At 46.2% G+C, this 288,358-nt stretch overlaps 3 protein-coding genes and 1 pseudogene across 17 annotated transcripts; 1 reads left to right on the top strand and 3 right to left on the bottom strand.

Annotated features, from left to right (window-relative positions):
- Positions 1 to 47,514: 47,514 nt before the first annotated feature.
- On the bottom strand, positions 47,515 to 69,427 carry E2F6 (E2F transcription factor 6). Of its 4 annotated transcripts, none has more exons than XM_058551786.1 (7): positions 69,076 to 69,427; positions 60,529 to 60,583; positions 56,484 to 56,697; positions 54,365 to 54,520; positions 52,895 to 53,009; positions 50,317 to 50,464; positions 47,515 to 49,527 (listed from the first exon to the last, which is right to left on the bottom strand). In XM_058551786.1, the coding sequence occupies exons 1-7, from the start codon at positions 69,181 to 69,183 to the stop codon at positions 49,478 to 49,480; spliced, it is 846 nt and encodes a 281-aa protein (XP_058407769.1). In that variant the 5' UTR covers positions 69,184 to 69,427; the 3' UTR covers positions 47,515 to 49,477. The 4 variants fall into 4 exon arrangements, with proteins under 4 accessions (XP_058407769.1, XP_058407768.1, XP_058407770.1 ...); XM_058551785.1 differs by having other exon boundaries at positions 56,484 to 56,700; positions 69,076 to 69,426; XM_058551787.1 differs by lacking the exons at positions 60,529 to 60,583; positions 69,076 to 69,427 and adding an exon at positions 59,795 to 60,425 and having other exon boundaries at positions 56,484 to 56,700.
- Positions 69,428 to 82,295: 12,868 nt separating this feature from the next.
- On the top strand, positions 82,296 to 226,426 carry GREB1 (growth regulating estrogen receptor binding 1). 12 transcript variants are annotated; one of them, XM_058551771.1, is made up of 33 exons: positions 82,296 to 82,362; positions 147,613 to 147,769; positions 152,499 to 152,618; positions 154,986 to 155,162; positions 165,062 to 165,244; positions 166,298 to 166,441; positions 168,230 to 168,358; positions 172,736 to 172,849; positions 173,325 to 173,468; positions 175,927 to 176,112; positions 178,334 to 178,684; positions 182,022 to 182,150; positions 182,861 to 182,989; positions 183,621 to 183,818; positions 184,571 to 184,751; positions 186,204 to 186,399; positions 188,029 to 188,165; positions 195,855 to 196,194; positions 197,094 to 197,209; positions 199,143 to 199,342; positions 200,899 to 200,988; positions 203,994 to 204,622; positions 207,227 to 207,329; positions 209,902 to 210,060; positions 211,289 to 211,431; positions 215,181 to 215,342; positions 216,845 to 217,049; positions 217,476 to 217,650; positions 219,097 to 219,318; positions 220,290 to 220,425; positions 222,564 to 222,764; positions 223,180 to 223,318; positions 224,733 to 226,426. In XM_058551771.1, the coding sequence occupies exons 2-33, from the start codon at positions 147,613 to 147,615 to the stop codon at positions 224,894 to 224,896; spliced, it is 5,859 nt and encodes a 1,952-aa protein (XP_058407754.1). In that variant the 5' UTR covers positions 82,296 to 82,362; the 3' UTR covers positions 224,897 to 226,426. The 12 variants fall into 12 exon arrangements, with proteins under 12 accessions (XP_058407754.1, XP_058407760.1, XP_058407759.1 ...); XM_058551777.1 differs by having other exon boundaries at positions 82,299 to 82,362; positions 147,589 to 147,769; positions 186,207 to 186,399; XM_058551776.1 differs by having other exon boundaries at positions 82,299 to 82,362; positions 147,589 to 147,769; positions 219,100 to 219,318.
- Positions 226,427 to 234,160: 7,734 nt separating this feature from the next.
- On the bottom strand, positions 234,161 to 241,347 carry NTSR2 (neurotensin receptor 2). Its single transcript, XM_058550717.1, is given in 5 exon segments — positions 234,161 to 234,250; positions 234,252 to 234,414; positions 235,418 to 235,508; positions 237,125 to 237,374; positions 240,724 to 241,347. Coding segments are annotated over 5 exon segments (1,218 nt in total).
- LOC131412253 (cyclin-dependent kinase 8-like) lies at positions 239,796 to 240,515 on the bottom strand (annotated as a pseudogene).
- Positions 241,348 to 288,358: the final 47,011 nt, after the last annotated feature.

The raw sequence follows: 288,358 nt of genomic DNA, 5'->3' as shown, positions 1-288,358 counted from the left end.
TTAGTTTACAAGATGAGGAGTTCTGGAGATGGATGGTGGTGATGGCAGCACAACATTATGAATGTATTTAATACCACCGAACTGTATGCTTAAAAATGGTTAAGATGGTAAATTTTATGTTATGTGTATTTTACCACAATAAAAAATATTAGGGAAAAAAGTAAAGCTATTAGGCTTGGGATGTTCCAACAGTTCTGTTTATGACATAGTTTTTTAGGTCACCAGGAATAAAAATATTCTGCTGCCTCCCACTCTCTGCAAACTTGGGTGGCAAAGATGATTTCAATTCTCCTAATTATCTGAGCCATGGATGGTTCTGTCTCATCCTCAAGATGAGTTTTGCTTTTTTTTTTTAAATCTGAGCCTCTGCAGGTTTGTAGATGGTTATCTGTGAAAATCTGTCTATTGTGAGACTGTGTGTGTGTGTGTGTGTGTGTGTGTGTGTGTTTGGGGATTGCTTGTTGTAGCTGCTTACCTGATTTCACAAGGATGTTGGATGTTGTCTGGCCAGTGTCACTTGGGATGACTGAGTCCCCACAGATCTTGGGCAGACTTGAACCAGAGCTCCAAATAATGTGTTTAAATCTTCCCTGTGCCTAGACCAAGGGTAATGGAAATCATCAGACATCAAGCAAGTGGTGTGTTCCAAAGGTTTCAGGACTGAACGTTGGTTCTATGATTCCCTGCCTGGCATCTGGCTTCATTAGGCCATAAAAACAGAGTTTATGGCTCTTCTGGTTGGAGCAATAACTTTTACAACATCCCTGGTGGCTGAGTGGTTATCAGAGAATGAAAGCCAGCCAACTGGCCTTCTCTGCATCCTTGTTATTTGTCATGGGCGATGCCAGCCATACGCGTCAGCTTTTTAATCTCACATCAGCCCTGTAAAGTAGGTGTTATAATTGCCATTTTTAGATTTAGCTCAGAGAGGCTTAGAGACTTTGTTAAGCTCACACAGCCAGCAGAGCCTGGTTCAAATCCAGGTTTTCTGATTCCTAGCACTCCTTTTTCTTTTTTTCAATGTTGCCTAGCCAATTTTGGTGACAGTTCTACTTGTTAAAATTTTATTTCTTAGTTTAGTTAAATCATGAGCTCCTATGCCTCTGTAGGCTGTTACCTCTCACATGGTACTGAGTAAGATACTGCTTCTGTGTTTGAACTGCTAGACTACGTACTCTGTGAGGACAGGGACTGCATTCATCCAGGGTTGGGCAAAGGGCTGGCACAGTAGGTGCTTCATAAATATGGGTTCAGAGGATGAGCAGCTGAGCCCCCAGCACAGTAGGCAGTGCTAGAATCTGGCTTCCTGTAGCTTCCCCTGTGGTTTCTATTCTGCGTTCTGTAAGGGGGGTATCTTTAGTAGACACCGTGATGCGCCACCCAGACCCCTTTCCTGGAGGACTTGTCTCCCTAGCCGTTGGGAATGCTGTCTCATACAACCACAGCTGTCAGCCCCTTCAGGGTTTGCCTCAGCTGCAGAGAGCTGGTTGGGCCAAGGTCATACGCTTTCCAGGGTGGCGCATCCAGTGGGGAAGATATAAGGCTTGGTCAGCTCCGTCCAAAGGGAGACACCTGTGAAGGTCATCCTGGCTCCTGTGTTGCCTGTGGTGACACTTCTTAACAAACATCCTGTCTGCAGACTCTTCTCAGGGTCTGCTTCCTGAGGGACCCACTCTGTTCCAGCACACACCTCCCCTTCTCCCTTGGGACAGCCCTTCAGTGACTGCCAGAGGGGGCCTGAACCCAGAAGCTCCTTTTCTCCGAGCTACACACAACGACACAATCTTTGGCACGGCTGTGGCTTCTGGGTGGGCGGCCATCTTGGGCACTCTCTCAGGTGCACCTGAATTCAGAATCCTGGGGGCTGGTGGGGACCCTGGTTTTCTGGGGCAACCCCAAGACTCTCGGACTTTCTCATTGACTGTGGTGGCTGTCACTGGACTGCTTCCAGCACAGAGGGAAGTGTTTTCACTACTTCCACAGGAACCAAGTTAGTCAGAAAACCTAACCACAGCACTTAACATAACCATGGCTGTACTTCATCTTTTGTTTTCCAAGTCTCTTTTGCCCTCAGAGGGGAGTGAGATTCTCAGGCATCTGTGAAAGACAACGACTAAATAAATGTAGTTGCTGAGGCTCCTAAAAACTGGTGTCTGCCTGCCTTTGCAGAGTCTGTATGTTGAGAAGGCTCTGAAATGAAAAAAGTTCATGACACTTTTGTTCAGTAGGTGGGAGTTAGTTTATTATTATTTAAATTAAATCTGAGGAGTAGAGCCTTGGTTAATGCTGAAGGTATCACAGCGTTGCCCTGTCCTCCATACTGTGCCTCACTGCTGTAAGTGAGCACATCACTTAGGATTCTTTGGTTGCAAGTAACAGAAATATACTCAACCTAGTTTAACAACAACAGAAGTCAGAAGGGGGAATTTATTTTAAGGCGTTTCACCAAACCTAAGGTCAGAAATGTTGCCAGGACCCAGAAAGGGATCAGATGCATGATCTGGGACCTCTGTCTCTGAATTCTGCATCTGTGCATCAATATGTGCACATGCATGTGCGTGTGTGTGCACGCGCATGCATGTATATGCACATGTGTGCATGTGTGCAATGTGCATATACATGCATGCTTCTGCATGTGTGTGCATGGGTATGTATGTGGGTGTGTCTTTCCCTGGACCGAGTGCCTCATGGTGGCAAATGGTCAATTGTTCATTTCAGGCTTTATATATAAGCATTTTAACCACATCAAGACACTAACTCTTTCTTGGACCCAATCCTAAAGTCCTGGGAGATACAATTTTATTGCTGGGTTTTGATTGGATATTAACTTCTGATGCAATTAAGCATGGATACTGGGGAGGATCATGTAGTCCAAACTGGCTGCCAGGACCCAACCCTTTGGATTGACAGACCGAAAAGTGGGCACTCCCAGCCTGCCTTGGAGAGCATGCTGTGAGAGATTTTAGCTAGGCAGCTCATTTTGCTGTCTGACCTGGATAGTAATTGTTCAGCTGCAGGCTAAAGTTATTAAGCCCTGCTGCTCCCCTGCATTGCATGTGAGGCAACCAAGAGCCTATGGTGACATCAGCAAATCTTTCTGGAGCTTCCCTTGGTGCAGAACCCTGTAAAGCACAGTCTTACCTTCATGGAGCATACAGCCCAACAGAGGACTAACAAAAGAGGTGGAAATACAACAAACTGTGAAATGTGATGAGACCGCTGTGTTTAATAAGAAAGGCTATCAGTTGTTGAATGACTTTTATGCACCAGGTGTTTTATATATATCATCTCTAAACTTCTCAACAAATTTATCAGGAGATATTATTACATGCCCATTTTACAGATCAGAAAATTGATGCTCAGGGATGTTAATCAACTCATCCAAAATCATATTGCTAGCGTATAGTGGAATTTAGGATTTGATTACAAGTCTGGTTAGTTCTAAAGCCACTGGTCTTCCCAGAATGATGTATCACCTTCTAAATAACTCATAGATCACACAAGTGAACCTTAATAATTCATAAGTTGTATGATTCAGGAATGCCATTAGAGGCTACGTGATGCCAAAACCATTCAATGAAGCAGTGAAGCATTCTGTCAGTCATGCCAGCCCAGACTTTAGTCTAGACTGATGGCCAGTAATTTATGCAATGGGAAGACTTCACTAAATTAATTCGCTATTTCCGTCTTGTGCTTATTGCTCTGATAATCATCCAGATGCTTGTGTTGACTTGATCCAGGCTGATGGTGCAAACCACGAGCGGGAAAGGAGCAGGGCCTAGATGCTTCGCTTTCAGGGTCTCTGAGGCAGGCCTAGACAGCAGTCAGACTGTGCAGGACAGGGTAGAAATAGCGCTGGACTTCGAGCCCAAATATCTGGCTTCTCGCTCTAGCACAGGTTCTTAACAATGCTGAGACTCAGGCAGAGTCACTCGCCGTCCCTGATCTCTAGCTTCCTCATCGTCAAAGTGGTCTTATTAAATCTGACTTGCCTCTGTCTCTGCATCATAATAATAATGGTTATTAGTGTGTGGTAATAATAGTTACCTCGTATAATAATGGTTAAAGTTTACTGGCACATCCGTTTGCTTTCCTCACAACCCGAAAAGGTTGATTCTATCACTAGCCCCATTCTACAGATGATGCAACTGAGAGCACAAAGGATGAAATAACGTGCCCCAAACCAAGTCTGCCTGGACCCAGAGCCCAAGCAGAGCACTGGCCTAGACAAAGTCTATCACTTGTAAGATTGTCATTATTGCCATGCAAGGCCCCCATCCAGGAAGCCCAGGGTGTGACCTATGCGGGTTGGGAGCTGGGGTAGGGGACAGATACTCTGAGCCTGACTGCCTCACCTCCCTCATCATCACCAAGGAAACAAGCTCTCCCTTGCTGTTGCCATGGAAACCATCTAGCCCCTCTCTTTCTCTCACCTTCACCATGGAGACAGCCAACTGGAAAGCAGCTCCTTGAGTGGGAGGAGGTACCCGCAAAGGGAGAGGGAAGAGCGTGCCTCCAGACACTCCTTTGTTGCCTGAGAGGCAGCATCCAGGAGGAACCTGGGCTTGGAAATTCCCACTCTGTTGAGGAATGTGGAGGCATTCCCAGAGCTGCACAGAAATACAATGTCAAAGCCAGGATGTCCCTGGGGAAACATACGTTAGAAGAATTGTTTTCTGAATTTATTTCCAGACACTACCTTTCTTTTAGTCAGCCATTGTCCAGATCAAAGGAAATTCCCAAATTTTCACACCTCACAAATGCTGCAAATCTGCCAAGCTGTGTCTTCTCTGTGTCTGATTTTGCTGGGTGACATTGGGTAACTCACCTACCTCTCCCCGGGCTCCCATCAAATGGATTGGATGGGCTATCTCAATGGCTTTCAGGCTTCCAGATTTCTAGACCACTACGAGTTCCTTAAGAAAACATGAGGCTCCAAACTAGACTGCCAGACTCTTATTTTATGAGATAAGGACATAAAAATTGAAAAACCACTTTTAATCTCCAGAGGCAGGATGGTATGATGGGCAAGTGTGTGCAACGAAATCAAATGGCCTGATCTCGGGTCCTGACTCCATGGCATGCTCCCAAGGGACATGTGCCAACTTGATCTCTACGTCTTAGTTTCTTTGGAAGTAAAATTGGATTAATAATAGCATCTATCTCCTAAGGTTCTTGTGGTGATTAAGTGAGATAAACTGTGGAAAACTCTTAGCACACTGCCCAGCACGTGACAACACTCAATAAATGCTGGTGAATAACACCCCCCCACCATCACTTCATAAAGGATATTTTAACAACAATAAAAGTAAAAAAAAAAAAAAAAAAGGACCCACTCTAAGCCAAAATGACAGTGTTTAAGTTGGATACATTTAGCTTTTTGAAAAAGTCACATATTGTCCTCGTTGATTCCACCAGGGTGGACCTGAAAATCACTGGGTTCAGTGACATTCAGGTTCTTTCTGCTTTAAGTGGCAATACTCTTATGATTCTTAACAGCCTGATTAACCAAAGGAGTGTCCAGGGGCCCATGGCCAAAGACAAGTGACAAACCAGATGCCTTCGGTGACCTTCCTGAACCTGAGTCAGGCTCTGGCTGTACACAGCAAAGACCTCTCTGTGCAGGGCTGGACGGTGTCAGGAAATGAGGAAGCACAGATGTGCAATCCTTCACCCCACGCCCCCATCCCTGTCTCTGTTCGTGAGATCAGGGTTAAGCCATGCCAACAGTTGACTGAGGTCCTAGGGTCCTGGTCTGCGACCCAGAGCCTCTAACTGCCACTGTTTCGTCTTTTGAAAAAGCTGATTGTTTGGGCTGGTTCCTGTGCTGCCATCCCCCCGCAGCCGGTCTCCCTGGCCCGTGGCTCCTGCGGAGCCGGACGACGCAGAGCCCTCCAAGCAGACGCCTATCTGGAGAGGCCCCTTCTTCCTCTTTAGTCTCCCTCTGCCTCTCCCTCCCGGGCCTTGTGTGGTAGAAGCAGGAGGAGGATCAACGGACGCACTGAGAGCCAAGAAGCCTGAAGATCCCGGAATGTAGAGGGAAGAGCCTTCAAAGTCAGGAGGAGTAAGCAACTTCGTCTCTGGGCTGTCATTTTTCTTTTCTGTAAAACAGGGGCAATCTTGTCCACCTTCAGAGGTGATGAAATAATACACGGACTCATATCAATAACCTTCATTCAGGAGTGGATCCAGGTTTTGTGGGGCCTGAAGCTTATTCAGTTTGGAGGGGCCTTTTTAAGAAGAAGAATACAAATTGACAAATACAAAATTAAATATGAGAGGGAATATTTACTTAGGAGAAAAAAGTCACGACAAATTACAATAAAAAAATCTGAACAAATACTGCAAACATCATAAGATCCAGAAAGATAACATATTTTATTAATTAACTTATATGCTTCTATAATACTTTTTTTCCTACATTTTTTTGGCTGTGTACACTTCGATAGACTCTTCTTATGACAATGATTTTGTAATAGCATTTTCTAAGGAGGGGTTATAAAGTTGATTCAGTCTGTTCTCTAACATGCTTGATGGAAGTTTGTTTTTTATTACTGATAGTTTTGAGTTAATGTCAATGAGAAACAAATTCTCTGCTTGCGTGTTGTGTATTCGTAATTGGAAGAATTTTCCACAGACTGATTCTGACTTGGTTCTCCTCCACTACTCCATACCTTTCACAGCCAGAATGCATTCGTTTCACAGCATGGCTTTTAGTCCTGCAACTTTCTGTTGTGACACCTGGTAAGTCCCCTAGGAAGAGAGACTCAGAAGCCATTTTTCCGCCAGAAAGGCTGGCGGTAACTTAATGGAAGTGATTTTGAAACAAAACAAACAAAATGTATCTCTAGGCCCACACCCAACATTTATGTAGCCCAGGACAAGCCTCTGAATAGAGGTCCATGTTCTATATGTTTAAAATACATACTTGAAAGTTATCAATCAAGCCAACAAACTGTTAAATAAATTACATTCCATCCTCCTACGCTGACAATCTGCAAGGCCAGGTTCAAATTTAGAATTCCCAGCATCCTCAGAGTTTCGCATTGGAACGTGATGTGTGGGGAAAGCTGGTGCTTCACCCTGGCTCACTGCCTTCTCCTCCTCCTCCAGGAGAAAGCGTTGTATTTGTACCATGAAGGGCTTGCACGTGCATAAGGACACCGCAGATTCCTTTGCCAAGATCCACCCCAGATTCCTTCCCCAAATGCCTTTTCTAAGGCAAACAGCCACTTTTGGCCACCTGGCAGGCCTTGGGGTTTGCACAACAGCGTATGGATGGAGCTTTGGGAGGACACATGCGCAGAGGCCCATGCAAGCCCTGGTAGCAGGACTGACATCTTTGGCAGGTAATCCAGGTCCCACTTGCTCAGTGTATCAATTCGGTGTTCTGATGAGCAGAGGCCGAAACAGACTTAGGGAGGCTAGAGGTTTACTGGGGAGTAATGTTTATGAAAGATAGGGAGAAGTGGGGTTGGTGAGGGAATGCCTTCAGACCACAATGCTGATCTAAAACCTGTGAAAGGAAAAAGGGAAGAAGCAGAATGGGGTGTGGAGAGCCTCACACTGCGACATAGATCTCAAAAAGTTTTGGTCGACCCAATAGGGAGTTCCAGAGCAAAGACTACCCGTTTGAGGAGTCCTGCATGGGGCAGAGGTGGCTTCTAGTGTGCTCAGTCCTTCTACAGTCATTCTCTACGTTTCTCCTGTTTTCTGCAGGGGCCAGACTGGCCAATGAATTGAGATATGGTGGGGAGCATCAGCCAGGCCTTCTTGAGCTCCTTAAGGGTGGTAATAATGTCCACCAGCCCCCTTGGGATACGATATTATTTACCTTTTACTCTCCTGGCTGAGGTTTGGGGTGGGAGGAGCATCAGATGTTTCCACTTGATTTTCCTCAACATGATATCTTTTACCCCACAGGTCAAAGACCCAACGTGGGAGTTTCTCCACTGCCAATTATACATTCCAGGACTGGGAGAACAACCACAGCATTGATCCATGGACCGAGTGGACCCACTGCAAGGTGCACTCTAGCTAGTGCCCCATTTATGACCTGGCTCCTTGTATGCCCCACTCTAACAGATGGGCTAGGGTGATGCTTTGGGTCTCTGGATAGCAATGTCAATTCAGATCTTTAAAGAGTCCTCAAAATATCTAAGTATTCCTCTTTCCCCAGTGAAAAGTCACTCTAGTAAATGGCCATAGGTCTTGTTGTTTATCTGAAATTATTACATTATAAACTCTCATGTTGCAGGATTCTTTCTTCTGAGTACCCAGCCACCTCTTCAGTCAATGGTTTTTGGCTCTGAAGACTGACTCCAGTTCAGAAACAGGACAAAGAATCGTGACTTCTTATTGAAATGACAACTCTCAGCCTCCTGCTCATCCATTACTATTGTATTTTGATGTTAATATCCACCCCCCACCCCCCACCCACATATATATAGCAGTACACTTATTGACTGTCCATCTGTAGAGTTGCTGTGTTCTATTAACCATCTCCACCACTCTCTGCAAGTCAACCCCGCTGGCTGCCGCTTCAGGCCCTGGGACAGCATCTCCTACCATCAGCCCTGGCCTGCAGAGACCTATAATCACTGGGCCTCTTAGTGATACTGCCCTCTCACTTAAAGTTGCCAGATAAAAATAGGATGCCCAGTTAAATTTGAATTCCAGATAAACAGTGAAATATTTTTAAGTATAAGTATGTCTCAAATACTGCATGGGACATACTTAAAAATTATTCCTTGTATGCATTGCATACACTGTCTTTGCATCCTTTGTTCTGCACCCCACTGCCCGCATCCCTTACTACTTTTCAGAAGCCTGAATCATTGCACCGTTTGAGTTTTCCCACAACAGGAGCATTCTCCCAAGTCACTACCAGGGAAAATTATAGTTTTAGGGTCGCCACATTATCCCATACAATATTTGGGACATACTTATACTGAGAAAGTGTTTCTTGTTTGTCTGAAATTCACATTTAACTGAATGTCCTGTATTTTTATTTGCTCAACCTGGCAACCCTATTCTCACTCTCATATGCCAGATGGTCTTAGTGAATGATGTGTCCTCTGAGCTTCCTATAGAACATTATCCTCTGGCAGGTCTTCTGGCCTCGTAAAGTATAGCTACTCCAGTGTGCCCACTTCCCTAAACCTTTCGATTACTCTCTCTACCACCTGCTATGGCAGTTGAGCCATTTCAACTCTGTGCAGCCTCGGCCGTGCTCCCCAGGCGCCCGGGCTTTACCCCGGCAGCGAGTTACGCCATCCCCCAGGCTCCTGCCCAGCTGGTAAGCCCTGAATCCCAAGAGAGCATCCCTAGGCCAATAATCTTTCTCTTATCCAGTCTTACATCCCAGCCCCTTTGGTCAAGCACCCTCAACGTCCAGTCCCATCTGTTCTCCCCGCTTCTGCTGGTATGTGTCAGCCAATTCTTGCAGCCCCCTTGGAGAGAGGGGGGGCTCTTTCCCGTCTTTCAGGTCCCAGACGCCCCTATACGGGTTATGCTACAACTTAATCCTAGTCATTGGCCTGACAGCCAGGAGAGGAAGTGGGGGCAGATCCTGAGGAGGGTCCCCGTGGGGGAAAGGGCTCTGCAGGGTGGAGAAAGTGCCAGCTCTTGATAGGAGAAGTGATTCAGAGGGTTCAGAGGGGTCTCTGGAACCAAAATAATTAGAGGCATCCACTAGAGGACCCCATCCCCTGTGGCAGGGTCCCTGGGTTTCCCAGGCAGGGACTTGACTTTGGCATAACAAACCCGCTTTGACGGAGCATTCAATCATCTTTGAAGCTTGGTGACGCTAACCATTTAGTTCTGAGTTTCGTCTTCAGCTTGTCCTCCTCTCCCATTGCAGGAGACCAGGGCCTTTTCGGAGGTACCAAAGTATCCTTTTGGCCTTTGCATTTCGATTTCTATTTTTTGCTAACTGCCCTCAGTTGTTCATTATCTCTTTCTAGAAGGTCAGTGCAACCTAAAGCAAGGAATCAATTCCATTGTCTTTATAGACATTATTCTGCACCCCTCTACCTGCACCCTCACTACTTTTTGAAAGCCTGAATCATTGCTCTGCTTGGGTTTTCCCACCATTAGAGCATTCTCCCCAAGTCAACATCAGTGGAAATCATAGCCACCGGGTTGCCGCAGTGTCTGTTCAGGTCCTCTGGTAAGCAGAAGCTGAGTCAGAGTTAGGAGTGCTAGAGGCTTATTGGAGGGTAATACTTGTTCACATTATAGAAGCAGGAAGCGGGAATGGGCAGGGAAAGACTTCATACCAGAATGCAAATCTGAGACCTGTGAAACAAAACAGGGAGGGAGCAGAGCAAGTGATAGAGACGCAGACTGAAATGCCGATCTGAAAAAATCTTGTCCAACCGAATAGCGAGCTATGGTGCAAAGATTGCCCATTATGAGTCCCCCATTGGCCAGAAATGGCCAGCCACTAGGACCCCTGCCATGCTTCTCCATTCCAAGGCTGCCTGGGAGGAGAGTGGCCTTGGCTCAAACACTGTGGCAGATCCTGAAGGCTCAATGGCTGGAGGATCTCAGCTAACTGCACTCTTTTCAGCTGACTGGCATGTTCTTTTATTTATTTATTTATTTATTTTATTTTTGTGAGGAAAATCAGCCCTGAGCTAACATCCATGCCAATCCTCCTCTTTTTGCTGAGGAAGACTGGCCCTGGGCTAACATCTTGCCCATCTTCCTCCACTTTATATGGGACGCCGCCCCAGCATGGCCTGACAAGAGGTGCCTTGGTGCGCGCCCGGGATCTGAACCCTGGCCACCAGCAGCGGAGCGCACGCACTTAACCGCTAGGCCATGGGGCCAGCCCCTGGCATGCTCTTCTTGAAGGGAGATCTGAGAGGCAACTTCCATGGTTGCCACACCTAGAGTGTGGTCTAGAAGAAGGTGAAGCTCTGGGTGCCCATGTCTCTTTGCCCCTGTAGACTCCTTGCCCTTAGAGAAGGAAGCCAGGGGAGGACAAGAGTGAGACCCTCTAAAGTGTGGGGAGTACACTACTCTTGCCCTGGTCTAAGGATATTACTATGTAGACCGAGCTTACCTTCTCCTTGGCTGAAGCCCCCAAACGTCCACACCACTGCAGCACTACCCAATGCAAGTAGAAGTGCGGTGAAAATGAAGTCCAAGTAGAAAGAGACAATGGTCTTAACTGATTGTGGTTAAAATATCTTTAATATTGCATATGTTATAAAAACATATGAATCCATGAAGCCATTGTTTGAGTCTCTATCAAGGTCTTAGAAAGGGCCCTCATGAGTGAGGGGTCCTGAAATTTAAACTTCATTAGCCTCATGATAAATCACTCTCCGCATTAACTATTATCATTTTCATTCTGGTAAGTTCCTATAACTTGAGATCCTTCTCTCTAAGATGGCAGCTGAAACTTCTCACCCTATGGAAGGTTTGCTACAAGTGTAGGCAGACAACCAAGATGGCAGTTCTTGGTTTTTGAGTTTTTAATTAATTATCAGCAAGGCAGAGATTTAAAAAAAATTTTTAAGGGAAAAGTCTTTGGCTTTTGAGCTTCAAAATTCTAATCCTTGAAAGATTTAGGGGATAAAATTTACTCCTGAACAGTAGATTTGGAAACAGAAATATACTTGATTACTCAGCTATTTTTTCAACACTCCAAACTATTTATCGTTTAAAGATTCTACAGGCTGGAGTCAGTGGCAGAAGGGGTTGGGGGTGGGCAGAAAGGAAGAGAGAAGGAGGAGCAAGAGGGTTAGATAGATGCTGCCATGTGACCCCAAGAACAGGATCCTGGGCCAAGTCCCTAAGGCAACGCGCATAACAGAAACTCCAGATCCATTTGGGGATTTGGCTCCAAAGAGGATTTTAGCCTTGCTTCCAGAGTGGAGCCCTGGGATGGCAAGTCTCAGAGAATTTCCCCACAGGTCCGAACGAGAGAGGTAGAATGGAGAAGACTCCATGCTGTCAGGACCAAAACAGCCCCTAGTGATACCACCACTGCCATCACCACCACCACCACCACCACCACCATCACCATCACCACCATCACTGTCACAACCATCACCACCACCACCACCACCACCACCACCATCACCACAATCACTGTCACAACCATCACCACCACCACCACCACCACCATCACCATCACCACCATCACCGTCACAACCATCACCACCATCACCACCACCACCACCACCATCACCACAATCACTGTCACAACCATCACCACCACCACCACCACCACCATCACCATCACCACCATCACCGTCACAACCATCACCACCATCACCACCACCACCACCACCATCACCACCATCACCACCACCACCGTCACCACCCACCGTCACAACCATCACCACCACCACCATCACCACCACCACCATCACCACCATCACCACCATCACCGTCACAGCCATCACCACCACCACCACCACCACCACCACCACCATCACCTCCACCACCATCATCACCACCATCACCATCATCACCACCACCACCACCACCATCACTGTCACCACCATCACCATCACAACCATCACCACCACCACCACCATCATCACCACCATCACCATCATCACCACCACCACCACTGCCACCACCACCACCACATTATGGGCAACAGCCAAATGTTTCCTGAACTCCCTAGAGGGCTGAAAGAGACAAGAACCTAGAGAAATCTTATAATTGGGACAGGCATTCATGAATTGATCCAATGACAAGAGACTAGATGGGAACAGATGCCTTGAGAGATGTCAATGTGGAAGCGTGGATAGAAGCAACTGCTGATGGGGCACTCTGAGAGTCACATGGATGTACGTGAAGCCTCTGGGAAAAGTGTTTTAGGAGTTAGATTGTGTCGGGATCCAGAATTGGCTGAAGAAACCACAAACTGACTGAGATAAAGTGTCTGCCACATATCAGAAGGAAGGCTCCATACAGAAATTAAATTAAATTATAGAAAACAAAGTTTCAATTTTTACCCATGTCAGTTGTCAATCTGAGGTTTCATATCCATCACACAAGATTATAGAAAGGACTGCACGTACGTATAGTGTCTGCCATGCAGTAAGTGCACAGCAGATCATAACGGGTTTTCCATTCCCCACAAATCTGCTGTGCACTCTTCTCTGCTGGCTCTCAGCTGTGAGAAGCTGACCTCGAGGACTGCATACACTGGGCGTAGTTGCCCTCTGGCTTCCAGTTGGATTTGGCCAACGGGAGGCCCCAACAGGAAATGGGAGGGGGTGAGAGGAAAGAGCGATGGGGTGTTCATTCCTTGGGTTTGGCAATGGCTCCTGCCTGGCAGCCCTCTCCTGTGGGCACAGCTTTCACTGGAGGTCCAGTAACTGCTCCCTCCACCTCTTTGCCCCTCCAGGCCTATGGGTGGCAGGGGCTTTCTTGCTCTTGCTGGCCCCAGGATACTTCACTAGCCCGTCTTGGTTTCCCTCAACCCTGTGCACACCTTTGTAAATAGTCCCTTCATTATACTCCCATGAAGCACCTCTTTGAAGGGTGCCATCTGTTTCCTGCCTGGATGATACAGCTGTTATTAGTATTACTTTCAGTTTGAGAATCATGCCTGATTTCCCATGTGATCCTGTGGAGTCAGCAGTCCTCTCTGAGCCTCAGTTTCTTCATCTGTTAAACTAGAATCCAACACCTCAGCCTCTCCTACTTCAGAGGGATATTGTGAGAATTACATGAGTCAATATAGGTGAAAATACTCAGGGGAAACAAGTATGGTAGTAACTCTGTTATTAGAATTATTATAAGTAATAGTAGTAATAAGGTTGTTCCTGCACATACACCTCCTCTGATCTCTGTCTCTTCTCTCCAGCACCGTAGCAGTGACTCAGTCTTTGATCTTTGGCAAAGCCACTGGCCTTTGTTACAAGGTCCTGTGCTGCTGAAAGATGAAAATTTGTGATCTCATATAGCACATAATTCTCAGAGCTGCTGCCGCCACATTTTGACAAGAGCGTGGTGGGCACAAGGCTGTGCTGCAGCCCCTCGGAGCTCCTTCTCCAGATCAGACCCGCCCTGCCCTTGCAGCCTCTGGGCTGCATTTGAGAGCAGAGCCGGAGGCCCTGGCTGAAGCCGCATAAGCACCAAGGTCCCTCCCATGAGAGCAGAAGGTGGCTGGGGGCTGACTCAGTGAGAGCTGGTGTGGACTCAGGCTGCTTCAAACTCCTGGCAGAAAGAACACAGCTAGTGGAGTATGCATGGCCAGGTGGGCTGGGATTGCCCCAGAGCTGAGAGCGAGGACAGCGGCCCTACTGGGGATGGTTTTAGTTTTCTGTGCCCATTTCAAAACAGGAGCAGTCCTTGAGGGCTCCTCCAGCCCCTCCCTCCAGCCTCCTAACCCATCAGAAGTTTCCATTGTCTCTTCTTCCCAGCCCATCCCCTCCACCAGGCCTGACAAACCAGAAGTCAATACTCCTGGAGCTACAGAAAGAACTAGCGTGGATCAGGCTAGGACTGAATTCCGCTGCATTAAGCAGAAACCTGCCTATAGTGGATTATTCAAACAGGTTCCTTTCTTCCTTTTTTTTCCTACTTGTAAACAGGTCCAGAGGCAGGCAGCCCTGGACTGTTGCAGCTACTGAAGAAGGTGTGGCCGCTTTTGCTGTCGTGGTGATCTGACAGCAGCTCACCTCCAGGCATCCATCCACCCAATTTGCATCTGAGACAGGAAGAAGACACATCGGCAGGGCCGAGGGTGAAGGGCTAAATGAAGGTGCCAGGCAGGTCTATTTCCTTTCAAAAGCTGACTCCAAAGTCTCACGCAGGATATCACCAGCACATCTCGGTCACAGGAGCATCTGTGGTCTAGCCCAGGAATCTAAACCTTCGTTAATTACATGGTACCCAGGGAAAAGTCAGTTCTGATCTCCAACTCTGCGATCCAGCTGAGCTTTTGGACATGGACTGTCTTCGCCGTGAAATGCCTGGATCAACTGTAACCAGATGTGTCAAATCCGGCAGTGAGGCTGGACTTGGGCGGCTGGGTGGGGTTTGGAGAGGGTGAGAGGAAGGAAAAGAAACATAGGCAGCACAGCAGTGTGACAACTCTGGGAAAATGTAGGAGGCTGCAGGACGTGTGGTTACATTCTGTAACAGTCACCAGACGCTCAACAGTGACGGCTTCCCAGAGCTCGTCTCTGTTGAGTGACTCCACTGAGTGTCCCTTTTCTGTCCAGCTCCATTTAATGAAAAACAGTGTCTGTGGCCCACTCCCTGCGCCTTCTCCTCGGGGTTCCTGCCACTGGCTCAAGCTATGGGAGCAGGAGTGTGAGACTGAGGCCTTCCAGAACCTTCCAGATGTAAACCAATCCCACAGACACAAGACAACTGCCTATAGAGAATTGTATTATAGCCAAGTGCCAGGGTATATATTTATCTGTGCCTGAGATTCTCATCTCTTTTTAAAGAAAAAGCCCCACATTTGGCCCAAAGACAAAGTGGAAAAAATGTACTGTTCAACAAATATTCAGGATGGTTGCTCAGAACGTTTGAAATGATGAACTGTGTGAAAAAAAAAAAATGTCTGTGGCAAAGTGTCAGCAGGCTATATTTGGGGGTCCAAATCCAGGGCCCCTGCCAACCGAGTTCACACAGCCCTAGTGTTTTTCCATGTCTATTTATAACTCTCCACACATTCACACACAAAAAATGCGGTGGACATTTGACTTCGTTTTTACATGACTAAGATGTCCTGAGTGGATCGGGTTACAGCACGTGAGAGCCTGCGCTTAGAGTTACTTACCGGAGAAGGGATTAATCAATGTGCAGAAAACAACGTAACAGGATCCTTTGGAAATTTGAAAGTATGAAAACAACTTCTTTATTTTCTGTTTTAAAATGTAATTCACTTCAGCAAAACTTTATTGAGCACTAACCATGTGAACGGCTAACTTCAGACCAAAATATCAGGAAGGCACAGTCCCTGGTCCCAAGGAGTTTTCTGGGGAGGTACAGATACTGGAATAAAATGCAGGAAAAGGATGATCAGTGCCTTGATAGAACTGTTGACACGTGTTAGGCACACAGAAGAGGAAGTGAATGTAAGGGGCGTTGGACCGGCTCCCATCCATTCCTCCTGCTCCGTTGGGGGAGAAATGTGGTTCCAGGGAAGTAGATTCTCCCTCCCAGCTTCAGATGTTGAACACATGACTTGGCTTGTCCAATCAGTGTACGCTATCTCCCTGGGCATGGTGATTGGCTCTGGAGTGACCATGCACTCCAAGCTGGACCAATCAGAGTGAAGATGAAGCCTTTGGCTGGGAATGCTGCAGCAAAGACTCTCCTCTTTTTGTAGGATGTGAAGGAAGAAGGCCTGGGAGCGGCTGAAAGCTGTTTGTACCCATGGAGTGAGTCAGCTTTCAGAAGAGGTTGACTGCAGAAGGTGAATGAAGAGACAAAAATAAACTAGTCCCTGAATCACCAGAATATTCCTTACCTAACATCGTCTTTATTCTTGATTTGTCAGTCACATGAGACAATAAACTCTTCTTGTTAATGTCACTTTGAGTTGGGTTTTTTGAACTTCTAACCAAAAACATCCTTACTAATACAGAATGAATTAAGGTGTACTTCCTGGAGGAGGTGGCATATAACCTAAAACTTGAGGATGAGTCGGATTTGGATCAGTGAGATGGGAGAGGACAAGGATGTCCCCTGGTGGCTGAACGGTTGCGTGTGGCTGGATGTGGGAAGAGCCCTATTCCAAGTAAGCTGACCCCAGAGAGACTGGACTGGGTCAGATCATGGCGAGTAGTGAAGGACATGCTAAGGAATTTGATCTTAATTTTGCAGGCAATGTTTGCGTGGGTGTGGTGGGAAGTTGTCCCCTACTTCCTCAAATCCCTTCCCAGGTACTCGGAGTTCATTTAATGCATTAGCATGTACTGTTCAGTGGATCATGGGTCAAACTTTATAGCAAATGTAAGACAAAGCCAGAATGTTCCCATGAAAAAGCAGAGACTGATTGTATTAGTTTCCTAGAGCTGTAATAGCAAATTACCACAAACTGGGTGGCTTAAAACAACAAAAATTTAATTCTCTTACAGTCTAGAAGCTGGAAGTCTAAAATCAAGGTGTCAACAGGGTCATACTCCCTCAGAAGTCTCTACAGGAGGATCCTTCCTCGCCTCTCCCAACTTCTGGTGGCCCCAGCCATTCCTTGATTGTGGCGGCATCATTCCAGGCTCCACCTCCGTCCTCACATGGCCCTCTCTGTCTCTCTGTGTCCTCTCCTCTTCTAAGGACACCAGTCATTGGATTTAGGGCCCGCCCTAAATCCAGGATAATTTCATCTCGAGATACTTAACTAATTACATCTGCAAAGACCCTATGTCCAAATAAGGTCACATTCGGAGGGTCCAGTTTGCATGAAATTTGGAGTGACATTGTTCAACCCACTACACTGACCAAAACCCAAAGCCAACTTACGCTCCATAGTTTATGCCAGGTAAACCATGAGTCCCTCCTGATGGCTGTGCTGGGGCCTTTGGTGGACATTGCTGGACTCTCAGTCCTCCTGTGAGCCCACCCAGCTGTGCCTCCTTAATAATTAGAATCATTTATTGAGAACTCACCATGTAAGAAATACTTTGCTAGAAGCTTCCTCTTCAAGTGCAGGCTCTCCCCTTGGCTTCTGACAGGACAAGGTTGCACCTGACAAGTACAAGTGAGGATAATAACAAGAACAAAGGAGGGACATGGTGGGGAGGCCTTAACCACACTGCATAGACTTGGCCCAGAGAAGCAAAGTAACTTGCTGAGAGGGAAAGGGACAGTGCTGGGATGCAAGGACACTGTCTCTAACTCCACACTTGTGTTTTTTTACCTCTCTCTTACTGCTTTCTTGTCTCAGAAGGACAAAAAGAAAAGAAAAAGATAGTCCAAAAGTTTAGTCAACTGCTTTGATGCTTGATGGCCAATTTAAGGGAGAAAACAAGAAATTCACTGTGCAGTATATATGAAACCCTAAGCTCTACCTCTGAATTTACAATTTTTATTTTCAAATACCTTTAATGGCATAGTATGGGGGAGGAGTAAGCCGACAGGAGACTAATCTTGTGCTGTCAGGACACTTTGTTTTCAGGCTGAGCAGTGGCCCAACAGTGGTGGGGGCAAGCGAAAAGGAAAGTCTTTTAGGGCGGCATCATCCAATTTATAAGTATAAGAAAGTTAGTGACTCAGCTTTTGACAGGGACCCAGGAGAGGGATTTGGATTGAGTTATTATAGATTATTCTCTGAATCCAATAGGCCAATGTGGTTTTATGGCCCAAAAGTCTAAACCAAATGGGACACGATTTCTTAGGGTTTTGGAAATAAACCAGAATATATTATCCTTCTCTTGTGCAAAATCACAGTGCATTTGTGCCTGGCCTTCTGTGTGCATTTCTGGTGTTTTGATTTCAAGAAAACTACTGTAATTCCTCATTGGTTTCACTGATGGGGATAAGAGCTCCATATAAGTGAGTTTTCCAGGTCATTGAAGATTATCCAATTGAGAACTAAAACATTTGAACTTTGACTATTTGAGGAGGACCCTTTCCAAATGGCAGTACATACACATCTTTGTACCTTCTGAGACTAGGAAATGGAATGATGACTCAGGGTCACTAGTAGGAACATCACTTATCATACTGGATTGTACACGGTGAAGCTGCCAGAAGCGAGACAGCATAGTGCACAGTCTGGGCTTTTGAGTCAGGCTGGCCCAGCTTTGCATTCCAGCTGTGCCACCTACCAGCTGTGCGATCTTGTAGATGTGACCTGACCTCTCAGCCTCAGTTTCCTCACACGTAAAATGGAGAAAATAACTCTTACCTCCTGGGGTTGTGGTGAGGATTAAATGAGATTCTATATGTCCATAATATACATAGAGCTTTTCGTAGCATACTTGACACATCGAATGTGTTCCTATCATCATTATCAAAGATGCACATAGTCAGCCATTATTATCGCCCCTACGCTAACTACCCCCAGACTGTTATTTTCTTTGGAAGGTCACTGGGTCCATTGAGTTTTCTGTCTGTTTTGTGGTTTTTATGTTTTCTTTTTTTTTTTTTTTTTTAAGATTTTATTTATTCATCTTTTTCCCCCCAAAGCCCCAGTAGATAGTTGTATGTCATAGGTTCACATCCTTCTAGTTGCTGTATGTGGGACTCGGCCTCAGGTTGATCGGAGAAGTGGTGCCTTGGGGCGCGCCCGGGATCTGAACCCGGGCCGCCAGCATCAGAGCGCGTGCACTCAACCGCTAAGCCACGGAGCCGGCCCTTTATGTTTTCTTTTTGAAGGCAGGTGGTGGTCTGATTACTTCCTTGCTGCCAGACCTCTTCCTGCTGGAGGTGCTTGTCACAAGCTGCCTTCCTCATATTTTCTCGTTCCATTCATTCATTTAACATCCATTGGTGACAGAATACAAAGTAGAAAATAAATGCCAAAAAAGAGCTCCAGATTCGGTGTTTTGAGAACTGAAGGTGAGGGGGATAGCATGAGTGGAACGTCTGGAATAATCTCAGAGGTCCACAAGGCCATACCCTTCAAGACGCAGTTATGTAAACTTTGGTGCCTCGAACTCAGCAGATCAGAAATACTGAGTGTATCACATTCACAGCCAAAACGGCCTCTCCTCCTTCCACGCCTATTGCCTCTGCCGACAATCCAGCCAGGAACACTGCTGACAATCTAGAGGATGTTGGGAATCTACCCCCTTGCTTGCCTCCCATCTCCAATAACCCTAAAGAGATTCTTTTCTAGGATATCTCCTCTGCCCCTTTCTGTCTCCATTCCTCACCTCTGGTCAGGTTCCTTTGATCCCTTACATAAAACTTTGCTTGTGCCTTCTAGTGAATGCAATGCCACAGATGTCTTTAGGGAGGAGGAAGCACAAAGGTGGGACCACAGCATCAAAGCTGCAGAACAGGGAGAGAATGAGGTCAGGGAAAGGTTGATACACTTGGTGGTAAGAGGCCACTTTTTCTGGTTGTGATCCATCTTGGTGGTTTTTGTCCAAAGTGCAATTCCAATCAGCGTCATACAGAAATGTCCACGTACACAACAACAGAGACTTGCCATTAGCGTGAGTGTCAGATCCGAAAAGACTGAATGATCCCCCAGCCCAGAACCATTATGTTACAGATATGGAAATTGGGCCCAAAAGACTAAGTGTCTTACCCAAGTGAGTGACAGAGCAGAGCCTAGAAACTAGGGGTCCCCCAGCCCTTAGGCTCAGAGCCTAATGTTTTTTCCACTAAATCGGTGGTTGTCAGCCTGGATTCATATTAGAATCACCTGGAGAGGTTTTTAAAAAAATACCTATGTCTGGGCTTTCCCCCGGAGACCCTGATGTAACTGACCTGGGATAGAGCTCAAATCTATTTCTCCCTCTGAACCTCAGTTGAGAACCGCTGGACAAGAGCCAGCTTCATTCCATTCCTAGCGGAGCCTTTTACCCTCTCTCTGACTCAGGCCCTTAATACGAAGTAAAGAAAAGAATGACTACTGCAATTCCAATGAAAAGCAGCGTGTCGTTAGCGAATCAGAACACATTTGAACCAAATGACATCAGAGATAAATTAGTCCAGTGGTTTTAAAAAAATTTAGCTGTGGATCCCTTTCTCCAAAGGAATTCTTAAGAGGTGGCCCACTACTTAAAAGTTAAGGTTAGAGCTCATTGTGTTGCTATGGGCATGGGGGCACTGGACTGGGCAGTGGGGGCAGCAGGAAGGGGCCAGAAAGCCCCCCAGGCACAGCGGCTAGTGGGGTGTGGGTTGGTGGAGCTCTTCAGCATCAGCACCTGAGTGTCCCTGCTCACCTGTCTGAGGAACAGGAGAGCCTCGGGGAGGAGGGCGACTGATTCAGTGGACCAGCGAAAGCACCTGTGAGGGGCCTGGGAATATGTTTCTTCCATTCTAAGATGTCAGAGTTGTAAAATGTACTGTTGATTTAATAACAGTTTTGTGGGGATAAAAGAACCGCTATATGCTAATGTCCACAATTTAAGAAAAGTTAACAGAGAGTAGCATACATTTATCCGTACAGTTGATTACATGTCACTTTCTCTTTTAGTGTACAGTTAAAAAAAATTTTTAAGCACATTCCAACTCCAAATATTCTTATGAATTCCCTTCTGCCATTGGCAGGGATGCACAGCACCCGGGTAACATGTGACCTTCATAACCTGAACTCGTAACCTTGGTCTCATGAGTACCTTCAGAATTGACCAGAATATTGGGATTATATATCTGTATTTCCTATTTAGTTAAACTCCTAGTTTCATTTTTTCTCCCCTCAACCAAATCACCTTTTACTGGAATCAAACCAGTTTTCTTGTCAATCAGTCAAGAGCTGTTGATAGATGGTTGTTCTGGAGCCCAAGGAAAAGTTACTTTTTAGTCAAGAACTGACTACACTAACCTTGCTTAACTCAAAAAAATCTAAGATATGTTCTGAGAGATTTAGTGATTTCAATCGCATTTTATTGTATTGGTGTGTGAGAGGCGGTCTTTGGCATATAAATAATTCTTTGTCTCAATGCTGTGGTACAGTATAACACTATGAAGACGTTTCAGATGAGAGATGGAGATCCACATTTAAGTTAAGATTCGGCAATGTGTGATGGCACCAATGCAAAGAACTCAGCTGCAGGGACGACAGGATGCATGACCACATCCTCTGAGGGACTAAACCTGCACGTGGGCAGGCGATGACCATCAGACCACTAGCAACTACCTGGACCAGCAGATATCCAAGGGATGTGTTTTAATTTTTGATGTTACTTGTAAGATGCATCCTCTTAGAGCTGTTAATTACGTAAGGGGAGATTAGGTAATCATGGAACTTGAAGAGGGGAGTCAAGGGAAGGAGCTTGGATTCTCTGTGTTTTGGGCAGGTGGGGGCACAGAATCATTACAATTTACATATGTCCTTAGTTTGTAGCCACAGCTTGCTGGGATCCAAGGACATATCAGATACAGGGACGTGTACGTGCAGTTGTGTAGCGGGAATGAGGGATGAACAATCTTTAAAAATGCATTTTTCTATGGACTGTGTTTTTGCTTTTAAGACCTTGAGCAGGAAGTTCAGGAATTCACAAAGTTAAAGAGGAAATGATGAAGCCACACTGTGAAGCCTCAAAGACTCGCCTTTGCAGGAGGGCACAACCCCATCTCTCCCGAGCAAAAATCTCCTCCTGCCCTTTCACGTGGGGGAGAGAGAACACCGTCTCCCAGACCCAACCCTGAACTCCAGACCAAGACAAACCGCCCCTCCCTTCTTTCTGGCTGTAATTGTGCCTGTTAGGGTAGAGGTGGGCTGGGGGATATGACATATTTCCATTTTCGAGGGTTGCCCTGAAGGATTGGAGTCTGAGAGTAAGCAAAGCCTTTACAATCCACAAAAAGGACCAGCTTAATGAAAGCGGGGCTGCTGTTTTGAAATCAGAAGCAAGATTTGAGAATTAATTCTGACCTAGCGATAGTGTCATAGATAAATTATTGATAGAATGATTTCCATTTTGTTTAGTAATTTTAGATCACTGAAAAGGAAGGTCACGTTGTTTTGCTCTCCAATTGCGTGAAGCAAAGTTCTGGAGTTCTCTCAATAAACCTGTGCGGGTTTCTGTGTGATGTTGAGAGCTGCGTTTTTGTGCTTTTCCAGGCAGAATTTCAATAGTGAGTTTCTTGGGCATTCTTAACCATTGTTTGGAGCCACCACCTTGCCATGTTTGTGGACAAGATAGCAAGGAACATCCAAATCTATACATGAAGAGGAAGTGGTCCCAGAGTTTGGATAAAATCCTGTGTTACGTGGGCTGCATGAACCCAATTTGACCACTCGACATTTGAGTCTAAAGAATCTTTCAATTTCTTGGATTCTGGCAGGAGTAAGAGAACATCTTGGATGTTTATAAAATTTGATGACCTTTTTAGTCTGTTCCACTTGAAGAAATAGTTCAATTTCTGGACCCCAGTTTTCTAAGACTTTCCACAATGGATGTGTGCCATCAGCTCCCCCTGCAGGTCTGAGTCTCTCCAGCCAGGGAATTCCTGGAGGTCCACCGTGAAAATGGATTCTGGAGAGACCCAATCGTGTCTCACAGATGGAACACTTCAACTGCTTAGAATTGATCCACCTTTCTGCGAGGAGCTGCACGTTCTGGGAAAGCACCTAGGTCTGAGCCTATAAGTGCATAACGTGCCACAGGAGAACACAGAGCCACCAGGAACTCCAGGGCTGGTTAGTGCGTTCCTTGCACAAAATACATTTTCTAATATTCTATTGTCTCTCTCCTTTGTGCACCATGGCCCTTTGGTTGATTCATTACAGACAAAATTGCCTCTGTGAGAATGATGTGCTAAGAAATGACATGTATGTCCGTGGTGTGTTAAGTCCTCAAGTTGTTTCTCAAAAAGCTTCAGATCATCCCAAATTTCATACACTAGTTTGCTGATTCATTCATTCATTCAATAAATATTGTGATAGACATTGTGATATGTGATTGATATGTGGTAGGTCTTGTTTTAGGCATCTGGATAAAGCAAGGACCAGGACAGACTAAGGTCCTATCCTCATGGAGCTTAAGTACCAGTGTGGAAGACACACTATAAACAAGTACATGAACAAATGTATAACATAATTTCATGTGGAGGTAGTTCTATAAAAAAAATAAAGCAGGATGAAGGATTGGAGTGACAAGGTCAGTTCAATCAGAAAGCCAGATAAAGTGAGATAACGATCATGCCAAGATGTGGGTAAAAAGCATTTCAGTAGAGCAAACAGCAAGTGCAAATGCCCTGGGGCAAAAATGAACTTGGTGTGTTCCAGGAACAGCATGAAAGCCAATGTGACTAGAATAGAGAGAGTTAAGGAGACAGTAATAGAAGATGGGGTCCAAGAAGTAGGCAGGGTCCATTATGTAGGATCTTACAGAATATGGCAAGGAGTTTAGATTTCATTATGAGATGAGCAGCCACTGGAGCCCTTTGAGTAGTGGAGTGATGTAATCTGATTTATGGTCTTAAAACTTCACTCTGGCTACCGTGTGGAGAAAAGACTCAAAGAGATCAAGTGTGGAGCCAGAGAATCTAGTTGGTGTCTATTGTAGAAGCCCATGTGAGAGGTGATGGTGGCTTGGTGGTAGTCATCGAGGTGGTAAGAAGTAGACAAATTCTGGATATATTTTGAGGGTAGAACCGTAGGACTTGCTGGTGAATTAGATGTGGGAAGTGAGAGAAAGAAAGAAATTAAGTAAGACTTCTGGATTTTTGGCCTGGGCAACTGGGCAATTAACTGAAATTGGGTAGACTGGGGAGGAACTAGTTCGAGTGGGTGGCCGAATCAGGAGTTCTGCTTGGACAGGTTGAGCTGAAGGAACTTCGTCACCCATCTGGAGATGTCAAGCAGGCAGCTGGATATGCGAGGCTGGAACACGTGCTCCATGCAGGAATGACTGCAGTAACTATTTATAAGAAGAGGAGCTCCGTGCTGTAAGATGTCATGACACCGGCTCGGGAGCCTGCTCCTCTCCTGGGTCTCGGTTTTCTCATTTGTAAGATGATGGGGTTGGCCGGTGTCTAAGGGTCTTTTCGGCTAGCAAGTATAAAATAGCACATTAGCATCTAAGTTCACGGGGCAGCAGGAGTGGGCTGGGCTTGCCGCAGTTGGGACAGAAAACCAAAAAGAGCTATAAGACCCACAGGGGCCTAGCAGCCTATCTTAGGAATCGGAATTGGAGATGAGTCTTTGCAAAGCACCCATAGCTGCCGCTTGTTTTGAAAATGAGGGTGTTGGGGAAGGAAACACTGCAGCAGCCACAGAAGAACTTGCTCAAAGCAAAGCAGCATCACGCTCATATAAACAGGATCTGCAGGGAGGGGCAGAGAAGTGCACTGCTGTCAGTGCCCCGTCCCTTTGTCACCATGACCAATAAATACGGACACCTCTGTCTGCTAGGAGCATCACAATTCAAGAAAGAAAATGGTCATAGAGGACATTTTGTTTTGTTTTTTGCTTTACTTTTTTCCATAGTGTCCTAAATTGTCTAGATAAATTTTTAGCTTATTTTGTTTTTCTCTTGTTTTTCTGAAGAAGTCCTTAGTGGAAAGAGACAACTGTTGGTATTTTGTCTTGCAGCTTTACAAAGCACTTTCACGTCTCTTACCACACCGTTTGATCAGCAAAACAGCCCTGTGGGCTAGGAAGGTTATTATCTAATCCTGTTTTAGAGAAGAAGAAACTGAAGCTCAGAGAGGTTAAGTAACATGTTCAAGACCACACAGACAATATATGGATGAACTTATTTTTGAACTCAGGCTTGATGGATCCCTAATTCTTTCCTCTTGCCATTATTCCATTAGACTTTCCAAACTGAGAAGCTTGATAAAGATTACTTGGCCAAATTCTTGGACACTGCTATGGCACAATTGATTATTTCATGCTTTCCTTTTTAGATTGTAATGTAATTTAAATGACCTAGGTTTAGTTTTTCATGTTGCTTTATTAAGGCTTCCTTATATTGCTAAAGCAATGAGAACTATGACACACTTCTGAAATAGTTTTTTGAAGTACTTCAAATAGAACCATTAGGCAGTGTCACAAGTTTAGAACTAAAGGGCTTTCTCTTCTAAAATGATATTCAGAAGAAGGGAAGGAAGATCACAGCAATATCACTATTAGAGGGAAGATTTAAATGAAAGTTGGTGCATTTCAGTGTGTTTGCTCTGGAGAGTGAGAGGGCCGGGTGATTCTGGTCCAGAGGAGCTTCACAATTTGTTGCTGTTACTATTTCTGCACAATAAATTATGCCCTAAATGAGATGAAAATAACCATTTAATTACTTTCACAGATCCTGTGGTCAGGCAGTGGGATGATGGCTCTGGAGCCTCATGAAGTCTAGGAAGATTTAATGGCTGGGGGTGACCCAGCAGCTGGGGCTGGAAGCCCTGGAGACATCCTCACTCACATGTCTGGTGGTTGATCTGGCTGTTGGATGGAGCTTCAGCTGAGGCTGTGGATTGGAGAATCCACGTGTGGCCTTTCCGTGTGGCTTGGGCTTTCTCACGGCATGGAGACGTCTCACACGGAGACTCAGGGCTCCAAACGTGAGTGTCCCAGAACACAAGGAAGCAGCTGCATGGCCTTCTTAAATCAGCCTCGGAAGTCACGCGTCAGCACTGTTACACATTCTGTTGCTTATAAGCCAGTCACAAGGCTGCCTAGATTCAAGGGCAGGGGACACAGAAAAAGGGCAGCAAGGTCACATTGCAGGAGAACATGCAGGATGGAAGATATTGTTGCAGCCATCTTTGGAAAACATTATCTGCCATTCTAGTGAGGATATGTCACCTTTGGTTTCACCAACAATAGTGAAGGGACGTGCTCATCAACCCAACACCATTAAAGTATGGTTGGGGATAAGGCTTATGGCCAGTTACAGCTGATTGGATTTGAATCAGATTTCCCAACCAACCAACCCAAGAACCAATGTGTCTAACGTAACACAGATACCGGGTAAGTGACAGATACCGGGCTAAGAGCCAAGGATACAACAGCATATCAAAAAGGTCTCTATCCTTGAGTGGAATGATATATTCAAAATTATGAAAGACAAAAACTTTCAGCCAAGAATACTCTATCCAGCAAAAATATCCTTCAGATAAGATGGAGAAATAAAAACTTTCCCAGATAAATAAAAGTTGAGGGAGTTGATTGCCACAAGACCCCTCACCCCCCAAGAAATGATGAAGAAGGCTCTCATACCTAAAAAAAAGACAGGGTTTACAAAGCCTTGAGCAAGGAGATAAATAGGCAGAGAAAATCAGAAAATTGCAGCTCTCTATCAGGACAGGTTAGCAAACACTTAATTATAACATTAAAGATAAAGGGAAGGAAAACATAAAAAATAACTATAATCTTGTCATTTTAACCACAAACTCACAACACAAAATGGAATAAGTTGTGACAACAATAACTTAGAAGGGGAAGAGGAGAGAGGTGGAAACTGCTTAGACTGAGGAAATAAGAGGATATCAGAAAATGGACTATCTCATCTACAAGATTTTTTATGCAAACCTCATGATAACCACTAAGCAAATAATCAGAACAGAGATACAAATTATAAATAAAGAGAAAAGGGAGAAAACCATCATAGAGAACTACCAAACTGAATTGGCAGTCTGAAATACATGGGACGAGACAAAGGAAATACAGAACAACGGGAAAACAAGAGATAAAATGGCAGCGTTAAGCCCTCATATATCAATAATCACTCTAAATGTAAACGGATTGAATTCTCCAATCAAAAGACACAGAGTGGCAGGATGGATTAAAAAACAAGACCCAACATTATGCTGCCTGTAGGAAACAAATCTCAGCTCTAAAGACAACCACAGGCTCAGAGTGAAGGGATGGAAGACGATACTCCAAGCTAATGGCAAACAAAAGAAAGCAGGGGGCTAGCCCCGTGGCTTGGCGGTTAAGTGCACGCGCTCTGCTACTGGCGGCCCGGGTTTGGATCCCAGGCACGCACTGACGCACTGCTTCTCTGGCCATGCTGAGGCTGTGTCCCACATACAGCAACTAGAAAGATGTGCAACTATGACATGCAGCTATCTACTGGGGCTTTGGGGAAAAAAGGCGGAGGATTGGCAATAGATGTTAGCTCAGAGCCGCTCTTCCTCAGCAAAAAGAGGAGGATTAGCATGGATGTTAGCTCAGGGCTGAGCTTCCTCACAAAAAAAAAAAAAAAAAAAGAAAGCAGGTATTGCCATACTTATATCAGACAAAGTAGACTTCAAGATAAAAAAGGAAATGAGAGACAAAGGGGGCAGTATATAATGATAAAAGGGACACTCCACCAAGAGGACATAACACTTACAAATATATATGCACCCAACACAGGAGCACCAAAGTACATAAAGCAACTATTAACAAGCCTAAAAGGAGATATTAACAGCAACACAATAATAGTAGGGGACCTCAACACCCCACTTACAACAATGGATAGATCATTCAGACAGAAAGTCAATAAGGAAATAGTGGACTTAAATGAAAAACTAGACAAGATGGACTTAATAGATATATAGAGAGCACTCCATCCAAACACAGCAGAATACACATCTCAAGTGCACATGGAACATTATCAAAGATAGATCATATGTTGGGAAACAAGGCAAGCCTCAATAAATTTAAGAAGAGTGAAATCATATCAAGCATCTTTTCTGACCATAATGCTATGAAACTAGAAATCAACTACCAAAAAAAAAGCTGGGATAGTGACAAATATTTGAAGACTAAACAACATGCTATTCACAATCAATGGATCATTGAAGAAATTAAAGGAGAAATAAAAAAATATCTGGAGACAAATGAAAATGAAAATACATCATACCAACTCATATGGGATGCAGCAAAAACAATCCTAAGAGGGAAATTCATAGCAATACAGGCCCATCTTAACAAACAAGAAAAATCTCAAATAAGCAGTCTTAAACTACACCTAACAGAACTGGAAAAAGAAGAAAAAACAAAGCCCAAAGTCAGCAGAAGGAGAGAAATAATAAATATTAAAGCAGAAATAAGTGAAATTGAAACCAAAAAAAAAACAGTAGAAAGGATCAATGAAACTAAGAGCTGGTCTTTGAGAAGATAAACAAAATTGACAAACTCTTAGCCAGACTCACTAAGAAAAATAGAGACAAAGCACAAATAAATAAAATTAGATACGAAAGAGGAGAAATTACAACGGATACCACAGAAATACAAAGGATTATAAAAGAATACTATGAAAAACTATATGCTAACAAATTGGACACTCTAGAAGAAATGGATAAATTCTTAGACTCATACAACTTCCCAAAACTGAATTAAGAAGAAATAGAGAGGGTCGGCCCCGTGGCTTGGCGGTTAAGTGTGCGCGCTCTGCTGCTGGCGGCCCGGGTTCGGATCCCAGGAGCGCGCCAACGCGCCGCTTCTCCAGCCATGCTGGGGCTGCATCCCACGTGCAGCAGCTAGAGGGATGTGCAACTATGACATGCAACTATCTACTGGGGCTTTGGGGGAAAAATAAATAAATAAAATTATTTAAAAAAAAAAAAAGAAGAAGAAGAAATAGAGAATCTGATTAGACCAATTGCAAGTAAAGAGATTGAAACAGTAATCAAAAACCTCCCCAAAAATAAAAATCCAGGACCAGATGGCTTCTCTGGAGAATTCTACCAAACATTCAAAGAAGATTTAATATCTAGCCTTCTCAAACTATTCCAAAAAATTGAAGAAGACTGAACACTTTCTAACACATTTTATGGGGCCAACATCACCCTGATCCCAAAGCCAGATAAGGACAACACAGAGAAAGAAAATTACAGGCCAATATCAGTGATGAACATAAATGCAAAAATCCTCAACAAAATATTGGCAAATTGAATACAGCAATATATTAAAAGGATCATACACCCTGATCAAGTGGGATTTATACCAGGGATGCAGGGATGATACAGCATCCACAAAACAGTCAATGTGATGCATCACATTAACAAAATGAGGAATAAAAACCACATGATCATCTCAATAGATGCAGAGAAAGCAGTTGACAAGACCCAACATTGATTTATGATAAAAACTCTCAATGAAATGGGTATAGAAGGAAGGTACCTCAACATGACAAAGGCCATATATGACAAACCCACAGCCGACATCATACTCAATGAGGAAAAACTGAAAGCCATCCCCCTGAGAACAGGAACAAGACAAAGGTACTCACTCTCACCACTCCTATTCAACAGAGTACTGGAGGTTTTGGCCAGAGCAATTAGGCAAGAAAAAGAAAAAAATGGTATCCAAATTGGCAATGAAGAAGAAAAACTCTCGCTGTTTGCAGACAACATGATTTTATATATAGAAAACCCTAAAGAATCCATCAGAAAACTATCAGAAATAATCAACAACTACAGCAAAGTTGCAGGGTGCAAAATCAACTTACAAAAATCAGCAGCATTTCTATACTCTAATAATGAACTAACAGAAAGAGAACTCAAGGATACATTCCCATTTACAACCATAGCAAAAAGAATAAAATATCTAGGAATAAATTTAACCAAGGAAGTAAAAGACATATACAATGAAAACTATAAGACATTATTGAAAGAAATTGATGATGACGTAAAGAAATGGAATGATATTCCATGCACATGGATTGGAAGAATAAACATAGTTAAAATATCCATACTACCTAAAGCAATCTACACATTCAGTGCAATCTCAATCAGAATCCCAAGGACATTCTTCATGGAACTAGAACAAAGAATCCTAAAATTCATATGGGGCAACAAAAGACCCAGAATAGCTAAAAGCAAGACTGAGAAAAAAGAACAAAGCTGGAGGCATCACAATCCCTGACTTCAAAATATACTGCAAAGCTATAGTAATCAAAACTGCATGGTACTGGTACAAAAACAGACACACAGATCGATGGAACAGAACTGAAAGTCCAGAAATAAAACCACACATCTATGGACAGCCAATCTTCAACAAAGGAGCTAAGAACATACAATGGAGAAAGGAAAGTCTCTTCAATAAAAGGTGTTGGGAAAACTGGACAGCCACATGCAAAAGAATGAAAGTAGACCATTATCTTTTGCCATACACAAAAATTAACTCAAAATGGATTAAAGACCTGAAGGTAAGACTTGAAACCATAAAACTCCTAGAAGAAAGTATAGGCAGTACACTCTTTGACATCAGTCTTAGAGGGATCGTTTCCAATACCATGTCTATTGGGGCAAGGGAAACAGAAGAAAAAATATACAAATGGGACTTCATCAGACTAAAGAGCTTCTGCAAGGCAAAGGAAACAGGGAACAAAATGAAAAGACAACCCATCAACTGGGAGAAAATATTTGCAAATCATATATGCAACAAGGGATTAATCTCCAAAATATATAAAGAACTCACACAACTGAACAACAGAAAAACAAGCAACCTGATCAAAAAATGGGCAGAGGATCTGAACAGACATTTTCCAAAGAAGATATACAGATGGCCAATAGGCACATGAAAAGATGTTCAACATTACTAATCATCAAGGAAATGCAAATCAAAACTACACTGAGAGATCACCTTACACCCGTCAGAATGGCTATAATCAACAAGACAAAAAATAACAAATGCTGGAGAGGATGTGGAGAAAAGGGAACCCTCATACGCTGCTGGTGGGAATCCAAAATGGTGCAGCCACTATGGAAAACAGCATGGGGATTTCTCAAAAAATTAAAAATAGAAATACCAGATGACCCAGCTATCCCTCTACTGGGTATTTATCCAGAAACTTGAAATCAATAACTCAAAGAGACTTATGCACCCCTGTGTTCACTGCAGCATTATCCACAATAGCCAAGATGTGGAAGCAACCTAGTGCCTATCAACTGATGAATGAGTAAGGAAGATGTGGTGTATAGATATATATGATGGAATACTACTCAGCCATAAAAAAGACAAAACTGTCCCATTTGCAACAACATGGATGGGCCTTGAGGGTATGATGTTAAGTGAAATAAGCCAGACGGAGAAAGACAAACACTGTGTGATTTCACTGGTATGTGGAAGATAGACTAACACACGGACAGAGAGAACAGTTTGGTGGTTACCAGAAGGGAAGGGGGCTAGGGGGTGGGCATAAGGGGTAAAGGGGCATGTATATATGGTGACTGACAAATAACAATGCACAACTGAAATTTCACAATGTTATAAACTATTATGACCTCAATAAAATAAAAATTAAAAGAAAATCTCCTCAAGGGGCTCCTGGATCTTAAACTTTAGGGTACACGAAGCTAGCCAGGCAGAAGTTTAAAATACAGATTCCTGTCTTCCTTCTCCCCATCCTAATTCAGTTTGCCAGCTCCCGTTGGAGCCCAGGAATCTGCATGGTAACAACCCCTTGGGTGGTTCTGGTACAGTCGACCTGAGGAGGGCAATTTGAGACTCATTGGTCTAGCAGAACAAGTGGTTTGGTCCACAGAGTGAGCTTAGATGCTTTTAACAGATAATTAGCTTTCAGTTTGCTAGGCTCCCCTCCTTTGAGTCTTACTGTCTGTGGGAGGTTAGATTATTGTGCTGATGATTGATTTATGGCCTTTCGGCTTCAAAGTCACCCTTTTTGCCGGCTTGGTGAAAACACATCTGGGCCCTTTAACTGTTTTTTCCCTCACCAGCAGGCACAATATTAAGCTTTGTCAGTAGAGGGTACCAGAGAGACATTGCAGGAGAAAGCCTTTGCCTTCTGGTTCCAGAGTGTGTGCTGGGCAGGCTCCTGCAGCTTGCAGCTTCCCCAGTGTCCAACTCCTGCAGCACTGCAGCTTCTCCAAAGCCTGGCTCCCACAAGGCACAGCGGCCCGCAGCACCCAGTGGCCAGCAGCATTCCCTGGCGACCCCTCTTGGGCAGTTTTGTAGCAGAAAGCCTCTAGTGAGACACCTCCCCGTGAACAGCTTTCCCTGCGGCCAAGAGGGTGATTTCTGGCAAGTTCCAGAGTGCAGATTTCCAGCAAGTTCCACAGATACAGCACCCCAATGACTTCTGTGCTATCCAGTGAGCCACGGCTGGCCCTGCCTCTCCATGACCTTGATCTCAGCCCTGGGGGTGGGTGGGGTCTCTACCTGGGACTCTATCTCAGTCCTAGGTGTAATGACTGCTCCTTATATCCACCATTCCTGTATTCTTTAGTGTTTTATTTACTTCTTTTTAGCCAATGCTTTGTTACTCCAATCTCCTGTTATCGTCAATAATTCTTTATATTAAGCTTTGCCTTTTCAGATTACTATGTGGTTCCTCATTCAATTGTCCAACAGATATTCACTCCCTTTCCCTCAATCTCTTTGGGAGAAATATGTTTTCCCGCCCCACAGGTGTTGAGCGTGGCCATGTATGGGGGCACTAGCCTACTTGCCCCATCTTAACCACATGTCCTTCTGTCCCTGTTCAGGGCAGAATGCCAACCATCCGGTATTTTAACTGTTTCTCTCAAAGAACGTCACAATCTGAGGGCACACAGAGCCCTTCTACATGAGCTACTGGTCCTTGGAATGTTGGCCATACAAGGACAGTCCCTTTTGGCAAGCTTGTAGCATTTTGTCCCTCCGCCTATATGAGCAACCCAGTAGTAGGTGCAGGTGCACAACTCCGTCCAGTCGGCTGCTCCTGGATATCCCCCATAAGTAAGATTCAACAAACCTTTATGTCCCGTACACCAGCTCCAGGTCTTTTCTTCAGTCTTTCCGAAAACTCTCCCATCCTGCTCCTGCAACTGGGCTTGCGGCCGGACACCATGTGACTTGCTTTGGCCAATGGGACATGGGCAGAAGGGGCAGTATACCAGTTCCCAGCCTAGGCCTTAAGAGATATCACATTCTACTTGCCCCAGGTAGCCACCACCATTCCTCCAGCCTGGTCCCCCAAACAAGACCATCCAACCAATCCACCTGTGAGCTTTAGGATAAATTATTAACAGTTTAAGCCACTGAACTGGGGCGAGGGGTATAGGGGAATTGGTACATAGTATTTGACCCACATAGTATTTCAGGAGTAGCTGCTGCAAAGAGAAGATTGGAGATGTGGGTGAGGGAAAAGGTAGATGGGCCTCCAGACTGAGGTGGGTCTCCATGAGACTGTTACCTGTCCTAGGGGTGGCCACCAGTACTGTGAACATTCCTGTACTAGAATCAATTTCTTTTCCTTCCTGACATCATAAAATGTTCAGCAAACTTTTCAACAAATAGTGCTAGACTAGCTGCAGTTCCACACACACAAAAAAATGAATACAGACGCAAACCTTACACCTTTCACAAAAATTAACTCAAAACAGATCATAGACTTGAATATAAAATGCAAAACTATAAACCTTCTAGAAAATACATAGGAGAAAATCTAGATGACCTTGGGTACGTGATGACTTTTTAGATATGACACCAAAAGCATAACTCATGAAAGAGAAAATTGATAAATTGGACTTCATTGAAATGTAAAACTTCTGCTCTGCAAAAGACAATGTTGAGAGAATGAAAAGACAAGTCACAGACTGGGAGACTGTGATACACACTGACGACACCAAATGCTGGTGAGGATGTGGAGAAACAGGAACTCTCATTCATTGCTGGTGGGAATGCAGAATGGTCCAGCCACTTTGGAAGAGAGTTTGGCAGTTTCTTACAAAGCTAAATACAGGCTTAATGTGAAATCCAGTAATCATGCTCCTTGGTATTTACCCAAAGGAGTTGAAAACTTATGTCCACACAAAAACCTGCACATGAATGTTTATAGCAGTTTTATTCGTCATACCAAAACTTGGAAGCAACTAAGATGCCCTTCAATAGGTGAATGGGTACACAAATTGTAGTACATCTGTACAACGGAATATTATTCAGCAATAAAAAGAAATAAGCTATCAAGCCACGAAAAGATATGGGAGAAGCTTAAATGCAATATGAGCTTATATTGCTACGTTATAGAGGCCAGTCTGAAAAGGCTACATACTGTATGATTTCAAGTATATGTCATTCTGGAAAAGGCAAAACTATAGAGACAATAAAAAGATCAGTGCTTGCTGGGAGTGGGGGAGGGGGGCGGATAGAGAAGGAGGGATGAAAAGGTAGAGCACGGGGTTTTCAGGGTGATGAAACTATTCTGTATGATACTGTAATGATGGGTACAAGAATTATGCATTTGTCAAAACCCACAGAACTGTACAACACAAAGTGAATCCCAATGTAAACTTTGGACTCAAGTTAATAATAATGTACCAATATTGGTTCATTCATTGTAACAGATATACCACTAATGCAAGAAGTTGATAATAGGAGAACCTATGTGTGCAGGAGGAGAAGGGGAGATATGAGAACTTTTTATATTTTCTGTGTAAATTTTCTGTAAACCTAAAACTGCTCTAAAAAATAAAGTCTATTTTTTACAAAAGTCATTGAAAGTCAAAAAAAAGCTCAGCAATGATTTTAGAAATTTATGCCCCCACTATTCTGCCTAGTGTATTTGATTATTTCTTTTCATATTTATAATGACACAAAGTGAAAATAATGGACATTTCACGTTTTATCTAAAACATTTTGCAGTTCTATATGGAGGTATTTACATTTCACTTTATCAGAGTCAACACATCATATTTAAAATGTTGATGTAAAGAATGCTATCAATGTTTTCACTTTGCAAGTCGTGGTTTTATGTAGGGTATATTCCATAATCTTCAAGGAAAAGGGAGAGTCGGTGGAAAAATTAAATTCTCCCCTTCAGATCTGTCCGCTATGTGTAGTGGTAACAGCAATTTCTAGAAGAGAGGTCTTGATACCACTGCCAAATTGTAGCTTAATAAACATATGCCAAATGAGCTATTTTCCATGGAGACGACTCATCCAGCTGGCGTCACCATGCATAGTGAGCTGCTAAAGATACCATGGCTCTCGGTGCTGACGTCAAGCGGATATAAGAACTCTACAGGGCTGATTGCTTGCTCTGAGTCCCGATTTGGAAACACGAGCTTGCCCACGTAAGAAGTTCCAACCACCTTGACAAATGAATCCTCAAATGCTCCTCGTGATCACCTGTTGAAAAAAGCTCAAGTGATTTTTCATTGTCTGAGACGGCCGTGGAAGGTTGCCCGTCAGGGAAAAAAATGAACAAAAATCAAGTGGAATATTTCCTAAGGCAGAGTAGAAAGAACAAAGTATAAAAAAGGACAAGAAGTTCCACTGCTGAAAAAAAAGTGACGGAGAGTTCTGATCAAGAAGCCACATTTTTAGGAAAGTGGGCTGTGCTGTTTTATTTTTAAAACGAGATGCCATGGATGACACACACAGCATGCATTCTGTGCACTAACCTCTCCCCTGGTTTCATTTTATTTTTTCTACCCTTGCTTGCCCTTTGCCCCAATTTCCTTAGCTCTTTTTCTTAAAAAAAATACTGTATTGCATATTTTCATAAAATGTTAGAAATATTATTTGATACATTGTGAAGTGTAAATAAGTAAAAAATGCCATATTTCAAAGCATTGATAACTTTCTAAATTTGCTGTGGCAGATAAAAATATCTTAAAATATCTGCTTAATTTTAAGCAGATCAAATCAAATTCCCTACTTAAATATAAAAATAAATATTCCAGATTTTGGAAATCGAGATCCAAACAGCGACCCCAGAATATATACGTATATATATACACATGTGTAAATACGTATATATATATTTTGTGAGACGTATAATACAAACTTCTAACTACAGTTCCAGGGGTTCACTGCCCAGCTAAAATAGCCTTATGAGTGAATTACAAAACCAAACTCAGAAACCAACCCTACTGGTCAAGAGAAGAAAGACTTGATCAGTGGTAGAAGAAATGGAACTAGGTAGTATGATTATCACCGTTTGACAGCTAATATTTGCCCCAACTTCTGAAGAGTTGTCCAAAAATTGACATTTTCTCATGGCTACAGCATGAGATGAAAGAATTCTAGAACTTCAAATCACATAGCCTAGCAAGGGGATCACCTTTTTTCCTAAAGGGAGTCTGGGACTGTGAATCATACTCGGATAGGGGCCCGCCCGGTGGCGCAACCGTTTAAGTGCGCGCACTCTGCTGCTGCAGCCTGGGGTTCACCAGTTCTGATCCTGGGCGTGCACCAACGCACAGCTTGTTAAGCCATGCTGTGGCGGCGTCCCATATAAAGTAGAGGAAGATGCGCAGGGATGTTAGCCCAGGGCCAGTCTTCCTCCGCAAAAAGAGGAGGATTGGCATCAGATGTTAGCTCAGGGCTGGTATTCCTCACTAACTAACTAACTAACTAACTAACTAACTAACTAACTAAATAAATAAATAAAATGAGGATAATGATGCCTATCTGACAAAGGTAATGTGGAGATGAAACTATTTATATGTCTCTTACTCCAGTGACTGGCATGTGATAAGGACGCAATAAAAGTAGTCATGGGGGCCAGCCCGGTGGCTTTGTGGTTAAGGTCTAGTGCTCCGCTTTGGCCGCCCGGGGTTCGCAGGTTTGGATCCTGGGCGCCGACCTATGCACTGCTTATCAAGCCGTGCTGTGGAGGCATCCCACGTATAAAATAGAGGGAGATGGACACAGCTGTTAGCTCAGGGCCAATCTTGCTCAGCAAAAAGAGGAGGATTGGTAACGGATGTTAGCTCAGGGCTAATCCTTTTTTACCAAAAAAAAAAAAAAAAAGTAGTCATTACTATGAGTAGATAATAATTATAACAGTAATAAAATGTAGTACAATTCATAAAAGCACCACGGATATAGGTGTAGCTGGACACTGTCCAAACGTGATTTAACGTTTACCTACAACCCAATTTTCCTTTTGCACCAAATTAAATCCAGCAGTGCAACTGAGAAGAATGATTCTTTGAAAGGCTTGAAAATGTATTTTCAAAGTTAAATATAAAATGAGAGTCTGCCTACAGACAGCCAACTTGGCTTGTGATGACATTTTCTACTGCAGTTATCATCAGAGGATCTGAAAGAATTTTGCAAAGTACTGGACATGATGTTCAGGCTCTTCGGAAAGCTAAGTACTCAGCAATATATTGCCTCGTTATAAATAGCAAGTCACGTCATGATCTTTGCTCCCTCTCGCCAGATGATATGATTGAATAAGTAACCATGTGTTAAATGGAAACAAATTTTAAAAGGCTTTTAACTAAGCAACATTTTAATATTTCTTTTATCTGATTTTTTTCCACCACTAACACATTTTTGTTTATCCCAATGTTACCACCTAGGTCAACCAGAGGTTGTTTAAGGAATAGCCAATGTAAAAATATTTTACAAAACAGGAAATCAGTTTAAAGTATGGATTCTTGATATGGGCTGTGACACAATCCTGGGAAAAGACAAAAGATGTCATTACAGATAAGTGAAATTATTAACCACGGCTGTTTTATTTCCAGGAACAGGTGAAGTTCTGTTTTGCAAGGTTTTAATCTATGCTCTTTCCATTTCATAATACATAATGATCATATAATTCCTTTTCCCCCTTTTTTATGAGGAAAAATGAGTAGAAAGTTAGAAAAACAATGTCAGTTTAGCAAAACGGTCATGACCCACGAGTTTTGACAGATTTACTCAAAACTCGGACTCAACGCTGCTCATCAATCACGCTTCAGTGGAACAGTGAGCTAGTGGCTGAGTTTATATTTCATTGACATGCATTCCATGTCTGTCAATATTATAAAATTAATTGCTAAAATCCCTTATTGATAACTCTGCTGCCAGACAAATGAGCTTAGCTACTTTAATAGCTTAACTTCTGCTTAGAACCATTGTAATTAATCTTTGATAATGAAACATTTCTTGATTAGATGCTTTAAATAATGAAACAGTTGGTAAAGCTTAGTTACAATGTCTTAACTTTTTTGGGGGGGAGCGCTATAATAAAAGTTTATGGCAGCATTGTTTAATAGAACTTTCTGTGTGACAGAAATGTTCTCTGTCTGTGCTGACCAATGCGGAGCTGCCAGCCACGTGTGGCTATTGAGCACTTGAAATGTGGCTGGTGTGACTCAGGAATTAAATTTTACATTTTATTTAATTTTAAATTAATTACGATTGAGATTTAAATTGCCACTTATGGCTGGTGGCTACCATATTGGATGGTGAAGGTTGGTAGAGCAAGGTTTAAAGCCAAAAGAAAAGTTTGCTCCCACTACACACAAAGTTTTTTGTCCTGTCTGAATTGGAAATTCAGTCTCTATTACTGAAATTCATAACTTTGTGAGAAACAAGAGGCCTGCTGAGACCAAAGTACCCAAACGACGCTTAACTTGTCTTCATCTTAATGTGATTTACGGACACATCAGGCCAACCAAGAATGTATTCCTTTTCTGCTACAAAAGGAAAGGATCAACGCAGTATAATTCGTGTTGCTTTAACTCCCATGTCATTGGTAAGTTATTAGCCTAGGACGGCCTGAACATGATTACTAGGATGAGTATTTATGTGTTTCGGTGTCAGAGGTTCATTTCTTTGTAATTATTTTGAAAACTTGAAGTACGATTTCTCCTTACATTATTGAGAAAGGGACATTTTCCTCTTGAGAATTACACGGAGACAACAGTTGCACCATCCATTCTTAATGGAAAGTCTACTTTCTTCATGAAATTTCACCACTCCTTCCCACGTTTTCTGTCTATTCTCCATTCCAGGCATGGAAACAGTCTTTTGGGAAGGCCCACTTTGTGTCATTATCAAGATGACAATGCTATCAGCCCCAGGTAGAAGTTAGCAGTTGGAAATGAGCCCCACCGCCTCTTGCCCCTGTTGCTTTGCACTCAGCCTGTTAGACCCGAACCACATCCACAAGACCATTGCTCCGCCTGCTCCACACCTCTGCCATCTTTCAACAGAGTGACTTGCAGTGAGATGAAGAGTGACAGTCTCAAATCCTCATTTGTCATTCCACGTATGAGCTCCCCATTTAGACATAAGAACGCATGCGTTCAGCTCACCTTCTTGGTGATAGGTCTAGGTCTGCTTTGAGTGGTTCTCCTTCCCCAGAAGGGGCGCATTTTTCTGTGGAGATTTCTAACGGCAGTCAACTGCAGACTTCACATCCCACTAGGTCTGCCAAGTCCTCCAGGTCTTGTGGATCAAGACAGCTGAACCAGTGGGCTCCCCTCGAGGGCTTTCCCTGCTCCTGAGACTGGAGGGCCCGTGTGCACACACTGTAAGCGGGGCTGAGAAAGCCCTGGGCATGTTCAGGAGCCTCCACACAGAGTAGCTGCTGCCACTCCCTGGCAGGAGAACAAGTGTAGCCACGGGAGGCTCAGCGCACAGAGTGAAGACATGCCCTCGGGGACAGAACAGTCACAGCAAGTGTACTAATTAACCACAAAACTGGCTCCAACCTATCCGCCTCTTGGGCATAACATTATTATAAAATGGGCTTAACAGAACTGATGCAGACAAGGACAGCTCGTTAGGCTCTTCTGACACTTAGTCCTGAAGACAACAGCACCATGGCTACATTAGGAAATGAACAGCAGATCTGTTAAAATTTCTCACTTTCTTAAGGGGAACTTAGAACCTGTGAATCACTGTCTACTTCTTTGGGAGTTGGAACTCATTGGGCTTCAGCTGGAGCTTTCATTGCAACAACACTCTGTTCAAGGAAGGCCTGAATGCTATAGATAGCTTGATTGTCACCTGTGCCAGCACACAGGTCAATCAAGGTCCTTTAAAAGAAGCAATGTGCCCCTACCATGTAGGAGACCCTCTGGTGGATTGATAAAGATTCAAAGTATAAACATCTATTCAATTACAGCCTCAGCTGAAACAGAATTCAACAGAATGAGAAACAGCTTCATTTCTATTACATTTTTTAACTTATCCAATGCTTATAAAGTACTTACTATGTGCCAGGCCCTGTACATTAAAAATACTTTAAAAATAAGTATTTAAAAATATTAACTCTGGGGCCAGCCTGGTGGCATAGTGGTTAAGCTCACACTCTCTGCCTCAGTGGCCCAAGGTTTGCAGGTTCGAATCCCAGGCACAAAGCGATGTGCCGCTCATCAAGCCATGCTGTGGCAGCATCCCACATGCAAAGTGGACGAAGATGGGCATGGATGTTATCTCAGAGCCGATCTTCCTCAGCAAAAAGAGAAGGATTGGCAACAGGTGTTAGCTCAGGGCCAATCTTCCTCACCAAAAAGAAAAAAAATTTAACTCGTTTAATCTTCACATAACAACTCAATGCATTTGATTGTTTTTTTGGACACATCGTAGATATATCTTCTTTTTATCTTACCATTCCAGTTCCTACAGATACTAGAGTCAGACCGTGAACTCAAACTAAAACAAGCCACATGTGTGTTCCTAAGCAACGCCAAACCACTTTTTGAAATGTAATCAAAGTTTTTAAAAGCAAAACATCCTAGTCAATAACTTCGATATAATCCATACATTTTCTAAAATGGCTGAACCAGAAAATAAAAATAATCTTGTTTCGTTGTTCCTGGTTACTTCTCTCTTCAGGTTCCCACCATACTAGGAGGGAGAAAACTGACAGTTACCAACCAGACGTTTCTTTTAAGCCACGTACCACGTTCCTGCCTCACACTGAACTTGAATGAGTGATAAACCTGGGCTCAGAGAGGTTAAGGAAAGGATTTACAGGTTTATGGTCATAAGTGGAGAATCCAGGATGCGAGCCCTATTCGTCCGCCATTTTGACCTTACTAATTTATCTTTGCATATTTAGCACTTACAGAATGTGCAACATATATTCATTTGTTGAATAAATGAAGGAATGAATGAACAGATTCCAATCTTCCCGCCTGAATTCAACACTTTTTCACCAAATTACTCTGCACACATCTTTCCACAATACAAATCTGACCATACCACTGACTGATAAATAACAGCAACGCTTTATCTTATGGGAATGAAGAGTCCTGGGAGCTCTATCACAATGTTTTTCAAACTGCAGCTTGTGACCGATTAGGTCTTTACACTGTTAAAAAAAAAGTGAAATGGAATAATAGAAGAGTGTATCACTAGGTAGTGAGGTAGGTACTGTTTCGAGAAACATGTGTGTGCACTGGACAACACTTAACGTGTCTTCCTCACTGTAGGTCGTAGTCAAAACTTTGAAAGCACTGCTTCTGCATACTGAGTCCCTCCTGGGCACTTGGACTTCTCTCGGCTTTTGCATATATTGCTTCCTCATCTGGAACATTCTTCCCCTTTCTCTGCCTGGGGATTTCAAGCTATCCTTCAAGTCCTACTTGAAATGCATTAGTCATTCCATTCTCACTCGTTTAATCCTCAGACCCGCCTCTGCTGGGCCCTGGGTCCTATTGTGTGGTGGTTGTCTGTGTTCCCTGGTCTCCTCTGGTGCTGTGGCTAAAGGCAGGAATATGCCTTTTATTTTTATTTATTTATTTTTGTCTTTCAAATGCCTGTAACACAGTTTGGTCTACAGAAAGCATTCTGAAATGTTCACTGTTTTATGGACCCCTGCCTGCAGTTAATCTTGACTGAAGCTAGATTTATTACTTAATATGTCTTATAATTTCCAATTATTGTCATAGTCAGCTTTTAAAAAGCAACATAATTCCTATATGACTAAAGCCTAAAAATGATGGGACGTTTGAAGACAACTCACATCCACTAAGTGTGATTCTTAGATGTGTTTTGAGGTGAAGACCACCTAGCACATTTGTGATCTCACATGCTCTTCGTTTTTCCCTGCCGCCAATATGGATGTGACCTCACTGAAATCAAGAATGCCAAGATCAAGCAGGTTTCAGAAGATCCATATACTTTTTAGTGTAAAGAAACCATGATGTATTGAAAAGAGGCTTATCAACCCCTGGGAGAGCAAAGCAGAACAAAAGATTAGTAAAATTTAAACTTTTGGACTCAAAGGGAATTTCTCTTTTTATAAATAAATGCCTTCTGGGCAACAATGGGCGCTTAAAGGAAACAAGCCCCATACCACTTTGGTTAAATCTGAAAATAATTTTCCCCATCAATTTTACTTATGTTCTTTATTTTTCCATTACAACGGCTGCCTTTGAAGACACCTAGAATAAATTCTAGAAGAAATGTGCAAAGTAACTCAGTTACCAATCTGATGTCGAGTGGATGGTTTTCTTTTCTTTCCACCTACACGGCACCTATGCTGAAAACGCTACAGAAATGCTGGGAGCGCTTCCCAGCCCTGATGCATAACCACCCCATTTATGAGCATAGTGGTTCTGTGCCAGAACACGTTCAGCTTAAAGACCGGTGGGTTTGATTCTTGGCCCCAAATTTCAGGGCAATGTAAACGGTTGAAGTTGCCAGCTTTGTAGATACCACTCCCAGGTTTTAAAAAGACTGTCAGGTTTTACCTCGTCTCACCATAGTTTCAGGCTATAAATAGAAGGGAACTAGGGAAGCGCTTTCTCCTCAGCATGCACACTGACAAAAAGCACAGAGAGAATGTAAGGTAACCTTGGGGACGAAGGAGCCAGAAATCACTGCAGCAAATTCTTGTCCTAATCACAGTAAAGGAGAGCGAAGACAAGGGAGATGAGGGAGCTGAGAGCTCTCAGCGAGGCTGGTTTTATTTATGCAGTTAACCCATGTTACAGAACATACCATCAGAATGCAAATCTCTAAGAAAAAACTCATATCCCAGTCATCAGCTTCGATTTAGGGTCATCTTGGACTCAGGGATCCACTAAGGATCGTAGCCCATGGGGACTACAAAGGAATTTTACAATTAACCTACAGATGAGAAAACAGGGTAATTTATCTAAAATCATATCGAGCCAGGGGCAGAGCAGGGACTGCCACACCATGGGGCCACTATGGGACGGAAGGGGGTGCTAGGTGTTTATTTTCTCCCAGATCCAAGCCCACCCTCCCGTTCTCTGCTCTGTCGCGCTGGTGCTGGGCTCTGCAATCTGCATTGCCTGTGCTCCGCCCAGCTGGTTGGGTTCTGGCGAAGAGGCAGTGGTAGGAGGATGGAAGGCAGGAGGGAAAGAGGAAACTTTCTCCCTTTTGCTAGCTCCTGTCTGTGTCCCTACAGCAACAGAGGACAGCGATGGCTCCAGTTTCCAGATTCTTTTGGTAGCCCCAACACCAGCCATGGTGTGTCCCCTCAGAAGTCCCAGCACTAGTGGCTATAACCCTCACACCAGTACGTCATACCCCAATCAGAGGTTTGAGCACCAGCCATTTGGTGGGTGTCTCCTTCCCTAGCAGAAGTCCAAGCCCTAGTGTGGCATCTCCCTCAGAGATGTGGGGCCCTCTCCTCTGAGCTCCTAGATTATGGTAACCCTACTGTATTCTAGGGGTGGTAGCTGTTTCCTAAATTATTAATATATATCTACTACCTCAATATCCCCTTTTTGCTACTTCAGCCTTCTCTTATTAACTCATCTCTGCTGTAATATCCACCATGGTTTTCTTACTGGACCCTGACTGACACAGTACCTGGTATCAAAAATGGGTTTGTCTGCCACACTTGGCACACATATTTCTCACTAAAACATCTAAGGTATTTGCTACTTCCTGCTCAACAGGTCCGATGTCATGGACCAATGAGATGTTCTGAGGGGCATCAAGACCATCAAGATCTCTGCAGACTAGATTATGGCAAGAACAGAAAAATTGACATAGCCAGGATGTTATGCTGATTTCTTAACAGCTGTAACTTCTTTTTTCCCAAGTATCCCATCTAGATTTTAATACGTAAAAATTAGTGTGAATTCACTTTGTCAACAAGAATGGGATCTGAAAATTTATTTTTAATGTCGTTGTTATTCTCTAGCAGCATCTGCTTAATTGAAAGCAAGTGAAGAAATCTAAATAACTGTTAATTCTCCACTAGATGGCAATCATTACACAAATTTGTGTTAGACTCCCATTACACTAGTAACCAACAAAAATGAATTCACAGAGTCAATTTTATTGATCGTGAGCAACTGACAACAGTTGGGAGTGTGCCAGAGGTATTATGACACTGCTTTGGTGTGAGGCTGTTTTGACAGCATTGTTCTTTCACTCATTGACCTGTGGTGGAGACTGCTAGTTGTCCCCACACACGCCAGATAGGACAGGCTTGGTTATGTTGCAGTAACAAAATAACTCCAAATAAATCGCAATGATTTGACACATTTCATGTTGCATGCAGATTGGCAGAGCTCTATCCCACAGTCTCGGGGATCCAGGCTGAGGCAAGCGCCAGTATCGTGTGGGTGCCTCATCCGGAATCTTGGCTTTCCCGGTAGGTGTGGCAGGGGAGAGCTACTGGAGAACTGCATGTGGTCTTTTCACCACGTCACTTCCTCTCCTAGCCAACTGGCTAGAACCAGTCACGTGGTCTCAGTAGGAGGTCTAGCCTTCCTGTGTCCAGAGGGGAGGAGAACCAGATCTTGGCAAACACTAGGATTGTCTACTACACCCTATATCTATTCTTCTCTTCTTCGACAGCAATAGAACTCCTCCTGGTTGTTAGCTGGGCACAGGGCAGTCCCTCCCCCTCCCTCAGTAAAGATTACATTTCTAAATCTAAGTGGCTAAGTTGTGGCCAATGGCTGTAAGTTAAAGTGAGGTGCACATCTTGTAGAAGTGTCCTTAAGGAGAGGAAGCACACCCTTCTCTTCCTCCTCCTGCCTCCTGGCTGGAATGTAGACATGACGGCTGGGGCTCACTCTAGCAGCTCTCTTGGATTTTCAAGTGACCTTGGGAATGGAAGCCCATCATGAAGGAAGAACTACCTGGAAAGAGCCGTGGTCCCTGACCCACTGGAGAGCCATACCAACTCCAGACCATCTGCGGACTTCCTAATTGTGAGATGTACATTTATATCCTTTTAAAGCCATTGTTTTGGGGTTTTTCTGTTACTTGCAGCTGAATTTAATCCTTACTAATACAGCGCCCCAAGGTAAAGTCTGTTATTGCTTCTCTTCCCAGTAAGTAACATCTCTTTTCCCCTTCCATGTTCAGAATTCCTGATAGACATAGAAGTTTGACAGGGGTCAAAATCTCTCTACTACTATTAATAAAGCTGATTGGAGGCATGGCTTTAGACTGGTGGACAAAGGGACTTGTTAACACTTCACCCCTGAACCGGACAGATTATGTGCCTGTTACTGACATAACTTGGGTTCCTCAACCTCGACACTAACGACATTTGGACCCGATAATTCCGTTGGGTGGGGCTGTCCCATGCACCGCAGCATGTTTCCAGCATCCCTGGCCTCCACCCGCTAGATGCCAGTAGCACTTCCAGTCGTGACAAACAAAAACGTCTCCAGACATTGCCAAATGTCCCCCAGTGGAGAACCACTGGCGTAACTGAACAACTGCAGGGCCCCACCGTGGGCAGATCAAAATGTCTACTTCCACAGGCAGGAAAGCGGGGCCCAAAGAGAGGAAACCCAAAAGGGGCAGAGCCTTTAAGGCTCAGTTCCTTTTTCCCAGCTCAGTATCAGGGAAACCACCCCTTTTCTTCTGAAGAGGTGATTGAGGGGGTAGGAGAGGCTGAGAGCATTACTGTGATCCAAGTTCCAACCTAATGCTAGCTGAGTTCTCCTGAAGTCTTCATTCCTTCTTAATTTTCACTCCTTTCTCCATCTTCTCTCAGCAGATCTCCTCTTCCTCCTCTGAGCCCCCACCTCCTGTCCCCTGAAGGCTAAAAGCTCCAACCTGGGCCCCTCCCCACCTGACTGCACCTGACAATGAGCCTAAGACCAACAAGCCTCCAGGTCTGTCCTCAGTGGTCAGAACTGTCAGAGCAAGTGCCAGCCAGCCGAAGGCACTGCCTTAATCCTCAGCACTGACACCTGGCATGGCCGGGCAGCTCGTGGGATGGGGGTAAGCCAACTGCTGGTAGAATTAGAGCCACTTTAGCAGATGAACTGCTTTTAATGACCTAGGTGGTTCTATTCTGATTTTCATTTTTAATTTTGGTAGATAATCAAGTGGCAGACTCCTGAGATTTTGAGACACAACTTCTCTACCCCTCATGTACACAAGAGCAATGCTGGTTCTGTCCTCAGCCCCTCAAGCCTCCAGTGACACCATCATTCACTTGTGTAACGTCGGGCATCCAACCAGACACCAGTCAAAACATGCGTCCCTGGCACCAAAACGGGTCAAAAGTGAGGGACAAAGGGGTCCTGTCTCGAGTTGAAAGCTTCCCTCTGGACGACAATGCACTCATAGAGCAAAGGCGCCCATCTTTTGCTGAGGTGAGGGGCAATTAGGCAGATGTGCTGTAACTTTTAACAAAATGCACAATTGTACAGAGTAGTCATTTTTTTTCCAGTGCAAATCCAGTTTGTTTGCTGATTTGTTTTTGAAAAGTCAAGGTTTTTGCTTTTAAATTCTTGGGAACTGGGTTGAATGTCGTCAAGGTCACTTATCAACCAGCAAAAATGTATTGAACGCTACATAAATATGGGAAACACAAACATGTGAGATATGGTCCCTGCATGCTGAGAGCATGTAATGCCAGTTGGGAAAATCTAACAGCAATTTAAGAAAATAAACGACGGCTATCAAGTGCTCCGTATGACAGGCACAATGGCAGTCAAGTGGAAGGAGGAGTTAAGCCAGGTCCAGAAGGGGGATGTAGTTTTGAAAGCAGAGAACAAGATTCCAGGCAGGATGAGAGCAAAGGCATGGAGGTGGGAAAGTGCAGTGTGTGTTTCAAGCACAGTAACCAGACCGGTCTGGTTTGGGTCAAGGGCTTACAAGGCGAGTAACAACACTGGAAAGCTGGGCTGGGGCCAGCCGAGGGCCTCACACAGTAAGGAGTCTGGACTGCAGCCTGAAGGAAACACAGAAACTCTCCAGGTTTCTGAAAGGGGTTAAGCGACATGAAAGTAATTAGTAGCGTATGTTCAGGAAGCAGTGGGAGGGGGAGCCTGGAACCTAGTTCCCAGGACGCTTGCTTTAGCAGCTGTAAAAAGAAGAGACCAAACACCAGAAAATGGAGTGATGAGAGAGAAACATTCATTTATACAACACATCTACAGTTCACAAAGGACTTTCACTTACATGATCTCATTTTACCCTCAGAACAGTTTGTAAAGTAGAACACTGATCACATTTCACAAGTAAGGAGCTGCTCTCAGCACCGACGCCCTCACCTTTGCAATGCCATGCTTCCGTGGTTGGTTTTGGGGCACTATCTTCTTTAGTTGTTTTTTTCCCCTCTTCTCATTATCCCTTCTCAGGGAAGGCTTTTTCTTCTCTATTTCCCCTTAAATATATATAGATGTTCATGGGCCTCTCCTCTGCTCCTGCTATATCCTCTCATTAGATGACCTCATCCACTCTGATGGTTTTAGCTACCACATATAAACTGACATCTGCCAAATCTATTATGCAGAGCTCAGATCTCTCCACTGAGCACTGGAGCTACACATACACAACTCCTGCCTAAACGTGCACGTTCATGCAGCATGTGCAACACGAGGAGCACGGAGAGCAGTCCCAAGCCCACAGAAAGCAGCCAGCAGGGACTGTAGGAGGAAGGGGTCTGGTGTTCAGCAGAGGGACAGGACTAGCAAAAGCTGCTGGAGCTCAGAGGTATGTGAATCCTAAACACTCAGTGTTATTTTTCACTGTTTTGATTTTTGATTCCTATGTTAAATCTTTTTATACATGGTCTTAATTTCAAGTTGCTTCCAGTCTTTCTTTGAAAGCAAGAGGTTTAAAATATAAATTTGAATGATGCTCGCAAGCCAAGTATTATTGGTCTAATTTCACAATTCACTCCTTCAGTCACTGATTGGTTCAAACATTTATCGAGCACTTCTTATGTGCCAGGCAAGCGGTGGGTATAACAATGATTAAGACAAAGTCCCTCAAGGAGCTCACAGTCTAATGGTAAACTACTGAGTCAACGGAGGCACAGAGTGGTAAACGACTTACCCAATGAGGTAGAAACAGCCAGGTACTTGGAAATGTGGGATTAGAGCTGGAGAGAGGGCAGGGTACAACTAACTCATCATAAGTAAACCCTTCTGATTAAGGAGCAAGGCTACATACAGAAACATATTACAAAGTCTGCTTGCAAAAAGGTTAAAATAGTTTCCAATTTTCACCATGATTCAATTCATGCCTTGCAATGAATTAAGCCATTACCTGATGGCATTTCTATACTTGCCCCTAAAGCCTTGGGGCATGCCCCTAGTCTGCTGGGACACAATGACTCTGCAGGGAGCTTGAAATCCAATTTTAGCACTGGGAACCATATTGAAAGACTATAATTAAATCCATGAACTTTAAATGTATAGCACATTTATGATACTTCTACATGTAGAAGTTAGGAAAAAACTCTCCTCTAACCCTCATTCAGAGGATTCTAATAAGTTATAGATACCACAGAAATTAGAGAATTTGTCTGTTACTTTCCATATATACATTCTTTTGGCTGTACAAGGGTGAAAAGTTTCACTTAGACATATTTCATAAGTAATCTAAACATTATACAAATATATACAAAGACATCACATTTAGATGGGTGTGAGCACCCATCCAGTGTACAACAGCTAACTGCAGACATGAACCCGTGTAAGGCAACTTCTTCTGTGATGATGACACATGATCCTTGAGGAAAGGGCAGAGTCCACGAAGAACTGTCCATTTCAGGCCTGACCACCTGTTTCAGTGATACTCTTTGTGATGAAGTTATTTCAGTAGGCAAGAGGTCTATTTCACTGACAAAAGCAGTGAATAATTATAAAAAGAGTTGTTTCTGAAAGCGGAAACCATAATTACCCAGTAATCTAAGTGGCGAACTACTCAAAAATACAGCGGGCCATAACGCTGCTACTAACTGAGAAGGGAAAACTTCATGATGATTATTGCTGGGAATCAAATCTGATGCATAATTCACCCACATACGATGTTCCAAAGAAAACTCAACACACGAAGTCTCCAATGCTGTCAGTTGCTTACTTCAAGCAACTCTTCGCTTTGTGGTGGTGGATTTTCTTCTGAAACATAACAAACATGAGAGAAATTCTCCTAAGTGAGGGACTGAAGGGCAGACAGGTAACAGAACATACAATTCAAGTGCTTAAAAAAAAACTGGAAGATCCCTGGTCAAGAACAATATTCTTACGTTAATGGCATAAGGCTAATGTTTTCAGTCTCACGAGAACAAACTGGAACTCAAACATGTACCTGAAAGCACCTGTCAGAGAAGGCAGGTGGCACCACCATGGGACCAACGACAACCAAGTTTTCTCTGGTATCAAAACTACATGGAATTTAACCATACAATTGTTAGAAATAGCCTCAATTATAGTAAGAATTACCTTGTAATTTTCAAACTCATGTTATTGTGGCTAGGAAGAGTAAACATATCTGTAAGGCCATAATGTGCATTTATAAAACTATATATTTAAAATCACTAGAGGGCCGGCCCTGTGGCTTAGCAGTTAAGTGCGCGAGCTCCACTACTGGCAGCCCAGGTTTGGATCCTGGGCGCGCACTAACGCGTCGCTTCTCTGGCCATGCTGAGGCCGCGTCCCACATACAGCAACTAGAAGGATGTGCAACTATGTGCAACTATGACATACAACTGTCTACTGGGGCTTTGGGGGGAAAAAATAAAGGAGAAGGATTGGCAATAGATGTTAGCTCAGAGCCGGTCTTCCTCAGCAAAAAGAGGAGAATTAGCATGGATGTTAGCTCAGGGCTGATCTTCCTCACAAAAAAAAGAAAAAAAGAAAAATCACTAGAATCTTAAATTTTGAGAATCACAAAATTGGTATGTTTACCTTTATCAGGGCGTTCTGGATGTTTGCCCTTAGAGGAAGAGGTCCCTACACCTTCAGACGTCTTACTACTTGAGTGATTCTGTTCCACTTCACACAGGTAAACATCAATAGGTCCTTTGGTGCTCCGTATGTGGACTGTGATAGAGTCCTAGCAAAACACACACAAAACAAGACAAATGAGAGAATTCATTCATTTTTTTCCCCCACTTACTAGACTATAGAAGAGTCAACGCAAATTTCTGAAAATTTAAATTCAGGTAGTTTCCTTTCTATCATACATTTGAGAAAATCGTACTTGACTTAGTCACATTAAACAGTGGCTAACAGCAACCAGACCACACAGTAATGGTTTCAGAGCCATAAAGTGAACACTTCAGGACTCAACAGCCCACTCTTCTCTACTCAAGGAGTTGACCCCTTCAAGGAATCTGTACTTGAGTCAAATTGGTGTTTTGATAACAAAAAAATCTAAAACACCCTGTCGTCTCAAATGATGAGGGTGTGTTTGGAGTTCCAGACCACTGAAGAGGTACTGCACTAACTGAAGGGACCATTCTTTCATCCACTTGAAAAAAAAAGAGGATGAAATGAAGATGAAATACCGCTCATATAATTTAAAATATTAAAATCCAAAAGATTTCAGGAAACTGGGGGCTTCTACTGAGAATTATGCTAAATTCTTAGGGAACAGTTCCAGTTATAAATGAGTCCTCTGTTGTTTTGACTGGGAGTGGGCTCAACTGAAACATTACATCTATTTCCTTCCCTTTCATGCAGTCAAGGCCTGGGCTAAGCTTTGCAGACACCACCACTCCCCTCCTGCTCCCAGCTCACTGTGATCTCCTGACAGAGGAGTTCAGGGAGATGCAGCGTATCAGAGGGTCTCAAAACTGCATGTGTCATCCCTCCTAGAGCTTCCTGGTACCAGATGGGTAGGCTGGAGAACATCTATGCTCAGCTTCTAGACTGCCAGGTCAGGTCTGGTTTGAATGGTACACCTCGTACAAGTCAACAGACAGTTCTAAACAATAAAAGAAACTCATATGTCGCTCAGAACTGGCAGCCAGCTGAGGACTTCATATTTCATGAAATCGGGGGCTGGCAAACATCTTCTTTAAAGGGTGAGGTGGTAAATATTTTTGGCTCTGTGGGCCATACCATCCCTTCATAACTACACAACTCTGGCATTAGAGAGCAAAAACAGCCAGAGACAATATCTAAACAAATGGGCACGTGGCTGTGTCCCAATAAAATTATTTACAAAAAATCAGCAGGCCGGATATGACCCGAAGGCCAGTCCATCCACCCAGCACTAGATCCCCGGATATCTGTGGAGTCTGACTCCGCTGAACACAGCGAGCTCTCTCCATTGCTCCCACTTACCTTCCCTATCGCTGGGAACGACTGCCCAGAGGGCCCATGTGCATCAGCTTTTAAATGGGACTCTGAGACATGTGATGAGCATGATCAAAAGGCTCAGCAAGATTTAGCAATTACAGTCTAAAGCAGCTCACAGCATAGGGGAAAAAACCAAAAACCTACCAGTCACTGCAGAATGGACTATCATGTCCCAAAGAAAGGAAGTCTGAAAGATTAGTGGTTAATTATTTTTTAAAAAAAGAGTTCCAACATCTGTGAAATGACTCATATTAAATATAAATGTTACTTAGGAGACCTGGATATATCTAAATCCATATAAAACTAGGAAACATCACCAAGACGCCACAATTTGATTGTGACCGGAGTAAAAGAAAGCTGTTCCTTCATCGACTGATAGTACACTGTGAAGTGAAACATGGGCTCTCCCTGGGACGGGGGTCTGCTGGGGATAAAAGGAAAGGCGGGTGGTGAGAATACTCTGCATTACAAGGGAGGTAAATCCCTCTAGCAACGGTGAGGACATCCCTACGGGCACTGATGGGTCTATCAGGCTGTCAGAATTGATGCTCTGTCCCAAGAATAGCCACTTTTCTTGGTTCTGATTTCATCCTTACCAAGCAACCTTCTGATGACAATTATCTTTTAATACAAACTTCCCTATAAGGGAAAGACTGTGGTAAGCAGATGGCAGCTGATAATATTTTCACTTACACAGCAATTTTACTTTTCATTTTAAATGTATAACTTAGTGTTGTAGCTTATTCATCAGTCTTTTATGAGTTTGGTTAGTCAGCCTAGAGCCTTGGCTGACACAGGTCTGCCTTTTGGAACTTTAAAACTGAGGCCACTTCTTGGTCATTCCTCTACAAGGCATTATAGTACCACGGTTTAGAACAAACTCGGAAGCCAAACTATCTGGGCTTGAATTCTGGTTCTGTCACTTACTGTGTGACCGTGAGAAAGTTAGTTAATCTCTCTGTGCTTCAGGTTCCTTTATCTTGAGAGGATAATAATCATGACTACTTCATTCACTGTGTTATCAAAACAAGTTCAAGTGCATAAAGTACCTGAGCAGTACCAGGTATGCAGCTAACATGCAAGGAATGCTCATAAAGTTGCTGTGACTGCAATAAACTACAGCGTAAGCAGTTGGCCCACCTTCCTCTTTAAATCTTCTTAAAAATGCAGGGCTACCTACTTCTCTGGGAGCTGGAACATCCAATCTGGTTTCTGCTGGAGCTTTAACCGCAATAACAATTTGTTCATGGAAGGCTTGGATGCTATGAATATCTTGATATGTCACATATGCTAGTGTGAAAATCAGTCAAGGATCTCTAAGCAGCGTGCTACTTATTTGGAAATAATTTACCTCTTATGATACATGAATGCAAGTGTCAGGCTTGAATATCTTTAAATTTTTATGGGATATAAACTCACAATTAAGGAAAGCAGTCTGTAAAAAAGAATTTCTTATATAATTAGTATTTCACGAACAATTCTTAAGATTTTAGTGTTTTATAATATTTATAATTCAACTTAAAGAGTTGCTTTAAATTGTACCATTGTGATTATGATGACAATTTCTGGAGAAAAATATTAATAAACTGTGCATCCGTAACACAAACACAACTCATGAAGGTATTCAAATCTCCCCTCCCCCACCCCCACTCTCTATTCATTGCTAGATCTTACTATGAGAACCTTTGGGAAAAAATATTCAGTTTTGGTGAGAACCTCCTAAAATGCAAGGTAGAAAAAAATCTATAAAAAGTAGAAGCACCTTAGAGAATAAGTTCAGGACTATCACATACTCATGGGATTGTCTTCTCCAAAATTATTTTCCAACTCACTACCTGAATTTTTTTCATCTTGTTTTACTATTACCTGAAATTTTACCAATTATGTGATTTATTGGGTTGCCCCAGCTTTCTTTTTTACTCCGCAGACATTGTGATTGAATGTAGTAATGTCAGCATTTACTTTCTTTCTAACAACTGTACTATGGAAATAGGTAGGAGTTTTGACTGATATAGACTTTAAGTAAATTTTAAGCATGGAACAGCTCAGAACCAGTGACACCTCAAAAAGGTACAGCAAGGGGAACAGGTCTCTCCAGAAGACCCAGGAGAACATCAGGAGAAGTACCAAAGACAAGTCCCCCCGTCTGGTCCCAGACACTGAGCTTAGGAGCAGTACTGACATTCAGCTCTGTTAGGCTTTGTGGACTAGAACGGCAGTTTCAGTACCATTACAACAGCAATTCATTGTTTCAGAAATAAAATTTAGTTAACAAATTAGGGAAAACACGAATTTCACAAAAGCCAACAAACATTTTACCATCTTTATAGTATTCAGGCTACAAAAACAAACAAGAATGCTCCACTATTTTAATTGTAAATGCAAATGTTAACTTTGGTCCCTTCCTGCACTACTTAGGTCATGGTGCAGCATTTAATCTGAGCAAATGTCACACCAAGCAGCTAAAGGCAATGATGTGTTATCTGTGTATGTTTGAGCCTATACTAATAAATCTTTACTTTCTTTCACTTCTAAGGGTCTAATTTTGTATCTTAAATAAATTAATTAAATCCCCAAGCTGATCCTACTATTTAAAGTAACCTGCTTTGGAAGGAGAAATTTTTTAAAAAGGTACAGAGTTAAAGGATATCTTTCATTTTCTTTGTCATCTGTTAACTCGAACAATTGCTGAGCACAATCCTTAATTAACTCATCCAGAGCATCTTCCATCGCTGATAAGTCAGAAAGTTCCTCCTGTAGCTTCTTCTGTTGGGGCACTGCTCCAAAATTGCTAAGATCAGATCCTCTTTAAAAGAAAAGTATTAAAGAAAAAGACCATCATCAAAAGCATCTAGGAGATTACAGAATCACACAAGTTAGGTTACTGGACTTTCTCCAAGCGTTTACATCAGGTGTCTCCCACAGTGACAGATAAAAACTAGGTACTTCAACTTCACTCCTGCCCTCCCATTATTCTAGATACCCATTATTCTTCCTGCACATTAACTGGTTTCTGTCCCCATTTCTAGTCCCTTACACAGGAGCTTTAAAAAATATATCATAACTCTATAGAAATTAATAGTAGGAGGAAAAGCTAAATGAAGTTTAATGAGCTGAAGAGTCAATAATACCCAGTTTAAGCCCCAGCTCTACGATTTAACAGCATAACTTTTGACAAGTTATAATCTTTTAGTCCCTTAGTTTCCACATATGAAAAACAGAAAATTTGCTAAATGATAGTTCCTCTGCTAAATTCCTTAAGTGTGTATTTTTCTCTACTGTGCATATTCTATCTGGTTCTATCTGAATATAATGATTAATTGTTCTCAAAAGGTACATTTTTTTTAGTTATTACTGTCTACCACAATATGATATAACCTGAGCAACAACCGATATTCATTTTTTTCCTTCACTCTTTATGGAAAATAAAGAGGGAAAAGGCTGTTATCACTTTATCTTTTGCTTGCTAGTTTTCAAACCTGATTCCAATTAGTGATTCAGAATGCAATCGGATATTAACCCCTAAAGTGTTGCTTAAAGTTATTTAGTAAACATGTTCAAATAATAATTCAGGGGCCGGCCCTGTGGCTTAGCAGTTAGGTGTGTGCGTTCCACTACTGGCGGCCTGGGTTCAGATCCCGGGTGCGCACTGATGCACTGCTGGTCTGGCCATGCTGAGGCGGCATCCCACATACAGCAACTAGAAGGATGTGCAATTATGACATACAACTATCTACTGGGGCTTTGGGGAGAAAAAGGGTAGAAAGGAGGAGGATTGGCAATAGATGTTAGCTCAGGGCTGGTCTTCCTCAGCAAAAAGAGGAGGATTGGCATGGATGTTAGCTCAGGGCTGATCTTCCTCAAAAAAATAATAATAATAATAATAATTCAATCTGCACTTCCATACTATTGAAGAAATAACCTCCTCTCTGAACTACTCTTCTCTAATAACTAAGTTAATTACTTAAAGTCATTTTATGATCTTTGTTGGTAGATTTTTCATTTGCCTGAAAGGTCTCCATATTCTCACGTGCTGGAACTGTTTCTCACTGATCCAAAATACACAGCTATGGTAAGTATAACAGCTTTCTTCTTATGTGCATGCACACACACCCCTGTATCTACATCATAACCTCCTTCCATGGGATCCTAATCCTAATCACGTGTTAAGTCTTTAGCAATTGCCTTTTAGACAATAAGTCTGATTTTTCCCCCAGTGAGGGCAGTTTCAGAGTGTGATCACAGCCTATCCGCATCACAATCATGTGGGGTCCTTGTTAAGCAAGTAGATTCCTGCCTTCTCCCAGAACAACTGAATTACAACCTCTGGGCTCGAGGCCTCTAAGTGTTTACCACACGACCATGCAAGAACCAATGTTCTACACCCTTACCTGATTTCCCCCCATATCAATAATCAATTGGAACCGAGGAAATACTTTTTAAAAAATCTCCTATACAATCAGATGTCCCCTTCTTATGATCTTGAAAAGTGAAATCTTAAAACTAATCATTATTCCATTTAACTTTTCCATAACATTGGAATGATATTCTATGTCTACGGCTCTTATTTAGTCCTAAGTAGAAAAAAATATCTATGTACCTTGTGGGATAATGTAAAAATCTTTATAAAATCCTTTTCTAACAAGAAGTCACATCTTACTTTGTTTTATATTGTCAAAACACTACTAATATCTAGTTTATTTTAAGCATGGTATTGTCACTTAATGAGAAGGAAAAAAAAAGCCATGAAAAGTTGGGAACCAACTCACATCCACCGAATATGGTTCTTGGACTTTTTCTCGACCAGGTCGATGCCGTCTAAGACGTTGGTGATGTCGTACACTCGTCGTTTCCGTACTCCCAGTTTTGTTGCAACCTTGTTTAAGTCAAGAATACCCCCAGGAGCAGATCTGACAAGATCCATAAATTTTCGAGTTAAATAAACCAGTGATACATCAAAACGAGGTCTCTTCACTTTTAGAGCTTCTGGGAAACAAAACAAACAAATTTGTAAAATTCTAAATAGCATTTCTTTCTCAACTCATGAAAAAAAATCATTTATTTCCTTCTGATCAGTAAGCACAGACATTAACAAATTCTACACACTGACCAAATCATAGCTCATTTTTATGAAACAGATTTCTCAAACTGGATAAAAATTCATTAGCCTATCCCAGGTAAACAAGGGCTTTAGACTTAGAGCAGTATATGAAATATGCGACCAATTTCCACGGAACATGTGAATTTTTAGAAGTTTACTGCATTTTATCAGACAAACGTGGTGAGTCTGCATTTGTATCCACACCACTCTCAGGAACAGGCTTAGAAATGATTTTTAAAATTAAATTTCTCTTTTAGTCTTCAAGTTAAGAAATTCTTTATAAAGCAAAAGCAAAGATTTGGCTTTTTTTTTTTTTTTTTTAAGGTTTCTATACATGTAGTGTAACCCTGTCTGATGAAGTTTTTGAAAGAGCTCAAATTAGTCATCTATTAGGACAATTATGACAGACCTTGAGGAAAAGTGGCATATCTATTTTTAAAAACATTCACTACCCTATATTAACTTAACAAATAAGCAAATGAAGGGGTAAAAAAATCGCTTTAATTCCCTTATTCACTCACCTACACTGATGATTTTGGTTTTTCATACACACTAACCCCTCCACACACATACACACACGTGTCAATATATACATATAGTTTCTAAAAACAAAAATAGGAACATACTATTTTTAACATGCTATTTTTAACTCAACACTGTGAACATCCTGACTTGTCAACAAATGTATTTCTCCTAAGGATGTACTGTATAACACAATGACTATAGTTAACACTGCTGTATGACATATAGGAAAGTTGTTAAGAGCAGATCCTAAGAGTTCTCATCTCAAGGAGAAATTTTTTTTCTTTTCTTTTTATTATATTTATATGAGATGATGTATGTTAACCAAATCTATTGTGGTAATCATTTCACGATATATGTAAATCAAACATGTATATAACATATGTATGTAACATAAATCAAACATATATGTAAATCATACTGTACACCTTATGGTGATGTTGTCTATTATTTCTCAATAAAACTGGAAAAAAATGTACTTCAACATTATTCTTAATGGCTGCATAATTTATTTAACTGCATGAAATATTTGCTAACTTATCCCAATACTGAAAATTCAGATTGTCTCCAACTTTCTGATCTTGCACAATACTTCAGTGAATCTCCTTGTAGCTAAATTTTTGTATGCATCTTTAAATGTTTCCTATAGATAAGTTCCAAGGTGTGGAATTGCTGAGTAAAAGGGTATTTCTAAGGAATTTTGATATGTACTGCTAAATCTGCTATCCGGTTGTGGATTCCATCCATTTATGCAGTGTATGAGGGCCTCATCAGATGCCTTGCCAGAACTGAATATTATCATTCTTTTTCATCTTTCCCAATTTGATACTTAAAAAAAAGTTCTTATGGTTTGGTGTGCAGAGGAAACAACTGTACAAATAACTTAGCTGTCCTTCGGGTGTGGAGTATACAATTTCTCTTTTTCTTTATTTCCACAGCATACCACAGTTAGTAAGCTTCAAAAGAAATATTCAGCGGCCGGCTTGGTGGCGTAGTGGTTAAGTGTGTGCACTTCGCTGCTGGCGGCCCGGGGTTCGGATCCCGGGCGCGCACCGACACACTGCTTGTCAGGCCATGCTGTGGCGGCGTCCCATATAAAGTGGAGGAAGATGGGCACAGATGTTAGCTCAGGGCCAGTCTTCCTCAGCAAAAAGAGGAGGATTGGCATGGATGTAAGCTCAGGGCTGATCTTCCTCTCACACACACACTAAATAAATAAATAAATAAATAAATAAATAAATAAATAAATAAATATTCATCCTATCTTCAATCAGAAATGCCCTTATCCAGAACCTCTACAATGTCATATTCAGTTTAAAAACCACTGGTGGTTACTCCAAGAACAAAAGTACATATTTTATAACATAAACGTCTTCTCTGTAGAGACTACTCCTATACTTAAGATTAAACAGGGTTAAATAGGAATTAATTTTTTTTTTTTAATTGGAAGTAGAACGTCACAATTCTACAATAAACCTTGGAAGATTACAAATGAGAAATTCTAACTTTAAAAAGCATACATTTACTTATACTAAATTACTAACAAGATATGGTCTTATAAGCTCAGGATAAGTATATTCCTACCATGTTAGTCATTTTATAAAGAACATTTTATAATTGAACACCTCTAACATGACAGTTGCTGAAGGGATATAAATGTGACTGAAAAGGTCTTCAAACTGAAGGCATTCCAGAGTCTAGTGAGGAGCTCTACTACAGTATTTGAGATAAGAGCTAAGGGAGGTATTCAAAGTTACACGAGAGATGAAATAAAACCGTAACTGGAGTGGGAAGCGGGGAAGGCCTTGAACAGGAACGGCATACAGCAAGGCGAACAGGAAGGTGTTCTCCCACTCTAACGGAGAGCCAGGGGCTTCAGTGAGGCAGAGGACACACGTCGAAAGACAAAGCAGCATTTGAGAACGCAGTGTATTTAGGGAATCCACAGCTGGTATAGCTTTAGCAATCGGTGAGGGCAGAAGGGCTGGAAGAGGAGGCCGCAAAGTGAAGCAAGGAACACCTTTCCAGGACCTTGTCTGTCTATCCATCTCCACTGGCTTCTTTTAAGGTTATGAGACGGCTTTTAAATTTAACACAAATAAGTAAAACCAAATAAATGAGGAGTCAGGGTTTTCTCTAGATGTAATAGAGCACCACTGAAGAATTTTAGGTTGAGTGATATCATAACCCATTTCTGTATTAGAAAAACCCCACTGGCAGCAGAAGGAAAGGGGTATGGTGTGGAAGAGCCTGGAAGTGAACAACCTACATAGGAGGCTGTCCCCCTACTTTAGTTTGGGGGAGTGGGAACCTCCCCGAGAAGCAGCAGTCTCACACAGCGGTTAAGACTGTGGCCTCAAGTCAGAGAGGCGTGGGGCGGAATCCTCACTATGCAAGTTCCTTTACCTCTGTGGGCCTCAGTGTACTCGTGTATGAAATACGGATCATCATCCATACCTGTATCGTGAAGGGTTGTTGTGATTAATCCACGCAAAGAGCTCAGCATGGGGCCAGGCACTGTATGAGCTCAATAAACATTAGACAACACTGTAAGTCGGTGGGTGGGACAGGCAAAGGAAACACTTCCAAGGTAAAACTGACCAAACTTGGGGACCAGCTGTGGGTGAGACTGCGGCCGGGGCCAACCAGCAATTAAGGGTTGACAGCAAGATTTATACATGGGCATCTATGCACTATCTATCCACTGAGATTAGGACCAAATTAAGGGTGGGGCAATCTATCATAACAACTTCCAGAAGGACAGGGAAGTGGAGCACTGAGATGCCATCTCCTTTGACTGACTGAACACTGACCCACAGCAGGGGTGGGAGGGAAGAGCAAAGGGAGTGAAAGGAGGCCAGGAGGGCAGGCTGCCCTCAGCTTGTCCCAAACCGCCTTCCGTCCCACTGAGAGGAACAAGTACTGCTCTCACAGAACCCTGTGGGAATATCCCCAAACACAGACCGTTCTATTTTAAAATGATGTTTCCAAAGCAGCAGAGAATAAACTGGCATTTGTGCACATTATTCAGCCCAGAACCTCAGTTTTCGCTTAAATTCCAAGCTTTACATTTCAGTGTACAAATAAAACATGTTAAGTTTTTCATCAACTCACATGCATTTAAAATAAACCATTTAAATCATATGAAGTTCAAACTACAAAACCTAAAACCTATTTGGGAATCAACTTACTTCTCATGGACACATATTGCACATTATCTTCTAAATTAATCCTTATTTTTGATGGCTGCAAAAAGAAGATACAGAAATTTAACTTAATAATTTAAAAACAACAATGCAAATGAACAGCATTTTACTGGATAATATAAAGGTTTTTTTTTTTTTTACCCTGGGGTAATAATTTGGGTGTGACAAAGGCAGAGCTTCTTCCAAACTATATCTACTCTTTAACTGTAATCACATCTGACAATGTTCATAGATTTGAATTTCTAAAACTGCACGGTCTTCCACAAGTATGGAAGAAGCAGATAAAGAGAGAAAGGGGCAGAGGGAGAAAGGAATGGTGAGGGAGGGAGGAAATATGAATATGAGAATTTATTACTGAACAGACATTAATTTATTGACTACATCAGGTACTGAGGATAAAAAAGAATACAAAGATGATTAGGCACCAACCCTGAGTCTGGAAAGCTCAGAAGAGGTATAAGATACGTCTGAATTAACAAATGCTCACCTCTTGCTATTCAAGTGTAAGTGGCTCCAAAACATTTGCTCACAAACTTTCACAGGCAGCCATGCACTCCCCAAACCTTTAGATAAAGCCGTGTAAACAGAAACCCATATTAGCCACATGCTTAGAATGAAGTACAAAACTGGCTGCAGAGTATACCCAACAGGAGTACTATGGATGTACCCAGAGAGGGAAATCACAGACGGATTCGGATCACGGAAGGTGATCCCCAGCTGAGCCTTGAAGGAAAAGCCAGATTTTGTCTAAATCTGTAGGAGCTTTGGGAGGGAGGGAGGGAAAAGATAGGATTCCTGGTGCAGGAAATGAAACGAACAAAGGTATGAAAATATAAATTGCATGGCCCCTTTTGAGAAACCATCTGTGTGGCCAGAGTGAAACTAACTTGATACTGAAGCTGGAAGGGCAGGCTAGCACCATGTTCAACCTGGAGGACATGAAAGTCACACTAAGGAGTTTGGACTTCATGTTACAACCAGCGCAGAACCACTAGATTTCTAAACAAGAACATGACATACTCAAGCTCCTGATCTAGGAATATAAGGATGGTAGCAATGCGGCAAAGAGACTGTGGCATGGGGAAGCCTGAAGGCAAGGGGAAAGCTAAGAAGCTCTTTGTTTATCTCAATGTCACAAATTCTTGGCACAATGATTTCCGTTCATCTATGACAAGATGATACCATCTATTAGCAAGTCAACTTGATGTGGAATAATTCCACTGAAATAGAATTCTGCTGTAAAATTACTTTAGTTGTTAGAATTTAAAGGAAAATGAAGACCTGCTGGGGTGGCAAAACCAGAGTTGGGAATGCCTGCCTTGGGGGCAGGAACGAGGCCTGGCTAGCCCTCTTAAACAGTGCTGACAACAGTGACTTACAAACACGGCATCTAGCAGCGAAGCACTGAAGGGCAATCCTACTAAAGTCAAACATCAGACGAATATGACAACTGTCATTGCTATTTTTACATTTAACCCTCCTGCTAATACAGTATGAGACAGTCTAACTATTGTAGCAAAATTCTTAAATTAATAAAATCTATCCTCATCACACTAATTTGAAACATACATAAACAAATATTCTAAATTGCTATATATACTAAGGTCTGTTTATGAGTTTTCTATTCCACCCATGATCTTTTACGTACGTATCTGTAGCATACTGCTTTAATTACTATAATGTTAGAATAAATTTTACTATCGTTAGTGCAGTCCTGAGAGTGCATGCAGAAAGGGTTAACACAGCAGAGCTCTTAGGTGCCTTGCTGCAAAAAGGCTTCTGCTCTTAATTTAGAGTAGTAGGGCCCGTCCCACATACGGTACAGCACTTAATGGTTTCCACATAGGCTGCCTCACTGTCTGCTCTCCACCTATTCCAGAAGGGCACCTTTTCTACTCCATGCCCCCTCCCTCTTGTCTCCTCATCTAGACCATTGCATTCACAGGCTGGCACAGGAATAATATCTCAATTAGACATAATAACATGAGAAAGTATGACTTTCTTTTCCTCACACTCTTTGCTGTAAATGCAGTTGCACTACATATCGACTACATTGAGATCTGCGGGAAAACAGACTCCGACAGCATCTATTCATTGTTTTCACCTTTGAATGTGAAAACACTCTCGCTTTACCTTGGAGAAATCGCAATAGTATCACGGCCTCTCAGGGACAGACATTTCAATATGCACAAATCCTACACATCTGACAATTCTGGAGATTTCCAAAGTGCCCAGAGCAATGACACATTCATCTCCTTTATATTCAAAATAGTTCTGGCTTAAGACTGGGTTCAGGACTACCAATCATGTGACCTCTTAGATGCTGGGAGATCCTGACCACTATGTAACACAGTGTAGTGATATAACTTTACTGCCCATTTTCCAAGCTATTGCAAAGATTAAATGAGAAATTTTGTAAGCAAGCACAGAAGACTATTCTTCTTCTTTTCCTTTTTAAGAAGCAGAACAGTGCCTGGCACATTCAGGCACCTGGTTAATATTTGTTACACTAACGAATGGAGGCTGAAATAGTACCTTGTCACAGATGACTTCAAAAGATAAATAAGAACTACAAAACGACGAGTATTTACAGACACAAGGACACAGGGTAAAGACTCCCTCTCTGGTACACCATTAATAAGAACCATTGAAAGAATAAGAAGCCTCATTTTCTGTTTTTTAACACAACATCTATCATCTGGATAGATTCCGCCTGCCAATCCCAGCAAACCTTTCCAGCTACTCTAACTTTGGTGAACTGCACTCCACAGATAGGCTAGGAGCTTTTAGTGGCTTTAAAATCAGAATAAATGTTTCCTCACACAAAAGTTCCTGAACTATTAAAAAACATTGGCCTGAGTCATTTAGGCCCCTCAGATGACCGGAGTGCACCCTGCCCCTGGAGGGACACTGATGAGGCCCTTGTATAGAGGAGGAAACGGAGACAGGAGATGGAATGGAGAGGGGCTCCCACTCAGGAAGAGGAACAAGTGAGGCTCCTCCTAACAGGAGACTGATCATACAAGCTCCTTTCAGGGATAACCCCCCCCCTTTTTTTGAGGAAGACTGGCCCTGAGCTAACATCTGTTGCCAATCTTCCTCTTTTTTTTTTTCTTTTTTCTCCCCAAAGCCCCAGTACATAGTTGTATATCCTACTTGTAGGTCCTTCTAGTTCTTCTATGTGGGATGCCGCCTCAGCATGGTTTGATGAGCAGTGAGGAGGTCTGCCCCCAGGATCCTAACTGGTGAACCCCGAGCTGCCGAAGCGGAACACGCGAACTTAACCACTACGCCACCAGGCCGGACCCCCATTTTCTTGTTCCCTTTAAATAATCTCAGCCTTCACAAAAGGTGCAGAAATAGTACTAAGAATTGCCACATACCCTTCACTCAAATCCCCCAAATGTTAATGTTTTACTACATTTGATTGATCACTTTTTCTCTATACACACAAATGCAATTTTTTTCCTGAATCATTTGAAGTAAACTGCAGACCCCTACATAATTTAGTGTGTATCTCAAGTACATTCTCTTATACAACCACAGTATAATTACCAAAAAGTCTGTCCAAGACCAAGCAGTCTTGAAAAAGACTGTCAGTAGAAATCTGGACTTTGAGGACATTGCCAGTGAGGGTTCAAAAGGGAGGGAGGAACGTGTTAGAAACTGGAAGAAGGGGGATCTTCGTCATGCTAAGACAGAGGACTCGGCAACACTGGCAACTGTGGTTATGTGGAAAGTAGAAGGTGTTAACGACTTGGGTGATCTAATGAAGATTTCCACTCACGTGTTGATGGTGGCACCTGGTTTCCTCTTGCAGCTCACAGTAAAACATAAGAGAAACTGAGGAAAGGACTTAATGGCTTTAAAAGTTCTAAGCCTCTCTAGAAGCTAAAAATTAAGAAATGACTTCTGAGAAAGACCAAATCAAAAGCACTGCCAGAAGAACACAATCAACACGATCTAGAGATGAAGGTGAGGGTGTGACCATACAACTTTTGGTTAAGGTACCTCAGAGTACTATTCAGTCACATCAAAAGCCCTAGAAAGAGATTAAGGATGAGCCTCACGGATTCTCCCAATCTAATGACAGGGCCTCTAGGAAGCTTCTGGGCACTGTGTTTCAGCCATCAGCAGGAGCCCAAGGTAGAGAAGGGTTTATTTTGAAGAAATCTGTGGGCAGGACTCTTGTCTACTGAGTGAACCACAAGAGGTCCACACAGTTTTTGAGAGAATTATACCAGCAAAAACACTGCCAGCTTGGACTAAAAGGGACAGAGACAGTTCAACCTGAAAAGAGGCCACTGGACACCCAAAATTCTCCTGACAGGCAGCAGGCTGAAAAAATTACTCAGCGACAACTAGGTATTACCTTTCACGAAAAAGAGACTAAGACGGTGGAACCAAGAGCCCAGAGGGTAGATCTGAGAGCGTAGAGAATTATTCTCAGGTCTGAGCCCTAATAAAGAAATTTCCAACATTTACCAAGCTGGATGTCAGAACTGGACCAGGTACTCCTCAGTGACTCCCATCTTCCTTTATGAACAGGAATGTCTAGTGCAGTTATCTTACGTCTGCACCACTAGTGTATGCTATAAGCTGGGTGTGTGGGGGTCAGATAACCCGTCTTTTTACTTTCGCAGGCCTACAGATCTGGAGTAACTGTACTTGAGGAGCTGTACTTAAAGAACTACACCTGAGGAGCCTGGATTCTTTATTCTAAGAGTACAAAATCTGTTGAGGCTCAGATTAGGCCAATAGGTGCCTTTTCAAAGAGGTTCCTACGCAGGACACTTATTTTTTACCTTTTCAGCATCTTTATGATGGCAGTCCTCAGAGGAATGCTCTCTCAAATTTCTACGGAACTAACCTGCCCAGGTGCCAGCACAGATGCTGCTGCTTCTAGTTCTGGCAACCCACCACTGTGGGGGGCACTGTCCAAGTTCCTATTCCTTCAAGGCAGTCTCACTGAGAGATTACTCTCAGATAACTTCCCCGAGGGGATGCCAAGGGAGAGCCTAGCTGCAGTCAAACCTCAAAAGACTGGACTACCTGGACTACCAGAAACTGGAAAGTTTCTTAGGTAAGAAACTTTCTTACCTAAGAAACTTTCCCTTTTAATCCTCGAACTGTTTGTGTCTTGGCTGGGAAATGAATGGAGAAGGCAGAGGCCTCCAAACTGAAAATCACCAAGGATGATCTCAGTGCACACGGCTTTCCAGGAACCAGCAGCAGATGGGCAAGTCAGCACATTACAAGTTATCTTACTACTGCTCCAACTGCCACATCTGAAGACTTATACTTTTAAATTTGAGCTCTCAAGGAGTAAGAAAAGAATAAAAGGTGAGTTCTAGGGACTAAAATCTTAAGCAATGCCTCTAAATTGGCTAAAAATTCTTCTACACAGAATCTTCTTTGTACCGACTGCCTATTTGGGGGAGTAATATCCCTTTAAGAGCTCTTTGGAAATACACCTTTCTCCAGGGTGAATGCATTCTCCTCACTCATTCAAATTTTATTTTTAAATATGCAAAGTTCCACCTCCAACCAATACTATTTTCTCCCTTCTCAAAATTCCAGACAGTTTTCAAGCCATTTACCCAGAGAATATCACTCAGTCAGATACATAACTAATCTCTGCATAGCAATACACAGTTTATTAAAAACTTTCAGTTATTAGCCAATTAAAAAACACTGAGATAGGTGTCAAATCACCATTTTACAGGAAGGAAAATAAACACTCAGACACTCAAACATTTACAGAGCACCTACTTCATTCATTCAATAACTATTTACCAAATCTTTTTGTGAGAGCCACCAAACGTGCTGTGGATTAAAAAATCAAATGAACAGAGTCACTGCACTCAGGGACTTAAGAGCCACACATTGCAAAGAGCGAGTAAGTAAGCACAGGGCGCTTTGGGAGCACAAAAGGAGTGCCTAACCCAGTCTTGACAGGCCAGAAGTCTCCAGACCACTGACCCATAAATCTAGACCTAAAGAACCATGGGAGGTAACAGGAAAAAGTGTGTTAAAAAAAAAAAAAAAAGGCTCTTTTGATAGGGGGAGTGTGGATATGTAGGGGTACAAAAGAATAGGGAAATACGGAAAATTCAGCAACCATAAGCAGTTCAGGAAAGATAAACCCAGGGCCTGGATTATATTAAGAAGTTTCTACTCTATCCTGAGAGCACTGGGAACCATGATAGATTCTTTAAGCCAAATGACATGATCAGAAATATGCTTTAAAAAGACCATTATGGTTAGTTACTACGTGGAGAATATACAGAAAAGTTGGGGGCAAGGCCAGAAGCAGCAAAACTGGTTAGGAAGACATTGCAACAATGCAAAAGACAGATGATGTTTACAAGTGGCAAGTATTGGTGATTAATTTTAATCCGATTGGGAAGCGGGAGGGGGTCAGTTTGAAAAAAGGAAAAGGCAAGGATCATGCTTAGGATACTAGCTTGGGCAATATGGTGGGTGTGGTACCATTTATTAAGAAAGGTGACAGCAAAGTTGTTGCTTGCTTAGGCAAAACGAAAACGAACTCAATTTTGGATATACGAGTTTGAAATCTAAGTAGAGATGTCTGGCAGACAGCTGGAAAGCTCTGAGCTGGATTTACAGATTTGGGAATTATCATGACATGGTAACTGAACATACCACAGTGGATAAGAATATCTAAGACTTCAAGGGATGTGTGTATCTTCTGATATTAAATACAAAATTAAGTGTTTTTTCCATAGTGAGAATTCAGAGCTTTTATCAAATTCTCAAAGATTAACACCACCAATACAGATGGCACCAATATATGTAGAGGGTAACAGAAGTCATGAGAGTGGTGAACGGCATCCCACATGAAGAATGGGTAGAGAAGGTTAGAAGAGACCCCAGGATGACATCAATAGGTAAGGAATGGAAAGAGTTTGCAAAAGAGCACAGGAGAGGCCAGACCAGTAGACGGCGCATCAAGAGTATGTGGTGTCAAAGAAGCCATTCAAGGGCAAGGGTTTCCAAAAAGAGTGAGCGGTCAATCATGTCAAAACTACAGAGATAAGGAGTGAAACATCTGCTAGAATGGACAAGCTTCTGGTAACCTTGGTTAGAACACTCTTACAGCTGTGCTGAGGGCAGAGGTCCCCTGGCAGTGGGTCATGGTCATAAGGAGAGGTGAGCAAGTGGACACAGTGAGTGCAAACAATTTTTTCAAAGGTTGGCTGTGAAGGGGTGGAGATAGAGATACAGTAGGAAGAGATACAGTAGACTGAAGGGCATCAGGAACTAAGGGAGAGAACTTTTAAGACGGGGATGGATTTAGGATGCAGTTTAAGTAGTCAAGAATTTATCATTTGGAGCCACACTAACTAAATCCAGGCTTTTCTGCATACTATCTAACCACAGGCAAGCCACTTAAGATCTCCAAGTCTATTCTGGCAACTGTCAAACAAGAATCATCATCTCTTAGGACTGCAGCTGAGGAGTTAAATTAGATAAGGCTCAAACTATTTTTGAGCACTGAGTTCCCATGAAGACTGGCCATACTGACTTCGGTAAAAGTTTAGTTACTAGCTATGGGGGAAAAACCAGCAAAGAAGTTGAAAATATGGGGAGAAATGGAAAATGACGGCTTCATCAAGAGCCCTACGAGCCAAGGAGAATTTACTGCCATCTGTCTAGAGCAAGAATAGGGGAAATTACCGGGCCGGCCCGGTGCCGTCGCGGTTAGGTTCGCCGCTCAGCTTTGGCGGCCCCGGGTGCGCTGGTTCGGATCCTGAGCGCGGACCTACTCACCCCGCATCAAACCGTGCTGAGGTGGCATCCCATACAGAGCAACTAGAAGGACAACTATGATGTGCAACTATCTACTGGGGCTTTGGGGAGAAAAAAGATAAAAAAAGAAAAAAAGAAGGAAGATTGGCAACAGATGTTAGCTCAGGGCCAATCTTCCTCCAAACAAAAAAAAAGAATTGGAGAAATTAACCTTTTGCAGAAGGGAGCCCACTCTCTCTTCCATATTCTCTGTCAGACAGGACTGAAGACAATCTGCTGAACCGGGAGCTGTGGGGCGGGAAACGCGAGGCGTGGACAAGGTTTTAAATGGCTGCAATCAAGTAGGAGAATAGGAGAGGAGGTCGCAGGGAAGAAGACAAGATAGCTTGCAGAGACACACGGAGGGGCCAGGGGAAGTAGGAACACACGCTCTTCTAACGCAAAGCTGGGCAATTTTCTCCAGCAGGGCTCTGCAGCCCCGAGGGAAAAGCCAAGGAGGCTGACAGCACATTTGCGAACAGGTGTAGAAAGTAGGAGGCGAGAGTCAAGCGAACGGCCAGTCGGGCTCACAGCACAGGCTGGGCAGCGCGGGAGCCGGGAGCCCGAGGAGCAGCCAGGGGCCCGGCGCAGGGGGAGCGCACGACGCGGACGACGTCAGCGCGGCTGCCCCGCGGAAAAGAGGCGGCGGCCGGGCTCAGACGCACCCCGCGCCGCGCCAGGGCCCGGGCGCTCCGGCCTCGGGCCGTCCCCGGGGCTTACCAGCAGGCCCTCCACGTTGATGGGGTCTCGGCAGCGGCGGCGCACCGTCTCCTCCGCCGGGTCCACGAGCAGGCTGGGCAGCTTCCGCGCCGGCCGCTGCTGACTCATGCTGCCCAGCCGGCCGCCCCGGCCCTCGCACCCTGCGCGCTCTCCCGCCTTCTCCCGCTCGGGTCGGGCGCCGCCCCCAACACGCCGGTTCCCGGGGGCCAAGCGCGAACGGGGCCCGTGGCCTGCTCAGAGGCGCCGCCTGGCCAGGCCGGCCCGCGGACGAACCCGCCACTGCCCCACGACCCCGGGAGCTGCAACACAGGCGGGAGAGGAGCAGGGTGACCCAGGGCCCTCAGGACGCCAGGCCCGCCATCTTCCCGCATGCGCAGTGCGCCGCCCCCAATGCGCATGCCTGCTGCTGCCGGGACGCTCCCACGCATTGGTGCTCTCCCGGCGGCCGGAGCCCAGGAAACCCCGGACGGCGGAATCTACGGAGAGGATGGCGACGGAGAAGGAAGAGGTGGAGCAGGCATTCCTGCGGAAGGGAACGGCGCGAGAGAAAAGAGGCAGCCGGGAAAACGCCCTTGTCCCCTCGGGATTCGCTGCACTGATGACACTAATTACTGAAAGTTCTGAGTGCGCGCGGATGTTCATTTATTCTTGAACTCCCTCCGCACATCTCGGGCGCTCGCCCAGTGTTGATGCTTAGTAAATGTCCGTACCCAAACCGTTGTGGAATTGTTTTCTCCTATGCTTCTTTTTTTTTCTTCCTTCCTTTCTTTTTCGTTTGATAAATGAAATATTGATTACCTGCCATGTCAGATATTGTGGTGGGCACAGGAGATACTCATTTGAATTTGGCACAGACTCCATCACACATTCCAGTGGAAGAGACGGATGAATCGAACATTTTAAGCTGGAGCCAGAAGGTGTGTTTTCAAATCCTGGCTCCCTCTACTTATAAGTTACAAGACCTTAAGTAAGTTACTTAATCACTCTGTGCCTCAGTTTCCTCATCTGTTAGATAGGAATAATGACAATCCTTACCTCATAAGGTTGTTGTGAGGATTAAATGAATTAATGAATATAGATTACTTAGAACAGGGACCAGCTCATGCTTGGAATAAAAAAACAGAATGTGGTAAGTACAGGGTGGAGGGCAGCAACTGAGCCGGGTGGTTAGACCAGGGGCTTCTCCCCAGCTTGACGTGGGCCAGGGAAGGTTTCCGGAGGAAGTTGACCCCCTGTTAGACTACATATAAACTTCTTGAGGTCAGAGCCTTTCTCTAATCTTTGTATCTCCGGCATCTAGCACAGTGCCTGGGGGTGAGAGCTCAGTAAATGTTTGTAAATGAATGACTTGAAATAAAGGATAATCTAGGGGAAGTCTCCAGAAGACTGAATTTTGTTGCACAATGGAGAATTTCCCAAAGCGGTTAAAAGACATCTTTACCAACCGGAGTCCCTGAAGCTCTGGAGACCAGAAATGGCTGTTTTTAATAAATAAGACATAGTCCAGCATTTGCTATAAGTTTGGCATTCTGCTAAATGTTCTGCATACATTTTCTCATGTATCTCTTGTATCAAAACTGAAAGGTGTTTTTCTGCCTAATTTACAGATCAGGAAAATGAAGATTAGCAAGATTACAAAAATTACCCGAGGTCCTGAGGGGGCAGTGGGAGAGGCAGGATTTGGCTCCACAGCTGATTAATTTGGTATGCTGATCCTTGAGAAGATTCTTGAAGGGTGACTAAGAGTTTCCTCAGCCAGAGATGGGGTGGAGTGAGTGAGGGTGGGCTGCGGGTCAGGGTGAGAGGCACTCTAGGCTCAAGACAGAGCATGAGCCAGCTGTGGAGAGTCAGGGCGATGACACAGCCTTCCAGACTGTTATAATACCTGTGACTTGGCTTTACCCTGAGACGTAATCATTTGCACATTTTTGGAGCATGTGCCTGGCAGTAGAGTCGGTGATGAGGGGAAAACTAAATCCGATGGGGACCTTACCTTGTGCTCCAGCATCCCCTAGCCCGGTGGAGACACGTAACCAGGCGCATAAGTACTAATTTAGAATGTGTATAACATGCTATGGGAGCACAGAGGAGGAAGAAAATAAATAACTGAATTTGGCATAAATCACAGGTGCTTTTTCCCATATCTCCCTGTGAGGTAGATATTTCTAGAATACAGATGAGGATACAGCGGCTCAGAGAGGCTCAAGGCCACCTGGGGACTCAAATGCAGGACTTCAGCCACCAAATCCTTTGCTTTGTCCTCCATGCTCTACAGTGGTACAAACACAGTTCCCAGCACAGAAAATCTAGTATTTCCCATTTCCAGTCCTGTTTTTATGTGTGCTTCCTGGGGCAAAATGGCACTAGGGCAGAATGAGGTATGGCTCTTGGGACTTGAAAATTAGGGCCGAAATATAGGCCAAGTGCACACGTGTGCCTGCGGAATGCAGAGAGGCCTTACCAGTCATAGGATGTTTTACCTTCCTCCTATGGTAAAATTTCCTCCCCAGAAGTCTGTGAGGAAATGATCATGTCCAATAGGACTTCCTGCAATAATGGAAACATTCTGTGCTGTCCAGTATGGTAGCCACTAACCCCATGTGGCTGTTGAGCACTTGAAATGTGGCTAGTGAGTCTGAGGAACTGAATTTTAATTTAATTTAATATTAATTTAAATAGCTGTGTAACTAGTGGCTACCATATTGAATAGTGCAGGTGAAGAAACTAAAATTATGGATATAATCTGGTCCAGGGCTATTCCAAGGGTGGTCTGTGGCCCTCAGCATTGCTATCACCTGGGAGCTTGTTAGGAATGCAAATTTTCTGGCCCTACCCCAGACCCACAGAATCAGAAACTCCGAAGATTTGGGTATACTCCGCAAGGCACTGGTCTAATCCAAGCTCTTCTTTTATAGATAAGGAAACTGATCCCCACCCCACCCCCAAGGGCCTGATACTCCAGCTAAATTGAAGCCAAGTTAACTTTTCTAATGCAGTATTTCAGGACTGGGGATTTAGAACAATCCAATGGCACCGAGGTAACCTAATATTTCCTAGGTGTTCCGACTTTCTACATATGCCTCGCCCTCCCGTGTGGCCCTTCTTAGACCTTAAACGACGGGAGGAGCAGTCAAATCGGAGGCCAGGAGAGTGGTGAGGAGGCTGTGATGGTCGCTGAAAGGGCAGCTGATTATGGCCCGACTGTGCCGGTGTAGTGAAAATGGAGAGAAAAGGACAGACTCGGGAGATGCAAGACAGCAGCAGAAGCAACAGAGCTCGGGGGTTGGTTAGGTTTGAGGGAAGGCTGGCACTGAAGATGGCAATTTGGGTGCTTGAAGTCCAGGAACAGACAAGATTGTTCATTGAGCGTGAGTACAGCGAAGTGGGGCAAGGCCAGGGGGCGGAACCGGAGAACAGCCCGCTGAAGGGGCCGGCAGAGGCTGTCTTAACTGTTTACAACAGGCATGATGTGTTTCTGTTTTTAAACTAAACAATGACAACAAAGGGAATTAAGAGGGAGTAGCCAGGGAGACAGAAGGTGAATCTGGACTCTGAGTGCCTCAGAGATTAAAAGAAGGAAGGTTTTCTCTTTGCTTTTTTTTTTTGTGTGTGTGAGGAAGATCGGCCCTGAGCTAACATCTGTTGCCAATCCTCCTCTTTTTTGCTGAGGAAGACTGGCCCTGGGCTAACATCCGTGCCCATCTTCCTCTACTTTATACGGTACGCCGCCACAGCATGGCCTAACAAGCAGTGCATCGCTGCACGCCGGGGATCCGAACCCTGGGCCACGGAAGCCGAGTGTGTGCACTTAACCACTACACGACCGGGCCAGCCCCTCTTTCCTTGCTTCCTTCCTTCCTTCCTTCCTTCCTTCCTCCCTCCCTCCCTCCCTTCCTTCCTCCTTCCTTCATCCTTCCTTCCTTCCTTCTTTTTCATCCTTCCTTCCTTCCTCCTTCCTTCCTTTCTTCCTTCCTTCCTCCTTCCTTCCTTCCTCCCTTCTTCTTTCTTCTCTCTCTCTTTCTTTCTTATTTCCTTCCTTCCTTTTTGTTTTTTGAAGATGGAAGAGACTTGCGTTTTTCAATGTTGATGAGGAGGCGCTCATAGAAAGGGAAAGGCTGAAGACGCAATAGAGAAAGGGGATGACCTGAGAATGCTGACAGGATGAGACACGGAGCACAAATGGAGGACGCACTTGGAGACCAGAGGAGGATGCCACTTACGCAGTGGCAGGAGGACAGTATAGGGACAGAGGCAGGACAGCTTGTAAAGTGATTTCGGCAGGAAGTTGAGGGAGTTCATGCTCTGCAAAGCCAAGGTCATCCGCTGAAAGGAAGAGGAGGTGGTGGAACTGGAGATGTAGGCGACACAGCAGGCACTCCGTGAGTATTTACGGAAAGAGGAATTGATGGATGGATGGGTGGATGGATGGATGGGTGGGGCACAATAGAGAAGACTGACTTGGAAAATATAATAGGATTGCGGGGTCACGCTGGAGATTACCTCTGTGGTCTGTGGCTATCTATCTCACAGTGTCTCCAACGTACACATCCTCCTGTGAGAGTTGGAGGAGGGAGAGGTGTGGTAAAAGATGGCAGAGGAGAAATGGTGGCTGCGAGGACTGTTCCTGTTAGTTTTCTGTATGTAGTAGTCTGGGTCATAGAACCTTAAGAGCAGGAAGAGGTCTTGGGCATGATTTAGTATAATCTTCTCATTTTACAGGGGAGGGAACCAATAACAGAAAAGTTAAATGACCTGCCTACAGTCAAAAAGATGGTCTCTAGCAGAGCTGCAACTCAAACGCTGGTCTTCTACTTTCCAGATCAGTACACGTTTTAGAAAAGTGAGATGAGGTGCCACGACGGGAGAGGAGGATCAAAGAGACGGGAGGATGCTGAAAAGAGGAGAGGTGGCACGGAAGAAGGAGCAGAAAAAGCTGCCCTGGAGCGAGCCCTGCATCAACCCTTATTAGCCCTCACGGGCAAGTGGCCTAACCTTTAGACCCTCAGTTTCTATATTTGTAAACTGGGGGTAAACACACCTGCAATTCTGTTATATTAGAGACAATGGACCCAAGTCCATCTTCAGTGGTAACACAAACTTCACGACTTCACAGCGGCTGTTTCTAATCAGGTCTCAAATCCCAATCCAGTACTAAAAATGGCTCTAAAATGACATCAAATGGAACAAAGAGTGGTGCAGTTCACTCTTTGTTCTGAGGTTTTGTTCAGAACTTGACGAGCTTTACAGAGAGCTCCCAAGAAGATGCTAGCCCACAAAAGTTTTCATTGGTCCAGGCACATGGATTCAGTCTCCCCACGGAGCAACAGTATTTGCCTCCTGCTTCAGAAAGGAAACAAAAAAGCAAGCCCACCATCAAATACACCCACAAGGGCAAATCTCCATGAAAGCCTGTCAACAAAGAGCTATGGGAGAGAGGAGCTGTGGCTGCACGCCCCAGTGAACTCCATTGAGAAAGCCACAAAGAGAAGAGCAGTGGGCACCGAGCCTCGCCAGCTCTATCTCCAGAAGGGTTTCCAGCCCTTCTCTCCTTCTGATTCCCACTGCCCCACCACTGCCCTCCTCGCCACTGTTCCTGGACTCTTCTAACTGCTTCCTAATTCATTTCCCTGTCTCTCGTCTCTCCACCTACAAGGGACTCTACACTGTCACTGTCAAATTAAACCACTACATTTTTTTTGGTAACTGTTGACCTCACATTGCCAGAGAAATCTTTCTAAAGATTTCTCACACTCTGATCTCATCTCTGATGAGATCAGATCAGCACAGATCTGATCTCATCACTCCTCTGTTCAAAATGTGCCAGTGCTCTTTGTTCATATTGTGTTTGATGCTAGCACATTCTCCTGTACACTGCTCATTTGCCTTCCTGGCTGTCTCCCTCATTATGCTTTGGGAGGGCAGGAGCTGTGTCCTGGGCATTCAGGAGCCCCCACCACTTTATCGTGGGCCAGTCTTTGCATCGCTGTCTCTGGTGCAGTCACATTAATTTTCATTCATTTCCTCAAAAGCTTCCCCTCACTGCTGAGACTTCTCACGTGTTGTTTTCTTTGCCTAGAACATTATCCCTTTGATCCTTCCTCTAGCAAACGCCTCATCCTCATTTTAGACATTATCCTCTCAGAAAGCCTTCCCTGAACCCCCAGATGAAGCTAGCACCCCTCCCCGTATGTTGTCTCATGAGCCCCACAACCTGGACTGATGCTCCTAATAACATTTCACTATTAATAGGTACATTACATTATACATAACCAAACAGCATTTAAAGTAATCAAGTCTTTACTATGCTGACTTTGAAACAAAGTCTAAAGCAAAACACGACAATACAAAATCTGAAGAGTATATTTTGTTTTAAATCTTCTCAGCATGCCTTTCAGTGGATTTTGTTTTGACTCAGCACTATCAAATTATTGGTAAGTTTAGCAACTTCTATTTTTCCTCTTGCTTGAATTTTATGCTGAATGATCCTAATTTTCTTAGTATTTCCTAAATATTATAGGTTTAAATTAATTTTATTTTGGAGAAAGAATGCTATATAGTCAGCATTGAGAATTCTCAGAAATTTAATTCATAAGGAACACATTTCAGGAATATGTGCACTCAGGTTTTCATATTTTTGATAATTCGTCTTGCACAAACCTGCAGGGTTCAAAGTTAATTTGTTAAAGACTTTATCAAAGCAAAGTTTCATTAGTAATAATTCAGATGAATCATTTGAGTTTTTCTTTTTCATTTTCTGTAGGTAGGGGTATGTATTCTAAAAATCCATTTGAATTAATTGTGTTGAAAGAAGAAATACAATCAGCAAACTTGAAATCTTTTGTTGGGTAGTTACATATCACTTACATAATGAAAAAGATATACTATAATACCTTCCCCTAAAAGAAAAGAAAGTTGCTAGATATTAGAGAATAATCACATTGGTTTCAGACTTATGAAACCAACAATTAAAAAATATCATTAGACCTTTGAGAAATTTTGGTCAAGGAAAATTAAAACAAACAAAAAAATTTTTAATTAATTTTTGGAAGAGGTACATTTATATGGCTCAAAATTCAGAAGGTAGGAAAGAGTCGACAGTGAAAAATCCCCCTCCCACTCCTGTCTCTTGGCAGCAAAGCCCTCTCTTTGGAGGCTGCCCTTGTGGTGGTTTCTTATGATTCTGGCAGAGATGTTTTACACACAAATATTCATCTATGTTATTCCCCCACCCCTGTTGCACACTAATAATCACACTATTTCTTGTTTTTTTTTAACCTAGCAAAATATCTTGCAGATTGTTCTCTAACAGTGCAATAGAAGTTTTTCTCCCTCTTTTTTATGTCTACACAGTATTGTGTGTATGTACCATGAATCACCCATGCTGTCCCCCGAGGCTGGACACTTAGGTTATTCCCAACATTTGCTACCATGAACAACACCAAATATAGAACAATCTTGTGCAGACTTCTTTTCACACAGGTTGAGTATGTTTAAAAGATAAGTGGCTAGGAGTGAATCACTGGGCCAGAGGTGCATTGGTGACTTTGATAGATACTGTCCTTCACAGAAGTTGAATCAATATATCTTCCCTCTAGCAAGAGCTAAGGGTGTGAAAAATATGATAAAGCAAAAAAATTTTCACTTGGCCTGTAAGAAACAGCATTGTTTGCTCTGTATTAATACATTTCTTCAACAAAAGCATCCCTATTCTTCTGGATAGAAAGAAGCTACACATCAAGAGGTTACCAACTACCAGGACAGTAATTTTTGTTTGCTGATGCTATCAAAGGCTTTCCAGTCATTTTGGCTGAAAGTCTGACATGTCAGTGAGATATACATATGAATTTTGGGACACACTACAATAATCCAGGTATGTTATACATGTTCATAATGTACATAGTGCGAATCACACTATTACATTCCTGGAGGAATAAACTCCCAAGAGGTATTCTTTACAGAAGAAGAGAATGGTGCGGTTAAGTGTGATAGGTATCGACATCTACAGTGATATTGTTTACATCCTTTGCATTGTCTTCAGTCGTGTGTGATTTTGTTCTATAAATACCATTAGAGATTAGGAAGATGGTCCTTAAACGTTGCTGCACAACTGGCAGAGTGATTTATTTCTGTACACATTATTGGAACAGAGCATATTCTCACTCAAATTTTTATATAATTTCACCTTTTCTGGTTGTGAAGGGCCAGAGTTAAACTGCTAGTGTGCGCCTACATTGCAACCAGATTTATAATGAAATTCCCATCAAAGTTGAATTATTACATTCTATTCCACTCGAGTTCCATATAAGCACAATTTAGTTTGTTTGCTAATGTCTTATTGATTGTTAAATGTGTTCTATTTAAATATTCACTTCCCATGCACCACCCCCATGAAATATATCAGTTGCACCAAATTTGTTTTGCCCTTCTGACTCTTTCTCTTGTTCATTTATCTGTCTAATATTTGATACCAACCAAGGCGACGCTAGCAGTGCAGTTACAAGGGAGTCTCATTTGCTGAAGTGTAGTGCCTTGAGTCTCCACCAGGTGGAGCAGTCTCACTTTAGGGAGTCTGGAATAGGACCTCTGCATTTCCAGTGGTCCATGTCCCCGGTAAAATGGAGGCGAAGAGGAGTAGAGTGGGGTGCAGTCAGATTTGAGTCTAAGGTTTCGGATGAGGAACTGCCACATCTAGGTCTCAGCATTATTGATCAAGGTAGAGTTTAGTATCTCTGGTCTAAACCACATGCAGAAATAAGCCAAATCCTACTGTTATCAGTCGAAGTGTGTTCCCCATCCCTGCCCCTTCCAAATTCATATGTTGAGGTCCTGACCCCCAGTACCTCAAAATGTGACCTGATTGGAAGATGGGGTCTTTACAGAGGTCATCAAACTGAGATCGTTAAAGTGGGCCCTAATTCAATATGCCTGGTGTCCTTAAAAGAAAGGAAATTTGGACACTGATATGCATAGAGGGAAGATGATGTAAAGAGATAGGAAGAAGACGGCCATCTACAAGTCAAGGAGAGAAGCCTGGAACAGATTCTCCCTCACAGGCCTCAGAAGGAACCAACCCTGCTGACAGCTTGACTTTGGGCTTCCAGCCTCCAGAACTGTGAGATGATAAATTTCTGTTGCTTAAGCCAGCCAGTTTGTGGTGTTTGTTATGGCAGCCCCAAGAACCTGACACACCTACCCATTCATATTTTGGGATAATCTAAGCAAGCTGAGTTTAAGCAATTACTATGCTAGAGAAACATTTTCTCCACAGAAAGTGATAGTTAACAACATAAACCAGGTTATGGTTTAGAGATATTTATTGTAAGAGAATAAACTTTACCCTTAAGCCATTTAGAAGCCCCCTTTACATAGAAACAAGTGGCATGATGATAACAAACGATTCTAAACTGCTTGACGTACACAAATGGGGGCTTCTAGAGGCTTCATCCTGTTCCACCCTGCAGCATTTTCATTGGGCACTTGTGATGACTGTGACCGCAAGAGGAAGCTGTGTGCCAAGGCAGGAAAGGAAGGAGAACATATATATATATTTGTACGTGTGTGATGAGATAAGCAAATATATATACATATGAAAATATGTGAGAGAATGATTTTGTTTGTGGCTGCAGTGGTGTGAAAATGTGTGTACATTAGACATAAGAAGGTATGAGAAGAGTTGGGTCTGCATGGGTATAAGGAGAATGTATGCACCAAGGGGAGAAATGTTTGTGTGACAAGGCATGTGTGAGGGTGTGCGTGGTGTGTTGACAGAGAGGGAGAAAAAAATATTTGGTGTCTGTGGAAAGAAGCACATGCATGAGAGACATGGCTCATGTCTCTCATGTATGTATGTGAAAAAGATACACATACATACACTCACATCTCACATACCTAACACTCGCATTTCACATACATACACTCTCATGTATGGATCTTGAAAAGAGCCGTAAGTATGTTTGAAGCATGTGTGCTGGGAAGTGTGAGGCACATGTGTGAAGCACATCCATAGACAAGTAAGGGGAAATGTGTGTGCGGAGATGCACATGTGTGAGGGAGAGAAGAATGTGCGCGTGTGTGTAGGCGTGTGAGGAGAAGCGTATGTGTGTGATTCTTTAGGATAATGCTGGCAAAGAAACAAATGTGCCTAGCAGCCATGTCTAATTGCCTTCCTGATCCCCTGGCCTCTTGTAGGACCCTGGGCTCACTGAATGGCCTTGGAGATTGACAGCTCCTTTGTCGGTTTCAGCTTGGCCACCAAAGTTTTTTAGTTTGGTCTCATTCTTGTCAACTGCGTTTTAAACCAGGTTGATTCCCCTCTCTTAAGAAAATATCTTGAAATTACTTTTTCAAGTTTGGTTCCACTTCAATAAAGACATAGAAAACAAGTGGGTCAGGTTCAGTTCAGGAAAAGCAAATCTAGTCATTTGTGTTTGTGTGCTGGTGTTTAAATCAATGAACGAGGAGCAGAGAGATGATTCATTAAGCAGGAAAACAATACACAAGTTTTTCGTTGAATCTTATTTCTGGTCTAATTAATTCCTAACTGGTAGGAGTCTATGTATTTTTAAACTTTATTATAGATTTTCAAAAATAGGATTAAATGGTTTCACCCAAGTCATTGTATTAACTAGCTAAGGTATAGGACAGCGTCCTAATTTTTCCCTAGCAGTAACATTATATTCACTTTGATTCTTCTGTTGAGCCAAATTATATTTTTGCCCTTATTAAAAGTGACTCTTTTATAATGTTGGGTTTCAAGGAAAGAAACTAGATTTTGGAATGGCTTTCTTATGCCAGCAGGCAGGCTAACTATATGGCTCATGGGTCAAATCTGCTCAGCTGTCTGGTGTTTTGGTCTTTTTTTTCTTTTTAATGGTCCATGAGGTAAAATGGTTTTTACATTTTTAAGAGGTCTTATTTTAAATGGTTATAAAAGTAGTTACATAATAGAATAGCATTGATTTTGCCTCTTGGCCGGCAAAGCCTAAAATATTTACCTCTGGGCCTGTAAGAAAAAGTTTGCTGACCCCTGTTCTGCAGGATTTTATTTTCTTCATAAAATATAAGCTGTCAAAATGTAAGGGGGAAAAGAAGTAAGGGCATTTCTTACCGTGATTATTGGTTGAGCAATTGCAGGAGCTAACCTAAAGCATAGAGCAAACCTATTGGTTAATGTTAATTCAACATAGTTGTTTGGTGCATGTGTTTACAGGAGTGGTGGAAAAATGGGCTATACCCTAGAAACACAAAGGGAGTTTCACGAATGTTCATTGCAGTCATGTTTATAATCATGACAAACTGGATCAACTCAGATGTCCATCAACAGAAGAATGTCTGTATAAATTGCGCCATAGTCACACAATTGGAATACTATTTCACAGTTAAAATGAACAAAGGAGAGCTATGTGTGTGATTAGATGAATCTTACAAGCATAGAATTGAGCAAAACAGCATAAAAGAAACTGACCAGGTTACAGAACAAAATGTAGAGTATGATAACACACAGAAAGTTGTAAAACTGGTAAAAATGCTATACCATGTTCATGAACACATGCATATGTGGAAACAGTATAAAAACACGGGTGGGCTGTTTCAGAAGAGGGGGTGGGGTGGGGAGGGGAGGGCTGTCCAGGGCCTTTAACTGCATTGTGACATTCATTTCTTACGGGAACATCTGATGCCAGCATGGCAAGATGTTAAGATTGGCTGGTCCTGGGACACACAGGGCTCATGACGATACTTTCCCTAGTTTGGCGTCTGTTTGAAATATTTCAAAATAAGAAAAGGAAAATGATGGAGCTGCCAATCATGGTTCAGGAGATCTGCGGAGCGTCACTCGAGCAACACCTTTACCGAGGGCCTGTTGCGTGCTGCACTTGCTGGGGGCTGTGCACTCCTCCCCTCATTTAAGCCCCAGCTCAGTGAACTTGACTGTCTCCCCGTCCTCAAGGACACTGACTGTCAGGGCCAAGGCCTCCCTGGGGGTCCTGGGGGTGAGTGGCAGTGAGGGTACACGGTGGTCGCCTGATTCTGGTTCTGCGCCTCGCAGGTTCCTGAAATGACAGGAGCCTGTCTTTCGCTTAAAAAAAGAGAGAAAGAAATCTTGAGTTTTATGCCTCCTGCCCCGTGCTCCTGGCTCCGGGCTACCCCTGCACCAGCCGCCAGCGAGGTCTGCAAAGACTTCTTTGAGGTTCGCTCCTTTGTTCCTTCCTTCCTTCAGTCACTCATTCTTGTTACTGGGGCCAGGGAATTGGCCGGCTTCCAACCGCAGGTGCTCATCCTTCCAGAATCTTCCTCCTCCTCTGCTGGCCTCAGGTAGGCCCCTCACCGACCTCTACTGTTGGGGACCCGGGTGCTCCCAGCCCGCGCTGTCTGAGCCAGTGGGCTGCGGGGTGGGAGAAGGGCGTGGGGAGCCGGGTCCTGCGGGGCGCCCAGGACAGCGCCTCGGTCACGGGGCGACCGGGGTGGGGGTCCGGGACCGGGTGGTTGGGAGACCTGGGGTCTGCTCCTGCTGCCTCACAGACCTGCCATGCCCCTCTGGGCGCCTGGGTCCCAGGAGGCAAAATGACCTCTGTTCTCCAACTTCTCTCCAGACTCCCTCCCCCGCTAAGGCCCCCGTGGCTGGAGGGGCTCCAGTGTGGCCCCGCGGGCAGGTTGGGGGTGTGTGTCCGAGGGCGGGACGGGGGCCGCTGCGGAGAGGAAGTCCTCGCGGGGAACCGAGAAGAAAGCCACCGTTCCTGAGCGCAGGCGGCGCACCTCGCCGAGTGCGGGGCACTCGGGAGGGGAGTCCGTTCCGCCTTCGGAATTTCATCAAGAGCGACCCGGGCAGGCGAGGGGCTGGCGGCGGAGCCGCAACCGGCCTGCCTGGGGCGCGGGGACCGGGCAGGGTTGAGGGCATTGCGTCCTCGGCCGAGACGAGGCGGGTCAGGGGAGAAGTGGGGCGCGAACCCGGGCGGGAGGGCGCGGGGCTCGGCTGCGGCCCGCCTCGCCCCCGCGTCCGGGCCCCGCACCGCCCTCCCCTGACCCTTCCCCAGCCCGGGTCCCGGGCGGCCGGGCCCACCGCCCGGCCCTCCTCCGCGGTCGGCCCGAAGACCCGGAGAGGTGGACTCCGGGGGGCGGCCGGTGTCAGGGGTCGAGTCCTCGCTCCGCAGATCCGGGCTTTGCCGCGCGCCCCCCGCCCAGCCGGAGCCCGGGAGCCGGGGGTGTGACCCGGCCCGAGGCTGGGCTGGCCCTCCGACGGCGGCGGGCGCACCGGAGCGGGCAGCGTCGGCGCGAGGACAAAGGGCCGAGGTAAGAGCGGCCCCGCGGACGCCGCCGGGGGCGGAGGGCGCGGGGCTGCGCCGGGCGGGGCTCGGCTGGGCGGGCGGCCGGGCTCCGGAGCGGGGCCGGGGTGGGATCCGCGGGGAAGGGCAGCCGGAGGGAAGGGCGCACGGGCGTACCGGGGCACTTCCCTGGCTGGACGCGCGAAGGAGGTGTGGAAGTTTCCGGGTTCAGCCCCCAGGACGTGCGGGGACCTGGGTGCAGCTGCCTCGTGTGTGTGTGTGTGTGTGTGTGTGTGTGTGTGTGTGTGTGTGAGAGAGAGAGAGAGAGAGAGAGAGAGAGAGAGAGAGAGATCGCAGAGAGAGAGAGCGCGCGCGTGCTGAGCGCTTGGCGCAGCGCTTGGCACATGGTGAGCGCTCCATAGGTGAGAGCTATTAAAAATGACAATGACGGTAATAAGGACTAGTTTCACGGAGCATGTGCTTGCGTCGCTGTCTGTGTCTATGTATCTAGAAAAACTGGAGCCGGAGGTGGCAGCCACAGCTCCCAGCACTTGGGACAAGGGAGAAAACGGGGCTTCTTTCCAGAACGGCCCTGGGACCGTCTTTAAGGGGCCCCTACACTTGGAAAGACTGGTTCAGGGGAGGTGGGGGCTAAGTAGCTGGATCCCAGTTTTGGGTCTTAGGAACAAAGGCTGCTTCCCTGAAGTCCAAGAAGGCGTGTTGTGTGTGTGTGTGTGTGTGTGTGTGTGTGTGTGTGTGTGGCTGGCCTCCAGGGCGCCAGGCCGGGGTGGAGGCCAGGACGACCCGCCATTCATGGAGAAGGATGCTGGGCCATTTTGCTGTCAACTCTCTCTTGATCCCTGGTCATGAAGACCAGCAGAAAAGAGGAACTACTTAATTTGTATACCGAAGCTTTTGTTTAATAAACTTTTGTTATAGAGGTAAGTGTTATTTCAGGCCTCGAAAGTTTTTTTTTTTTAGTATCTCGTTAACAATAAATGTGTAAATTTAATTTGAATAGAAACTTTAATTTCCAGTGAGAGCATTTCTGCAATTAACACTGGGTGTTAGACATGGGGGGAGGTGGAGGTCTGCGTTGTCGGGAGGTGGGGTGGTGGGGGGGTTAATGTCGCCTGGTTTGCAGCACTTTGTAGGAAAATGTTATTGGAAGTTTTAAAGGCCAATTAGAATCCCACCTCTAACTATCTTCTTAGAATGTCTTAAATCTCTGGGCAGATCTGAAGAATTCTTGATAACCAATCCATTGCTTCCAGGGCACTGTCTTTGGGCTTGCTCAGAAAAGTTTGTTTCTAGGAAACAAACACCAAACCTAAAATGTGAAACAATTAAGTGAAGCACAGGCAAGGAGATATTTCTACACGTCTTTTCATACTGAAATCTGGTTCGTTTTAAGTTTGCAACATGGTCTGTGACATTTTCCATTTACCCACCGCAGTGGATGGGGTGGGTACTGCTGTTCATTCTGGAACAAGTTTTCTTTAAGGAGTAAGAAGTAAGCTCAGGTTGAAACTGAAATTCCATCCTGGCTTTTCTTGTTATTGCAGATGGTTTAAATGGTTTATTTGTGTTTTAAAATGTTTTTAGTTAGTGAAAACAGCCATTTGGACCAATACCTGTAATCTTTTACTGGGTGGGTAATTTGAAGCTACAGTTTACATATATGTATTTTTGTCTTGTCATTTTTAATAGGAGAGTTTATAATCTTATAGAACCTGTCTGAAGGTTTCTATGCGTACTATGAAGTTGATCACTCTTTCATTTAGTAAGCAATTTACTGAACTCCTTCAGCATTGTAGATGTTCATGCAAGTACTACCATTTTGCTTGCCGTTAGAAACCCCCTTTCTTAAGAAAACTGTGTCCAGTTTGTGGATTCAACATTTGCCTTGTTTAGAGCTTCCAGGGTTTTCAGAGGCTAGTTCAAAGTAGAGCTAAAAAAAAGTTGAAAAATCAGAATAAGATAGACTGTAACTTATAGAGAGAGGGCAGGCCCCCTGCCCAGGCATAGCCATCAGAATTGAGAGGGACCAGGACCTTTAAACAAAGGCTGTGGTATGGACACTTCATGCATTAAGTGGAACTCGCTTTTAATAATCTCACATTCCCGTGTCTAGCATGCTTCAGTGGTTCTGTTCTAGACCTGGAAAGGAAGCCTCTAGGACTTTTGTGGGGGTGACTGACCATTAGGGCTGGCCGAGGGCAGCTCATGGAACGCTGGCCTGGCCATTCCGGAGGGCCTGTGGACCTCTAATCCCTTCATAAAGATTCCAGGCAGTTAATCTTCTCAGCTCATATACTGCTTAATGGGCACTCTTGGCTTTGGCTCAGTTTCTGGATATACAGATAAATTGTAGTACTTTAAAGGTAATTGCACTTGAAAAAACAGGATGGGGAAGGCTATTGTAGAAGTAATATATATTTGTGACATACAATTTAAGAACATACGGAAGAGTTAAAAAAAAAATCAGAAATCTATGATCCAGATAATTACTGTTAACACTTCGGTATATTTTTTCTGGTATTAAAACTAAATTGCATATGCTTCTAACCATTGGTCAAAATTATATATTATATGATATGTATATATTATGTCATTTTGTATCTTTTTTCATATAAAAGTTATGTTATGAGTATTATCATTGTTTCTTGGAAATTGTCATTTTAAATAATTTTATATTGTATTGTGTGGATAAATTGTAAATTAACTATTTCTCTAGCAGATTCTTACGTTTTTCGTTTTACCTGTACTTTTGATGTTTTTTCTATTTTGATAAAACATCACTGATTGATAGTAATACCCACTTCTAAAATTTGACTGCTCTTAGAAAGTGGCAAAAAAAAGTTTAACTTCAGGATAGAAAGTGGAAAAGGATGCTGTCTTGCTTCACTCTTCTTAATCTCTTAGCTCACTCTCTTAATTGTCTCTTATGCCATTTATTAGTCTCTGTAACACAATAATTTGTCTTTTATTTACTCTCCCCCCCCACCCCAATTATGGGCTTCTTGAGGACAGAAATTTGTGTCTTAATTTTGTCTGAATCCTTCTAGTGCCCAGCCAAGGCTTGGCATGTCAAAATATTCTGTTCAAAATATTCTTTTGGGGGGAGTATACTCAGGAGCTGTGTGGGAAACCTGAATCCTCTCAGAGATGTGCAGTGATAAATCTTGGTCCAGCCGATTCCCATTACCTTTTCGATTATGGAAAACTTCAAACATCTGCCAAAGTGGAAAGATAGTATAATGAAATTCTTCGTGATCATCATCCAGCTTCACCAATTATCAACATTTTGTCAATTTTGTTTCTTCTATCTCCTCCCTTCCCACACTGCAACCCTACTGGATTACTTTGAAGCAAATTCAAGACATTATAGCATATCATACCCCTGTGTTTTTTTTACCATGAGTTTACCTTAGAATCCAATGAGAAGGGCATGTCTTTGTGGGGCTCAGCGGAAGGAGGTGGGTTTGCCAGGAGGCTGTGTACCAGGAAGGCCCTGAGAGGGAACCTGCCTAACTTGTTCGGTTTTGACCTTGAGAGGCTTGGTTCTCCTCTCTGTTGCAGGGTCTCATCTGTCACCTGAGGAGCTTGGCCTCAGTAATCTATAAGCTTCCTTCCAGCTTGACCTTTGTTCAAGCTGAGGTCTGCCTTTCAGTCTAGTGTGGTAGTTCTCAAATTGTAGTCTCTGGACTAGCAGTTTCGGTATCATCAGGGAACTTGTACAAAATGCAGCTTCTCAGACCCCTACCTAGACCTACTCAAAAACCCTGGGGGTGGTGGCCAGCAATCTGCCATTTAACAAGCCCTCCCGGTGATTCCGCTGAGCAGCCAAGCTTGAGAAGCACTAATCTGTGATGGTAGCTGAGAGGTCTGTAAGCTCCTTAAAAAAACAAGAAACAAAAACCTGCTGGAAACTGTGCATTTACCTGTCATCCAGCTCTGAAGGTCAATCCAATGTCAGACTTCTTCCCTTTGTGCAGAACGATATTAACTGTGGAGTAACTGGAATCTTTTGTGAATCAGGAACTCTGATTATAGTTGCATGCTCTTGACTCAAAAAGATTTGGGAAAGAAATTATTAGATGAAATCTTTCTGAACTGGGGTATATGTAGGCAATTTTCCTTAAAAAAAAGTTGAGAACCACTTCCTGTGACACACCATGTTTTGTAATTACGTACTTATTTGTTTGATGTCTCATCTCCCCCTCCTGAAACTGTGAAGGATTAAGTCTCCTTTGCTACCCGTGTGCCCTAGCACCCAGCACAGTGCTGGTCCATAGTAGGTGCTCAGTAAATATTTGAGGAACCAGTGAGCTTTTGTTCTTTAGGGAACTTAGAGAACTCGGAATAGAGAGCCAAGCCTAATACTGGTAGAAACAATTAGAGAACAATTAAGGGTTCTACTTTGAGGTCTTGACTCCGGATGTAGGAGAATTTGAGACAAAAGGTCATTTAGTTTTGTATTTGTCAAATAAAAGTATCTGTTATGCACGTGGCAATGTCTTAGACTCTGGGGAGAAGCGTGGAGGGCAATACAAGAGAAGAATAAAACTAAGTGCTCATGCATATAAGAGTATTTCACTGATTCACAACTACTTTTCATTCCACTGCTTTTAGATGCCAGAGTTAGCTGAATAATAATTATTATTATAGCCACTACTCCTTGGGCATCTACCATGTAAAAGTATTTTATGCAAATCACCTAAATATCTGTTCCCTGATATGAACTGATGAGTTTTGCATTTCTATATTTAACAAAATGAATTTAAAATCATTGAAATCTTCATTTGTAAAAATTTAAAACAGGCTTAGAAAGTTGTTTCCAAAATCTAAAAATCTGCAGTCTGTAAAGGTAACACATGTTTTAGCAACAAAATCTCATCATTTATTTAATGCACAAATATTTATTGAGTACATGCTATGTGCCAATACTAGTCTAAATGCTGGAGATACAGCAGTGAACCAAACAGATGATTCCCACTCTCATGGAGCTTTACTTTCCAGCAGTAAGACTGCCGGTGAACCTCTGTGCTGTCAATGACTGTCATTATCCTTCCTTGTCTCCATAGAAAATATGGGAAAGATTCTGTTATCCAAGATCACAATCTGGCCACATATAAGCTGTGATATGTTGCGATCCATGGAGAGCAGGTGGACAAGTGTGGGTGCTCTGAGCTGTGGGACCCCCTGAGCTGTGGGATGACCACTGTTTCCTCATGATACCCCTCCTGCCATATATGACACGTGCACCCAAAGTAGGTACCAGGGTCAATCCATTACCAAGCGTTAATGTATTTATGATTTTTAAAGTAGGGGATATGTAATAATGAAGATCCAATATTGCCTTCTTGCATCCCCCATATTAGCTCTGGCTGTCATAACAAAATACTGTAGACTGGGGGGCTTAAAGAACAGAAACTTATTTCTCACAATTCTGGAGGCTGGAAGTCCAAGATCAAGGTTCTGACTGATATTGTTTCTGGTGAGAGCTCTCTCTGTCTTGCCAGATGGCCGCCCTCTTGCTGTGTCCTCACATGACATTCTTCTGTGTGCACACTGGGAGAGAGAAAGTGGGAGAGCCCTCTGCTATCTCTCCTAATAAGGACACTAACTTTATCTGATCAGGGCCCCACCCTATTCTTAATTTATCCTTAACCTTATTTACCTCCTATAGGCTCTGTTTCCAAATACAGCCACACTGGGGGTTAGGGCTTCAACATATGAATTTTGGGGGGACACAAACCTTCAGTCCCTAAACACACCAAAGATTGCCCCCTGAGATGAGGACACTCAGTTTTGGAGCTGCAGTTAGAAGGTTGGTTTGCACAAGCACACAAAGGCTCCCAGCACTGGTTTGGGGGGCTTTGAGGAAGAGTGGGACTCTTCTTCCCATAGCGGGTAAGGCTGGAGCACACACAGATGACACCTATGTTGTCGGTGATCTTTTTGTGCCTGCTGTGGAGACCGAGTGTGCACACACTCCTGTGCCGGCCCAGGGCAGCGCACAACGAGGTTCTTACCTGTAGGTGTTTGTTGGTTGTTGGTGGATAGTTTTGGACTGGAAACATCACGTAAAAATTGCTAGGAAAGCATGCGCTTCTGGATTCGGGCGATCAGGTACATTCCCTGGCACCCTAATAAGATCTACCACCATTATTTGTACATTTCTTAAATGAACTGGTTTATTTTGATGTTGAAGACACTCACACAGCCTACCCTTTAAAAGATGATTACGATTAATGTTCTGTTCTTCTGGCTTGATAAAAGATTCTCTTCGTTCCCTGTGGCTCTGCTTCATGCCAGACGTTCTTGTCTTCTGTTAGACCTGAATGCGGCTCAATTTAGTAGGAGTCACATATCACAAGAGCCCATCTGGGCCTTGGATTTACGAGGGCCTCCTTGCTCTTTAGAATTCATCATCCCCATGTTTTAGATCGAGAAGCTGTCACAAAACTGGTCAACTGCAAAACTGGGACCAGACCCTCAGACTAGCTGTCCTAGGTGTGAGGGAGGATCCGTGCGGGCTTCTGTGTGTATCTCGGCATCCAGCATTCACTCTGAAGGTGTGTCTATACAGGTGGCCATCCTACTGCATTGCTTTCTCAGTTTTGCCACCGCAGGGTGATCCTGCAAGTCATGGGTTAGGAATAAAATGGAAGCCCAAAGGGAAAACCTGGGCACTGATTGTGCAGCCAATTCTGGCACCCCTAGTAAGATTAAAAAATTACATACCGTTTAATTACTTGAAAGCATTTAAATAACAGTAACAGGGTCCTGCAAAGTTATCTTCATTATGGGCTCCAGTAAGTTTGTTTGTGGTATTAAATTTTGAGAGTTTCACAAAGTTTTCATTATACATTGGTTCAACCGTGACAGAAATATAACTTTGCAGTTACTTAGTTAGATCCGTGGAAGTAAACTGCAGTCACAGTAGATTTGCAAGTTGTCAGATTGAGTGGAACCCAGTGTTCCTTTTAGTGATTACAAGTGGGGCAGAATTGATGGGGACAAACAATTACGTAGCTGCTCTGGGCCAGGTTCTGCATTGGGTTGTACATATGTTATCTCATTCAGTCCTCACAATTCCCCTGCGAGGGGGTAGGTATTATCATTCCCATTTTGTATGTAGGGAAACCAAAGCCCAGAGAGGTTCAGTAACTTGTTCAAGGTCATATAGCAGTAAAATGCTGTAACAGGATTTGAACGCACGTCTGTCTGACCACAAAGCTCTACAGCTGTGAAGCCAAATCTTGGCATCAAAAAAAGTCTATGTCCGGTCTATTAACTTTCCAAACTTTCATCTGTTTCAGGTTAATTTCTATGTGGACTTCTCATTTGTCTGCCATTCAGTCTCCCCTTCTCTTGGCCCCTGAGCTGATCAGAGTAACAGCCATATCTCAGGATAAATGTTCTGCCTTTTTCCTTTCTATCATCTCTCCCATTTCTTTCTGCATTTTCTCATAGGCTATTATGGGAGATTATCCTAAAAATCCTTTGGCCTTCTCTTTTACTAAGATATGTTTGTCAGTTTTGCTTAGAGAATTAGGCATTCTGATTTCTGTAGCTCCAAGAGAGATTCTTTGCCTGACTATGTCCAGGATGCTAGTTTGACTTTACCTTTGTCTTCTAATCACAGCCCTTCTGTTTATTCATGGTTGTTTACGGCATCTGTGAGAAGTGAGCAGAGGAGAGAGGTTCTTGGTTGAGCAGAAAGCCAGAACTACTGTAAGCTCACATCTCTGCAGGTTAAATTTTCTTCTCAAAATTTTAGTTTGAGAGCAAATTCAGTCAGTTTGCTTGATCAATAAATCCATATTAAATACTTACTCTGTGCCAGATGTTGCGGTAGGTGTGGTGAGGGACACACACAGGGTGTAAGCCGTGGACCCTGTCCTCAAGGGGTGGTTTATAAACTACAGAGATTTAAAGTACTGCTGCTATCCTTACTAATGGCTATAGACATGGTAAAAGTTTAGAAAAAGTAGAATTTTGGCTGGTATGTTTGGGGACTTAGGGGAAATGAATGTGACTGAGAGAAGAAATGAGCAGTTACTGACTTTATCCTAAGCTTAAGTACTTTACATACGCTGTCTCCCTTACTCCTTACTTGGTAGAGTATTGTACCCATTGTAAAGATGAGGAAACGGAGGTGCAGAAAAGCCAATGGACTCGCTCAAGTTTACATGGGCAGCAAGTGGTGGGGCACCCGTTTTTGTCTGAATGCAGTGTGGGAGTGGTGGCTGGACAGAGCCGGGCTGAGAAGATGGGCTCATGGGGATGGTCTGGTCTGAGGGTGCTCCCAGCACTGAAACCATTTGCCCTGACTTCTCGTCACACAGACTCATGAGACTTTGGGGTTGTAAAATATCTTCTGGATCCTCTAGTTTGGTCCACGGACCAGCTGTGTCAGCATTACCTAGGAAGTTGTTAGAAATGTAACTTCTTGAGTCCCTCTCAGACCTTATGAATCAGAATCCCTGATGAACTTGTGTGTTCAAAAGCCCTCGAGGCGAGTCTTATGTGTGCTGAAGGTTGAGAAGCACTGCTCTAGAAGCTGCTAGAGAACTGCCCTGGCAAGAAGTCAATGGAAGGATCTTTGATCTAGAAATCTGGAGTCCATTCCTGACACAGCTGCTGACTTCTGGCTTCTTTAGTCTGCCTTGTCCTTATATGATGATGACCCTGAAGCTGGTTAAATGGGGGTGATCTGAGTGGCTAAGCTAATGGGAGTGTGGTTAAGAGCTGGTTGTCTGGAGTCATGCAGACCCGACTATATTTGGGCAAGCTACCTCATCTTTTCTAGGTCTGTTTCTTCCTCTGTGAAATGGGGACAGTGATAATATGGACCTCATAGGGTGGTGGCAAGAATTCAGTGTGTTACATATCAGGTGTTTAGGACTTTGCCTCCCACATAGAAAGAACCCCAAACTTCTTATTGTTACTATTATTGCATTATCACCCCCAGCCTGTCTTTGAGCCTGGCCTTGGAGGTGCTTTCCAGAAGGGGTGTTCAGTTTACGCTGTCACTCACACCCCTTGCTTGGTTTCTGTGGTGATTACGCTGGGTCATTGACCTCTTGGGAAGAGGGTTCCCCCCTGTGACATTGACTGGTATGCATGGGGCTTTGGGCCTGTAACATCATCTGCTTGTCTCCACCTCTTTCTTTAGAGATGTTGCTCATAAGCTGTGTTCTTTGAGCATCATAGCCGGGAAGCAGATTGGTGGTTTTGACAACTGGCTGCTGTCGTTTACTAAGCTCCTACTTAGTGCCAGCATTTTACGTCATCCCTAAGCCTCGCCACAGCCTCAGAATGTAGGGACTAGGATACACATTCTACAGATGTGCAAACTGAGGCCCAGAGATTTCCCTGCTAGGCAGAACCATATGAAATTGCTGTTTTTGTAGATCAAAATGGTATAATATTGACAATTTCGTATGGTTTAATCCAATACTGTTATCATACTAAATAACTGTTTTTCACAAACTTAAAAAAAAAATGTTCCCAAGGAAATATTCTCATTTCTTCTAACCAAAGTAATACCCAAAAGGACACAGTAGAAAAATGGGCTCCTGCACTTTCCCAAGCACTGCACGATATCACTCACTCAACCTCACAACAGCCTGATGAGGGAGGTGAGTTTTACAGAGGGGGAAACCGAGGTACGGAGAAGTTAAGTAGCTTGTCCAAGGCCACATACCCAGGAAGTGGCAGATGTAGAATTTGGACACAGAAAGCAGTCTGGGCCCAGAGTCTGAGCTCTTAGCCTCGTGTGCATTAGCCTCTTGAGTCGCAGTTCAGATTAGGTGCTTTTTCTCAGGTAAGCGGGATTTGGGGTGTTGTGGAATCTGGATAAGTGGGGAAAGGAAGGGCACTTGCCTCCCTGAGCACCTCCATGACCCTGTGCTAGGTGCTGTGTGCACCCTCTCAGCTAATTGCCACAGCAGCCCTGTGACTTACAGAGCGATGGCCCCATTTGACGCATGAGGGAAGCCTGACTCTGAGAGGTTATGGAAGTTACAGCCCTGGAAAGCAGCACGGCTGGATTTCAAGCCTCCATGGGTTTGACTGCAGAGCTCTGTCTATCCTCATCCTGGGTGCTTCTTCCCTTTCCTCTCACCCCTCCTACGGTGGAGTTGCTGCTCTGATTGTTCTCAGAATCCAGTTTCCTCCCAGAAACGCTCAATCTCCTGCTCTCACTCTGTTGGGACCAGGCACTGGCCACTGCACGCTGCGCTCAACTCGCAGGGATGCAAATGCCTCTCAGATTGGGGCTGGGGTCACCAGTGGGGTCTTCTTTCAATGATTTGATCACCATGGAAGGGAACAAAAATGCTTTGTTGGATTTTAACTCCCTCAGTTTACATTTATTTGAGGTCATTTTTGTGGGTGAAAAGGAACAGGCTGAGACTTGGCCCTTGGATGCTCCCTTCTAATCCCCATTAATATTGTATAAAGCTTGCAAATTCCCCAAGAGATTTCTCACGTGGAGACAATGGTAAGGAACAGCAATGTATCTTCCGCAGCCCTCTCGCCACACTCGAATGTCCGATGAACAAAGCAAGCAGTCCGGGCGAGAGCATTCTCTACTGCTCGGGCAGCGTAGTGCGTAAGGCAAGTTGCTAGCAAGATGAGTATCTTTTAAAAAAGGCTAATCTGTATTATTTATTTTTAATTAGGATTTTAATTTTGAGATAATTGTAGATTCACATGCAGTTGTGAGAAATAATACAGAGCTCTCATGTACCCTCCACTCTGTTTCTCCCAATAGTAACATCTTGCAAAGCTATATACAGTATCACACAACGCTGATACATCAAGGTACAGAAGTGTGCCGTCACTACAAGGATCCCTCCTGTTGCTCTTTCAGAGCCACAGCTACCTCTGTCCTACCCCTGGCCTCCCCAGCCCGTGACCCCTTGCAATAACTGATTTGTTCTCTAGTTCTATAATTTTGTGGATTCAAGAATGTTAGATAAATAGAAATTATACGGTATGTGATCTCTTGAAATTGGCTTTTTTCTTTTTTAAGCATAATTCCCTGGAGATTCATCCAAGTTGTTTTTTTTAGTTAGTTTGTTTTTGGTGAGGAAGGTTGGCCCTGAGCTCACATCTGTGCCAATCTTCCTCTATTTTGTATGTGGGACGCCGCCAAAGCGTGGCTTGATGATCGGTGTGTAGGTGCATGCCCGGGATCCTGGCCCGTGAACCCTCGGCCACCGAAAGGGGAGCATGTGGACTTAACCACTACACCACCGGGTCGGCCCCATCATCCAAGTTGTTTTGAGTATCAATAGTTCATTCCTTTTTATTGTTGAGTAGTAGTCCAAGCTACGGATGTACCACAGTTTAACCATTAACCTGTCAAAGGATATCTGAGTTGTTTCTAGTTTTGGGCTGTTATGAATAAAGCTGGTATTAACATTTGTGTACAGATTTTTGTGTAAATGTTAAGTTTTAATTTCTGTGGGATAAATATCCAAGAGTGCGATTGCTGGGTCTTATGGTAGTTGCATGTTTAATTTTATAAAAAAGTGCAAAACAATTTTCCAGAGTGGCTGTACCACTTTACATTCCCATCATTAGTGTATCCAGTTTCTCTACATCCTCAACAGCATTTGGTGTTGTCACTATTTTTTATTTTAGCCATTTTGATGGGTGTGTAGTGATATCTTACTGTGGTTTTAATTTGTGTTTTTCTATTGGCTAATGATGCTGAACATTTTTTCATGGCTTATTTGCCATCTGTTTATTCTTTTTGGTAAAGTATTTCTTCATGTCTTTTGCCCATTTTGTAATTGGATTTTTTTTTTAATAGTTAAAGAATATTTTCGCTACTAGGCCTTTGTTGGATATGTGGTTTGCAAATATTTTCTTCCATTCTGTAGCTTGTCTTTTCATCTTCTTAACAGGGTTTTTTTGCAGAGCAAAACTTTTTAATTTTGATGAAGTCCAGTGTATCAACTTATACTTTTAAGGATTGTGCTTTTGGTGTCAAATCTAGAAATTCTTTGCCTAGCTGTAGATCAGAAGATTTTCAATTGTATTTTTTTTGTGAAGGTTTTATCTTTTATGTATAAAAGTCTGTGATCCATTTTGAGTTGATTTTTGTATAAAGTATAAAGGTTTAGGTCAAGGTTCATTTCTCTGCCTATGGCTATGCTATTGTTCCAGCACCATTTGTTGAAAAGGCTATCTGTCCTCCATTGAATTGCTTTTGTGTTGATTTCTTTTAAGATTTTAAGAATTGGTGCTTTTTATTATCAAGTCAATATTGGGCCACAAAAGTGCCTAAAGTTTACACTATAAATTTGAGGTGCTCATATAGATAATTCTAGGCTTCATGAGATCCATAAGGATGGTTCAGCTTAGGGACACTGTAGGACTTGATGGCAGTTGAGTGGGGTGTGAGCCAGGTGATTCTGGGTAGGTGGTGGGAGGCTGAGTTCCTGTGGAGTTTTGCTGCTGCTGGGCAGCTGGCAGCCTTTCTCTCCAGGGAGAGGTGGTGACATGGGGTGTCCTGGGTCAGTCTGGGGCACACTGACCTGCGGGGTGGAGTTGACCTTGTGGTTGGCATGGGCATGACCGGATTAGGCTCCCACTGGTCTCCTCTGTCAGCTGCAGCCCTGCCTGATCTCTGACTTCAGCTGTCAGCTCCTTTGAGGTTACCCCACCTCCAGCAGCTGGCTGTTTAAAAATCTGTGTACAGAACACACAGAACTCCAGTGCAATTTTGGGAGTGTGGGTTTACATTTTTTAAATTATCGTTGTTATTTTAAACTTTTACATTACACAAACATGTTTATAGGAGAAAAAATAGAAAGCATAGTTAAAATTTATCTGTAATCCCCATACCCTGAGATAATCCCTGTAAACACAAATTGATTAATTTTGGAAGGAAGATTGTCTTTTTTATGAAAGCTCATTTCTTTCAAAAACTCCACTCTTACTCCAGCTGAGCCATGAAGACCCAAAGATCATTTGGAAAAAATAAAAAAAAGAAATTATTCTCTCATTGGCTGAATCTGGAGAGAGGTTTTGACCCTGCTGACCACGCCACGAATGCAGCCTGTGTGTGAGTGCAGAGGTCAGCGTCGGCAAGGACAGCGGTACCAAAAGGTGGGAGCAGGAAGGCTGGCTGCAGCCAGGACTGCAAGAATCATCTTTTGTTTCCACTGCTCGGCTCTCTGGGGCGATGGCTGAGGACATCAAAGACATGGCTGAACACTGTTATCTGGCCCTGTCCTTTGCTCCGACTGTGTAAGGGGTCTCCCCACAGGGAACCCTGGAGAGCAGAGCCCCGAGCCTCCATCGTGCTGTTAATTCCAGGCAAGAGCTGATCAATAGTAATTGCATTACCCATTTACATCAGTCTTTCTGTTTTTTCTGAGGAAAATTTATTTATGTACTCATTTGATGAGAAGATTAGAAAGCATTTTCTTCACATTTCAAATATTATATGTGTTAATTGTAGAAAACTTATAAAACACAGAAATATACAATACAACTATAATTCCTCCACCTAGAAAGAGCTATTGTTACTATTTGGGGAAATTCTTCTTGTCTTTTTTTTTTTTTTTTTGTGAGGAAGATCAGCCCTGAGCTAATAACATCCATGCCAATACTCCTCCTTTTTTTTTTCCCCTTTTTCTCACCAAGGCCCCAGTAGACAGTTGTATGTCATAGTTGCACATCTTTCTAGTTGCTGTATGTGGGACGCCCCCTTAGCATGGCCAGACAAGCGGTGCGTCGGTGCGCGCCTGGGATCCGAACCTGGGCCACCAGTAGTGGAGCACGCGCACTCAACCGCTAAGCCACGGGGCCGGCCCCCCTTCTTGTCTTTTTAATGTACATATATAATGTAAATTTTACAAAAAAAGCTATCATACTGTGCATACAACTTCCCTGAGGGTGTGCTAGGATCCTTTAACCATGTCATTATGTAAATCTTCTACTACACAAATTTTGATATCTGCAGAGTATTCTATCATATATCCTGTTTACATAATTTCTTTACATTTTAGAATTGTTGCTTTAAAAATATTAAAATGGTATTGTTGCCTTTTCTGGTTAGTAAACAGTTCTTATTGTAGCAACTAAAACATTGTATATAAAATATATAAAAGTTGCTTATAGGAACTTTTCAAAAGTATCATTAAAGTAACAGATTGTTACTTTATTAGTTCAACGGTTCCAGCTGCTTAGAAAAGGGACCCCCCCCCCCGCCCCCGCCCCAAGACTCAGTTGTGATGAGCTAATAGTGGGTACTTGACATCTTTACAGCAGAGAATGGATACTGGTCAGCCTTCTACCACACCGGGCACCTCTGTGGGAGAAAGTCTGTGTAAGGGGGACAGAAGATAGGTCCCTGGTGCATTTTCCTAGGCCAACTTTTGGCTAAGAAACAAAGAAGCGAGAAAGCAGGGAGAGCACTGGCAGACTACAGTTTGATCTCAGTTTTAGCCTGAGAGGTAAGAAAATTTAACAGCCCATGAGATACCATCTCACTCCCCATTTTCAGCTGTGACATGACTTGGCTGTGATGCAGGGCAGAGGTTTCAGGTCCCATCTCAGAGTCTTAGATCACTCAGTGACAGGCTCTGTCTGACCACAGGGCACTATCATCGCGTGTTTACTTGTGCCTTCCTCCCCGTGCTTGCCTAGCTCCTTGAAGGCAGGAACCAGGGCTCCATCATCCAGCACCCATGGGACCCAAGCAGAGTGCTGCAGCCTCCTGGAACTGGCTAATGAACACATTCAATTTTTTCATGAAGGGACACTGTTTAATGCAGCAGTGTTCCCTATTGACTTTGCATTTATTCATTTTTGTCCTAAGCTCTTTTGAGTAAATTGCTGCAGTGGTGGTGGGGAGCTGAGAGGGAAAGGGATGTGACTGAGAGGAGGACGTCTTCTTTCCATCATGGGATTCTTTCTATGATGGGATGTGAAGTATTGAGACATGTTTCCTCTCTCTCTGAGTTATTTTGACCCAGTTCATTAAAGAGGGAGGGTATTTTTATTTATTTATTTATTTTTTTTGTGAGGAAGTTTGGCCCTGAGCTAACATCTGCCAATCTTCCTCTTTTTGCTGAGGAAGACTGGCCATGGGCTAACATCCATGCCCATCTTCCTTCATTTTATATGGGACTCCGCCACAGCATGGCTTGCCAAGTGGTGCGCCGGTGCGCGCCCAGGATCCGAACCGGCGAACCCCGGGCCACCGCAGCAGAGCGCGCGCACTTAACCACTTGTGCCACTGGGCTGGCCCATGGGAGGGTATTTTTAGATTCTATTTTGTATTATACTTTTTAGGAAGATAATTTTGAGATGTGCCCAACCAGCAACACATGTGAAGTGCCTATTTCCTGCCAGGTTTGCTCCATTTTATTTTCAGGACTCATACTCTTAGGATTCCCTTTTTATTAATGTTTGGGCTTAATTGATTTTTTACTTATCAGAGCCTGGACTTCCTTTTAAATTTACAGAACCAGTACAATTTGGGACCTTCCTCACTTCATCTATTTGCTCCTTTAATAGTTTATCCCAATAAAGGCAGTAATTACAAATACAATGAAAATATTTACTGACCACAAACATTGTACCAGGTCCGTCATCTGTATCTCCATCTACCTTGTGTATTATTTTATCTGTAGCACTTCTTACAGTGAGGCACATAGGCTGAATGAGTACATAGTTTAATTATGATAACAAGCCCGTGAGGTAAGTTTTATGATCTCCATTTCACAGCTGAGGAACAGAGGTGTGAAAGCCTCAACGACAAGGTCATGCAGCTCGCAAGGGTGCAGCTGGGATTCAGCCTTAAGTCTGTCTGGCCTCAAGGCTGTGTTGGTGCCACTAGGCTGTCCAGCCTCCAGAGGGTCAAGCTCCATGGCCAGTGCTGGAAAAGAAGGGGCCACAGCACTGCTGACTGTGAAAAGAAAAGATTTTCAGAGGTTTAAGAGACCTATGTTCTAGCTGTGTGGGCCTAAGAGATACCATTTCCGTGTCTCGGCCCCCCAGCTTGGATAGAGGTTTCATATGTGCCTTAGGTCAGAGATGACCCCCCAACTCAGACACCCTTGTGGTTTTAGTTTCTGGAAGATGTCATATATTCTTTTATTGATTTCCTCAGAAATTCTAGTGGCCAACTTTTGTGGCGGGGGGGGAACGTTAAAAAAAAAAAAAAAGGGTCAGCCCTGATGGCCTAGCAGTTAAAGTTCTGTGCTCTCTGCTTCGGTGGCCCAGGTTTGGTTCCCGGGCACAGAACCACACCACTCGTCTGTCAGTAGCTGTGCTGTGTCGGTGGCTCACACAGAAGAGCTAGAAGAACTTACGACTGTACACAGCTATATACTGGGGCTTTGTGGAGGGAAAGGAAGAGGAAAAAAAGGAGGAAGATTGGCAGAAGTTAGCTTAGGGCGAATCTTCCCCTGCAAACAAAAGCCCCAAAAACAGAATTTTCTTAAAAAAAAAAAAAAAAAGATAGTGGTGTTTTGGGTCACTATGGGGAACGAGCTCCTGAAAACCAGTGGCAGGAGCTGCTTTCTATCCTCAGTAATTCCTGATGTGGTGGAAACAATGTGAGAATCATCAACAAGCCAGGAAATGACAGTGTAGCGGCACCCACGACTTATTATCCTAAAATTCTCTTTCAATCTTGATAGGCTTTAATAGAATGATATTTTCTTCCAATTAATTTTAATACAATATTATTTTTGTGATGATTAATCAAAAACATTTCCAAATCTCTGTGTTATATGTAATAAGTTTAGAGAAAGGTACACACATCAAGAATATGATCAATAATAGACCTAGCACCAGAATATTGATTTTGTCCTTGAGGAAATCCAATAATAACAAATCAATACATTATAACAAATGATGAAAGTGTTCAAAGTTACTTGTAAGCAAACATTGGAAAGAAAGCGATAGTAAGGCATGTTGTAATAGTTATTAAATTAGGGAAAATGATAGTATTTAGTGTTGGGAAACCTTCATGGTTGATGCAGGGGTGCAGAGAGACAGAACAATTTACTTATGGTTCTACAACGAAGAAGTGACAGGCTGGCATCAAAGCTGTCAGTCATGTTTGCTTATTGCTACAATAAATATTTCTTAACATCTGTAGTGAGTCAGGCATCAGGCACAGACTGGTGAGCCAGCACATGTGGACACTGTGCACATGGGTGTTAGTTGAGTGATGCAGTTAGACTTTATCAGAGAATCCCTGAATGGACAAGGAGGGATATACTTGGATGGGAAGAAAATTCCAGGAGAGCAGAGAGCGAAGAAACCTGACCTAGACTGGAACTTGATCTGAAGATGAGTTGGAGGGAACTGCGAGGCTGTGGGGAGGGGGTTTGCCCTGACCCAGGAAGCAGTGCAAGAGCATCGGAGGGTCAGCCCGTGTCACAAGTGGAGCGTGGCTGTCTGGAGGGCGGAAGTGTGCAGCCGGGTGGGCAGGTGGAGGCCTGCCAAGGCCAATCTTTTAGGGCTTATATAGATGAGAGAATGTAACCGCAGAGCAATGGGAAGCTGTTGCAAGGGTTTAGGAGGGTGGGGTGGGAGTGGGGTGCAGTGGTCAGGTCAGTGAGGCTGACCCCCGATTCTGTGCCTTTTCCAAGCTACCTCTGAGAACTTGATGCAATCTGCGAAGCTTTCTTCCAGGTCTTTGAATGCAAAAGCAGGTGGAGCTGAGGGGGCTGGGGGGCCCAGCCTCCAGTTTTCTAAGCTGACAGCCAGGTGTCCTTCCTAGATACCACCAGCTAAGATTTAGCCATGTAGATTGGGAGTCAGTTGTGAGCTTTTTCAGGCAAAGCCATGATGGGATTTCCATCGTGACTTTCCTCTAACGCAAGACTTGTAGCTTTGCAAGAATTCGAGGCACCGAGGACCATTAATGGGGTGACCTCCCTCCTCTTGCTTACGCACACCCTCCCCATTTGCAAGTCCAGCAGAGTCCTCTATCTTCTAAGAAACCTCCCCTACGTTTGCAGATGTTCGCTGATCTCTCTCTTCTCTTTTTGAAGCTTATTGTCCACACTACAGAATTTGGGGGAAAGACAGTATTAAGCATAACAACGTTGACACAGGCAAGCCCTAAGTCCTTGGTTAGGCAAGCCCTTCCTTGGAGTAGGAAGGGTTTCCCCTTCACTCCCCAACTCTGCACGCTTTTGTGACCCAAGCACCTGGCAGGCACTTGATGTGTTACATACACCTGGGGAGACGCCAAGGCCTGCTTCTTCCTTTGCTTTTCTCACTCCATCTTCTTTGATGAGTCAAGGAAGCATATCAGAGGGTCTGCATTTATAGATCCTGAAACTAAATTCGAATTTTCTGACTCTCCGTCCAGTTCGCCAGCGCCCAGTTGGGCAGCACAGAGAGCCCCTTCCTCCCTGTCTTCTCCCTTCCCTCTGTTGGTTGTGTGTTTGTGTTGGGGGGGCGGGGGCGGGGTAGGGGGACATCTAGCACCTGAAAGAGGACTGTCTGGGATTCCCTTCCGTGAGCAGAGGCGAGTGGAACAGGGGCTCCACGTCATTCACTCTCTCAATCCTGTTCCCAGGGTTACGGGGGCTTGGTCTTTGGGCACGGACGTCTTCTCCAGACTGTCAAGTGCGTGCATAATTAGAAGATATATGTCTGTGCTCTCATCTTTGGCTCATTTGGTAGATTATATTCATTTAATCCTGAAAGGGTCAACTGGGAGAGGCGTGTATGTCCACACAAGGGCCTTCCTTTTTCCATAAGCCTGGGGTGGCTGTGGTGTGTTTAAAAATAAATAAAAATTTTCTCTTGTAGCCACAAATGTGTGCAATGTACACCATATACATGTGAGAAGATCTTTTCTGAAAATATAGTATGAACTTATGTGCTGTGGATATTCTTATATATTTGATTCCTTATGTGGGCAGGGATGGGAATCAGGAGTTAGGCAGGATTTAGTCACTGATTTCCTTGGGCTTCTTTGGATGGGAATTTCCTCACCTGGGAAATGAGGGGGTGAGATTAGGTGACCTAGGTTCCTGCTCAGCAATGCCATTCTTTATGCCTGGCAGGAGTATTTCTAGCCACGGCCAATCATCTGGTGCATTATTCTACCAGTCCTTGCTTGAGTGTGGATGGTGGCATCTCCTATCCTTGTGAAACATGGGAAGACAGACGGATATGTAAGCAGGTAGTTAACATACAGCCGAGCCAGGGGTGCTGTGTGTAGAAGGGTTCTCTGGGCACTGAGCGGTGGGCACGTGTTAATTGCCTAAGGGGAACCAGCCACACTTTGTCATCAGTAAGGCCAACGATGAGAGCCCCTCAGACCCCTGAATCAAAGCTTCTCTTCCCGTGATTGATCTCCTTGGCAGGCCTTCCTGCACATCTTCCCCAGATCCAGAGGTGTTTTGTTAATTAGGTGATGAGAAACCTACTGTGGCAAATGGAGAACACCAGGGGTTCAGTTGATGTGTTTATCTTTTCATTAGGCCAGATGCCTTTGCAGTTGGTTAGGAATTAGAGGTGGCTTTCCCTGAAGTAGATGGAAATAATCATGTAGTCCTCCCTCTCTCTCCTTTGTTCATTTATCGAAAGTTCTTTATGCTTAAATGTTGTGATATGTGCTGGGGGGGGTGGTGGAAAAAGAACAAGGCCTGGGGCTTGCAGCGTGGTTGGTAGTAGAAGGGGGTAAAATGCCGTAAAGGTATTATGGAAATGCAAGGTGAGAAAGAAGCCTTCTGGGTAGCAATGTCACAGAGAGCGCCGTGGAGGAAGGGCCTCTGAGTTAATACTTTAAAGGGGTGTACTATTGGGACGTGTGAGGAGGAAAGGACATTCCCAATGGAGGGAGCTGAATTTGAAAGTCAAGATGTTTCTTCTAAAATTGCATATTCCCTGAGTATCTCCAGTTTAGCCTTATAGATAGGGTTGACGATGATGGATCCTCTGGGGTCCCGTTTTCCCATACACGTAGAGCTGTTGGACTGGGTGATTATCAAGATGTCATCTCAGGGCAGGAGTCTGTTCTCAGGTGAGCAGATTGAGACAGGGCAGGTAGAACAAGGAGGAGACCAGCCCTGTAGCTGCTGCTGCTGCAGCCACTTCCAGCTCCGGGGCGTTTGGTTCTCGATATGCGCCAGGCATAGCGCTAAGCATTTCACACTCCTTGTTCTGCTCCTAACAAAAAACTTGCCACAAGGCCTGTATCAGCCCTGTTTTACGGATGAGGCCATGGGAGCCTGGGGAGGTTAAGTAACTTGCTCAAGAACATCGAGTATGTGCAGCAGGTTCAAATCTAGGGCTCCTGACTCTATCCGTTCTGTAGGTGTGGAATCCCCCATTCCAGTAGTCCAGACACCCTGCCATGTGCTGCGGCAGAATGTGCTGGGGACATAACACTGATTTTCAGAACTTTCAGGATCAGATATTTGCCCACTTGAGCCATCTCCTTAAATTGCAAAGTACTTATGTCACTTTATATGTTTTGCATGAATCAATCAAACAGTATGCTGATTTTTTTTTTTGTGAGGAGGACCAGCCCTGAGCTAACATCTGCCAATCCTCCTCTTTTTGCCGAGGAAGACTGGCCCTGGGCTAACATCTGTGCCCATCTTCCTCTACTTTATATGGGATGCCGCCACAGCATGGTCTGACAAGCGGTGTGTCGGTGTGCGCCCGGGATCTGAACTGGCGAACCCCAGGCCGCCGCAGGGGAGCGCGAGCACTTAACTGCTTCCGCCACTGGGCTGGCCCCAGTATGCTGATTTTGATACAGAATTACACAATAATTAATAACTCACTTAACCAAGAATAGATACAATCAATCTCTTTTTTCAGTATACCAGTTTTGCTGAGTAGGTAATGCAACAAGCGTTGACATTTCCTCAGTGTGAGACCATAGTAACAACAAGAACAACAAAATAATTATCATCATCATAATAATAGCAACAAAACTGACCCTCTTGTGATGGTCTACTCTGTTCTAGGCACCAGATCAGGTGCTTTATATTTGATATCAAGAAACAATAATAGTGAACATGCATACCGTGTTTTACTGTTTCAAAGAACTTGCCCAGAATGCGTGGTTCTGTGAGATGGGTATTGTTATTACTGACACAGGAGTCCCCTCGTGTGGAGCTCCCACCTGTGCAGACACTGGTCTCCTGCTTCTCAGAGTCCCTCCTCCCTTTTGAGGGTCGGGTGGTGCCTGCATCAGCAGTGGTCCACACCGACCTGTCCTGCTGCTGCCCGGCTCTGGGCTGGAGCCCTAGACTTCAGAACTCGTGAGCTGTTGCTGCTGTCATCACGCTGGCCTTGGAATGGGTGGGATAAAGGCTATTTTCTCCTGTCGTGGATTATTGTAAGGGGAGGATTCTGGCCCTTCCCTGCTTCTTTCCGTTAACTCATCTAAACCTGGGCTGTATTGCTTTACAATAATGTATTGAAGAAATGATCCCAGGAGGGAATTATAGCCTGGAAAACATAAAACCATACGCTGGATATGCTTGTTTTCAGAGGCTCCTAGACAGCTTTTAGGCCATTTCTCCAGTGGTAGAGGTCTGCTCTCTTCTCCTCTAGCAAGGGGCTGCGGGGTGGGGTGGGGCGGGCAGAGAGACAGACAGATGGGGGAGGAGGCATGGGGGGATGAGAGAGAACGAGAGAGAGAGAGGAAGAGAGAGAACAAGCAGGCTCCTCCAGGCTTTCCCCACCGTGGCCCCCATCCCCTGTCCCAGGCCTGCTCTCCTAGTCCACTTTCTGTCCCTAGATCTTCCTCCTCCAGAGATTCTTGGCAGTTGGAATTTCTGTTTCCTTTGGGGAAAAAAACCCACTCCTTACACCCAGGGTTGGCCTTGCCCTACAACCAGCCCTCCCCACCCCATGCATCCGGGACACAGGAGTGTGGCATTGGAACATTTCCCAGAGTCTTCATTTTCCAGCCACCAGCAGCACCCTACAGGCTCTTCAACAGAACGGGCTTTTTTTTTTTCTTTGTGAGGAAGATCAGCCCTGAGCTAACATCTGCCAATCCTCCTCTTTTTGCTGAGGAAGACTGGCCCTGGGCTAACCTCCGTGCCCATGTTCCTCTACTTTATATGGGACACTGCCACAGCAGTGTGCTGCTTAACAAACAGTGTGTTGGTGCACGCCCGGGATCCGAACTGGTGAACCCCGGGCTGCCGCAGCGGAGCGCGCACACTTAACTGCTTGTGCCACCGGGCCGGCCCCCAGAATGGGCTTTTTGAGCGTGTTCTCCCGCTGTCCTTCACCCAGCACAGGGAAGGTTTGTTTCACATCCATCCTGACGTCTTTGGATTGCCACTCCTACTTTTGTTTGGGTAGCTGCCTGAACAAGAACACACACAAACCTTCCAGGAACAAACAGTCATTTTCCAGGACAGTATAGTCTAAATCCATATTTAGAATGAAAGAAAACAAAATAAAACAAAACATCCTTTTAAAGCCAACATAAACTATAGAGATTTGGCTTCAACCACGTTGAAGACGATTCTTTTCTAGATCCACACTGCTTCAAATCATTGTTTGCCAGGATAGAATCTCCACTTACCGTTGTGTACCCAACATGTCCTTTGAGGCTGTCTTCTGGAATACAGAGACTCTGCCCGAAAGATGAATCCAAACTTTTTCCCTTTACTGTTGGTTTGCCAGAAATTACCATTTCCCCCCAAGTCCAAAGGTTCTGGGGCCAAATCTGCTTTTTCTCCTGTAATATCTTTTATTTTAAACATAAACAAAAGGGGATATTATAATGAGCCCCCATGAATGCATTCCTCTTCTTAAAAAATTTTGTTTTCTCTATAACCCCCCCTCCCCCAACAAATAGTTTTCTTGTCCCTACTGGATTATTTTAAAGCAAATCCCAGATATATCTTTCATCCAAAAATACTTGTGTGTGTATATCTAAAGGTAGTCTCTTTCTGAGAAACCATCATCACACCTAAATAAAAAATTAGCAGTAATTCTTATTTTCCCAGATATCCAGATGTGTTCAGTTCCCCCTGATGTTTCATTAATGTGTTTTTGCAGTTGGTTGGTTTGTTGCAATCAGGATCCAAACAAGGTTCATATATTAGATTTTTTGATAAGTTTCTTAGGGCTCTTTTGATCTATAACAGTTTTTCTTTTTTTTTTTTCCTTGCCATTTATTTGTTGAAAACACCAGATCATTGGTCTCTTGCAATTCCCTACTTTCTGGATGTTGCTGATTGCCTCACGGGTCTGTCATTGAAGATGTGCCTCTGTCCCTGTATATTCAGTACATTGGTAGTTTGATGTTGAGGCTTGATCAGATTCAGGTTCAATGTTTGGCCAGAGATGTCCAAGTGCCGATGTGTCCCTTACATCACCTCACACTGGGAGGCGCATTGTGTCTGGTTGTTCCCCTTCATGATGCTCCCATCGACCAGTGGGTTCAGGGATTGTCAACCTGATCTATCCATTTAAAAATTCCCCGTCAGCCTTTCGGCACTGGATTTAGCCACAACTGAGAGTCAGTGCCAAGATCCCTGATTTCATTAGAGGTTGCAGAGTAATATCCTAATTTATCATTCCTTCTTGATTTATTTGCTGGAATTCTTTAATAAAGGACTTTTCATCATCAACTATTTGGGTCCCCCAAAATACAGTTCATATAGGAAAGGCTCTTTAATTTATCCACCAGTTTTCAGAAAAATGAGTTGGTTCCATAGCATCCTCCAAAGCCAACCAATGAGTGGGTTTTTTTTAGTATTGTTATGAGCATACGGATTTTTAACATATTTAGTGTGCTTAATCCAGTGAAGTAATTATTCTTCTTGGTGCTCAAATTGCCCGCCTCTGGCCAGTGACAGCCCTTCATGTCGGCTCCTGCAGGCCCAGCTCTGCAAGGCCTGGGTGCAGGGTGGGGCTCACCTCCTTCCTGCAGCCTCTTTGAGAACAAAGCTTTTCCCTGGTGAATGGCCTTGGGGAGCCAGGCTTGGACGAAAGGACAGCGGAAGCTCACTCTCTCCACTGTCCGTCAAACATCTTTCTAGGGGTTGTAGCTTTTTTGATGTTACACCATCATCCCCATCTGAGCTGAGGCTCAGAGAAGTTAAGTTTTCCCCAAGACGACAAAGCCAGTGAAGGCAGAACTAGGCGCGTTGGGTTTACATCCCTGAAAATCATCAGTGAGAGACTAAGAACAGGCCAAGGATGGCATTCCAGGTAGAGGGAAGAGCTTGGGCAAAGGCATGGAGGTGAGATAGGCGTGTGAACTTGGGCAAGGTTGGCTAGAACCAGGGCAAATTAGGGGTGGAGTGGAGAAGGCGAGAAGTCCTAGATCTTGGAGAACCTGGATGCCTCCCTGACGAGAAATCAGAAACGAAATCTGAAGGTGACTCAGATTGGGAGGAGAGGCCGCTGAAGGTTTTACTCAGGTGAGCAACACTTGCTTCTGGGTGCTACCTCTGTCACTAGTACTCTCCACCATGTGCTTCCTCCTCCTCATCCATTGACTCATCTGCTCCCTTCCACCCCGAGACTCCGAGCTTCTTGGGAACAGGGACCATTCTTAATTAAACAGTGGGCCCACGTCTGGCCCTAAACACGCTCTTCATGGATGCGAGTTTCTTAATAAGTATTCTCAACTATAAGCTGGGGTAGTAACAAATGGCCCCATCTCTTAGGGTTGTGGTGGGGATTAAATGAGATAATACACCCCCGATACGTGGCCAGCGCCTGGTCCATGGTGAGGATCTCCGTAGACATGGCCGCTGTTACTGTCAGTGAGAATTGCCCCTGCCCATCACTTTACCATTTGTGTTCCTAGAAAAAAAAAATCTTGGTTCGGTCTCACTTGCTCTCTGTTACCTGCTGATTTCTAGCCTGCAGCTGGTGGAATTTCCACGGCACAAGGCAATGGAGTTGTATTCGGAAACAGTGCCAGAAACGCAAAGGCTTTTTTTTTTAATTGAAGTGAAATTTTATATAATATAAAATTAACCATTTTAAGGTGAAAAACTTAGTAGCATTTGGTACATTCACAGTTCTGTGCCACTGCCACCTCCAGCAAAGCTGCCGTTAAATTCTTCTATTTTCATTAAAGAAAGTTTTGGGAGGGAGGGGCACAAGTACTAAATTTCTATGAATTGGAATTAAATTTTTGTATTTTTTATATTTGTGCTGCCCACTTTTTTTCTCCCTAAGGTGCCTCACAACACTCTGCTTTGCAACCCCTGTGCCCCATAACCTTCCGGCCACGTTAGGAGGCCTTTAGGCCGTGTGCCCTGCCCCCAGGCGCTGCACTGACCTCTGGCTCCTGTGGAAGCGCTCATTTCTTAGAACCGTCATTTAATTTAGTAGAACTCGAAGAAAGAAATGATAAATTTTATGGGGCTGAAGTAGTGGAAGAAGCAACTCTTCTCCTATAAATAAAAATGAATCCACTCAACAAATATTTATTGAGTGCTTACTGTGTACTCTGCCCTGGGTATTTAGTAATGCACTGAGCAGTTGTGACTCCTGCCAGGATTTTCTCGGCAACATCAGGGCGAGGGGCGATTTTTGTGCTTCTTAAGCCTCTAGAGCTAAGATAATCTGGAGCTCCTAGGGCTGAGGCGTGTAGGGGAGCACCCTGCTCGGGTGGAAGGTGCCGTGAGCTTGGAGGCGGGAGCCTGGATTGGGATGTCTGCTCCCTCAGCTCTCACAGGAACAAGGTCCTCAGCCCCAGAGCCTCTTTCCCCACGTGACAGAGGCGCACAGGCCTCATGTCTCACAAGGCTGTCCGCAGGCTCATAACAACAAAGCTGTGCCCGGCACATGGTGGGTGCTCAGTGACCCCACGCTGGATCTGAGGGTCCTCGCAAGAAAAAAAGGAAAGAACTGCCTCTTCCCAACAACTCAAGAGTCACAGCTCAACTAGTTTTATGTTTTACTTGAGTGAATATGATTTAAGATTTCTAGACAAAGATAATCAGGTCAAAATGACCCTCCTTCAGTTGCTGGAGCAGCTTCAGCAAAGGAACCCAGGAGCTGTGGAAAGTTATGGATTCTTTCATCACCTCGTCTGCTTGGGAATGGAGAATTTGATAAAGTCGGAGCTTCTCTGTTCTTGAGCTGAAATGACAAGTTTAAAAACAATAGGCTTAGGGCTGGCCTGGTGGTTTAGTGGTTAAGTGTGCGCACTCCGCTACTGGCAGCCTGGGTTCGGATCCCGGGCGCGCACCGACGCACCGCTTCTCCCGCCATGCTGAGGCCGTGTCCCACATACAGCAACTAGAAGGATGTGCAACTATGACATAAAACTGTCTGCTGGGGCTTTGGGGGTAAAAAAAGAGGAGGATTGGCAATAGATGTTAGCTCAGAGCCCGTCTTCCTCAGCAAAAAGAGGAGGATTAGCACGGATGTTAGCTCAGGGCTGATCTTCCTCACAAAAACAAACAAACAAAAAAATAACAATAGGCTTAATTGAATCTGATTGTTTTCCTGTTTGTGATTCATAAACTGGACTGTGTAAGTGGGCAGGGCATGGTTCCAGAAAACTCTGCAGATTAATCAAAATCTTTTTCTTTTCCCAAGGAAGGATATTTTGTTCACCTGTCCTGGGAGTCTCTTAGGGGTCCACAGCTCATCTCCCTGCCAGAGAGGGGAGAACGTCTTTAACTTGGTCTCAGTGTGGGAAGAATAAGGGCCTCTATTTCATCCTTGAGGGATTTCAATCTGAGAATTGAAGGGTGAGCTTCTCAGGGAAGGGAGTTTTAAGCAGCTTGGGACCATTAATTTGTCCAGGAGCAACATTCAAGATCCTTGCCTCATATTGGACTCTCTGAGTCTCTGGCATAGTACTGGGCTCCTAGGGAACCTGTTAGTCATCCTTCAAGGCCCACTTCCTTCAGGAAGCCTTCCCTGATCTCCTTAGCTGGTAGAATTTTCTCCCTTTTCTGAACACCTGTAGCCCTGGGTTGGAGGTTTATTCTGACTCACCAGAAACTTAAATTAACAGGAACATCCCATTTCCTGACCATTCTAGTTAATTGAGGGTTCTCAGTCTTGCTTTAAAACAATAAACAGTGGCTTCCTTGTGTTAATTCACACTTATTTAGTATGAGTGTTTACGAAGTGCTTTCCCAGCCCTGGCTTTTCTTGTTACTGAGAGTGACATGTTGACTGGGCCTCCTGGCTGCACTCACATGGGCTGTAGTGGGAGTGGTGGCAGCAGCATAATTTGTGGTTTCATCCACCTAACGTTTTCTGAATAATAGCCTGTGCCAGGTACTGTGCTGGGCTCAGGGGCTGTGGAGCTGGGCAGGTCCTGGTATCTGCCCTTAGGAGCTCACATACTAGAGAGGAGAAGGTGAATCTCCTTCCCACTCCAACAGAATAGGAGCTGGATCTGCGTGGAATGGGTGGGGATGGGTGGAGGAAGGAATATTTTTGATTGGGAGCCTGGGCCAGATGGTATAGAGTTGAATCTATGCAACCAAAGACAACGGGAAATGAATGGGGCCTCCAAATCCCAGGTCGTAGACCATAAGCGATGAACATTGAGGCCAGATGTATGTGTCAGATACTGTGCTAGGCTTATTTACATACAGTTCTCACTTAGTCCTTTAAACAATCCTGTCGTGTAGGTATTACCATGTTACCTATTTTACATATGGGGAAACTGAGGCTTAGAGAAAATGTTTTTTCCCCACGTTAGCCACTGCATTGTTGAACTTGGAATTCACCAGCTGGAGACTTTGACTCCAAATCCTACACCTGTCCCGCTACACCCCTTTGCTAACATCCACCACTGTACCACCTTCTATTTCTGTTATCACATGTTAGTGTTGTGTCTTCAGATGCATGTGCTATTTAACTGCTTTTTGGGGGAGGGGATTGGCCCACAGCAATGCTTGTCAAGGATTGGGGGTGGGTATTGATTGCAGAAGGCTCATTAGAGGGAAAGAAAGAGAATTAACTCTTTGGAGGTTTCAGCTGGGCCAAAGGAATGCCACTAAAGGTTTGGGAAATCATGTGCTGAATCCAGTGACCAAGAGACTCTTGTGCATCTTTCATGACTCAATTGTACAACTTCTCTTTATGTTGAGACCATTGCTCCCTTCCCTTTGTTATAGCTCTTATCATGTATTGATTTTGTAACATGGCATTTTGCCCTATTAGATTGTGAGTTCCTCTGAGGTTGAGAGCAGGTGCCATCCATTTCTGTATCCCCAGAGCCTAGCACTGTGCTTGGCACATAGTAGGTACTTAAGAGCGGTTTGTTGAATCCATCCATCTGTCTGCCCAACCATTATCCACCCATCCATCCATCCATCCAATCTTGCATCCACTTATTCATCCATCCATTCACCCATCCACCCTCCCACACATCCATCCATTCATCCACCCACCCATCCATCCATCTACCCTTTTATCCACTTATCCATCCATCCATTCACCCACCCATCCACACATCAGTCCATCTGCCCATCTGCTCACTCACTCAATCCTTCATTAGGTGTTCTCTGAACAGTACAGTGTACCTGGTGTTATGGCCAGTGCTGAGGTAGCATAGATTGAGTCAGATACAGACCATACTCTCAAAGAGCTCGGAGTCTGGAGGTAATGAGAGGACAATGTGGTAAGTAGAAAAAAATGACTGAATGAAGACATTATTATCCCCAAGCCTGGGACTCTCCAAGAAGATATTAGGTTGTTTCTTTATCTTAAATGATGTAGATATGAATGAGGCAACCTCTAATTCTGTCCCGTTTCCCTTGTATCTCGGCCTCTCTGAGATTTCCGCTGGCACCATCTGGCTCCTTCCTCTGCTGGAAACCCTTTGAGACAGAAGGCTATCCATAGGAGCCTGTGTGAGGAGGGGAGGGCAGCAGGCGCTGACCTGGCGGCTTCAAGGTGGCCACATCACCGTCCCCTCCTGTGTCTCTCTGAGAGGAATGCTGCCTAAAAGGACAGAGCAGTTGTTCTCTGGGCAGAGTGATCATTCATCAGGCCTTCCTCTGGGACAGGAGGTGACAGCACATTTATCTGAGAGCAGAGGCTAAATATCTTCTGACGTTATTCTGGATACGGCCTGCTGGCGTTTTGTGAAACCCTTCAGACTCCTGAGGGGCAGTAAATTCATTCACCTTCTCCAGCCTTTGTGATGGAGAGGCACATGTGGAGATGCTTAGGGAGGCCAATTTAGCATGAAAGCAGTCCATTGGCACGCTATGGAACACAATCCCAAAGAAACGTCATTAGAGCTCAGTGCTCTATTATTTTCAAACTGTCTTGGCAAATCTGTAATCTAGGTATTTAAAGTGGAAATGTGGAGATGCCCTATCTTTCAGGGCGTAGTGGATTTCATGTGAGTGACAAGAAAAAGCTCTGTCTCTCCCACTTGGTGTCTCAGACTTGGATGTCCCATTGCCTGCTGGTGGTCCCCCAAACACATCACGCCCAGAATGAACTCATCATCTTCTCTCTGTTCCAGCTTCTCCTGAATGCTTTGACTCCATCCACTTAAATGTGGGCATCTTCCCTTGCCTCCACAACCGGGTGATCACCAAGTGCTGCCGATTTCCCAGTAATCCTCTGTGTGTGTGTTTTGGGGTGAGGGGGTGGATCTCTTCTCTGCTTTCTCTCCCTGTGACTGCTCTGGTGAGGTCTTCGGCTTCTCCTCCCTGGACTGTGTGTGCAGTGGGCTCCTGGCGGGTCTCCAAGGCGGGTCACATTCCCACCACTGCCTTCCAAAGCACAAGTCTAGTCGCATCACTCATGGGCTTCGCCCCGCTGTGCTTTCCCGTTGGGGCTCTGGGGCTGACAAGGCACTCTCCTCTTCGCCTTCCCCAAGTCCCAGCTGCAGGAGATGGAGGCGTCAGATGGAGACCAGAGTCTCACCTTCGTGTCTGCTAAGGATGTGTGGGGAAGGTGTGAGGGCCGAATGACCTGGCTAATTCTCCCTGCCCCCCCAACCCAGACTAGACCTTGCCGGGAGTGGGGTCCATCTAAAGGAAAGTTTCACGTTGATGTTCCCTAGGAAGCTGCCTCACACAAGGAGGGAAAAGGCACAAAGTTGTCAGTGCTATTAGGCTTTTCCTGGATTAGTTCTGCCTACCGGGGGAAAGAGCAGTGGCTGCCATCACCTGTGTAGTGTGGTGAGGGCCACGAGGCTGGGAGCATTGCTTTTAGGAGCCGTTCCACCTAGGAACTCCAGTCACAGAGCTCAGGGCTTTTCCTAACATCACCTGTTGGGTCAAAGCTCCTGAACACGGGGCTTTCACAATCTGGCCCTGCTTATTTTTCCAGCTTCTTTCTCTGCTGTTGTGTCTGGAAGGTTCTCTGGTGTGTGCAGTGGTCCACGGTTCCCTGGATGTAGAGCAGGGGTTCGTGTCCTGGAGCCCCCCACCCCCATGGCCAGGCTTTCCTCTCCTCCTCCCTGCTCCCCTGGCCCACCCCACCCTCCTTCCTGCAGCACCAGTCTGTTCCGTGCTCTCCCTCTGCCCGAATGTGCTGCTCCTGCCTTGTGTTGTCTGGCTCCCCCCTCCCTCACCCAGGCACCAGCTCTTTGAAACTGCCTGTGTGACCTCCTCCCTCCCGGCTGGGTCGGTGGCTTTCCTTAGTGTTATTCACCATTGTGCTGCTTTTACTGCGTCTTCCGCTAAGGTTGGAGTTCTTCAAGTGCAGATAATATGCCTAATACAGTGCCTGGCACATGGAAGGCTCCAGGCACATTTGTTGAATGAATGGATCACATATCTGTTAGGGTCCAAATTGAAAAAAAGAAATGGACTTGATTGGAAGGTGGATGGAGGTTAGCCATTATGAACCAGTTCTTAGATATGAAACATGTGAGCCAGAAAGATTATGAAAGAAGACCTTCCAAAGACGTGCTTGCTGATCAGAGGTCAGGGGCCGTGCGGGGGAAGTGTCAAGATGCTGGAGCTGAGCCTTCCAGACTTTGCTAACTCTTGGTGCTGTCCCTTTTCTATCGATTCCAGGAGTACCTAGTCTATTCCTCCCACTTTATCGGTAAACTAGTCACTGTCTGGCCTTGACCCCCAAATATGTCGGTCTTATCTCCTTGCTATGTTGTGAGTGTATGGTGACTACCCCAGTGCAGTGGCTGGTACCTCTCCCTCCCTGGGCAGAGCTGACCCTACTGCAGAGCATGGCCCGCGTGGTGTCTTGATAGGTGTTTGTGTATCCCTGTAACACTGAAGCCTGGGCTACCTCAGTCCCCGGAGGCCACCACACTTTCACAAAGCCATCGATGGCAGCTTGGTGGGTGCCCACTCTGCATGACTGTGCTGAGACGAATTTTCCACAGTGTTTGCTGTTCTAAGCTCTTTGTCACCCGCCATGGAAATGGACTGATGAATTACACGTGGTCTTGATTCCTCAGGGCTTGCCAATTGGCTGGCAAGACAACTGTAGTGCTCAGTGGAGATACCTGTGCAAGTGGTGAGAGACCAGGTGTTTTCATTTTGCCTCATTTGATGTCAAAGAACGAGACTCGCTGAAGTCAGCAGGGTGAAGAATTTTGCTGTGAGGGGCGTGAGAGGGACCACATTCTTCAGGACGGCAGCTGCCATGGGGCTGGGCCACACCCAGGCTGAGACTAAGAGCATGTCTGGATTGAAGGCTGCTCTGGGTCCTTGGTGTAGGAGCTTGGGGGACTTTGTCCTGTGCTCTGTCACCAGTGTGACTTGGCAGCAAACGATGTGCCTGCTTCTTCCTGTTCTGCTCCCCTCCGCATCTCTTGGATTCAAACTTACAGCAGAGGGATTTGGCCCACATACTCCATTTAAGTCATTCCATGCAAGTTCTTCCTCCTCACTCTGCAGGGGGTGCAGAGTCTCTTGTTTGAAAGGGAAACTCCTATAACAAAGAGCAGGGCAGGGAACCCCCTTTTCTGTGGGGAGCTTGGTCAGTGAAATCTGAAAAGTCTTGGCAAAGATGAGGTTTAAGGTTAGGTAAGTGCTGTGGACTGAATATTCACGTTCCCCCCTAATTCACGTGCTGAAACCTAACCCCCAGTGTGGTGGTATTGGGAGGTGGGCCTTCGGGAAGTGCTTAGGTCGTGAGGGTGGAGCCCTCAGGAATGGCATTAGTGCCCTTATAAAGGAGACCCCAGAGAGCTCCCTCACCCCTTCCACCAGATGGTGAGAAGATGGCTGTCTGCAGCCTGGGAGAGGGCTCTCGCCAGAATGCAGCCATGCTGGCACCCTGATCTTGGACTTCCAGCTTCTAGAACTGAGAGAAATGGATTTGCTGTTTAGAAGCCACCCAGTCTATGGTATTTTGTTATAGGAGCCTGAACAGGCTAAGACAGTCATTGTATTAGTTTCCTTGGGCTGCCATAACAGGATACCACAAACTGAGTAGCTTAAACTACAGAAAGGTATTATCTCATGTTCTGGAGGCTGGAAGTCCAAGAACAAGGTGGTGGCAGGGCCGTGCTCCCTCTAAGGCTCTAGGGAAGGATCTGTCCCAGGCGCCTCTCCTAGCTTCTGGTAGTTCTTGGTTTGTGACAGCATAACTTCAGTTTTCACATGGTGTTCTCCCTGTGTGCATGTCTGTGTCCAAATTTCCCCCTTTTATAAGAACACCAGTCGGATTAGGGCCCCACCCTACTCCAGTATGACCTCATCTTAACTAATTATACATGCAACAACAGTATTTCCAAATAAGACCACATTCTGAGTTAGTTCAATATATGAATTTTGGGGGTGCACAATTCAACCCATAAAGTTTACCTTCTGGACTTGAAAGGTGCTTAAGACTGACAGGTGGTGATATAGAAGGGTGTTCTTGGGGGGGGTGGGACAGCAGGGACAAAAGCATAGAGGTGGGGGGGCTTCTTCAGGGAAGGCTGGTGGGCTTATTCTGTTTCTCCCAAAGTGGTAAACCACCTTATATTTGTCGTTCATGTCACCCTGCTGAGAAGCTTGTTCCTGGGACAAACTTGGGCACTTTAATTACATAATTTACCTCAGATCATGGGACTTCACCCTGCCTCCCCAGCTGGACCTAAGGACCTCCCCAAATGACCTCCTCAGCTTTTCACATCTGGGTGGCCCAAAGAGGATTGGAAATGTGGTGATTGGATGACCCATTCATTGACAGGAGACGCTTGGCTTCACCTTGGGTTTTGTGTTGGCTCCGCAGTTCTGAATGGACTGTCTCTCAAACTGAGAGGATCTGATCAAATGCCCATTTTTCTGGGGGCAGACTTTTTAGGAGTGATGTCAGTGTAGTTGGGAGAACTCACCTGATGGATAGCGAGGAGGTCACAACTCGTTGTGAGTTGTGGACAGACACGGTGAGCCCCCGCCTGCCCCACACCCTCAGAGGGGACAGCAGGTGGCTCTGGGAGCGGCCTTCCCCTGCCTGGTGTGTTGTCTTCCCAGCCTCCTCGGCTCCTGTGGCCACAGCTTCCCGCTTTCCTCCCAGTGCCCCGGGTCTGTCACACTGCGGTCACTTTGCCCTGGCTTGGTGAGTGGATACTCATCTTTCAGCCCATTCACTGGCGCTGCCTCCTGGCGACTTTCCCTGTGTGCTGGGCTTGCTCGGGCCTCAGACACACCTGGGTTCTGGTGTCACTTGGGGGGCCTTGGTACATTTCTGACCCTTGGTTCCTCACCTGTAAGATAATCCCCACTGTAGCACTTTGCTTGGGTGGTGAGGCAGAGCCGAGATGATATACTGAAGTCCTGTCCTGCAGTTGCTCAATAAATGTGCTCTGTCCCTCTGTCAGCCCCCGGCAGGGGTCACTCTGCCCTCCTGGGGGCCTCAGGCTACTGTCACATGCATCTCTGAGGCAACGTGCTTTTACAGCACGTGTGCTAGTCCATTTTTAAGTTTGTTCTTTCTCCAAGAAATTATCCTATAAAAAAAATCCTCTATATTAACAATTTTTTCTGGCATAAGTTATGACCGACTTTGTTCAGTGGGTGACTTTTCCAACATTTCTTTATTGTGCTTGCAGATATTTTCCCATTTGCTTCTTGTTTTGGAAATCCCCAGAGGGTCATGCTTCCCTGAAACTCTTATAAAATGTCTGTTGTAGCATTTTATTGGAAACTTTCAGGCATTTGGAAAATATGCTATTTTAAATTACTGTTCCTTGACGTTCCTGTTTTGTGAGTTGTTTCCATAAACCGATGGTCTAACAGGTATGCCAAAGTATAGAGGCAATTAATCCTTTGGTTCTTCTGTCATTTCCTGTGTGGTCCTGTGTGACCAGCCTCGGTTTCTTTACCTGTAAAAAAGGTGATAATGATAGCAACCTGGCCCACTCAGTTATTGGAGACTGAAGTCAAGTGCTTGATGTTTATTCACCCAGTATAAGTTGGCTTCCTGCCCCTATGGTCATTGTTCAAAGGGATCTGCCCTCGTACTCATCTTCTTTTATATGTTAGTCAGACTCTAGCGCAGGCATATAATCCTCTGATTTTAATGTGCTAATGTAATTCTTGTTTCTGTTACATTTAACAACTGGTAGTGAAACATTTAGAAGTAATTAAAAGGTGCTGGTAACTTCACAAGACCCAGAAAAGTTTTCCTAGGAGTAGTTGGGCTTTTTTTCCTCGCCTGTGGGCCTTTTACTAGGTAAGGTGATGTAGTGTTCTTCCTTCGAGAGCAAAGGAAGGAAGGAATTAGCGACTGGAGCAAAATAGTGCATGCATGTTTAATTGCTGGCAATAGCTCTCTTTCATCGCCTGCAGTCAGGGGTGGACAACCTGCTGAGAAGACAGGGGGCCCCTTTCCAGATAGCTGTCTAATGTCAAGGTCACGAGGAGCGCCGGAACCTGTCTGGGTGGGAATTTGCCGCTTCCCAATCATTGAAAGTTGAAAATGAACACATTAAAAAAATTTAGTATGGGAGAAAGTCATGCTCATTTAAAGGTAAATTTGTCCCAGAAATGTGACTATGTTTTCTTTTCTTTTCAGTAGGAGAAATTCGTTGTTCTTTCTCTCTGGGGCTTCTCATTTGTGTCCCAGACACTGAGTTGAGAGTTTCAGGATCCAGGCTCAGGGCATCATACAAGATGAGGTTTTGTCTGTGCTCCAGGGATGCGCTGCTGCCCTTGGGGAGGGGTTGGGGGTGTTAATTAATGCAGATCATCATCCCGTCCCGGCTCTGGATGTCTGTGGCAGGTGTCCTTTATTTAGCCACGGCTAAAACCTGCGAAAACAACTCAGACTCGGGTGACGTTTTCGTGGCAGTTTGAATAGGACTTGGGCAACTCATTCAGATCTAATAAGTGAGTAGAGTGAAATGGAAAAAAAAAGTTATGCATAAAACATAAACATGATTTTTTTAAATGAAAAATACCCTAACAAGTCTTATCTTTTTTGTTGAAAGACCTCTTACAGAGAGTTTTGACCAAAAGGCAACGTTATTTGTTTTCACTTTTAATCAGACTAGTGCTATAATAAAACTTGGCATAGTGTGGATAGATATAGTACCTACATTGTTGGTAATAAGGGCTACTTAGATGTTACCATTGGTTGGCTCATTGGAGGAAGGTGTTTTGAATATGACAGTGGCCATCTTTGAAGCTCTTCATTGGGTCTCTGTGAAGTTAGCAAGCCCCACCAACTGTCCTGTGTTTGCTCGTGTGTCCCCTGTCATAGCCCTCTCACATTTTGTTATAATTACTGGTTTAATCCTTTAGCCCCTCCCCCACAAGACTGACGTTCTGTGAGAACATGAACTGTATTTATCTTGCTCACCATTTAAAAAATTAAATGGGGGTGGCCCACTGGCATAGTGATTAAGTGTGCACCCAGGGTTCTCGGGTTTGGATCCCGGGCATGGACCTACACACGCTCGTCAAGCCATGCTGTGGTGGCATCCTATACACAAAACAGAGGAAGATGGGCAGAGATGTTAGCTCAGGGCTAACCTTCCTCAGCAAAAAGAGGAAGATTGGCAATGGATGTTAGCTCAGGGCCGATCTTCCTCACTCCTCCCCCCAAAAAATTAAATGATTAAGTACTTATTATGTGCCAAGTCCTATTTTAAGCTTTTTATAAATTAAACTCGTCATTTTCACAACAACTCTTTGAGATAGAGTATTAGTTTCCTATTGCTGTCGTCACAAATTACCGCAAAGTTAGTGTTATTTTAACAACACAGATTTATTATCTTATAGTTCTGGAGGTCAGAAATTCGGTTTGGTCTCAGTGGGCTAAAATCAACATGTCAGCAGGGCTGTGTTCCTTTCTAGCTGCTCAAGGAGGAATCTGCTTCCTTGCTCATTTGGGTTGTTGGCATAATTCAGTTGTAGGCTGTCAGCTGAGGGCTATTCCAAATTTCTAGAGGCTGTCCACATTTCCCAGCTCCGGACTCCCTTCCTCCATCTTCAAAGCCAGCAATAACCCGTCACGTCCCTCTTACAGTTTGAGTCTCTTTTCTCTTCCTTCCCCTCCTCCTTTTCTTCTTGTCTCATCTCACTCTCCGGCTACAGAGAGATTCTTCTCCTTTAAGGACTCATGTTATTAGATTGAGATAATCCAGGATAATCTCCCAATCTTAAAGTCTGTAACCTTAATCATATCTGCAAAGTCCCTTTTGCCATGGAAGGTAGCATTCCCAAATTCCAGGGATTAGGCCGTGGACATCTTTGGGGGGCCATTATTCTGCCTGCCATAGGTAGGGACTATTATTATCTTCATTTTACAGATGAGGAAACTGAGATACAGAGAGATTAAGTAACTTTTTCAAGGTCACCCAGTTAGCAGGTGGGGGAAAATCTGGGTTTCAAATGCAGGCTATTTGGCTCTAGTGCATGTACTGTATTCTTAAGCTTTCAGCTGTGTCATCTCCACTGTCTTCTCAGCAGTCGAGCTGAGTCCTGGGCACATAGTGGCGATTTACCCACTGAAGGATGAATTCATGCTGCACTCTTCTTAGAACAGAAGTGATTGATATTCAAGGTGAAGACAAATTTGGAATATGTGAGTCCCTAAAATTCTAAAGGATAAAACAGTTCGTGTCCTGTGCATCTGTCTTTGCAAATTTACCTTGATTTGAAAAGCTCCCTTGCCATAAACTCAAATATTTCACTTCTGCTCATCTCATGTCCCTTAACCCCAGGCAGGTTTCTCTTTCAAATATTGAGGGCTAAAAAACAACATTAGCTACAAAAGCCTCTACTTTAATTGTTATCTTGAAATTCATTCATGTTCAAAATTAATGTTAACATGTAAATAGGTTTACTTGCAAATTTACTTGAAAATCTTATAAAATGCAGATAACACGTCCCATTTCTTATTTGCTACTTGGCGCCATATGTAGAAGTTTTCTATGCTGCTTTATTTTGAAAACAAATTGCTGTTTGGTGTTGGGATGCCATAGTGGGTGCTCCACAAAAATGTGTTGATTCGAACCTCCACACAAATGTAGGCTTCTGGAATGTGTGTCTTTTTTTTTTTTTTTTCGTGAGGAAGATCAGCCCTGAGCTAACATCCATGCTAATCCTCCTCTTTGTGCTGAGGGAGACCTGCTCTGAGCTAACATCTATTGCCAATCCTCCTCCTTTTTTTTTCTTTTCCCCCAAAGCCCCAGCAGATAGTTGTACGTCATAGTTGCACATCCTTCCAGTTGCTGTATGTGTGACACGGCCTCAGCATGGCCTGACAAGCGGTGCGTCGGTGCGCGCCCGGGATCCGAACCCAGGCTGCCAGTAGCGGAGCGCGCGCACTTAACCGCCAAGCCACGGGGCCGGCCCCTGGAATGTGTGTCTTTCCTTGGACACAGTAAATAGGCATCCTGTCCTTGACTGGGAGATCTGCAGAAGTGTTACCATCCTTGGGCTGTAAGGGACATCCATTTGGAGAGATGTCTGGTGTCGTGGGCAAAAGTCCCAAAGTTGCGATTGAAACTCAAACCAGAAAGACAGGAGGACCTAGAAATAGTCCTGGTGTTTTCAGTCTCTCTGGTCAGTCTCCTCCCTGTTTCCTATTCCAGATGAGAGCACGAGCTCTCAGACTAGTCACAGGAGGCCTGAACTGCTTCTTTGCCCCCAGTGGACCATGCTAAGCAGCCTGTGCAGCTCACGGTTTTGGGGTCTCTGTCAACTGCCATTTTCTTTCCCAGCTAGATTGGTTCAACAGGCCTGGCACAGAATGGAGGCTCTCTGAGTACATACTTGCAAGTCTTCTCATGGGCTTCATACAGGCTCAGCCCAAGAACTCTTTATTCATAGAAAAGGGATAACCATTTAGTGCATCCAAGGAAACACCCCCCACAGACCAATAACATTGCGTTTACATTTGCCAGTGGAAATTTGTACTCTTGATAAATAAAATGCCCAAATAGGAATCTCACCCTTTTTTTCTACTCCCTCTCAGTAGAAGGTGTTAGTTACAGAAGACACTTTGGACATTATTGATAAGGCCTGATGAAGACCCACAAAAGGAAAGAGTTTGTTGCAGGATCTGTAGGGGGTGGGCTGCTCCAAGCCAGGCCAAGTCAGGAGTAGAGGCCGGTTGCACAGCTCAACAACTTGAGCAGCATCCGCTAGAGATCACAGCCAGGAGGCCTGGCGGCAGGACAGGCAGAAGGGAAGGTTCTGACTTGTGGACAAAGCCAAGGTCAGAGTGTGGACAGTCAGAGCTCTCTGTGGGAGGTGGGTGTGATCTGAAGCTCTGGCCTGGCTCAGTAGCCAGAGGTCTGGGTTGAGCAGAACAGAGGCTGAGTCTTGCCCCTCTCCTCAGTTTCCAGTATCCAGAAGATTAAGCTGGACAAGAGGAAAGGCAGAGAGTCACAGGCCGTAGCATGATAGATTTACGTTCTTCTCTGCCTATTACTAGTTGTGTGTTCTTGAGCAAGACACTCTGTCTCTCGGGCCCTCTGGTTTCCTCTCCTGTTGATCTCATAGGACTGCATGAGGATGAAACGATGTGATGTGCAAAATGCCCGGCAGAAGTATCCTCTAGGGGAAGTTCATGTGCCATCCTTGCCAGGTGGATAATCAACACTTAAAATAGCCACCTCTGCAGGATTGTAAAATAGCACTTTGATAGTTTTGCATTTGCCTTGCAGTACCATGTCGTGTCTGAACATCCTCTTCTCCCAGAAGGTCAGCATGACCTTGTTGTCTGGAACAGATTTGGCCTTGGTCTGTTTTGGTCTTGTCATTACTTTTCATACTGTGCTTTCCAAAACACATCACTCGTCTTCTCATCACTGGCTGAACGGACGCTGGACTCTGTGCAGCCCGTGGCAGACAGCTCTGTCCATCCCCTTCTCATTCCTGATTAATGGATCCCTGATTTTGTTCAAGATAGCAAAGTGCCCAGCTAAAAACTCAATTTCCCAGGCTCCTTAGGAGCATAGGCGCCACGCGACCCGGTTCTGGCCAGTGTTTTATAAGCAGAAATCTATTGGGTGGGACTTCTGGGAAAACAATGGTTTTCCTGGTAAAGAGGCCATGCTCCTTTTATCCTTCTCCTTTTTCCCTTCCTCCAGTCTGGAATGTGGACTACAGTTGCCACCTTCCAAAGCAGAAGGGGCTTTGGTCTTGGATGTCATTGTCAAGCTGCCACCCTGGCTCTGGACGGCCTCCCTGCAGGCTTCTTGTTACATGGGAAGAATGAGCCCCTGTTGGGTGGAGCCGCTGTTGTTGGGTTTCTGTAACATGCAACCAAATATGACTGTAAGTATGTGAGGTGCTTCCCTGAGCTCACGTTGATGTGACTCTACCAATTTAAACATGTTTAATGTGACATTTTTTTTTTTTTTTGTGACGAAGATCAGCCCTGAGCTAACATCCATACCAATCCTCCTCTTTTTGCTGAGGAAGACTGGCCTTGGGCTAACATCTATTGCCCATCTTCCTCCACTTTATGTGAGATGCCGCCACAGCATGGCCTGACAAGCTGTGCGTAGGTGTGCGCTCGGGATCCCAACCCGGGCCGCCAGCAGCGGAGCGTGAACACTTAACCGCTACGCCACGGGGCCGGCCCCTAATGTGGCATTTTTTTTAAGGTGTTTTGGACACATCCTCTTTCTTGTGCCTATTTCCTTCCAGAATGACGTACTCTGTAGGTTTACTTGGGCCTCTTTCATTAGGCATTTGACCAAGACCCAGGAGGCTGTGTTCATACAGAAATTTTGCCTCTAGTGGTGAGGGGGAGGCACCTGCTGGGGGGTACAGTCACCTCTTCTCAGGCCAGGACTGCTGATCCAGGGACAGACCAGCCCCTTAGGACGTGCCGTGAGATGGAGGCCCGGCACTCAGTCACGTTTCCTAGACTTGGTTCTGAACCACTCCCCTGGATTCTTCCCGCTCCTGACTCCATCTTGCTGTGTATCTTCCCTTCTGCCTCACTTCTCGGCATCCTTTCTTTTACTGTGCTTTGAGCTCCTCCTGACCGATCTTGTTTGTAAAGCTTCACACTGCATGGGGTTAAGTGCCCTTCTGAGTTTAGCCTGCCCTGGACCCAGCGGCTGCTCCTGCGTGGTGGGTGGTGCTTCTAAAGACTTGTCTCAGTGCCGCATTGAAGGGTCAGACACTTGGTAGGGTTTTATCGAAGGCTCACTTTTATAAATGCCAGGTTAGTTTGTTCCAGCGAGAAAAAGATCCATAGAGGGCTTGAGTTCATGTGGATTGATTACTCATATAACTCTAGTTCTATGAATGGTCTTAAATGTTGTCCTTCACTCTTCTTCATCTTTGCCACTTTTTTTCTTTCTTTACATCCTGTGGCATTTTATGAGACCACATGGCTCTAAGCTTTTTTCCTTCATGTCCCAAGTTCCCTTAATATAGGAGAATAAGAGAAGGAGCATAATATAGTGGAAAGATCGTGAGTTTTGGATTTCAGTAAACCTGCATACCATCTTGGCTTTACTTACCAGCTATTCGATCCTGGTTACTTAATGTCAGTGAGCCTTAGTTTTCTCATTAGTAAGATAAGAATTTTAGAGAAGACTAAATAGGATGCTATATGTTAAATACTAATTGCAATCTTATTCTCTGCAGCTACCCATTCCTTCTTCCATTTTCTTGTTCTCAGGAGGCAACAACTTTCAATCCTTTTAACTGATTCTTTTGGTAATTATCTTGACATTTCTAAAGAACATATTTTGCTACTTCTTGATGTTTGAATTTTAGGTAATATTTATTAACTTACTCATATGGAAATTAAGGATTTTTCTCTCTTTCACACATGCCCCATTCTCCCCACAGATACATTCTGGCCTGCATCCTTCCAATATAGTTATTTATGGTTTTTGATAGCTCACTTCAATGTATATATCACTATGGCCATGTAAACACTTAGACAGCTGAGCCAGGTATATCCCACTATTCGTTTTCTATAAAACTATGGTTTTCCTTTTTCTTGCATAGCTTTCTGTTTTCCCTGAGGTTAGTAATTGCCTATTTTTTGTATGCACTTTTCCTTATTTATCTGGTGGTCAGCACAAGATAGGGAAGTAATAAGTGCTAGTAGGCATATTATCAGAAAGGGAGAAGCATGGCAGTTCTTCAGGGGACAGGACTTTTCCACACGGCATTAAATTCTCAAAATAATCTCTATTATGAGACCTCATATAAATGATATTGTGACACAGTGGACTTAATTTGTTAGCAAATGCCAAAGCCAGTTCCAAATGGCTGTTTTCCATTATGGTGTTGGAAAAAAGCCAAGGTTGTAATAATACAGTGCAACTCTGGGAAGATGACTCCATGAGGGACCAAGCTAATGGGGTTAACAATGTCTTGTGGTGAAACTGGATCCAGGAGTAAACCGGGGCACCTGGTGGCTTGGGTGGGCAGCATGTCTCCTGGACTGTCTTTTCTGCTGATCAGCCTCTGTAAATAGCAGGCCTGCACTCAATCATTCAATCAGGAAGTACTAATGGAGACAGCCCGGCATGGGGTGGGCTCTGGAGTCTGTAATCACCAAAACAGATGTGGTCTTTGCCCTCATGGAGTTCAAGGTCTTGGGGGAAGACAGACATTGGAGTGTGAATTGTTGGTGTGATCAATGTTGTGAAGGGAAAAGGCAGGATGGTCTGGGAGGGTGTTTCACCTAATTCTAATTTTACAAATAGTTTAACAAAGTCTGCCACGTTGATTGTTTTGCTGGTACAGATTCCCAAAATGTTTTAGGACCTATTGATATCCTGAAATCCCTTAATTTCTCTCTCCTTTAACTTTTTAGAAGGCTGTTCTTTCTGCATTGACACTCAAACAGCTTTTGAGTAGAGTAAACCCACAAGATCTCAGAACCATCTTTCTCAGGTTGTAAAATCAAAGTCTGTCAAATATGAAACTTGCTCAGGGAAACAGTGCACCAAGGAATAGGCTGGACACCCCTGTTCCTGGCTCTCCACGCTGGGAAAAGGCCCTGACTTCACATGTTTGCTGCTGTGTCTGAGGAACAGGTCACAACAACCCGGGGGTCATGGTTCTGGTGGAACAGAAGAATGTTGACTTTTCAAGGATGGAGACCTTTCTATCACTTTACATCTATTCAAAATTCTCTCTTACATCAAAGTTTATTAGTCACAGAAATATTTCAGATCTCTCCATAAAAGGCATGAATTTGTAAAGTGCAAGTACTCTAGTTGAAAGTAGCAGAATTATTTACTTGGATTAAATGTTCTAGTCCTTGTCTTTAAAATGATGTAACAGTTTCTTATTATAAGGCAGAGGGTTGGACTGGGTGGTAGTTGTGAGTCCTCTTTGAGCTGTAAAACCTATGGTTATAGAATGTTTTATAAAGCCCTTTGCCAAGCTATCTTCTCTCTATAAGCATTAAGTGGTACCAAGTCCATATTTCCTGGGAGAAATCCTTAATACCAGTACTCTTATGAAGTGATGTACATTTGTCAAATTTCAATTTTTTCTTTGCCAGCTATAGATATTTGTTCTAAAAGAATGACCAGACAACTTTTTTAGATTGAAAGTCGTTTAGTAATTAAATTGGATGAAGAATTAATTAGCCCTTGGCAATTTTTTCAACTGGTGTGGGCAATTCTTAACATTATTCATATGTAACTTTGGTCACTAGAAATGTAGAATTGTATTGCAGTATAGTTATTACCTTCAAAAAAATAATCAAAAGACTAATTATTTTTATTTTCTCCTAGTTTATGTGTTTATTTCTCACAATGACTTTGAAAATTCCCATTTGCCAGGATTCAGAGGATCTTCCTCATTTGAAAATAATGGGAAGAAATTCTAAAAATGTTGAAAGTAATGAAATTGCTAAATCTCTGTTAAACCTGTGAAGATGGAGGAGTTCCCCTCACCCCCATCCGGGGAAAACCCCTATAAAACAGTAAAAAGAGAACCCAGAATATATTTAGGACAGGGACTAAAACTATCAGGTAAAAGTGAGATATTAATGTCCACAGAAGCTTCTTTTGGGTTTGGTAAGATAAACTGAAAAAATAGTTCAGGAATTTAGAAGGGACAAGAGAGAAATAGATAGGAATAAACATGAAAAAATGCTTGATTTCGCTAGTGAAGAGAGAAATGCAAATGAAAACTGCAATGAGATACCGTTTCACCCCCACTAGATTAGCAAAAACTTACAAGTCTGACAATGTCAAGGGTGGGTGAGGATGTGGAACAGCGGGCACTTATTCACCTAACCGGGCACAACCTTTTTGCTCTAGGGGGCACTGTTTAGGTAGCCTTACAATGTGAATGGTGCCCCCTGGAGTCGTGTGGCAGCCTTGAGAGCTGGGTATGTAACAGGAGACATGTCCAATAATGTTTATACTAGTGTTATTTGTAATAACACACAAACAAAAACTAGCGATAACTCAGCCATCAACTATAGAGTGGAAAAATCGATTGTGGTGTATTCATACAATAAAGTGCTGTACAGTAGTGGAAGTGACTCACAGATACGGGCAACCTCATGGATGAATCTCAGGAGCGTTGTACTGAGCAAAAAGGCAAGTCTAGAGAAATCATACAGTGTGAGTCCATTCATATAGAGTTTAAAAAACGTAGAAGTGAGAGCCGGCCCGGTGGTGTAGTGGTTAAGTTCACGCACTCCACATCGGCGGCCCGGGGTTCGTGGGTTTGGATGCTGGGAGTGAACCTATACACCGCTCATCAAGCCATGCTGTGGTGGCATCCCACATACAAAATAGAGGAAGATAGGCATGGATGTTAGCTCAGGGCCAATCTTCCTTAGCAGAAGGAGGAAGACTGACAACAGGTGTTAGCTCAGGACCAATCTTCCTCACCAAAAAAAAAAAAAAGTAAAAGTGGACAATATGTTGCTTAGATTGAAACAAATTAAAATTAAGTTAAATTAGTTTGTCAGAAGTGCTAAATTTCAGGCTCTGGCCCAGACCTACTGAAACAGAATTTGCATTTTAACAAGACCCCCAGGTGATTTGTATGCACACTAAAGTTGATCTTTTCCAAGTAGGAAAAAAAAAATTTAGTTAAATCTACATAAATTTTAGGTTAAAATTAAGTTAAATCTAAATTAAGAATTTTGCTAAAATTATAAAGAAAAGCGAGAGAATGATAAACATAAAATTCAGCATACCAGTTACCTGGGGGTGGGGACAGGTGAGGAGCACACAAGGGGATGTCAGGGATGATGTGAGGTTCTTTTTCTTAAACCAGACGTGGGCACATGGCTATTCATTGTACCGTGGGTCTTTATAACATAAATATCTTCCAAATGTTCTTTTGTATCTGCTCAAATTTAGTAAGCACAATTCAAAAAGAGAAAGGGGTTAGAGTGAAGGTTAGACCAATGTGGGAAAGTTGCCTGGAAAGATGGGGAATTTGGTGTTTGTGGAGGGGAGGCCATTGCAAGTCTCTCTTGGGTCAGAGAAGCTCTGACAAGTCCACCCATCCCAGCCCATAACTCTGTCGGCCCCTGAAGTCAGTCCATTTCCAGGGGGAAGGAGCAGAGGGGTGGTGGCCTGGTGTTAAGGGGGCAGGCAGCTAGCTGTCCCTGGCTACCTCCCAGCTTCCAAATGGTGACTCAGGCCTTGAGCTGGAGGATGTTTGCTCCCCATTCAGCCCCCAGTAGGGCTCGCAGCTTACCCTGGGAGTGTTGTTGCCTGAAATACGAAAGTGGCTATTGAGCTAGAGCTGTAGGCCTGGAAGCTCATTCTGCAGAGGTGAAGTGACTGCCCTCTGGGGAGTGGCAGAGCCAGGTCAGTGTGACTCCAGCACTCAGGTGCTTTCATCTGTTCCATATCCCGCTGCCTCGAAATGGACTCCAGTTCAGTGGAATGTCATGATTATAATTTCCCCCCCAAAAGTCCGTTATACAAATTGCCCATGACCATTTGTAAAAAATGTAGAAAATACAGAAAATTAGGAAGGGAAAATTTGTCCATAATTCCATTTCCCCAAACATCCACTGTTAACGTGTCAGTATATTTCCTTCCAGTCTTTTTTCTCTGCATTTAAAAAATTACAATTATATTAGGTGCTGAGGCTGTGAGTGATATAACTTTCTATCCTTATGTATGCTTTCTCTTATGATTTCCTGTTTTTTTGTCATTTAAATATGTCATATTAAATATGCAGAAACTATCTTGCTAATGAGTCAACATTAGTAAGAATAAAGTGGAAAATGTTCATTTATTTCTGGAGAGTTGAGCAAAGATCAGATATTTTGGGTCATTAATTCTTTTTTTTTCTTACTACTTGAAAATTAACCAGCCTATAGGAGCACTTCATCAGTAAACACTCTCCTGGTACTTATTTTGTACTAGGTGCTGGGGAAACAGATGGACAAGATAGGTTTCTAGGGGCACCAGTCTGTGAGGGGGAGGTTTCCATGAAAATTATCCTTGTGTCTAGTAAATTAAAAGACTGAGCGTTAATGGCTTCCGTGATTGGGGTTTGCTTCTGAAAGGCAGAGCTGATAACATCCTTACTCTGAACACAAGCCACAAAGTAGTTATCTTTTCTTAAGCCTTTAGTTTTCATTTTAAGGTTCACCACAAACTTTAGCAGTGAAAAAAAAGTGCAGTCACTGGGTCATTCTGACCTAGAACCAACCAAAACACTTCTAATTGCTGCAGCAGACAATGATGAATCATTCCTAAGCCAGCTTGTTGCCTCTCAGTCAGATGCCTGCGTAATGAGACTCATTGTTTCATCGCCAGTGAAACATTGGCTCCAGCGTGTTTGGGGCTGTAGGAGAGAGGTTTGCAGATCTTCCCAGTGTGCTATCTATCTGCTCATCTGCACTAGTGCAGCCAAAAGGGCTCTTCGGGTTATCGGGGTTTAAGTTCTGTCATGGTAGGGCTGTGGCTGCTTCATATTCATCGGGATGATACCGATAAACACTACCCTTTTTTGAGCACCTACCATGTGCCAGGCAGTGTAAAAGGTGCTTTATGTTCCTGGTGTCATAACTACCTTAGGATACAGATATTATTATCCTCATTTTGCTGAGAAAACCGAGGCTCAGAAGTTGTCACTCATACACCCCACGTATACCAGGCATCCAGCAAATGCTGAGTGAAGGAATGATGGCACCACCAGGCTAATGAAGGGAAGGCAAAAGGAGAGAACCTGGCCATATGGGCCCAAAGAGTTGGTCCCAAAAGTTGAGAGGCTTTGTATCGGCCAGTTACTCATTTTGGCAATTTTTAATTTAATTTCCAAATTCTATGTGATGGGGGAGGGGCAGGGATTTCAACGTAGGCAAACAACACCAGACGTGGATGCAGTATATGTTTGTGACCAGCAAAGAGATCGGCCTGACTGGTCCTCAAAAAATGATAAATGGAAAAACATTTATTAAGTGCCAGCCGCTGTGCTCAATACTACATTATCTTATTTAATCCTCACAAAACCCCTTTGAAGTAAGCCTTGTTATCTCTGTTTATGGTGGACGAAACTAAGAGCTCGGAGTTCCAGAGCCTGCCCAAGGTCACGCCGCTGATAGGAGGGTGAGGGTCCAGGATGGGAACCCAGGCACTAGCTCCCCAGTTTCCCTGAAGCTCGGCTGCTTTCCCCTAAACAAAAGCCAAGAGTGGAGATTTCATTATTTATGCTTGAATTTTATTTTGTATTTGATGGAGGGGCAAAAAAAGTAAGATATACAGATTTCTTTAATGCTAACAAGACCTAACAACAGACGCCACCCCAGGAAGAGATCCCAGCGCAGTCAGTGCAGGGAGAAGGCCAAGTGGGAGATGGAAGTTTTGGGGTAGCCAGAAATAATGCGCTAGGGGGTGACTGGTGTGCAGTTCAGTGGTGGTGACCAGACTTTCCAAACCAGAATCAGCACGCCATGCCCTTTGTTTTATTTTATTTTGTTTTTCAAAGATCAGAGGAACTCCTGAAAATGTAGTTTGCATGCAGAAATACAGTCATACAGTCAGTTCTGCTATAATGTGACATGTGTGTTCCTAAAAAAAGACTGTCATGCAAAATTGCACAATAAAAACCATAGGGTTCATGGGGAAAATGGGGTTGGGGCACAGCACTCAAACCCTTCATCAATGACACTTTGAAAAAAAAGATATAAACCTAATAAAAGGGGCCGGCCCGGTGGCATAGTAGTTAAGTTCACGTGCTCCGCTTCCATGGCCCGGGGTTCTTGGGTTGGGATCCTGGGTGCACACTGGCACACCGCATGTCAAGTCATGCTGTGGCGGCGTCCCATATAAAGTAGAGGAAGATGGGCACGGATGTTAGCTCAGGGCCGGTCTTTCTCAGAAAAAAGCGGAGGATTGGCATGGATGTTAGCTCAGGGCTAATCTCCCTCACAAAAAAACCCAAAACAATAACAACAACAAAAAACCTAATAAAAAAGGGAAGCAAACAGCAGTTTTATGTATGCTAAATATTAAAGAAATACATAAATACTGCAATAAATATGGAACTTTACCTTGAAGTACAAGATAAAAAGAAGTTTTGCATGTGGAAGTGGGCTTCGGAAGGGTTGTAGCTTGTGAGTTATTGTGAAGTAGAGGAAGGAAGGAGATGTGGAATCATACGGAAAGTTCTAACACCAGATATGGATGGGTGTGGCTCGTAACACACGCGGTGATCGGTGATCAGAGGTAGCTGGTAGATGCGTGTGTGCGCGTGTGTGTGTGCGCGTGTGCGGGTGTGTTTTGTGGGTGTCGAAGCTGCTCAGTTTACCTGGGCACCATTTTTCTGCATTCTTGGTGTTTCTTGCAGAGGAAATCACTCCTAAGCACACACAAAATTCATCAGGTGTTTCAGTTGTCCTGTAACAGATCTATCGGTTGGCACAAATGTGTAGTTTAAAAAGGGTTGTAGCAGACTGACTGTGTATGGGAACACCATAACAGAATGTCTAAATCTCTTACATATCGGAATGTGAGTGGCTTTCCTGCCCACAGCCTGTCCACACAACTCTCTAGTTTAGTCGTGGGTCCCTGCAATAGAGTGAATGTTCATGTCCCCACGCCCCAAATTCATATGTTGAAACCTAACCCCCAAGGTGATGGTATTAGGAGGCGGGGCCCGGGAGGTGATTAGGTCATGAGGGTGGAGCCCTCGGGTATAGCATTAGTGCCCTTAGGAAAGAGACCCCAGAGAGCTCCCTTGCCCCTTCCCCCAGGTGCAGACACAGCGAGAAGACTCGGGCTGTGAACCAGGAAGCAGGGCCTCAGCAGACAGCGATGCTGACAGCACCTTGATCTCGGACTTCTCAGCCTCCAGAACTGTGAGACTAAGTATTTGTTGTTGAAGCCACCAGTCTCTGGTATTTCTGTTACAGCAGTCTGAATGGACTAAGACAGTCCCTCAGCTCTAAAACCAGAGGATGGACTAGGTCACTTCCCAGGGCTCCTCTGTGATTTTGAGTCTCTCAGTGAATGGGCTGGGAGACCACTCTCTCTGAGGATAATAATTAGAGTTGTTTTTAAAACGTGCTTTATGTTTCGCTGGCTTTTCTCTGGTTGCCTTAGTGTCTTTTCTTCTCCTGGGTGTTCTTTTCACGCTTCAGTCCTTCTTCAGTGCCGGGTGACCCTTGGAGTTTCACGTGGGTCTAAGAATGAGAGAGAAGGTCAACTAGGAGCGTTCTGTCCACAGGTGAAGGTTGTGGACCAACACGTATTGCTTTTTGGGTGCTTAGGAGAGCATCAGCTGATATTCTGGAGGCCTCTGGATGCCAGACTGTATCTATATTAGTGGCCCTAGTTGATTCAGTTTAATCTATTCCGTGTGTTTGCCTGGGGTGAATGCCTGAGTCCTGGTATTCTGCGTGTGGCTGTGGGCTGGGAGCTGGAGGGTCCAAGTGCTCTGTATGCAGTAGTTAAAAGAATTTGCCTATTTTCAGTGCTGCTTCTCCCTCCCCCTAACACAGGCCAGAGTCCCGAGTCTCTGGGTGTCTGTAGGGCCAATCGGCTTCCTCTAGGTGTGCACCATATTGCAGCACCCTTCACCTGCATCAGTCATAAGTTCTCCCTCTAGTCTGTCTTCTGGAAATTTGTTAAATCTAAACAAAGATAGAAGTGCTTAGGTCTGTTTAGGGAGGTCAGGGCCACCACACAATAGAAGAAATGCTTGAACTGGGTTTTGAAGGATGAGTAGGAGTTCATATCACAAATAAGGGGTAAGGGCTTTCTAGGCAGAAGGAACACGGTGTACAAAGAACTGGAGGTGTGATAGGCTGTGGAGTGAGCGGAAACTCTGAGCAGTCAGCATTCGGCAGCCGTGGCAGTACCAACCCCTCACAGCTTACACAAGTTAAGCAGATCTAAAGTGATATGAAAACCCTCAGGGAGACATTTTGTACAAGCCAAGGCCTGTTTATTTGTTAGTGGTGGTTATCGTGGTCTTCAGAACACTTTGTTGGACAGGTAAGGACTTTTCTGCTTTTTGAAGCTTATCACTTCTAGCCTTGTGGTCAGAAAGAAAAATACAGCCAACACATCACAGTCTTCAGTGCTAGTGTTGGCTGCTGGTATGGTGACTATGTCTCTGCCTGTCCTGTTTAATGTGGATGGGATTTGGCCAGGGAGAGAATAGCATTCGACATCCAATAGAAGACAGGGACTTCTGGCGAGGAGATATGTTGGCACTGAGCATAGATTTGCAGATCTCCATTCTCAAGGAAGACTCAGACCAGAAGCACCCCGCAGAGCTGACATTGCTGTGAGCCCTCTCCTCTTCGGGCACCTCCGTGTTATTTCCACATCAAAAGCCTATTTTGACAGTAATGGGAAGGCGTAGTCAGTTCAAAGGTATTATAATTTCAGACGTAATGAAGGCAAATTCTTCTCTGCTAATTTTCTCCTCTTGATGATGACAACTTATGTCAATTTAAAAAGTTAGCAAATTAAAGAAAAGACTAAAGAAGCATAAAAAAATCTTGAATTCTTTCACTTAGAGGCAACCACTGTAGACATTTTTTTTCAATCTCTTAAGCATTTAGTTTGTTTACAAGTTGAAAGCTTAGTACTGATAATTGCTACTATTATTATGGCCTATATAGTAAATATTATATATGTACCATTCACTGTTCTAAGCACACTATGTATATTAATTCATAGAATCCACACAACAACCCCCCAAGACAGGTACTTTTATCCCTTTTTTCAGATTGGGGAAACTGAGGCACATTAAGGTTAAGTAAGTTGCTCAACGTCTAACATCCAGTAAGTCAGGATTCAAACCCAAGCCTGGGCCCATAGCCCATCCTCTTAAAAACTCTGCTGCTTTCTCTGTCTATATATATTATATATCTATGTAAATAACATCATGCATATTATATTACATAGATGTTTGTATGTATTTCTCTCTATATATTTCTATAACAACTTAAAATCTTTTTCTTGCTGAATTTTATATCTTAAGTACATCTGTGTCATGTAAAAACTCTTCATGCACATAGCCTTCGTGCATGTGGATATGGGAGACTGCATTAAGCATTCCTTTCCTGTTGGGCATTTCCGTAGTGTCCAGTTTCCCCCATTACAGACAGTGCTTGAATAGCAGAAGGCGGTAGGCGCTCCATGTGTGGTCACCTCCTCTGCAGTCCCCATGGGTCCTCCTCAGACATGATTTGCTTCCCCAGGAGTGAAGCCATGGCGCCAGGGTTTGCTTCCACTCCCGGAGCCTTGCTCAAGCAGAACCACCAGGGGGCACTGCCCTGCCCTTGCTGCTAAGGTGTGGAGACAGATGGGGTCTCCTCCGGTCCTTTCTAGGGAGAAATCGCTCAGCTGGGGAAGGGACAGGGCTATGATGTGGGGCTCTTCCTTCCACCCTGCAGTACCTGGTGCCTAGAAACAGCTGAGAACTCTGACAACTGGGGTGCCAACAGGAATAATCCAGCTCTTGGCCCTTGTCACAAAAGGTAGATGACATGCACACCCCTGGGTCCCATCCAAGTCATCTTTGCAGGCAAATGAAAGACCCTGACAAGGAGATAAAAATCAAAGTAAAAGGTATTTAGCACAAATGAAATGGGCTGCCATTATTTCTTTTCTTTCCTTTTTCAATTAGGTTTTGAGCAGGATTCCTGGATTTGCAAGAGTCGGTTGCAGCAGGCATGTGTAGGAAGCTCTGGGCCAGAGCTGGTGTTTCCTTGATTTCCACAGTGGCGGAAGTGATTTAAAGAAAAGGAGTTTAAGAACGTGCGCCTGTGACTCCCGGGGAGTTTTCCTCGTTGGGGTGTGAGCCTTGGTGTTCTCGGGGGAGGTTATTATAAGGGGCACGTGCTTCCCGTGGTCAACGCTGCACCTGTGGTCCTCCCGCGGCAACCTCGGCTGCCCGTTCCCTGTGGCAGAGCTGGTGCTCTTCCCTGACCTTTCATTCTCTGTGCAAGAATACATGGTTCCACTCCAAGTACAAAACTTTCATGTTTAAAAAGGCTTGGTTTAACTGCTGGTGGTTTGATGGACAGATTGGTATGTACCTGCGTGGAGAGCACTCTGACCCAGCAAAACACTTCAGTGCTAAGAAGACGGAAAACCGTGGCATTTGCCATCTGACCCAGCAGCGGCCCGGGGCAGATGGAGCTTGACTTGGAAGGTCTGCTGCTGAGTTTTTTCCCTGGTTGTTGTTGTAGCCCCGGGAGCAGACACTGGCTTTGAAACCTTTCCCCTGGCTGGCTTGGCTGCCTCTGCTTCTCTGGGCAGGGGCCAGGGGCCGGAGTGTCAGGCTGACCCAGCACTCGGCACGGTTCTCAGTAGCATTCAGGGCTCCCCACGCGATCAAAGCCACAGCGGCGGAGGAGGCGGGAGCGTCTGCAAGCGTTCCCACTCGCTGGGTTCAGCCTGCTCTTGGCTGGATGGTTTATGGGCTGCCTGAAATGACCAGCTTTTTGTAAGGTATGGTGCATTTGACTCTGAGAGCGGAGCTTTTGGGGTGGGAGAGGTTTCGCTGGCTTCTTGCTTATTATAAAGATGACATTGGCCTGTGTTAAGCAGGATAATAATGTCGAGGCATTTGCTTTTAGTAAGGTGCAAGGGAGCAATAAGCCGAGTGCATCCACTTAATGAATTAGCTTCGTTATCTTTTTTTTTTTTAATTTTTGTTTATTTTTTCTTCCCAAAGCCCCAATAGATAGTTGTATGTCATAGTTGCACATCCTTCTAGTTGCTGTATGTGGGACGCGGCCTCAGCATGGCCGGAGAAGCGGTGCGTCGGTGCGCACCCGGGATCCGAACCTGGGCCGCCAGCAGTGGAGCGCGCACACTTAACCGCTAAGCCACGGGGCTGGCCCTAGCTTCGTTATCTTTGTCTTTTTTTGAAATGGTATCTGAAGGGGTTGTAAATGATTAGTTTTGCAGAAGGTGGCCACAAAAGCAGCAGGGAGGATAGTTATAAATGATGTGCTAAGGAAATGTCAACACTTTTTGGATTCTGCCTGGTTGGTTCTAGGGAGAAGTTTTTCAGTAGTTTCTTCTTCCCTGAAAATCTTCCCTGGCTTTATTCTGAAGGTGCTTCCCTCCCATTCAGTCCTCGCTGCAGCTGGAGGGGACGTGGCTGCTTGCTTTGTAGCATTCGAGGAGCTTAAGCACTCTCAGAGGAAGCGCTGTTGACATTCTGTGAACAGATGTCTGGGCAGCGGCGCTGTCGTGCGGCGGCCGTGGGCAGGACAGCCTCAGTTGGAGAGAAGTGGATTAGACACAAGTCAAGCCCTCAGCTCGGCTTTTCTTCCTTAAACAGCACCTGTGGAGTTTATGAGTTCCTCCAGGGAAAATCAAGAGAAATCTACATTAGAATGCCGTTTCCTGCCCTGAGGACTGTCAAAGAGTTTACAGGAGACCATTCTGCCCTCTGACTGTGTTTATGGCCATATCATATATTCAGCTGCCTATTCCTACACTAGTGGAGTGCCACCATTCCGTTCTTCTCATGGAGGGCCCCATCACGCTGCTGGCGATTATAGAATGAGGTTGCAGACGCAGTCTTGAGAGGGCTTTGCTTTTGTTTGTTTTGTTTTTTGAAACTTTGGACTCACCAGAAATAAGTCACCATACTTGTGTGTTGGCTGAAGGATTCTTAAATTTTGCTGTAGGGAGGTTGGAGGAGGAAGGAACAGGGGTTCGTGGCAGCTTAGATGTGAGCTGGAGTCTGGGGTAAGACTTTGGGTGGGGCTGTGTCCCCGTTGCCTGCCGGGGGGGCAGTGTCCGTTACCTTCCTGTGAGGCCCTGAAGGATCAGCAGGGATTCTAGAGGGAGGCTCGGGTTGGAGGATCTGAGGAATACAGGTGTGTTTTGGATGCGATTCCGAATGGAGGCAGATCGCGAAATGGAAAGAGGCCTGGCAGGCAGCCTTGGAGAGTTTCTTTCTCCTGGACTTGAACTCCAGCCTTCGGCTCCAGAGCACAGCCTCTTTCTTCTCTGCCACGGTCACTTCTCCAGGCGAGGGTGAGAGGAGGACAAAGGCGAGGGGGCACCAGACCAAGTGAGGCTTTGCACAGAGCGGGCTCCGCAGATGTTTGGGAGGGAAGCAACGGCAAGTGGGGGCATGGTTGGAGGATCTAAACGCCACACGCTGACTCCTTGAACGCACAGCTGCCCCTGTTTTCTGCATTGTGAGGACAATACCACCCACTTCTTCCTCTTTCTAAAGCCTGAAATCATCCAGACTCCCTTCTCTCCTTCATCCTCCAGAAAGCCAGTCTTTCTCTGTGCCCTCTTCGAGTCACAATATACTGCAATATTCTTCTGTAGGCCTTCCTTAGGAGCCTAGGTAATCTCTCTCAAGTACAATCTAACCAGGCCTGTTTAAAGTCCTTTCTTGGCTCCACAGGGCTAATTCTAAACACATTAGGAGGGCTTAGTTTGAACTGGCCCCTCGCCACCCTCCTACCCAGCTCCCACGCGTACACCTTATGCTCCAGGAGCCTCTGGAAGGACCTGTGTCCCCCAGTCACACAATGGGTGTCACCCCAGGGTCAAGCCTGGGAGTATTGTCCACCTGCCCGGAATACCCCTCCTTCTTTTCACCTGGCAGACCTGTACTCATCCTTCCAGATTCAGCTCTTCCAGGAGGCCCTCTGAGGTTGGCCTGAGACAGAACCTTCCACTGCCTTCTCTGTTTCCTTTGAAGCTACCTTCTTGCTGATAACCCTGCCAAGGAACCATCACCCTGTAGTTTGTACTGCGTCATTTCCCTGCACTTCCTACCTAACTGTGAGTTTCTTAGCTCAGGGCTCTGTCTATTTCACTTTCCCCCTTAGCTCCAAGTGGGAATGAAATATTTCTTCCATGTATCCAAATTAGCTTATTTAAGTATTTAACTTTGTTTAAAGCAAAATCATGACTCTGGAGGGGAAAAGTTCTTTGTTTTTCCTGGAGGCATAGAACAAGTTAGAAGTTGTCAATTTGTGGCTTAGGATAGACCCAGCTGTCTGAACTTGGTCCTGAGACCCTGCAGGCCTCCAGCTGTGTCTCTTCCTCGAGCCTGGGGTGGCCTGGGTGGAGGTTGAGCCTGGGAGAATTAGCAGAGTCCACGGCCATTCCCTTGCCAGATCCCCTCTCCAAAAGAAACCGTTCTGGGCTCCGTGGGGAATGGAGAGAGGAGTGAGCTTGGTTGCTGTGTCCAGCAGTTCAAAGCCCAGAGGAGCTTTGGGGGAAAAACCTGGAGCCCATGGAGATGTGAGCAAAGTACTGGGGGGGGGGGGAGTGGGCAGAAGAGGCAGTGATGAATTTGGGCTTCAGTGTAAGCTGAAGGAAGCACAGGCGCACACGGGCCCGTGGAGCAGCAGTGTGTTCACGAGGAAAGAGCAGAAGTGACGGCTTGTGCTTTGATGCTCATAGGAAGGGCTCCCCTGACCCTGCTTGGAAGGGAAAACTATAAGGTGAGTGCAGGTAATAGCTGGGGCAGGGGGGCACCAGCTAATAAGCTTTCTGGAACTGTGACAGCGAGGGCATCCTGGGGGCCTAAATTGAAACCTCGGATTTGTTTATTGGGGACGCCTGGGGCTTTAAGTTCTGCATCTGAATGCTTTCAGACGTGACTGTGCTCCAGCCCTGTACAGTCCTCGCCATAACCTCAAACAGGTGGTCTCTCTCTTTCCTTCTCTCTCCCTTTAGGAGTTATCTTCTAGGGGCCTGCAGCGTCCCGGGTACCATGGGAAATAAAGAGGTGACTAGGATATTTCCTGCTGTCAAGGAGCTTCAAGTTTCGAGAGGAAGGGGGATAAGAGACGTGGAAATGATGTCTGCTTGGATAGCACATTTCAGTTGGGGGTGCTCCTAAAGGAAGCCAGTTTATTCCCACTGCAGTACAATGAATGCAGTTAAGTCAGGATCTCTGGTTAGCATCTAGAAATTAGAATTATAAGCAGTTAATTCCAATTGTAGAGAGGAAACTGGAATTTGTTAACATCTATATGCCAACTGCCCTACATATGTTAGTTCATTTAGCCCTCACTACAACTCTGGAAGGTGGTTCTTGTCCTTATTTTACAAATAAGGAAATGGAGGTCCAGCGAGGTTAGGCAACTTACTCAAGGCCACATAGCTTGAAAGAAACATAGCCACGAATTAAGCCCCTGGTGGTCCTTTTCCAAAGTATATGCTTTTTACTACCGTAGCAGGCAGATTATGAATGCTTTGCAAGGCCCAGTTTTGAAAAATTGTTTGAAGTTGGTAAAGTCCAACTTTACTGAGAGGTTTATTATCTTATAACTTGAAGGGACCTGCAAGGCCCTCTCGTAGAGTCCTAATAGCTTTGATCTAACTGGATACCGGGACTGGGAACTGAAGAGCTTGTTCTCAGCACGTTGTGGGCCTCAGTCTCATACACAGAGGGACCCGCCAGCAGTGTGTGCCCCTGCATGTTTCGAGGAAACGGGGTGTTGGTGACCACGAATCAGCTGAGATCTCTGCGGGGAGGGGGAAGGGCTGGATCTGACGAATGAGCAGCAGGGGAGTTGATGGCTTTATTTTTACGAGCAAAATGACAAGTGTGCAGCACCTGGGGTACACAGAGCTGGGTGTCACCTGAGGAAGTCAGTTCCAGCCCATTCGGGGAGCTCAGTAACTGTTGTTGACAGCTCGGGGCCCTGGGCTCAGGCAGAGGTGCCCCGGGACTGTCTGATAAAAGGCAAAATGAGGGTGCTCAGAAAGGAACAGGAAGAGGACTGTGGGCCAGAGTGGAGCTGGACACACACTTGCAGGTTGCCCAGCGAGTGTCCGTGAGCCTTTTAGGGTAAATGGATTTGCTGCCTCTTAGGCAAACCTTTTGATATTCTGTTCTTTGAAAAAGAAAGAAAGAAAAGGGAAAAAGTCACTGCAGGGAGAGGCCAGAGCTAGAATGTTTTTCTTTGAATGGGCTAGAGTCCGGCATCTGCTGCTTTAATCCCCCGGGGAAGAGCCAGTCGGGCTGACGGAGAGGCAGACGCCATCCAGGCCCTGGGCCGCCGCCTGTGTGTTTGTTTTGCTGCCTCTGGAAGCCGAGGGAGCCTGCCCGCCCTCTTCCCTCAGGCAAGCCCATCTTCAGGCAGATGCAGAATGCCCTTGGTTTTCTTTGTCTGACTAGACCTGTTTCTTTTGAAATGGGGCTTTTCACTTACTGAGGCTTTATTTTCTTGTATGACAGCCCCCCTTTTGGTAAAGCACCATTAAGAAAGGACCCAAGGCAATCCTTTTCTAACCAAAAGTTTTAGCATGGCTGGACAAGTGAACATCATTAAAAAAAGAAAAAAACCCAACAACTTTAAAAAACGCTCCCTTTTCTGAAGTCACCGGCTTCATTGAAAGCAAGGATTCACATTTTCGGTCATTCTAAAATTGTCCCAAATGTGTGACCTTGGACCAGTCACTTAATCTCACCCTGTCTCAGTTTCCTAATGTGTCAGATGAGAACCACGCTAGGTGTGTTTTAGGGCTGTGATGGAGAAGAAATAAAATGACGAATATAGACCTGAGAAGCATCTGCACCAAGTGGCCCTAATAAATGGGAGCTATGATTTTGACTTTTACTTAAAATGGTCTTGGGCTTTACGCTGCTCAAGGAAATAATAAAGACAGTAAATGCTTTCAGATCCCAGACTCACTCTCTTTGTCTGCAGAATGAAGATAATACTTCTGTCACATTTGAACAGATGTTGGTTTTCTTATTCTTCCATTTGAACTCATATTCTTCTCTCTCGATATAAAATATAGTTTATTTATAAATTGCATACATGGACTGAAGTATATAATATATATTATTTACATTATAAAACATACTGAAAAATAAAATGATTAGCTAAAATAGATATAAATAGAAGTTTTGATGTTTTTTGTGTTCCCTTTGGATAGCATGCTGTAATACACAAGTACTCTAATAGGGGCTTTATAAGGTTTGTCGTGTGGTTCTGAGAGTCTAGGTAGAACCTTCTCCGTGAATAATTGCAGGATTTTGTGGCCTCCCAATGATGAGAACGCTTAGCCAGGAGGAAGTCTGGTTTCAGATGTGTGTGCGTGCTTAGTCTCGTGAGGCCGACTTCCTAGCACGGTCCTTTAGGAGTCTGGAGGAATGCCATAGCTTTCTGTGAAGTTGAGAAATGTCTTGTCACTGCTAGAAAAGGCACTCGAAGGTAATGGTAATATAGATTTATTACCCGTCAACCGAGGATGTCTGAGATTCTGTATTCTGCTGTTTAAACTTCTTAACACTACTTTTCATGGAAGAGATTCTTTGGAGATGGGTTTTCAGTTCCAGACCAGGCACTACCTGTGTGTCATTAGACAGGTCTCCCAACCTCTCTGAGCCTTAGTTTCTTATCTGTAAAATAGGGATAAAAGTAGGGATAGAAATAATTACCAGATAGGATTGTTGCTAGGATCAAATTAGATACTGCTTGTGGAAATGCTGAGCAGGTGGTCTTCCTTTGCTATTAGTCTGTGGTCCACCATGATCTTCAGTGGCCATTCTACTGAGATTCTGTATGATGTCTGTTGTTCATTTTTATGCCTGCATTTCATTTATTTTTTAAATGTGACCTTCAGTTTTTAATAAATGTAAATATGAACATTGTCTAAAGAGTCATTATATTATTATAATATGTATATTCTAATACATATATTAGAATTCAGGGTAAGAAATAATTTTCCCTCAGAATTTTGAGGATATTTCATTGTTTCCCAGTATCACTGTTGAGAAATCCAAAGTATTCTGATTATTTTAATCTTTGGAATATGCCCTGTGTTTTTCTTTCTGGAAGCTTTTGGGATCTTCCCTTTATTCCTGGTATTCTAAAATTTCATGCTGATGCGACTTGATGCTAATGTATCCTTTTTCACTTATTGTGCTGGGCACTTGATGGGTCCTTTAAATCCAGAAATTTATGTCCTTCAATTCTGGAAAATTTTCTAGATTATTTCTTTGGGAATATCATTCTCTTCTTTTCCTTTCTTCTCTTTTCGTGGAACTCCTATTGGACCTCCTGGATTGATCCTCTAATTTTCTTATCTTTCTTGTTCTTTGTGTCTTTATCTTCAACTCTGTCTTCCAGCCCTTCTACTAAAGTTTAAATTTCTATTATCATTTAAACAGTTTATAAGAGTTCATTCTTGTTTTCTGAATGTCTGCATTTTCTTTTTTAAAGACTTTATTTTATTAGAGCAATTTTAGGGTCACAGCAAAATTGAGAGGAAGGCACAGAATCACCGTGTGCCTCCTGCCCCCCCCACTTTCCTGTTCACCTTTTACAGCATCCTGTTCTTGTTTTGTAGATACGTATTCCTCTGAGGATATTGATTGAGGTGGATATTTTCCTTTGCACCTTTTGTTTGCTCCCTTTTATCTGTTTCTTTCTTTTGGTCTCAATCTTTTATGTTAAAGGAGTTTCTCAAAAGCCTTTGTGAGGCTGACGATCTTTGGGTGTCTGCTTGTTGTTGAGAGTCAGGCACAGAAAATTGCTGTATGTACCAATACAGCTATTGATGGTGGGCTTCACAGGAGGTGATTAGCCGTGGATCTGTGACATTGGGGGTACCCCCAGTTGTCAATATCCACCCATCCTCAAGCCTGAGTGTCAGCATTTGGGGGGAACCAAATAGGGAGAAGGAATGTGAAGTGGGGGCTTCATCCACCGTGGATAGACTTTGAGGCAATTCCTGTTTTCAGTCCTGTGTCTCACATCTGTTGTCAGCTGTGTCCAGAGTCCAGATTCTCTGTGGTTTATTTTTTCCTGAGTAAACCTCCAGGCTTCAGCAGAGATGAGAAGGTGGGCTGTTGGGGGTGGGGCAGAGGAAGGAGGAGGAAGCCCCCCACCCCTGATCTTCAACCCCCCTTTTCACGGTGTTGCCTCCAATTCCTAAGCCTTTTCTGGCTTCTGTTGTGAGTTTGAACTGGTTGGCTTCTCAGGACTCCTCTCCCTATTGCAGGACTGGACTTTAGTTCTTACTCTTTCAAAGTCTATCGCCACTTCTCCTTCCACTTTGCATCTTCTAAGTTTTGTTGGCATATCTTGTCTGCTGTTACTTTCTCTCCTCTCTCTCTGTCTTTGTGTGTTTATACCTATGTATTCCTCACTGTCCTCTTGGTGTGGTTTTGGAGGGAGTAGAGATGATGTTGTGTATTCCACCTGTTCCCTTTCACTGGAAGCCTCCTCGCCTTCCTTTGTCCCTGTTTGTAATAATCCTTGATCTTCCTTGAAGTTTCTGCCCTGCACTTATTCTAATGAACTGCATCTCAACCTAAAGATTACTTCTTTTTCTAACCGAGTCCTCTAAATGACACAGCTTGACTTACGGGTGCCATGGGAAGAGAATGGCTTAGGCTGCATGTCTCAGTCCTCAGGAGCATGCTGAGATAGCTCACCTTTGTGACTCCAGACTCACCTGGGGTCAGTCTGCTTCATCTGGTCAGGTCATAGGTGCTTCTGGGGTCAGATGGACCAGTGGAAGTTAAGTTCTGGTTCTGGGATGTGAGCTGACATAGAGCTATATTTGAGGTTGACTTGGTGAAATAGACCCACATCTGATTACCTCCTGTGAGGCCCACCAGCCATCCAACTGCACCCCCATGTACAGAGTTTTCAAGCAATTTTTTGGACTTTTCTTTTAAAAACAAGCAGATATCCAAGGATCCGGTTGAAAGAGCATCTGCCAGGCCTCCTGCCTCCAGGTCTTCCCTCCAAGTTTATCCCAAACATCCCTGTCTGACTGACTTGCCTAAGACATCACCTTTATCATCATAAATCCCTTGTTCTGAAGCTTCAGGGACTGTCTATTGCCTACCGAAACAATGTCTAATTTGTACCCTCAGTTTTGTTTTTATTCTGTCATGGTGCCATCTTGTAAACCATTTACTACTCATCAAATGAGCTTATTTCCTTTTTCTATAGCATGTCTGTATTCATGCAGCTTTCATGCCTTTGTGCTTTCTTTCTCAAATGCTATTCCCAACTTTTTTGCCAAAATATCCTACTCTTCTTATTTGGCCCGCTTTGAATACCAGCTCCTTTGGCTGCCCAAGTTCTCACTGATTCCCTCCAGCCCCCCTTACGTTGCAGCTCTTATGGACCATAGAACTGTTGGTCTCTTGTCATTTATGATCTGGAATTCTTATCTTTTCATGTGAATGTTCAGATTTAGCTAGAAATTCATGATCATGCACTGACTATGAGGTGCTGTGCTAGGCACTTTCACACACTGTCTCTTTTACTGTCCGTAATGACCAGTCAGTCCTTCAAAGTGCCCATTTTACAGATGAGAATACCAAGGCCCAGTAAGTCACACCTGCTGTTTCCAGTCTACTACACCAGGGTTATGCACTAAGGTGAAGGCTGTGGTTGTCGTCTCTGCTGTGATGGACACTGCTTTGGATTCTGTGGTTGGAGAGTATCATGCACTAGCATTGGGACTACCTGGGCCAGGCCTTGGAATGCAGGCAGTGGAATGTGATGTGTCAGGGCGTGGAAGAAATCCTTGCAGCTGGCAGACTTGAAATCTCGCAGTCTTTTGCAGCAGGAGTCTAGCAAAGAGACAGTGCCTAGGGAGTGAGTGGTCAGAGCCACGCAGGGCGGGACCAGCCCAGGAGGCCTTTCACAGGGGTTGCCTTCATCCCAGGAGGCTTTTGGGAGGATCTGGGCTTTTGTGTTTGACCCTGAGCCAGGCTCTCCTCTCTCTGGTTCTTTGGTCCCGTGTCTGACAAGTGTGGGATTCTAACATAGCAGAGAGCTCCAGCTGGGCCCCCACCTCAGCCTGCTCTGCCCTCTGATCCCAAACCCTCCTCAGCTGGCAGGTGGTCTTGTCTGTAAGAGCACTGCTGTGTTAGTGGGGAGTTCCCACACCATTCGATTGTGGTCCAATGAGAATAACAGAACGGGCCACGACATTTCCATACGATTCTCAGTGCTCCCTCCCTATCCTTATTTACTTATGATGGTTTCAAATGCATCATTAGATAGAGAGTGGGGCACATTTACTCTCTCACTATTTGCTTATAGACATTAAAGCTTTGATGTTTGCTTAGAGTTATAAAATAAAATGTCCATTTTTTAAAAAATTTTTTGTTTATTGCAGTAACATTGGTTTATAACATTGTAAAAATTTCAGGTGTACATCATTATACTTCTATTTCTGCATAGATTACATCATGTTCACCACCAAAATACTAATTACAACCCATCACCACACACATGTACCGAATTATCCCTTTCACTCTCCTCCCTCCCCACTTCCCCTCTGGTAACCACCAATCCAATCTCTGTCCCTATGTGTTTGTTTATTGTTGTTATTATCTACTACTTAATGAAGGAAATCATATGGTATTTGACCTTCTCCCTCTGACTAAAATGTCCATTTTTTTGAATGTGAAAACTTTTCTATGCCATTGTCCGTTTTGTATTTCTTCTCTCCCTGCGTCCTTCCCCCTCTCCCTCCACCTCCTTCCTCCCTCACCTCCAGTCTTATTTCTTTTCTTTCAATAAGTGTTCCTTCAGGTTACTTATCATCTCCGAGACTTGGATTTGTCATCTTTAAAATGGGGTTCATAACATCCTTCCCCTGGCTACCAAGCGTGTTAAGCAAGGGAGCATGCCCAGTGCCTCGCACGCAGTAGCTGGACAATGAATGTTGGTTTTCTTTCTTCCTCATCATTGCTCCATCCATGTTAGCCATTGATCTGCCTTAACCAGAGGAGTCTTCCTCTGGCTCAGGGTGCCAACTAACTGTCAGGTGAGCTGAGCAGGACCTTGGGAAGGTAGGGTCTGGATGCCCTGATCACTTTCTTTCACTTCCAAACATGATTCTGCAGGGGCTCCATGTAAAAATGGGCCGGACTTAAAGCTTCTTTCTGTGTTCGTGAAGCTCTTCAGACAAAGATCTATAGAAATAGGAGGCATTCGTGATGTTATTAATTGGCGGCAGCTTTAAACGGACCACCCTGAATGGAAAATAATGCAAGTGTCCCCAGAGGTGGCCGGTAACCCCTCATTCATGCATTGAAGTATGCAGCAGGTCGAGGAAAGAGGCAGAGGAGAGGGCCTGGAGCCCCTCTGATGCGGGCTGCTGGGGGCTTCCGCAGCTGACCTCTCTCTTTCAGGAGCACTTTCTTTTTGTTGCGCTAATTCCTGAAGCAATCCTCCCAACAGCTCATTTCCCCGGGCTGTAAGCAGAGGCTGGCCAAGGGGCCCTGTGGTCAGGAATTATTGCTACAAGCAGGAAGTGTTTAATGGTGTCCATTTACTTTTGGTTGGAAGAGGAATGGCCAGACCTTCCTTACAATAGAGGCAGAAAATCAACGTGACTACGCGGCCCATTTTACCTTTAGGAGGGAAACCTGAGCTCCTTAGGGCACCAGCGTCCCATCTTGAAATTGCTCTGCCACTGACAGAACAAGGACAAGGGGAATTTCTTACATATGTCTTAAGTCAAAGTGGTGTGTGAGGTCGTGCTGGCATGTGAAGCTGGTCTCATACTCTTGTGGCTGGGTGTGCGTGCCTGTGATGGAGCAGGAGACCACTGTCCTGTGGTCACGTCGGCGGTGGCATCTTGTGCTGTTTTTTAAGTCAAATGTTACTTTGAAAATTAACAGTATAGTAGACAGGAAATATACAGGATATAGAAGAATTGAATATCTCCTTTCATCTCTTGAAGAGAGTTTATACATCTGTTTTCTCATATCGATAGTGTATTTGTGAAAATCCATCGAGTACCTGTCAAAAAGAAACCCTTAACAAATTTAAAAAGTAGAGTTTCTAAAGGCCACAGTCGTGATTATAATCCAATACAAATTAGAAATAAATAGTATAAGGCTAACCCCCCTTCCTGCCCGAATCTTGACTATTTAGAAATTAAACATACGCTCCTGGATAATTGTTGGATCCAAGAGGGGATCCGAAGGGAGATCATAAACTGTCTAAAAAGAGATGGAAAGGAGAACACTTTACACTAAAGCTACATGCCATAGCAAAGAAATACCCAGGGGAAAATGTATAGCCATAAATGTCTTCATTATTAAAGAAGTAAGATGGAAAATAAAAATGAATTTGGTAAAAGTACAACAAATTAAACCAAAAGGAAATAGAAAGAGGGAAATACAGACAAAAAACTAAATTTAATGAAATAGAAAATAAACAAACATCAGGAAGGGATGTAAATTTAAATGCCAGTTCTTGGGAAGGACTAAGTGTAGAGATTTAACCATATATATAACCTGAGAGAAAAGTCTGAGCAAACCTCTGCCCCTTCACTCAATGGAATATGATACAGCCATTAAAATTGTTTTAAAAGCATTTGTAAGAGGATTGGGTGAAATGCTTATGTCAAGTGAAAAAAGCAGAATCAAAAATTATATTATAGAATGATGATAACTATGTGGATGCCATCTCCCATCTCCCTCCTAAACCCAAGTTCTAAACAGAATTAAGCCTGGAAAGAATATTCCAAAATATCACAGTGGGATGAAGTACCAACACAGGCTACAACACAGAGGAACCCTGAAAACATGGGCTAACGGAAAGACCCCATACTGTGTGATTCCATTAATATGAAATTTCCAGAGTAGGCAAATCTACAGAGACAGTAAATTAGCAGTTGCCCAGGGCTAGAGGATTGAGGGGTTGGGGAGTAACAGCTGACAAGTATGAGGTTTCTTTTTGGGGTGATGAAAATATTCTAAAATCAATTATGTGATGGTTGCACAACACTGTGACTATACTAAAAACCACTGAATTGTATTAAGTCAGTGAATGGTATGGTATGTGAAGGGTATCTTCATCAAGTTGCTACCAAAAAAACAAATCACAGTGGTTATCTTGGGGGGGTGGAAATATTGGTGATTTTCCTCTTGTTTTTCTACTCTTTTTTGTAATTTTCAGATTTCCAGATGTAATTCTGTGTTACTTGTATAATGGAAACATAACAAACTGAAAAACACTTTAAAGAAGGAATGTTAATAATTGGCCTTTTAGCAGAAAAGGCAGTGATGGGAAATCTGCTAGCCTACCTTCTGAGAAGGTGAGGGGGGCCGAGTCCTGTAATCCTGACACATTGTCATCTGCCGTCACACACATAAAGTGGCGCAGGACTATTCTGCAAGTCAAGGAAAATGATGCATCATTTATCTGGGGTCTCTCACGGGCAGGATCACATCTCAGGGATGTGAAAGAGGGGTCTGTGAGACCTGGGGATGACTAAGAGCCAATTTCTAGTAACATATTCTAAGCAGTGTCAGCCTCTGCTAGCTGAGTGCTGAATTAGAGAAAGCTGTTACTTATATAACTTCCTGTAATTGCCCGGCAGTAGCTGCAGCTGAGAGCCGCCCTCGCCCCTTGGCGAGCAGGGGACACACAGCCCTTCCATCCTTGCAGTGGTTTTACCTTCTACCTTTGGGCTTCGTGCTCAGGTCAGTCTTTGCCATTGAAACTGACATGCCATTTTAAACAGAAGACTCCACCGTCTCTTTTGAAGATGGGAAACTCGTACGCTGGACAGCTGAAGACGACCCGGTTCGAAGAGGTCTTGCACAACTCCATCGAGGCCTCCCTGCAGTCCAGCAGCCTGCTGCCGAGGCCCGTCTTCTCCCAGTTGTACCTGGAGGCTGAGCAGCAGCTTTCTGCTCCAGAAGGTAGGAGACGCGTTTGCGCATTTCTTGTATCGGTGCCGCTCATGTTAGCAACAGAACGTGAAACCCTTTCCTCTTCTGTTCTGCTAGAAAAGAGTGTGTCTAGCAGAAAAGAATTGTCAGAAAAAGAAGGTTGCACATACGTTCTTACTTGGCTAAAACTAAAATAGGTTTCATCCATAAAGTTGCAAGGGATAAAATTATCCATTGGATTAATAGGAGAAAGGGAGAGGGCCGAGTTAGACTATTCTGAATTGGTTGTTACGCTTGTTGAAAAGTTTGACGTTTTCACTTGGATAAACATTTTTTTCTCTTTGTCCCAGGATGCGTGGCCATATCTTTGCAAAGTAGTCTAGGTAGTTTCTCTGTGTGATAGTGGATACAAGAGCCCTCTAGAAACTTTTAAAAACCGCCAACAAACCCTTATCAATTTCATGTGTGCCAAGAATAAATAAGGAAATTGTCTTCGGGCATGGGGATAACTTTAAAGTGTACTTAATTATCCAGAGAATAAAATGGTTGCATTTTTCAATCTTGAGTGTGTATTTTTTATAGCCATGTGTTTTCCTGTTAAAAGTAGTATCACAGCAATCTGTAGTGAGCGATGGTTACTCTTATGGAAGTTCTTTTGGTCAGTTTATGGCTTTCACTTGAAGTTACCTGCAGACTTCACTTAGCTATTGAAGTGAAAGAGGCTGTGATTTAAAACAAATCAACTAAGAAAGCACGCAATATGCCAGGTCCTGTGTTGGGGTGTCATGATCTCCGTGAGTGTGTGTCAGTGTGAATGTGTGCACGTGTGTGTTGGGTGGGTGTGGGGATGGTGGGCTGAGGAAGGTTGCACAGAAGGAAAAATGAGGCATGAGGTGCTGGTGTGATATCTGCGAGTTCCTCATTCTAGCGGGGAGGTATTCCTGTGTCACTCTTTAAAATGCCCTTACAGAATTAACCTTGCAAATCGCAACAGCTGAGGACCTAAAAGAACTGGATCTGGGTCTGAGAGAAACCAGATTGTGGTCAAAACTATGAATTAGGAAAACCAAGAATTTTCTGGCATTCACATAGACAGGACTGACATTTTATGGCATAAGAAGCACTACCGTGACATTGTGGGGAGATGAGAAATAACTGGAGAATATGTCACAGACTTTTGTGAAATATATATTAAATGGTCATCCTTCTAACAGCCCTGAAAGACTTGGTTGGTCGTAAGTTAACGATAGTCATAAGGATAAATAATTGAGTACATTGGAATGGCACCTTGCAATCTACAAAGTGCTGTCACCTCCATCAGCTCAAGTAATTGAATGCAATGATTTGGGAAGATGGAAGATTGGTTTGCTTGGAGTTTTGAAGGATGCTCATCTAGAGAGAGAAAGGAGAAGGCCCAGCTTTTCTTGCTAAGATCTCCGTAGACTGCCTTTCCCGGCCTCTCATTGGGAGGCTGCCTCCCGAATATTCTGATTTCTCAGGATGCCCTCACCTGCTGATAGGTCACGGGGTGTGTGGAGCTTTCCAGGGACAGCTTCCTGCCTCCCGTGTTGAGTGCTGAAGGTTCCCTGCCAGCTGTTGGCCGTCGTGTTCAGCCCTCCTGTTGGTATGAAAACCAGAGCAGGCCCTCTCTGTCATTTTCCCATTTGTCCAAACAGAATAAGGTAGTCCTCTGAGATTTCCTTTTTCGAGTTCGGGGAAGAAGGATGAGTGGGTTGGTGAGAAGGGAGCGACTCTCTTCGATTTGCTAAATGTCACCATAAACCGAGCACTCAGCTCATGCCCCTGGTTTCTGTGTCATAAACCTTGGTGCAGACGCTGTGTACAGGCCACATCTTGTTTTGTCTGTCTGTCTCTCTGTCAGGGTCTCTTATCTTATTGCTGTCCTTCCTCAGACAATAACATGAAAGATGATTTTTATGACCAGGGAGCTGGTACACTAAACACCCTCGGTCTGTTAACATTCTCTGTGTCTGTCAGGGTGATTCAGCAGGGCCTTATTCCTTTGCCCTCTGAATTAGGGGTCTTACCTCCTCCTCCTAGGGGAAAAACCTTTTACGTGTTGTTTATTTTTTTAAAGAAAGACCAATCAAACAAAACAAATACCGCCCCAGCATTTTGGGATAAATATTTATTAATTAAATAAGATGCAGGTAAATTCCTGTGATCCCACCCACTCAGAATGTCCTACAGTTTCTTCTCATGGAAAGAAAACAAAATGTAATATAAACATTAAAATGAATGGCCTCATACTCATGGAGTGAGGTGTTGCAGTAGGATCTCTGGATTCCTGGGTTTTAGTATCAAGGTCCTGAGCTCCCAATCCAGCTGGTGTGTCTAATGCCATTTTAGAGCTCTCATCCTGCCCGGAGACTGTGGTAAACAGTCTGGTTTAGTCTGCTGCTGGTTAGGAAGTCTCCTCACACTTGTGGCTGGCTGGTCCCGTCAAAGGCCCTGGAATGTCTGATGTAGACCTTTGACCTTTAATCCTGCTTTCTTAGTGACTGGATTTTGAGCTCTTTTTTTTTTAACTTGCTGAGGCTTAAGACCGTCCTCTTTCATTCTTTCTGAGGGTCTGAATTCCTGTTCTTTTCGGCTTAGCAGAATAATGTGCACACATTCCTGTGTGTGCCCTCAGAGCTCCAAAGGTGCCGACTTTCTCTCTAGTTGTCGGTGTCTCTGCCCTCCCCTATGAGCCTCTGGAGGACTGGCTCAGAGACTAGTCTTGATTTTGCAGCAGAGCCTTCTATGCCACCCACTCCATAGGTGGCCAGGGACAGTCTGAGCCCCCATGGGGACCTGTGCTGCACTGCTGGCGCCTGGGGTCTGGGTGTGACTCCATACCTTCTGCTAACACTGCTCCGGGCCTGCAGTGGAAGGCAGGAAGGAAGCCTCTGAAGGTGGCTCTGGAGTTTATCTCCCCCACCCCCCACCCTGTGTTCTTCCTGGGTAATCTTTTTACAGTCTTCCCACCACCTCTTCGTCCTCTAGGCCCAGAAGGATGGAAACCCCGGGAATTCTTGCTTGAGTTCTTACTGTGACCTTCCCAAAGTCACTGGCCCAGGCTGGTTTGGAATATTTAGTCTCCTGTCCTCTGAGCACCTTTAAAATGGTGGCCACTGTGAGGGTATGTTCCCAGTACCCTGTACTGATTAAATCACATCTGTAATATTCTGTGCAACCCTGAGGGCCATACTTCCCCACACAGACTGTCACGGCTCAAAGTGACCTTATATAACCAGCTCATTTTAAAGATGCGGGATCTGACACGCAGAAAGGTTAAGTAACTTTCCTGGGGCCACACTAACAGTGGCAGACCCAAGTCCTACAACCTGAGTTCCCTGAGTCCCAGTCCCATCTCTTTCCACTGCACGTGATTTCATCACTAACCTAAAACCACTCAACCCCCTGGATGGAGGGAGGGAGGGTGTGAGAGCCGAGAAAGATGAGACTACGAGAAATGGTGAGAAGCTTCTCTCTAGGAGAGAAGCCAGCACGAACAGAGGAGACAGAAACAAAAGAAGAAGAAACAGCTGTCTCCTGGCCTAATGTGTTTAAGGATGCTCGTAATGACCCTGTTCCATGAAGAAATCTGTATGCTATTTATAAAATGACATTTAAAGATAAGACAACTGGAGAAAGATTTTTACCAAAAATGTCTGTTAAAAGAAGTTAGGACTATATTTCAACAGCCTTGAAAATTCTTTTATAGGAAATCCTCCCTTTCTCTGGCAGTGCTGGGTAATAAGTTATCGCTGTGCATGCTCAGTTCGGTCAGACAGATGTGTCTTGTGCACCACCTCTGTATGAGGCGTTGTGCTGGGTGCCTGGATTACAGAGATGAGTAAGGGCAGAGGCCCCGCTCTCCAGGAGCTGAGCGTCTGTGGTTCATGACAAGAAGCTCCTTTTACTGCTGTGACAAAGCTCACGAGCATGGAGTGGTGGGATTTCCGTGGCCAGTTCCTGGCTTTCCTGGCCAGTTCCACATTTGCCATTACTCCTAAAATACTATTTCACTTAAAAAAAAGTTTCTTAAAGTCATAACAGGCCTGGCCCTGTTCTAGAACATTCTGGAATGGTTTTTGTGTGTGTGTGTCTATGAGACAAATTTGGTTGTGTTTGTATTTCTAGTAATGTATACATGCATATAAATAATAATGTATAGTTTAACAGCTCTCTTAGACCATGTAAAGGCAGTTCACACTGTATTTTGTGTTCTAAATTGAGCAGTGCAGTTGGTGGTGAGAACATCAGATTGGGCATCAGATGCAACTGGGAACATGCTGGCTATGCTGCTTAGTGGCTGGTTGAAGAGCTGTGGGCCAATCAGGTCTCTCTGAGCCTGTTTCCTTATCTGTAACATGGTCTACCTATATATTACACCATAGTCCCTCCCACACAAATATTTTTGGAGTGCCCACTATGTACAAGCTTTGTGCTTGGTCCTTATCAACAATTATACATGTACAGTTATACATGTACTGCACTCTTGTGCTTGTGCAGACACGTGCAGCTATGCGGATGGGAAGAGAAGTGGACCTGAATCTGAAGTCCCGAGGCCAGGCTTGGAGCCTGAGTCTGTGACGTTGGGAAAGTCACAACCTGAGAGTTTCCCTCTGGGAAAGAATGGTGACAATGCCAGACTTACGGTGTGTTCGTGAGGACTGATTAGTGATTAAAAAGCTGAGACTTGCTGAGTACTTACTTCTGCCTTACTCATCACTCCCCTTCCCACTTCTAGGTGGTAGCCGAGTGGACAATGAGGAAGAGGAAGAAGAGGGAGAAGGGGGCCTGGAACAGAACTGTCCCCCAAATCCCTACCAGATGCACCCTCCGCCCGAAGGATGCTGCACCACTGATGGTGAGGCTGCCTGCTGGGCAGTGCCCCTGCTGCCCAGAGTCTGTGGCTGTGAGCTGCAGGGATCCCCACACCCGTCCTGGGCCCCTGAGGTGTGAGCTGTGCCGGTGGCCCCCAGCAGGTAGTGGCAAGTGTGCCCTCTGGTACCAGGAACAGTGGCTGCATCACGCCAAGGGGCTGTCGGGCCCTTGGTTGTTTGAAAACTAGAATGTGTTTTCTCAACTCAGATCTGCTTGTACTGCGTGTTTAACTCAGAATTGATTAGTAGGAATAATCTGTCACACTCTTGGTACTTTTCTGTTGAAAAGGCAGCTGTCCGTTATCTCAGGAACCTTGTGAAATCAGTAATGTTATTCCCACTTGCTGTTGAGGACCCGAGGCTTGGAGATGCCGGCTGGGGTGGCCCCTTAGTCAAGAGACGCGAGCTTGTGCTCTGCGCTCAGAGAGACTTGGAGTGAATTCCTGCTCTGCCACTCGCTAGCCAGCCTCTCTGAGAGGGAGTAAGGTCACGTGTCCTGTCACCATGCCAGCTGAGAGGTGTCACTAGCTAGTTATTTAGTCAGTTAATTAAAATAATTATTGAGCCCCTGCTCTGGAAATATGGAGATAAAAGGTACAAGAGGTCCCAGTTTAATGGAGCTATATAGGTAAGCAGACGCTGCACACGATGTGGACACTGCACATGACGTGGAAAGTGCTAGAAGGGTGGGGAACCAAAACAATGGTTCCTACTACAGGTAGAGAGCTTGGGGAAGGCTTTCTGGAGGAGGTGGTCCTTTGTCTGGGTTTTGGAGGATTAGCAGGACTTAGCCAGGAGACTGAGAGGGTTGAGGGAAGCTGGGACATTCCACACAGAGGAACAGCATGTGCAAAGGCTTAGAGGGGTGAGACTATAGCCATCTGGGGAACTGCTAGCAGTTTATTTAGGTCAGGGCCTGAGGTGTGCCTGGGCAGGGCTTGGAGAAGTGATCAGGCAGTAGTGGAGGCCCCGTGGGCCCTGCGTGGGGGCTTGGTCCTGACCCTGTGCAGGATGGCCGGCAGGGGAGGGAATCAGCCCTCACTGGGAGAGGGAAACCAAAACAATGGCTCTTCATGAGGTAGGACCTCTAGTTTCCACGTGTTAAAAGGCCGCCTAATTAAATAAGAGAACAGTACACTCTCCAGTAGTCATTACAGTAATTCTCAAAGAATTTCCAAATAAATGCAGTGAACACTCTCCCCACGGCCTATTTCCCTCCAGCTCTTCAGAAGGAGGGGGCCCAGGTTATAGAAGACCTGCTGGTTGCTTGACCCTGGCCTCTGGGAATTTGCCTTAACTTCCCCACAACGATAAAGGGGAACCGCCCCAAGCCTGAGACTCAGGCCCAACTCCATCCTGGACGCCTCTCAGTAGCTTTGAGCAACTGACTTAACCTCTCTGAGCCTCGATTTCCATATCTTCACAGAAATACTTCCCATCAGCAGTCACATGAGAGCTTTGCAGAGCTTGTCCTGGCCCGGTGCCGGCACACGGTGGGCACTGGCATTGGCCTGTCAGCCTTTCCACTGCACAGGCTTCCCCTCCCCCCAGGGGTGGGTGGGAGACCTGGAGACAGTGCCTTGTCAATGGTAAAGCAGGTGTGTGCAGGAGGAGAGTCCTTAAAGTACTGTAGAGTTTTGCAGGGAAAGCCGGGGGAGTTCACGGTAACCCTCATCGTCTCAGTCGGTAACTAAAGACGGAGGCAGCGCGGGGGATGGAGCTGAATGTGCCGTCATCGAGACGGACTCTGGAAGGGGCCCATCCAAATAAATCTCAGCTCTTTCCCTCTTCTTCCTTTTTTCCAGATATTTTTGGACACTTATTTTTTGAATAGGAAATATATTTAAATACTCTCAAATACAAAAGGTTCAAAAGGGCATAGGGTGAAAGTGTCCCTATGCTGAAGCGTTTCCTCTGTGTCCTGGTCACCCAGGCCCTCCCCAGAGGCAGGCAGTGAGTGTACCAGGTTCCCACCCCTTATTCCTGACATTAGCTCATTCCTCATACACATAAAATGTAGGGTGTAAAAGATGTCAAATCACTTGCAATTTCTTACTGATTTATCTCGTATGCATTTTAATTTACCACCATTTGTCTGCGGTTTTTTCCTATTAAGCTTCTTCTGTACATTAATGTGTATTATATGGTGACATTGATAGTCCTAAAAACAACATGTGGTAAGGGTTGTGAATAACTACAGTTATAATTTTTTCTCTCAGAATTAATTTTAAAGTCAACCACATCAGGAGGTAAGGGTTGGTCCTGACAAGATCCAGAATGTTCTCGTCCCCTTGCCCACGTTCTGTGGAAGCCCTTTGGCAGCGTGTGTGAGCCCTGTCTATTCCTCCTAGGGTTCTGCCAGGCGGGGAAGGACCTGCGTCTTGTCTCCATTTCCAGTGAGCCCATCGACGTCCCTGCAGGCTTTCTGCTCGTCGGGGCCAAGTCCCCCAGCCTGCCGGACCATCTCCTGGTGTGTGCTGTGGACAAAAGGTTCTTGCCGGATGATAATGGACACAATGCTCTTCTTGGTAAGTTCCTCCTTTGCCCTTCTCTACGGCTCCATCTGTATGTGGTGTGGGGACAAGGGAGGCCTTTGATGGTGGGGAAGGGGGCACCTTTGGGGCCTCTATATCAGCGTGTCACACTGCCCTGTTTATGTCTCTCAGTAGACTATTTCTTTGTGGAATGAAATGCAAAGGAGATTTATTTTAAAATGTGACTACCTTCCTGTAGAAAGCTCATCATTTAGTATTAATTTTTTTGTACATGTCTTCATCAAGCCTTTCCTAAGTGCCTACCTGTGTCAGGAATGGGATACAAACCCTGTCTTAGACCCTTCCAGAAGCCATCAGACATGAGACAGAAGGAGAATAAGGCTGAGTGTGTGTTCCTGCCTCCAGAACATTCATACCCTGATAACTGCTGGGTACCCTCCATCCATTCTCTCCCTTGGTTTACCTCTCACCTCTCAAGAGGTGCTCATAATTATCCTGGTTTTATAGGTGGGCTTGGACCTGTTAATGGACTTTCCCAAGGGCACGCGAGTACAGGAGCAGAGCTGGGATTCAAACTCAGGTCCTCCTGGCTCCAGATTCTGCCCTAACTCCCGTACCTCATGGTCCTGTATCCTGGTCAAGGTCAGCATGGGGGCAGCCTCGGCTTGATCTGTCAAACCACTGCTGGCCCCTGAAGGCCCGGACTTCAGGGCAGAGTTGAGGCCAAGCCTTACCAAGCCCGGCTCCCGTTCGTTCAGACATTTATTGAGCTCTTACTGTGTGCCAGGCCATTTGCTCATCATACTCCCCCCTGAGTGGAGCAAGATCCGTGGAGCCCAGAGAGCTGGGTTCCAGTCCTGTGTCTGACCACAGGTCGCTGTGGGGCGCCTGGGCCTCAGTCTCCTCATCCACAAAGTGGGGAGGTGATTTCCACCCGTGCTCCCGGCCTGCAGCAGTCCAGCCCCTTCACCTGGCCTAGTGTCTCCTTTGGAGGAGAACTGGGCAGGCAGAAGGGTTGGTAACCATCTGTCTATTTCAGGCATAACATCAGGAACAGTCTTCATTGTAGACGCGAGTTTGAATGTGAGAGTTTATGGGAAAAACTTCTAGGTTAAAAAACCCCCCACAGTTTCTTCTGCACTTTCCATGTGTACCAACCTTTAAAGCTCCAGTTTTATGCTTGATACGCCCCCAAAGCTGAGTAGGTGAATGCACTTCGGTGGATATTTGAGCACCTTTTCTCTCTGAGGCACTGTGTGCAGGACGGAAGGGTGGAGAAAGGGAGGGAGCGAGGATTGACCCAGAGAAGAAAAAGAAAAGGTTCCTGCCATGAGGGCAGGGGGTCCACGGCCTGTGTAAACTCTGAAACAAGGCAAATGAATGCTGACTGGGGGATGGACTCAGCTCTGGGACAATGACCAGGAACAGAGAAAGTTCTAGCCAAGTCTGTCTTTAGGCAGGTCCCCCGATGGGCTTATTGAAAACAAGATAATCCTAGAAAATTCACTCCACCGGAGAAGCTCCCGGAGTCCTTCCATCTCAGATTTAATTTGCTTATCAGGGCCGCTCAGGATGGAACCTGGTGGAAGATGGCCTGGTGACGTGGTTAGCGTTTGATCTGGTGGTGGCCGGGGTTTGCCTGAGTCCCACCACTTTGTGACCGTAAAGGAATTGCGAGGGTAGTAAATCAAGGAGGTTCTGTGTCTTGAAATGTGGAGACAGGAATCTTCCAGTTTATTCACCACCAGCCCCATAACGGCTTCGGCTCCTCAGGTGGCGAGTGCAGAGGAAGTGGTGTCTTTGTTAATTGCTCGCCAAAAAGCCCTCAGAGGTGGGTAGCAGGGCCGGCTGGCAATAACTGATGCTTTCTTCTTTCAGAATAACTTGATGCTCTCAGCTTGCACACTTAACACTGTTTGGGTTTCCTGCAATTAACTCTGATGGCCGCACAGGACAAGTGGCCCTGCAACCCTCTGGGGGCCGAGCCTGGGCGCTTGTTAGTGACCTGTAAAACGGAAGCTGTGGAATATCTTGGGGGAGGCAGCAGCTTTACGTGCACCCCCATAGTTTATCATGAAGGGCATCTTGTTTAGTGCCTTTCCATCAATCAGACTGAGAAAGCTGAAAGATTCAACTCTAGGTGTGTGTTTCAGTTTTATGATGGTGCTTCGTCTAAATTGGCTGATAGCTAAGACGCAAGAGGAAAACATTTAGCTGGGATGTTCATTTCTCAGATGGGAGTAAATGAGTCCTGTGATCATTCAGCAGGCACATAATTACACATTTATTGAATGTAGCACCCCCGCTGAAGGTCACCTTAAGCTCGGCCTGGGGTCCCAAAGCCAACTGATCCTCTCCTGGGAGCTCAGCATCTGGTGGGAGAACACAGGCCAACAGACTCTGGTCAGAGATCCACACCGAACGACCGCAGAAATGAAGGTTAGGCTCCATCTCCGTGCCACATGCTACAGCCGAGGGTTAAAGAGCTGTGGGGATGCTGAAGGGGGCACCATCTCCCGGTGATGGGACAGGTGTCTCGGAGGATGTGGCGTTGAGTTGGGCCCTGAAAAAGGAGTGGAATTTTGCCAGTTGGAGAAGAACAGCAACAGCAGCAGCAACTGAACACTAACAGCAGCTAGTTCATCCAGCACTTATCATGTGCCAGAAACTGTTCTCATTAAGTTAACTGATGAGGTGGGTACACCATCTAGCATTTATGTATGAAGAAACAAAGGCACAGAGAGGTTAACTGACTTGCTCAGGGTCACCCAGCTAGTAAGTGGCAGGTCCTGAATTTGAACCCAGATGCAACCATGTGCGTGAAGGAGCTTGGCATGCTGGAGGAATGGAGGAGCTGGACTCGGGGCCCAGGCTGGAGCAGAGGCTGCGGGGAGGGGTCAGTTGGGTCCCGCTTGGAAAAGTCGGTGGTACCCAGGAAGCCATTTCCGAACTATGGAAGCAGAGAGGAGAGTAGTATAGTGTAATGTATCCATCCTTCGTCTTTAACTGTTACACACACGGCCAGCCTTGTTTCATTTAGAGCCCTTCCCTCTTCTCTACCTCCCCAATTATTATTATTATTATTATTTTGATGTTTTAATGGTTTTTAACATTGTGAAATTTTGGGTTGTGCATTTTTGTTTGTCCATCACCATATATATGACTCCCTTCACCCCTTGTGCCCACTCCCCACCCCCCACCCCCACTGCCCCTGGTAACCACAGTACAGTTTTCTCTGTCCATGTGTTGGTTTATATTCCACATATGAGTGAGATCATACAGTGTTTGTCTTTCTCTTTCTGGCTTATTTCACTTAACATAATACGTTTCAGGCCCATCCATGTTGTTGCAAATGGGACGATTTTGTCTTTTTTTATGGCTGAGTAGTATTCCATTGTGTATATATACCACATTTTCTTAATCCAATCGTCAGTCGAGGGACACTTAGGTTGCTTCCACTTCTTGGCTATGGTGAATAATACTGCAATGAACATAGGGGTGCATAAGCCTCTTTGGATTGTTGATTTCAGGTTTGTTGGATAGATTCCCAGTAATGGGATGGCTGGGTCATAGGGCATCTTTATTTTTAAGTCTTTGAGGAATCTCCATACCATTTTCCATAGAGGTTGCACCAGTTTGCATTCCCACCAGCTGTGTATGAGGGTTCCTGTTTCTCCACATCCTCTCCAACACTTGTTTTTTGTCTTGGTGATTATAGCCATTCTAATGGACGTGAGGTGGTATCTTAGTATTGTTTTTATTTGCATTTCCCTGATGATTAGTGATGTTGAACACCTTTCATGTGCCTATTGGCCATCTGTATATCTTCTTTGGAGAAGTGTCTGTTCATTTCCTCTGCCCATTTTTTGATCGAGTTGTTTGTTTTTTTGTTGTTCAGTTGTGTGAGTTCTTTATATATTATGGAGATCAACCCCTTGTCAGATGTATGTTTTGCAAATATTCTCTCCCAGCTGGTGGGTTCCTCCCCAATTATTTTAAAGCAAATCCCAGACATCATGTCATTTCATCTGTAAATATTTCAGTGTGTATCTCTAAAAGATAAGAGCTTTTTCTTGGAAACCCCAAACCATTATCATATATAGAAAATTTAACAATAATTCCTTAATATTATCAAATATCCAATGTGTTCACGTTTTTCTTATAATTTTTTTTAGAGTTGGTTTTTTGAATCAAGATCCACATGAGATTCTCTCAAAGCATTTGGTTGATATGTCTCTAAGTCTCTCTTAATTTATATGCGCTTCCTTCCTAGTTTTTCCCTTACAGCTATATTTTGAAGAAACATTGGAAGTGTTCAAATAACGTGACTACCACATTTTAATTTATGTTTTAGAAAGATCTCTTGGAGGTCACGTGAATAATTGATTTTTATTGAAAGGGAGAAACTGAGGCAGGGGAAGCAGTTAGGAGCAGGTTATTACGGTGTCCTGGTGGTTACATGTTTCAAACCTCCTAACGTTCTGTCAACCACCCTCGAGTTTGTCCCGTCTCCCCACACCCATCTCCCCTGGCCCATTTCCGTCTCTTCTGGAATCCTGATACGGCTCCTGTGCTCTCCCTGGGGAGGGCCTCTGTGCTGTGTGCTCATCCCGGTCACTCTTCCCCGGCACACGCAGAAACACAGCAGACAGCAGAGCCTCGGAAGCCCCTTCAGAGACACAGATAGATCATTTCCACACTTGAGTCAGAATTTGGCCAAAATATCAAGGCGGGGGGGCTATGGTCATATTTTTTTCCTCATTTGTTGTTAGGCTACATTTACCTCCACAAATAGGATTATGATGGGACTAACAGGAATCCAAAAATTGAAAAAGAAAAAATTTGCCCACATCCCACCACCCACAATGAACGTCCTATTTAATTTGGCCATTTTCTTTTCCATTCACTCCATGTGGGCTTGAAAACGATTGTTTCAGCTTGTGTTCACAGCGGAGATGTGATGCTAGACTCTGTTTTTCTCACTTACTGTGCTTTGGTGATCCTGTTTTTATCCCGAGTCACCGCTCATTTCCAGGGACCAGGAGGGTGGCCGTTGAGCTTGCCTGGTGTCGCGCATGCCGCCTGTGCTGGCTCCTTCCTTGAAAGGAGCACAGAGGCGCCTCTCGAGGTCTGACTTCTTCAAGGGCCAATTTAAGTCCTGCCTCGCCAGGAGGTCCTCGCGGAATTGCCGTCCTGACCGTCTCCTGTCCCTCTCCCCATTCTTCCTCTGCATGATGTGCCAGAAAGCAAGTGCCAGCCTCGCAGAGAGGTGCGTCCTCTCTCGGAGCTTCAGGCTGGGAAAGGGGGAGTGACTTATGCCCCACCCGCTGCTGTTCGGAGAGTTAAGCGAGCCCCTATGTGAAGCTCCTTACAAACTCTAAGATGCTGCCCCAATTTGAGGAACTGCTGTTATTACTGCCAGTACTTCTGGTTAATACTTATCACTGCCTCAATATGAAGTTAATTATTCATGTTGGTCCCTTCCTCCTAACAGTCAGGGGCCATGTACTTCTATCTGTGTCATCCTCAGAGCTCCTGGGTTAATTCCTAGCAAGTGTTCTTTGAGAGCTCAAAACATATTTGTGCTCAACAATATTTGTCAAATTTGCATTTTGCATGTTAGGTTGACAGCTTAGCCCTGGAGCAGCGGCCTGGACCCAGCCTCCCTGAGCATTAGGTGTATAGTGGGAGGGAGGCACCCACACCCCCAGGAAGGCACGAGGTGGGGGTAGGTGGGCCTGGAGGACTGGTTTATGACCACTCGTGTCTAGAGTGGTGGTATCAGTGAGGCCTCCTTGGACTTGTGGTCCAAGAAGGAAAGATCAGGCACTGGTGGGCACCCACAGCCATGCTAAGGGTTGGGGGGGAACCCCCTCTCTGCAAAGGGAGGAGCCCTAGTGATAAACCTGGGCTTCTTCCAACCTGCCATAAGCCATGTGCTCAGAGACCACCTGCTACATTGGAAGGAGGCACTGTGCATGCTTCAAAGAAGAATCGTATAACTTTGGTTCTGGAAGGAAGCCTGGGACCCATTTAGTCCTCTCCTTCCCTTTCATGATTGGGAAACTGAAACCTGGAGAGACTGAGCCACTTCCCCCAATCTCACGGCACTGTCAGGGGCTATGCAGGGTCAGCCTTGAGTCTCCTGACCCCCTGCACTCTCCTTTCTAATACAGCATCCCTGTCTGAGGGAGAGGAAGAAGTGACACTTACTGACCACCTGCTGTGCGCTAGACATGTAGTGGGCCCTTTACCCTCCTAGTGCTCCTTCAAGATGGATTTTTGTGGGGAGACGGCATAGCGGGGAGGTTCAATCCGAACTCCGCTGCTTCCTACCCTGTGCACAAGGGCCAGTTACTTCCCTCTGTGCCTCATCTGTAAACTGCGGCTCCTACGCATTGTTTTACGGGTCTTCACGAGGGCTAAATGAGGATGGTTGTAATGTAAAGTGCTTGGCACCGTGCCTGGCATGTGGTCAGTGTGCAGTAAATGCTCACAGTTGTCATCTTGTTTACAGATGAGGAAGGCGGAGCTCAGAGATGTTGATTAACCTGCCCAAAGTCATATAACTAGCATGGCAGGATTTGAACCCACGTTCCTCTGATTCCCAAGTCTGTGCGTGCTCCACTGTAGTCCAGGGGGATGGAGAGAGGGACAGGAGCTTTCCTTCCAGCAGAGGGGAGAGCCTGGCTCGGTGGCCGGCATGTATAGGCACGCACCCATTCAGGAGGTGCTTGTCAAGCAAATGCTCCCGACTGCAGCTAAAGCAGCTCAGCTGGACCTGCGGGAAGATCGCCTAGTGCAGCTGTGTGTGGTCATGAGCGTCATTTTAGGGAACGTTCCCCATGGTGTGGTACGCTGAAGGAGTGATTTCTCTCAACTCGGGATATTTGTGCCTGGCAGGAATTTGAGGATTCAGGCCGTATCCCATGTTTCAAGGCCTGTTTTCTGAAGAGGTTGTTACAGACTCCCAAGTCCTAAGGTAGATTTCCGAAGAGAATGGCTTGTTTTGTTCTTCCTTGTGAACAATTTTATTGCCTTTCAGACAATTTCTTGAAAAATTAGAATTACCTCATATGTTCAGCTGGGGTGGTGTAAACCATTTCCCCTGTGTCCTGGGGCCGGTTGGTAAGCGGCCTGCGGTTTTCTTGGTTGGCCCCCCCCCGTGGCCCTGGATCACCTCTCAGAAGAGCAGCTGGTTCTCCTGGCCAGCCAGCTTTTGCCAAAGCAAGTGAGCAGTTTGCTTGCTGGCTCCCTAGACACCTGACCAGGAAGAGCCAGGGTTTCCACTTTAATTTCCGAACCACAGGAGCAGCTCTTTGTGGTTGGTGGTTCCCATCCCTGCTCCTGGCCCCACAGCCCCCGTTTCTCGTGCGCTGAAGGCCTGTGATCTGTGTGGCTGTGGCTCAGTGGCAGCGCTGGCCTTGGCAAAGGCTCTCAGCGTCCTTGGTCTTGCAGTTCTGTTTCTTGTTCATCCATCTTTTCAACACTCAGAGCCACAATCCCCTCCAGGGAGCTCAGAAGGTTTCTCAGGGCCTTATTCTTAGACGGCAGTTGAGCTGTGTTTATCTCAAGGTTCCCAGGTTGGAATAAATATAAACCTTAGGTTATTACTTCAGAGTCTAAGCAGAAATCTCACTTTCTTTTTTTTTTTTTCCCCCCAAAGCCCCAGTAGATAGTTGCATGTCATAGTTGCACATCCTTCTAGTTGCTGTATGTGGGACGCGGCCTCAGCATGGCTGGAGAAGCGGTGCGTCGGTGCGCGCCCGGGATCCGAACCCCGGCCGCCAGCAGCGGAGCGCGCGCACTCAACCGCCAAGCCACGGGGCCGGCCCCAGAAATCTGACTTTCATAGTTACCTTGTTTCCTCTCCTTCTTCCCTCCTGATATTTATTGACAGTCTACCATGTGCCAGGTACTAGTCTGTGCACATACACGGCCGCATCTCACACCTACACACAATCACACCGTGATCCCGGTCCTTTGGAAGCATGGGGATAGTTATGGGAAAAAAATTACATGAATTTCAACAACTTTAACACTAAGGAAGAAGTTACAAGGACCCTCCGAGCAATGTAAAGAGCTGTAGGGGTTTGGAGAACAGTGAGACCCGGCCCTTCGGGTCAAGGAAGGTTCTGAAGGTGCACGTGTTTGGGCTGGGCATTGAGTGATGGGCAGGAAGCATGCAGGTGGGGCATAAGTGAGGAAGAGTATGAGTCTGGGGGCAGGCGGGTGGTGGGAGTGGGCAGGGGGAGTCCAGTTGGGAATTGGGCGTAGCGGAATGAGGAGCTGGAGATGAGGGTGAGGGGGTTGGGGGCAGCCTTGAATGCTGTGCTTGTAGGTCTAGACGTCATTCTCATGCTAGAATTGAAGGCATCACTTTCTGTATCTACTTTGGACTATTAGCCTCTCCGTTTCTCAAATTTCCCAAAGGAAGGTTTTGCTGTCCTGATTGACTGGTTGTTGTGTCGGTTACACTGAGGGACCCGTCTGGATGACAGAGAAAGGCAAGAGCATCCCTGGTTCTCTGTACCTGTTAGTTCCCTTCCTGTGCCTTTAGAAACAAGTTCATATAGAGCACAGTGTTGGACATTTTTCTGGTCCCTTATCTGTTTGCTCTGGTGCAGAGGGAATAGGGTTCTGGAAGGTTAAACCAACCTGTACCTGTCTTGTGCCTACACCATAAGATTTGTCCTTATTTCTGAAGTCTTTGAAGGAGTATTAAATTTGCTTAAAATAAAATAAATCAGAGAATCCAGTAGGTTTCTTCAATGTAAATGCCTCATTTCTCTGTGGAGATGTTTTGAACCTTCAGTAACTGATATTATTTTGAACACTAGCCAGAGGCCACAGAAATCCTCTGTTTAAAAGCAGAGCTTACCCACAGAACTGCGTGGGCCTCACGGCCTGAATCAAAATGACCTTTGTAAACCTGTCAGCCCAAGATTATGATAAAATAAATTAGTCTCAGCTTCAGGGTCTCCCTTACCAAAGGACCTTGTACTATAGAAACCAGACATACCAGTGGGCAGAGCAAGGTCTTAAGGAAGACCTTGAGAATAGTGAGTTTAAACAAGAACGGTCATCAGATAGAACAGCCAAATCATTGCATTTCTCTTATATTAGCTGACAGTTCTAATGAGTACAGTTTGAATAGACATTACAGTTCATAAAGGACTTTTCACACATATTCTCTGGATTTTAATAGTTCACAGGAGGTGGTTTTGTCATTGCCACTGCATAGACAGCCTTCCCAGAGCCTCACAGCTGATGGGAACCTCTGTCAACAACCAGAAAGGCCCGTTCTGGCCTCGGGCAGCAGGACACAGACACCGAGTTAGCCTCATTCTGGCGAAGTATCTCCACTCCACTGGCTGCTAAACCCACAGAATTCACTTGCCACTATCCTGGCTGTGCATTATGGAGTTCTCTCAATTCCTTTTCAGCAAATCATGGGATCGACTTACTTGATTCCAGGATGGAATTTTGGACTCTCAAGAGGTCTCCCAATGTATCCAGTCTCAGTGATCTAATTGCTTTGAGATTCTATAACTGGCCAACACCAATCACAGGAAATAGGGGCATACAAAATTATTGCAGGTACTTGATCAGTGTAGACGGTTGAACGGGACGGTTCTCATGCTTTAAAGTTTGCTCTATGTATAGGCTTTAAAATATGCCCCTAAGCAAGTTCAATCTTCCAGGCTTGCCTGGGCCCATCTCTATGACCAAGTCTTCTTGTTTCTTCTTCTGTTGGAGTCAAGGCCGTCCTGATCCCTGGGCCAGCATAAGATGGTGGGCACGTTTGCCCTGCGGAATTCTCTGGTTGGTGGTACAGGACACGAATGGTCAGAGTTTTGATGAATTGTGTATTATTTGAAGAAGACTTGGGAGGTAAGTTGGAGACTTTCATGGTCTGTTTCCTCCTCCAGGTTTCTCTGGGAATTGTGTTGGCTGTGGAAAGAAGGGCTTCTGTTACTTCACGGAATTCTCCAATCACATAAATCTTAAGTTGACCACTCAGCCCAAGAAGCAGAAACACTTGAAGTATTATCTGGTCCGCAACGCACAGGGGGCTCTAACCAAAGGACCTCTCATTTGTTGGAAAGGCTCAGGTGAGCGGTTCAGTCTGAAGCAGGTGGGGTATGTGAAGGGGGTGTGTGTGTGAAGGGGGTGGGGTGTGTGAAGGGGGTGGGGTGTGTGAAAGGGGTATGTGTGTGAAGGGGGTGGGGTGTGTGAGGGGTGTGGGGTGTGTGTGGGGGGGTGTTTGTGAAGAGGGGTGGGGGACATGAAGAGGGTGGGGTGTGTGAGGGGGTGGAGGATGGGAGGAGGGTGGGGTGGGAAGAGGGTTGGGGGTTGGATGCCAGAGGCCCAGCCTCAAGTCCTCACTGGGATACACCTCACTTGACCAGTTGTGAAGGGACATGTCCTAGAAGGGTTCTCAGCGAGATACGAGGAGAGCCAGCCTCTTGTCCCTCAGTTATCTGTGTTGGTTCACTTCTGGTCACCTGGCGTCTCCCAGCCAGCTTCTGAGTAGAAGGAAAGGGCTTCAGGAGGGGCTGGCTCCAGCAGTCCTCCTCCTACCCCCTCCCATTGCTCTTTTCCTTCCTCTCTCCCTTTCTGACATCATTCAGTAAATATTTCTTGAGCTCCTACTATGTGCCAGTCATCTTCTATGTCTGGGAGGCAGTGGTTCCTCCCCTTGTGGCACCAGTGAAGGGTCTTTGATCACTTGCTGTGACCAAGCACCTCCCAGGTTAGATACGCCACTGGGAGTTAATCTTCCCGACAGGGTGACTTAAGGGATAGAGGAAGGCATTGGCCATTCCTTTACCTTTGAGAAGTGCTCTGTTCTTTCCGTGGACTTTAAGGGCAGTGATTGGATGACTCATTTGTATCATCTGTTTCTCTTTTTTTCTCAAATTCTCAATATTGCTCCCACTCCTGACAATCACACGGCTCCCCCTGCCCTTGGCGTGGAGCCCTGGGGGGTAGTCGTACCCCCTCCTCACCCGGCTACACTGAAGCAAAGAGTAGGATGGTCTTGGCATTGTTACAGCTAGCTACGTGTCTGGCTCTCCTGTAGGACAAATTCCAGTCCAGGAGCTCATTTCGTAACTGTTGGGGAGTAGTGAACTGGTTTTCACCCAGGCATCTTGCCCCCTTAGAGTTCAGAAGCCGGCAGACCCCCGCCAGTACTTGTTCCAGTTCTCTCTTCCCGCCACTGGAGAGCTCCGGGCCTCTGGCGACCTTCTCCAGCGAGCCCATTCCTGGAACGAACCCGAGCGTCCCGATGGGAGCCCAGCAGGCAGGTGAGGCGATGGAGAAGCACCAAGGAGCTCCGTCCACAGGCCTGGTGTGCCACCAGCACGGCTGCTTGATTCTGCACCACACGTTCTGCAAGATAAATCAGGGGCATGCTCTGTATGTTCTCTCTTTCTACAATGCCTTACATTTCATCTTGAGTTTGTAATAGTTTCCAACACAGAATGCTGTTTTTAATTTGGAAAGAGGTTCTGCATCCCTGTTTGCTATGTAACCTGGTCCCCTTGTTGTTGGGATGGTGTCTTGGGGTCCCTCTGCACCCCCCAGTTCATAGGATAGAGCTTGCTCTGTAACGGGCACTAAGTCAGTGCTGGAACTGAATTCCCAGAAGGGCCAGCTAAGACTAGAGAGCACCATTTATCCTGTGCTCAGTGTGCCCCAACTCGATGTCTATCTCATGGAATCCTGACAGCCACCCTGTGAGCAGGCTTTAGTTTCCCATTGCGCTGACTGGGAAGTCGAGGCTCATAGTTGGTTGGCTAGGATCTCATGGGCAGTGGGAGGGAGGTGCCAAGATTTGACAGCAGGTATTTCTGGTTCACGTTTGGTTTGTTGCTTTTCTGAATAGACCCGATAAGCCTGATAGCTGTTATCTCAGGAGAGAGCAGTTTTCTCAAGGACTCTGGAAAGTTGGTTGTTTCCATTCCTCCTGCCCAGAGGGTCTGTAGAGGGGGCCTGAGAGGGGAGCCAGGGCCCTTACCCACCCCACGCCATCTCATCACATCGATAATGAGAGGTTGTGCCTGGGTTGGGAACATGCTCTCCTCCAGAGGCACTGAGCCTCCCCTTCCACGTGGTATCTGCTGTTGTCCTCACTGTGCCCAGGCTCCCTGGGACCTCTGCCACCATGGCGACTGGAGAGTCCGTGATTTTCACCATCAGTGTACCTGGGTGTAAGTTCCAGCCCTGCCACCTTCTAGCTGAGCGATTTGGGGCAACTCATTTCAACTCTTTGAATCTCTGTTTCTTCATCTGTAAAGTTGGAGAACATTTTTTCTGTCTTAATTTGCAGGGTGGTTATAAGAATTAAGATTTGGTAATAGCAAATACTTAGTGCATACTGCCTGTCAGGCACTGTTCTCTGCACTTGACCTGTTAACGCATGTCAGCCTCACAGTGGCTTCCTCATTACCCCCTTTTGTGGATGAGAAAGTTGAAGCATCGGGAGGTTAAGTAAGTTAAGTGAGGTTACACAGCCATTCAGCAGCAGAGCTGGGATTCAGACACAAGCCCTCAGGCTTCAGAACCACGCTCTTAACCTCCTCCCATGCTGCCTCACCCAACTGTTGTGCTACTCCCAACTCTGGAGGGCCTTCCGGACCGTTCTGGCTGATGTGGGCGACTTGAGCAGTGCAGTGAGCCTCAGGAGAGCAGAACCCACAGTTGCCCCAGAATTATCCTCGGAGCGGGGGAGCCCCAGGCCCTGTGAGCAGCCTGGACCCGGGCGATTGCACACCTGACAGCTTTCCTGAGCGTGTGCGAGGGTGAGAGGGAAGGTAGAACGGTTGCGGGGCGCTCCTGGAATTCAGGGAGCCCCACTGCCACTTGGGTCCCTCTGGTCTGTCTTCACCCAGGGGGCGCTCGCTGAAGTGGGAGAGAGTGTGTGTGTGTTTTCTCAGTGGAGCAGAATCACTCTGTCAGGAGTTCTGACCTCCCGACATTACTTGTCAGTGAAACGCTGGGTTGTAAAGATGGAAGATAAGTAATTTCCTGCTTTCCGGGCTCACAGAGCATCCTGTGAACTGACCCTGCTCTCTCTCTCTCCTTGGTTTCAGGACCGGCCTCCGATCACCCCTCACTGACCGCTGCCGTGGGTCCAGCTGTTTTCAATGGCAGAGATTCCACAAAGCACCCACAGCTGGTGAAGAACAACCTCTCGGCCGTGCCGCGGCCCTCGGCGTTAGGTGGCCTGCCTCTCCGGGAGTCTTTTCTCTGGGCTGAGGTGTTGGGGGGGACGTGGGAGCTACCATGCAGGAGCCACCAAGCCTCCTGGGGTCACAGTGGCTTGGAATGCAAGTCAGGCCAGGTCAGCAGGTGCCTCCTGAGTCGGCGGGGCTGTGCCCAGGCCCTGGTGCTGGATGGGGGCTGTGGCTTCGGCCACACGTGTGTCTGCTGAGAAGCTGTAGGAACCTGTTGTGAGGCAGGTGACCTGTCTCATTGTGGGCCATGCATCAGGAGGGCTATAGAGTTCTGGAGAAATAGGGGGCAGTGTGGTGTCATGGGAAGAATGTGGGTTCCAGAATCAGATAACTATGAATCCAAAACCCAACTCTGCCCCTTATTAGTCGATGGATCTTGGACAAGTCTTCTGGCTAAATGTTCCCTCATCTGGAAATAAGAAGTCTGCTCTGAGGGCTGTTGAGAGGATCAGATGAGGTGCTGTATGGAAATTCAGGGCACACCTGGCAGCCCACTAAGGAGCACCATTATTGCCACCCACATCAGCATCATCATTGAGCTGGTCTCTTCAGGGAGGGCTTCCCGGTGGAGGTGACAACTGAGCTGCAGCTTACAGTTGGGGAAACATTAATTAGAGATGATATGGGAAGAAGAGGGATGAGGAGGTGAGGATCCAAAAGAGAAAGAGATGTGTGAAGGGGTTAAGCAGACCGCCTGCTAGAGAGGAGGCTGAGGGTTGAGGAAGAGTTGGAGAGGCAGGGCAGCCGGACCCAGCTCTCTGACTCTCAGTTCAGTGCTCTCCGCTCCATGCTCACCCAGGGCCATTTAAGAAGCTGGTCTTCTCTCTCTCCTTCCTCCTTCATGCACACAGCCAAACGGAATTTTAGGATCCAAAACTATCAGACTGGCAGAGCCTTAGCAACTGTCTGGTCAAACACTGTTTTGTGGAGGAGGAAAGTGAGGCCCAGAGAGGCCGCCCAGGCCTAGAGTCCAGGCTTCCCTGCTTCCATTACACGGCCGGTGGAGGATGACTTCCCTGGTGGAAATCTTGTGAACTCTCCCTCTTAGTTGGAGGAACAATGTATTTTCTGAATTGAATCTGAGACTTCCCAGTCCTCACTGGCATGTCCATTCTGGAGTCTGAGGTCAAGCCTTTGTCACTCCCACAGCGTGAGGAACCCCAGACAGGCGCCCTCTTTTCTTCCTATGACTGTTTTCTTTTCGGCTAGGTGCCAAATTTTGGGGTGGCCTTGTGTCTGAGGAGCTGGGCCTCTGGGGATGGTGATGGGAGGCCTGTGCTGTTGATGCCTCCCTTCCCTGCTCTGAGGTCTGTGCAGTCCAGCCTTGACCCCAAACAGGAGGGAATGAGGGCCTCCGTTGGCCTGTGAAGTTGGCTCTAGGAAGCCAGGCTGGGGAGCCCCCTTCTGTGGTGGATGAACACAGTTCCCTTGGAGGGGTGTGGGAAATAGCTCCCAGTTCCTCAGCATGGCACTTAAGCCCTCTGGAATCTGACCCCAAGAAACCCGTTGAACCTCACTCATTCCATGCTGTTTCTGTTCAAGAACTCCTTGCTCTGGCTGCACTAGACAGTTCAGTGCCCTCCTCCTCCTGTCTCCACACCCTGGTCATTCATCTGTGCTCTTGAAGAGCTTTCCCCACTCACCTGCTGAACCTGCTTTGCTCAGGTGTCACCTCCTCCCTGCGACCCCCACGTGTCAGAGCCTCTGTTCCACGGCCATTTGTGTCTGTTGGGTGGTGAAGTTCCTGAGAGCAGGTTGGTTGTCATATGATTCCCTGAGCCTCGGCACCCGGCTACCACGGAGCCCGCCACAGAGGACACTGGCTGAATAGAGCTGCATTAAGAGCACAGCTGAAGAGTCTGAGGTCCTGCGCCTGCCTTCCTTCGCTGGGGAGAGCTGAAATCAATTTTAAGAAACCGATCTGAAACTACAAGGAGTGTTTCATGAGGGCTGAGGACCCTAGCTCAGTGGTTCTCAATGGAAAAGTGCTGCCCCTGCTTGGGGGCTGGAGGGGGTGGTGGTAGAGAATGTGCAGGATCCTTTTTTGGTTTTCCCCACTTTGGTGGGGGGTGGGGGCGGTCACAGCACTAAGCATCCTGCAATGAGTGGGCTACATAATGAAGAACTGTCTCACTCAAAACGCCAAATAGTGGCCCCCCCAAGACACTGTAAGAAGTAGTTGGTCCACATTGGTACCACAGGGGCAGCTCCTGGGGGCATCATTTTGGGAGGTTCATGAGCTTAGAGTCCACTTAGGGGCAGTTAGGGTTAGCTTCCCAAAGGAAGAAAGTATCTGTAGATCTTCCATCCTTAGCGCCAAGGCCCAGTCTGCCTTTTGGTGGTTTCATATGGATTTTAGAGGAGCTGGTGTCTTCGTCTTTGTGGGAGCTCTTCCACTGGCACATGGGGACAGACTGTTAGCGAACCAAGTGGGCTTGCCCTGATGAGTTAAATAAGACTCTACACCAGTGGAAGTTGTCTCACAAAGTAAAGTGTATTTGCAGCAAATAGGAGGCCATGAGGGATCATTTACAAAGTCATGGCCTCCCCGAACAAAGGGAAGCAGGAACTTTTATTTGGTTGGGGAATGAATATTCAAAAGGGAGAGGCGGGTGTTCGCTTGCACAGGCTCAGTTGGAGAACATGCTTCCATATAATAAGGCCTAAGCTCCTCCTGGAGAGATCTTTGCATTAAAAATAAGGCAAAGGTCATGGGCATAGCTCTTGTGGTAAGGCTTGGTCAGTTTCAGGATGGTTGGTGTTTACATCTCCTTAACATACAAAGGGAAAAGAAACAACTTCAGCTAATTGCTTCCAAACCCACCTTTGGGTTTCTCAAGGTACCCAGTTGTGACAAGATGTGGTCTAAACAGAACGAGGATAACAGTAGCTGCCTCAGAGTTTGTGAGAGGGTCGAAAGAGCCCACCTGTTTGAAAGCTCTTAGTAAACGTAGTATTTTGTTTTTAACTCTTTATTCACTTTAATTTTCAATCAGTCTAAAGAAGAGGTGAAAATAATTTTGGATTCCTTTTAAGAGCCTCCAAAGCACATAATTCTCAAACTGCAGCACTGAGTGAGCATAGCCAGGGGTGCTTGTGAACGTTTGTGTTCGTTACTCTCATCTCCAGAGATCTGATTTTGTAGGTCGAGGTGGGGCCCAGGAGTGGACACTTTTGACAAGTCCCTGCTGGTTCTGTCTAGTTCCTTCTGAGGACAAACTTAGAGAAATGTTGCTCTAAATGGTGGTTCTTAACCCTGATTGTGCCCTGGAATCATCAGGGAGCTCGGGGGTCATCGGGATGCCTGGGTCCCACCCCGATGCTGGGGTTCTAGTGTACTTGGGATGGGGTTACATCCAGGCATAGAGAATTATAAGTTTCCCAGATGAGTTTAATGTGCAGTCACCGTTGAACATGTAGCTCTAAGTGTAGGGGGAGTTTTGTGTCAGATTGGTCAAAAAAATATGGTAACCAATTCTTGGTATTTTGAATAATCCACAAACATAGCATGAGTCATGCACATGCTGTTATCTAGAGTGGGCGGGGATGACTCATCAACAGCAGTGGGTACCAGCTTCTGTTCTCTTGATGTTTTTTGTCTGAAATGAGCTTTCAAGGCTAGGAGGGGGAGAGGAGCACGGGTGGATCAGTACTGCCCCCAAGTGGTGAAACTGTGGTGAAACTTGTCTACAGAAACACGTATTAATATATTGGAATCTGTAGATGAAGATGATCATGGTGATGATGTGGGTTTTGGTGGCTACCATTTATTGGACTCAAACTCTGTGCTTTACATATGTTCTCTTTAGTCTCAATTAAACCAACTTTCAGAGTAGGTTTTATTTTCCCATTTTAAAGATGAAGGAGTTGGGGGCTGGTTCGGGGGCGTAGTGGTTAAGTGCGTGCGCTCCACTGCGGCGGCCCAAGGCTTAGCAGGTTCGGATCCTGGGTGCGCACTGACGCACTGCTTGTCAAGCCATGCTGTGGCGGCATCCCATATATAAAGTAGAGGAGGATGAGCATGGATGTTAGCCCAGGGCCAGTCTTCCTCGGCAAAAAGAGGAGGATTGGCATTGGATGTTAGCTCAGGGCCAGTGTTCCCCACAAAATAATAAAAAAAAAAGATGAAGGAGCGAAGGCTCAGAGACAGCTCAGATTCTTGCACAACTTTAGAATGAAACATTTCCGAAGATTGACAGGATATTTCCTTATGCCTAGACACTTTGCTAGATGCTAAAAGCCATTGTAAAACTGTGATTTTTAAAAATATATATAGCAACTAAGTATACTCCAAGTCAGAAGAATGTTTTATTGAAGCTCATCCCTAGTGACAGCCTAATTTATACTCTGAATGTTGTCTAGGTATCTTATCAAACTCCGGGCCCCCCAAAAAACGCCACAAAGGGTGGTCTCCAGAATCTCCATCAGCTACAGACAGTGGCTACCCCCAGGGTGGTGGGAACAGAGCTAAGTATGGTAAGTGCCAACAGCTTTGCCAAAAATCCAACACTCAGGTGCTAGTGGTGGTGGTGTGTGTGCATGCGTGTGTGTGTGTGCATGTCATTTGTGTGTATTGGTGAGGAAGTTCTAGGGAGCCAACTTTGGGATAACAAAAGGATCTCTTTCTCTTATGTTAGACTTGCTTAACAAAGCCCAGGATCCCTGTACAGTAGGGAGTTCCCTGATCCTAAAGGAATTTAAAAAGGGGCTTGCCTGTCACTTGGCAGGGATATAGAAGAGGAGGAGACTGGGTTGTTTGGTGGGGAAAGTTGGACTGAGTGTCCTTGAAGATGCTTTCGACCTCAGGAGTCTGTGATTCCAAGACTTGGGTGCTCCCGTAAGGGGGGTAAGGGTCAAGTTGTAGCAGATTTGTTGGCTGGCCTGAGGTCAGGTCTGCTGGAGATGGATGCCCAGTCTCACGTGTCTTTCTAATGCTTTGGCATGTTCCTAGAGAGTGCAGGCGTGTCCTGCATGCCCCAGGTTGGCTTGGTGGGACCAGCTTCAGTCACCCTTCCCGTTGTGGCCTCTGGAGAACCAGTGTCCGTTCCTGACAACTTGCTGAAAATATGCAAGGCCAAGCCAGTGATATTTAAAGGCAAGTATAGCAAGAGGTGGAGGGAGGGGAGCCTAAAGGAATGCTCTAGAAACAGGCAACACTGCGACCTCATCCCAGTCTGGCTCCAAGCATGTCCTCCTGATAAAACTCTAAAACCTTTCTCAGGGCAGTGAAAGAACTAAGCAGACCATTCTCTGGTGTAGCCCCTGATCAGATGCCAAGAATTATAGAGCTCGTCACGGTTTTCCACAACAAGCCCAAGTGAGATAATTCCGTTGCATGACGTCCATTCGCTTGTTCATTTTCTTTCTTGCATTCACTCACCACCCTCACTGAGCTCCTGGCACGGTAACAGGCCCACTGCTCAGCACCAAGGATTGGAGATGGGTCATCAGCCCCTTGCCGATTTATCAGACCAGGAACCCTGGTCTAGGGGGTTGTCCTGTTGTCACCCTATGCCCCTAGTATTTTGTGACTATGAAATCTGACTTTGGTTGGGCAAAGATAGCCCTGGTCACCAGGTAGAAGCTTAAAACAAAATTAGATTTGATCCGTTTTGTGACGGTAGGCTAACGTATGCTACGTGGACATAGATTTTTGACTCAACTAAAGAAATCCCTTTCTTATGACGCGGGAGATCTTGAAATGTGAGGATTTGGCAGGACTTGTTTGATGGTGGTGCTCACTGGTATATGGCAACACACACACATGTGCACCTTCAGGTCTTTCTTAAATAAGTTAGTACTGTGTTTGGTATCATATTTGTAGGAATAGGGTAGAGAAGGTGGCAGGAAAGTGGAGAGGTATCTTACTGTTAATTAAGAAATAAGAGAGGGCGCTCTTTTCTTTTTCCTAAAAAAACCAAAAATGGACAGGGTATTCAGGAAGAAGGGGGACAATTTGGGTTTTGAACTGGGCATGAAGTGGGGCCAATAATACCATTGGGCTCTATTGGCCAACTAAGATGAAGGTCAGCATTCGGTCACGTGGCCTGTATTCTCAGCATGGCCTTATGTGTCTGTGGTCGGCCCTGAGAACACAGTGATGAGAACACTGAGCCAGGCAGCAGGGGGAGGGCCGCACTTGCGCCTGCTCTGAGCCAGAAGCCTCAGAGAAATCGGGCAGTGGCTGGAAGACCTGCGTCGAACAGCTAACATCTCACATAGGGACCATCCTCTCGGTTCCTCAAGTTCACTACGCTTCCTGCCACGGCCCCTCCGTGTAAGCCAGTCCCCTCTTTGTAACGTGCATGCTTCCCTCGCACCTTCCCCCACTACCATATGCCCAAACCCCACCAGTGCTTTGAGACCTGAACCAGTGCCTTCTGCTTGAAGCCTCCTTAGTTTCCCTTTCGTCTGGGCCCCGTTGCGGCTTCTCTGTGCCTCTCTTATGGCAACTATCACATCCTTCCTTTCACAGTAATTCTTTGTGTTGCCTCTTATAAACTATAATGTTCGTCAGTAGTGCTGCCCAAATTGTGGTCCCTGGTCCAGCCGAACCAGCATTGCCTGGGAGCTTAGTAGAAGTGTGAATTCCCAGGCCCATCCCAGAATCAGAATCAGGCCCCATTCTTGAATCAGAAGCTCTGTGGTGGGGCCCAGCAATCTGTGATTTAGAAAGCCTTTCAGGGGGCCCTCATGCACCCTCAGGTTTGAGAAGCAGTGTCCTCGAGGACATGAACTGTGTCTCAGTCCCCAGATTTCCCCCAGAGCCTAGCACGAGGCCTGCACGTAGTACACAGCAGGCATTCAGTAAGTGTGTGTTTGGTGCATAAATGGAGACCTTCTGAGTACAGGGTGCCACACACACATTGACCACATTTGATCATCTCAGCAACCCCGAAAGGATTTGTTATCTTCACCCCATTTCACAAATGTGGACACTGAGGCTTAGAGCAGCTAAGCTTCTTGCTTAGGGTCATGTAGTTAATGAATGTGGAGGAGATTTGAACGTGGCCTGGGCTCTTCCACTTCTGAGAGTGGTCATCAGAATTAATCTTGTAATGTGTGCTAAAGCATTTGTCGAGTTCTATCAGTATTTGGAGTCTCTGGTCTGTACAGTGATTTATTTTTCTGACTTAGCTCACCAGAGAGTCCTGGGAGGATGCGAGGCAGAATTCAACATGGTGGAGTTGGGGAGGTGTGGACTGGCAGACAGTCCTGGCAAAGGTCTAGAAGGTGTCGCCCCCACGAGGTGCCCTAGAGTCTGTGCCAAAGGAGCAGCCCGGGCAATGGCTGTTCAGCTTTGGGCACATCTCCCGGGGCCTTAGCTTCCCCTGGAAGATAAGGGATTGGACTACATGAACAAGAAATGTCATGGCCCCCGTCAGTTGTCAGAGAAGGTGCACCGGATCAGCAAAGGCTGGAAGTCTGAGATTTCCCTGAGAAGGGGCACTTGAGTAACCCAGGGGCAGCTCGCCTGCAGAGATCCACTCGTGGGGGGGCCACCCGTGTGCCCAAGGCCAGTTGCCAAGTAGATGCTGTCTCTTCTTCCATAGGCCACGGGAACTTCCCTTACCTCTGTGGGAACCTGAATGACGTGGTCGTGAGCCCTCTCCTGTACACGTGCTACCAGAACTCCCAGTCCATCTCGAGAGCATATGAACAATACGGGGCCTCCACCATACAGCCCATCTCAGAGGAGATGCAGCTCCTGTTGACTGTCTACTATCTCGTCCAGCTGGGTGAGCCTCCCTCCCGCTTGGGGAACCACTGGTAGAATAATCGCTAAATATGTGAGCCTTGATCATCGACTGACACTTAAGCCCTTGCAGACCGCCTCTGGCTGGTGGATGAATGAAGTGAAATACAGGGAACATGCCTCCCTTGCCCTCGGCACCACTCTTGCCCCTATTCTCCACTATGAGTCCAATCGTATCATGTCTCTGCTCAGAGCACTCTGGTGGTTTCCCATCACACTCGCAATCCACACTCATTCCAGGGCCCAAGTGACCGGCGCTGCCTCCTGCTCCCTTCTGCTCACTCTGCTCCAGCCCCACTGTCCCTCCCAGGCACATCAGTCTTGGTCCTACCTGGGCCTCTTGTGCTTGCTGATCCGTCCCTGAGAAGTGCTCTTGCCCAGGACATTTGTGGGACATGCTCCCTCATGTCATCCGAGTTTCAGTTCACATGACCTCCTCAGAGAGGCCTCATCATCATCGTATCTAAGACAGCATTCCCCCTCCCCAGGCCCCTGTGGCTCTCTATCCTATTCCCTTTTATCTTTTCCTTCAGAGCACTACCACTCCCAGAAATTATATTCTCTGCTTATTGGTTTATTTTCAGTCCATCTCTCCCAGTTAGGATGTAAGCTCCGTGAGATCAGAAACGTTGATCTAGGTCACTTCTGTATGTTCAACAGCACCTGCAGCATAAAGTTGACACTCAGCCAGTATGTGTTGAAGGAATGGATAAATGTCGATACAGAAGCCAGTGAAACAAAGCGTTTTAGGCAGAGGGACTAGTCAACAGAGTCAACTGGCCAAGAGTTGAGTGAAGACTGACTATTGACCACTGGGTTTGGGCATATGGAAGTGATTGGCAACCTTGATGAGTGGTGTACAAGGAGTGTGGGTTAGAGAGGGTAGAGATGAGGAAACAAGTATGGTGAATGTAGACAACTCTCCCAAAGAGCTCTGCTGGGTGGTGGTGGCTATGGAAGGGTACGTGGGCTCCGGGGAAAGATTTTAAAGATGGAGGTAGAGGGCCGGCCCCGTGGCTTAGCGGTTAAGCGCACGTGCTCCGCTGCTGGCGGCCCGGGTTCGGATCCCGGGCGAGCACCGATGCACCGCTTCTCTGGCCATGCTGAGGCCGCGTCCCACACACAGCAACTAGAATGGATGTGCAACTATGACATACAACTATCTACCGGGGCTTTGGGGGAAAAATAAATAAATAAAATCTTTAAAGATGGAGGTAGAACAGCTAATCTAATCAAACTTCGGCACAGCCCAATGAATGGGTAGTATGATCCCCATTTTTTCAGGTCAGAAAACTTGATGATAAGATAGCTCAAGGCTCCACAGCTGGTGCAGGGTAGAGCTAGATGGGAACATTTCTAAATTGAAGTGTGGTGTTCTTTCCTCCAGCTCACCCAAATATAAAATTTGGACATATAAACCGGAAAATACCTGTAGGAAACAAATGTTGAAAGTATTCAATCTTACTAGTCATCAAAGAGATGGAAATTAACAAATCAAACAAGTAAAGTTTTTCTCAAATTCTTGATAACAACCCCAGTGATGGTAACAACCCCAGTGATGGTATCCAGTGGAGCTAACGATGCAGTAAAACCTGTATTATGCGCCATTGATGTCGTGATAAGTTGGTACATTTAGACCATCTGGAAACAGTCTGATGATATGTATTAGTTGGCTCTGTAAGGCCACTTTTGAGAATTTAGGCTAAGTTACAGTCTATATATAAAGATGTGTATTGCAGAAGTATTTATAATTTGGAAACAATACAAGGATCAACAACGGAGATGTTGCTGAATAAATGGTGGTGTCTCCACACGAGGGAGATCCTGTGCCCATTAGCAGCGCTATTTATGAAGACCATAAACAGCATGGAACCCTGATGATGGTGTGATGGTGAGGAAAGTAGAGGAGCCTGGAAGTCTTAGGCCCACATCCTTACAGCTATTTAAAACCTGCACGAGGAAAAAAAGACTGAGAAATAACAAAAATAGTGGTTCTGTTAGGATGCTGAGTTTATGGCCGCTTTTATAGCCTCCCTATATTTCCCAGCTGTCTGTAACACGATTTAGCAATAATAGTTTAGACTGTGTTATTGTTAAATTAGCTGGACGCATTTCCCCAGAATTGCCCCACTGTGTTTGTATGAGCCGCAGTGTGCGCGTGGGGGCAGGCGCTGAAGCCTCTCCCCGCGCCTTGTCGTTGCCAGCGGCGGACCAGGTGCCCCTGATGGAGGACCTGGAGCAGATCTTCCTGCGCTCGTGGCGCGAGTCGCACCTGACGGAGATCCGCCGGTACCAGCAGGCGCCGCCGCAGCCCTGCCCGCCCGCGCCCGGCGCCGTGGCGCCCGTCACGTCGGCGCAGCTGCCCTGGCTGGCCGGCCTGGCCGCCAGCTCCTGCAACGACAGCGTGCACATCATCGAGTGCACCTACTCCCTGGCCGAGGGCCTCTCCGAGATGTTCCGGCTGCTCATCGAGGGCAAGCTCGCCAAGACCAACTACGTGGTGATCATCTGCGCCTGCCGCAACGCCGCCATCGACTCCTGCATCGCCGTCACCGGTGAGGCCGGCGCGCACCGCCGCGGTGGTGGCACAGCCGCCGTGGGACTGCCCACTCGCCCTCCTTCCCGCTTCCGCCCTTTTTGCCACTCGTGGCCCGGGTTTGCAGCCGGGGTTGGTTAGTAACTGCAGTTAGTGCTCATGCCCTGGATGGTGTGCAGTTAAGATTCCTTTCCTCCTGTAAACGAAGGTGGGCAGCTCCCATTTCTCCCCTAGAGAGAAGGGGCAGCTCTGGAGTTCGCGTAGACCCGGGGGGCAAACCTGGCTCCCTCATGCGCAGCGATGGGCCTGGTCTCTCAATGCCTCTGGGCCTCAGTTTCTTCACCTGTCTAGTGGAGATAAAAAAACAATGACTTTGTTGTGTCGTGTGGGTTAATGAGCCAATTAACGAATTAATTATAAAAATACTCATTGAAGACCTACTATGTGCAGTCACTGGTCCAGGGGCTGGGGATCTGGGAGTGAAGTCCTTGCTTTCCTGGCGTGTGTATTCTGGTGGGGGAGGCAGACACCAAACACAGCACAGAAGGTGGCAGACAGAAGGGCAGAGGGATGGAGCATTGCAGTTAGGGGGCTGGCTTCCAGGGGGCATCAGGAGAACCTCTCTAATGAGGTGACATTAGAGCAGGGACCTGAGAGAAACCAGGAAGCAAAGGATACCGACATTGGGGGTGGCTGCAGGGCTCTCCAAGACAGTGTGGCAGTATGCTGTGCTTGGCGTGGTGAAGGGACAAGGGATGGCCAGGGCAGAGGGCAGGACTGGGATTGTGTAGGGCCCTGAAGGCCCTGTCAGAACTTTGAGTTTTTCCTTATGCGAGTTGGGAAACCACGTCAGAAGGTTTTGACTAGAGAAGGATGTGGTCTGACTTTTGTTTTAGAAGGATTGCCCCACTTGTGTGTGGAGAACAGACTAGGGGAGAGGAGCAGAACTAGGGAGGAGGCTGCTGCCTGCATCCAGGCGTGGCTGTGTCTTGGCCTAGGCTGGTGGAGGCAGAAAGAAGTGGCCTGATTCTGGCATATTTTGAAGTTGGTGCCTTCAGGGTTGGCTGATGGGTCCTGTGTGGAGTGTGGGAGGAATCGAGGACTCCAGGACCACTCTGAGGATTTTGGCCTGTGTAGCTGGAATAATGCAGTTACCATTTATGGAGACAGGAAGAACTACAGAAGTGTTTTGTTAAAATTTTAAAATTGTTTGTATGTGGAGGGAAAAGGTGGCAGTGGAGATCATGATGGAATCTCTCTGACCAGCTTGGCCTAGGTTTCAGGTATCTCGGTGGCCATGATGGGGAGTCAATTGGATATAAAAATCTGAAGTTCAGGGCAGAGATTGGGTCTAAAGATGAAGGGAGTAGTCAGCATTTTAGGGGGTTGAAAACCAAGAGATGATGCTATGACCCATCCAGTGAGTGTGGAATGAAGGAAGAGTTCTTTCTCAGGATTAGACCCGCAGCGGGGGAGGAAGCGGTAAAGGAGACCCGAGAAGAACAGATTGAGGGAGAAGTGTTTGAGAAGCTGAGGGGAGGATGCATTTCCAGAAGGAAGAGGGAATGAATAGATCAGATGCTCCTGTTTGATCAAGTAAGTTGAGGCCTGAGAATTGACTCCTTACTCTCTCAACGGGACGGTCATCTGTGACACTGACAGAGCAGTCTTGGTGGGGTGGTGGGTTTGAAAGTGTCATTGGGTTGGGCTCAAGAGAGAATGAGTGAAGTAACGAATATAGACAACTCTTTTGAGAAGTTTTGCCTCAAAAGGAATAGAGAAATGAGATAATAATTGGAGAGCGAGTAGGATCAGGTTTTTTTTTGTTGTTTTAAGTTGGGAAATGGAAGAGTATGTTTGATACTGGGAATGATGCAATAGAGAGGGAGATATAGACGATGCAGGCAAGAGGAGGCAGTGGTTAGAGGAAATGTCCATGAGCAGGAGAGAGGGGATGGGCCACAGTGTGCAGGTGGACGTGTTGGCCCTGAATAGGCGTACAGTGGTTTTGAACGTGTGGGAGACAAGTCAGCGTGGTGGGAGTCCTTTCTCCAGCCACGTCCAGCAGCTTGAGTACAGGCGTGGAGCAGGAGGAGGGTTTGGCTAGTGAGAGTGGAGCAAGGCTGTTGAGGATGGATGCTAGGGAGTGACCACTGATGGACGTGGAGTCCCAGTGAAGGGAGGAGGGGCATGAGGACAGGAAGATAAAGAAGGCAGGGAATGTTCAGAAGGCTCCATAGATTTGAGAAGAGTGGGGATATTCTTTGAGTTGGGTGTCAGAGATGATCAGAGAGTGGGATTCTGGAAGTAGAGGTTATAAAAGGGGCATAGTTACCCCTAATGACAAAGATCAGGGCATGCCTGTGGTTGCAGGTGGATGATAGGAAGTAGAGGACAGCTCCTTGGAAGAGCTCGGAGGTACTGAGCAACTGTTATGTGCCAGGTCGCTCCTTTGTGCATATTAACCTGTTATCCTGCACCATGACCTCATGAATTCATTCTGTCGGAGCAACGTGAATGCCTAATTTCCAACTTCATCTTGTTAGTTAAAAAGAACACAAGAAAATTCTTAAGTCTAGCGTTTTCTTGGTTAAAGAGTCAAGGATACAAATAGAGATTTCTCAATTTAGGACTATTAGTGAAAATTTTAAAACATCTTTCTTAACACTTTTGCCTAGTACTCATAGATCTTTATGGGTCAACTTGTAAATTTCAGAGAATTTTTGGTTAATCAGTACACTCATTTTTTGGCCTGTTTAAAAAAATGACACCACAGGTATTAAATACTTTAAACCTGAAATTTTCATATTGTTTACGTAAAAAATGTGTATTGTTACTATGACGTATCCCAGTTATCTTTTAGCATTCTTTGATCCTAAACTCATTCTGTGTTTTTATAAATTCTCTATGTTGATTTGAATAGTACTTTCAGTAATAAACCTGGAGCCCTTGCTGCGTGTCAGGCATTGGGCTAAACATTTTATAAACATTGCCTTGTTTTATCCTCAGAATAGTCCTATTAAGTCGATACTGCTGTTAGCCACATATTCCAGACGAGGAAACTGGTCTGGAGGGTTAAGTAACTCGTCCCAGGTTACACAGCTAGTAAGCGGGGAGGGAGTCAGGTTCCAAAGCCGATCCTCTGGGTTTTCCCTCTTATTGTCCTAACTATTAAACTGGGCCAGGATAGTATATGCTATTTCTCCGTTTAACCAACATGAACACCTCCTCTTAGCCAGGCGTGGTGCCTGGCATGGGGGATGGAGAGATGGAGAGATATAGGTACAGACTGTCATTCAGGAGCTCATGTGCTGATTCTAAGCAGAGGGGCCCAGTGAAAGTTGTTTGTTTTCCAGGAAAATACCAAGCCCGGATTCTTTCCGAGAGCCTTCTCACCCCAGCGGAGTACCAGAAGGAAGTCGATTATGAGCTGGTTACGGGGAAAGTGGACTCCTTGGGGGCTTTTTTTAGCACCCTCTGTCCAGGTAGGCTTGTAGTGAGACAGGTGCAAACTCATAAATGGATAAGACAGAAATAAACAAAGATGCCAAGTGGGAAGTCATCTCAGGGCCTATCCCCTCTGTGACCTGCTGAGGCTGGCCTTGATTTAGATGTGCAGGGCAGCCCCTCCATTCTGTGCATTAGCATTTGTGGCCCTTTCTGGCGTGGTCTCTGGCTGGCTGTCTTCCTGCGGTAGCTGTGGGTTCTCCTAGGTGGGAGCTTTGGGCTTCTGTCTTTTGGGAGCACACGAGGGCCTTGTCCACCACTGCTCCCCACCTCCCCTTCTGAATTGCTTGACGCTTCTTGCTAGAACAGTGTGTTCTCTGTGCCTCGTTCTGTGTGTTCTATGCCGTGAGCGCCCTTCTCTGCCTGGCTACTCACCCCTCAAGACTCACCCTGTTTCCTCCCAGAAACCTTCGCTGGCCCTTCTTTCTCCAGGATGGGCTCCGAACCCTTCCTTCTGTTCTTTAGCATCTCCTTCTTCCTTCTCTCCTCACACCTACTGTGTCATAGTGTAATTTTCTTTAGCATCTCTGCCTTCCTTGCTAGGCTGTGAAGTCGGGACCGTGTCTTCTTAATCTCCGTTACCCCAGGCCCAGGACAGTGCCTGATCCATAGTAGGTGTTCCGTAGATGTTTGCTGAATTTCGCTGAGATGGAAAACCCATTTCTGTTATTCTCTCTGTTTTGGGCAGAGGGCGACATTGACATTTTGCTGGACAAATTTCATCAGGAAAATCAAGGCCACATTTCTTCCTCACTTACTGCCTCCTCTGTCACCAAATCAGCATCCCTGGATGTCGGCGGGGTACCAGTGTGCACAAGTGAGTGATGAGAGGAAGTTGGTGTCCAGGGTCTGGGCTGATGAGGCGGCGTCCAGGGGCCTCCAGGGACTATGAGAAAGCAATGTTAGAGGCAGTTGCAGAGGGCAGGGCGTCTCCTTAGCATCCAAGTAGACCTAAGATCTAATTTTAATTTTAGTCCTTAATTATAAAGACCATTTTGCCCTGAAATGTCCATGTATTCTTTTTCCTGAGATGGTACATTTCTGGGTGTTGACTTCCAGCTTATCAATGAATTGTTGAAATATTTTATTCATACTAAGTTCCTGAAAATCTGTGACAGTCTCCTTCTCTTCCAGAGAACTTACAGCATCTTCTAAAGTCCAATCTCAGCGTCAGCTTCCCTGGGATCCTGTCCTTGTCCCCTCCAGGTAGAGTAGGTCACTGCCTCTGTGCTCCCTGATCACTATTCATCCTTTTATTTTTAAATTAGGAAAGGTGTGAAATGATGCGTAGCCCAGAGCAAGCGCTCGAAAAATGTTAGTGTATTCCCTGTTTCCCTTGTTGCTTTGTGCACTAGACAGGGGCCTACTCTTTGACTCCCTAGCAGAGGTCCAGGGCAGTGGCCATCTGTTCTCGGGTGCACCTCACCTTTTGTGGGCTCTGGTTCCAGGTTACAATCTGGAGCCCCACTGCATCCGGCCCTTCCAACTGGCCGTGGCCCAGAAGCTCCTCTCCCATGTGTGTTCAATTGCGGATTCCAGTACCCAAAATCTAGACTTAGGATCCTTTGAGAAGGTGGACTTTCTGATTTGTATTCCACCCTCAGAAGTGACCTACCAGCAGACTCTGTTCCACGTCTGGCATTCAGGTATGGGGCCTTTTGGGGGCAAGCTGTGATGTCTGCATGGAGAAGCTTTGATCCACTTAAGTTCTGATCTGGATTTGAACACCAGTGTTTGCTTCTAAAGTAGATAGGACAAGTGTTATTACTCCCATTTTATAGATCGTGAAGCTGATGCTCAGAGATAGCAACTTACCTGAGATTTTATAATTGGTTAAGGATAGAACCGTGACTTGAATTTTCACTCTGTCCTGCTCAGGTCAATGATCTATGTGTTGATATTCTGCTTCAACTTAATGTATTTCCTCTGTGCTTTCAAGGGGATTAAATATGAAATACACGGAGAGTCAATGTCTTAACTCAAAGGAGTCAGTCTAGAGTTGTATAACCGAAGGCCCCATGGCATTTAGGCTGGGAGATGATTTTGCTGGTGGGGGGATCTTTGCCATTCCCTTCAGTCACACCATGGCTGAGATCAGCTGCTTCATGAAGCCAGCTTTGCAGTGCCTTCTGGGTGGGGTGCTGTGTACACCTCTGGGTGGGCTGTTCCACCAAGCTGTGGAGCAGGCCTGCCTCTGGGCCCAGCTCCTGCACAGACAGGTGCACAGTAGTTGTTTGCATTGGAGCCTGCCTGCATGACACGCTTGTGTCTCATGTGTCCCTCTGGCCCCTGGGCCTGGCACAGTGCCTGCTGTAGAGATGCTCACAGGTGTCTGCTGAGTGAATAGAAAATGCATGATGACGTTTGGAGTTACTGATGTGTTTTTACTGTCTTGCAGGGGTTTTACTGGAGCTTGGCTTGGAAAAGGAGCACATGACCAAGCAGAGGGTTGAACAGTATGTTTTGAAACTAGATGCGGAGGCGCAGACAAAATTTAAGTCCTTTCTACAAAACTCCTTTCAGAATCCACACACGCTCTTCGTCCTAATCCACGACCATGCCCACTGGGATCTTCTGAGGTTAGAGTGACTTTGGCATATGGCAGGGTTGACATTTTCCTTCTTTGAATTAATATATGTATATGGATGATTCTTGGGACTGTGGGTCGAAGTCTCAAAAAGATGAATGTTGTTGGGGGCTTGGCATCTGTCAGCAAATGGAGGTATTTCAGAGCCTTAGAGCTAGAAGTTACCTTAGGGATCATCTAGTGCAACCTCTGAAAGTCACCATTATGGAAACTAGAGAAGGGAAGCATCTTGCTCAACATCGCGGGGCTGGGTGGGGGTGGGAGGATGTTAGTGGCAGAGCCAGCCTAAGACTAAAGACCCCTGAATTGCAGCCTGATGCTCTTTTTCTGTACCCCACTCAGCAGCAAGGCACACCCTGGTGCTGGGAAGGGATCCTGACAGGGGTGGCTTGGCCCAGGCCCCTTCCTGATGGAGGCCCCATCGCCTCCAGTGCCAGGGCTCCCAGCTGGTGCCCGCCTGCTTCAGGGTGATTTTACTCAATTCATATGAACGTAAATCTAGATGAGTTTCAGAGGGCGTCAGGCTTGGAGTCTGGCAGGATTCCTGGTTGTTTCCCAGGATCGGTCATCTCCATGAGACTGGCTTGTGGTTGTATGTTTAGACACTGCCACTGACGTGGATGAGGAGGCGAGGAACATCAAGGGTCAGCTCTCAGAGGAAGCCTTTGCTTTAGCACAGATTCAGAAGCTTAGGGCTGGCCGGAGCCTCACAGAACACCGGGATAAAGAGTTTACAATCTGAGGTCCATGTATGGGCTTGGGGGAATTTGAACATCCTGAATTATATAAAAAGCTATATTGTGAATATTCATTTTGGGAGTAGGTTTCTTGGAATGGCTACCTGCCACCCAAAAGGTGAAGCACTGATTTTTTTATATTCCTCTAGATTTGTAGAAGAGAACTCCTGAGGCCATTGTCCCACAGAGAAAGGCTGAGCTGTGCTTGTCTCTTAGACCTCTGTCCAAAATGCTTGCCATTTCCAGTCCTATATTTTTAAATTTAGTGTAGAATTTACCATTCCGTATCCTCTTTGGATCATTTCAAGGTCAGCAGAACTTTAGGGGAAAAAATTTAAGGAGGCAGGTACACAATCAGATTGTGCCAAAGGAGAAAAGGGGATTCTATGGACACTCCTGGGTGAGAATCACTGTCTAGAGGGGTAGGTGGATTGGGTATGTTGCGAGCAATCCTCTATAAATGCTGTTCCCCCAGCCAAATTTTTAATAAAGTAATGGAGAGAGTCTGACAGAAGAGTCTGACAGGGGCCTGAAGTGCAATCATTTCTTTATTTTTTATTTTCCTAGTCATGGGCAGAGCCATAAGCTTCAATTATTGGCGGAGTTGGGGGCAAGTTATAAATTTATTCAACTGCTTGATCCTTGGTAAATTACAGAACCGCACTGGTCATTCCACTTACTGTTTCTTCTCCCTGTTTCTCCCTCAGTAGCACTGTTCATAATCTCTACGCCCAAAGTGACCCGTCTGTGGGATTGGTGGACAGATTGCTCAATTGCAGGGAGGTGAAGGAGGCCGCCAATATCGTGACCCTCCACGTGACTTCCTTCCCTTATGCGCTGCAGACACAACACACCCTCATCAGCCCTTACAACGAGATCCACTGGCCTGCCTCCTACAGTAACGTGAGTGCCACTGGGCTGCTGGGCCTGGGGTAGCAATGACCCTTGAGTTGGGAGCAATTCCGTTTAGCAAAAATCTTGACTGACTGCCATAGTAGGGGGTCAAGCGGGTTCTAGCTCCCTGGCTCGCTGATTCAACTCTGGGTTAGATTTAAACCCTTCTTGGTCCTTAGAAACCTTCCCGAAATACGTCAGTTGGCTTTCCCGTCTTAGAACATGTAACGTTTTGTCTGGAAGCCTTAGAAATGTTCCTGTTTTTCCTATAAGGTTCAAAATCTCCTTCCTTAAACTGAACACACATCCGCAAAACCTGGTGAGTTTTATTTCGGTTTGTCACCTGCCATTTTGTCATCAAAATAGGAGACCACAACAATTCTGGTAATTGGAGAATTCTGGGTAGTTGGATTCTGGCTAATTACACAAATAACAGGTAAACGTCAAATGCTGGACGTCTTTGGAGTGTCTCAGAGTCGTCTGAGGAACTTTCACAGAGGCTGATGCTTTAGTATCAGCATAGAGATAGTATCGGCTATCTTTATGTGCTTTAGTATCAGCTGCAGAGACACAGCTGAACTGGCTGCGGTTCAGTGGATTCTGAATCAGTGGTGGTAAGAGCCGTCGCTTGTGTACTGCTTACCGTGAGCCAGGTAGGCGCTGTCCTCAGTGCTCTGTCGTATGAACTCAGGCAAGGTGCGGGTGCTAGGATGATTTCTGATTTACAAATGGGAAAAACAAGGTGTGGGGGGGACGTTGAGCCACTTGCCTGAGGCCATGAAACTAGACAGTGATGGAGCCGGGATATGACCCAGGCCGGCCGCTCCCTGGCCCTCGCGCTTAACCCCTGTGCCATTTGAGGGTAAAATTCTTGCCTTTGGGGGCTTGCCCGGTGGCGTAGCGGCTGAGTTCACGTGCTCCGCTTTGGTGGCCCAGGGTTCGCAGGTTTGGATCCCGGGCGTGGACCTCTGCATAGCTTGTCAAGCCATGGTGTGGCAGGCATCCCATATATACGGTAGAGGAAGGTGGGCACGGATGTTAGCCCAGGGCCAATCTTCCTCAGCAAAAAGAGGAGGATTGGCAATGGATGTTAGCTCAGGGCTAATCTTCCTCACCAAAAAAAAGAAAAAAAAAATCATGCCTTTGCATTGTTAACAGCCTCCAAATTTTGCTACGCTCTGAAGTTTGACAAGCTCTGATGTTAGTTTGGGGGGAATTTTATGTCAATGTGAGTAAAATTGATTAAGTAAATGTATTTTTTCTGCTGACTTTAATAACAACTACATGCAAGGTGGTTGATGTGCCTCTTCCTAAGAACAGCTGAAAATTGTTGGAAAGAAGCAATTTTAACAAAGTTTTATGTTATAAAAAGATAAGGCTGATTTTTCTTCTTGGCAAAGATGCTAGGGTCCCTGGGAGAAGTCCTGACTGGTGGGGATGCATCATCCTTGAAGTACGGAGTGCTCTGTGCTCTGGATCTGCAGAGGAAAGAAAGTTATAAAATGTCATCCAAGGGACTGCAGAGTCAGCACCGTTTAGATCAGGGTGCCCGTCCAGGCTGTCTGCACGCCTAGCAGGTGAACCTCTCAGTCCCTACAAATGCAACGTTTGAGTGACCGAGGCTCTTCTCTGTTTCAGGGGGTGGACTTATATCCTGAGAATAAGAAGTACTTCGGGCTGTCAGAGTTCATTGAGTCCACCCTTTCAGGACACAGCCTCCCCTTGCTCAGATACGACAGCTCCTTTGAGGCCATGGTCACCGCATTGGGAAAAAGGTACATGTCTCTCTTCGAAGTTATTAAAAACGCTCAGTAGTCAAGTGTGAGTTGAGGCGCATGTGGCCAGGGAATTCCAGGGTGGGATCCACCTCCCTCCCTTCCTGGGTGACTCAGTCCCTCCGCTAAAGGGACTCTATTTCTCATCTTGCGTTTTGCGTTAGTGATATCTCTGTCATGGCTGCTGCTCCAGAAAATTTTAGAGATGAAAATGGGCAGAAATATGCTGGAATATGGGATTGTGTGTTTGAGAATCAAAGGAGGGCAACAAAATAAGAGGTAAGACACCAAAACGCTTAAGGAAGCGCTAGGGACAATCACAGTTGGCTTCACTTTTTATGTCCTCTGTGGAACATCTATCGAGTGCTAATTTTGTGCCATTCAGTGTTCCAAGAGCCTTACTTTCATGATCTTATTTAGTTCTCCTGGGAGCTTGCTGAGCAAAGAAGCCCTCCCAGATTTTACACTGAGGCCATGAGAACTGGCCTCTGCTCTCGGCCCAGCTCCCCCATGTCTCCTCGTGCAGCTAACACATTGAGTGCTTAGTGAGCTGTAGACACTGAGCTCAGTCCTCTATGTTTATTGCCTAAAGATAATCCTCCCAGTGGCACAGTGGGATAGGAGATACTATTATCTCCATTTGACGGAGGAAGAAACTGAGACTTGGGTAAAGTAACTTGCCCAAGGTCATGTGGGGGTTTATAGTGAAGCCAGATCAAATCCTATCATTTGACTCCAAAGCAGCATAACCACTAAGCCATATAGAGCAAGATCTCACAGCTAGTAGAAGGCCAACCTGACCATGGGACCATATGTCCTGGCTCTGCACTGTATTAGTTTTAACCTTAGGCAAACCACTGAACCTGTCTGAACTTCTGTACCCTCACCTGTAGATCAAATCCGCTCTCCTAGTGGCTTCTTATGAGAGTTTCATGAAATGATGAACCTGGGCAGAGTCAGGAACAGTTGCATGCTGAGAAGGCTCCAAAATCATGTCCCTGGGTTTGAGTCCTGGGTCTGTACTCATCAGCTGTAAGACATGAGGAAAGTTTCTCAATTCTCTTTGGGAATAATAAGCCCTACCTCCTAGGACTGCTGTGCGGACTAAGTGGATTAATACATGTAAAGCATTAAAAACAGTGCCTGGCAGACATTACATGCTCCTGTTTGCTGCTGCCATCACCATCACCAGCATCACCACCATCACTGTCACCATTATCACTGACACCATCACATCCTCACAGTTACCATCACCATCACACCATCCTCCTCCTTTCTCCCCCTCTGCTAAACTGGAAGTATTGCACAGAGATTAAAATTTACATTTCACTGAGCGAGAAGAGAATATCAAATTCTGGAATATTGAGGTATGGAGAATTGTAAAAACTCCTAGGAACCGTTTAGCCAACCACCTCATTTATAATTGTGGGAACTGAGGCCCAGAGAGGGGAAGTGGTTTGCCAAGGGTCACAGAACCTATTTGTAGCAACCTAGCCTATAACCAGGTTTGATGTTCTTTCCACCATGCCATACTGCCTTTCCCAGGAATCACCTGTTTGGAAAACTCTCTTGAAATAGGTGACTTGAACAGTAGGAGATAAAGGTAAGAACACAGAGGTTACTGCCTCTTGCCACCACGTGCACAGCTAGACTGTTGGTTCACTGTGTGTCGCAGACACACTCCAGCATACCGCTGGGAAATCTGCTCATGGGACCACAAATCTGACACAGACCTACTGGGACTAAAAACATTCAGACATTTAACAACTCCCATTTTTATTCCAGTACGTTTTCTGTGGAGTTTCCTTCCTGTGGGGCCAACCACAAAGGCTTAGAGATGGGCACATTTTTATGCCTGACTCGTGGGTGCTGTTTAGAGCTAGGCACTAGTTCCTGCCTCCTATGTGCTTGTCTTTTTTTTTTTTTTTTTTAAACAACAGCTTTAATGAGGAATAAGGACATACAGTAAGCTGCACATATTTAAAGTGTTCCATTTGATGAGTTTCAATGTATGTAAACACTGGCAAAACCTTCACTACAATTAAGATAATGAACAAAAGTTTCCTCCTGCCCCTTGCTAATTATTCCTTCCTATCCCTCTCTCACTATTGATCAGTTTGCATTTTCTCAAGTTTTATATAAATGAAATTATATAATATGCACTCCTTTTTATTTGGCTTCTTTCACTCAGCATAATTATACTGAGATTCATCCATGTTGTTGCATGTATCAATAGTTCATTCCTTTTTCGTGCTGCATAGTATTCTACAATAGAGTACTATTGAATGGCTATAGGAGTTTGTTTATTTACTGGTTAATGGATATTTAGGTTATTTTTCGGTTTTGACTGTTACAAATAAAGCTGCTATGAAAATATGAAAATAGCAGCTTTACATGTACTTTATTCTTAATGCTTTACATGTACTTCTAAGTCTACACATACAAGGCTTTGTGTAGACTATGCTTTCATTTCTCTTTGGTAAATACCTAGTAATGGATTGGCTGGGTTATGTGGTAGGTATGTGTTTAAATTTTTAACAATCCACCAAGTTGTTTTCTAAGGTGGTTGCATCATTTTATATTCTCACCAGCAATGTATGAGAATTTCAGTTGCTCCACATCCTCATCAGCACTTAGTGTGGTCAGTCTTTTTAATTTTAGCCATTCTAAACCAGATATGAAGTGGTATCTCATAGTTTTAATTTGCATTGCTCCAATGGCTAATGATGTTGAGCGTCTTTTTTTTTTTGTGAGGAAGATTGGCCCTGAGCTAACATCTGCCAATCCTCCTCTTTTTGCTGAGGAAGACTGGCCCTGGGCTAACATCCATGCCCATCTTCCTCCACTTTATATGGGATGCCACCACAGCACGGCTTGACAAGTGGTGCATCGGTGCACGCCTGGGATCCGAACCGGCGAACCCAGGGCCGCCGCAGCAGAGTGCACGCACTTAACCACTTGTGCTGCCGGGCCAGCCCCCATGTTGAGCGTCTTTTCATCTGTCTATCTACCATTTGCATATCATCTTTGAAGAAGTGTCTTTTGATGAATTGACCCCTTTATCATTATGAAATGACCTAAAGAATATTATTCTTCTAAAATCTACTTTGTCTGATATTAATATAGCTACTCCAACTTCCTTTTGACTAGTGTTAGCATAGTTTATAATTTTCCATCCTTTTACTTTTAACCTATTTGTGTCTTTATATTTAAAGTTGGTTTCTTGTAGGCAGCTTATAGTTGGATCTTGCTTTTTTATGTGATCTGACAATGTATGCCTTTTAATTGAGGTGTTTAGACCATTTACATTTAATATGGTTATAGATATGGTTGGGTTTAAAACTGCCATCTTCTAATTTGTTTTCTATTTGTCCCTTCTGTTCTGTTTCCTTTTTCTGCCTTCTTTTGGATTAATTGAGCTTTTTTATGATGTCATTCTCTCTCTCTCTCTCTGCTTATTAGCTATAATTCTTTGTTAATTTGGTGGTTGCTTTAGAGTTTATAGTATATATCTTTAACTTATGACAATCTACTTTCAAGATATATAATACCACTTCATGTATAATATAAGATTCTTACAGTTGTATATTTCCATTTCTCCTCTCCCAGACTTTGTGCTTTTGTTGTCACACATTTTACTGATATATGTTATAAACTCTACAATAAATTACTCTTGCTTTTGACAATCATCTTTTAAAGATGTGTAAATAAAAATAATTTTTTTAAAACACATTTTATATTTACACATGTAGTTACTATTTCCAGTGCTCTTCATTCCTTTGTGTAGATTCAGATTTCCATCTTGTATCATTTTAGTTCTGTCTGAAGAACTTCTTTCAACATTTCTTGTATGAAAGGTCTGCTGGTGATTAATTCTTTCAGCTTTTGTGTATCTGAGAAAAGTCTGTTTTGCTTCAATTTTGAGAGAGATTTTCTCTGAGTGTATAAAATTGAGGTTGGCTTTTTTCCCTTCAATAAATTAACGATGTTGCTCTACTGTCTTCTGACTTGCATTGTTTCAAACAAGAAATCGACAGTCATCCTCATCTTTGTTTCTATATAATGTGCTCTCCTCCCACCTCTCCCCTGACCAGCTGCTTTAAAGAATTTTTAATTTATCACTGATTTTCCGCAATTTGATTAAGACAAGCCTTGATGTAGTTTTCTTCATGTTTCTTCTACTTGAGTTAGAGTTTTCATCAAATAGGAAAAAATTTTAGTCATTATTTCTTCAAAGATTTTTTTCTACATTCATCTCTCCCCTTTCAGAATAGTCCAATTACACATGTATTAGCCTGCTTGAAGTTGTTCCATAGTGTTCTGTGGATGCTCTAGATGCTCTATTCATTATTTTTGTTTCCCTGTTTCATTTTAGATAATTTCTATTGCTATGTTTTCAAGTTTACCAATCTTTTGTTTCTGCAGTGTCTAATCTGCTATCAGTCTCATCCAGTTTATTTATTTATTTTTTATTTTTTGCAAAAGCAAAGCAGTTTTATATGACAAAGTTCCTAAGAGAAGAAGAAAGGCAGTTTCAAGTAGCACATGCATAAATATACATACACGTTAATGAATTGATAGTAAATAGTTACTTGTGTTTATTTATTAATCAGAAGTCTTCATTGCAGGTGACAGAAACCAAACTTGAACTACCTTAGGAAAAGGAGAGAAATGTATTTATCATGAAATAAAAGGACAGGTTGAATAAATAAACCATAAAACGTTAGAGATGCAGCTGGTTTCAGGAACAACTTGAGTTAGGTATTAAACACTGCCAAGACTGTTGTTTTGTCTTTAGTATCTCTCTCTGTGGGCTTTATTGTATCTCACCACACACAGGCTTCTTCCATGTGCTGAAAACATCACCCCTGGGTGCTACTGAACTTCATAAGCTCCAGCTTCTAGAAGAGGATTGATTCTTTTTCATAATTTGAAAAAATCTCAAGACAAGGCTGATGGCCCATCCTGGGTCAGGTACCCATCCTTGAACTTATCTGTTGTAGCTAGCAGGCATGGCTGAGTACCAAGATGGTAGCTCCCATGAGAATTCAGGGTCTAGTTTATTTTCTGTCTCACACATTGTAGTTTTCACCGCTATAATTTGATTTGAGTCTTTTTTATATCTCCACTTAACATGCTCGATCTTTCCTCTAGCTTCTTAAACATGTGAAATATACTTACAATAATTGTTTTAATGTTCTTGTCTACTGATTCTGTCATCTGTGTCATTTCTGGGTCAATTTCTATTGATTGATTTCTTCTTCCCTCCTTATTATGGATTGTATTTTCCTGATTCTTTACATATCTGGTAATTTTTGAGAGGATGCCAGACATTGTGAATTTTACCTTGTTGGGTGCTGGCAAAGTCTTTTTTTTGTGTGTGTGAGGAAGATTAGCCCTGAGATGACATCCAGTGCCAATCCTCCTCTTTTTGCTGAGGAAAATTGGCCCTGGGCTCACACCTGTGCCCATCTTCTTCTTCTTTATATGGGACCCTGCCACAGCATGGCTTGACAAGTGGTGCGTCAATGCTTGCCTCGGATCTGAACCTGCAAACCCTGGGCCACTGCAGTGGAGTGCACACACTTAACCACTACACCGCTGGGCCAGCTCCTGGATGAGTCTTTTTAAACTTTGTTGTGGGACACAGTTAAGTTCTTAGAAACAGTTTAATCCTTTCAGGTTTTGCTTTTAACCTTTGTTAGGCAGGACCAGAGCAGTTTTCAGACTATGGCTTACTTTGCCCACCACTGAGTCAGAGCCCTCTCTAAGTAAGTACTCTGTAACGTTCCATGAACTCTGATGTCTTCCGTGTGGTGATGGGAACAGGAACTATTCCAAGCCCTATATGAGCTTGAGGCATTGTTTCCTCTAATCCTTTGGATGGTTTTTCTCGTGTCATTGGGTAGTTTCCTCATGTATATGCACTGTTCACTCCTCAGCTGAAGACTTGGGGGACCCCCTGTAGCTCTCCTGAGTTCTCTATCTGTACAGCTCTCTCCTCTTTGGTTCTTTTCCCTGGGAACTCCAGCTGGACTGCAATGCCTTTCCTCAACTCAGGGAGACGACTGGGGCTTTGCCTGTGTTGCCCCTTCTTGAACACATCCAGAAACTCTTTCCAGGCAGAAGCTGAAGGCTCACCTAATTTGTTTCTCATTTCTAAGGACCACTGTCTTTCGTTGCCTAACGCTCAATGTCTTGAAACACTATTGTTTCATATATTCATCCAGCTTTTCAGTTGTTTCAGGTAGAAGGATAAATCTGGTCCCTGTTACTCCATCTTGGCAAGAAGCAGACGTCTCTGCTTGTCCTTCGAACAGAGCTGAGTGCAGGCACCTCCCACGATGTCAAAGATGAGGAGAAGAGCATTCTCCTCCCTAAGTCATACCCTGTCCTTCTTACCTTGCTCCAGGTGAAAAGGGCCCACCACCGCTGGGGCAGTGTGTAGGGGAGGGGAGACAAGTATCTTCCACACTGCTCTCTTTCTTTCTTCCTGGGCACTATTTGGCCAGTGCGCCAGTGGCAGGGCAGAGTAGTTGTTGGGCTGCTGAGTCCCCTTTGTGCCGGAGTCCGTGGACCAGTTATGCCTTCCTGACAGCATTGGTAATAGCAAGTTTGCCAAGCCAACTCTGCAGTTTATAGAACCCATAAAGGAGTTGAAGTGCTGAGAGAAAGAATGAAGAAAAGGAGAATAATGGGCAGGAGGAGACATCAGAGATGCTGTTAGAAGGCGAGCTGGCTGCTCTGATAGAACTCGCAGGGTGGCTTGGCCATGGTAAGATTCCTACCTTTGTAGGTCAAGAAACTGCTTTATCTTTGCTCCAGAAAGCCACTGAGTCAGTGGACTCATTCCAGCTAAATAAACTCACCAGAGCATCACATATAGACTGCATGTCAGTTTGTCTATTCCCGCTGAGAAACACAGTGACCTACAGTGCCTTGGGTTTTTCCGGTGGGGTCTGTTTCTGACCCGTGGGTTGGAGCTGCTCCGGGAGTGCATATGGTCATGGGAGGGGCCGCTATCTTTGTGTAGGGACACATAGGGTAACCACAGTTTCTGAAGCAAAAATTGGGATTCTTAGTTTGACTGGATGTGTTCTGATTTCTAATTCATCTGTCAAATTGTCACCTTTCATTACATTTCTGTTAATTCACTGTAACTGAAATGAATACAGGGGTGTGCCTTTAGGATGGTCCCCCCAAATCTGGCGTGTGTGGTAGCCGTATTTACATACTGATTGCTGGTGGTTCTCCTATTTCTAGTGGGAACCTGAGGCAAATAACCTGAGTCAAGGAACTATAAATGAAGCTGATGATAGACTCAACAAGCATTATTTTATTCATTCTTCTGTTCATTCACTGAAAAAGTATTTATTGAGCAGCTACTATGTGCCAGGTGCTGGGAGACAGAGAAACAGCAGCAACAACAAACCTATGCATTTGTTTCCTAGGTGGAAATGACAAAGCAGTTACGATTTGACTTCTAAGGAAAGCTTCTATTTCAGGTTCCAAACAACCTGCTTCAAAAGGAAACACACTTGTTTGGAATCTGGGAGTTGCCTGCGCCCTAAGTGGGGGCTGTCTTGGGTCACTTGTGTGCCGTGGGAGGAACGGCCTTCCTCTCCTGGAGCGCTGTGGGCATCCCCGGGGTCGCGGCCCGGGGTCACGGCCGGTCTCTGTTTGTTGCAGGTTCCCCCGCCTGCACAGCGCGGTGATCAGGACCTTTGTTCTCGTGCAGCACTACGCGGCCGCCATGATGGCCGTGAGCGGCCTCTCGCAGATGAAGAACTACACGTCGGTGGAGACGCTGGAGATCACCCAGAACCTCATCAACTCCCCGAAGCAGTGCCCCTGTGGCCACGGGCTCATGGTCCTGCTGCGGGTGCCCTGCTCGCCGCTGGCGGCCGTGGCCTACGAGCGGCTGGCCCACGTGCGGGCGCGCCTGGCCCTGGAGGAGCACTTTGAGATCATCCTGGGCAACCCCAGCTCCGGCATCTCCGTCGGGAAGCACTTCGTGAAGCAGCTCAAGGTGGGCACTGTGGTCAGGGGCAGGAGGGGTGATGGACGTCTGGGAGAGTGGTGGAGCACGGGCACCAAGGCGATGCGGGGGGCACGGAGTGGCGACAGACTGCTTAACGTTGCCGTCTGTTGTGGCCTGGCCACACCTGGCCACCCCTCCAGTGCCTCTCTTGGTGTGTCCCTCCCTGCACCTTGCAGTCCAGCAGTACCAAATTCTGTAAACACCGCCCCCTCATGGCTCCCCCAAAACACGCTCTCTTGCAATTTCAAACTTCTGGGCCATAGCATGCTTTTCTTTCTTGCGAGGGGTGCCTTTCTCCTCCTCCTTGGTTTAGCTAATGCCCATCAGCCTGCAGAACTCATCTCAGCGTCTTTTCCTCTTTCAGGAAGCCGCCTCTCCCCCTCACCTGGGGCCCTTGGCTGTCATCTGGCTCCTCCCCTAGGTGGTGGAGGCTGGGGACCATCCCCACAGATCTCGACCCCCCCACCAAACTAGCACAGTGCCCGGCCAGTAGTAGCTTCTCACTAAACCTACAAATGATGGAAAATGCAAAAGAGTTAGGGCAAGAATTTTGAAAGAATAATTGGGTAGGAACTGTGAATGAAAGACACCAGCACAGTGATTGAGAGAACATAGTAAAAAACGTTAGAAACAACTGAGGATGTATACTTCCTCCCACAGAATCAGCCGGTTAGCATGTGTTTCTTGAACAGCTAATACGTGCCAGGCAGTGTTCTATGTGGCTGGGTATACAGTGCTGCTTATTTGCAGGATAAAGAACTTTCCTTTTTATCAAAGGATGAAATACAAGGACTTTTAATCAGAGGTAGACATCAGGTTTCCCTTAGAGCTGGGCTGGTTGGGAAGTAAGGAGTCTTACGGCTTTATTTCTCTTTAATTATCTGCAGATGTGGCAGAAGATTGAGGATGCTGAGTGGAGACCTCAGACTTACTTGGAGCTGGAGGGCCTGCCTTGCATCCTAATCTTCAGTGGGATGGACCCGCATGGGGAATCCTTACCAAGGTGAGTGGAGGGGCCTGTGCTCCTGGGGTCTTTGGGGAGCCAGAGGCAGGGGTTGCCAGGCCCGGCTTCCACTGCCCAACTCTAGGTGGAGCATTCACATTCATGAGCATCATAGATTTGTATATTTATTAGGACAGTTTTCCAGCAGAAGGCAGTGAAATGTGTCTGAAGCCTTCGCTGCTTTTCCTAATTCTCGGGCACCATTTGGGCTCGTGAGGGAGGGGTGGGGGCTCCCCCAGCGGGTTGCCAGGCTCTATGGGTGGAGACCCTGCAGCTGGAGTTAGGGTTTAATGCCTCCCTCAGTTTCTCCCCATTGGGCATCATTGCGTGTGTTAGGGATGCAGTTCCCTGTCGGAAGGTATCGGATCGTCTCGGGGTGGCATGGGGTCGGGGGAGGTCAGAACTTCATTTCCCACTGGTATCTAGGCTGCTGCCATGGCTGGTCCCTGCTGGTTTAGGAGGTGTTCTGGGAAGGGGAGAGGTGACCGATGCCGCTCGGGAAGAACCAATTCTTCCAACACACAGAGCAGACTGTCTCAAACGCCGTGTGCCCCTGGAGCCATCACAGCTGTGCAGAAGTCAACTGCACGCCCACTTGGTGTCTCCCGGGGTCTCCAGGCCGACACACAGACAGGCAGACACTCGGGACAGAAGATCACTGGGCCTCCAGTAAGGCAGTTGCTTGAACTGGTAGTGACAGGTTGGCTTTTAAAGGTTTACTTAATACCCATGGAGAAGAGCGGGCAGCCGTGCTGTGGCCCTTTGCACGTCTTTCCTTGTGTAACAAGAGAGTAAGAGCTGACGTTATTGAGTTCCTGTTATGTGCTGGCCACTCTACCAGATTCTTTTTATGTGCTTTTTCTCATTTTACTCTCTCCATAACCCTGGGGGAAAGCTATTATTTCAGTAGTCCCATATGACTGATGAAGAAACTGAGGCTTACAGAGATTAAGCCAGTGTGGTGGACAGTGGACTCCAGGGCTGCCTGACTCAAAGCCTGGCTTCCTTCCATGGGCCACACCACACTTACGTGAGGCCACTGCACGTGTCTTCTCTCTCCTTGGTTGTTGCTATTTCTCATGGATTAATTCTTCCATTCCTCAACTATTTAAGGGCTGACAACGTCTTAATCTTTTTTAAATCTGAGCAGGCATTTACTGAGTGCCTTCTTTGTATTAGCACCGTGCTAGACTTTTAATACAGCATTTGCTGCTTGCAACAGTAGTATTACTATCCTGTTTTATAGATGAGCCAATGAAAGCTCATTCATCTGAGATCACATGAGCAGTAAGTTGCAGAGCCCAACTGGATCCCACATCTGCCTCTCTGCACGCCCTTTGCTGTTCCCACTACACACCCCGAGTCCTGCACTGGCCTGCTTTCTAGGCTCACTCCTCTGCTTAGTTCATTAGTTGTTGGTGCCTGTCTTCCCAGACAGACTCTTGTTTCCAATGTGATGATGACTTGATCGCCATGCTATCCCTAGCATCTAGCACAGCCCCAGGCACATTTTAAATGTTAACTGGAATAATCAAATGTCCGCTTATTACATGTAATCCTCACAGTGTGTTTAGATGTTATTAATATTCATTCCCATCTTTCAGACAAAAAACTTGTGAGCCTTTGAGAAGTTGCACAGCTTGTGGAAGGCTCTGTCACTAGGAAGTGGCAGAGCTGGGGTTCAAGCCTCATTTTCATCTGACCTGACAGTCAGTGCTCTTTTGATTGCAGGCAGCACGGCCAAATATACAGCAGAGGCCCCGAGAGACTTACAGTGAAGCTGACTTTGTTGCTAAGGGCTCACAGTCCATTTGCTCAAGTCCTGGGTCCTAAGGAGGAGGGCAGGGTGTTTCCTGAACACCGTTTCCCTCAGTGCCGAGAGTGGTGCCTCCTTGACACCACTCGACAGATACCTGCTTCTGTTTCCTCCTAGGTCTTTGAGGTACTGTGACCTGCGCCTGATAAACTCGTCCTGCTTGGTGAGGACAGCCTTGGAGCAGGAGCTGGGCCTGGCTGCTTACTTTGTGAGCAACGAGGCTCCCTTGGAGAAGGGGGCTCGGAACGACTCCTTGGAGAGCGATGCAGAAAAGCTGAGCAGCACAGACAACGAGGATGAGGAGCTGGTGACAGACGGTGAGGGTGGGCAGCCCCGCGCCTCAGCGTTCCTGCCCTCTTCTAGACAGCTGCTCCCATTTGCATGACCTGGGGCCTATCTGCTGGGCAGTAGCTCTGGATGAGAGCTGTCTAGATACGTCTTTGGAGGAAATGGCAAATCCCTTGTTGAATTTAGATTTTGCTTTTTTTTTTGGTGAGGAAGATTGGCCCTGAGCTAACATCTGTGCCTATCTTCCTCTACTGTATTTATGGGATGCTGCCACAGCATGGCTTGATGAGCAGTGCATAGGTCCGTGCCCAGGACCCAAACCTGTGAACCCCGGGCCGCCGAAGTGGAGCACACGAACTTAACCACTAAGACACTGGGCTGGCCTCCCAGGTTTTGCTTTTTTCCCTTTCTTTTGGTGGTGTGAGAAAATAGGAATCCTGATAGGTGCTTCCTAGCTCTAGATTTCTTAAAAAATAGGAAGAAAAATCGAGATTTCTCAGGGTTCAAGTTCATGCTTTGTTTAAATTGTTGGTGGAATTACCATATAGCTGTTATAAGATTCACTCGCTTATTTCCTTTATGTAAATCAACTTAACAATATGTGCCACTGAGATTTATGAAAACAGACCAATTTCATTTGTAGACGAGAAAATCTGATACCATATTTTTAATAGGACACACAAATCAGAGCAGTGCAAGGCATTTGGCTGTAGTCAACAGGACAGCGAGAGAAAATAAAAAGCTGTTAATATACAAATGCAAAGCATTTCTGGGGTGTGGTGTAGTGGAAAGAGAGAGAGATTGTAGGGTCAGAAGACCAGGACTCCTCCTCCTCCTCCATCCGCTAGCTGTGACTTTGGACAGGTCGTGTCCCCTCTCCCAGCCTCAGTTTGCTCCTCTGTAAAATGGGGACTGCAAGACCTGCCGGACAGACTTCCCTGGTGCTGAGCAGCCTTTCACAGACGTGAATGTGACCCTGATATTAAATTGCCTCAACCTCCCTGTTCCCCGTGGGACGACTCCAGATTCCTGGTGTTTCCCGACCCACCTCTTCAGGTTCACCATTCGCTCCTCTTAACTCTCCCGCCCCTGGCCCGTGCCCCGTGCTCTTGTAGCGGTTGCCTGGCTGTGCTCTGCTCTTGTCACCTCTGGGCCACACAGGTGCTCCCTGCCCTTTGAGTTGTGTCTCCTGGGTTTCACCTGGAAACCCCTGTGTCCCTTCAGGACTCAGGTCGGGGTGGCCTCTTCCAGGAAGTTCCCCTGCTCCTGCCTCCCTGTGCTGGGTGAGAGCCTGGCCCTCGGGCTCCCAGGACCCTCGTTCTTTGCCCCCCTTGCACCATCTTGTGGCTGTGACTCCCGGGCGGGAGCCCCCGCTGAACCGTGAGCGCCTCGCTGGCCTGGCCTCGTCTCCCTCCTCCTGTCTCCTCAGTGCGCCGTCAGCGGTGGGCGCCTGGAAGGTGGCAGCTGCGTGGGTGGCTGGATGAGGACAGAGGAGAGGTGTGAACGCACTTTGTAAACTGAAGTGCTGGGCCGAAGGTACAGGGCAATGACTACGGGTGTCTTCAGTGTGTGTATTTTGAAACAGGCTCCACCTCGGAGAAGAGGAGCCCCGTGAAGAGGGAAAGATCCTGCTCTCACGATTCAGCGTCTTCCTCTCTCTCCTCTAAAGCCTCCAGTAAGTCTCCACACGGGAAGGGTCCCACGGTTGGACCTTTTTGAGATTTCAGAGACTGAAAAGAGATCCTTTATTTTCACCTAGAACTAGAAAGAGAAGGAAATCTTTCAAGAACTGGACTTTCTACAGAGCAAACGTTTTTCTTGGTTGGGGTCTGGGGATGTGAGGAGTTTGGGCAGGGCCTCGAGGTTCAGTGGCTCCGGCCCTTGGAGAAGATGGAGGACTCTGCCCCCCGCTGTGGCCTGTGCTGGGCGGTGTCAGAGGGCCGTGGCCTCAGTGCTCTCCGGGCAGCTCTTGGTTTGGGGAGTCACTGCTCCCTCGGGAGGAGAGGAGCTGGGGTGAGCTGTTCTTGAGTCTGAGGGCAGAGACAAGTAGACACAGAAGACCCCACTGGGGAGAAGCACTGAAGGCAGCAAGTGTTCACTGACCCCTGGACCCAGACCGCACTTTGGTGGAAGGAGTGGGGAATGTGGATAAAATGCCCCGAGTCTCCGCCCTTGGGGATGCCTTTGTCTCCGAGAGCCTGCAGGACCCACACACACGAAACAATATCGCCTCTCTTCCCGCCGCGAACATTTAGTGAGAACCTACTAATACGTGAATCAGGGCATTGAAAGAGATATGATATGGACCTGCTCTCCAGGAATTCGTGGTTCCTCAGAGACCGTGTTATATTGTAATAGCGATTGCTCTGTTTTTTCTGGATGTGTATTCACATGAAGTGCTATGGTCACCTGTGTGTGAAGAAGTCATTAATTTTGTCTCAGGTGGGGGCAGATTTAGGGGTAGAGTGTGGTCACTGCTGGTCTCAGAGAGCAGCTGACCTTTGACCGGGCCTTGAAGGAGAAGGTATTCCAGTGAGGAAACTTTATGGGTGGGGCAGGGTCAGGGCGAGAAAGTGTGTGTGGTGCTGGGGTGCAGTGAATGGTCCCACGGGCTACAGCTCAGGGTGCAGGTGGGGGCCTGGCTGTGGTCAAGGCGTGGCTGCTGGGTTGTGTGGTCTGGTGGGGAGAGGGTGGCACGGATGTCAGCACAGCAGGGGATTTGGCCCGGGGGCATCTTTGGCCTTGTCACCTCATGCAGCCTGTGGATAACAGTGAGCCAGGTGGGTGGGGTCTCCCTCCCAGGTGTGCGCAGAGGGAGTCAGAAGAGGCCTCCTTAACATCGACTGGAGCTCTGTGACAGGCAGATCTGATTCATAGCCTGGGGTCAGTCAGAAAAACCCGGTGCTGCAGCCTCTGGTATCCTTGGTATCCTTAGTCTGCCCCAAACAACATAGGGAACCTGGACCACCAGGGAGGAGCTGACCAGTGGGTGAATGAATCCATGCCATTCAGAATAGAGAGGTGTGGTGCTTTGTTCTTCTTCGATCCTGGCCTGACAGCTTTCTAGAAGGTTCTGGGGACATGTTGGTCTGTGCCGTGTCTTCAGGTGGAGTAGAATGTCTAGGCTGTTAGCCAGGCTCTCTCTTCCTTCTGGAATTCTCCAGTCAGGTGAGGTGATTTTTTTCTCCAGTCAGGTGAGGTGAGGATTTTTCAGAGGGTCCTGAGATCTTAGGGGTCTCTGATGAGATGCTTCTCGTGGCCTTGGGTACAACCCCCACATTTCAGGGATGAGGACACAGAGGCCCAGGGAGGTGAGACTTGGCCACGGCCACACGAGTCAGAATGAGGACCCAGGCGGGGCTGGGTCCCATCTTTATAGACCGACAATCCCGCTGGATTCACCTGGGACAAACCAACTGAGGCCTGGGGGTGGATGGAGAGATGCCAGTGTGGGTCTCTGTCCTCAGGGTCCTGCTAGGCTGCCCTCACACCTAGGCAAGTGGGTGAAGACATCGGGGTTCCCTCGGTCTGCTTTTGGGACCTCATGCCTCTTTTGTGTCCTTGTGCCCATCTGTCCCCCTTCCCCCCGGGCCAGGTGCCTGGGTCCCTCACAGCCTCCCCATCCCTGGTCTTCAGCTCCTCCATTGACCCTGAGCCGATCACTTCAGGTGCCTTGTCCGAGGGAGAGGCGTTTCAGCAGGAGTCAGGCCTCCAGCAGGAGGGACAGGCCAGCGCTGTGTTTCCTCCCTCCACGAGCATCTGTAACCGAGCGCTAGATGCAGGCTGCAGGGTTGAGGAGGACAGCTCTTGCTGGTGGATCCGGAGAGAGGTGGCCTGAGCCGTGTGGTGAGGGAAGTACCGGCTGAATCAAGAGCCCCAGGGTGGCAGGAAGCCTCTCCGAGGAGGGTGGAGAAGGGATACCAGGCCTGCCTGGGAAATGGCCTCCTTCAGTCTGTCCTCTCTTGGTACCGTGTCCTGGGAAACGGCAGAGCTAAGATAGAGATGCAGTGTCCTGTCTGCCCTGCTTTCTGCGGAACCTGAGGTCTGTAGGATTGCTGTGAGGTGACATGCAGGCACTGGGCATATGTGGTTGGAATGATTTAAAAGACAGGGCCAGGGTGCTGCTCCTGTGTGTCCAGGTGACCCACATTCACCTTGGCTCTCAACACAGTCCACATGGTGGCGGGGGCAAAAGAAACTCCGTATTTGGGTAGCTGCTGTGCATGCTGCCTTTCCCATCTTGAATTCTCACAAAAACTAAGTAATCATAGCATGAGATTAAAGCCTGTTGTGTCCTGTGAGTTTTGCTGCCAGTTTAAACTTGAAGCTCCCCCCCCACCCCGGAGTGTAAGTTGAGCCCTGAAGGTGAGGGGTTTGTAGCTGGAACAGACTAGGGCAGGGGTTGCAAAGCAGAGGCCTTTGAGGGCTTCCCTGTGCAGGATGTTGGGATGGGTGAGGGATGACGCCATCCCATGTGGGTGGTGCTGGCTCTCTCCCCGCAGCCTATCTTGTCTTTGTTAGAGGACCAAAGAGTTGATATTTAACCAGAGGTAGAACTTTGTTAATGAGAATTCCCAGGAATTTTCAAGGAAAGGTCGTCTGTGCTGCAGCAACAGGAGCGGCCGGCAGGTTTTGCAGCCGGTCATTCCTGGGCGTGACTGACAGTTCCTCTCTCCCCAGGCTCAGCGCTCTGTGGCGAGTCCTCCGCGCAGCCCGGGGGCCCCTCGCAGGGGGAGCGGGCCAGATCGCCGCAGCCCTGTGGCCCTTCAGAGGAGAGCAGGGCCCCTGGTGAGAGACAGAGGCTCCGAGCGAATCGGGGTCCACCCTCGGCCATCAGCAGGCACAGCCCCGGGCTGGCCCCCCAGCCTGACTGCAGCCTCAAGACCAGCCAGAGGAGCATCCAGGTGTCTGTCACCTCATTGTCCTCCCAGCTCTCCTCCTCGGGCTCGTCCTCCTCGTGCACGGTGCCCGCCGCCAGCACGCTCGTCCTGCAGGCCCCCCAGTGCTCCATGACGAAGGCCTGCCAGCAGCCGCCCATTGTCTTCCTGCCCAAGCTGGTGTATGACATGGTCACGTCCACCGACAGCAGCGGCCTGCCCAAGGCCGCCTCGCTCCTGCCCTCCCACTCAGTCATGTGGGCCAGCTCCTTTCGCCCTCTGCTCAGCAAGACAATGACATCCACAGAGCAGTCGCTGTACTACCGGCAGTGGACGGTGCCCCGGCCCAGCCACATGGACTACGGCAACCGTGCCGAGGGCCGTGTGGACAGCTTCCACCCGCGCAGGCTGTTGCTCAGCGGGCCCCCTCAGGTGGGTGCTGCCCTGTTGGGGCCTGGACTCTGTGGGGTTCTTGTGTTTATGCCCAGAGGGCGGGTTTGGGGCTGACAGCATCCCCTTATTCACGTCTTGCTATTCCCACGGTGGATTCTCTGATGGCCCTACAGTGGGCAGGTGGGTGGAGGTCGAGAACCACCTGCTGCCCACGGCTGGGTGACTTCTGTCCTCCGACTTGAGTTTCCTCCTTTGCGTGTTGTGAGGGTGGAGAGCTTGTCTGTGGGTGCTTCCCACTCCTTCAGGCTACAACTCTGCATTTCCCACGTTATTTCGTTTGGTCCTCGTGGCCAGTCTGCGTGGTTTGCTCACACTCTAATGGTTAGAAACAACCCCCAGTTTGCACTGGAACATTTGGTGAAACATAATGGGGAGGCAGGAGGCTGTTTCCCCGTCCCAGCTCTCCCCCAGCTCATTGTGTTTCCCTGACAACGAAAGAGCATTTCACCTGTCAAAATGGCAGACATCTGCAAGGCGTGAATGTCAAGTGTCGTGAGCATGTGAGCAACACTGTAAGTTGGTGTCGGGTCTTGGGAGGGGCTTTGCCAGAACAGTGCAGAGGTGGGAGGTGGCCCCTGGCCTGGACTGCCAGGGGTCAAATTCTGACTCAAACCAAGTCACCAGATGCCCTGGGCAGGTTCCAGCCTCAGTGTCCTCATCTGAGACTAAGGAAAATAATAGTACCGATGTCATAGAAATGGGATTATTAAAGGAGAGATTAATTGCAGGGCACCTAGAATATAGCCTGACCCATAGAAAGCACTTGATAAACGTTGTTGTCAACATCATCTCAATTCCATCACTGTCACAATTTAAGACATGCTGCCTTCTGACTCGCATGTTCATTTCCTTTCCAGGAATCTATCCCAAGAAATAGAAACCCACAAAAATATGAATAAGAATGCTTATTTTAGTATTGTCTATAATAGTAAAAAACAAACTGTAAACAACTTAAATTCCATTGGTCAAGGTTGGTTGAATAAATTTGGGCACAACTGTATCACAAAATTCAGCCATAGAAATTGTGAGATAGATCTCTCTATACTAACACTGAAATTTCTCCAAGATACTTGTGTTAAAAAATTGAATTGCAGAATATTGTATACATAGCATAATATCAATTAGGAAAAAAAGACACACATAGTGATGTGTATGTGTCTGTGTGTGTGAAAATATCTAAAAAAATCCCTGACAGGATTGCCACTAGTTACTGGGGAGGGAATGGGATTTGTGAACATTCTTCTTCCTTGTCAATCTGTATTTCTTGAGCTTTTAAATGAGTATATATTACCTTTTGTAATTTAAAAGAGGGAATCCCAGTTTCTCCATACCCTCACGTTACTGGATGTTATCAATCTTGAAGATGTTTGCCTATTTGATAGAGGAAAAATAGTATATTATAGTTCTTTTAGTAAGGTTAACTATAGTCTTATTTATTTATTTATTCATTGGTCATTGGTACTTCTTTTACAGTGATTTTCTGGTTTGTTTCTCTTGTTTTTCCTTTAGGCCATTTGACTTCTTCCTGTTACTTTGTAAAAGGAGCTCTTTAGAGATTATGGATTTTAATCCCTTGTCTATTATATGTATTGCAAATATTTTCTCTGAAGCTTCCCCAGTTGTATTTCATATTTTCTTTTTTAAAGTTAGTTATTTCTGTTCATCAGCATTTGTTGAATACTTATTGTGAACCAGGTATTGAGCTAAGAACTTGGAAAGCACATTCCTAGAGTAACAGGTGGGAGGGGAGGGTTCTAGGTTAGCTCCCGGGGGGCTCATTTAACCAATTGTGACCTAAATGAGCTACGACCAGTAGTATGCTAGCCTGGTGCAGGATGAGGAGCAGAGGTCTCTATGATGCAAGAAGGAAGAAGAGAAAATCGTTTTATTTCTTTTCCTGGGCTTAGGTGGAGAGAAAGGAGATGATGACTTTTTACGTCTTGCACAATGAATTTTGTTACTTTGCTACAGACGTATTGGTTAATACAAGAACAGCAATTTGCAAGTATGCAAGACTCTCTTAAGACATTATGTTTTATATTAGCAGTCGTTTTTTTGAAGCAAACTTTCTTCAGCTTGTGATCAAGTCCTATTTCCAACAGCTTAAAAAATGTGGCCAGTTAAAACTGGAGATTTATAAGCTGGCAAGTCTGCTGCTCGTGGGAGTCCGTCTGCCCGCCTGCCATGCTCCTTTTTTTTTTTATAATTTTATTTATTTATTCTTTTCCCCCCAAAGGCCCAGTAGATAGTTGTATGTCATAGCTGCACATCCTTCTAGTTGCTGTATGTGGGACGCAGCCCCAGCACGGCCGGAGAAGCGGTGCGTCAGTACGCACCTGGGATCCGAACCCGGGCCGCCAGCAGCGGAGCGCACACACTCAACTGCTAAGCCACGGGGCCGGCCCTGCCATGCTTCTTTGGGCTACGTTTCCCCTCGAATGTCTTTGCACCCACCGGGCTCTCATTTTAATTAGGTGACATCTTTAGAAGAGATAGATGCCGTGAGGCTCGTCGGGCTCCGGCCAGCACCTATACAGAGACAGGGTGCACTGACTGCTGGCTCTGATTTTGATGTCCTTACAGATCGGGAAGACAGGCGCCTACCTGCAGTTCCTCAGTATTTTGTCCAGAATGCTCATTCGGCTGACAGAAGTGGATGTTTACGATGAAGAAGAGATCAATATCAGTGAGTTATCCATTGGTGATACTTGGGTTTAGAAGCCTCATTAATCAGTTTCTCAAGTGACTTTAATTGTGTCTTCTACTTTCTGATGGAATTCTCAGATGGAAGATCAGACTCATCCCAAGGGCTGTGTAGAGTGCACTTATCTTTCCCTTGTAGTCATTTTGCTCAATATCAGAACAGTGCCTGGAGGCCTTTGTGGGGATAAAATTACTGTCCTAAAAATAACTGCTGTTTACTGAGTAACTTTCACATGTCAAGCCTGTGCTCGATACTTGACAGAAATTACCACATTCAGTTTTCTACACAACACCGTGAGATAGTGCTCCATTTTCCTGGGAAATAACGTGCTCAGGAGCCCCGCTGGGAGGTGGCAGAGCTAGAACTAAACTAGATTTGATCACTGCCTCTAGAAAGTGGAGTTCTCCATCAAGGGAGGTTCCCCACTCCGGTGACTGAGCGCATAGGTCAGTATCCTGGGGCATAATGGAAGTAAGTTTGGGATGTGTGGGAAACAGCCTTTTCCCCTTATTCACGGAACAGAATTTACCTGATTAAGGTAAGAGTCTCTTAGAGCAGCTGATTAATGCTAATTGTAAAGCTCTTCCTCCATTTCCTCTTCATAGGCCCCTCCAGTGGCTCATAAACTTGGTCTGTTGCTTTGGGAATGAAAATTCGTTTAAAGAGTCCTTTCTGTGTTGTAGAGAAAGGGCACCAGTCAGCTGTACTGGCTTCTAGCAGCGCTTCTTTTTATTCATTTTTATTGTATATATTTATGATGTACCACTTGATGATGTGAAATACGTATCTGTTGTGAAATCACCACCACAATCAAGCTAATTAACATATCCATCTCCTCACATAGTTCCCATGTTCACTGCAGCATTATTCATGATAGCCAAGATATGCAAACAACCAATTGTTGTCCATTGATGGATTAATGTCCATCGGCAGATGAACGGATAAAGAAAATGTGGTGTATACATACAACGGAATATTATTCAGCCTTAGATAAGAGAGAAATCCTGCTATTTGCATATACAGCACTTCTTTAGATGCTCTTGATTGTGTTTGAATTTCGACTTGGAGAAGGTTTGGAACAAGAAAGCCCATCTAGCCGTTGGTCTTTCGTTTAAGGAGAAAGGAAAGAGGCTCTTCATGCCAGCTCTGAGTTTCCCACGGTTTCCCCACAGTTTGGACTATAGTTCAGATGCAAAGCAACAGGCCTATTGAGTTTTTGTCTCCTCACTTTCTTGGATACACAGATGGTCCCCGAATTACGATGGTTCAACCTGTGATTTTTCAACTTTACGATGGTGCGAAAGTGATATGCATTCATTAGAAACCGTACTTCAAATTTTGAATTGTGATCTATTCCTGAGCTAGTGCTATGCTGTATGATCCTCTCATGATGCTGGGCATCGGCCGTGATTCACAAGGGTGAAAAACCAATCAGTTACAACCATTCTGCACCCAGACAACCATTCTGTTTTACACTTTCAGTACAATATTCAGTAAATTACACGAGATAGTCAACAGTTTATTATAAAATGGGCTTTGTGTTTGATGATTTTGCCCAACTGTAGGCTAATGTAAGTGTCATCAGCACGTTTAAGGTAGGCTGGGCTAAGCTATGATTTTCGGTAGGTTAGGTGTATTAAATGCATCTTTGTCTTATGACTTTCGACTTATGATGGCTTTATCAGGGCGTAAGCCCATTATAAGTAAAGAAGATCTGTACCAAAGATCAAGGCAGGATTTGAACGCAGTTTCTTAAACTTCAAAGCCCATTTTCTCCAATGCTCTCTTACTGCCTTGGGTGTCTCTCCCTCTTCTTTCCTTCTTTCTTCTTCCTATGGACATGTACTCTGCCCATGTATACAATATAGTAGGATAGGTAGATACAGATACAATGATATATATCTCAATATCATACATATATATAAAATCGACATGTTACATAATTTGAATTGGAACAGCTAGATTTTTTTTTTACTTTTTGGCCAGCAAGCATTTAGCGAGCGCCATACACTACACCAATTATAACATAAGGTGATACATGGCAAATGTAAAAATGTGTTGTGGGCCATGAGTGGTGTTGGCATTCAGAGGGGAGGAACCAATGGGCCTGAGCCTTAGAAGAGACCTTCTAGCGGTGCAGTATAGGAGGCAGGCCATATCAGCTGGGTAGCATTTACATATAGGAGCAAGAAAGACACCTACGTTAGGTTCCACTGGCGGTGGGAGCCAGTGTGGTATATTTGGGGGATGGTGTTGGAGAGAAGCACAGAGGTCAGGATGTTGGGAAGAGTTGTAGTGCAAGAGTCAGAGGAACAAACCCATTCTATAGGAAGCATAAGGCTGTTCCTCTGGATAGAGATAGATCTGTCTTGCCTCATTAGAACAATCCTGAAGATGGGATATGTGCCAGGAGCCTTTGAGATACAGTGGAGTTCCTGCAGAAACCCATAGACTCGGTAACAATTCCACTCCAAGCTTCATCCTTGTGCACATTTCAAATAAATCATTCTCACTCCTATTTTGTCACATATCTGTGTTTCTACCAATCTTGTAGACTTCAGAGAAGAATCAGATTGGCATTACGTCCAGCTCAGTGACCCCTGGCCAGACCTGGAGCTGTTCAAGAAGTTGCCTTTTGACTACATTATTCACGACCCCAAGTATGAGGATGCTAGTCTGATTTGTTCACACCATCAGAGCATAAAGAGTGAAGGTCAGATTTTAAATCTCTCGCTTCGCCTTCTTCCAGAATGCATGGGAATAGCCTCCTAAAGGGATGAGCTGAATTTTGTTAGTGATGAGCTGAATTATCTGGTGGTGGTGAGTTAACCGGCAGTGCCTCCTAGAGAACTGAGGTCGCCACCTCAGTGGACAAGGAAGGGCTCTTTACAGAACCGATGAGGAAGACTTGCTGCTCAAGAGGTGCTGATGATGATGGGGACACTCTTGGTGGTTTGTCGTGGTCAGAATATTCTGAAGGTTCTGGTTAATAGAGAATAAAACACATGTATGTTTATTTATCAATTTGAATTGTAACGAAATACACATGTTTCCCTCCCTGTCCTCAGGCTCTTGTTTTCTCCTCTTCAAGGACCACTGACTTTCATAGTATTATGACCCTGCAGGGTTTCAGGGTCACCATCAGCAAACATTGAGTGTTAGTGGCCGGTGTGATTATAAACACTGACTAGGAAAGTTTGGTGAATACAATGTGAGAGGAAAATACTCACCAGAATCCATTTCAAACCAATAATTTTATCTTCATTGCTCTCAGAATGGATCACCTTCACTGCAGGGTCCTTCACACAGACCAGTCTCTAATGAAGGTCAAGTGTTCAAAGCTTTGTTTTTTTTTAAGGAAGATTGGCCCTGTGCTAACATCTGTTGCCAATCTTCTTCTTTTTCTTTTCTCTCCAAAGCCCCAGTATGTAGTTGTATATCCTAGTTGTTGATCCTTCTAGTTCTTCTATGTGGGGTGCCACCTCACCATGGCTTGATAAGCAGTGAGTAGGTCTGCATTCAGGATCCGAACCGGTGAAGCCCGGGCCACCGAAGTGGAACGCGTGAACTTTACCGCTGTGCCACCTGGCCAGCCCCAAGTGTTCAAATCTTAATCCTGCTAAGTCATTTGAAAAAATGGGGGCAACTCATCTGCTTACAGTATTTGCATATTAAGTTGGCAATCGATTTACATTGTCACATGGCAAGTCCTTGAATACGTGTTTATAAAACATTTGTAGGCCCACGAGTGAGACACCAGGTGAACAGTCTGTTTATCCCGCTGAGACTGTCGTTTCTGACCAGCTGAGTCCCCTCAGGGCCCAGACAGACAAGAGGCCGTCCTAGTCAACCACCTAGGATAGCGTTTCAGTTTAAGTAGACAGGGGAGAGGATATTTGTTCTGCCTCCTGCTGCTTCTTAATGCTGGGGATTTCGTGCAGACAGAGGGATGTCCCGGAAGCCGGAGGACCTCTATGTGCGGCGTCACACAGCGCGGATGAGGCTGTCCAAGTATGCGGCGTATAACACGTACCACCACTGTGAGCAGTGCCACCAGTACATGGGCTTCCACCCCCGCTACCAGGTAGGACACTGGGGCACACGTCTCAAGGGGCACTTCAGGCAGCTCTCTGCCGCGTGTTTCACCTTGGCTAACGCCGTTATTTTCATGTTCTCTCTGTGTTTTCATTTGGAGAGGGAGATGGAAAGTTCTGGAAGCCCTTGCTTCCTGGTCTACTTGCATCCTCGGTTTCCTTCAATAATCTGTGAAATTAGTGCTGACACTACAGAAGAGTGATTCTCCTGGTGTTACACATAAATTAGTGGCGAAGTTAACTGACTTTGGATGTCTTACTTTACATCCTAACAATTTCAAAAGTTAGCTCATGGGGCCCCCGGTGGCGCAAGCGGTAAAGTGCGCGTGCTCCACTGCGGCGGCCCGGGGTTCGCCGGTTCGGATCCCGGGCGCGCACCGACGCACTGCTTGGCAAGCCATGCTGTAGCGGCGTCCCATATAAAGTGGAGGAAGATGGGCAGATGTTAGCCCAGGGCCAGTCTTCCTCGGCAAAAAAAGAGGAGGATTGGCAGATGTTAGCACAGGGCTGATCTACACACACACACACACACACACACACACACACACACACACACACACACACACACACAAAGTTAGCTCAGTGCAGCAGGCATGTACTGAGTGCTCATTATGTACCAGACACAGACACAGAGATGAATAAGGTTGTCCGAGCGCTCAAGACTGTACTTACTGAGCACCCACTACATGCCAGGCAGTGTGCTAGACCCTTCTTAAGTCTCAGTACTTCCCAATTTTATTACATGATAGAAGATGACATTTGCCTTGGAGGCTGGTAAATGGATAAGCTACTGACCCAGGGCTCTGGCTGTCCCAGGCTCTGGCTGGTCACCTGAAGGGGTCTGTGTTCAAGCCACAGGGTACACTGGTTAGGAAAGTGTCCTGTCTAGTTTCTTATGTGATTCTCACTAAAACTCCACAAGGCAGCAGCATTATCCCCATTTTATAAATGAAGATCTATCATGGGCAGGAAGCAGAAGAGAAGATTTTGGAGAATCAATAGGAGTTTGCCAGGGGGCCAAGGCAGATAGAAGGAGAGGGAGCAGCATGTGCAAAAGAGGGGAGACATGGGGTCTCTGGGGGAATTAGAAGTGATTTTAGTTGGCTCTTGCTGGAGCGTAAAGTGCAAGGGGTCGGTAGTCCCAGCAGAGGGAGCTGGAAAGGTGAGGCAGAGACCAGACCACAACAGGCCTCGATGCCATGGGGACAAATGTGGGCTTTTTCAGCAAGAACTCGAAGGAGGGGCCTGAGGTGGCTAAAGCGGCGTTTTGGATAGTCTCTTCATAGCCACGTGGAGGTTTACAGAGGGCCTGTGAGGCTGATTATTTAGAAACAGATAGAGGGTAGGATTTTATACTGAGTGTTTCTTTTCATTTCAGACCTAAGCAAGGGAGCGGGGAGGAGGGAGCAGCTGGAGCTGGTGAGAGCCAGTCAGACGCCTGCACCGCAGATAGGCATGCAGGCTAGCTCATGCCCTTGGCTGCTTCCAGAAAGGCCTGAGGCGGCAAGAGCCCTGGCTTGCTCTCTCCGTCCCTTTTGCAGAGGGAGCAGCAAACCGTGGCTTTAATTTTCCCAAGTCTGTCTGGCCTTGAGCTTAGCTGCCAATGAAGCAGCACCTGTTTTCTTTTAGTACTAATTTTTTTTTCAGTAGGCAATTTTACTGTAGACAAAATTAGAAAATACATATGAGCAATTTCTTAAAGGATTAAAAATAATCGGTAATCCCATTTGCTCCAGACAAACTCTTCTAACACTTTTTTCCCTTGGAGGTGAAGTTTTTCTTTCAAGGCGGAGAAAAATATAAGTGAAAACGTTTTGATTTTGAAATTTAAATAACTGAAGAGACTCGAGGGTTTTAGTCACTAGTCGCTTCAGTAAGCGTCAACAGTGAATTAATAGAAGAACAGAGCATGCAAGAGGGAGGAGAGCGATCCTGCGTTCTGGACCATCGCACCCGGTCTATGTTCAGGGGTGCTTGGGTCGGGGGTCACAGCTGAAGGCGACTTGCAGCAAAGCCAAGTGAGGCGCGCTAAGGGGTGAACACTAGCTCCCGCTGGCATTCCCGTGCCCCATGCCTCTGCTCATTCCGCTCTCTTCCCTCATCTCTCAAGGCTCCTGGACATCTTTTTCTTTTTTTTGAAAGATTCGCCTTGAGTTAACATCTGTTGCTGATCTTCCTCTATTTTGTATGTGGGTCACCACCACAGCATGGCTGACAAATGGTGTAGGTCTGTGCCTGGGATCTGAACCCGTGAACCCGGGCCACCGAAGCAGAGTGTGTGGAGCTTAACCGCTACGCCATGGGGCCCGGCCCAAGTCTCCCGGATATTTTTTTATGAAATTTCCTCAGTTGCATCCCTCTTTGTTCCTCCCCCAGGTCAAAATCTATATCTCTCATCTCTGCTCCCAAGGGGCCTTGTGGTTCCAGTAGAGAAAGAGTAGGATTTTAAAGCCAGTATGTACTGGCCTGCGTCCGCCCTCTCCAGTCTTCGGTGATTCCCGGGCAGGCTTAGCCAGACTAGCTGCGAGTCTGCAGGAGGAGCTGTCGGCTGGAAGGGTGAGGGGTTAGAGAAGGCTGTTCTGTGGATGCTGAGCTGAGGTCTGAAGGAGGCATAAACATGGCTGGGAAAAGCTGGCTGGGAGGTCACACTGGAGAGCAGCATGGGCACAGGTGGGGGAGGTCACACCAGCGAGCAGTGTGGGTGCAGAGTGGGGAGGTCACACCAGAGAGCAGCATGGGCACAGAGTGGGGAGGTCACACCGAGAGCAGTGTGGGCACAGATCGGGGGAGGTCACACTGAGAACGGTGTGGGTGCAGAGGAGGGGAGGTCACACCGAAAGCAGCGTGGATGCAGATGCAGGAGTGAGGGAGGCTGGAGTCCATGGCTCTTTAGACAGAGTGACTAGGGGTGAGGCTAGTCTTCAGGATGAGGTTGAGCCCATGACCTCTGAATGTCTGTTTTTGCATCCATAAAATGGGGATGGTGACAGTACCTGCTTAATAGGATTGTTAATTACAATGCAAAGGGGATAGAAGAGGGCCTGGACATAGTAAGTGTGATCGAAGTGTACAAGTGTACGCAATTACAGTTATTGTTTTAATACGCTGTTACACATAAGCCTGTGATGGAAAAATACACTTAGAATTAAAAATGAAATCTAGGGGCCAGCCCCGTAGCCTAGTGGTTAAGTTCGGTGCACTCTGCTTTGGTGGGCTGGGTTCAGTTCCCAGGCGCAGACCTACACCACTCCGCAGCAGCCGTGCTGTGGTGGCAACCCACATACCAAAAAATAGAGGAAGGTTGGCACAGATGTTAGCTCAGGGCGAATCTTCCTCAGCAAAAAGAGGACGGTTGGCAATGGATGTTAGCTCAGGGCAAATCTTCCTTAGCAAAAAGAAAAAAAAAAAAACAGATCTGTAGTGTGACTGCTTTAGTTGGTAACTCAGCATGCTTCTGGGTCAAATCTAGAGTCCAGAAGGGGTTGGCACCTGAATGGCATCACTGGGTGAAGATGGGAGAATTAAAGATGGGAGAAGATTCTAGCTGAGTGGGTATGGCCTCCAGTAGCAAGACCTGGGTGTCCACACTTGGTACTGGTGTCAACCTGGGCTTTCTCGTGCTGTGGGGCAGAGGTGGTAATAACCTCTGTGTACTCATGGCCACGATGGGCCTGGGTTCTTCTGGGAAGTAACGCCGGACTCTGATGACAAGCTCTGTCCTTTCCCCCTCACACCTCAGCTCTATGAGTCCACTCTGCACGCCTTTGCCTTCTCTTACTCCATGCTAGGAGAGGAAATCCAGCTCCACTTCATCATCCCCAAGTCCAAGGAGCACCACTTCGTCTTCAGCCAACCTGGAGGCCAGCTGGAGAGCATGCGGCTGCCCCTCGTCACAGACAAGGTACTGGCTTTGCGTCCCAGTGGGTCAAATCAACATGGCTGCACGTGACCACTGGGCTGGAGACCTAGAGACTGTTGTCACCTGATGAGTCGAGGGCATGGGGGGCGGGATGGAGAGACTGACACGGTGATTGAACTTGGAGGAGGCTGGGGAGCACATGGGCCACCCAGTCACGTTTGAGCCTTGCTCTACCCTTTACTAGTTGTGTTATTGGAACCTGTCACTCAGTATCTCTAAGCCTCACTTTCCTCATCTGTAGACTTGGGCAATAATAACTCTTGGAAAAGCTTGTTGTGAGAATTATTTGGAATAACCGGTATAAGGCACCAGCATAGTGCCTGGAAGATAACCAGAGCTGACTAGATGTTCTTCCCTTCCACTGTCTTGTCTTTCATGCTCTGTTAGGGGTCTTTTAAACAGCCTGAAGTAAGAATAGCATCGTGACTCCCTCAGGGCCTGTTACCCAACTTCACTGTTACTAACTCACAGCCCATCTTGTCTATGCCTCTCTCCTCTTTGCATTCCCGTGTTATTGGGAATCAAATCCCAGACATTGTATCATTCCACCCATAAAGATTGCAGTGTTTATCTCTAAAGGATGCATTTCCTCTCTTTTGAAGAGATTCTTCCTACTAATCCATCACCTCTGTGACCGTTCTTACAGAGATGCTCCTCGTGGGGCGCTTCGTTTGACAGTTGCAGCCTGACCACCTCAGGCAACTTGCTGCCCTTGAACCATCCCAGTCCCTGTGAACCTTGTGTAGAAGCTGCTTTTCCTTCTCTGGAGGGTCACACGTCGTAGAGTTGAGCCTAGCGTTTCAGACCCAGCAGTCTGTTATCAAGCAGTGAAAACATCTGTAAAGCACCAGTGAGGCCTTTCTGTAAGGTGTCTCCTGCCCCGTTCTCTGGGGTCCGAGTGTAGCAGTGATGGAGGATTTGTTCATTGCTCCACTTTCCTTCCCAGCCAGTTCCAATCAGAGCTGGTACTGAGTACCAGCTGCCTGCACAGCTTTGTGGCAGGTGCTTTGAGGAATTCAGAGGGAGAAAAAGACCTAGCTTGGCCAGAGGAACTTATTGTTGAGAAAAGAGTGGAAGAAAACAGCTATTTATATAAAAGATTGATAGCCTGAGCGTATAAATAGCTAGGCTGTGTGGGTAAGTGATTGGGGGATGTAAGTTATACGGGAACAACATGTACTCAGATCACTCAGTGGGCCACCCCTCTCTGCTCCATGTGGTCTCTCCGCCTCCAGCAGACTTGCCCAGGCTTGTTCCTGGGAGGTTCTGAGAGGGTGCAGAATGTGTCAGTCCTCTTGAGGCCGGGCTCAGAGCTGGCACACTGTCATTTTCGACAAGGCTAAGCCAGATTCAAGGAGTGTGGAAATAGACTCCATCAATGAGATGGTGCAAAAGATGCTGCTGCAAAGTCACGTTTCAAAGGGAGAAGAGTAATTGTGACCACATTTACAAACACATTCCCTCATTATTCCTATACTTTCCAGAGTCATGAATGTATAAAAAGTCCAACGTTCACTCCAACAACTGGCCGTCATGAACACGGACTCTTTAACCTGTACCACGCGATGGATGGTGCCAGCCATTTGCATGTGCTGGTCGTCAAGGAGTATGAAATGGCCATTTATAAGAAATACTGGCCCAACCACATCATGCTGGTGCTCCCGAGTATCTTCAACAGCGCTGGAGTCGGTAGGTAGTTTTCAACATGCCCTGCTCAGTGAAGTCTCTGTGAATGGAGACTTGAGACATTGTTCTAGGGATGAAAGCGTTAAACATTTTACATGAAGCTTTTTGACTTTTCAAGCTATTTTGATTTGTTGGAATATTCTTTTTTCTTTGATGTTTGGTTATTGATTGAATTCATGTTCTCAATTGTTAGAAAAGCAAGAACAAGCAGACAAATGTGTGTGCAAATTGGAGGAGTATTTTCCCCCCTGGAATTTCCTCTCCCGAGGCAACAGCCAGTAGTGATTGGATGAGGGACGCAGATTGGGACGTTGGGAGTGGCTGGCTTAGTGTGGGGCCTCGACGCGCAGTTCCAGTTCTCACTGGGGTTTTGTCTGTGTGGGCGTCTGTAGGACAGACCTGAGTCAGGGGTGGTTTTGCCCGTTTCAGGTGCCGCCCATTTCCTGATCAAGGAGCTGTCCTACCACAACCTGGAGCTCGAGCGGAACCGGCAGGAGGAGCTTGGCATCAGGCCGCAGGACATCTGGCCTTTCATCGTGATTTCCGACGACTCCTGCGTGATGTGGAACGTGGTGGACGTCGACGGTGGCGGCGAGAGGAGCAGGTGAGGTACCTGCACCTGACGAGTAGGACACGTGCGCGGCTCTCTTTTCAGTGGGGAGTTCCCGTCCACCCTCTGGGGACCACAGGATGCCGTGTGTTAGGAGACGTGGCGGGTGGCGAACAGAGCCCCCCACGTGCAGACGCACGTTCCAAGCTTTGCTTTGAGTTTTAAATTTTTAAAAAATTTTATTGAAGTTAAATATATACAGAAAATCACACGATATATATTCAGTATAAAATATATACAAAAAGGAAAGTGTAGTACATATACAGAAATTTTCACAAACTGAACGCATCCCTGTAACCAACTCCCGTGTGAAGAAACAGAACCTCACTGGCGCCCCAGAAGCCCCCTCCTGGTGCCCTCCAGTCCCTTCTGCCCGCCCAGCCTAACTCCAGACACCTAGCTGTGTTTGTGTTTTCTGTGTGACTTTAGGGAATGTCACATCTGAGTGTTTCAACTTGGGGCTGCCTGATGACTTCCGGTTATTTTTGGCTTGTTTGTTTGAGAGACAACGTTAGGTTAGTTCACCTCTTTTGTGTTAGTGATATCCTAATGAAACAATTACCATTATTCACTGTTCTTCTAGAAAAAAGTGTTTTCTGTATGACAGAGCTGCACACGGCTTATGGGAACAGGGATCTGCTTTGCTTTGAGTATTCTCAGTGTTGCTTTTCCGAGGGCAGGAGCTTGGCTGACGGCCGAGATGGGAGAGCACTGAGCTTTTCATTCGGCCTTTCTGAATTTCATTCTGAAGTAGAAGTTGAAGTCCTGGAGTGTCAGAGCGGCCGGGGCCTTAGAGAGTTTAGGTTAAGCCCCTCAGTTGGGGAAAAGAAAGCTGAGGTCCAGAAAAGTTGAGCAACTTGCCTGAGCCCTCGCAGACAGAACTCTCATCGGCCGACTCCCTGCCCTGGAGTCGCTCCCTTCGCCCGCCCTCCCGTGGCATCAGGTGTCCCTCACCGTCTTCACAGACTCAGACACATCAGTTGGGGGTGGAGGTGTTTACATGCTCCCTCCTTCCTTCCCCACTCTCTCACTAGGAATTCACAGCGGAAAGGCTCACTCTTGCCCCACCATTTTACCTTCAGATCTGTAAACCGGAAATGCAGGGTGGTTTGGCATGATGGAAGGAATGTGGGTTTTGGGTACACACAGCACTGTTCAAATCCGAGCCCTGTTGAGTGACACTGGGCAAGTTATTCGGAGCCACTTTTTCCTCATCTGTAAAATGGGGGTGATAATGCCCATGTCATAGGATTGCTGCGAGGATAAATGATAATAAATTTGAAGTGCTTAGCACGCGTCTGGGTTGCGATGGATTCCATCTGCACCAGCCCCGCCCAGCACGTAAGGTTCAGTTGGAAAGCCAGCGTCCTGGCTGGGCCAGTCCAGAGGGCCTTGCTGTTGTTTGCATGTCAACCTAGGATGTCACTCTCCCTCTTAAAGCAGGGAATTTTCCTGGTCGGAAAGAAACGTCTCTTTGAAGCACATCATGCAGCACATTGAGGCATCCCCCAACATCACCCACTACGCCCTGATCGGCATGCGGAAGTGGTCCAGCAAGGCCGGGAGCCAGGAGGTGCGAGAGCCCTTCTCCCGATGCCACGTGCATGACTTCGTTGTCCTGAATGTGGACCTGACCCAGAACGTGCAGTACAACCAGAACCGGTGAGCTCCCGCCCCTCTGTGGCCCTCGGCACAGCCCACGGTCCCAGAGCCCCCGCGAGCGGCAGCCTTGGGCCTGGAGGGTGGTCGCTCCTCCTTTCCCTGCAAACCCGAGGAAACCAGAGGCTTCCTGCCCCTAGCACTGGCCGGGCCATGCTTTCAGCCCTCACGTTGTTTTGTGTTTTTGTGGTATAATTTTTTGGAGAGGAGATGTGCATAAGATCATTCAACTTCCTTGGTCAATTCACATGATACTTTCTTTAGTGAGTTACACTCTACTACCTGTTTATGTATTTCTCTTGCTTTTTTGGCTCCCTCTCCAAACACATGGCTTTTTTAGGAGCTTTAGCACTTAAGAAAACTATCAGGTAATTTCCATATGTCACTCTCGATGGATCTAGCCACAGAAATACTCAAATCTCAAGAAGAACCCAATCGCTAATGTTTATCGAGCATCTCTATGTGCCAGGCAGTGGACACACAGCCCAAGATGGTCTACACAGGAGTGTTGACTTTGGAGCCAGACGGACCTGCTGGGAATCTGGGGTCTGCCACTTTTCAGCTTGCGGTTTAGCCCAGTGACTTGCCGTCTCTGAGCCTTGTTTTCCTCAGCTGTAAAAAGTGGCTAATATTTTTACCCTGGGAGGTTTGTTGTTTTCTTTTTAACAAATAGATGAAATGGTGTGTGTCAGGTACCTCACACGGTGCCTGGCTGGTAGCATATGGTCAACAAGTGGCCGTCCTTCTGTAGTTTAAGCCTCGGGTGTACCCTCCCTTTCCTGGTGCAGACACATCACGGTTTGTCCTGTTTTCCTTGTTCATTCTGGCTTCTCTGCCTCCCTAGAGGAAGGTTGTTAAGGCAGGAACGAGCCTCCTCTGCCTTCCTAGCCCCCAGTGCAGGGGTGCATACTCCAGATGTCTGGGTGGGTGAGCTGCCTCCAGGCCCATCTGCCCCCTCCTCTGGTCCTGAGCAGGTTCACGTGTGATGATGTGGACTTCAACCTGCGGGTGCACAGCGCCGGCCTCCTGCTGTGCCGGTTCAACCGCTTCAGCGTGATGAAGAAGCAGATCGCGGTGGGCGGGCACAGGTCCTTCCACATCACATCCAAGGTGAGTGCGGCCATGTGGCGGATAGGCGTGTGCCCACTGGGTCTGCTGCCCGCACTGCCGTGGTGTGAAAACTGAGAGTGGGAGCTGGCGGGGAGGCCACATGGTTACCTTCGAGTCAGTGGGGTGGGCTTGACCGCTGGCTAGTGGTAGTCAAGGTTTTCAGTTGAGTCTGCTCAGTGCACATCCACCGCCAACCCTCCTGTGCGCTCCTGCCCGCCCGCGCTCTCCCTGGTGGCTCCTGTGCATGTCTCCATCACAGCACTTGGTGCTCTCTGGTCTGGTTTCTCTGCTGGACAGAGCTCCTGGGGGCAGGTGTGGTGTCACCGGGACAGCACCTAGGCGGATAACTGTCTGAATGGCACTGATGTGCTAGCTTGATAGCTGTGCTGTCTGTCCACGAGCCGGCCTCTGGGTGGGGAGAAACAAGATCCGATTGTGCAGGTGCTGGCTGGGCAGGCCGGGGGAATTTTAGACATGAAGTCGCAGCAAGCCCTCAGAGTTCTGTCTTCCAGGAGCCGTGTGGGGCTGGCCTATCCCCACCTGAAGGTCTCTGAGCCATGGGCCAGAGCCAGTCTCTGCTTTTCACCTCCTGTGTCCCCCAAATCTTGTGCTGATGACATCAGCTAGTTCTAGTGCCAGCTGCCTCTTCCAGCCTCTGTCCCTCCTGGTGTCCACGAGCTCCTTATGTGGTTACCGTCCCTGAGCTGGGTCAGGTCTGAGTTCAGACCCAGTGCAGCCCCCACCTGCCCTTTCTCGTCAGCAGGGAGTGAAGCCTTCTCTAGGAGTGAAAGTCCATCCTCGTTTCTTTTGCAAAGTAGCAAAACACACAAATAAGAGGTCTCTCCTTCCAGAAAAACTTGGGAATCATTTAGTTAAGTCCTCTCGCCCCCTACCATTGAGATTTCTTTTTGAAATCGTATTAGATTTGTAGTTTAATTTGGGAAGAATTGCCGTCTTTACCATATTAAGTCTTTCTACCAAAGAGCCTGGTGTGCTTTTAAAACTAATTTTTCTTTTATTTTCCTCAGTATCATTTTTTAACTTTTAGGTATTTTATCTTTATTCCTATTGTGAGCATAGTCTTATTTTTCCAGTAAGTTTAATCGTGTATTGATTATAAGACAGCTAGTAATGTTTTATAGTCTTTCATCTGAATGAAATAACTTGTTTTCCTTTATTGATTCATTTAGTGTGTACTGAGCACCCAGTCCTTCACTCGGGAGTCTAGAGCCTGGCCGCTGAGGCCGATGTTCAGCAAATAAGTAGTGAAGTGCCATTGTGATAAGCATGACAAGGGTGACGTGTGTGTCACAGGGGGACCTAACCTTGCTGGAGGTGGGGGTGGGAGTCTGTGTGAGTGTCCCTGAGGAAGTGACGTTAAAGCAGACACCTGAAGGATGAGAAAGAGCCACCTATCCAGGCACAGGGAAGAATCTGGGCAAAGGAGCTGAGGGGGTAGGAGCAAGGAGGTCAGTGTAGAAGAAGCATAAAGGGTGGGGGAGAGTGGCAGAGATGAGCTGGAGAAGTAGCCAGGGCCTTGTTTGCCATGGGAATGTTCTAGACTTTTCTGTAGGAGTAATGAGAAACCATTGAAGGGTGCCCAGCAGGGGATTTGATTAGTTTTATTTATGTTGACAGTCTCTCTGGCTGCAGCATGGAAACTATGTTGGCCATGTAGTAAGAGACTGTGGGCTCGGCTAGCCGGGCAGTCGAGAGGAAGGGCAGTGGGGGTGGTGAGATGTAGATAGGATCTGGGGCTCAGGGGGAGGCTGACCATTCCCAGAGGTTTACATCCCTGGATTTGGGGAAGAGTTCCCAAGGTCTCTTGGCTCTCTTGCTTTTTTCTAGGCCAGACAGTCAATTTTCTGCATGGAATGATCAATGTCTACAATTCTCACTGATCACATTGATCAGTTTTCACATGTCCCGCTTTGGTAAAACATAATTTTCTTAACAGAGAATTTTATTGTCTCAACTCATATCATCTCAGCTCACATCAACTCATTTATGTGTTCTCAACTCGCTGCACTACCCTGCGACAGGGCACTCACCCTGGGTTCCCACGCAGCCGGGAAGCCTTGGGTAGGACTCCCCTGCTTAGGGTGGCTGGAGAGGCTGACGCCATTCTTCCCCTGCAGGTGGCTGACAACCCCATGGCCATCGTGCCAGCCCAGTACATCTGCGCCCCTGACAGCAAGCACACGTTCCTCGCAGCCCCTGCACAGCTCCTGCTTGAGAAGTTCCTCCAGCACCACAGCCACCGCTTCTTCCCGCTCTCCCTGAAGAACCACGGCCACCCCGTGCTCTCAGTCGACTGCTACCTTAACCTGGGCTCTCAGGTAACGTTCAGAATCCATAAATCCGAGAAGTTCCTAACAGATGCGCTAGAATCCAGGACCTGGCATTGTAACTACTCATCTGCTTCATCTCAGGTCTTCACCCCACTTTACAGCTGATAAAATAAAGGCTAAGAGAGCTATGTGGTTTGCCTCAATGTAATAAGTTAGGAATCAAACCCAGTTCTGATGCCAAGAGATTTCTGATTCTCAAGTGAATTAATGAATAGACAAATTGGGATAAATCTCTTGGAATTGATTTTTAGGATATAGATTTGGAGACAACATTAAATATTGTTTCTGGCTCCCAAAACCTTGAGCTTGACCGAGCAGTATTTGTCAGATGCAAAGCCCTAGCATAACGTTGTTGAGTCTTGCATGAAAAACGATGTTTTCCCTTGGATTCCTTCTTTTTCAGATTTCTGTGTGTTATGTGAGTTCCAGACCCCACTCTTTAAACATCAGCTGCTCGGACTTCCTGTTCAGTGGCCTCCTGCTGTACCTCTGTGACTCGTTTGTGGGAGCTGGCTTTTTGAAAAAGTTTCATTTTCTGAAAGGTAACGTCCCATACTCTTACCTTGGACCTTGACTTGACTCGAATGCCTGTCGTCACCTGGCCCCTCTGAGGAGGTGGCTTCTGGTCCTCGTCCTTATTTGCCAGTGGGTAAACTGAGAGGGAACGTGACTGCCCCAACCAGCAGGAAAGTACAAGAGGACTGGGATGGCATCCCAGGGTGGCTTTCTCTCCCCTATAGCTCTCGGGGTAGAGACGAGACACATCTGCTTTCTTTTAGGTGAATAGCAGATATTGCCAACTTTTTTGTTCCTTTTCAGTCCATTTTTTTTTTTTTTTTGCTTTTTGGTGAGGAAGATTGGCCCTGAGCTAATATCTATTGCCAATCCTTCTCTTTTTGCTGAGGAAGATTAGCTCTGAGCTAACATCTGTGCCCATCTTCCTCTATTTTGTATGTGGGTTGCTGCCACAGCATGGCTTGATAAGCGGTGCATAGGTCTGTGCCTGGGATTCAAACCTGCAAACCCTGGGCTACCAGAGTGGAGCACGTGAACTTTACCACTACGCCACTGGGCTGGCCCCCCAGTCCAGATTCTTAACCTCGGCATACAGATGCCCCAGACGTTTCTTCCCTCTTGTCCTGGGGTGCTACATGCTCCTTTCCTCTTATTCTAATCTTCTCCTTCTGTAGCTGTTTCCATGCTAGCATGGTGCAGAGTGACAAACATTCATTGTATATGACTTAAAAAAATTTGTTTCCAGTCCAGCTGGGATCCCTAACCGGTCTTCACTTTCTCTGGTTGGTCTTCACTCTGGCCGCCCTCCCTAGCAGGTGTTTAGTAAGCAGCAACACCCTATAAGGCCTTGGGAAATAGTAGGAGGTTTCCACAACAGTCTTTGCCCTCGGAAAACATTTCTTGGAATGGGAGGCAGGACACGTAGGTAGGAAGGTAGGTTGGTAGATAGACAGACCAATAGAATGAATGAATGAATGAACAACCATGAATGAGGTATTGATGGACACTAGGAGTCGAGAGGAGGGAGAGTTCATGTGACTGGGCAGACGGGGAGAGGTGGGAGGCTTGGATGGGGGAAGAAAGTGGGCGTAGGCTGTGAGGTGGGGTTGGGTGGGGTGGTTCGCACGAAGGCTAGAGCTCTGAATGCTTGGTTTGTGATCCGACCAGTCTCTCCCTCCAGTTCTCCTCCTCTGTTCACTTGATTGGCAACATTTCTCCTGCCTCCATGTTGTCTCACCTGCCAGACTTGCCAAATAATGTTTGTTCTCTCTATCTTGCTAAGATTGTGAGGCATTCCAAAGCAAACGAGGTCACTTGGACATCTGTCTTCCCTTCCAAGCAGCATTGTATTTCATTATTTACAAGTAGAATCCAGGCAGTAGCTTTCATTTGGATAAGGTCACCTGTTTTCTTCACACACCTCGGCCGTTGTCCACACAGGTGCCACCTTGTGCGTGATCTGTCAGGACCGAAACTCACTCCGCCAGACAGTTGTCCGCCTCGAGCTGGAAGATGAGTGGCAGTTCCGACTACGTGACGAATTCCAGACCGCCAATGCGAAGGAAGACCGACCGCTCTTTTTCCTGACTGGACGACACATCTGAGGGAGACACCAGCAGGTTTTCTGGAAGAGTGGAGCACTCAGAACCTCGTCCTGTTGAGGCTAAAGGAATTCCTATAACCCCACAGGGTGTTTGAACTGGAACGGGCCCCAGAGACTGACTGTTGTGCAGCCCCCTTATGGTACGTGCCAGGGAGCCAAGGCCCAGAGATGGATAGAGATTTATGGAGAGCGAAGAGGATGAGTAGGTGGTGAACAGGAACACAGACTCAAGCCTCCTGGGTGCTGGGCCAGGCCACGTTGCCCTGGGCTTTGTTGAAGTCCATTTTATGAAGAACAAAGTTTTGCCTACTGTCATGGCATCCATATGCTTCCGTGGACAAACTTGACTTTTCTCTTAGTTCTAAAGGATCATTCTTGGATTATCTTATAGAGGTACCAGTGTTTCAGGCGATGGATATGAGTCAGCTGTGTAGGTTTCCCTATAACCTGCTACAAAGCAATATTACAAAAGAACATTTTAACTGTAAAGGCTGGAGATAAGAAAAAACTGAGTGAGTCATTTAATAAGAGTTATGAATTGTTTACAAGTTTGCTCTTTTAGAAGCTAGCCCAAAGGCATCAACTTTAATAAAGTAAAACAAATTGTTTTACTTCAGAGCAAAAACTATTCTCTTAAAACAGTATAGGGTAATGCCCTCCCTCTTAGGGCAAAAGTGGAAAGAAACTTTCTTTAAAACTAAAAGGGTTTCAGGAAGGTAATTAGGGTTTTAGAGGTTGACCTTAAGAAACAGAATTTGCCTTACAAAGGAAAGAGGACCAAATTGCTTACTTGAAACAAATATGAAAACAACCAAAGTGATATATAAAATAGTGAGAACTAGACTTCTGACTATAATTTATTGAAGCTCAGTTTTCAGTTCCTTAAATAGCTTGTTTTCTCTTCTGAATGACTGGTCCCTGACTGGAGAGGAAGGGGGACAGATGAGAGAATACAGCAGGGGTGTTCCATGATGCCCACACTTACCCTTGCTTGCCAGGATGTTTTTTAAAGCAGCATTTTAGAGCGCCACCTACAGGCCAGGCATTGGGTCGGGTGTCACACGGTTAGATCTTGCTTAATCCTTCCACAGCCTGTGTGGGTGGAGCGATTCTCCTATTGCAAAGATGAGAAGGTCGAGATGCAGAGAGTGCAGCTCCCCAAGCTCACATGGCTGGAAACAGCAGAACCACAAGTCAAACTCCTGGATTCTGGACTCCAGGGTCTGTCTTCCTCCCACCCCACACTGCTTCTGGAGGGGCCTATAACCCAAGGAGAAGTTTAATGATACTCACAAATTGATCATCAGAAAGCGTTCTCATACATCCACCTTAGACATTTATAAGCACTCTAATGGATAACAATCCAAGAAGAAATTATTGTAAAAGATGATGCCAAAGAGTTAATGTCAATGTTTTCTTTCCTAAGAAAAAAAGTCTGTGAGTATAAAAGATTAGATCCATGTTTATAAAATGATTGCTTTGTATATGTCATTATTCCTATTTTGGAATAAAAACTTATTTTCTTTAGTTATTTCTGTCTTGTAAATAGTGGCTTCTGTGCTGTTCTTCTCATTTTATTAGTTAATTTAAACTTGAAAAAAAACCAATATTCTTGTTTGTTCCAGCCTTATAAATAAAACTTCTAATGCATTTATTGTTTCTTTGGTGGGAATTAATTGCATTGTTTTGAGAGGAAGTAGTGTGGCCAGTGATCTCCAGGGGCTGCCAGCTTAAAATCTCATGGCATGACAGAAAAGACAGTTTTGGAAAGGAAATAAGAGTAAATCCGTAAGAGTAGGGGTATATTAACATGTGGAGGAATCCCTGAAAGAGAAAAGGCAGGCAGAATTGGAAATGGAGGAAACAATAGCTCCAAGTGTGCAGAGAAGCCTGCCGCACAGGACGATGGTGTTAGGGGCGCTTTGAGCTTCCGAGTGGCTGAAGCAGATGGCAGGGAGCCTGGGCATTTGTCAGGAGGATTGGCAGGGGGGTAGTTGGAGCAGCTAGGCTGTTTGATTCCTCCCAGCCCTTCCTGCCACCCTCCCCATTCTCTGCCAACCTGGGCTCAGCAGTTGGCCGTGGCCAAGGCTGCGGCAGAGAGTGTGGAACCCAAGCAGGAAGAGGGCATGGGGGCCGGACCTCTGTGAAAACGAGCTGCTGGCACTCCCCTCTCCACGGATTGTCCTGTCCCCCACAGTCGCTTGGACAGTTTATGGTAAACAGAATAAGCAAGCAAACAGGAGCTCCCTAGTACAGAAATACACAACTAAAACTGATAAAAAAATGTTAGGAGACATTATATAGTGAAAGATGATAAGCTCAATAAAGAGTTGATAAAGCAAACAGAATCCTATAAAACAAGGGTGATAAAACCAGAAAGAAATGAGATTATATTATATCCAGAACAAAAGGATCAATTACAGATCTGGGAAATGAAAACCTCAGTAGGCAGATGAAATAGCCAGACAGAAAGCGGGAAGGTGCAGCTGAGGACGTGTCTAAGAAGGCGGCAAAAGGAGCGTTCGTGGTCTGTGCTAAGCCTTTACTTCTCCCCTTGCGCACTGAGTGTCAGCCACCTGGCCCACCTGGCCCTCCTGGCCCTCCTGGCCCTCCTTGGCCACTGCCAGGCAAGCACCCACCTCAGGCCTGTTGTTTCCTCTGCCCGAATGCTCTTCCCCTCACATCCACTTAGATCTGTCCCTCACTTCTGCTGGGCCCTTAATACTCAAAGGCCACCTCCTCAATGAGGCCTTCGCTGATTGAGTACCTACTAATATAGAACACATTTTATTTGTTTACTTTTTCTTTTTTTTTCCGTCTATTTCCATGAAAGTAGGAATTTTATAAGACACTTTCGTTGCCGTGTTCCCAGAGCCTTGACGGTGCCGGCAAGAGGTAGGTGCTCATTGAGTGAATGAATGACTCTTCTATCTTAGGTGATCCCTACATGGGAGCTGGGGGTGGGAGTGGTCAGCGATGGAGGAACTGAGAGAATAGGGAGTGAAGTGGGGCTAGAGTTCTTGACTTAACGGGGCGGGAGAGATTAACTGTTAGTGGAAAAGGAACATTTAAATATGTGTGTTAAACATTGAGAGTAACTGCTAGAAGAAAAGAAACAGGATGTCTAACAGCTAAAATAGTAAAGGGAAAAGCAGCACCGACAAAATCAGTGTATCTGATATGAGAACAGGCTGGGGAGGGGAGAAAGGAGAGCTTGGTGAATAAGACAAATAGATGGCAGGAACACATCCAAACACATCCATAATTCAAGTCAACATAAATGGATTAAATTCACCTAATAACAGATTGAGCCTCTCAGATTGGGTTAAGAAACTACTCAGAATAGGATGTAATGTTTAAAAAATAGGCAAGGAAATAGTTTATGTTCAAGTTCAAAGTTATACTCAAAGGAGTGATGATCACAAAACTTTGTAGATATGCCAACACTGCTATGAAATATATAAAGCAAGGGCTGTTAGAAATACAAGAAGAATGGGTAAATTGCATGATTATAAATGGAAACTAATACATCTCTCTCAGAAATAAAGACCACCAACAGAAATGAGAGTCGACTGACATAGTAACATGTTTGATCTAGAGTAATTAACCTTCAAAAAAGAGAGAATTCTTGGGTAACAAAAATTCCAGAAAATGTTCTGGAACCAGATAGTAGTGATGGTCACATAACATGGTGAATGTGCTACATGTCACCAATAGTAAATTTTATTTGTATTTTACCACAATAAACCAAAAGCCATTCCAGAGCATTGGAAAATATGGAAAGCTGAACTTCTGCAAGGCTGGGAATCAGTCACCCCAAAACCAGATAAGAATAATAAATACACACACAAAAACTACGGTTCTTTTTTCCTGAATACTTCAGCAAGTTAAGAACTCTTGCAATAAAAAAGGAGAAATCATGGTACAAGAGCAACGTTTACCTGGATGGCTGAGTTCTCACGGCAGGAGGGGGTGTAGAATTTGAAATTGAGAGACTTGGGTTCCCACCTGATTCCTTTGCCAAGTCACCCAGCTCCCTGGAGACCGTGTTAGCTGTGAAATGAGTGCGGTAAATAGCAAACATTTTTGAGCACCTACTATGTGCCAGGCATTTTACTGGATGACTAATTGCCCATTATTTCATCTCACCAACACAATAACACTCTGAAGCAGATATCATTGGGACCATCTTACAGAAGAAGAAACTAGGGCTCACAGAGGTTAAATGACTTGTTTAAGATCACACAGCTATCAAATGACAACAAATCTAGATTCATGCCTGTGGGTAGTGGGATAGTTCCTCTAACATCACAGCTGCCTCCTGTCTGGAGTAATTTACTTCCACCAGGTGCCATGTATTAGAAGGCACTGTTGGCTCCTAAGGTTCTGTGCACAAAGTACTGATCCAAGATTTTCTCGTTGGGAGAGATGTTGGGTTGCCTGTTGGAGGTGGTGCTGGATGCGAGAAGATACCAAATATACTACATTATGTATCATTCAGAGTCTAGGTAGTCCCAGCATCAAGGTTTAGAAATCAGTTTTAATAAAGAGGTTTGCATGAAACCTCCCAGGTCCGGTTTCAGATTCTGCAAACAGTTCTTTTTTAAGAGAAGACCATGGACCAAGGGCACGTTCAATGTCCATGGCTCTCATTTCTTTTTCAGTCTACTGCTTAGGCAGACTTCCCAGCTCAGAAGGAATTAGCATTTTAGTTAACAAAACCTTTGGAAAGGCCAGTGCAGAGTTTTAAAGCCCTTCATGTCTAGAGAAGAAACAGGAATTCTCTGGCTGCATTTGTCATTCGCCGAATACACTGTCCCAGTTTCCCTTGCTTTTCTTTCTAAAACTCTGGTGAGCACTATTTTTTCTCTCTTAGGATCTCTGGCCACTCCAACTCCGGTTCTTGCTCTAAAAAGAGTCTTTCCTAGGGTGGCAATCCACTTTACTAAGAAGGGTGAGTGTGGGTGGTGGTATGGGTTGAATTGTGTCCCCTAAAAAGATATGTTGAAGTCCTAACCCTCAGTACTTCAGAATGTGACGTTATTTGGAAATAGGGTTCTTGCTGATGTAATTAGTTGAGATGAGATCATGTTCCAACATAATCCAACTGTTGTCCTTATAAGAAGAGAGAGACAGAGGGAGAACGTCATGTGACCATGGAGACAGAGATTGGAGTGATGCATCTACAGGCCAAGGAACACCAAGGATTGCTGGGAACCCCCAGAGGCTGGAAGAGGCCAGGAACGCTTCTCCCTAGAGCCTGTGGAGAACATGGCCCTGCTGACACCTCCATTTCAAACTTGTAGCTTCCAGAACTGGGAGAGAAGAAACTTTTCTTGTTTTATGCCGCCCACTTCGTGGTGCTTTGTTACAGCAGCCCTAGGAAACGGATACAGGTGGTCAATGCATTCTTTATCTTTCAAAGTTTCATGGAAACTTGCTAGGATTCTGGCACTGAGGAAGTCACGGCTGTAAGACTAAGACTGACAAAAGGAAAACTTTTGGGGTCTCTTGATCTTGGCCAAGCAAGCAAACAGATAGACCAGCCAACCACACAAATAGATACGGCTTAATTTTTTCAAACACAGAATTATAAAGATAATCTGCTTTCAGGAGCCAAGAGCTTCCCTTTATATTAATGACAGCCACTACTTACTGAGCTCTTTGGGGCGCTCGGTACTATACTTTTTCAAGCATTTTTTCGCATTTATGATGTCATTTAGTCTTAAAACCCAGAGGATAGTTATTACAATGTCTGTTTCACAAATGTGAACAAGAGGCCCAAACAGGTGAAGGAACCTGCTTGTCATACAGAATAAGTGACAGAGGCAGGATCCATCCCCAGGCCTGTCTGACCCCAGACTCCGGGCTCTTTAGCTGATCCCAGTGCCACCACCTGGGACGACAGCAAGGGGAACTTAATTTCTATTTGAAATTTGTTATTTAGATATTATACAAATAATATTATATAAACAAATTAGAAAAAAAAAGGTTTCACAGTCCTTCTTTTACCAGACATCTCTGAGTGTCTGCTGCATGCCGGGCAGCGCTACGCTCAGACCCTGGGATGAGGGTGACAGAAACCACCCCTATTCTTAGGTCACTCACACCTCCTTAGAAAACTCACCATTCACTTCTAAGTGCTTCATTCTAGACCTTTTCTCTGTATCAGAGTGATTTGTTCATAATATCAGAATATAATTTTGTATTCTGGGTTTTTTTCAGTTAATAGTGTAACCACAATATGTTTATGCTCACTATTCTAAGTCTTATTATTTGTTTATGGGGGCCTAACAAATAGGATTTGTTTGAGTGGATGATCATGATTCACTCATTTCCTTAATGTTGAGCCTCCAGTTTCTGATCCTCTTTTGCCATCAAACTCTTGGGACGCAGCAGGACGCAGCCATGAGCACCCAGCCCCCAAGGCCCGGGTTACCCAGTGGTGGGGGAAGAACCTTTCTGAGCTTCTCTTTGCTTCTGTTTCCCCACATGTGACATGGCGATGGTAACGATAGTACTTCCAGTCGGGCCTGTGAGGGTTGGGCATTGTAAGCAATTTCCATCCTTTGCCCAGGGCCTGTTCATAAAGGCCCATGAAGAGTGCGGCAGTAAACCCGTGTGCTCCCAGAGAGCTTTGTCTTCCTGGCAAGTGGCCTTAAAATAAAACTCCAGGAGTTGAAATACAGGGTCTAAATTTTTGAACATTTCTGTAGCTTTCAAAATTTATTGCCAATTTCCTTTCCAAGAGAGTTATCTAGTTTTCTCTTCCTCTCGTGTGTGAGCACAGTGATCATGCCCGATTTCTGGCGGCAATATTTGTTCTTGTCATTGACATTTTTTAAAATTATATCGTTATTGAGGTAACTGATTTATAACATTGTATAAATTTCAGGTGCACATCATTGTATTTTGACTTTTGTATAGACTACATCGTGTTCACCACCAAAAGTCTAGTTTTTATCCGACACCGAGCACCTGTGCCCCTTTTCCCCTTTCTCCCTCATCTCCCTTCCCCCCTGGTAACCAGCAATCTATTCTCTGTATGTGTGTGTCTTTTGTTTATCTTCCACACATGAGTGAAATCATACAGTATTTGTCTTTCTCTGTCTGACTTATTTCATTTAGCATGATACCCTCAAGGTCCATCCATGTTGTTGCAAACAGCAAGATTTCATCTTTTATGGCTGAGTAGTATTCCATCGTGTATATATACCACATCTTCACATGCACCTTCATGCTCATTGCAGCATAATTCACAATAGCCAAGACTTAGAAATACCCTAAGTGCTCATCAACATTTTTTAATTAATGTATTAGCCATAAAATGTTAGCATCACTATTGTTTTAATCATCATTTCTTTAGGAATTATCGAGGCTGAACCTGTTTCCTCCCGTGTGCTTCTTAGCCTTTGAGGTCTTGCTGTTTCGTTAATGATTTGCATGAGATCTTTGGATAATATGTAAAGTGACTCCTTATCTCTCATGTTTTCTTAAATTGTTTTTCTTTACATTTTAGTTCTATTGTTCTTTGCTATGCTTTGGTAACATGTAGCTGAGAGAGTGGGCCTCATTCATAGGGCCTTCTATAAGGGGCACTTTACCAGGTTTGACCTGGTTTGAGGTCTAGGGTGATGATGATAACAATAATGACGCTAGAATTTATTGAGCATTTACTGTATGCCAGGCACTGTGATAGGGACTTTTCATTCTTCATCTCATTTAATCATCGTAACCTTATTATTAGGAACTACAGATCCATAATCTCTTATCTGAAACCCTTGGGGCTAGATGTATTTTTCAATTCAGAGTTTTTTGACCTTCAGAAAAGTAACATGGTACATATACCACATTTCCTGTAACAACTTAAAGAGGGTGTTATGGGCTTCCCCCCACATTCATATCTTAAAGCCCTAACCCCCAGTGTGGCTGTATCTGGTGAACCCGGGCTGCGTGCCTAGGCTGGGCCTTCCTCCTCCTGGCTGCATTTCTCATCTTCCTTTGCCCGTTCTAGCTTCTCATCTCAAAGAGGGTACCTGTCCAGGTGTGTGTGCCTGTGCTATGTGTGGTATGTGCGTGATGTGTGTACATGTGATGTGTGTGTGGTGTGTATGCAGTGTGTGTACATGTGATGTGTGAGCATGTGATGTGATTGTGTGGACGCATGTGTGTGCACTGACGTGTGTTCATGCGACGTGTGAGCACGTGACGTGTGTGCGGAGGTGCTAGTTACGGGGGGTGGTGACGGTGGATCAGGAGGTGGACAGCGTTCAGGGAAGCATCAACACAGTTAAGCTGAAAGAGCCTTTTCTTGGTCCTTCTGTTCTGCTCCCCACTTTTCTCTTCCTACCCCCTCACAGACCTGTGGTTTCAATTCCTCTGGACACTCACACACAGGAAATATCACCATTTCTCTCTTGGCTCAGGCCTCCCAAACCTTCAGGAGCAAGGCGGGCCATACCAAGTGGGACATGGCCCTGTGCAGACAATAGAGAGAACCGAGGCCCGCAGTGGAACGGAGAGAGCCTGCCCTGACAAGAAGAACAGAAATTCAGCTCTCTAACCCTGTGCTCACCAGAGCAGCTCTGCGGGCCCCGCATCCTCTGCCGCAGGTAGCACATGGCCGCTTCCAGGTCGGTGACACGTCCGTCATCCCACGGGCTGCCCTGGCTGCCTCTTGTCAGGCAGTCACGCAGGCCAGAGGCCAGGAGAGGGAGGCTAGTGACCCCTGGCTTTCCAGAACCTACAGAATGATTCTATTGGTGTGAACGGCTGCTCCCCTACAGGGAGAGGATGGGGAATTTTGCTCATGTGATAAAACAGTGCAATCAGCATCTGGAGCACGGTCATTTGTTGTTTGTGGAAATTACTAGGACATCTGGGCCCCACAACCCATGGCATAAAACTATAGAAGAATGGGGTGGACTTCCAGGACAGCAGAAAAACAGCAATAGTAATAATGGTAACAATCACAACCAGAAGAATGCCAGCGAAAATGTACTATTTATTATGCACCAGGCCCTGTGCTAAGCACTTTAATCTTCAGACAACACTGAAAGGTGGCTACTATTCATCCCCGTTGTACAGATGAGGAGACTGAGGCTAAGTGGTGTGGGTGACCTGTCTGCAGGTACACGGCTGGTGAGCGGCAGAGCTGGGGGTCCGTGAGTCCGCCTGACTGCGCAGCTTGAATCTGAGTGATGAGATTGCCTGTCTGAACGCTAGGTGACTGGGCACCCGGTCACTGTTTGCTCGGTTCACTCTTCTATTTCATTCGGGTTGGGGTTTCTGGGGGAGCCCCGGAGCCGGACACTGTATCCATTACGGTGGGGCTCTGGGGCTTCTGCGGGGAACGGCTCCATGGGGTGGTGCTCTCGACACAGGGAGCCGAGGGCTTCCAGGAAGAGTTTTCTGAAGGAGGAGGACATGACGTTGTACAGGACAGGGGTCACTGCGGAGCTGATGTAGAAAAGCGTGTTGGTCACCATGTAGAAGTAGTGATAGAAATCGTAGAGCACGCTGGAAGAGAACCCAGAAGGCGTAGTTAGAGGACCCGTCACCTCCTCACGCATCCTCCCCTTTCTGCTGGAGAACCCCTCTCTCCTCCACAGGGCTAGGTGAGGAAGGCCTGTTTCTGTATCAGGAGGCACAATGTGAATTCAATAAATGTTCCAGCAACACCAGTTGCCCTTGGCTGATGCTCTCCACCTAGCCTCTGTGACTCCCTCTTCCCGGGGGGCAGTTCCCAGTCACTTGCACAGTGAAATGCACATGTGCTGACTGACAGGGGCCGTCGTCCAGCCCACTGCAACACTGGGAGCCTCATGCTGCTGGGTGTGGTCAAGGACATGTGGCTTCACTAAGAGGAGAAAGTCCTTCCGAGAAGCCTTGCCCCTTGTCGCAGAGATTCTCTGCAGTGGGAGGGGCTATGCCTGTGCACATGTATGCAAAGGTGTGTATAAGGGACACCCGAGAATGAGGCATCTGTTGACACAGCTATTTCCTTGGAGGCTACACGGATCTCTCTTCTCATGGATGTTTGACTTCCACTGACAATGAGGGGCATGGTGACTTCCAAAAGCAAGATAGTGGATTCTCTCCTCTTCTCCAACTGTGTCATAAGAAGGGTCTGCACGCTCTGATCTCTGTCTAAGGAGCCTTTGGTAGCTCGTGGAATCACAGCTCTGAGTCTTCCTCCCTCTCTCCTTGTAATAACACGGCTCTCGCCCCCTGCACCCCCACCCCCAGCCTGTAGGCTGCTTTCCATCCTGTAGTCAGGATCCCCATAGCCCTGACTACCATGTACATGGCCTTCCCAGTTCAGAGAGGTCTCTAGATAATGCTCTATTCCCCACTCCCAGACAGGAGATTTTGAGATAACAGACTGGGCAGGACCAACTAGAATGGAGGCCAGAGTTCCAGAGGACCCAGCAACTGGGGGTCCCTCTGGAGAGTAAAGGAGACCCCAGGCCCAGCCCAGCAGCCCCCTTGCTGCGTTCCAGGGCTCTTCCACCACACTTACTCGGTCCATTTGTCATCAGCAACATAGCAGTACATGAGCCTGCGGGCATGGTATGGCAGCCAGCAGACGACATACACAGCCACAATGGCTCCTGTAGAACAATTGGGAAGAGACAGACAGCGACAGACAGAGAGCAAACAGGTTCTCAGTTATGCCACCGTAGGGGAGGATGATGCCCGAGGTGACAACAGCATTTCCCTGGGACTTGTTCCTGGAGTCCAGGAGTTGGAAGGGAACTTAGAGGTTACCTGATACATTCCTATCTAGATCTGTCCCCAAACCCAGTGTTACCCTGTCCTCTGGGTGAACGTCCGCTTTAACCCTGACTGGAAAATGACATGCTTCTAAAACCTTCTATAACATCTATGACCTCCTTCTGACCACTAGAATATACTCCCAACTCAGGGCTAGATATTCCCATCTGGTTGTCTAACTGCATAGACAACAGAACTTAAATGTCCTTCTGCCTTATAAAGCCTTTATAAAAAAAAAATCCTATCCCTTTTTCTGATTGATTGATGGCACCACCATCCATCTAGCACTCAGGTCATAAACCAGAGAATCTTATTTTCCCATTACCTCCTAGATTCAATTTATTAAAAATCTCCTCCTTAGCATCTCTCCTCTCGGTTCCTCCCTCCTCACCTCCACTGCCCCTGTATCTCCTTCCACTGGACTGTGACAGCAGCCTCCTAATGGACCCCTTTGTCCCTAACCTTCTATCCACTCCCTCTCTTCCTCCTACTCCTGCCCTGACTGGCAAACCCATTCTCTGTGGCCCCTGGGCCAGCAGCATCAACATCAACTGGGAGCTGGTTAGAAATGCCGAATCTCGGGCCCACCCTAGACCTGCCGAATGAATCAGAATCTCTGAGTTGGGCCCAATGGTCTGTGTTTCACAACTCTCCACACCATTCTTACATACACGGAAGTTTGAGAAGCACTGTACAGCCCATCCTCCAAAGACTGCCAACCACAGTGTATCTCCAGAGCAAATCTCCCCATCCTTCCTGGGCGGGGACACTTTCAGTGATTGCCTGTTGTCTGTGGAAGGAAGTCCAGGCACCTTCATGTGCCGCCTCTGTTACCTGTCACATCACATCACACTTAGCTCTTCCATTTCCGTCCTATGCACAAGACCGTGGCGTTGACGAGAGCAGAGACCCCGACTCTTACTCGCTCCTCCCGGACCTTAGCAGGTGCCTGGATTACAGCGGTGCTGGGGGAGACCTCTGTTTTCCTGCGCCTTTAAGAATTTCCCTTACAAGGCCAAGTTTGCACAGATACTTACAAAAACAAAGCGATCAATGTTGTATGAGGGAAAGTGAAGAGTTGGTGGGGAACTGGATTTGGGGGACCAGCCGGTCTGCGTCCACAATTCCCTGTCTGCAGGTCCTTAGTTATAACTGCTCCCTGTATTCACCCATACAGCCAGACTCCCTGAACAGTAGCCAGTATCTGCTTGTCTGTGTGTACCACTCCGGGAGCGGGTAGGATTTCGTGTACAGAATCCCCGTTCTTTCCCTCAGTGATACCGCTGAACCTTATGGAAGCCTGTTGGTGGTTACGCAACTTCCCCGGGGTGTGGAGAAAAATGAGGCCTAGAGAGAGGCAGTAACTTGCTCAAGGTCACTTGACCAGGGATTGGTGGAGGCCGCCCTGGAGCCCGGACCCTTCCTCTCAGGGCTGTGATACCAAGCACTTAACTGAGAACCTGGATGCTGTGCTGGAGGCCACGGATCCGGCGGGCGTCCTTGTGTCGCACCAGGCTGGCCTGGCCCCCCAGGGAGAGTGCCTTCCTCTCCTGACTCACTAGCTCCGCGAGGCTGGGGGCGGGGCTGCCTGGGGCAGAAGTGGATGGCACCTGGGAGCAGAGGGCCACCAGGTGGCTCACGGTGACCCCGTTCAGGAAAGCAGTTAATGCCAAGGGGAGCACGAAGGACACCAGCATGTTCACCTGTAAGGTAATCCAAGGGTTATGGACGTGACACTCTGGTCATCAGGCTGTGCCCAAGGGCCCAGGAACCTGCAGCAGCAGGAGAGGGGGCGATAGCAGGGTTACAAGATAAAGTTGAGAAAATTCTCAGAAAGTAGGGAGAGAGCAATGAAAATAGAAGAGAAACAATTAAAAAATTGAGGATTAGTTTAGGACACTCAGCGTCTAAATGATAGCAGTTCTAGAAAGAAAAAGAATAGACAAAACAGAGGGGAGGAAATTATTTAAAAAAAGAAAACACATTCAAAGAAGATTTTCTCAAAATTCAGAAGTATGAGCTTCTAGACTGAAAGGCTGCCTGGGGGCCCTGAATGATGGATGAAAATAAACCCACATCAAGGCATGTTCTTATGACTCTTAGTGCCCTGGGGATGAAGAGAAGATCTTCAAAGCTTCCAAAGAGATGACACAGGGGGCACACAAAGCATGGAGACTAGACTGGCATTAGACTCCTTCAAAGCAACAGTGGAAACTAGAAATAATGGAGTGGTGCTTTAGAGCTTGTGAGGGAAACGGTTTCCATCCTAGAATTTTATGCCCAGTCATAGTATGACAGATGTGAGGATAAAATGAAACATTTTCAGACATGCAAATCTCAATTTTTTACCTTCTATAGACCTTTCCTCAGGTCACAAGAGGTTACAAGAGCATATATTCCATCAAAATAAAGTTATAAGCCAATAAAGAAGGAGACTTGGGATCCAAAAATAGGGTCTCCAACAGAGGAAGAGAGTGATGGAATAGAGTTCTCAAGATGCCAGCTGTGCATCCAGTTAGGCTGGAGTAGAAGACAGGGCTCCAGTGGTGACTGAAAAATAGATGAGGACACTGGTAGATTATCTGATGGGTCTGAACATACTGAAATGGTATTTATACTTCTAATAGAGAAGGAGAAAATGAGTTAGAAATAGACACAGAGGACACTAAGCAAATGAACAAAAAGACTATTCATTGTTAACTGCAAAGAAAACAAAAGTAATATTGGAAAGGAAATACAATAAAAACATATAACGTGGCTCATCTGTGCAGAATGTTGACATTGTCACTATAGTATAAACACTGAACATAAATCTAATGAATAACGTGATATAATTATACTGGAAGGACGGTGAGACGAAGTGTGTGTGGACGTGGAGTGTGAGTGTAAGAGAGCAAAATGCTCATTTTCTACAGTTAGAAGACAGTAGATAAAATTTAAGACTGAGAAATAAAGCAGACGTGTTCTTGAGAAATATGTAGGCATGTAGGCAAAGAGTAGCAAGAGTTGAGAATGGAGGGTAGTTGCCTCTAGACTAGAGAATATAAATCAGAGTGTGGAGGAGAGGGGAGGGGACAGCTGTTTTACAGTACAAGCCTTGTATTATTGTTATTTGATATTTTTTGACTTATGAAAAACAAGTTTATATACCTTGTTCTTTAAATGTTTAATTTTTAAAATTCAAAATATATGTGTTACGGGGTTTTTTCCTCCTCAGGTCCTTCCCTTTGCAAGCATTTTAAAAAACTGAACATTTTAATAGCACTTTAAAATCAGTACAAAATATCTGAATTGGGTGCTGCACCTTTTTAAGGAGTTATCATTCAGGCTTTTTACATCTTAGTGCATGCTCCCGAATCAACAACACCGAGAGAAAAATAAAACACCGTACCCGACAATCATTTTAGTTTGTTGCAGAACCAAACAGATTTTTACCAATGACAACATACTTACGACTTTTAACTTTAAATTGTAACTTTAATACCAGAAATTGAAAGTAAAAATATATTCATAAGTTAGTAATTAATCTTTGGAGTTTTAAAATCTTTCTGGAAAAACTATACAGCTCTGTTACTGTCAAAAACTATGAGCAATTTTCTTGGTCAAAAAACACTGATTAATATGGACAGTGAGCCAACTCAATGATAAGACATGAAGAAAAAGGCCACCAAAATAACCCTAATTTGAGTCTGGTTATTTTGTTGTCTTAACATAGACTGTATGTCTCAAGTTAAACATTTTTTAATGTCCTATTTGTTGAGTAATGCTGTTACACTGAAAGAATTCACCACACATGACGTCAAAGGCTTGCCCCTGGCACATTTCACAGCTCTCATGGCACTGGTCAGTCTGCACCACGTAAAGTCAACTACACGAGTGGCATATTCACAACACATACCCTGCTTGACACTTTTTCCCCCGAAACCTAACCCCCAAATAGGTGCAGCCTGGAAGCCACTACCCCAGTCTGTGAGAAGTGGTGTGACTTGACTACTAGGCATTCTGAGCATGTGGTTGCCAGTCCACTGCCAAGGCCACACAGGGCACAGCGGGGAGCTGCACGGTCAGGCCTGAGGCAGGAGCAGCAGTGCACTGACTACCCCACTGGATAATTCTGCTACAACTCAGAACCCGCGCGGAGGCCGCTGGGAGGTAGATGGGTGTCCCATGCTGCTCTGTGCTGTGATGTCCTTGGGCCAGCATTGGGGCAGGCAGCATGCGGACTGGACCACTGACGTCTGAGGTCATGATCAGTCCATCTGACGTAGCGGTTGGAGGAGCAGCTCTCACTGTCGTCAGTGGGGCCCCTGCGTCCGACTGCCGTCTGGAGTCCCTGCCTGACAAGCTCCATTAGTCTGGTTACTGCTCTGCTGCTGGTGGGCTTGGGGTTTTCATTTTTTTATTTATTTTTATTTTTAGGGAGTCTCCTTTATCCAGGTCCAGATTAGGGTAAGGAATTTGACAACCTGCAAAAATGTCTGATATAGAAAGTGGATTTTGAAAAATTAGGGTTCCTGTCTAGCCAGTTCTGAGAAATTCTCTTTATAGGGACCATGCTAAGCAACTTCTGAAGCAAGCGGAATGTTTTCTTATCGGGTTTAACTTTACATTTTCCCGTATTCTTGTTAAGGCTGCAGTTGGTATATATATTTCTTCTGAAATCCTTCATTAATGTTAAATGTTTAGGCCTAGCTATTATATCTGCACAAAACCCCATTACACTGCTTGTTCTGTCTAGCTTGTCATGGGACTAAAGATGGCAAGTTTTGATGATGATAAAAAAGCAGAAGCCTGGGGTGGGTCATGAAATCTATATTTTTACAGGCTCCCCAGATAGTGCCCATACCAGTGACGTTTGGTCACCAGTCCTGCCAGAGTGGGAAGCACATAGACTGTCAAAGTTAATTTTGAATTGAAATCTGGACTTCTCTTAATGCTTCCCCAAGGCTCTCCCAAGTCCTCTGTAAGATGGGGCAATGAGACCCAACTTTCTGGGTGGTATCGAGTATTAGAGGTGAAAACCCTGCCAGTTGGGGCCCCCCTCTCTCGTACCTGGATGAAGACCTGGAGTGTGGAGCGGCTCACCAGCACGGTGCACACGCGCGAGGCGGGCTCCGGCTCCCCTCCCGCCGTCTCCAGCTCGTGCTTCTGCCCCATGATGATTGCCATGGGCAGGGCGAGGCCGAGCGAGGAGGCCCAGAGGAGCGACAGCAGGCGGCGGGTCCTGCGCGGCGTCAGCAGCCGGCGGGCGCGCAGGGGCTGGCACACGGCCAGGCAGCGCTCGGCGCTCAGGCTGGCCACGCTGAGCACCGTGGCGTAGGTGCCCAGCTCGCGCACGAAGTAGTAAGCGCGGCAGCCCAGGTCGCCGAAGACCCAGGGGTAGTGGAACCACACGAAGTTGTAGAGCTCCATGGGCACGCTGACCAGCAGCAGCAGCAGGGCGGAGAGCGCCAGGCTGAGCACGTGGTAGCGCAGGCGCCCCGGAGGCCCGGCCCGCGCCTTCAGCACCACGTGCACGGACAGCGCATTGCCGGCCGTACCCAGCGCGAAGATGAGCGCGTAGAGCGCGGTGAACAGCACCTTGGCCCAGAGGCGCGTGTCCACGCCCAGCCGGGCGTCCAGGCTCAGCGCTGGGCCGGGGCTGGGCCTCGGGGGCCGTGGGCTGCTGGTCTCCATCCCGCTCCCGCTGCTGCGCTCCCTCCCTCTCACAACCCGGAGACCGGGCGAGCTGCCCAGTTGGCGAGCGCCTCCTCCTCTCTGGGAACCTCCAGGACGGGGAGGACACGCCCCGGAAGGGTGCCCCTGAGCAAACGCAACTGCGAGTGTGGGCCTTTCGGCCGTGTTCGCATTCCTCGGTTCATTTCGGTGCTGGGTGTAAAGTAGGGGACTCAATATTTGGGACTCAATAGATATGATTTGGGCTGGGTGCCACCATATACTAGCTGTGTGACCTTGGGCAAGTTTTTTAACCTCTCTAAACTCATTTCTGCATTTTAAAAATATTGTCTACATTGCAGAGTGTCTGTGAAGAATAAGTGAAGGAGTCTGTGTGGAAGTTCTGGACCTGTGTACCATGAGCCTGGGCCTATGTGCTGTGCTATGTGTGTATGTGCAGTTCCAGAGATAACTGGTCAAGAATTTGCCAGCATTTCAACATTTTTCAGCTGTTATTCTTCTTGCTAAAGGGCTGATTCAATGCTGCACTAATATCCTCCAGGGACTCCTCTGTCCCTGACAGATGCATCTGCATGGTATCATGCTTCCCCAGTCCTTTGAGGATGTCATTCTCGTGGAGCAGGGGGAGGAAGTGAAAAGAAATGTGTTCAACATGTTTTAAAACCTTTCATTGGAGTCCTTCCTAAACCCTTGTAAGCACCAGAACTTCAGAGCCAAAAGGCCCTTGCAGAGTCCTTACCTCACCCTTAAAGCCCCTGGTGTTTGCTGGGGCAGAACCAGGTCTCCTGACCTTCTGTCTTCAGCAAAGTTGTGATGGCCCAGTGAGAGTTTGATCTTCCATCTGCATATATAACCACACAGTCATATCGCGGCTAGGGCTTCAACATATGGATTTTGGGGGGACACAATTCCGTCCATAACAAGGATTCCATACATATGAGTTTTAGACAAATTTTCTTTGAAGCAGATAACCAGTATTAATACATTTTTAACATTTTACTGAGTTTCATGTAGCTCAATAAGGCCTGTAGGACCTGGGAAAAGGCAAGTTCCTGCTTCCCTTGGAAGAATTCTCCAAGTCCTTAGTCTCCCCAGGGCTAGGCTGGGATAGTGGACAGGACGTGGGGTGGAGATAGAGGAGGTGAGGACAGGCCTTGGCTCTAGCTGTGTGTCTCAGGCAAGCCATCAGTCTCTCTTAGCCTCAGTTACTCATCTGACAAGGAGAGGTGATAATACTTCAGGCTGTTTTCCTTACCTCTTTAGGTTAGAGCTCTGAGCAGATAGGAATCATCCAAATTGAAGTCCCCAGGCTGTCACTTCAGGAAGTTAAAACTTTAACTCCTACACGGGAGGGAAGCTCAAAGAAAAAGGGGACAGTCTCTGGTTTTTCATTTGTGATGCCATATGGGGTGGGTCTATTTCCAGCAAGGAGTGTCAAAGATATGAAAGAGGTATAGTTGTCTTTTTAGGACAGCTCAAGGCAAGCATCCTCTGTCCCTTGGAAAGAGGAGAGTTTCTTTGTTCTCTTCTGTGGATGGGCCTCTCCAGCCAGGTCAGAGGAGGACTCCAAAATGTGGTTAATGCAGAAGTGAGGAAGATTCAGCACCACTGACTCACCCAGTGGGTCCCCCCTACAGATGTGTGCAGAGGGCTCCGTATTTCTGTCTTCATCCAGGGGACTGGAGCAGACTAACTGACTTGCCCCTTGGTTGTAAATCTCATTCATGGTCACCCTAACCTGAAACTCTTCCTAGAAAGTGTATCCATGTATGGATGCCTGGGCCTAGAGCTTGCTTTTTCAGTACCCAAGAGAACCTAATTTTGCCTCTAAATAAAGACAAAACCTCGCTTGTGTTAGGACTGGTTTCGGCCTGTATTGGGAGACTCTGATCCTTGATATCCTCCACTCTCTATGGTAGAATCAAAACCTTAGCTTTCCTGTTTAACCACAGACCAGGCAAAATTACTCCATCTCCAATTGTGCAGCGAGTGACTCAGAGCCGTTCAGAGCTGGAGGGCTCCACCAGGTGTGGGCAGTTGGGGAAGAACAGCAGTTCTGAATCCAGAGACGCCGGAGAATGAGAGATGCTCTTTTTTGGGCTGTCTGGGCAGTAATGTCGAGTGTTGACAAGGCTTCTGGGCCAGGCCAGGGTGTCTCTGAGGCCAGGACTCTCTGTTTGCTTTTTGTGCCTTGGTTCCTGGCCCTCTTGCCTGTTGCATGCAAGATTCCGTCAGAAGGGCTTCTGCTATGGACTGATGTGTGTCCCCCAAAATTCATATGTGTTGAACCCCTAACCTTCAGTGTGACTGTATTTGGAGTAAGGAAGTAGTTAACGTTGAATGAGGTCGTAAGAGGGGGTCCCTGATAGTTAGGATTGGTGTCCTTATAAGAGGAGACACCAGACAGCCCCACCCCCACTCCCGCTTTCTCTGCGGTGTGAGGACACAGCTAGGAGGCCGTCTGCAAACCAGGCAGAGAGCTTGCACCAGGAGCCGAATTGGCTGGCACTTTAATCTTGGACTTCCAGTCTCCGGAACTGAGAGAAAATGAATTTCTGTTGTGTAAGCCTCCTGGTCTATGGTATTTTGTTATAGCTGTCAAGCTGACTAAGACAGCTTCCAATCCCTCTGCAGCTTTTGGTCCTGAGGCCAGCAAATGACCTGGAGAGATTAGTTGCTACTTGAACATTAAAAAAGAAGGCAGTTAATTCCCTGTTCCCCTCACTCCAGGACTGAGTCATAGTAGGATTTTCTGACTCAGAGGAATAGAATTTACCTTCATGGGAACAACAGAGTCATTGTGTGTGTGTGTGTGTGTGAGAGAGAGAGACACAGAAACACACACACACACACACACACAGAGGGAGATCTTCCCTTCATTTTGCCTTTCTAGATCCACTCTTCACTCTTCCCCCCTCTGCTGTGAGCTCTTTGGCCTCCAGTTGTGTTCAGCCAGTGGTGGAGGATGAGAAAGTGGAACGAGAGAGAGTTCCAAGTACTTATTCCTCTGACTTCCTCCCTGCTGTATCGCCACGGACTGGCCCACACCTTGACACCTTCAACCAAACGTCCTGCACGGTGACCCTCTCCTCCAGCTACTCTCTCAGTGTATTAGTCTTCTATGACTGCTGTAACAAGTTACCACAAACTTAGTAGTTTAAAACAGTGCAAATTAATTATCTTACAGTTCAGTAGGTCAGAGGTCCAACACAGGTCTCACTAGGCTAAAATCAAGGTGTTGGCGGGGTGCATTCCTTCTGGAAGTCCTAGTGGAGAATCTGTTCCCTTGCTTTTCCAGTTTCCAGAGGCCACCAACATTCCTTGTCTCATGGTCCCCTCCCCCATCTTCAAAAAGTCAGGCTGAATCCCTCTCACACTGCAGTCTCTCTGCTTCCCTTCTACCTCCCTCTCCTCTGTTCAAGACTCTGATTGTATCAGGCCCATCTGATAGACACGGCGAGGTCAGAGGCTGCAGTGAAAGGGAGTGACGTCAGGCGTGCTCCAAGCTCTGCAGTGGTGGGAGAAGAGGGCCTAGGGTAACAGTTCAGGTTATTGTCAGGAGATAATCCAGGACCATCTCCCTATTTTAAGGGCAGCTGACTCGCAACCTCAGTTTCCCTTTGTCATGTAGTGTGGCAGAAGATGTAATGAAGCCTGCCTCACGTAGCATAGTCACAGGTTGTGGGGATCGGGATGTGGACACCTTTGGGGGCTGGTATCCTGCCTCCCACACCCGGGCTCGGGCCCCTGCTCCCTCTCCACTCCCCTCAACCCAAGGGGGCCTCGGCACCTCCTCTTGCTGGCCCGGTTGCCTCGCCACCCCCTGCTGGTCCTCCTCAACCCTGCCTGTGTCCTTGTAAATGGTCCCTTTATTACGCTTCCTCAAGGACCCAGCCTGAGTGTCCCGTCTGTTTTCTCTTTGGACCTTGACAGATCTAGTGTGTGTGCATGGTGAAGGACTATTATCCAAAATATACACAGAACTCTTAAACCTCAGCAATAAGAAAACCAACAACTGGATTAAAAAATTGACCAAAGGCCTAAACAGACACCTCACTAAAGAAGATATACAGATGGCAAATAAACCTATGAAAAGATGCTCCACATCATATGTCATCAGGGAAATGCAAATTAAAACGACCATGAGATACCACTACACACCCATCAGAATGGCCAAAATCCAGAACACTGACCCCCAAATGTTGGCGAGGATGTGGGGCAATAGACATCTCATTCATCGCTGGTGGAATACAAAATGGTACAGCCACTTTGGAAGACAGTTTGATGGTTTCTTACAAAACTAAACATACTCTTACCATATGATCCAGCAATCATGCTCCCTGGTATTAACACAAAGGAATTGACAACTATGTCCACACAAAAACACAGATGTTTGTAGCAGCTTTATTCATAATTGCCAAAACTTGGAAGCAACCAAGATGTCCTTCAGTAGGTGAATGGATAAACCAATTGTCAATGGACCATGGAATACCATTCAGCACTAAAAAGAAATGAGCTATCAAGCTATGAAAAGAAGTGGAGGGAGGGAGAGGTGACTAGGTGGAGTAGGGAGGATTTTTAGGGCAGTGAAACTACTCTGTATGGTACTACAGTGGTGGATACATGGCATTATACATTTCTCAAAACAACAGCATATACAACACCAGGAGTGACTCCTAATGTAAATAGTGGACTTATGGGTGATAATGATGTGTCAGTGTAGGTTCATTAGTTGTAACAAATGTATTAACCTGGTGCCAGATGTTGGTAATGGGGAAGGTTGTGCACGTGGGGGACAGAGAGTGTATGAGAACTCTCTGTACTTTCAGATCAATTTTGCTGTGAACCTAAACTGTTCTAACAAAAGTTAACATTATTAATTAAAAAAAAAAAACAAAAACCTGGGGCCGATGTGGTGGCATAGTGGTTAAGTTTGTGCGCTCCGCTTCGGCATCCCGGGGTTCGCAGGTTTGGATCCCAGGCGTGGACCTCCACACCGCTTATCAAGCCATGCTGTGGCAGTGTCCCATATAAAGTAGAGGAAGATGGGCATGGATGTTAGCCCAGGGCCAATCTTCCTCAGCAAAAAAAAAAAAAAACACACAACTCTGATGTGACTTTTTCCCATGCTGTGTCCTCCCCACTGTGTGACGACCTATTGGAGCTAAAGATGATCAAGGCTGGGACGCTGTCCAGAGGGGTCCTCCCAGCAGCTGGGATGATCAGACATGAACTCATGGTGACCTGCCCTCCCCTGGCACACTCTAAGTATTGAACACGGGGAGTGGACGGTGAGAACTCTCTCTCAGTGCCACCTCTTCCTGGCCAAGGGAGTCTTTCTGAGCCTGTCTCCTCTTCTGCAAAATAACACCTACCCTTGAGAATGAGAGATGATATGTGTGAGAAAAGCACTGGGCACATGGAGGAGCTCAGAAATGTCCGTCCCCACCTCATCCTTTCCCTCCCAGGTCAAAGGATGCAAAAGCCATGGAGAGATCAGGGAAGACTCCATGGAGGAAAGAGGTTTGACCTGGGTCTAGAATGTGGACGAATTTGAAAAGGAAGAGAAGAGGAGGAAGGCATTCCAGGCAAGGGTCAGCGTGAGCTAGGGGAAAATGGGAAATGGGAGAATCCAATTCTCCTATTGTGGGGTTCACAGGTGACTCCCAGACTCTGGACCTGGCAGCCCGGGACAGAGGGGCGTCCTGTGGATTCTGCAGCGCCGGGGCATACAGGGGACATATTTCAGGGGAAATTCAGCTTGGTCCTGGCCACAGTCCCTTGGCACAGTGACGGAGTCCTCAGGAGCTCTATTGTAGGAAACGTCTGCAGCTGACATAAGTCCAAAATAAAACAGAGGCTTAGTTTCTTTGTCTGTAAAATGGAGCTATTAATGCCCACCTCAAAGTTATTTTGAGGATTAATAGTTGCTGCCACTTTTTGAGGGTCTAATACATGCCAGGCGTGGTGTCAAGGACTCTCTGTGCATGGCCTCGAGTATCCCCACAACAGCCCTGTGAGAGAGAGGCTCTATTTTTATCCCTGTGTTTCCCAGATAAGGAAACGAAGGCTCTTAGAAGCTGAGTGAATTGTCCTGAGTCAGAATAGCTTCCATGGGGTAGAGTCGGACTGAGAGCCCAGGTCTGTGTGACTCAGATGGTGAGATTAACCATCAGGCAGAGCTTCCGGGAGCCCCATCAACGCTCATGTACCCATTTCTAGACGCACCAGTCAAACCAGCCCTGGTCTCAGAGCCCAACATAGCCACAGGACACATGTCAGCCCGATCGCCCTGTCTCCAACACCTGCTGCCAACAGGGTGTGACGCCTGCCTGGGCTCAGAGCCCTGAGGACCACACCCCCTGCTTGTTCACACTGGAGGCTCCACGGGGACTGCACCTTCCTAATCGATACAGTGACACATTCGGACCTGCTCCCGCCTGTGCGGTACTGTGCTTCTATCAGATCTCTGGCTAAATCCTGCACATGACCAGGTACAATTACTCACCATCTTATCACTCGTTGGTCAGGAGGTTCTTAAAATATCTTGACAGGATGAATTAAAAATAGTAAGAATGGTGGTGACCCAGCTCAGTGGAAGTGTCTTAAAGGGTTGTTAATTTCTCTGTTACACTTAAGCACATTTCGGGGCATTCAGACTGTGGGAGCTATTCCGTGGTGGGGAGAGGGGGCACCCAGCTCTGAGGCTGTGCACAGGGCTCCCTCCCTGGCACTCTGCGCTCCTCCAGGGTGAGGAAGGCAGGGGCATCGGTGTGGCCAGGATCGTGATGACCTGGATCGAGTTTCTCTCTGCCCCTTGCCAGGTGCAGCACCTGGGGAGCCGCTGCCCCCCGAACCTGTAACGGGAGGGTAATCATACCCATTGCGTTAGATCAGACACGCCAGGTGCCTTCCTGTATTCTTCCGCTTCACTCCACTGCAACTCCAGATGGTTCTTGGTCAGGGCCCCCTTTGGAGGGAAGGAGGAAGAGGAGTGAAGACAGTGAAACTGGCAAAGGCCTGGCTGGAGAGGAGTTGGAGAACCAGAGAGGGCCTTCACGGAGCCCGTGGAGTGGCGCTGAAGGACGGGTCTTGGCGCACATGTTGCAAACTACCGAACTGAAGCCCCTGCAGGCACTCTTGAAGCATGCCCTCCACCCCTCCACTCTCCACCCTCTGCCTCACCCAGAAACTGCACTAGTTATGTACCCTCCCTCCCACCCTGCTGCAGCTCCCCCCTAAAACCTGGGGTCATCTGAGCCCAGCCCCATCACCACGAATCCAAGACCCTGGCAGGATCAGAATCAGATTGCGAGCATCATTTTTGAAGTCAACCTGGCCCTGCTTTGCCACTTCCTGCTTTGTGACCCAAATCTCCTGTTTTCCTTGGGTAACCTTATAGGGTTGCTGTGCAAATTATACACCAGAATACAGCTTAAATGCTTAGCTTCCTGGTGTGTGGGAAGTTTTCTAAATCGGCGAGCTGTCGTGATGGCTGATGCTCTGAGCATGATGGGGGTGACGATAGCCCACTGGGGGACAGAGGCCCACTGATCCCAGCTTTCCTGACTCCCTGAGGGAGGCCGAGGCAACTCAGAGGAACGGGGCCTTGAGGAACAGAGAGAAAGGATTGCCTGTAGGTTTTGTGGGAACCAGTGGTAGACTGGGAAGTGAGTGGATTACTGCCTACACAGCCTTTTGCTGGATTCCCTGTACCCAGCACAGGAGGTGGTCTCTCCCTCAACACCTCCTCTCATCAATTCCCCCTAGATCCCTATTCTGTCCTTTAGAGCTGTGTGGCCTTGGGGACGTTAGTCAATCTCTGAGTCTTACACATGGTACCTTAGAGAGGTGATGGAGAGAGAGTAAATACAAATTCTGTCACATGCCCTCACCCAATCCCCCTTTCACCAAGTTTGTAGAAACTGGCATCTACTGGAATCTCTGCATCCTTCAGGAAACAGAAAGTGTCTCTGTGTTGTTAGCCGGTCCCCAGGTGAGAGAGGATTTGCAATTTAACACTCTGCTCTTTTCCTGAGCCTTGTGACTTGGCTGGGCTCCTGGGGTGTAAAGGGAGACCGCCTGCCCGGGGCTCAGTGTGGCAGCCCAGCCTCCCAGCTCCTGAGCCGGTGAAATTAGCCGCTGTGGGACATTACTCTGCCGGCACAGGGAGAGGAGAAGGCCAGCGTCCCTCCGCCCCGCCATGGAGGAGCAGGACCGCACCTGTGGCTCCACCTGGGAGCCCCCACAGGACAAGAGCCGCCCGGATTCACCTTGGTCATGGGTAAGGGCCACACGTGGCTGTCTGCAAACTGCCACCCCCAGGGGAGGAGTGCTGATGGGACCTGCGGGATCATTTGTGCCCAGAGTGTCGTGTATTCACATTTCGTGTATTCACGTTTCTCCAGATGAGGATTGGAACCAGCTCCTGTTAGGGAGGCTGCATTTATAGAAGGGGTCTTAGAATTTATTCAAGAATTAAAGGCTTTTTTCTTTGCCCTGGATGGAAAATAGTGATTGCTTTGATCCTCAAGATGGGGACGCAGGGTTTTGAGGGCTTCCTGCTCCAGTGCACCACGCTGGGACCTCGCGTTGGCTTCCGTGCTTGTGTGCCGGCCGGAGGGCAGGCTCTGAGTGTGGAAGTGGCTTGTCCAAAGCTGTCATTTAACTAGCGTGTCTCAGAGAGTGTGACGTGTGTGCTGTCGGGCTCCACTGACTCCAAAGCCACTGGCTGTACCACCCTGCCTTTTTTTAGATATCATCCTAGATGTCTGGGCTTTTGTTCAAATGTAGTTATTTTCACTTAAAACCCCAAAGCAGGAGTAGAAGGTGTTCAGATAGCCCTAAATGGAAGTGGGTACAGAGAGTAGGGCCTGGTTAGAATTTGAGCCTTGCTGTTTGTTCAAAGACTGGGGGTTTGGCTGCAGTGGGGAAAATGCGTTAACACTGCCCCAAATTGTGTCAGGGCCAGCCGGTGACACTCCACCTCCGACCCTCAGTTGCAGAAGGCTGGGTTGGCACCAGAGGGTTCTCCATGCCTGAGAGCAGACAGCGCCTGGGGCTTTCTGTGTCTTCAGGAATTAGAGTTCGGGGTGTGGCATGCCTGAGGCAGACAGAGCCTCTGGCACTTGTTCCTGCAGTGCCTGTCGCCTGTCACTTGAGTCACATTCATCCTCAGGGCGGCTCTATTCCCTTCAGGGCAGGAGGCCCTGCTGGGGGCTTGCTGTTGGTGTTCACGCTGAAATGCAGGTGGGGCACGGAGGGAGAAAGGGGACTGGGGTTCTGCTCCCGCCTCTGCCACCATTTGCTGCTTGGCCCTTTGGGCCAAGATTTCGTGAGTTGACGGATGCTTGCAGAAGAGTGACCTCGGGCTGACCGATGACCCTCCCTCCATCAGCTGAGGACAGAAGGGGGCCTACCCCCTGGAGCACTGTACAGATCAACACCACCCACGCTTTGATAAAACAGACCAGTTTTGTGGTTAGTTGGGGATTCAGATGGCTGTGTCTTGTTTCCATTCCTGGAATTTCTCTCTTAAATGGAGCAGCCTGTGCTGACTGAGAAGCCCACCTGCTCCTCCCGCGTGGGCCGTGCTGCACTCCCATAAGGCCCCACGTTCACTGCAGTGACCATAGTCTCTGCAGCCTCGAGACGCGGGTCTTATTATCATGGGTTCTCTTGTACAACCCAGGCAGACACTGTCATTCCCATTTGACAGCTGAGGAAGCTGAGGCTATGAAGTGTGAAGCAGCTCGGGGGGCTGATGGGAGATGGAGACAGAAGGCCGGGTCTCCTGGTGCCAGCACAGCCCTTGTTCCATCGTCCTGGGTGCCTACAGATGCGTGACCCGAGGAAGCTCTGACAATATCTGTTTTCTGCTTGTATTTTTTGATTATTACTTATTTTTCCTGATGATGACAGTATGTTCGTTATAGAAGATATAGAATATACAGCAAAGTGTAAATAAGACAATAAAATGCCAATCATCCCACCGCTCGGGGGCGTGGCAACTTTGTAAACAGACACCGAGCTTCATCTCCTCGAAGGCTTTTTATAATTAAAACACAGGAAGGATTTCAAATCCCCTTCTTGTCCCTTTTAATTCCTTAACTCTTCCAATGCCCGCACTGCCCTGGATGCTGGATCCTCCACGGCCCCTGTGCTGTCCCACCGTGGCCTGGATACCCCACCGTGTGGCGCCTGTGACTTTCTTCCCTGGGGGTGGCAGGCCTCCATGGTAGAAGGTGGGGGCAGTTACTGGACTCTGGAGTGGCGGCGCTGGCCCCTGCAGGGTGTCCACCCCCAGGCTCAGCGTCTGAAGCGGCTCAGGAACTTGGGCTTGGTTCAGGCTTGTGCCCGTGTCTGGAAGAATCTGACCTGCTGTGTTAGAGGGTGGCTGCAGAGCTAGGATCCTGGGAGCCCAACAGGCAGCTCCTGTGGGAGAGCTGGCCTCCTGCTGCTGCAGGGGGCTGAGTACCGGACTAGCCCCCGGAGGACAGAGGAAGGCGGGGCCCAGAGGAGGACTTCCGCAAAGCAGAACAGGAACACAAAGCAGGAAATTGAGGCAGATGCCCAGATGGACTGACTGCAAGGCAGGAAAGCTTCGGAGGAGGCTGCGAGAAGCTGGCTAAGCAGGACAGAGAGCCGGGAGCTGCAGCCGCCGTGGCCAGGAGCCCGGGGCTGGGCTGGCTGCTTCTCGGAAAGGTAAAAGTGGCTCAGATATCATGGGGTGCTTTCATTCCTGGGGCTGAGAAAGGGCAGCTGGCAGCGCCCGTGAGCCCTCAGAGGCACCTGTTAAGTTGGCACCATCTACCTGCAGCATTGGCCGCAACCATCCCCAGAGACTGGGGGGCCCTGAGTGTGTGCAGAGCCCCGTGGGGCACAGAGAGCTGGGTGAGACCTGGTCCCGGCCGCAGGAGGCCAAGGCAGAATGTGAGTGGGTAGGCCTGCACCCAGCCAGCTGCCAAGTTCATGGGGGCACAGACGAGGAGGAATTCCAACTGGCAGGGCCAGGGAAGGCATCTCTGAGAAGCTGGTGTTGGAGCCAGGCCTTGGAGAAGAGTAGGATTTCAATAAACAGAGCACACGGAGGTGGAGCCTTCTAGGCCGAGGGCTCAGCCTGAGAGGAGGCTGGGCTGTGAGAAGACAGGGTGTTCCCCTCAAGCTAGGTCTGCAGGTTTTGTTCCTCTAGCCATTTGGGATTTTGTTACTCCTTAGCTAGGGCGTGCATGGCGACACTCATCTTGGTCAGGCACCCGGCCTGTGAAAGAAAGCAAGCAGTCAGGGGCCAATAGGTGGGACCCAGCGAGAAGCCGGGGCAGTGGGGTGGGGTGGGGTGGGGAGACAGGAGCTGTGGGGCCTGGGCTCAAGCCGCAATCTCGCCACTTAGAAGTTTTGTTTTCCTGGAGCCTTAGTTTGCTCATCTGTAAAATGCGCTTACAATACCCAATAATATAATACTCACAGGTACTTGGTAAATATTAATAATAGCACTAAACCTGAAAAAAGATAGCCTGTTGTTACTGATAGCAGTTAAATGTCATGGTGAAGAGAAATCAGATCGTTTACACTTGGACCCTTGGTCTTAGTCACCTCTAAGGAGGAAACGCACAAATCCAGACCCCTGTGTCCCAGTATGGAGGAGAGTTCTGAGTGTGGTTTTCCTCTGGATGTTTTAGCTAGGCATTCAAGACCACTCAAAGGCTGGCCTTACCTTGCTTCTCTCAGCTCTGTTTTCTCCTGTGGTGACCATGTGCCACCCAGCCCAGTGCCTGTCTTCAGAGGCGCTGAGCCATTGTCTTAGCCGGGTCTCCAGGGAGGTGACCATCAGGACCCCAGACCCAACCTGCCACCTCCAGCCCCTGTAGACTTGGAGGCTGGAATTTGGGCCCCAACTGGCCAGAGCGTATGTTTGCCGCCTGGACGCCTTTGTCAACGCTGACCAGAGGCCTGGACAGAGGCCGGCAATTCCTTCTCTTTCTCAGCTGATCACAGTCCTACCCATTCTTCGAGGCCCAGTTCAAATGCCAAATTCTGTGGCAGAAAGCAGGAGAGGACAGGCTGGACTAGGTCTGCTTCATCTGGTGAGGTCCGGACCCTGAGAGCTGCACATCTGGAGCCAGGAGCCATTGGATGAGGCAGCTCCGGGAAGTGGCAGGTGGGCTTGGAGCTGAACCGGAGGGATGGGAACAGGCGGCTGTGAAGGAAGAAAGAAAACAAGAGGTCTGGACCCTCTTTCGATTTGGAGAGTCGCAGGTGCACACTTCCTTGCCCCTGACCCTCGCCTCCCGGGCTCTGCAGAGGAGAGAAGATGGGGGCAGGGGCGCCCCTACAGGTGCGCCCTGGCCTGACCCACTGCCTCGCCCTCCACCCCCATGGAGCTGCTCTCAGCCTCTCTGGGCCTCTGGTTCGTCATCTTTGCAATTGGGGCTGGCAAACCAGCTTTGCTGGTTTATTGTGAGGGTCAGTGAGGTGAGGTTTATAGAGTCTTCTTATTTTCTCTTAGCAGCTGCATGAAGAATGTAGTAGGAGCTGTAGGAAAAGTGCAAATCACTGAAAATTCAATGTGAACTGTTAAGTTTGTGAACCACAGGCTGGTGTCACGCGGGTTCTTGCTGTCCGAGTGGCGGCCCTGGATCCGAGCCGGCTTCTGGAACTGGAACCCCCACCTTTTTCTGGAGCCAAGAGTGATTCTGACCTAAGCAGGCGTGTCTGCAATAGCCAGGGCCCGCCAGGGGAACGTGGACCTCCTGTCTTGTTTTTTTCCGGGAAGAACCATCGTGACGTGGAGCTGGAGGGTTGGGGGGTGACGGTTGGGGATGAGTGGGTCTTGATGCCAAAGTTTTCACTGATGCGCAGTGAAAGAAGAGAACAGGACGGTGCCATGTAGTGTATACGTTGATGTGAGTCCGCCCACTCGACTTTCTTGGGCAAGATTATTATTTATCCTGAGAGAATGTCCTTCCTATTTTCGGGAGGTTAAAGTATCTTTCTTTTACGAAAGGATCGTAACAGTAGATGGCACTTTCCTTTCTCCCTCCCTCCCTCCCTTCCTTCCTGATACTTCATGATAGAAAATTGACAACCCTATATCCATTACCACCCATGCTCCCAAACAAAAATAATGAACGATTATTGTCTTCATTCATTTATTCATTCTAGTAATAAATATTCATTAGGCTTCTACTACGTGGCAGGCATCCTTCTAGGCACTGGAGATGGAGCGGTGAATAAAACAGATGACCATACCTGGCCCCTGGAGCTCACATTCTCGGGCAGGAGACTAGAACAAGCAGATAAATGAGTAAAACATGAGCCAGATGGAGAGGGGATGATGGAGATAAATAAAGCAGGGGAGGGTGACAGGGAGTACAAGATGCGAGGTGACGCAGCTTTGCATGGAGAGTTCAGGGCAGTTCTGGCTGAGAAGGTGACATTTGAGCAAAGACTTGAAGGAGGTGAGGGAGAGGGCGGAGGGCTCAGGAGGTGTCCAGGCCCTGAGGTTGAAGCCTCTTGGCAGCTGTCAGGAACAGCCAAGAGGCCAGTGCGGCTGGAGTGGAGAGAACAGGGGGTGATCCTGTAAGAGAGCGAGGGAGGGGTGGGGCTGGCCGAGCATCATAAGGGCCTTGGCCTTGACTCTGGGTGAGACGGGAAGTCGTGGGGGCATTTGGAGCGTGCGTATTATGGGGACCAGTGTCCTGGGCCCCAGGCTGGCAGGGCAGAAGCAGTAGGACCAGTTGGGAGGCCGTTGCAATAATCCCAGTGGGAGGTGATGGTGGTTTGGACCAGGCTGGTTGCAGTGGAGGGGGTGAGATGCTTCTGGAGATGTTCTGAAGGTGGAGCTGACAGGATGCGATGACAAGTTGGATGCGAGGAGTGGGAAGAGAGGAGTCAGGGTGGAGCCTGAGCAGCTGGGACGATGGAGTTGTCTGGGGGCGGGGGGAGCAGGGGCTCAGTTTGGACAAGTTACCCTTGAGATGCGTGTTGAGAAGGCGGTTGGCTACTTGAGGCTGGCATCCAGGGACGAGGTCTAGGCTAGAAATGTAACTGCAGTTCCTGAAATACAGAATATAAGAACTCCAGACCTGGTGCAAGCCCTCATTTTGCAGATGAGGAGACTGAGCCCCCAGAGGGCACGAGGCATGTTTTCTAGTCATGTCTATAGAACTAAGACTAAAATTCTAGTTTCCTGACCTTCCATGCAGGAAATGTCCCTAAATTCAAATACCACTTTGAACTTCTTTTTGCATCTGGGTTTGGAATATACTCGGTCTTGTTTCTCTTTCCAGATGTTTCCCTCTGTTTCCCTTCTCTCACCCCGCTCATTCCTTCAGCTTTCTCCCCGTCTGCTTATCCAACATCATTTCTTCTTTCGTGGTTTTCACTCACCTGGGGGAGGGCTTGCTCCCTCAGTGGTCGACTGATCCTTTGGGGCCTGGCTTTTGCCTTGCAACCCCAGCAGGGAGTGAGGCCTCCATTCTCAACCACCAACTTCCTTTTGGAACTTGGCACATGCTAACTTTTATATAATTATTCCAAGGCTGGCCCCTGGCACGCAGCAAATGCTTGGCATTTGTTGAAGGGACAGATGAATGAATGGGATGGAGAGGTGAGCACACCCAGGTTTTTACCATTTGATGTGGGCTTTGGCCTGGTCTGGTCTTCATTTATGTGCTGGGGCTCCCCTGACCCCAGTCCTAGCGCTTACCGTGTGATCACCCCCAGCACCACCCAGTATGGGTGGGCTGTACGTGGGGAGGGAGGAACCCCGTGTGCTTGGGCCTGGGAGCAATCTAGAGATGGCTCTGTAGTTAGGCCCAAGTGGAAATGGGAGACGAAGACTAGACTGTTAGGATGGACAGGCTCTGGGAAAGAGGAAGGCTGGTATGAAAGGTTGGTGCTCAGGGTCTGGCCCACGTGAGTTATTCCAGAATGCCTGAGGCTGGTCTATATTGGCCACTGGACAGGTGCTGTGTGGTGCGTTTTGTGGGTGAGCTGGTCTGATTTAAAGGCACAGGATTGGGGTGATGGCCATAGCCTGGGCGCCATGAGCAGAGCATACGTCCACCAGAAAGAGCACAGCCATCCCATGCGAATGACCTAGAGGATGCCTGAGCCTGAGGCTCCAATGGGGTCAGATGCTGTCCTTCTGTTATTGTCTCCCTCCTGGGTGTGAGGGCACATAAATCCACTCCTCTCAGGGTGCGTGGCTGGAATGTGTGTCTGTGGTGACAAATCGGTGGTTCTTCTATCAAACACAGAGAGCCCTGTGACCCATCTTCCCCGTTCGCTCCAGCTGCCAGAGGGCAGAGCTACGTTTAGTGCTCAGATGCAGGATTATCCTAAGTCTAGATTTCAGGAATAATTCTCTCCGTTCCCTCCCATCATCCCAAATCCTGCTCCATTTCATGGCTTTTGATCTGTTTTTAAACAGTTCTATTACTTGATTTTTTTCTTTCTAAGCTGCTTGAGATCCTTTTCGGATTTGATAAAGGACATAAGTAAATAATAACCAAAGTTTTGAATAAAATTACCTAATGTCTTTTTATTTAAGCAGAACTGACAAGAAAGCAGGGCATTATTGGATGTTACGGGAACATGACTGCTGACCTTCCTGGTCAGTGGTCTGTAGCAGGGTCTCAAGGATGTGACATCCCCTACAGCAGGGACAGCAAGGGCAGAGGGTGTGACGTCTCCTACAGCAGGGACAGCAAGGGCAGAGGATGTGACGTCTCCTACAGCAGGGACAGCAAGGGCAGAGGATGTGACGTCTCCTACAGCAGGGACAGCAAGGCGGGACAGGAGGGGCTTGCCTCTGTACTTTTGAGGAGTTCATTGTTACCAGGATGAAGAGAACGAGACCCTAGAGGGAGAATGGTATTCAGTAGGAGAGGAACACAGAGAGTTTGAAGAGTCCGGAGGTCTGGGTTCTAGGCTTGTGGTGTGACTTGGAGCAGGCCTGCTGTAACTTGGAGCAATGACGCCTGTCCCATAAGGCTGTCTGCGGATTACACGAGACTCTTCATGTGCAACTGCAGGCGCCGGGCGCCCACTCCAAGGCAGCTGAGCTCACGATTACTCATGAGGGAGGCAGCATCTGAGACAAGCCTTATCAGGTGATTTTGTAAAATGAGGGCATGGCAGGGCTGCTGCGTTGGGTTCTGTAGTTTGTGGTCTGCACAGGGAGCTGGCTCAGCAGCTACTGGGGGTTGAAATCCAACCTACACTCTGCTCGCCAAGCCTGCTGGGCTCTGGGACTGAGGCTGGCTGGGACGGGCGGGAGGCGGGGACACCTCTTTTTGAAATCTGTTCTTCCAGAGGGTTTCTTTGTGTGGCCTCTGCACAGGGGGGCTCTGTGTGCCAGCTGCGGCCCAGGTTGTGGCCTGTGGTTTTTAGCTCCTGCACTCCCCGACACGGAGCCCTCGTTATCAGTGAAAATATCTGCAGAGCCCTCCCTATAAATGAAGTAAAAATAGGGCAACTTGCGAAGGTGCAAGGAAGGCGAGCGTGGTGCCCTCCCTTCTCAAGCTCCCTTTCCCTTCTCACATCAACCACCTCCTCGCCAACCCCCACCCACCCCATCTCCACAGTCACCCCAGGGATCCCTGGAGGAGGTAACCTCCTGTCGGATGTCCAACTCAACCGCTGTGGAATCGCAGGCTGGAATTCTTTTTGGAGCAACGTGGAGCAACAGTCTCCAGACCTCAGATTGGTGGTCCAAGCCTTTCTGTATGGCTGTGCGGGGAGGCCTGTTTCCACGCCCTGTTACATGCTTCAGGCGCTGCTTCTTCCTCACCCACCCCATGAAGTCAGCCCTTCCTAGGGAGCATCTACCTGCCACCATTTGGGCCATGGTGCCCTGGCCCAGAAGTCTCCTCTAGGGGGCGCAGTCACACCGGGACCCAGGACAGGACACACATGGGCAGGAATCATGTCCCCTCTGCCCCATGCAAGCTGGGGGCAAAAGAAAACGAATTAATACGTAAAACATTTTCAGCCCACAGTAAGAGAGTATTGTTGATATTCCTGCGTGAATTCTCTTTATCCAAAGACAAAGTGATTTGAACCTCAAAGCCGTTCAAAATAATGGAAAAGAGGACTTGGCTGGTTGTTGTCTTCCCTGTTTTGACCTAGGCAGAGACTGAGTTTATTAATAGCCATTTGGTAGACACTTCGCAGCTAATGGTGGCGCCAGACGGGATCAGGTTTCTGGGTTTCACCCAATTAGAAATACCCAGTGGGTGAGAGGTCACCAGATGGACAGAGAAAGAACAGTGAATCTCACCTGCTGGACGTTGAGCAGCCGCCTTCTAGAATAGTGTTTTGCAAACCTATGAATTATTCCCAATTTATGGATAATTTAAAGTGCATTCAAAATGATAAGTGTCCAGGTTTATTATTGTTGTTCACTGAGTGCTTTCTATATGCTAGGCGCCCTGTGAGGCATTTTCCCTTTTTGTCTTATCGGTCCTCCTAAGAACCGTGGGAGTGGATTGTTAGCCTCAGTTTACACACAGAGGAGCCTAGAGAGATTACTTATCGGGCCTGAAGTCTCACAACCAGCAGTGAAACCATAGTTCCAGCGGGGCCTCCTGCTTCTACAGACCTGCTCTCTCCACTGGAAATGCCGCCTTCCTGTTTTTCTCTGGAGAGCATCTGCAGGCATGAATTCTAACTGTCGTGGGGGCCAGGGCCAGCTCTCCCAGCCTGCAGGGTTCTGCTTGGCCCTGATGCTTAGGGTTAGAGATTTGATTCTCCATCAGGGACCATCTCTCTGGAATGATGATCATTTTCCAACTGATCTTGGTCCTCGATGCCTCCTGTTAGGGTGATGGTGGGGTGGGGTGGGAGTAGCAGGAGAGACACTATCCTCCATGGGTCCCATCCTTGGAAACTTCTTGGATGGAATAAGACTTAGTGATATATGGGATGCTCAGATGTTAGGCTGTGAGGGGCCTTACTGGCTGGTCATTTCATCCCGCCTTGCACTCAAAGCTGGCGTAGTGGGAGTCCTGCAGTCACCCTCAGTCCTGGACATCAGCATCACTTACAGAGTTTCCAGATAATACAGAATCTGAATCTATGCGGCTGCCCCCAGGCGTCTCTGTTTTCTTTGAAGCTCCACTGGTGATTCATGCTCAGGGCTGAAAACATGCTAATCACACTGAGCTCTCAAGTTTTCCCCAAAAGACCCCCTCACACCTTTGCCCCTTGTAAACAGTGTTCCCTCCCCGCCTCTTTGTCCAGCGAGCTATTACTTGTCCTTCAAGGCCCAATGCCCAGGTCACTTTCTTTTCTTTTTTCTTTTTTTTTTGGTGAGGAAGATCAGCCCTGAGCTAACATCCGTGCTAATCCTCCTCTTTTTGCTGAGGAAGACTGGCCCTGGGCTAACATCCATTGCCAATCCTCCTCCTTTTTTTCCCCAAAGCCCCAGTAGATAGTTGTATGTCATAGTTGCACATCCTTCTAGTTGCTGTATGTGGGACATGGCCTCAGCGTGGCCGGAGAAGCAGTGCGTCGGTGCGCGACCGGGATCCGAACCTGGGCCGCCGGTGGCGGAGCGCGCGCACTTAACCGCTAAGCCACGGGGCCGGCCCACTCTCTTACAGTTTTCTAAGATCAAAGCATTCTGAGTGAACTGAAATTATACAGTTGACTTTTTGAGTCTTAGTATATCCATCTTAAATGTCATTTCACAGTTTTAGACTGTCAAAGTCTTTTGTTTCTTTAATTCTGTTATCCAACACGATGATTTTGTTACATTGGAAAATCTCACTTACTTGCTTTCCTTTCCTGATTTCTATTGAATTGATGATAGAAAAAATATATTTTTCCCATCCCATTTTCTGTTTTTCCTCAGCAGATTCCATGACTATAGACTGAATTTCTATTCTTCTATAGAATAGGAGTGGTTCTCCTTAATTTTTAAACATAGTCATTTAACTTATTGTCTAATGCAATTTAAAATTATTTACTATTTCTATACTCCCGGCAAACATCGCCTAGACCTTAGCTCACTTCAACAACCATTGAATGCACTCCCATCTTGTTACTCTTGTCTAGCATTTTAATTTTTGTTTAAAAGAAAACCTAAAAACTTTAGTTATCATTTTCCAGTAAAAAATTTAATAATTAAAATTTCCAGCCACTTGTATCCATATGTGTACTTACTGCTGTTTCTTGTCTCCCACACCTGCCCTCGGGGTTCACTTTTCTTTTTGCTGGTGGACATCCTTTGATAGTTCTTTGGGGAGGGTCTATGGGAGATAAAATCCTTTTGTTTTTGTATATTTGAAGCTGTCTTTCTTTTGCACTTTCTTTTTCTTGAGTGGTAGTTTAGGTGAGCATAAAATTCTAGGTTGATTGTTGTTCTCCCTCAGTGTTTAAAAAATATTAGCCTTCTGTTAGACTTTTAAATTTTATCCTTTGCCTTGTATGTTCTAGTGTTTCACTACAATGTGTGTAGATTTGTTTTTATTTGCCCTTAATGCCCTACTTTCACTCATCGCTCATGTCTTTCATGAATTTTAGAACTTCACACATCTCTTCAAAAGCTTCTCCTCTGTGATTTCCTTAATTCTCTTCTCTGCAACACTTAGTAGACACACATTTCAGCCCCTCATTGTGTCCTCCATGTCTCCTAGATGCTCTTTTATTTCTTTCTTTATCTCTTTGACTTGCTGCACTGGTTGAATTCTTCCTTACTATATTCCACTTGATTAATTCTCTCTTATAATGGTTCATGGTAGATATTATCCACTATATTGATATTTTTATTCTAATTTCACTGACTATATTTTTCATTTCCAAGACTTCTAATTGGTTCTTGCCCCTAGCTACTGGCTATTGTTTAATTTTTATATCTGTTTCATAATTTCTCTTTTTAGAGAACGTTATTCCTTAATCTATATCTTTAAGCATCCTAGTTATACTTATGTAGAATCATTGTCAAGCTGTTCAATGAAATGACTTTGGTGTGAACCCATATTCCAGATTTTTACTATTATTATTTTGCTGTCTTTCTTAGCATTATATTTCTTCATAAATGTAAGAAGTTTTGCTTTCAGGGTCATTTTGAGTGAATTATTTTATATGTTGCTTTTCCCCTCCTCTAATACCCCCACCCCCCCTCCTTTGTTCTCCAACATTAAGGCTGAATGATTGAGAGACACACTCCAGCCTCGTCTCCTCCCTGGCCCCTGGGCACAGTCCAGAGCCAGGCCTTGCAACAGCATGCAGAGCTCCTCTCTTGTAGTGACATTGGGGACGTTTGAGACACAGACTAAGAGAGCTACTTGGTTTGATCCCCGTCTGAAAGGTTGTGTCATTGTCCTCCCGCTGCCCTCTGCAGCCTTAGCCCTACTAAGCAGTAGGGCTGCAGAAATTTTTAAGTTTCTTCCTCCAGCAGTGGGAACCCCTTCTCAGAACAGGCTTCAGTGTGGAGCCTGGTTCCTGGGCCCCGTCACGTGTGTCTCTCTGCAGGTGTGGACCACACGCTGTGCTTCTGGAGCAGAGCCTCGGAGACCTGTGGCTTCACATTTCTAATCTGTCTTTGATTCATAAAGACATTTACCTCGTTTTTGAGCTTGTTATGTCATTTTGTTTTATCCTTTTAGATACTGTGGGTTTGGAACAGAGCGGGTGATTCAAAGTACAAATTCACTACACCATCTTGACCGTAAGCCTCAAACACGCATTCTAGCCCAATGCAGTATTGATAAAATGCTTAAGAAGGAAAGGGCAAGAATAGAGCCAGGGGCATGACATTTGAGGCCTCCGTCCAAGCTGATGTCCACATTCCTCAGGAATGTTAGTTTAACTAGCTCTATTTATTACAATATTACTGAACCCAAGTTATCCAACCTATACTTTTGGGCGTCATGAAAGATTTTATCAAATGCCTTGTTGAAACCGTTACATACACTTCTGTGTGTGTGTGTGTGTGTGTGTGTGTGTGTGTGTGTGTGTGTGTGAGGTATTCCCCTGATCTGCCAATCTAACTATTCTGTGAAAAAGGACAGTGTTCTCTTTGCCTGAGTTGTTCCCTGTGAATTCTGGTGGCTGCCACTCTCTTACAGGTTGTCAATGTCCCTGGTTTTCCAACACTGAGAATGACTCACTTGGGGGCATGCAGGGTGAGGTCCACATGGTGCACACGCCCTAAATGGGGACATTGCCTCACCGTGTGGCCTAAGGAAACACTGGCATAATCAAAGCACAACGTCATCAGCTCATACTCCACCCAGGATTTGGAATATTTTCACTTCCTGTGAAAATGCCACCAGAACGTTTGGTTTCTTCTCCTTGCTTTGGCTCTGGCATTTATTTACTGGCTGTGTAGCTTAAGTAAGTAACTCTGCCCTCATCTGTAAAATGGGCTGCTATGAGGGTTAAACCACGTGATGCAGTGCTTCCCAGATACCAGAATCACTTGGCGGCTTTGACCAGTTCCTGGGTTCTGCCGCTGGAGACTTTGATTCAGCAGGTTGGCTCCAGGACTGGAAATATGTAATGTTAGTCAATTCGCCAGGTGACTCTGATAAGCAAACAGGTTTAGATCTGGAGTCGTAATGTTTGTATAGTGTTTAGCAAATAGTGCTTGCACCATAGCAAATGCTCTACAGAGACCTGTACCTCCTTCCCTTCTCACGCATTTCCATCTCTCCCTTCCGCCGAGGCGCACGGTCCTCAGGTGTGGCCCACTCTGTGTCCCAGAGGAAAACCACAGGATACTACTTATTTAAGTGGCTCTTCTCCAGATGTTTTCCTTTGAAGAAAGGGCAATGGTTAACTCAAAGTATTCATTTAAATCCACCACCATTTCTTGGGTCTATACTCTGTACCCCATGGTAAGCCCCATGATGCAGAGATAAATAGGATTCTGGCCCAGCCCCTGAGATCTTAGGATTATATTGCAGGCTGAGAAATTGAAGGCATCAAGACCAGCTAAAGTAGGCGAGAAATCTTATTTTGGGTCAGATGCCAGCCTTTCTTATACACTTCAAATCACACCCCTGAGGCTTTCTTGGGACTTGTGTCCAGTTGTGAATGGAAGGAAGCTTCGAGGTCATTGTTACAGACAAGATGGATATGGAAGGTGGAGGTAGAGAGTCAGAGGAATAGAAAAGGCAGAGAGCGCTCATCCTCAGGGTCTCAGGAAGGCCAGGTGGGACCGTCATCTTCTGAAAGGGCTGTGCACCAGAATCACCTGAACAACTTGTTTAAAAGGAAAAAGGGCTTCAGAATCCCAGATCCCATCCCTACGGAATCAAATTTCTGGCATCGAGCTTTGGGCGTGTTTAACAAGTTGCCGTGTGACTCTGATGTGCAGCCAGGTTTGGGAAGCACTGATCTAGAGATGCTAGAATGACCTAAATATGATCCAGGCACTCTGCTGAATGATCTGGTCAGCAGGCTGAGCTGGTCTGAATCTAGAGCCCTGTGCTACTGAAAGTCTGCTCTGCAGACCAGCAGCAGCATCAGCATCACCTGGGAGCTGATCAGAAAGGCAGACTCTCAGCCCTCACGCCAGACCTACGAAATCAGAATCTGCATTCATAACAAGAGTTCCCCTGGCTGACTCACAGACACATCAAAGGGTGAGAGGTCACCGAGAATAGTGCTTCTTGTTTACATCAGAACACATCCCTGGAATGGGAGCTCCCCGAGGCTAGGATTGTGTTTGATCCTCAGCACTTCTCTGAACCTCAGTTTCCTCATCTTTAATGGGGATGACATTACTCTTTGCTGTATCTCCTTCACAAGGTTGTTAAGGGAACTAAAGTCCAAGGCCCATTGATATTAGATTGAGAATTCTTTGTGGCAAGGGCCACATATTTTTAAAATTTTTGCAATGCCTAATGCCTAGCATTGAATGAACGTCGTTTTGGCACACAAAATTATAGAGTCCTTAAAATGGAAAAGGCTTTGTAGGTTGTATAGAACAAGCCACCCAGTGAACAGATGACGAAATTACAGTGAGGTTAAGAGACATTTCTAGGGTCAGACACTTCGTTATCGTCACACGAGCTTCGTGCGAGGATTCAGAGGGTGTGCGCTGCAACAGCTCCCATTCTCTGTGAAGTCCTCCTTCCTTTGGCCCTTCAGAGCTGAGCTCAGCTCCCCGTCTTCATGAGGGTCCTCCAACCCCTCTGACCACAACCATCCCTGTGACCTCTCAGCTTCTGACCACTGAATGTCTGTATCACTTGTCCACCAATGAATCCTGGACTGGCTTCCTCGTATGTTCCATCCTGCTTGTATGTCGTTCTGGAGGCTGCAGTGTCGTCTCACTGGACGTATCAAGCTCTTGGGGGACAGGACCATGGTTCTTTGCATTCCCCATCTGCTTCCCAGCCCAACACTTAGCACAGGATGAACACATAATAGGCATGGCTAATTTGAGTATCTGTTCATTTTTTTAAGTCAGCGCTGAACACAGTGATACTCTCTGATCACCCATGGGCAAGCCAGGACTGTAAGCAAAGCCGGGTACTTCCAGGTCGAGGAGTCACCCAAAGCATGACTGACATGGATTTAAGAGAGAACCAAAAGAATGGGATTGGAGAAAACAAGCACAGATGACCCTTTAGAGGAGTTTGCTGGAAAGGGAGAGAGAAATGGGCAGTGTCTGGCGGGGAATCAGGTCAAGAGAAGGTCTGCAATACACAACAAATGAAACAAAGTGAGAGTGTGTTGCCTCGTTGACTGGGTGATCCAGCAGAGATGGGAGAATTGGTGATGCGTTAAATGAGGCCACCTGTGGTCAGCCAACACTGAGCTTCGCTCTGTCCCTCGCACTGGGGAGGCAGGGTTGCTAAGTCAGGACTGAATTCCTAAGTCGTGACACACAGTCTCCAGCAGGCTGAGGGCTTTCAGGCCAAAGCAGGCGGAAGCAGAACCAGAGCCCGACTTCCAGCTTCTCCCACGGCACCACTAGCCCAGAGTGGCCCGCGGGTGCTTCTTGCCCCTGCACCCGGCCCCAGGCCCAGGGAGCTGCTGCTCTGAGCGCTGACAACCTCATGCACCTGTCCCTGCAATGGGCTGTCGTGCCTCTTTCAGCCTTGAGAATCCCAATTCACCTTCACAGCTGAGCTCAGATGCCTCCCCCGTGAGGCCCTCCTTGTGCTCCTGCCCCGCCCAAGGCCCTGTGCATCCCTGCGGCCAGCCTCTTGGCTACTTCTGGAAAGAACTGCACATTCCAGAAGCCTCACCCGGCTCATGTGTTTGCAGTAGCCCCGAGCTCTGTCTGCCCTCCAGGCTGGAGCAGCAGCAGCTCCTAGTGGCCTGTGGCCTGATGCAGGGGGGCAGGAAGGAGCACCCTCCAGCCACCCCAGGCAACCAGGAGGCTGGCCTTGGCTCCTGCTTCTCTCTGCTGTGGGCAGGAAGCCCGCAGCCCGCCCGAGTCTGGGTATCACAACTTAGGAATTCAGCCCACCTCCCCAGCACCAGGAAGCTCAGTGTTCGCTGAACCTCAGCGACCTGCTGGCTCCTTCCTTGCCTGCCATTGGTAGTGACAAGGCCTGGCCCAGGGACAGGGAAAGGCCACCGTCCATGGGTGAGTGGAGCGGAGAAGGGCTTGGTTGGCTGCCTTGGTGGCTGAAAACTTGACTCACACTAATCAGCTTGTGAGCCACCTTCCTGTGGGCACGGGCAGAGCCTAGGCACCAAGCCAAGATCCCTTCCCGTCTTCCCATCTCGCCAGGCCTGGAACACGCCCCGCCCCCAGGTCACGCAGCAACCCTCAGTGGGGAGGAGAGAGCATGCCCAGCTTGTCACGCTCCCCATAGCTCTGGGTGATTCCCCAACCCGGAAGTGCCCAGCTTTGCTTTCAGGCGTGGCCGGGGCATGGCCGGGGCGTGGGCGGGCCAGTGGTGGTCAGAGAGTGTCACTGTGTTCAGCGCTGACTGTGTTGTCCTTTCCTCAGAAGCAATAGACGGTCCTCCCCTCCCGTGCCCCTCCGCACAGGTCCCGATTCCTCAGGGATGTGGATGTCTGTCATCTCGGCCAGCTCAGCCACTGCGGCATGGAGTCAAGCCTGGAGGAGTGAGGCACATCGTGTCCTGATTCCTCCGCTGCCCGCTCTCCAACCTGGCCGGGGCCCAGCTTCACTGCAGTGTCTCAGGAGGCCAGATGCTTTCGTGGAAGGGAGTGGATGTACCCCAGGTCAAGAGGCTTTCTCCAAGTTCTTTGTTTAAAAGTCCTCCCCAGAATCAATGCTTGCTGTGACTGGCTCCCACATCACCCACCTCTTCTGAGAAACTCAAGAACAATAACACGTGGATCTAATGTCTTCAGAGGCAGCAATTTCTTCACGTTCTTGGTTGTTGTTTCTACAGAGAAACTCACCCACTTTTGAGCTGATGGATCAGGGCCTGATTTTTAAAAGCTGGGCTTTTATGTTGCCCGATGCTGTACATGCAAACCTGGGAACATCGGCAGAATTCCTTTCTCCCGCGTTTATGACGTGCACGGTGCTCTTTGGCAGGACACTGCTGGCTCTTTTCTTTTTTTTTTTAAACTAGAATAAACCAAACTTTGTTTATTAGGATGCTTCTCATTTGGAATCTGTGATATTCTGGACAAGGTCAAGGCTTTGCACAGTTTGTGAATAGAAGGTTTGTCATGAAACTTGAGTGCAAATTCTGTAGTAAGCTGCCGCTTTTGGAGTGTCAGATGTGTGCCTGAGGCCATTACTCAGGCCCATCGCCCAAGTTCATAGCTTCCAGCATAAGTCGTGCCTCCTTTAAATCCCTCTCATCCATAAACGATCCTCAGGCGCTTTAGAACTCTCCTTTACATGCAAAATATCGTTATTAATATCTCTTTTTTTCAAATACATCCTCATTTCTAGGGATCACTTTCTGGGTGAGGCCAAGTCATTATATGTGGTTGGAAAGAATAAAGTGTGCTATTCTACCAAGTTCTACTTGGCACAAATTAACGAGGTTTGACTTAATGGGCCATATGGTTTCCAAACTTTTTGGGAAGTCCTGCTGGGGTTGGACCACACCTCAGGCTCAACCACCTCCGTGACTTAAGGGGTCTGGAGTCCCTGGAGGTGTTCAGGGGAAAGACGACTAAGTAGGGAGGAAACAGAGACCAAACTTCCACACCACTCCCTGATGCTCGCATTGGGTCAAGAGTGCCTTTCCTTCTCCTCAAGGCTTGGGCTCCTGTAAAATGCAAAGGCCCTCAAGTAACACTCTAATACGTTGAGAAAATTTAAATACTATAAATACGGTCTGTATACTGGCTGACCACACCTGCAGTTATGTCGTTCACTCATTCTTTCATTCACATGTTCATCATTCAACAAATGGTCACCAAGTGGCCACAGTGTGCTAGGCTCTAAAGAACAAGAAGAAGAAGGCTGGCGGCTTCTCTTGGGGAGCTCCTAGTCTAGTGGGGACAGATTGTCAAGGCAACAAACAAGTGCTAGCGCTAAGATATGAACAAGGAGCTATGGAAACGCTGATACGGAAATGATTGATTGCACCTACAGGAGCTGGGCTAGATGTCACTAGGCGATGGTGGATGAGTAGGCCGTGGCCAGCTGGACAAACGAAGGCAGCGTGGTTTAAGGTGGAAAGAGCACAGTGGCCTCGGGAAAATTGCTCAACCTTTCTGAAACTCAACTTCTCCAATAAAAACCAAGATGGTAATACCCACAATGCGTAGAAAAGGATGACGGGAACTGACTATGGAAAGCGCCTGGCACAGTACCTGACACAGAGCAGGTGTGCATTATTATTCCACAATGAGGAAGCTGTGTATGTGGCCATCAGTCTGCCTTGGTGCACAGGTTGAAGTCCCTCTAAATGCAGCCTCTAAGGGTCACCATCTGTCTGGTGTGACTCGGGTGCTGGAGGCACTGTGTCCATAGTTCATAGTCACCTGCAGTTCAAGAATTCACTGTTGCCCAAGAGTAGCCCCAAGATTATGCCCAAGTGCAGAAACAGCTCTTCATCCCAGAGCACCTTTAGGCTTGACCAACCTCGGTCAGGTGGCATACTGCCCATGGAGGCATCTCCCATCCATGTGGGCTGCGTATCAAGGCTGCCCAGAAACCCAGCCTCCGTGGCCCTCACAGCCTCCCTCGTCCTGACCTCTGTCCCATTGTGTGCTCCCTGTCTATCCTGGCTGCTGCCACCCCTTCCTTCCCTCCTCATGGGCTGTTGCAACATCCTCAGCACCTCCCCTCCCCTCTGAAGGCATATGGCAGAGAGTGAAGAACAAAGGCTTTGCGGTTGGACAGACCTGGGTTCAGGCGCAACTTGGCCACCTCCACGGCGTGTGACCTTGGGCAGGTCATATACGCTGCTCTGAGCTGCAGCTTCTTCATCTAAGTTGATGCTGATTCAACTATTTCACAGGGAGATAGTGAGGCTTAAAGAAGACACACATATAGATGCCCAGTCCAGCACTCAGCATAGTTGGTGCTCACTCAGTCGTGGCTATGGTTAGCCCTTCCCAGAGCCACTCCCTACACCTGGGCTTCAGGCCCACGCATCTGTAACCATGGCTTGCATCACATTGTCACTCTCCTGGACAAAATGCCTTGGTGGCACCCTAATTCTTTCCATCTCAGTCCTCAACGTCTCTTCCTGAATTGCACAGCCCTCTCTCTTCCTTAGCTCTGCTCTCCACACTTACTCTGTATTCTTGTCTCTTCCCTGGCTTACAACAATGCCAAGATTATTCGTGTCTCCTTGAAGGATGTGCCTTTGCCTCCACTTGCCATAGCCTCCCTTGTTGGCCTGGTGAACTACTTCGTCTTTGGTACCCAGCTCCTCTGGGATGTTTTCCCTGACCCTCCCTCATCTTTCCCGAGGAGATCTTTCTCCCTCTGGGCCACGCTGGCACTTTGTTCATGCCTCCATGATAACACACCTCAGGTTGGATTATAGAGACTCATTTCTGCACCTGTTTTTCACGCCAGACTACGAACAACTCAGGTGATTGTGTCTTAGTCATCTTTGTAACTGCCCCAGTGATGAACTCAGCACTTATGCAGAGCATGGCACGTAGAATATGCTCAGTCAATGTGTGACCAAACTTGACTCATCAAGTCCTTGCTGGTCTCTCTGCTCTGAACTCAACAACACTCAAGTTTGTCCACAGCACCCGGCCCAGGTGCACACACAATGGACTCTCCATATGAATGAGTAATTGCACCATTCTGTGCTATTTAGTTATATCTTGTAATAGTAGTAGTAATAATAATAATAATACATGGCATTTATTGAATGCATAATATGTACCAGCTTCTGTGCTAAGTACTTTAAATTCATTCTCATTTAATCCTCATAATAACAATATATTATCATCTTCATTTTACAGATGAAAAATTTGAAGCACAGAAAAGTTAAATGACTAGATCAAGATCACACAGATAATTTGTGATGGGTTTAGGATTTGAGCTCAAGCCTGTCAGATTCTAGAGTCTATATCTTAGTCAGGCTTTATAAAGCTACTTGTGTTACTTATTGTTGTAACTGTGTCTTTTCTGGTTGGTTGGGTGTCTCTTTGGTTTGGTCAGTGGCTGTACTAAAACTGTTCCTTAAGTATTTTGCACAATCCCCCCTGGTAGATCAGTGTCTTGATTTTATCATGATCATCTCTGCTAAGTTTCATCTTCTGGTCTTGTGGCTCCAGGATGCCAGGTGCTTTAAGGGTACCCAAGATTTGTTTTATTCAGTATGATAAGACACACAGATGTGGAAATTATTGTCATGAAGGAAGAAGAATTCTCACAGATCCCTAGAAACAGGAGGCATGGCCCTCCATGCAGGGCCACATGAGGAAGCACCAGGGTTGGTCAGGAGACGGAGGGGGGGAAAACGTGTGTAAGAGCCTTTATTGTGGTTTCCACAGGGAAGGAGTGGAGGGGTAAGCAGGCTTAGGACTGGCAAATTTGAACAGTTTCATGAGGCTCTGGGGCATTGAGCTGTCCCCAGTTGCCTGAGACCTGGCCCTGGGGTGATTAGGGCAGGTGGGTGGTGGCTGAGTGGGAGAGTCTGATCAAGACGATGGTTGAGTTATGGGCTGTGGTTGGTTGGTTTGCATGTAGAAGGCATGCTCATAAACGTCATCAGGCCCTGGCATCTGAAGAAGAAACCAATTTTGGAGAACTGGATTTCAACTGGGTCACTAGTAAGAGGTTTTTATTCTTCAGAAAATAAGTAAATAAATAAAGATTGCTGCTTTTTCTTTTGAATCACAAGAACAGGTGTTTGGTGGCACAGAAATGACATTGATTTCTCTCCTTGGCTTGCCCTGGGAGGGCAGTCTCTCCAGGGTCAGCAAGGCCCTAAATGTTAAAGCATCGAAATACAGAAAATAAAAAGACACAGTTAATACACTAAGGAACGTGGATGCTCGAGAAAGACAAACTGTGGCTAACATGGCATGGCCTAGGGAGGAAGGACATCTTCGTCTGTGCCCAGGGATCTCTCTGCAATAGGAAATGCATGAGGAGCGTGCCAGAATGTTAGCAGAGCAGTGTGGCTCAACCTCCCTTACTCTGGCCTCAGTTCAGTCTCTGTCTCTCATCACCATGGCGCAAACATCCACTCCTGTTTTGCCGTTCATTTTTACCGCCCTCCTTTCCTCCCAGCCCTCACCTGGCTCCTTCCCCATTCAGATCTGAATTTCTTGAAACTGCTACCTTGTCTTGCCGAGGGGCATGGGCAGAGATGGGAAGTGTGGATGACTGACCCTCAGGGCTGGATACACACCTGTTATTTCTGCCGCAGAATTTCCCCCAAATGAGTTACCTGATACACAAATACCATCATTAGCTCAGTGAAAAAGGGATTTCAAGATGCTGTGGTTTTCGGAAATGCTACATTCTATATTCTCTCTTGGAGATTGACAGCATACGGTGACATAATGAGGGGACTGAGAAGCTGTGCAGGAAAAAATCTTTCTCTCTGTTTTATCTAATGTTTCCAAATTTATCTGACCCACCATGGAGCTGGTTTTGCATAACACTTATTAGTGTCCCGTGAGAAATCCTCGGGAACTGCTGCCCTGCTTGGGGAGGACTGGTGTGGGCAATAGCTTGGCTCTGAGCTGCCCGCTCACGGGGTTGGAGTGACCGATCTTAAAGGCGTGGAGGCCAGGGCTTCAGGATGCACAAGGAGCCGGTGTACTGCCCCGAGAACCCTGGGGTCTACTCTTGGCCTGATCTGCCCTGGAGCCTTCGTTGTGCTCCTGGCATTGCCCAGGACACTGTGCCAGGCCCTGCTGCTCTCTGCATTCCTGGCTCCTGGCATAGTGCCTGGCAGACTGTGGGTGCTCAGTGACGGCCTGAGTTAGATGAATTCCCCATTAGAATCCTCTGATTAGAGGCTATGTCCTTGTCTTCCAATCAAACCTTATCCTCGTATAGACACATACGCATGTGCCTACGTTTATGGTCTGCGTGGGTTCTTTTCATAAATAGACAAGGAAGCACATAAGCACTGGGATTGGATTTCACATGCGAGAGTCAGCCTCATCATTGTGCCATAAATACACGCAGACACACAGAAAGTAAAAAGACACATATCAAACACATGGAAGCACAAACTCTAGATACAAGCAAACACAGAGACACACTTGCAAAACAGACACACTCTCTCTCCACCAGGAACCAGACGCCATGTTATACATAAAGACACAAAGAAATACAATCCAGAGCCCCTCCCTCCCCAACACACATGCTCTGCTCGGGCTATTTATTCCTCCCACACAAACTGCTTCAAAATTTGCTGGCTTAGCACAACTATTTTATTATATCTCATGATTTCATGGGTCAGAATTTAGCTGGGTGATTCTTCAGCTCCTCATATGTTACTGAGATGACTCAGTGGAACCTGACTGGTGGATGGACTGGTCTGGAAGGACCATGATGGCTTTTCTCATGTGTCTGGTGACTTGGTGGGGGTGGCTAGAAGGCTGGGCTGAGCTGGGACTGTTGACAGGCGTGCCTACACAGGGCCTCTCAGACACAGCATCTCAGGGTAGTCTAACCTCTTAAGTGGCAGCTGGCATCTCCCAGAAAGAGCATTGTGAGTGGTGGAGGGGGTCGCCAGAAGTTGAAGAACTTCTGTCTCAGGAGTTGAAGAACTTGTCCCACATGTTGTTGAGCAAGCAAGTCACCTGAGCTAGCTCACACTTAAGGGGAGGGTGATCAGACTCTGTCAGTGGGAGCAGCAGCAAAGAATTTGAGGCCACCCCTAATCTAATACATACACATGCGTGTGCACATGCACACACAAAGCCTACATATCCCACATGAGGCTTCAGCCTTCCCTATTAAGCACACCACTGGGGTGGGTGTGATGTCATGGCTTAGAGGTCAGTCAAACCTGGGCCAAACTCCAGCTCACCCACCCCCACTTGCTGGCTGTGGACCTTGGCCACATGCCTCGACCTTCTCAGCTCCAGTGTCCTCATCTGGATATTGAGAAAATGTTACTTTTGTTCTTCCACCCAACAAGTATTATTGACTATTTACCATGTGCTGGACACTGCTGGGGGTACAATGATGAGAACAACAGGCACCGTCCCTTACGGAGGAAGCTGTCACTAACTGAGTAGTTATGCAAACAGATGTAACTGCAAACTGTGTTAAGTGCTATGAAGGAGGAATAAAGGTGCTGTGAAAGGGTACAATTGTAATGTGATCAAGTCGAGGAGGCCAGGGGCAGCTTCTCTGAGGAGGTGACTTGGCTGTGGTCTGGGAAATGAGTAGTAGCAGCCAGCTGAAATGTGTCTCGGGCAGAGGGAATAGCATGTGCAAAGGGCCGTGGCTGGATGGAGTTAGTGGAATAGGAGAGGCTGAGAGGCCAGTGTGACTGGGTCAGAGAGATGAAAGGGAGCAAGTGGGAGATGAGACTGGACAGGTGGGTGGGAACTTTGTTCACCAAGTTAAGATAGGGTTTAAAAACTTGTATACATTTTATATATTTACTTGAATGGTTTAAATCACGGGGGTGACATGATGAGATTGTGTTTCAAAGAGATGACTTTGGCTGCAGCATAGGGAACAAACTGCAAGATGGCGAAAGGAGATGTGGGTGATACCATTAAGAGGCTGTGCCAGGCAGAATAGTGGCTCCCCAAAGATGTCCATGTCCTAATCCTTAGAACCTATGAATATGTTAATTACATGGCGAAAAAGAAATAAGGTTGCAGATGGAATTAAGGTTACTCATCACTGACCTTAAAATAGGGTGATTATCCTGGATTATCCAGTGGGCCCAATGTAATCCCATGAGCTCAGAGAGTGGGTCAGAGAGATGGGACATCAGAAGCACTCAACCCGCCCTTGCTAGCTTTGGAGATGGAGGAAGTATTATTCACCTCATTTTGTAATTGAAGAAAAGGAATTTCTAAGACATGAAGTGACCTACCCAAGACCAAGCATTCTTAAGTATTACGACCAGGGCTTAGATCCAATTCTCTTGACTACAGATTCTCTACGCTGTTATAGAGAACCCCTGAGGGGACCCAGGTTAGATCCTGACTGGGTCTAATTCCAGCCCCATCTACAGTGTCATCATCTTCACTCCATCTCCTCTCCAACCAGAGCAAACTCTCCTGTATCCTCTTCCCTTGTTTCAGATTGTATTGACAGAGGGTGTTGGGGTATGGAAGAAGGAGATCTTGTCATTGGAATCATGATGTAGGAGGGCGTGTGCATTTAGACTTACAGAATTTTGGAGATAAAAAGCCCTTAGGAATCATCTAGTGTAATTCCATTCTTTGACAGATGGAAGCACTGAGACCCAGAGAAGGGAAGTACCTTGGCCAAGCATCCCCTCCCCGTCCCACAAGTGAGTAACAGAGTCAGAACTAAAGCCTGAATTGCCTGACCCCCAGACCAATGCTCCTTCCATTGCATCCTGGACAGTTCCCATGTGGCCCTGGAAACTTCAGTTGGAGTCTAGATGAATTTTCCCATAGAAGTGGGCTGTATAAAGGGACCACAGTGCCATTAGTCCCACGGCACAGTGTTTGTTCCGCTGTGCAATGGTTTCCTCTGCCTTTCCTCCCCTAGAAAAGTGAACTCATTTTGATAGCACTGTTTCAATGTGAAAATGCTACTCTCTATTAGAAAATAAGTTCACAAATGAACTTTAGAATGCCCCATTTGTAGACTGGGAACAGCCTGGACCATCGCTGTGGCCTTCAGACATGATAATGTGGAAGCCTTTCTCTCTGAAGTCTCCCTCTTTTTCCTTCTGTGTTTGTGGGAGTTTTGGTGCCCAGAAGTTTCTCATAAGTGAAACTGCAGCAAGAGCTTTGGAGTCACACAAACCTGAATTTGAATTTGGACTTAGGCTCTATATACGTGACCCCCGGCAAATCATGAGCAGAGGTGAAATAGCGAGCAAGGCCCCGTGAGGAACACAAGAGACTGTGACTGGGACCTTGATCCTCATGAGGCTGCAACTGAGATTCAATCCAGCCTCACTGAGCATCTGCCATGTACCTGTCACCTTCAAGTACATCTCTCATGTACTCCCCAGCAGCCTGAGGTAGGTAGTGTCATGTAGGCTCTTTAGAAGAGGAAACTGAAGCTCAGAGAGGGTGAGTCAATTGTTCAGTGTTATTCTTCTTCTTATGTCAGAGGCCCTACCAGGACTAGTCTTTGTGGTTCTATTTCAAGTGCTCTCTACCCTGTAATGATCAGTCAAGGGAGCAAAGCAAAACAATGCAACACAAAAGGAAAAGACAGTAGGAAAGTGTCCATCTATCTTCTCTCTAGTCATCTATCTGTGTTTACTATGTCCATTCTCCAAGCATTTTCCATTTTTTCTTTATCTGTCTGTCTATCTAGTAATCTGTCAATCATCTATGTATCCTTTACTATATATACCCATGGACAAAAGATGGTTCAAAACATAGGATTTCGGTTGTAGTCAGCTTGGGCTGCTGTAACAAAAATACCATTTACTGGGTGGCTTAAACAACAGAAATTTATTTCTTATAGTTCTGGAGACTGAAAGTCCAAGGTCTGGGCGCCGGCATGGGAAGGTTATGGTGGGAGCCCTCTCTGACTTGTAGATGGCTGCCTTCTTGCTATATCGTCGGGTGGCAGAGAAACAGCTCATCTCTCTCATGTCTCTTCTTATAAGGGTCCTAATCCCCTTCATGAGGGCTCCACCCTTATGGCCTTGTTACCTCCCAAAGGCCCACCTCCAAATACTGTCACACTGGGGACTAGGGCTTCAACACATGAGTTTGGGTGGGATATAAACATTCAGTCCATAGTAGTTGCATACGTTTAAGTTAAGTGAGGAATAAAAGGAAAAAAAGAAGGAGATACAGAGAGTAGAGCCAAGAACGAGGCTAACACAAACATGCATTTCATAGAGTTCGACTCATTTACAAGGAGTGGAACAGAAATGTGGCTCTGCCGCCAACACCTATAGAAGGATCTGAGCAATTATACACTTCAGGGTTACATCAGGTGAAAGCAAACCAGTTGTTCAGAAGAGGCTCACCTATTCCCTACACTGAGTCTTCCACCACATGATCATCATCCACGAGTAGAAAGTAACATTTGTGCAGTGCATTATTGTTTTACACACTGTTATCTCTTGATTCTTACATCAGCTCTTTGAGATAACTATTTTATTGTTCTCCTCTCTTTACAGACAAGAAGGTTGAGGCTTAGAAAAGTTAAATTCCTTGTTAAAGGTCACACAGCCCTTAGTGGGAGAGCTGGGGTTCAAACCCAAGTTCATTTTTGGATTCCACCATGACTGCTTGGTGCCCAGAGTCGTCCAAAGGCTGGGCTTCAATTTTTGTGTTAGAATTTTGAATGACAACAGGGAAATAGCTCTGGGATATAATGAGATTATTTTCTTCTTAGCTTTCAGAGGAATTATTGTTGAAATACACAGGTTTGCCATTTTTGATGTTCTTGTGTTTATATTTAATCTCTGAAATCAAACTAAACTCTTGGGGGATCTGAGTCATTGCTCCCATGGCAATAAAAAGTGGCATTTGATTTGAAACTTCATTTTTAAATGGGGCCAAATCCAAGCATTGTGAATTTAAACTGCTGCCAGCCTTCTAGCCTACCTTGTCAGCGTGAAATCAGTGCAACCACTGTACCCCACTAGTGCTGGCGGGTGTGGGACTGTGTTTGTGCCCTGTGAGGAATTTGAGTTGGACGATCCAGAACATTTATGTTCAAGTTGCATGATTTTTTGCAGCATGCTGTAATATTCCACAGGAGCTGCAATGGAAGTGGTAACTGGATTCCAGGAAGTGTTTCAAATGCGTTGTTCACTTGAACCAGGACTGAATTAATTGCCATATTAAGCAATTTACAGATGAAGAAACCACTTGCCTGGCCCTACTTTCCCAAGAAGGATCCAGACTTGGGTAGAATCTCTCAACTCACATCTGCCTCCTTTCCCAGGTTCTGTCTTACAGGAAAATCTATGCTTTTTATTCCAGATGTGGTTCCAGGATAAGAGAAGAGCCCTCCCTAAATTTATCCTTCCAGTTTTCCTCATTGAGTTAATGATACAATCATCTACCTAGCATCCAGGCCAGAAACTTCGGTGATTCTCAAAACCTCCCTCTTCACCCACCTGACCAGGTCCCTCACCAACCCAGGGGATTCTAGCACCAGGATGTGCTCACGCCCACCCCTTCTTCTTCATCCCGATGGTTAGCACCTTTGTTCACATCCTGGCCATCCTTTGCTGGAATCGCCTTTAAATCTGCTTCTCTGCATCCAATACAGATGTCAGAGTGATCCTTGTACAACCCTGATCTGATCATCCTACTCCTCTGTAGCTCCCCATGCATACAGCAAAGGTTCTCAAACTGGATTCTCTGAGGCCCCGGGGTTCTGTAGCCAAGACTGGGGACTCCAGGTCTCTTCCCTGATATGACCATAGCAGTTCCCCTTCTGTCTGTTTACACAGGCGCTCCTGCAACAGATTTTTTTTGAGGATGGCATTTAAAAAAAAAAGTGTAAACTTTTTTTTCCTTCTACCTATGTCTCCTGACCGTGGACACATCCCAGGGCCCCTTCATGCCCACTTGCACCTGTGGCTACTATTCTCCAGTCATGGGGCACTCCTTGCTGTTCGCCAAATATGTGCATGATGCCTTGTTTCTTTGAATATGCTCTCTTCTCTGCTTGGAACACCTTCCTCCCTCCTCTCTTCTCTGAGAGCTCCACTTACCCTCAGAAGCAGCTCAGACGTCACCTTCTGTGGATGGCATGGAACCTTCCCTGTTCCCTGCAGGTGGATTGTTAGCTCCCTCCTGTGCTCCCACGGGACCCTGGGCACATCTTGGTGGTAGCCCTGGCCACAACAGACTTTTCTATATATCTTCCTGCCCGCCCCCACTAGATTACGAGTGACCATGGACAAGATTTACATTTTACTCATCTCTGCGTTCCCACTACCCAGTGAAGTACATGGCCCCCAAGAGAAACGCAATAAATCATGATGTAAAGAAACACCGTTAACTGTCAGCCAATCAACAACATGGGCTGGGAAAGTTAATGTGTTAGATGGGTAACAGGCAGGGTGACAGGGCAAGGGGGTGACCACACAAGGGAAATAGGAGTAAGGGGCTTTGAGGGCTGCTGATTCTGGGCTGCTTTAGTTGAATTCAGAACATATAAGTTTTTGAGTATAACTTAAGCATAATTTGAGAACTGTGAAAACTCAGCACGTCCCTTAGACGGGCTGGGCCACACCAGTGTGGTGCAGCCCTGTGGGACCTCTACCTGGGGCACCTGTAGGAGACGCAGGTGGTACAGATCCTACTTGCTGGGATACTGCCACACCCGCAGTCCTGATAGCTCACACCTGTACGAGGCTTTGCCTTTCACCTGAATGGACTCTGTTGACACTCACAACACACCCGTCAGCTCCAGGGTTATTGTTACTCCCGTTTTACAAATAAGAAAACAAGCCCTGCGCAGTCACATAGCTAGGAAACAGTAGAGGCTGCACTTGAAGGCAGGTCTTCTGACTCCAAATCCCGTCATTTTTCCACGTTGCCTTGTCTCCTGAAGTTTCACCGATGGGTCACATGTGCTTTGGGAAGGGTGAGATGATGGAGAAGGAGTGAAGGAGTGGGAGAGAGAGCCTTACGACCTCATAATGCACCCTGTGTAACCGCGACCTCACACTCCGATGGAACGTGCTCAAAGAAAACACATCACATCCTTCTTCTTCTTCATTTCTTCTTTTAGCGAGATATAATTCACATATTATAAAATCCACCATGTTAAAGTGTACAGTTCAGTGGTTTTTAGTATATTCACAAAGTTGTGCAATTATTACCACTATGTAACGCCAGAATCTTTCCGTTAATTAATTTATAATGTTTTTGTTTTTCAGATTCCGATGATGAGAGACCCTGGATGGATTCGAAACGTATGGTCTTCAAACATTAATGTGAGTGAAGTTTCTGTGAATGTCCGAATTATACTTTTACCTTTCAAGACGAGAGAAAATAATCGTTAATAAACTGGTTTATTGCCATGGGTATATGCAGTCTCCAAACCAGGACTCTGCTATTCACCTGCTGCTTTCAGAGTTGGCCTGTAGCACTTTCCGAAGGTTTGATAAGCCCTGATGGAGCTAAGGACGTTTTGGCTAGTTTCTAATCTCTCCTCCCTGCGATCCATCCTCCCTCAGGCATTGACATGATTTTGTCACCTCCCTGATTAAAAAGCATTCAATGGCTCTCTAGTGCCAACAGGAAAATGCTGACATCAGTGGTCACGCCATTCGTTGCGCTTGGACCATCCTTACCATGGGTGCGGTCACATGTAGCTAATAAAAGCCCTTGAGGGGCAGCTGTGCTTGCTCGAGCTCCTCAAGGCCTTTTGCAGATTCTGCCTCTTCCTCCCGCACCATTGGTTCCTTTGTCCCCCTGCCTCAGTCTCATTGCCCGGTGCCTGGTCCCCACACCTTAGCCAGGCCCTTCAGGTCGTCTCCGGGACTGTACTTAGTGCTTCGCTCTCTGCTTTGCCCATGGGCGCTGTCTTTCTGAATCTCCCTAGACCCTGTGTTCAGCAGCCTGAGGGCTAGCATGTCTCCCACCCATCATGCCCATTCGAGCTTCTAGACTCTCTTCCTAGATCTCTGAGCCTCCATTGTTTGGGAGGGATATTTTGCTGAAGCCCCCTGAGCGGTGGTCCCCACCTGCATCTCCAGTTCTTTTCTCCTAGTGCCCTCACCTTGCCCTGGAGCTAAACTTTAGGCTGCAGCAACATCATACAACCTGCTGTACCCCGTAGATCTTAAACCTGAGATCCTTTCCTGTGGAGAATAGACTTGAGGCAATAAGTTTGGAGGTGAGGAGCCTCAAGGAAAGGCTTTTGGAACTGTCCAGGGAAGAAGTGATAAAGCCTGGACACTTATTTCTCCCTCTGTGGCCTGTCCTAAGCCTTGGAGATATAGAAGAAAAGGAACACTTAGTCTCCACTCTCAAAGAGCTCAGTCTGGAGAGGGACTCTGGAACCCAGTGTGGACCAAGAGGATTTGCAGAGGACTCAGGAGGCCTACGCAGTGCCATTCCTTGAGATGAGTCCAGAGGATCCAGTTAAATTAATTGAAGAAGGCTGCTGAGGCAGGCCTGGTCCTTGGGAATCTGTGAGAAGCAGAGGTTCTATTTCCAAGGGGATTGGCAGGGATGGGGCCCAATCAGACGCCAGGAATCCTGGCCAGTGGGCAGTTAGTGGCAGTTGAGCCCGGAATGAGGGGAGCCGTCCTCTGTGGAGGAGAGAAGGGGCAGGACATCCTGGTGAGTGAGCCCTGCCTCCTGTGGGTGGGAGGGAACCCTGAGGCTGCTTCCCATGGCCAGTCCCCTGTTCTGTAGGCCTCTGGCCCAGTGGAATCATATATAAGAGACGCAGGCAGGGAAAAGCAATCAACTGGGCCTCTACTGTCGGCCCTATACTGGGCCCTTCCCAGAGCTCATCTAGTAACAAGACAGGGAGCAGTGGACAGGAGATGTGAAGTAGGAAGTTTCTGCTTCAGGGGTGAAATTACAGAAAATCGTTACCATCTAAGCAGGGGAACTGGATTAGGAGTCCAAAGTCCTGGTCACAGCTCTGCCACGTAGAGTATGTGTGACATTGAGCAAGTTAGCTAAGTTCTCTGAGCTTCAGTTCCTAGTGTGTACATTGGGAGTTCATTCATTCGTAAACATAAAGTGCTTGCTGTTTATAACAAGGCATCGTAGAAGAGAAGTGGGGTTTGTAATTCCGCTTGTGTGGGGTGGAGAGTTTAGAAGCAATTCAGAAAAATACTTCCAAGAGAAAGTGAGTCTTACACAGAGTTTTGAAAGAGGCATAAGTTAGCCAGGCCTGGAGGTAAGAAACAGCATAGTGTATCTGGGGCACTGGAGCCTGTGAGGCAAGAGCAGAGCAGTGGGAGATGAAAATGGAGGAGGAGGAGGAAGCGGGATGCTGATGACCAGGGGGCCTCATCTGCTTTTTAAGGACCTTGGACTTTGTCCTATAGGTAATAGAAGAGGTGGCATTAAAGGGCCTTACGCAGGTGAAGCCACATCACATCTACAGCCCTATCAGAGGGTAGTCATGGGGTTGGCCTGGAGGCAGGGAGACCAGTTAGGAGTTCATTGTTGGCCTGGTTGAGTTTGCAGTGCTTGTGGACCATCCAAATGGAGTGCCCAGTAGGTAGTTGGATGTACGGTCCAGAGCTGAGAGGCAAGGTCTGAACTGGAAATACTGAACTGCGGTCAACAGTAGAACAGTGCCACCAAAGTCTTCAAAGGGGGCAAGATCACCCAGGGAGGGCATCCAGCATGGGGAGGTGGGCAAGGGCATATGGGTGGATTTCCAATCAAAATCTCTTCTATCATAGCATTTGGTAATTTTTATGTCATTATCCTTAGAAGGTAGGTTCATAAATTCCAAAAATGCTTGGTGATGAGAAAATCAAAAATGAAAGGGAAGTACAACAATGCAGAAAGTAAGACTCAACATCTCTCTCTGTCTCTGTGTCTCTCTCTCTCCTAGTTACTTTGCAAACTCTCCCAACTTTCCTAGTTACTAGGCACAGGAGATACACTGTTGAGTGCATCATGGATGGTCTTTTCTTTCAAGCATTCACCAACCAGGAGAGGAGATAGAGTATGAACAAAGACATAGTGACAACGCTTTGTGAAATGTGCCATACTGGAGTTACATGTAGGCTCATTAGTACAGAGAAGCCAGTGATTAATTCTTCATGGACCTGAGAAATGTGTGAGGAAAGGCTTCTCTAGGAAGTTTAGCTTTAGGTTTGAGGAATCTGGCTGTGGAATGCAGAAATCTAAAGAAATCCACACTCACCAGCACACCTCCTGCCTCCATCCTTGCACACACGCAGAGACTCATTCAAAGCAAAAGGCCTTGAATTCTGGAGGGACAGTTGAGCAACTAAATGTTCACCAGAACTGCTTAACCCATCTTGCTCAGGCCAGGGAACGTTGTGGCACACTTTGTTACGCTAAGCCAGCACCTCTTCCCTGCTGTGTTCATAATGAGCATGGTGTCCTTGAAAACTCCCCCCTCTTGGCCAGCCTGTGCTTTGATTGCAACATTTCTAATAGGAGCAACAATTCTCAGAATTCTAGATTACCCTGGCCCAGTTACTTGAAAAATAATTTGCTCATTTCTTTTATTTCTTGTTGTCCTTAGATTTGAAAGAGGACGGGATTTAAGATATACTCTTCTTGGAGGGAGCACATTTTGTGGGGGAGAGGAAGTCACTTTGTCTAGATTTAAATTTATTTTTGAAAAATTTTATCAAAGTGCTTCATGTGCCTGGTTTCTATAAAATCAGCTAGGAAATACTGGCTCACAACTAAAGCCACAGTTTCCTATTCCTACCCCCAGTCTATTTACGTATTTCCTTTGCACATTATCCTATGGATTTACACTCGGATAAAGGAGAATCTAGCTGATTCTCACAGAGCATCATATGCAAATGAATTCTCTTTTCTTATAGTCTGCCATTTATGTATAATCTCACCCTGCTGTAGTTTGTTCTGTATTCAGACTCTGCCTTTCTTGTATATGGAGTTTTTCTTGGAGGGAGGTGGGTTTTTCCTGGAAGTTATATTTGCCTTTCTTTTTCCCTGTTAGGAGGAAAAATATATGCTACCCATTCGCGGCCTGTCTCTCACCTCCCACCCTCCATACAATGTCTTTAAGCTTTTACTTTAGTCTATTACTTGGAAACTATCACATTCATTATTCTTAAGCTCATTAACTCGTTTTACTTGGGATCTACTTTTATTTGGATGGCCATGATTTTCATATACCTCTTTGGATTTCTTATTTATTTAGCAAATCTTAAATGACACTTACCACGTGACAGGTTCTTTTCTAACAGCGCTACAAAATTAGCCATTTAATTCCTCACAACAACCCTATAAGTTGATGCTATGATCCCCATTTGAGAGATGACAAACTGAGCACAGAGAGTTTGAGCTATTCGCTCAAGGTCACACAGCTGGTAAATGACAGGATTAGGATTTGAACCCACACCTTCTGGCTCCAGAGACTTTGTTCCTAAGCACTATAATACGCTGCCTTTATGAGAAATTTCTCTCATTCAGCAGTTTCTAATTCTTTTCATTTATTCCTTGCATTTGGTACTTTTATCGTGTTCTCTAGTCTTTCCAAACTCCCAGAAATCTGGGTAGGTGCCCTTTTTTCCTACGACATCTCTCCAGGAGACCCCTTTCCCTCTTGCTCTAGTTCTCTAGCAGAGCTGTCATCTTGGAGGCCCTCTCCAGCCTGCTTTTTTATTTTTTTAACTGTTAAAAACATGTAGGGTCCGGCCTGGTGGCACAAGTGGTTAAGTGCGCGAGCTCCGCTGAGGCGGCCCGGGGTTAGCCGGTTCGGATCCCGGGCGCACACTGATGCACCGCCCCATATAAAGTGGAGGAAGATGGGCACGGATGTTAGCCCAGGGCCAGTCTTCCTCAGCAAAAAAAAAGAGGAGGATTGGCAGATGTTAGCACAGGGCTGATCTTCCTCACAAAATAAAAAAACAAACAAACAAAACAACAAAAGCATGTTTACTTTTTAGCAGGCACAATTTTATAAAATGTCAAATTGACCCATGGAGCCAGAATCTTCTTCCGGACGGGGAGACCCACTGTTACCCAGATTCTTGTTTTCTTCTTTCTTAGTTTACTCCTTAAAAACTAGCAAAAGCTGGAGTACATTTTCATGTCACTTCCCAGAAAAGGGAGAGAGAAGATATGTTTTTGAATCCCTGCATGTCTGAATCTCTTTTTTAGTTTGGCTTCACATTTGATAGTTTGGTTGGAATTAGAATTTGGGGTTGATATTAATTTTTCACAGAATTTCGACCACATTGCTCCATTGTCTTCTAATAACCAATGTTGCCTACAGGCCAGTCTGACTTGGTTCTTTTCTGGGTGACATATTATTATTATTTTTTTCTATCTGCAAGCTTTTAGGGTCTTCTATTAATCCTCTGTTTCCTGCAACTTCACAGTGATGTGCCTAGCAGTGGGTCATTTCTCATTCATTCTGCTCAGAACTTGGTCTCCTGGAGGTGGTATATTTGTAATCTAGTAGACATCAGCAGATGAGATAGTTCAACAAATTAAAGGAAATGGAAAACAGAGTGGTCACTAGGGACCTGTGGAGTTCTCCTGTTTCTTCTGTCTCCTATTGCCCAACTTTTTGGTCTATGATTGGGTAGATTTCATTAATTTCATTTTCTATTTTTGTCAATCAAATTTTTAGTTTTAAAAATTCTTTTTTGGGGGCCGGCCTGGTGGCGTAGTGGTTAAGTTCACGTGCTCTGCTTTGGTGGCCCAGGGTTCACAAATTCATATCCTGGGCGAGGACCTATGTACCACATATCAAGCCATGCTGTGGAGGCATCCCATATACAAAATAGAGGAAGACTGGCACAGATGTGAGGTCAGGGCTAATCTTCTTCAACAACAACAACAAAAAATCTTTTTTGTTCTCTAATTATTTCTCTTTCACAGCATTACCCTGTTTGTTTTTGAACGGATTATCTTCCCAAACCTCTCTGAGATTCTGATTTGGGGATTTCTTCCTATTAGTTTACCTTCTGTTCTTTTCATTATTTTTATTTCTTCTGGAGTTAAGTTTCCCTCTTCTGTCATTCTTTCTCTTTCATGCTGCAGGGTTTCCTCAGATGTCTGGTGATTCATGTTGTCTGTTTTTATTTAGCAGGGTGGAGTAGGAAGCCTGCTGGAGGTCGCTCTGGAGTAAACAGTCAGGGAGCTGGCTCTGACCTGGGGGAGCCGTGTAGCTCTGGCTGCAGCTCCTGTTCGAGGTTCTCCCGGGCTGCAGCGCCTTTGCAGGTACTCCAGGGTATAGCTTGCTCCGTGTTATTTCTTTAGTCAATCCTTCCCTTTGCTTTTGTCTTCCAAATTTGATTAAATATCTTTTGTGTGTGTGTGTGTAAGATCAGCCCTGTGCTAACATCTGCCAATCTTCCTCTTTTTTTGCTGAGGAAGACTGGCCCTGGACTAACATCCGTGCCCATCTTCCTCCACTTTATATGGGACGCCGCCACAGCATGGCCTGCCAAGCGGTGCGTCAGTGCACGCCCGGGATCCGAACCGGCGAACCCCGGGCTGCCGCAGCAGAGTGCGCGCACTTAACCGCTTTCGCCACCGGGCCAGCCCCTAAATATCTTTTCTACTGCAGATGCCCCTCCTGTTCACTTCATTGTTGTGAGTTTTTAACTTCTGAAGTTTCTTTGAAATTTAACGTGATATCTGGAAGTAAAGGGAAAATAAATGCGTGTTGTCTGTTCAGCCTGCCCTAGGACTTCCTTCCTTGTCTAGCATTGTTCATGGAGCTATTCTGCAGGTGTCCGATGACATGTACCGTGTTCCTATCTAGAAATGCTCTGTGGTGTCTCTTCTAGCCAATTGCTTTTTTTAGCATGAATCATTATAACCCCACTCTGCAACGCTTGTCTAGCACAGATTAGTGACAGGCACTGGCACAATCAGATACGACAATGAGGTATTTGATTCGAATCTTACAGAGAATGGTCATTTTCTGTCCAGTGAATTCCTAGGTTTTATAGAGATATCCCAAGGCCCCTTTCTCATTTGTGAATAGAAACATTGTATTAATGTCTCTTGTTAGCGCATATTCCCTCTCCCTTTTACCAATCCCTTCTCCCACCCCAGTGGGCAGATTGTTCTGAAATACTTGTCCTTGCTTCCTCTTGCTGGAGACACTGGATATCTATTAGATCTTGAGCTCTTTGAGGACAGAGGCATCTCTTGATCGTTTACCCCTCACTGTACCTTGCACATGGTAAGCACCCAGAAATGGCTGGTTGCATAAATGAGTGCGTTCTCTGGGACTTCCTGCCTGCTTCATTCATGATAAGGGCACTAGTATTTTTTTTTTCTTTTTTTTTTTGCTTGAGGAAGATTTGCCCTGAGCTAACATCTGTGCCAATCTTCCCCTATTTTGTATATGGATTGCTGCCACAGCACGGCCGCCAATGAGTCGTGTAGGTCCACGCCTGGGAACTAAACCCATGCTGCCAAAGTGGAGCATGCCAAACTTAACCACCAGGCCATGGAGCTGGCCCGGCAGTGGTATTTTTAACACCAGTATATGCCTAGTTAGTTTCTTTTTATTAGGAAGAGTATATTTTTATTACAGTTTATTTTTATTATTTTTATTATGATGAATATATTTTTGCAACTAGGCTTTTGACCCATGATATGGTGTTTAAGCATTCATTCGAAAATAATTACTGAATACCTACTAAGTGCCAGGCACTGTGCTAGATACTTAAACAGAAAAGGTCTTTTCCTTCCTCCAGAGTCTGCCTGCTGGGGAGAGGTTTTACAATAATTGTATACACAAATGGAACATTTTAAATATAATAAATACTTTGAATAAAATATATACAGTGAGAGTGTCTAACAGGAAGAATTGACATAGTTGAGGAGGTTAGTGATGCTTGAATTAAGATTGAAGAAAGGGTAGCGGTTAACCAGGTGAAGAGAGGAGAGGAGTCCGTGTAGAGGCAACAGCATGTCCCTGTGGTAGAAGCGCACAGGGAAAGCATAGAGAAATGGAAGTGATCCAGCGCAGCCTGAGCTTAGACTGCGTGGAGAAATAGTGAAACCAGGGCAGTGGTGGCAGCTGACATGTAGTCAGATGTTTGATGCTGGGGAAGTGGGTGTGTATGTCTGTCAGAGAGATGCTCCGTCATTCTGAGGCTCTCTGGCTGATCCATCTGTGTCTGGGTCTCCTGAGGACACTGTGGCTGAGTTGAGCATTGTCTGAGCTAGATCGGACTCTGGTGGATTCAGCATTACAAAGCAGGATGTGATAGAAGAGAATTCAAACTGAGTAGTGTTGGGACAGGGATAAATCCTTGTCTGCCCATCCCTCGCTCGCTCCTTGCCTCCAACTCTCCCTCCCATTTGATATTCAAGAAACTCCCAACTGATTCCTTATCTTAAGTATGCTATGCTTTGCTCAGAATTTCCTCTAATTAGGTTAGTGATCCCCAAACCTTCACTTAGACATCCTCAGGGGAGGAGAGGGGAGAGGAGAAAGTATTGGGTGGGACGTTATCTATTTTTAAATTAAAGTGAACTCACATTAATTCCTTCTTCTGAAACTATCTCAACATCCTTTGAAATGATTAGAGATGCCCAGGGGTGTCATGGGGCCAGGATTGACAGTTACCATTCTGTGGGTATGTTTTGGGCAGGCAGTGGGCAGGGGTGATGATGCAAGATGGTCTGTACCCTTGAAGTCACACCACAGACATGCAGTGATGGGTCAGAACTGATGACCCTCTATTCCCCACTTCCTCACTTTCCACTGTGGAGACGGAGGGCTTGAGGTGACATGTGCAGGGTCTCATAAGTGACAGAGCAGTGACCAGAACTCAGGTCTCCACTCCCTATCCAGGACACCCCAGATTCCAGAAAGACCTGTGGGATTTTTTACTGGACCTATATCCCCACTGTTTTGGGAGGAAAAACCACAGAGTTTTGCTGAGGTCTAGGTCAAATTTAGTGTGGTGATTTGGGACAGCCACTTTTGCCCTGGGAAGTTGGGTTACTTTACAGATAGAGCCTGAGGTCTGGCCCAGGGGCAGATCTGAAACTCAGACGTATCTTTCGGAACAAGCTTCCTCACAGAATCCCTTTAGACAGAGTTCTCTTGTCCCTTCTCTCCTCTTGGGACAGCAGCCTCCATCTCCTTCTCTGTTCACAAACACCCAACATGGCGCTTCCCTAGGACTTGGTCATCCTCTGAGCAGGGGGTGGGGAGAGCAGCTAATTCAATCCAGGGACAGCAGAATCAGAGGGCAGCGTTCCAAGCCTGACCTGCCCATCTCTACACGACCACCGTTCCTCTGTGGGTTGCTCCGGTGGTACACAGCGAGGCTGAACCCAGAATTCTCAAGTTGGTTTTGCGAAAGATATAGCAGTTCACTGTGGAAGACAGAGAGAAAGGAGAGAGCTAATCCATTGAGTTACGGCTGGGAGGAGCATTAACGAATCTAATTCAATTTGCTGTCTCATGTCCAGAACCTTCCATAGCCCCTTTCCAACTGGAGGTCCAGCTGGGAGCTCCCAGGCTCTAGACACAGCCCAGATCATCTCTGCACAGGCCTGACCTGTCTCCTTAGGTCCTTTTTATAGTGACCACAAATCCAGCTAGTTTTTTCCTTCAGACTCTTTAGAATCTACAGACGGAAGTAATCTTGTCCTTGTGTGTCAGCCCTTGATATTAGGCCACCATTTCTCCCTCTCCCACTCCCCACACTGGATCTTCTTTTGCAGGTTGAATAACTTCGGTTATCACACTCAGAGCATGCTCTGGCCTCCCCTTTCCTGCTGGTTCCTTCCCTTCCGAACAGGTGTGTCGCTATCCTTATGGCTCTTAAGTATGGTGGCTGGTACTGATTGCAGTTTTGTGTGGTCTGACCTGCAGAGAAGACCA

This window comes from Diceros bicornis, chromosome 12 (assembly GCF_020826845.1).
Source record: "Diceros bicornis minor isolate mBicDic1 chromosome 12, mDicBic1.mat.cur, whole genome shotgun sequence".
NCBI lineage: Eukaryota > Metazoa > Chordata > Mammalia > Perissodactyla > Rhinocerotidae > Diceros > Diceros bicornis.
Note: the sequence above shows the minus strand (reverse complement) of the source record. Positions and strands in the feature narration are given on the sequence as shown.

Excerpts from the sequence above, each read along its gene's own strand:
- E2F6 (XM_058551785.1), bottom strand. The coding sequence starts at position 69,183 with ATGAGTCAGCAGCGGCCGGCGCGGAAGCTGCCCAGCCTGCTCGTGGAC. Across the intron at positions 50,465-52,894 it reads ATGTTCCAGCTCCCAGAGAA|GACTCTATCACAGTCCACAT; the intron begins GTAGGTAGCCCT and ends GTGTTTTGCTAG. Across the intron at positions 49,528-50,316 it reads TCCAGAACGCCCTGATAAAG|AAGAAAATCCACCACCACAA; the intron begins GTAAACATACCA and ends GTTATGTTTCAG.
- GREB1 (XM_058551771.1), top strand. The coding sequence starts at position 147,613 with ATGGGAAACTCGTACGCTGGACAGCTGAAGACGACCCGGTTCGAAGAG. Across the intron at positions 165,245-166,297 it reads CATTTGTTGGAAAGGCTCAG|AGTTCAGAAGCCGGCAGACC; the intron begins GTGAGCGGTTCA and ends TTGCCCCCTTAG. Across the intron at positions 186,400-188,028 it reads GGCCTGCCTCCTACAGTAAC|GGGGTGGACTTATATCCTGA; the intron begins GTGAGTGCCACT and ends TCTCTGTTTCAG.